Raw genomic sequence first — 264,338 nt, 5'->3', positions numbered from 1 at the left:
CAATCCCACAAATAAAGTGACCCTCTTGGTATGCCTGGCCCCACTCCACCTGATTCATTGGCTGTGGCTTATTGAATATTCATGTTCTCTCTGCATTTCTCAGGCTCCCTTGCAAGTGTTAGGTAGGGCCTCGAGATTGAGTCCTGGCAAATGGGAATACAGGTGTCAGGTGATGGGTGACTCCCAGCCCACTTAAAGACTGGTGTGGCTCTCCTCTTCCTACTTAGAGGAATGGTAGAAACATAATATAGAAACAGCCAGGATTCCTAAGTCACCCCGGGGAGAAGACCTGAACTACTGAGCTTTTCAACATACATTGGGTTTTACCAGAACAACCACAAACCTTTATTGTGCTTAGCCTTTGCGATTCGATTAATTTGCTAATTCAGCATGGCCTAACTATACTGATAAATACATTGGTATAAAGAAATTGGATTAAAAAAAGAAGAAAGAAATTACCCCAGAACATTTTTATGGAATGGAAATAAGTATGGTTAACTTGATAGAGCTTGATATTCCCTACATCGCAGGGTTATTGTATTGTAGATATGACAGTATATAGAATGCCTAGGATGGCATCTGGCTTATGTTAGTTACTCTATAAATGGTGGCTTTTATTGTTAGTTCTTAAGATATCCTATCCCATAAGTATTTAATGGGACATGATAAAACTTGACTACACTCATGGATGATAGGCTCCATATTCTGATTCTTTCTCAGATTTCTTCCCTTTAGGGTATCTCTCCTAACTAGTTTGGGTGTGGGGCTCAAGCATCTTTTATAAGATTACTGCAAATCATAACTTCCAAGAAATAAACTGTATACTGTCTTTAATCCAATAGAGTCAAATCCTGTTATTTCTTCCACATGTTAACTAACAAAACAGCATAACAGGCAAAATAATATCTCTAGGTGCTACTTCTTGTAGTCCAGACAATGAAAGAATATGACGTATAAAATAATGCTACATGAGGGACTTTCTTGGTGGTCCAGTGGCTAAGACTCCATACTCTCAATGCAGGGGGCCCAGGTTTGATCCCTGGTCAGGGGACTAGATCCTGCATGCTGCAACTAAGACACGGCACAGCCGAAATAAAGGATTTTTAAAAAATAAAGTAATGCTGCCGGAGACAGACAGTACACTCTGGGTTGGCGGGGAGGATAGCTCTATGCAGGCTCAAGTCTTCAGTGAAAACTTGAAAGAATTAGGGCTCAGATCTTGTCTTAAAGCATAGGTAGGATGTAGATAAGTGAAGGAAAGGAAAAACATTCCAAGTGGGCAATAGAATGATCAAGGTACTGATCAAACTCATGAAGGTTAAATATCAGGTTAAATCATATAAAATTATTGGGTTTTTTGGAAGGTAAAAAACAGTCAAATATGGGCAATTTCATATTGTTCAACCTAATAAAAGTGACATTTGTGGAGTGGTATACTGGAAGTTTCAACTGTATTGGTAATGTTTCTGTCTTTTGTACTGAGTGGTAGTAGATATATAATAAGTTCTTTACATGATTTCTTCTTTCTTAAATATTTCACAATTATTAAAATAATTAAAAGAAAAGCAAAAAAAAAAGAAAGTCTCATCAAATAATTTAAATAATTCCTTTAGGTAACACTTATTCTCTGGATGAAAATAACATTTCTCAGCAATCTCACATTTTTCTCAGCCTTCTCACACCTTCACCCTCTTTCCCAGCATTTCTCCAAATGTACCAGCAGGGCTTATCAACCATATGACAAAGGAGAGAACCCGGAGAGCCCTCAAGCGTAGTGTCCATTGACTCCTCTGGCCTTGGGGGCCACGTCCCCCCTCCGCCTGGCCACACCTTGCCCTGTTGGTGTTTGCAGCTGAAATTCGTGGTTGGAGACCATACGGCTATGATCTGTGAGGTGGCCTTCCTCGGGGTGCTCAGGCCCTGTGGCCCTCCCTCAACCTTTTCTTAGCTCTCTGACTGTGGGTCTATGAGGCCCATGGCACCCTGGCCCAGGGTAGCGGAAGGGGGTGGTTCCCTCTGCAGTGTCCACTCCAGGGTCACCTTGCCCCGAAAGTTCACCCCTCCAGCCACCAGCCAGATAGTCAGTCACTGTGGCTTTCCCAGGAAAGCTAGATCTCCAGGCCTCCTGCCTGACCACACTTCTCCACGGTGTGACAGAGGGGAACAGGGCATCCTGGGCCTCCTGACGAGGGCCCAAGAAGGACCAGTCTCGGCCATTCCCTCCGATTCTATGATGCGCCCCTGCCATCTCTACACAGAAGCCTGGAGGGGAGAAATTGGGACACACATCTGACAGTTCCCCCCTTGTGCTTATTTCTTGTTCCCATCTTTCCACCATTCCCCCAGGATCAAAAGCATAGGCCTGCCTGCCTTCCTTGGCTTCATGTCCTTCTGCCACTGAGCAGCAGGCATTGGGCCTGGCAGTCATACCCTCTGGGAGAACTTCCTGAATTAAGTTCCCCAAGCCGGGCTCTTCAAGGAGGCACAGGAATTCTCTTTTTAAAAGGGAATTTAGGAAATCCTCTTTCAAGCCACTAACCTGGCTTATAAAGTTCTTGTCTTGCTATAAAATCCCATGTTGACTGTCAGAAGCCAAATATCTCAGTTATTTCCCCCTCATGCCTTCTGTAACAAATCCTTATTTCCCCTAGGCAGATGAATGTCAAGGGCCAACTGAGGATCAAGTCATTTTCTCAGAAAGGGAAAAAGGAAAGCATGTTATTCTTCAAAAGATTACTTTTCTAATTGCACAAAAATTCTCCCCATCCCCTGTTGCTCTCCCTCAAAGAGCTCCAACAACTCTCATGACCCTTAAATTTCAAACACCAAGATTTACTGGCAGGATTGGCCTCAAAATGTTGAACAACTTGCTGAATAGCAACCCTGACCCATGACGAACATGTACAGGAAATAAAACCAGTTAAGTAAGTTCACAGTGTTTGCTTTTCTTCTCTCCCAAAACACATCTGTGTACAGCTTTGTAAACAATTTACCCAGGGGCTCCCCTTCCTCCATCCACATTTGCAATGACCTCTTCTTGCCTGGTAAATAAAATCTGTGGTGCACTTCAGATGCCAGTTAACAAGGCCTGACTTACATAATCTATCTCATTGGTATCACAATTGCCTTTTAGGCAAGAGGTCTTTGGAGGAAAACAATCAGATTCCGTATTCAGTCAGTGAAAAAAAAATGAAAGGAGAGACCAGGTAAGGAGTCCTGCCAATCACAAAGCAGCACATTACTTACCCTCATCTAAGCTCAGTTTCTTCAATTATGAGATAGGGTTATTAGGAGAATTCACTGACCCAATGCACGTAATTTGCTTAGCACAGCAAAGTGTTGAGAAATATGTGTTAATGATAATCATCATTATTATTTTATTGTTATTATTGGGCCAGTGGCCCACTATTGATGATGGAAGTGTTTCCCTGCCTTCAGCACCTTTACCCACACATACATGTGAGCCTTTTGATCCAAACGTTGAACTAATGAAAATGGCAGGAATGAAGTGAGTGTGTGTAATGGGGGCAAAAACAGAAATTTCAGTCGGAGACCATAGTCCTGATTAGCACAAAAGCAAGCTTCCCCCACTGAGAAGGGACAAAGTCAAATTCAAGCACTTCAGGCTCTCATATGACTTATATAGAGCAATAAAAATATTTTAATAAACAATGAGGGAAAAGAGAAAAATGTTTAAAGCAAACATATATTAAAAAACAGACCCACAGGAGTACGTGACCACACGATATTCTAGTAACCCAGGCTTTCAGCTCTGCACTTCCGACAGTGCTTCCCGACGTGGAACGTGTCCATGGCCCCGGGGTCACACGGTAATAGAAGAGCCACAGAGAAAAGAGGAGCTTGGCAGAATTCCCTTCATATTTTAAGCTACAGCTTTCTTTACTGAAATAATAGCTTTCAAGACACAAATTGTTCACAAACCATTAATAGTATATATTGAGATGGGAGGATAAGCAAGAAGAATAACTAAGTCTGGTCTATTCTTTAAATGGGGACTTCCCTGGTGGCTCAGACAGTGAAGAATATGCCTGCAATGCAAGAGACCCAGGTTCCATCCCTTGAAGATTCCCTGGAGAGGGGAATGGCAACCCACTCCAGTATTCTTGCCTGGAGAATTCCATGGACAGAGGAGCCTGGCAGGCTACAGACCATGGGGTCTCAAAGAGTTGGATAGGACTAAGCGACTAACACACACATTCTTTAAATGAAACACTGCCTAAGTATAGAGGAATGAAGTAGAGGACTTTTCAAACCTTTCTAGGTCTCTTAAAATAATTCCATTGTCTATTGCAGTGGTTTTTCAGACATTTTTTTGACCACAACACACGGCAAGAAATATATTCTTCTTCTTGATCCCGTACATGCAAACATGACACTGGTTTCATGAAAGAATACTGACTCTTAGTATGTAATGTTTTTCTATTCTTTTACTCCGGCTCCTTCCTTCCTTTCCCTTTGTTTCTCCCTCCCTTCCTTTCTAAAACTCCTTGCCAAACTGATTTTTGCCACTTATAATCTGAAAAAATACAGGCCTAGTGGGTTTTTCTAATCACTATATATTTCTGCAGGTGAGTTTACCCATCCAGAATATGGATAGAATTCAGCCAACTTCCCAGGACAGCCGTTTCTAGGTTTGACTTTTTTGTCTCTAGGATTTAAGAAGTCATTCCCAGGGGATCTTGTTTTCTCTATAGCTGAAGGTAAGGATTTAGGAGCCTGGGGGAAGAAGGGGTTCAGATGAGAATCAACAGAAAGAACTGCAAGGTCTGAAGACAAGAACCATTTATCTGGTGCAATATATTTTATGTTAATTTAAGAAAAACTCTTATCTTAAATATTTAGCATCATCAAGCACCTTTTACAGTTAACCCAGCAAACAAAGCTCTGGCTCGGAGGCCCAATCATTTATTTTCACGGCAGAGACCTCTTTTCTAAAAGCCAGGTCCCATCCCCCGCCCCCAGAGCCCCGACCCCTCCCAGGCCTCGGGTAACTTTTCCCTCCAGTTTGGTGGAAGGTTACATTAGAAGAAAATAGTCCCTACCGTCTAGAAAGTTTTCAGGGGAAAAGAGGGCGTTTGACGTGTGGGTGGGTGTGCGGAAAGCGCCAGCACGAGCAGCGGGAGCGGCGAACGCCGGGGGCTGGGCTGCAGAAGAGTGCGGAGGCGCCAGCGGCGGGGGCGGGACGGGGCGGGGGTAGCGGGGCGGGGGTAGCGGGGCGGGGGTAGCGGGGCGGGGGTAGCGGGGCGGGGGTAGCGGGGCGGGGGTAGCGGGGCGGGGGTAGCGGGGCGGGGCGCAGGGGAGAAGATAGCCCTGAAGTCTCCCAAAGGGCAGTGGCTGCCGGCTCTCCTCGGTTGAGCAGCTGCTGCCCGTGAGGGGGCGCTGGCGGCCGGGGAGTTAAGGATGGGGCCTTGGTCTCCCGAACCCAGTGAGTGGCTTGGGTTGTCAAGCCACTCGTCTTTTTTTTTTGATAATTTTTTTTTTTGTCATGATGCTGTTTTGGCCTCCGACTCCGTGAAGGGAGCCATATTAAGAGTGCAGAAGAGGTGACCCGGAGGAAAAATTAAAAGGCGACTTTTAAACATAGAGTTTTTCTTTCTTTTCTCTCTCTCAAATTAATTTAGATGTAAATTACATTTGGAAAGATCAGGCTCGAAGGCTCTCATTTACCCTCACCAGATACTTAGAATAAGATTTCGGTGCGATAGTAATTTTGCCAATGGAGGCCGACTCCCTAAAACATCACCCTGGTAAGTAATGAACATTTCCATGGGTTATGACTTTGAGGTTTTGTTTTACTTCATTCTAATACATGGCCCTTCTAAAAGTGGTACGATCATAACTCAGCCTAGGTTTAATTAAGATTATTTTTGAAAAATCTCGATGGGTAGGTAATTTACCTAGTTTCTCATTCAGATTTAGGAAATTTTGCTTTATTGCTGCATGCATTTCTAATTATCTTTTCCCATGCTGTTCTTAGTATGGATGGAACACAGTCTCTCTCTTTCCTGCTTGGTATGTCAGCAAACATTTGAGGAGTGTTTAGTTCAGAATACTGTTGGGTATTATGGATTAAATAATCTGATATACCTGTCAATTTCATCAGAAACAGCATTTATGTATATACACATAGTCTATATCGGGCTTCCCAAGTGGCATAGTGGTAAAGAATCCGTCTGCCAGTCCAGGAGATGCAAGAGATTCAAGTTTGATACTTGGGTCAGGAAGATCCCTGGAGAAGGAAATGGCAACCCACTCCAGTATTCTTGCCTGGAAAATTACATGCACAAAGGAGCCTGGAAGACTACAGTCCTTGAGGTCAAAAAGAGTCAGATGCAACTGAGTACACACACACTCACACATCTATACCACGTTATACACCAGAACACACACACACATGCCTATACCATGCTATGCACCAGAAATCTTTGTGAAATGTAAACTCAAATTAGAGACCTTGTTTTATTTTGCAGTGAAATGGAGTTAATCTCATTGCAGTGTTGTGTATTTTAAGATACCTAGATTATAATAGGGACTCATTAACTGATAACTATTTATTATTTATCTAGATATGCTCCAAAGTGCTTTGCTCATGGCAAACAGTAAATACTGGTTGAATGAATGAACATGGCGTGTTCCTTACTATACACGTAGGGAAAACGCCAGGATGGGGATCCAGTAGCGCAATGACGTCATCAATGACGCTTAGCGTGGAGGTGTCTGCCCTAAACCTTTCACCAGATGCAGGCTCTCTCTTGACCTTGGAATGTGGATTACTTAAAATTTTAGGGGGAAAAAAATGTGTACCTAGTAGGCCCTCGCCTCTTGTTAGTATGGAGCTTGAGCAGTTTTCTTAAATGTGGAAAAGCTAAGCTCACTTGACACAAATCAGGGGGAAAAAAGGTTTCTACAAGTTATTCAAGTTATTCATGTCAAAAGCGATTAGTGGGCCCCAGCTTCCATTACATCATTCATTGGGAGAGGCTGGGAGCTCTGCAAGTCATATGATTCCATGGAGGAATTAAGGCTGAATTTTCTTTTGTGTTTCTGCCCTTAGCTATATTCAGTAGTAAGCATGTTTGGAAAAGGTTAAAACAGAACATGGAGCTCTAGTTTATTTTAATGCTGTCAGACTGCTAAGCAGTGGAAACTTGCTGAAGATATTTACCAAGCTGTTTCCTTAAAGACTTTAGTGAATTAATTAAAAGGGTTCTGAGAGATACAACATGCCAGACCCCTACTGGCTCATAAAATTGTTCTTTCTGATTGATGTGACTTGACAGCTAAGCACAGCGCATGTAAAGCTGCAGGGGAATAAAACAAGAGTAGTGCTGATGTGTTCAAAAGACATGTAAGTGTTCCACTTGAATTGGCTGTGACCGCAGAGTCAGCTGGACACTGTGCTCGTTTCCTTTGGCTCAAGTACCCGAGCTCTGTAGAAGCACAGATTTGGCAAGGTGCTCAACTACTGAGTGAAAATGAAGTCACAGCTTCAGAAGAGATTCACAGATGGCGATGTGTAGGTATTCTGTTTCGCGTTTGCGTCATTGCCTTTAGAATGCCTGCTTTAAGATGGTCCTCAGTTATGGAACCATGCCTGTGCCACACGGTCTCCAGAGGGACTGAGCCACAAGTGAACTGTGTTCTTTAGTAGACAAATATCTAAGACAAGCAGATAGCTCGCAGAAGTATTCTAAAATTTTTAACCAAATTCTGGGCAATGTTGGGTCTAACTGATTTAGAAAACATACTCTTTTTCAGCCAACAGTGAAGCCGACATTGTTAACGATATGAACCAACACTGAAAGCCTTCATCAGTAATACATACCTGCAGTCAGAATTTGAATGTGACCTGGCCAAATGTATTTACTCATTCAATGCTTATTTAAATAAGTGGTAGGCCTTGGAGATACCTCAGTTCTTATATTCTTTCATATTGCTGTTCAGTAGGAACATAAGGTGAGCCATATATGTAATTTAAAATTTTCTGGTAGCCCCATAAAGACATTCAAAAGAAACCAAAAACATTAATTTTAATAATGTATTTTATGTCCACCAAATATATATATATATACATTTTAATATGCAGCAATATAGAAATTATTAATATTTGCATTTTTTATTTTGAATTGTTATAATTCAGTGTGTATTTTACACTTAGAGCTCATCTCACATTGCACTGCTCAGATTCCACATATGACTAGTGATGTTGGGCAGCCCAAGTCTAGAAGGAAACACAGATGAGTAAAAAGGTAATTTCAGTAAGACGTAATAAAGGCAACGATGAGAGAAGTGTAAGGTACAATGAGAACACATAGAAGGGCTTAGTTCATTTATTCTTCCACCTGAAATTTCCATACTTCTCTCTGCTCCTCTATATTCTTCCTGCCTCCATGCTAATCCAAGCTGGCATCATCTCTCTCCTTGATTTCCACAACAGCCTCCAAAATTGTCTGCCTGCATTCACCCATGGCCCTCCCTGCAGCTACAGTGGTCTTTTAAAAATGACCATGTGGGACTTTCCTGGTGGTCCAGTGGCTAAGAATCTGACCGCCAATGCAGGAGACATGTGTTCGATCCCTGGTCCGGGAAGATACCACGTGCTGCAGAGCGACTAAGCCCATGCACTGCAACTGTTGAAGCCTGCTCGCCTACAGCCTGTGCTCTGCAATGAAGAGTAGCTCCTGCTCACAGCTAGAGAAAGCCTATGCACAGCAGGAAAGACCCAGCGTGGGCAAAAATAAATAAGTACCTTTTAAAAATGTCCATCTGATAATATCATTCCCCTGCTTCAAACCTTAACTGTATGATGAAGGCACATTGAACAAGTGTGGAATGATGCATATAAAACGCCTGGCACAAGGCTTCTGCTCACTCTTTGGTTCTCCCCACATCTCTCTTTCCCTGTCTTGTTTCTGTCATTTTCCTCTCTGGCTCTGGAAAAACCATCTGCCTCTCACTTCCTTCTTCCTCTTATTACTTCTTAGTCTCTTATCATCTGAATTTTCTTTTTTCTTTCTTGCTTTCCTCTTTCCTTTTCTCTCTCTCATGCTTTAGTTTATTACAATATAGAATTTAAACAGGCTTAAATTTTAGTGCTGTAGTGAGTTCCCTGGTGACCTAGTGGTTAGGATTCTGGTCGTGATTCTGGACTTTCACTACCGTGGCTTGGGATCAGTCCCTGGTCAGAGAACTGAGATCCCATCACGCAAGCGTCACAGCACAACTGACAAAAACAAACAAAAAAATGTGTGCTGTAGTTATGTACTTCAAGTTCTTCATTTTCTTTGTTTATTTGCTACTCGGCATGCGAGATCTTGGGCTTCCCGGGTGGCACTAGTGGTAAAGAACCCGCCTGCCAGTGCAGGAGACATAAGAGACACAGGTTCAATCCCTGGGTCAGGAAGGTCCCTTGGAGGAGGGCATGGCAACCCACTCCTATATTCCTCCCTGGAGAATCCCATGGACAGAGGAGCCTGGCAGGGTACAGTCCATAGGGTCACAAAAAGCTGGACATGACTGAAGTGACTTAGCACAAACATACTCATGTGAGGTCTTAGTTCCCTGACCAGGCAATGAACCTACGCCCCTGCTCTGGAAGTAGAGTTTTAACCACTAGACCATCAAGGAAGTCCCAAGTTCTTCATTTTAAAACTTAGAAGAGATTGACCTTGTATCAGGATTAAATTAATACGCTTTTTATTTCAGCATGGCCTTCAGTTAACTCTTCTTATAGAGAACTTCTGTAGAAGCAAACGTATTCTCTCCTGGGAGGAAAGCAATCCCCTTTCATGTTTTGTAGAGGAGAAAATGATGCAGCTATATACACAGTATCCTCCTCTAGTGATTTGAAACAAGTCAGAAGGAGAACCCAGGTACCTGCCCATAGCTGTGCCTTTCTTAGGTAGATTGCTGCTGCCTTCTGGCAGTAGGGCAGTGAGGCAAGTTAATTATTCAGTGTCAGAGGAGGTAAATAAATAAATGAATTACCTAATTAAATAAACCTTCGGGGTGCTAAAAGCTGGCAGTTTCCTCAACCACACACTTTTTTTTGAGAACTAGTCCTCTTGTATGAAGGAACAGCCAACCCAGGCATATGGGCTCTTCCCTTTTACCTCTGAGAAAGTGGATTTATGACCGTCTGTGTACTCATCTCTCTGTTTATGTCTCTGACATAGACCACTCTGCCAGTTGCCAGCACTCTTTCTACCTCCACTGAGAACATGGAGAGATTCTGCCACTACAGAAGGAGGAAAGAAAGTTATAATTCAAGAAGGACTTCCTGGGCTTCCCTGGTGGTCCAGTGGTTAAGAAGTTGCCTAGCAATGCAGGGGACAAGGGCTCGATCGCTGGTCCGGGAGGACCCCACACGACGCAACTACTAAAGCCCACCCGCCCTAGAGCCTGTGCTCCACAATGAGAAGCCACAGCAACGAGAAGTTCACACACCACAGCTGGAGAGTAGCCCTCACTCGCCACAACTAGTGAAACCCACATGGAGCAACAAAAACTCAGAGCAGGCATAAATAAACAGATATTAAAAAGTAAAAAAAAGAAAGGACTTCCTGCTGTCAAGGCATGACAGACACCACCACAAAACAAGTGAGGGAGAATCTTAGCTGAGAAAAGATGTTTCTGTTATAGAAAATACCCCACCTCACCCCCTCCCCCATCCCAAGCCTCGCTTGAGGGAGGCTCTACTCTCGGAAGGGCTTGGGCGGTCGGAGTCAGAATCAGCAAGCTTTTGTTGAATAGACAGATACTGCATACAAGGCAGCTCCATGTACTTCTTTCTACTACACCCTTTTAATATTTGAACTTAAGAGAAACCCTCCAACTTTTTCCTAAGTGGAATTTTATTTTGAAATGAGATCCTGCAGCGTGAGGACCAACTACAGAAACACTTTAGTGTTAAGGGACCTCCACAGCCTGAAACATTTTTCCTAACTTGGACCACTGTTCCATGCGCATCCAGAGGCTATACTACATCCTACATTAACAGCTTGTTCTTAACCTCCCACTCCAAAGATTTACTGAGAATTTCTTTCTGAGCAGAGCTACTCTCGTAAAAGAAATAGTAGAAGCATGTTGTGTTAGGATAATTGCTATAATAGAAAGATCCAAGTAAAGAACATAGCTCACATACAGTAGTTTATTTCTTGCTTCTAGGGTTGTATAACTTTTGAACTGTGGTGTTGGAGACAACTCTTGAGAGTCCCTTGGACTCCAAGGAGATCAAATCAGTCAATCCTTAAGGAAATCAGTCCTGAATATTCATTGGAAGGTCTGATGCTGAAGCTGAAACTCCAATACTTTGGCCACCTGATGCGAAGAACTGGCTCATTGGAAAAGACCCTGATGCTAGGAGATATTGAAGGCAGGAGAAGGAGACAACAGAGGATGAGATGGTTGGATGGCATCACCGACTTGATGGACATGACTTTGAGCAAGCTCTGGGAGTTGGTGATGGACAGGGAAGCCTGGCATGCTGCAGTCCATGGGGTCTCGGTCAGACACGACTGAGCGACTGAACTGAGGGTTGCAGAGCAGCACTCCTCCATGTAGCCATTTAGGAACCCAGGTTAATGAAAGCCTGCAAAAGGCATGGAGGAAACAGGAGGTTTTTGTGAATCTAGAAGTAGGGCTGTTGTCATTTTTTGTGCTAAGTCATGTCTGACTTGGTGACCCCATGGACTGTAGCCCACCAGGCTCTTCTTGTCCACAGGATTTCCGAGGCAAGAATACTGGAGTGGGTTGCCAAAGAAAATTTTCATATATAGAGAGGACTGGGCCCCCAGGATGAGGGTGAGCATGTGGAGCGTATCCATCCTACTTTCATCAGTCTGGAGACCGCTGACGGCCATTGGCATTAGTTACCATCCAGAAGGATTTGACTGCTAAGGCCTGAAGGAAAAATGTTGTGTTTATTGACTGTGTTCATCTCTCACACTCAAACTTTTCTTTCCATTCTCCCAACTATGTCTTAATTCATCATTTCCTTTTTTAAAAAAAAAAAAATGCATGTATTTGGGGGCACTTGGTCTCAGCCACCGCTCACAGGATCTCTGATCTTTGTTGTAGCAATTGGGATCTTCAGCTGCAGCACGCTCAATCTTTTAGTTGTGGCATGCAAACTCTTAATTGCGACATGTGGAATCTAGTTCTTGACCAGGAATTGAACCCAGGCTCCCTGCATTAAGAGCTTGGAGTCTTAACCACTGGACCACCAGAGAAGTCCCCAGTTCATCATTTCTTAAACTATGTAAATAGCCTCCTAACAGAGGCCCCTACCTCTGTCCTCTCGCACCCTCAACCCCATCTAACATGTGACTCACCGTGTTATGCTTCAATGGTTCCTCGTCACTCACAGGCTTGAGTCAACTTTCGTGATAAAAAAACTGAATTCACATTCCAGTCCCTTCCTACCTCTTAGACCTCATCTCCTGGCATCGCACCCTGGGCATTCTGTGTCCAGCTTTGTCTTCCCCGCATACTCTATGTACTGACATGCCTCCTTGCCTGGGATGTGCCATCCTTCCTGGGCCCACTCCCACCTGTCCATCAGTTTTCTCTTTAATGTCACTCCATTGGTGAAACCTTTCTTGATTCTCCTCGGCTTGGTGATGCACCCCTTCTTCAAGAGAATCATAATTGATTGGTAAAGAATAGTTATCTCTCTAAACAATGTATTTTTCTCCTTTAGACTCTAAGCTAAATGAGGCCCTAGAACATGTGTTTTCATTGTGTATCTCAAGTGCTTCATATGGTTTCTGATGAAGAGCTGGTATTCAGTGAAGATTCGTCAAGTGAATGAATGAATGGTTTTTAACCCTTGGATCATTTAAGGATGAAGATGCTCTTTCTTGTCTGTCACCCACCTAAGAATAAAGGGTTTGGAACTTCCCTGATGATTCAGTGAGTAAGACTTCGTGCTCTCAATGCAGGGGACTCTGGTTCAGTCCCTGGTCAGGGACATCCCATATGCCACAGGTGAAAATCACACATGCCACAACAAAGACCTGGCACAGCCAAAAGAAGAAGAAGAAAAAAAAAAAGAATAAAGGGTTTGAAGAAGACAGGACAGGAAGTTGACACAAAAGCAGAAGAAATGAAAGTTGGATCTCAGAAGACTGTTGAATGAGAGGTCTCTGACATGTCAGTGTGTAGGGTTGGATGGGGCATCTTAATGCTGTGAGAGAGGAGACTGGTCGTCAGTACCCAATCTTTCATGGCTCCTTACTGACAGAGAGCCCTTATATTATTCGAAGTGTCAATGCTGCTGCTAAGTCACTTCAGTCATGTCTGACTCTGTGTGACCCCATAGACGTCAGCCCACCAGGCTCCCCCACCCCTGGGATTCTCCAGGCAAGAACACTGGAGTGGGTTGCCATTTCCTAGCTTATTGGAGGGGGTTTCTTAGAACAACCTTTAAAGATGGTTGACTTCACTGGGAGGTCTCCCCTTTGCCTCAGCCTCATTGCTGCTGCTTAGAATGGATGTGGTATCTGCAGCTGCAAATCTTGTTACCAGGAAACAACCCTGAGGATGGAAGCCATGGGCTAAGGAGAGCGGAATAGAGATGTAGAAGGAGCCTGAGTCCCTAATAGGATGGAGTCACCCTACCAGGCCTGCTGTGCCTATTTTGAACTTCCCCATAAGAGAGAACTAAAGTTTCAATTTGTTTAAATCACTCTTACTCACATTTCCTGTTTTATGTGAAAGTGAAGTGAAAGTGTTACTCGCTCAGTTGTGTCTGACTCTTTGTGACCCTATGGATTGTAGCCTGCCAGGCTCCTCTGTCCACAGATTTTCCAGGCAAGAATACTGGAGTGGGTTGCCATTCCCTTCTCCAGGGGATCTTCCCCACCCAGGGATCAAACCTGAGTCTCCTGCATTGCAGGCAGATTCTTTAACATCTGAGCCACCAGGGAAGCCCAAACTAATCCCAGCTGATACAGAGGAGATATTTACAGAGTCCTCATACATCAGATGGAGAAGGCAATGGCAACCCACTCCAGTACTCTTGCCTGGAAAATCCCATGGATGGAGGAGCCTGGTGGGCTGCAGTCCATGGGGTCGCGACTGAGCGACTTTGGTTTCACTTTTCACTTTCACACATTGGAGAAGGAAAAGGCAACCCACTCCAGTGTTCTTGCCTGGAGAATCCCAGGGATGGTGGAGCCTGGTGGGCTGCCGTCTACGGGGTTGCACAGAGTCGGACACGACTGAAGTGACGCAGCAGCAGCAGCAGCATACATCAGATATTTCATGCATGTTACCTCTTCATAGCTTCATGATAGTGCTATAAAGGTTGGTCAGCCTGCTCCTTGTCTAGCTGTATGTTATTGGGAAAGTTACTTCACCTCTCTGCGCCTCTGTTTCCTCATCTGTAAGATGAAGACAACACAATAATAGCACCTCCTCATAGAGTTATGAAGATCGGACAGTTCCTGTATGTAAAACGCTTAGAATTGTGCTTGGCGTGTAGTCAGTGCCTACTCTTGCATGCATGCTCAATCACATCCGACTCTGTGACCCTATGGACTGTAGCCCACCAGGCTTCTCTGTCCATGGGATTTTCCAGGTAAGAATACTGAATTGGGTTGCCATTTCCTTCTCCAGGGGAACTTCCTGACCCAGGGATAAAACCTGCGTCTCCTGTGTTGGCAGGCGTCTTTATCACTGAGCCACCAGGGAAGGTGGTGCCTACTCTTAGCAATTGCCATATTAGCAATAACATAATCACATTCAGATGCCTGACTATAGCTCAGAAAACTTCAGTAACTTGTCTAAGGTGACACAGTAAGTGGTAGAGCCAAGTTGCAAACACAGGCCTACATGAATCTTAAAACTATGCATTTCTCCATGCACTTTGGAAGGACCCAATGTGGGTAGGCTGCAGGGTGGAGGGCAGGAGATGGTCATGATCATGGCATCCAGTCCCATCACTTCTGGCAAATAGATGGGGAAAAGTGGAAGCAGTGACAGAGTTTATTTTCTTGGGCTCCAAAATCACTGCAAACAGTGACTGCAACCATGAAATTAAAAGATGCTTGCTCCTTGGAACGAAAACTATGACAAACATAGACAGTGTATTAAAAAGCAAAGATATCATTTTGCCGACAAAAGTCCATATAGTCATGGCTTTTCCAGTAGTCATGTATGGCTGTAAAAGTTGGACTATAAAGAAAGGCTGAGCACTGAACTGATGACTTCGAATTGTGGTGCTGGAGAAGACTCTTGAGAATCCCTTGGATAGCAAGGAGATCAAACCAGTCAATCCTAAAGGAAATCAACCCTGAATATTCACTGGAAGGACTATGCTGAAGCTGAAGCTCCAATACTTTGGCCACATGATGCAAAGAGCCCACTCATTGGAAAAGACTCTGATGCTGGGAAAGATTGAAGGCAAAAGGAGAAGAGGGCAGCAAAAGATGAGATGGTTAGTACCACCACCTCAATGGACATGAATCTGAGCAAACTCCAGGAGATAGTGAAGGACAGGGAAGCTTGTGTACTGTAGTTGCAGAATCAAGACACAATTTAGCAACTGAACAATAATACCACCTGGGCTTCCTAGGTGGTGCTAGTGGTAAAGAATCCTCTTGCAATGCAGTTGGCCAGGTTGGATCCCTAGGTCAGGAAGATCCCCTGGAGGAAGAAATTCAACCCACTCCAGTATTCTTGCCTGAAAAATTCCAGAAACAGTGGAGCCTGGCGGGCTACAGTCCAGGTGGCCACGAGGAACACACACGCATAATACCACCTACTTTATGAGATCATCGTGAAGATTAAATGAGGTAATATATGTAAAAGAATAGTGTCTGACATATAGAATAAATGCATAGTGTGAAAGTCACTCAGTTGTGTCCGACTCTTTATGACCCCATGGACTACACAGTCCATGGAATTGTCCAGGTCAGAATACTGAAGTGGGAAGCTGTTTCCTTCTCCAGGAGATCTTCCCAACCCAGGGATCAAACCCAGGTCTCTCACATTGTGGGAGGATTCTTTACCAGTTGAGCCACCAGGGAAGTCCATAAACACATGTGTTGTTTAAATAAATATATACAATTCGAGAGTTATAGATAACATATAAATGAAACACTCCTTTTGTAGTTTAGTGCCATAAAAATTCAAAAACAGGAAAAATCATAGGAGAAAAGAAATTTCACTTATTTTAGTAGAACCAAATAATGGACAGAGATGTGGGCTGGATCCAGGCAAAAGTATGGAGGCAGAAACTGGCATGGTCAGTGCTACAGAAGAGGTGGGGGTGAGAAGGGATGGTCAGACAGTAGAACTGGGGAATAGGGAGAGATAAGGTTGAGGTCTGATTACATAAGACTCTGAAAGCTAGATTTGCTTTAATGGGCAATGACGAATGGTTGGAACATTTCATGATGAATGTGGCCTATTTGGAAGATTCATCTGGCAGATGAAGATTGGAGAAGAGAAAATTAGAAGGAAGGACAATTAGGAGGCAGTTACAAAAATTCTGGCTTGAGGCAGTGAGAACCTAATTTAATATTACATTAGACATGGAGGAGATGAGGGGAAATTTTGAGATATATGGTTTTATTTATTCTTTTAATTTTTATTTCATATTGAAGCATAGTTGATTAACAATGTTGTGTTAGTTTCAGGTATATATCAAAGTGATTCAGTTATACATGTATCTATTCCTTTTCAATTTTTTTCCCATTTAGGTTATTATAGAATATTCAGTGGAGTTCCTGTGCTATATGGTCAGTCTTTGTTGGTTGAGATATATGGTTTTTAATTTATTTTCAAAAAAATAAAGGTAAGATATACTTAAAGTTGAGCTTCCCTGGTAGCTCAGCTGGTAAAGAATCTGCCTGAGACCCCGGTTCAATGCAGGAGACCCCGGTTCAATTCCTGGGTAGGCAAGTTCCCTTGGAGAAGGGATAGGCTACCCACTCCAGTATTCTTGGGCTTCCCTGGTGGCTCAGATGGTAAAGAATCTGCTGCAATGCAGGAGACCTGGGTTTGATCCCTGGGTTGGGAAGGTTTCCTGGAGGAGGGCATGGCACTCCAGTATTCTTGCCTGGAGAATCCCCATGGGGAGAGGAGCCTGGTGGGTTACAGTCCATGGGATCACAAAGATTCACACATGACTGAGCGACTATGCACAGCACAGAACAGCATACTTAGAGTTAAAAAAATCGGATAGTACATAAAGGCATAAAATGAAAAACAAAATCTCCCGTCTCTTCCTCACCTCAAGTCTAGTTTCACAAAGGCAACCACTCTTTAACAGTTTCTTGTGTATCTCAGATGAGTTTTAAGCACATAGCTATCAATAAACAGTTGACTCTCTTTTATTTCAAGGAGGTTGCTTTCTATAATGTTGCCTCCAACGTTGAATTAGCAAATACCATTGCTCCTGGGGGGAAATACAGGGTAGGTTCTTGCAAGCCTATGATCAGAACATTTTCAACTAATAAATTCATAACTTTGTTTTGTGTTTCTGTCAAAAGACACCTTCTTTAATAACTGTTGTTTCATTAACTTGTGACTAACAGCCTTCTAAATCCTGCCTGAAGGAAGCTTATTTAACACCTGTTTTCTCTGTAGGGCACAGCTCAGCCTTCTTGCACCTGGAAGCACGTAAGCACTACCGTTGGGGGCCACTGAAAACAGTGAAATCACCCGCAAAAACAAACCTGAAAAACAGCACTAAGTAGACCGTGAATGGGACACTTGGCAGGATGAGAGCTGAAACAAGAGGCGGAGTGTTGCTGCTGGGCCTCAGCTGGGAACGTAACTGTCCCATGACTCAGATTGGTTGTTGCTCTGGATTTGTCTGGGATTGACCATGAAAACCTTATGAGTACTGATTGGGGAATTACAGATAAATTTTAGTAAGTAGGCAAATTGACAAATACAGAACTTGCAAATCATGAGGATGAACCAAATGTAGAGAGAGGACCAGTTTCTCAACTGTGTGACTTGTCCAGTCACAGATTGCATTCAGAAGGGCCTTGAGCTTGGTTTAATGCTCTGCTGTTGTTACTGTCCTGAAATTCCTAACTTAAAAAAAAAATTATAGTTGATTTATAATATTGTGTTAGTTTCAAATGTACAGCAAACTGATTGGGTTATATATATACTATACATAATTTTATATAAAATAAAATTAATAAAATGTTTATTTTATATAAAAATACAGATTATTTTCCATTATAGGTTATTATTAGATATAAAATATAGTTCCCTGTGCTATACAGTAAACCCTTGTTGCTTGTTTTTATCTATTTTATATATAGTAATGTGTATCTGTTAATCCCATACTCCTAATTTATCCCTTCCCCCCACCTTGAAATTCTTAACTTTTAAACAAGAGGCCTCATGTCATTTTCACTTTGCTGGTCTTGTAGCTGGTCTTGTCGCTGGTCGTGTCTTTATGTTTGTGTATGCATATTTAATTGCATAAATGAGATCATATTATAAATACCCTTCCTTTTTTCCTTCTTATAGTTTCCTTTTTTAAAAATTCAATCTTTGGTGGTATTTTTATATAGACATATATAAATCTACTTTCATCCTTTTAACGTCTGTGGTATAGATGTATCATGATTTATTTTTCAAGTCTCCAATTACTCTGGACAATACTTTGTTTATGAATTTTTACTTTTAGGAATTATGCCAAAAGAACTACCCTTGTTACACACACACACACACGCTTTGGCATATCATCCAATTATATTCATACACTACACTAGCAGTAGAATTGCTGCTACATTGAAGTATATTTGTATTTCAAATAATGATCATTATTGCCTTGTTGCTCTCTAAAAAGTTTGTACCAGTTCTCACTCATACCAAGAAAATTTGAGAATTTATGTTCTTAAATATAGCTTGCCAACTTCACAAATTTCCAAACTTAAAAAAAGTTGTCAATCTGGGCTTTCCTGGTGGCTCAGTGGTAAAGAATGGAAGATCCCCTGGAGAAGGAAATGGCAACCCACTCCAGTATTCTTGCCTGGGAAATCCCATGGACAGAGAAGCCTGTTGGGTTACAGTCCATGGAGTCGCAAAAGAGTTGGATACAACTTATTGACCAAACAACAACAATATCATTCTAAAAAAAAAATAGTGGAAAAAATATTTGCCAATCTGATCAGCTGAAGAGGTATTTTGAGCTTCCCTGGTGGCTCAGTGGTAAAGAATCTGCCTGCAATGCAGGAGACCTGGGTTCAATCCCTGGGTTGAGAAGATCTCCTGGAGAAGGAAATGGCAACCCACTCCAGTATTCTTGCCTGGAGAATTCCATGAACAGAGGAGCCTGGCTGGCTACAGTCCGTGGGGTTGCAAAGAGACATGACCAAGCAGCTAACATACTAAAGAGGTGTTTTGTAGTTATTTTAATTTGCATGTATTTAATCATGTGTGAAGCTGAACATTTTTTCTCATGTTTATTTATTAACCATTTTTTCTCTGTTTTTGCATCTCCTGTTGCTACCCTTTGTTCATTTTCCTATTCGGTTGTCTTTGTACTTTATATAAATTAAAGAAATTAACCCTTTGCTTGTTATATGAATTATAAATAATCCTGACTTATGAGTCTTTTGCTTTTATTTGCAGCATTGTTTTTTCCAAAACAGAAATGAAGATTTTTGTGTTATACACTGAAACTTCTAGATGAGAGATATTTTAAATTTCAAACAGCGAATTCCGTGGTGGTCCACTGATTAGGACTCTGTGCTTTCACTGCTGGGGTCTGGAGGGAGCTAAGATCCTGCAAGCTGAGTGGTGTAACCAAAAACAAACCTTTCTTAATCAATATTACTTGATGATAGCTCAGATGTAAAGGGCCTGGGAGAGGAAGACATCAAAGACAACAGCAGTGTTCCTAGGTTTGGGGAATAATAATAGTGTCTTTACCAGGTTTCTCCGACAAGGATTCTCTCAGTGATAGGTCCTTCACCATGAGCTTAGGGAGCTGAACTTTCAAAATCAAGAGTTCATTAGAGTTTACTGCTTTTATTTTTTAATAAATGATTTAGGATTAATTTTAGATTTACAGAAAAGTTGCAAAGATAGTAAGAGATGGTTCTCAGATACCTTATGCCCAATTTTTCCTATTATTAACGTATTACATTAACATGGCGTATTTATAGCAATTAATGAGCCAATATTGACATATTGCTATTGACAAAGTCCGTACTCTCTTCAGATTTCCTTGGTTTTTAGTTTCATATCTTTTTTCTATTCCAGGATAATGTCTTTTTTAGCTTCTTATTGGCTGTGACAATTGAGTTTCCTGATTTTTGTCACTGTCATTCCACATCAATTCACTAATGGGAGCAAAATCCTATCTGAGCTAGCCGTCCCAGGTTAGAGGATCAGCAGATAACCGACTCTAGATTCCTATCTTGCCTCTCTTCCTGCTTTAAATCCCCCTTTTCTGAGGCTGTGAGCCACCCTCCACTTCCTCTCCATTCACTCCCGTACCCTGCACATTCCTTCTTTGTCCTCTGACTTCAACCTAGTATTGGTTGTCTTCATTTGAAATCAAAGACTGTTTTCTAGATTCCTTTGCTAAGATTAGGATTAACCCCCACATCTTCCCATGAATTTGCTTTATTTATTTATATAATGGTTTGTTTATCCCCTGAATCAGGGTAGCTGGCTAGTTTTCTTAGCAGCTAGTCTCTAGTACAGTTCTAAGCCTGGAGTTGCTCCTGATACTGGAGAGAAGGAGGACTATAATTAGCAGAGGCAGGGAAGTTGGGAAGGAGAACTGTTTACTAAGGAATTTAGTGCACCTGGTTTGTATGTGTCCTAAGCAAAGGTGAGATGCACAAGTGCAGAAATCCTGGAGCAAGTTAGAAGTACAGATTTCGTACGCTGATGAGAGGTCAGTGTTTAAAACAGAGCTTGGAGAGATGTCTACTTTTGGAGGTGTCAGTAGGAAGCATGAGAGTGAGAGAGAAGAGTAGGGGGAGAGGAAAAAACCTTGTCCACAGTCAGGGGACGGGGAAGACACTCCCACGTAGGAGGCAGGGGAGGAGCTGGAGTAGTAGATCATGGACAGAGCATTGGTGTAGGAACCCAAGGAGAAAGGAATATGGAACACCAGGAAGCCATTCAGTGTAGGGAGGACTAAGAAAAGCCTTCAGTTTCTGAACTCACCTGCAGAGGAGGGACGAGAGGACTTGGAACCCTCGCATAAAATAAAGTGCTTGACTCAGACATAGTAAACAGAAAGGAAAGAAATAAGACAGCTTCAATCTTCAAAAGAATGGGGCTAAATTCCTCCTATACATCTTCAGGTCATAAGGAAGGTATCACAGGGAAGAATTATTGAAGATGATAGAGAAGAAAGGGAGGCTAGTGGAAATAAGATTCTAGCTTTTAGTTGTCCTACTTCACTTAGGATGTCAACTCATGAAGGCAGGGGTTTCTGTCTGTTTTGACTTCTTTAATATTCCAGGAGCCTAAAACAGTGTCTGGTACCTGGTGGGTTTTCAATAAATATTGCTGAATGGTGGAAAGGAACAGAAATTATTAAGTCTAGACACTAAGAGGAGAGGCTGGTTTTAGAATGAACGATAAATAAATATATCTTCGTCTAAGACCATGAGGAAAACTGAGGAGCCAGAGGGGAAGAAGGAACTTATACCCGAGGCCCTAAACTGAATAATAAGGTACCTGATGATGATGGACTGCAGGAAAGCAGATCTGGCAGGGAACTGAGGGCAACAATCCCTTTCTGCTCCCATGCAGGGAAGCCAAGAACTGGCTTGGGACACCAGCTGGGCACTCTTCCCAGCCCTTGCATTCCAGCCGAATACCCTACACAATGAAGAAAGGGGACTGACAGTGCAGTGACATGATTTAGGTTAATGAACTACTGATCGTCTGCCAAGTGGGTGGGAAGTTGTTTTTGTCTGCTTGCTTCTATGGAAAAAAATTGTTATGAATGATTCATCTTGTCTCATTACTCAAGAGCACAAATTGATAACAAGAGTTTAAAACCTAGGGAGAACATAGCTACCTCCACCCTATCCCACAGCCCAGTTTTTGGTGGATGGGTACGTTCACCCTCTCACTTTCTTGATTATGAGGGTTTCACAGACGTGTGTGTGTGTATGTATATATACATGTATATGTATATATATAGTCAAATTGTATATTTATATGTGTGCAGTTCACTGTGTGTCAATTATACCTCAATCAAGCTGTTTAGAAAAAGGAAAACAGAATCTTACATGTAAAATTATTTCAATCACAGAGTTTGGATTATATATAATATATATACACACATATATACACAGGGCTTCCCTGGTGGCTCAGATGGTAAAGAATCTGCCTGCAGTGTAGGAGACCCAGGTTTGATCCCTGGGTCAGGAAGATCCCCTGGAGAAGAGAATGGCAACCCACTCCCGTATTCTTGCCTGGAGAATCCCACGGACCAAGGAGCCTGGCAGGCTACAATTCATAGAGTCGCAAAGAGTCAGACACGACTGAGCAACTAACACACACACACACACACACACACACATATATACATACATATATATATATTTACTTGCATATATAAATTCATCTAATTTATCTTTACAATCCAAGAGAAAGTCATTTTGAAATAAATTATTTGAGGGGAAAATAAAGGTCAATCTAGGGAGACAAGATACAAAGAGAACCACTAAGATTTCCAGCCACATCCCGGGATAAACTAAGGAATTCCTTCTCTCAGGGGGAAAACTGAAGAGGAGAAAGAAAGTTTTTGGTTAGCTGGTGGTGAGAGTGTTGTGTTCTTTTTGTAAACTTTTTGTAATTCTTCTTGAGGTCATGCTGTCCTTGTAATCTTCAACCTATAGAAGACCCTCTCTTCCACAGCATGGAGAGAAAGATGGCTTTTTCCTAGGAAGGCCTGTTGCTCTGCCATTCTGCTGCTGCCAAGGGTCACATTTCTTCATCCTCCTGATACACTACAGAACTCGAGAGACACCGGTACAACTCACCACATAGATGGATCTGGGGCCTGAGCGGTGAACCAAATCCTGGCTGAGGCCGGTTTACTTTAAACTTTTCTGAAGAGGTTTTGTAAATCATTTCCAAAGGAATTAAATTTAATCGAGTAAGGACTGAAATTACTCCCACTGTGGTCTCTGCCATCACCTGGCAGTCTTAGGGGTTTTATGCCAGACAATATGCATGAAACAGTGCTGGGTGCTGTTCTTAACCCTAAAGAGGCAGGGTTGGTTCTTGATCTCAACTTGAAATTCAGAAAGCCTAAAGAATAAAAATCCCTGGGGTGGGGATAACAAATCAATATTTACTTTGTGAGTTGGAACTGGTCTGCTTAATAAAGCTCGTTCATAAGTGAGAAGGGTAAATATCAACTCACTTCTTGAACTAACAGGCCCCCCAATTCACCAAAAATCTCCAAAGGACTAAAGGGATAACAGCCAAGTGTGCTAGTAATTGCTTTCTAGTCCTTCAGGCTGTGCCTCCAAAGCCAGTTCCTGCTTTTGGTCAGATCACTCCCCAAACTTGTCAGCATCATGATGCCCTTTAAAAATTGTCTTCATAGCACTTAACAGTGTTTCATCAATTAATTTATCTGTTTATTTTCTGTCTCTTCTACACTGGAAGAGAATCTCCATGGAAGCAGGGATCTTACCTCCTGTTTTCGACACTGTATTGCTACAATAATGTAGTATAATGGCTTCCCCAAAATGGGCTTCCCTTGTGGCTCAGTGGTAAAAAACCTGCCTGCCAACGCAGGAGATGCAGGTTTGATCCCTGGTTGGGAATGTTAGGTTGTTAGAATAGGAAAAAGGAGTCCAAAATGGGGGTGGCTAAAAGACAAAAAGAGGAAAAAGTCCTTGAAAAGGGAGCAAAGGAAAAATTTATGGACCCAGAATGGGAATCTCAGGTGAAATAAACACTCCCCCTTCCTGATCATTGATAGGTGTTATGCTAGTCTTAATTTGCAAAGGGCAGGCTCAGGGGGAGGAGACAAAAGGTATAAAACGAGGGAGCCAAGACAGGCTGGAGCCTTTCCTTCCAGGGTTGGCCTGCCCTCATGCCTCCGGGGTGTATTATCCTTTGTTTACCAAATAAAACTCTGAGCTGTAACCCTGGTCCTTCGTTTCAAATCTTTGTTGTGGCAAGACTGAACAGAGGAAATTATGCAGTCTCCCTACAGGAAGATCCCCTAGAAAAGGAAATGGCAACCCACTCCAGTATTCTTGCCTGGAAAATCCCATGGACAGAGGAACCTGGTGGGCTACAGTCCATGGGGTCGAAAAGAGTCAACCATGACTGAGTGCGACACGCACACACACACACACACACACACACACACACACACACACGAAAGTCCCAGGGGGAGTGGTGGGCAGGGTTCTTTCCTTGCCTGTCTTGTTCAATACTGTATATCTGCAGTCCAAGGGTCACAAAAGAGTTTGATGCAAACTTAGTGACTAAACAACAAACAAAAGATGGCCACGTCCTAATTCTAGGAACTCCTGAGTATGCTACCTCATGTCATTAAAGGGACTTTGCAGATTTAAGGATGGAGATATAAAAGTAGGGAGAATATCCTGCATTTTCCAAGTGGGCCCAATGTAATCACGAGGGTCTTTATAAGAGGGAAAGAGGATCAGTGTCAGAGGACATATGGCAACAGAAGTAGCTGTCAGAAAGTGGGAGAGGGACTTGCAGGTCCTGTGCTGCTGGCTTTGAAGATGGAGGAAGGGGCCACGAGCTAAAGAATGTAGACAGCTCCTAGATGCTGGAAAAGACAGGGAAATAGATTCCCTACTAGCCTTTAGAAGGAATACAGCCCTGTGACAACATGATTTTAGGATTTCTAATCTCTAGAACTGTAAGATGATAAATTTGTATTGTTTTAAGCTGTTAAATCAGAGAAGACAATGGCAACCCACTCCAGTACTCTTGCCTGGAAAATCCCATGGACGGAGGAGCCTGGTGGGCTGCAGTCCATGGGGTCACTAAGAGTTGGGCTCGACTGAGCGACTTCACTTTCACTTCTCACTTTCCAGCATTGGAGAAGGAAATGGCAACCCACTCCAGTGTTCTTGCCTGGATAATCTTAGGGACAGAGGAGCCTGGTGGGCTGCCATCTATGGGGTCACACAGAGTCGGACACGACTGAAGCGACTTAGCAGCAGCAGCAAGCTGTTAAATTTGTGCTAATCTGTTACAGCACCCATGGAAAACTAACACAAATGATACCTGATGCATAACAGACTTTTAATAAACATTTATCGGTTGACCAACTTCCTTATATATGAGGCCCCAGCGAGCAATAGAAACAACACTTTGCAAACTTCATGGTGGTGTATAATAGCCAAGTGTGTTCATAATCCTAAATTCATTTTATTTTCACAATTATTATTCTTATATTACAAACAGGGAAATTAAAACTCAGTTGTCCAAGTTCCCATAGGTTTTAAGAGGCAGAAAGTATATTCAGAACCAATATTCTTCTTTTTTTTTTTTCAATATTCTTCTTATTTTCTCCTTATTTTTGTCTGATCTATAAACAATATTAACAATAAAGGACAGGTTTTAAAAAATTCATTTGCAATCCTATTACTCTAATAGATCAGTTTTATTTTTCTATGTTTTCTTCCAGGTTTTATCTATGTAAATGTAAAACATCTTTGTAATTATAGTATGTGATATATACATATGTAGTTTTAATTTTTCTTGTTAATATATTTTACTGCCTGGGTGTATTGGTTTGGGTCTTTTGGGAAACAGATGCTAAGACAAAGTTAATAATAGAAGAAGTTTATTGGGAGTAACACCTGAGAAAGATACAGAGCGAGGAAGCAGGATTGGGCAAGGAGAATTCCAAATCATGGTGCAGCTCTGACAATCTCAGCAGGCCCAGCAGGGAGATCTGGGACAAAGATGGCCAGTGAGAGGAGTCTATGGAGCAGAAGCTCCATGAAGCTGAAGCTCTAATACTTTGGCCAACTGATGTGAAGAGCTGACTCATTGGAAAAGACCCTGATGCTGGGAAAAATTGAAGGCAGGAGAAGAAGAGGATAACAGAGGATGAGATGGTTGGATGGCATTACTGATACGAGTTTGAGCAAGCTCCAAGAGATGGTGAAGGACAGGGAAGCCTGGAGTGCTGGAGTCCATGGGGGTGCAAAGATGCGGACACAACTGAGCGACTGAACAACATGGAGCAGAAATGGCCAGTCCTGGTACCCACACTGGGCTCAGTCATTCCTGGGGGCTGCCTGGGAAGAATCTGGTCTCAACTTGAATATAATCATGAATCCTACAGGTGCTGCAACTGGAAGCTGTGAGGTCATTGCATTCTGGCAGGTGAACACAAGGGCTTTCCTGAAAGGAATCCAAGTGGGGCAGCTCCAGGGCTACTACAGTCCACCTCTTACATCATGAGGATTCACTTCTCCCTACATATTGAGTAAGTGTTCCCTGGACCTCTCCTCCTCCGGAGAAACTTAGACAAGGGACGTTAGTGCAGTAACGTGCAGTCCCATTGCTGCAGCTGGTCTCACGGCTGCAACTTGTGCTCACTGTTTCCTTCCTCCACTCCAAATCCCCTTTGCTCTCAGCCGTCACCTCTACTGTTCTCAGTGGCTTACCCAGTGGCGCAGCCCAACCCCTAGCCCCTGAGGAGTGTGACGTACCTTCTCAGGTCAAAATTACTACATTTGTCCATTCAAGGTCAAAATTAGGCAAAATGTGCCCGGGTGGGTCACTGCACATATTCCTCCCTGCCCAAACTGGGTAGCAGCAGTTTACCTCTTCCCTAATCAGGGCCAATGACCCCCAACAACATGATCACTTCTCTTCTTGCCTGCTGCTCCCTGTGTATAAGGAATCCAAAGTGACCAGGCTGCAGCCATAGCATGAAACTCAATGTTACCCTTCTAGGAAGAATATAACCCTCTGGGGATTAGAACTTCAAACCCTGCAGAGCCCAGAGTTGTAGAAACAGTCAGTGCAAAGTCCCCGGTGAGTCACTGAGAGTGATGGTGAGTGGGTGCTATTGTCTGAATGTTTTCATCCCTCCAAAATTCATACGTTGAAATCCTCATGCCGGGTGTGATGGTGTTAGGAGAAGGAGTCTTTGGGAAGTGATTAGGTCAGGAGGGTAGAGCCCTCATGAATGGTATTAAGTGTCCTTATTAAAGAAGTCCAAGAGAGACGCCTCTCTGCTTCTGCCATGTGAGGACACAGTGAAAAGACAGCCATCTAAGAATCAGGAAGCCCTTACCAAATACTGAGATCCTGGGTTTCCCAGACTTCTGAATCATGAGAAATAAATGTTTGTTGTTTATTAGCTACCTGATATGTGGCATTTTGTTATAACAGGGTGAGCTAAGATTTGGGGGCTACTCTTTTCCTGCTCTGGGCCCCATTCAGAGCTGGCAGTTTTTTGTCACCTAGTATGTGGGCCAGAGCACTATTACTAGTGTGGAAAGTATTGTCTTCACAAGCTGAAGAGGCCTCCCAGGTCTGTGATCCCTTCTTTGCGATAAGGCATGGAAGATGAAGTAGTATGTCTTTTCCTTTGGAAGGGATGTCCTGGCATGTCTCTTCAACACTGGAATCTTAAGAACTTGACTGATGTCATAGGCCCCTGCATTTCTGTAGGGATTATCTTCCGAGCTCTGGCGTGCATGTGTCTTCCTGAGGCTTTTAGTGTGCCAGCTCTTCTTGCTCATTCTGACCGATCAGCATGATGTCATCAATGCAGTAGACCAAAGGGTGCTCCGCAGGATGTCCACACAGTCCACATTGCTTCTGACTAGACAGAGTGGATCCACAGGACCCTGGACTTTGACTGGGACTGTACTTACCACCTGACTCACACAGGGTCCCACCCCAGCAGTGGGGTAAGGATGATGCTTTGGGTCTCCAGGTGTCGATGTCAACTGAGATTCTGTGTCCCACAGTCCTCAATACACCTGGGGGTTCTTTCCTATCTTTACAGTCACCTGAGTAAATAGTCATAAGTCCCTTTCTGGAAAGACTGGGGAATCACTACAATATATACTTACTGTGGTGTTGCCAGTCTTGGAGACATGGACATCTCTTTAATCAGTGAATTCTGGGTCTGGAAACTGACTGAGGCTGGGGAACTAGATAAGAGATCATGATTTCTTTTTTTTTAACTGGGACCTCCATCTTGAGTTTCTGCTCATCTATGTTTGCTTTCTTTTCATTACATATATTCGTAATACCCTTGTTTTGACTGCCCCTAGGGATGTCATGGAGAAGGCAATGGCACCCCACTCCAGTACTCTTGCCTGGAAAATCTCATGGACGGAGGAGCCTGGTGGGCTGCAGTCCATGGGGTCGCTAAGAGTCGGACACGACTGAGCGACTTCACTCTCACTTTTCACTTTCCTGCATTGGAGAAGGAAATGGCAACCCACTCCAGTGTTCTTGCCTGGAGAATCCCAGGGACGAGGGAGCCTCGTGGGATGACGAGTATGGGGTCACACAGAGTCGGACACGACTAAAGTGACTTAGCAGTAGCAGCAGGGATGCCATGTTCTATTACCCATCTACACAACTCCTTGTGTCAAGCTACTGGGCTGTCACTATGACTTTGCTAATCATTCATTATAACCCCCAACCCACTGGCAGTTAAATGTTGCCACTTGGCCTCTATTGCTTTGGGACCCCATTATCCCTTTTGCTGTTGGAGAGCCAGGCTGTGACAGCATCTTCTCTTGCTAGCTCTGGTTTGCAGAAGAAAACCAACATTGAGCTTCTTAGTAATGCGTCACTCCTCTCACCAGCACATTCCTGATGGCACTGGTAAATGGACTGCTCTAGCCCACTCCAGTATTCTTGCCTGGATAATCCCATGGACAGAGGAACCTGGTGGGTTACAGTCCACAGGGTCACAAAGAGTCTGACATGACTGAAGTGAATTAGCATCTACGTAGACCTTCCATGGAACATCCTTTGGTAGGGTTTCTGGCCTCTTATCATTGACTCTGGCATGATCATTTCACTGAGCCATTTAATCCTTTCTTCCCCCAATTGCTGTGGCAATCCAGGCAACTGAACTTGACTCAGCAAAGTTTATCACATCCTCCATGTTCCTAGGAGCCACTGAGGCAGGTCCTTAAGAGGAAGTTAAATTCTACCCCAGAAGAGGGTGGAGGGTGTCCCAGTCAATAAACTCTTCCTTACCCAGTCTTGTATTTGAGCCCCTTGATTAAGCACCATCAAAAATCCAATTCTATAGATATTCCCCAACTCTTACAGTTCATATTGGTCAGTTGTCACAGCTACTTTGGGGGTATGTCCTTTTCTTCTCTCATCAGGACCAGTATGTTTTCACTGGACTATGCTGTAACTTAACCCTAATAAGATCCTGGCAGTCAGGAGAGGAGGTGGAGACAAAGTCTGAGGGGGTAGGGGTGGGGGTGGCGGGAGGCCTCTGCAGTATCTTTCCACATGGAGGGAATGCTAGGTCCTAACAGGAAAGGGTGGGCCCCCTCTTAAGACACTGAGGAGTTCAGAAGATTGTAGGGAGTCAAAAATCTTTGAAGGAACCCCCTAGATACCTCCATTCAGTGTGTCAGGGTCCTGGGTTTTCCTAACTAGGATCCTGACCTTGAGTACAGATCTGCCTCCCAGAATTCTCAAGTCCTGAGTTTGGTCTTCAGCATTTTTTCTTTTTTCTTTCCTCCCCCAATGCAATAGATAAGGGCCTCTTTGTAACCCATCAAAGAGGCTCTCTGGCCTTCACAGTCAATTTTCAATGTTTGGTAACTGCTCTCAGCTTTTCATTATCTCTTGGCAGGGCTCAACACTACTTAATAACAGTCAGCCCATTCCATTGTCCTTGGATTCACTGCTATCCCTCCGCCTACCACATATATCTGAATTGTTGCACCATAGGAATATTTTCCTGCTTCACCATCAGTGAAAGTTTTAGCAACTGGATCGCCCTCTTGTCTCAGAGACTATCTATCTGTACCCCCACAAACTATCCAGGAGGGGTTGTTTTTTTAAGGTTCAGTGAGGCAAAATGGCAAAATGGTTGTCTGAGGAGGCCTTACAAATAACTGAGAAAAGAAGAGAAGCCAAAGGCAAAGGAGAAAAGGAAACATAAACCCATCTGAATGCAGAGTTCCAAAGAACAGCAAGGAGAGATAAGAAAGCCTTCCTCAGTGATCAGGGCAAAGAAATAGAGGAAAACAATAGAATGGGAAAGACTAGAGATCTCTTCAAGAAAATGAGAGATACCAAGGCAATATTTCATGCAAAGATGGGCACAATAAAGGAAAGAAATGGTATGGACCTAACAGAAGCAGAAGATATTAAGACGAGGTGGCAAGAATACACAGAAGAACTGTATTAAAAAGATCTTCACAACCCATATAATCACAATGGTATGATCACTCACCTAGAGCCAGACATCCCAGAATGTGAAGTCAAGTGGGCCTTAGGAAGCATCACTATGAACAAAGCTAGTGGAGGTGATGGAATTCCAGTGGAGCTATTTCAAATCCTGGAAGATGATGCTGTGAAAGTGCTGCACTCAGTATGCCAGGAAATTTGGAAAACTCAGCAGTGGCCACAGGACTGGAAAAGGTCAGTTTTCATTCCAATCCCAAAGAATGCTCAAACTAGCACACAATTGCACTCATGTCACACGCTAGTACAGAGAAGGCAATGGCAACCCACTCCAGTGTTCTTGCCTGGAGAATCCCAGGGACGGTGGAGCCTGGTGGGCTGCCATCTATGTGGTCGCACAGAGTCGGACACAACTGAAGCCACTTAGCATCAGCAGCAGCAGCACATGCTAGTAAAGTGATGCTCAAAATTCTCCAAGCCAGGCTTCAGCAATATGTGAACTGCGAACTTCCAGATATTCAAGCTGGATTTAGAAAAGGCAGAGGAACCAGAGATCAAATTGCCAACATTCACTGGATCATCGAAAAAGCAAGAGAGTTCCAGAAAAACATCTATTTCTGCTTTATTGACTATGCCAAAGCCTTTGACTGTGTGGATCACAACAAACTGTGGAAAATTATTCAAGATATGGGAATACCAGACCACCTGGTCTGCCTCTTGAGAAATCTGTATGCAGGTCAGGAAGCAACAGTTAGAACTGGACTTGGAACAACAGACTGGTTCAAAATAGGGAAAGGAGTACGTCAAGGCTGTCTATTCTTACCCTGCTTATTTATCTTATATGCAGAGTACATCATGAGAAACGCTGGACTGGATGAAGCACAAACTGGAATCAAGATTGCCGGGAGAAATACCAATAATCTCAGATATGCAGATGATACCACCTGTATGGCAGCAAGCGAAGAAGAACTAAAGAGCCTCTTGATGAAAGTGAAAGAGGAGAGTGAAAAAGATCGCTTAAAACTCAACATTCAGAAAACTAAGATCATGGCCATCCAGTCTCATCACTTCATAGCAAATAGATGGGGAAACAGTGGAAACAGTGACAGACTTTATTTTCTTGGGCTACAAAATCACTGCAGATGGTGACCGCAGCCATGAAATTAAAAGATACTTACCCCTTGGAAGAAAAGCTATAACCAACATAGACAGCGTACTAAAAAGCAGAGACATTACTTTGCCAACAAAGATCCAAGAGTCTTGTTCAACACCACGGTTCAAAAGCATCAATTGTTTGGCACACAGCTTTCTTTATAGTCCAACTCTCACATCCATACATGACTATTGGAAAAACCATGCCTTTGACTAAATGGATCTTTGTTGGCAAAGTAATATCTCTGCTTTTTAATCTGCTATCTATACGTGTTTGCTGCTGCTGCTAAGTGGCTTCAGTTGTGTCCGACTCTGTGCGACCACATAGATGGCAGCCCACCAGGCTCCACCGTCCCTGGGATTCTCCAGGCAAGAACACTGGAGTGGGTTGCCATTGCCTTCTCTGTACTAGCGTGTGACATGAGTGCAATTGTGTGCTAGTTTGAGCATTCTTTGGGATTGGAATGAAAACTGACCTTTTCCAGTCCTGTGGCCACTGCTGAGTTTTCCAAATTTCCTGGCATACTGAGTGCAGCACTTTCACAGCATCATCTTCCAGGATTTGAAATAGCTCCACTGGAATTCCATCACCTCCACTAGCTTTGTTCATAGTGATGCTTCCTAAGGCCCACTTGACTTCACATTCTGGGATGTCTGGCTCTAGGTGAGTGATCATACCATTGTGATTATATGGGTTGTGAAGATCTTTTTAATACAGTTCTTCTGTGTATTCTTGCCACCTCGTCTTAATATCTTCTGCTTCTGTTAGGTCCATACCATTTCTTTCCTTTATTGTGCCCATCTTTGCATGAAATATTGCCTTGGTATCTCTCATTTTCTTGAAGAGATCTCTAGTCTTTCCCATTCTATTGTTTTCCTCTATTTCTTTGCCCTGATCACTGAGGAAGGCTTTCTTACCTCTCCCTGCTGTTCTTTGGAACTCTGCATTCAGATGGGTTTATCTTTCCTTTTCTCCTTTGCTTTTTGCTTCTCCTCTTTTCAGAGCTATTCATCCCCAAGGAAAAGAAATGCAAAAAAGCAAAATGGCCATCTGAGGAAGCCTTACGAATAGCTGTGAAAAGAGGTGACTTTGCACAAAGGCACAATACCTGTGAAAGATATAGGGGAATGAAACACGAATGGGTAAGTAAAGTTTTCGGGTGGTGATACAGATGTGATAACTGAAAGAAAAGGAAGTAAGAAGGAAAATTGGGGAAAGAGAATCTCAAACCATGATGCAGACAGATCCTCCAAAGTTGCAGTTGACCCAATGGAAGGTTCTAGGGCTTAGAGAAAGGCTTAGAGAACACTGAACAGAAATGAGCAGTGAGCAGAGAACAGTGAGCAGAAACGGCCAAGTCCTAATGCACACATGGTGCCTAATCATAGGCTGAGAGCTGCTCACGGGGAGTGGGGCCCCAGCTCTACCACTTCGAGTGCAGTCGCTCGGTTGTGTCAGACTCTTTGCGACCTCATGGGCTGTAGCCCACCACTCTCCTCTGTCCATGTAATTTTCCAGGCAAGAATACTGGAGTGGGTTGCCATTTCCTTCTCTAGGAGTTCTTTCCAACCCAGGGGCTGAACCCAGGTCTCCTGCATTGCAGGTGGATTCTTTACTGTCTAAGTCACCTGGGAAGGTGATAGATCCTAAGATTATGTCACTGAAGGCTGACAGCTAACAGCACTCTGGCAGTTGAATGGCATGTTTTTCTTAAAGGGAGATCTGAGTTACATTTTTCTGTGGCTGCTGTATCAGGCGTTTGGTTTTCGAGTCCAGTGCTCTGTCTGTATCATCTCGCCTCTATTTGAGACATATACTTTGAAAATCATTCAGATAAAGAGCCTAAGTAAATCAACGTGAGACTCTGCTGAAATTCTCACAGTCCACAGTGGACTGTGAGAGAAAGTGGGGCTTCGGGAAAGTGTGTATAGGTTTAAGCTGTCTAGATTCTGCCTGCTTCACTGACGAGGAAAGGAAAGCAGGGTGGGAGGTGGAATCAGCTGTTGTTTGGGTGTGTGGAAGAAAGCTGGTTCTCTCCTCAGAATGGTGATTTACCAGCTCAGAAAAAAAAAAAAAAAGTATGCAGAAGGAATCTGTTCCATTTAATTTCCATTGGAATTGCAAGTATGTAGCCTTCTTGCTCTATTTTTCTTTTAAATGATACTCATATTTTGAACATATGCCAGAGACTGAACATACTGGAATTTCGTTGCTCAGAGCATTGGAAGCCGGGACTGATGAAAGGGTTTGAGGTTAAGGGGTCAACTCTCGAGCTGGGAGAGAAGTCTTTCCCTTATCAGGAAGTGACTCTGATTAGACCCAAAATGTTGCTTGGAATTCTTTGTCCCAAACAGTTACCTTGTTGTATATCAGATATTGTTACACATATTCATGTTTCCAGCTGATAATAAAAGGAGGAGCTGCAAGACCAACATGACTTTTTCCTCCCAAGGAGAGCAAAAGAAACAATATAATTAAGGAATCTGGAATTATCTTAATTTCTCAGAAGAAACTGAGCTCCAGATTTAGGAAATTTGGCTAGGATTATAGCTTTTTCAGACTCAAAATTAGAATACAGGTCTCTTGACTCCTGACTCATGCTCTGCCTCAGTGATGTCCACTAATAAAATCTCTGTGGACAGAGTGGAAGATGTGGGTTAGAAGAAGTGAAATATCTTTGGGGGACTCTTGGCAATCCTGAACCCCAAGACTGGAAGAGTGTATCAAGTGAGTATATAAAGTGGCCATTTCTTATCTTCCCTAACAACACCCATAATAGAAATTTTACTCAACCAGGAAAAGCCCTAAGCATGAGTGCAATGACATGTTGGTACTGCTGTTGAAGAGCAAAATATTTGTAATGAACTCTGTAAAGAAATGATGAATAATGTGCTAAAAGGACATTCCTCCCTTGGTCACTACTCTAGCGCAGGGCTTACCACCTCAATCAAGACTTGCCATTGCATTCATCATTCCAACCTAGGTTCACCTTCTGAAGTACACCTTCACTTTCTTGTTCAAAAATCTACAGTAGCTCTCTGTGATCTATCAATAAAGCCCACATTCCTTACCTTGATTTTCATAAAGAAAGTGAAAGTTGTTCAGCTGTGTCCGACTCTTTGTGACCCCATGGACTAACTCTCCAGGCCAGAATATTGGAGTGGGTAGCCTTTCCCTTCTCCTGGGGATCTTCCCAACCCAGGCACCAAACCCAGATCTCCCGCATTGCAGGTGGATTCTTTACCAGCTGAGCCACCAGGGAAACCCAGGAATACTGGAGTGGGTAGCCTTTCCCTTCTCCAGCAGATCTTCCTGACCCAGGAATCAAACTGGGGTCTCCTGCATTGCAGGCAGATTCTTTACCAACTGACCTATGAGGGAAGCAAGGCCTTGAATAATTTACCCTACAGTTTACCTTTCTGGTCTGTTTCTCAATACTCGCCTGTCTCTCTGCTCAGCCTGGAGGATCTCCTTCCAGTGTCCACAATAACCTCTGTGCCTTCCTGCTCCAAGGGCTCTCCCTACCCTTTCACCTACCTGTTTTTTTTTAAGGTCCACATTAGATACCTTCCCATTCTAGTTGAAAGGAAGACTTTTCAGTAGTATTTCACTTGTGCCATTCATTTGGCACTTTTCATACTCTTCCTTAGGCTTATGGGCAATTCCAACAGCTTCAAAACTTATTGACAAAGTCTCCAGCCCTCAGAATCACTCTCCTTGGGACTTCCCTGGTGGTCCAGTGGCTAGGACTCCGTGCCCCCAGTGTAGAGGAGCAGGTTCAGTCCCTGATGGGGGAACTATATCCCACGTGCCACAACTGGCAGTTCATGTTCCTCAGCTAACAGATCCTGCGTGCCTCAACTAAGACCCAGCACAGCAAATAAATAAACAAATAAATACGAAAATAATAATAACAATAAATAATTTAATTTCTCCATCAATCTGGTGGGCTAAAGTTATCTGACTCAACTTCTGCAACTTCTTACCCCTTCATGTCTGGCCTTCCAATTTAAGTTCCAGAACACAAAATTTACCTTTTCTTCTATGTCCAGGCTTTCACTGCTATTTCTTGAATCTTGCTCACTCTTCTGGCTTATTCTTAAAATACAACCAAGTCTCTCTTTCCTGAAAACAAAACCAACATAAAACTTCCCCTTTCTTTACCCTGTTTTTCTTTAAGCCAAGGTACATTTCCCTCTTTTCTTGATATACTTGTTATTGCAGTTTGCCCTAAGGGTCTGCCACTCTGCTGAAACCAACAACTAGAAGATCAACCATAATTTCTAAATCCCAAATTTCAGTCTCTTCTACTTAAACAACGTTCTTCTATGGACTTTTTCATCTACCTCTCTGCCTACTCCATCACTGGTTTTTATTTTTGCTTTTATCCACCTACTCCATACTTCTAAAGGTTTGTTCTTTGGTCCTGTTTAGAAACTTTCACATCTATGAGGATGATTCTTAGATCCGGTCTCTAGCGCTAACTTTAACTTCATTTCTAGTTGTTTGCTAGACTGCGTTTGTGTGTGAAGGAGTCTTTGGGCCTAGAAAAGAAAGCAACAGTCTCAAAAGCCCTTGCTGAACCTTTAGGTCCCGCCCTGATGCTCCAGGCCGGTTGTATCTACCTGGGACTTATCAAGCCCTGCCCAGAAACCTTCCACCTCCTACATCTGTCAGGGACTTACCACCCCCTGCCCAACTACAAATGCCATCTCAATTAAAGAATACCCAAAACATCCCGCCTAACGTTTCCCTTGTTGCTTCCACAAACCTCCCTTTAAATATGAAGCCTCCCTGATCCCTCTTTTGCACTCAGTCTGGTCTTTGGCCAACTGTCGCCCCTCCTTGCCTAAATAAAGGTAACCTGCCTCCGTTGAGGTCGTCTCTCCTTCTTCTGCCTTGGCCTGAACTATACCTTATGGTGTGTGTGTCCCACCTCCCAAGATGGAATTTCGAAAGCTAATTTATTTTATTCTTCCTCTTTTAGGTTATCCCCAAATCCCTTCTGTCTCCTGTCCTTTTAAGCTCAGCCAGTGGCATCACTCCTTTTCAGTTATTTTAGTTCAGTTCAGTTCAGTCGCTCAGTCGTGTCCGACTCTTTGCGACCCCATGAATCGCAGCACGCTAGGCCTCCCTGTCCATCACCAACTCCTGGAGTTTACTCAAACTCATGTCCGTCGAGTCAGTGATGCCATCCAGCCATCTCATCCTCTGGTGTCCCCTTCTCCTCCTGCCCCCAATCCCTCCCAGCATCAGAGTCTTTTCCAATGAGTCAGCTCTTCACATGAGGTGGCCAAAGTACTGGAGTTTCAGTTATTTACTTATCTTTAATTACTCCTCCTGTGTAGCCTTCCTGCTGCTCCATTTAGGAACTGGGCATAGAATAATAGGTGATCCCCGGGACAACGATTTCAGTAGAGTTGTTAGTGGTAGTGGTGACAGTCTTGGATAACTCAAGAACTGAGGAAAGAATTGTAGGATAAGAATTTGGCTCCAAATTCACTTTTCTATCATGAAGCCTTCTCCAGTTTACCTATATCATTCTCTTCTATTCCATGTCACAAAAGTAAAATTACCCTCTTGAATATACCAATGTAATTCATTTCTTCTTCCTGGATTCTATGTTTTGCTCTAATTTTCTGCCTTTGCTGTATTTATAAACTGGTAAATTCTGCCAAAGTGTAACATTTCTTAAGGAGAGAGAACATCAGATCAGATCAGATCAGTCGCTCAGTCGTGTCCGACTCTTTGCGACCCCGTGAATCGCAGCACGCCAGGCCTCCCTGTCCATCACCAACTCCAAAGGCCTCAGTGTCACCTTTGCCCCCTGTGTCTGGGAAGTGTCTCTCTGAGATTGTGTGCTTCCTTGAGGAACAGGTGACTATCGCTGTGACTCAGAGGCCTCCCAGTTTTTCCTTGTAATCTGTATTCAAAGGGTTGGGGTGGGTGTTTCCTTTGTCACTCTAACTTTACAAGTACACTAAGTAGCCTAACGATTGAGGCGTTACCTTAGGAGAGTTTAGGCATTTCCATTTCCCAATATTTAGGTCAGTTAAACAATCTTATATTAAAAAAAAAAAAAATCTCTTAAAAAACCACCCCAGGGGTTTGAAGGTACTTGGTCCTGAAGAGGCACTTCCTTTTCTGATCCCCAACCCCCTTGCTTTTCTTTTCTTTTCTGTCCCACCCTGGGGCATGGGCCAGTTTGACGACTTTAATCCCTACCTAAAGCTTCCCTTGGAATGCAGATTTGCTTCCCAGCCTAGGAACCGGGAGATGGACTTTACTGTCCAGGACCTACACCTAGCCTTCGAACCTTGGGGGAAGGGGAGGGAAATGAGCTCCCTCGAAAGCACTAGACTGTCAGCAGCATATAGGATTCCTCTTCAATGCCAAATAGGTACATAATCAATATTTGTTGAATAAATGCGAATATCGGAACCTAGCAACGCAAACTAAGTCTATCTCTTTTTCATATATCTCAACCATTGAAATCTCGGAAGTTAGCTTTCTCGCTGTTTAACTGCAGCTAGTTGATTAGCCGGCGTGTCTGCAGTTTGCGGAGCACCCCGACTTTACTCTTCAGGGTTCTGGGATCAATTTCCCCACTTCTTGAAAAGCTAAAGTCTAAAATGGATTTACAATCTGGGGTTGAGATCCTCTTCTGTTTAGAATGAAAGTCATTCGTATTCCATGTAAATTCACCCCGCCCCTTCCCATTCATTCACTCGACAAATATTTACTAAGCGCCTAACAGATGCCTGTCCCTGTTGTAGGCATTTGGGATAAACCAGAGAACAAAACAAGAGATTTTTGCTCTGGTGGAGCTTACAGTAGGGCGAGAGACAAACGACGAATACGAATTTTAGATTAAATCATATAATCTGGAAGGTGATACATACTATGAAGAAAAAGGTGCCAGGCTGAATGGAGGCCTGTTGTGGAGGCCAGGAGATTAGGGAGGAGAATCCAAGATTGGGATCCGGCTCAGGTTGGGAAAAAGGGAGACGGAGCTGAAGTGAAGGGGCTGCTGACGTCTGGGGACCGGGAAGGTATCTTCCGCAGGATGCCACGGAAGAGTATTCTGGTTTATGCGGAGATAGGGGAAGGGCAGAAAGGAGTCTGGACAGAGGTTCCGGCCGAGAACCCGGCAGCGGGGCACTGCTCAGCAGCTGAGGCGAGAAGATGCTCTGGCGGGCGGCTTCCAGTCCAGCGCCCGGGCAGGGGCCGGTCAAGGGCGGCCAGCCACTACGCCCCCAAAATGGCCTCCCAATGCCCCTCGCCGCCCCACCCCCGCCCCCGCGCCTCACCGCCAGCCGGCCCACGTGACCGTCGGCCCCTCCCGCCCACCCTGGCTGGCGACCCCGGGTCCCGGTCCCTGCGGCGGCGGCCCCGCCCCTCGCGGGAAACGGACCAACCGGAGGAAGGGTAGGGCGGGTCGGGTGGTGACGGCCAATGAAGGTGGAGCTCCGGAGGGGAGTAACAGGTTGGTGGGAGGGGGAGAAAGAAGGAGGGAGCGCGGAGGGACAGAGGGGGAGGGCCCGGGAGCCGATCGTGCAGCTCTCCCCGAGCCCGAGCCCGAGCCCGGGAGCGCCGAGCCCGGCTAGGGTGAGTGAACCGGGCGGGAGGCGAGGGCACCCAAGAGGCTGGCGAGCTCTCAGGTGTACCCTTGAGGGGCGGGAGTCAAGGCGATCAGAGATACCCAGGGCACAGGTGCTGTGTTGGCGAGAGGAGGAGGGGAGGTCAACGTAGGGTGGGAGTACTACTGATAAAGAGCTGGCTTCTGCTCTAAGGTGCCAGACGCAGGTGCTTGGGAAGGTGCCAGGTGAGGGGCACCTGAGGCTGAGGCTATTCCCCGGGCATGAAAGCGTTTCAGGGCCAAGATATCTCTGGAGGTCAGACGCCAGTCCCTCGGGCAGAATTTCTCCTGGAGACCGGAATGGTAGGGGGAAGGAGTCAGTCTCGGTAGGGCAAAGGGGACTTGCTGTCTATGGTTCAGAGACGGAAAGGAGAGGGCGTGGAAAGGTGCTGTTTCTCTGAGGTTCTTTCCCCGACTGCCAGTCTGAGCCGTCCCTGATACCTCTCTTCTGGCTTTGAGATGGCTCTGAGGTGTGGAGTCTTTAACCTTTCACCTATGGGAGGAGACAGGTGCAATTAATAGACACTGAGAGGTAAAAGGAGAGGATACCCCCATCTCTTTGCTAGGTGTGAAACTAAGGCTTTCAACATTTGTCCTCCTTTGCTTTTTTGCCAGAGAGGATTTTTCCTTCTTCCTCTTGAGAGAGTGCTGTATGAGAGAGGGATTTGAGTAAGCACTGATCCCTAGGCTTACAAAATATGTAGAAATACTTTTTTCTAATGAGGCCTCTTTCTGGGAGCTAATGTCAAACCCTCCCTCCAAGCACACATACTTCTGGGGTTCTAGATGAAGCTGTTGGGTGAGGTTTGGGAGCCTAACAAATTTTCTCAATGCCTCTTGGAAATTCTCCATTATTCGCTGAGACCCCACCAGGCATCCCTAACAGCTGGACTGTGGTGGCTGTCAGACTGGCAGAAGACACTGGTGCAGGAAATAAGCAGGGCTCCTCAGGAGACCCCAGGACTAGGAGATTCAGCACCTCTAAGTCTTCAGGCTGGATGAGAGGTGCACATGAGGGCCTAGACTAAACTTCTGAGGCAGATTTCCTTGCCTTAGGCAGGTGAGGGAACCAGAGCCAGCCATAACTTGGCCCCTTTGATGCCCTGCCTGAGGAGTTGTTATAATTGGGAAATAATTAGCAACCGCTATGTAGTCGACAGGCTGCTTACACATGCCTCCATACCTCTTTTTTCATCCTGGGTATTTGGGAATGGGGGGCTGGCCCTAGGGGACTGCTAATCCAGAGATTTGCCTGACCCTAAGAGGATTCTGGCTTCCTAGAACCCTTCCTGCTTTCCCCAGGCTGACCTGCTTGCCACCACCCCTGTGGGAAGTGAGGAGAAGAGTAGGGCCGCTGGTTTTCTTCATGCTAGGCAAGGGGAGAACTAAGAGCCAGGGAGGTGGCCCAGGTTATGTGGGATCTGAAATGCAACCTTGGAAACTCTCAAGAGGGAGGGGTAGAGGGAGACAGTCTTCCTGTCGCACACTGGGCTGTCTCTCACTCACCAGGCTCATTGTGTATCTGTTCGTATCTCTGTTCCTCCTGCCTGTTCCTTTCCCACCTTCTGCCTTGGCATCTAAGCTGGACAGAGTCCCTGCCCCTGGTTTTGCCCCTCTGCCTCCTCTGTGGTGTGGAATTTCTCTGATCTGCTTCACAAACTGCCAGTGGAGTCTCCCTGGCCCTCCCCTTCCTCTTGCCTCTCAAACCTGTCCAGCCAGTTTGCAGGGGCCCAGTTCCTCATTGTGTTCCCCCCCCACCCGCCCCCACTGGCCCAGCAGCTCTAGCCTGGCGCTCAGGTTTGGCTGTTTCAGTGGACTGAACCAGGAGTACACTTGGGGGGTTCTTTTTGGATCCTCAGTCAACCTTATCTCATTACCTGTATGAGAAAATAGGAGCCAAAAGATCAAGGTCACTGAGTGGTCCTTTTCTATTTTGTTTTCCTTGTTACCTCCAAGGGGAGTCTAATCAGTGTACCTCTACCCATTTTCTGCCTCTGCCAATTATATAGCATCTAGTATATTGCAAGGCCCTCTATATACCAGTTCTTCCTGGGCACACCCGAAACCACCCCACCCCCACTTCTGCCAGGAGTCCAGAGACCCTGTCACTCCTAGTTGGAAGCCAGACGCTTATGGCTGGGCCAGAGATGATGGAATTGGGGCAGGGCAGGCTAATGAGTAACTCAGGGAGAAGTGGCTGCCTGATACAGGTGCTGTGTCCGCCCCCTCCTCGCAGGCAGGAATGACAGGCAGACAGATGAAGCTGAATTAACTTGTGGTCTAGTCTTCTTCCCAAGTCCAGTTGGTGAAGAGCGCCCTGGGCACATGCCAGTGGTGGGAAAAGCAGGGTCAGGCATCTGGTGAGAGCAGAGGCTCTGGGCTCTCTGTTGCCTGGCACTCGATCACTGTTTACCTGCCTCTGGTGCTTACGCAAGACCTTGGAGCTGCCCTACTCCCTGGACCCCGCCCCGCTGTCCTCTGTAACTGAAGGCGGATAGGTTTCGGGTTTTCCATGTTGAATCATTTAGAGCCCTGCTTTCTGACCCACTCCAAAGATCCCTTCAGCCCTCCTGGCCCTGGATTCACATGTTCTGGGGCTGAAGAAGATTGAGGTATGGGAGTCCCTGGGACCTAGGGGTAGGCTTGGTTCCGCCTCTGAGCAACTTGATGCTCCTGGGTGGGCAAGGGGCTATGTATTCTCTGGGACTAGGCTGAGAACTCCTTGACCTGAATCTGGAAGATCAGTTGATATACTATCATGGTAGAGCCACATCATGACTTTTGATAGCTGGCAGTCTAGGCACATTTGGTTCCAAAATTATGACTGAAGAGGGCAGGGAGTCCAGGCCAGGAAGAGGTTCTGTTACTAGGGCAAACAAGAAATGGCTGTGTGGGATCCTTGGGAAATCTCCCCACGGCTGTGTGAGTTCTCCTTGGTTCAGGATACAACTTTTAATAGATTCATGTTGATGTCTACTATCTGCTAGGCCCTGGGGACACAGGAGTCAGCTGAGAGCAATGTTTGTTTCCCCTCCAGGAGCTTATAATCAAGTGGAGGAAACAGGAAACAAATTGTCCCTCGATAACTATATAATTGTGGTACATGTATACAATGGAATATTACTCAGCCATGAAAGGGAATGAATTTGAATCGGTTCTAGTGAGGTGGATAAACCTAGAGCCAGTTATATGGAGTGAAGTAAGTCAGGGAAAAATAGATATTGTACATTAATGCACACATGTGGAATCTGGAAAAATGGAACTGATGGACCTATTTGCAGGGCAGGAACAGACGTGGATGTAGAGAACAGACTTAGGGACATGGCTGGGGAAGAGGAGAGTGGGATGAATTGAGAGCGTAGCATGGAAACACATGTTACCATATGTAAAACAGATCGCTCATGGGAAGTTGCTGTATAACTCAGGGAGCTCAACCTGGTCCTCTATGGCAACCTAGGGGAGTGGGATGGGGTAGGGGGTGGGAGGTAGGGTCAACAGGGAGGGGACATGTATATACTTAACGGCTGATTCATGTTGTTGTATGGCAGAAAGCAACACAACATTGTAAAGCAATCATTCTCCAATTAAAAATAAATTAAAAAAATAAACTGAGGCAAACTCATGAGGCCATCTGTGGAGTATATAATGTGCATCTGATCTAGTCTGTGGGAGGGAAGGATCAGGAAAGGCTTCTCTGAGGAAGTGACATCCTTCTGTAAACCAAATGAAGCCAAGAAGGCCCCCTTGAAAGGAGCAGCATATGTGCAGGATAACATTTGTTGACAACTTTGTGACAGGCTTTTGCTGCTAGGTGTGTTCATGTTTACTATCTTGTCATTTGCCCTCTTTTTATTGAAGTAGAATCTAAGTAAATAAAGGGCAAAAATCTTGTGTATAACTTAATAAATTTTTATAGTTGTATATACCCATATAATTGTTGTTGTCTAATTCTCTTGGGCAATTACCTACCTTGTGAGGTAGTATCATTATGCCCATCTTACAGATGAGGAAACAGGCTTAGAAAAGTTGTGGTTTGTCCAAGGTAATATACATTAAGTGAAGAGCAGAAACAAGGATTCCAGGTCAGATCCGGAGTCTAGTCTGGAGCCTTTTCTATCGGATGAGTGGCTTGGAGAACTTATACCTTTGCCTTGTAGCTTCTTTTCTGGTCCCATTTCTTTTCTTTTTAAAAAAGAATTATTTATTTATTTTTGGCCGTGCTGTGTCTTCATTGCTTCTTGAGCTTTTTTCTATTAGTGGTGCATGGGCTTCTCATTGGCTTTCTCATTCCCTTGTTGTGGAGGATGGGCTCCAGGGTGCCTGGGCTTTAGTAATTGTGGCTCCCAGGCTCTAGAGCACAGGCTAAGTCGTTGTAGCACATGGGCTTAGTTGCTCCACAGCATGTGGGATCTTCCCAGATCTCTGAATCTGTGTCTCCTGCCTTGGCAGGTGGATTGTTTATCATTGAGTCACCAGGGAATCCCTCTGGTCCTATTTCTTACTTGAATTCCAGCATAGGGTCCTACCAACTAAGTATCTTGCTGTCTTGGGTATCTGAGTCAGAGGTTGGTTGGTCCAGAGAGGTTGGTCCTCCCCATTGTCTGCACAGTGGAAGGATGGGGTCCTCGGGTTCACAGGTGGGCTTTGAGGACCTTTTGAGATGCTGTGCTAAAAGTCTGGGTGAGCTGTCACCTGGGGGAAGGGTGCATTGCTTTCTTGTTTTCTCAAATACCAAAAAGGTGAAGAACCATTGCTGATAAGGGGTTCCTCCCCGCAGTATCTTCCTCTGGAGGGGAGGGACTGGGAATGTTAGGAATGCTCTTACTCCAAGCCCTGTCTCACCTAGAGCTCTGCCCCTCCTTTCCTTGCTCCCGCTGGTTCATGGGCTGCTTAGCCCTTCTACAGTCCCTGCCTGAAAGGGGCCTTGCCAAGTTTCCTTGGCCCAGAGCTCTTCTGGAGGGTTGAGTTAGGTATGTTTGTGTCTCTGGCACTTCAGAGGCTCCTCCTCCAGTTTGGTGCTAGGCCCTGGTGGAGGTTAGCAGAAGGGGTGGGGGAAGCTGGTTTTTTATTTGCTTAGAGGAGAAACTCTCCTCCCCAAGTTCCTGGAGCCAGCACATACCTGGACTACATTCCATCTGCTGACTCTGGGCTTAGGCAGTATGGACCCAGGGAGGCGACCTGCAGGTGGTCTTGGCTCTGGCCCTCAGATGGACAAGTCTGCCTGCCCTGGGGCCTCTTGGACTCATCCCACATGGCCTGCGGGATCTCAGTTCCCCAACCAGGGACTGAACCCTGGCCCCGGCAGTGAAAGCATGAACTTCTAACTACTGGACCACCGGGGAACTCCCTGGACTGGTACTCTTAAATGTTATTTAAATCTTTTCTTGAGTGGGCTTCCCTGGTGGCTCAGATAGTAAAGAATCCTCCTGCAGGGTGGGAGACCTGGGTTCCATCCCTGGGTCAGGAAGATCCCCTGGAGAAGGAAATGACAACCCACTCCAGTATTCTTGCCTGGAGAATCCCATGGACAGAGGAGCCTGGCTGGCTACAGTCCATGGGGTTGCAAAGAGTTGGACTTGACTGGGTGACTAACACTTACTTTTTTCTTGAGTAGGCAGTACTCAAAAGGGACCAGATTCAAAAGGGACCAAAAGGTACTTCCCTGGTGGTCCAGTGGCTAAGACTACCTTCCTAATGTAGGGGACTGGGTTCGATTCCTGATCAGGGAACTAGATCTCATGTGCCACAGCTAAGATCCTGCATGCCACAACTAGACCCGGCACAGCCCAGTAAATGAGTAAATGATATAAACAAACAAAAAACCCCAAAGGGACAAAAAGATGTCTAGGAGAGAGCCAGTCATTCTCCCAGCCCTGTCCCCTATCCTCAGTTCCCCCACCCCTGATGCCATCACTGCTGTTGGTTTCTTTGAGTATCCTCCCAGAAATGGGATGACATACCCTGGGGTCTGCTGTATTTAAAATGAGCTCTGGGAGCGGAGGCCCCAGTTCTCCACTGGGCTGGAGGCATCTGCATGTGGGGCTTGTGCCTTCCTTGGGGTTGGGGGAAGCATACGGTAGTGCTATATGTGTATGTGTGAAGATGAAGAAAAGTCTTTAAACTTTTGGCAAAGCCAAGCTCCTCAGGACTGTATTAGAGGAAAGAAGTCCTTCTGGGTCAGTGGGTCTCAAAGTGTGGAATCTGGATACAGCATCAGCATTTCCTGGGAACTTGTTAGAAATGTAAATCCACGCTTGGGGACTACCTCCTGAGTCTGATACTCTGCAGAGGGTCGGGGTGGGGAGCGGGTGGAGTCTGTGTTTTAACAAGTCCTTCAGATGCTGCTGCTCAGATGAAGGATGAGGACCACTATTTTATATAGAGGGAACTGGCAGGCAGTCAGCCCCGTAGAAGCTGGGCAAGTGGAGGTTTCTGGGTTTCTATTTCTAATCTCTCAGCTTAAGCTCTTTCCTTCATCTTCCAGGACCCCTCCTATCCATGGAGCAGGCGTCCACCATGGCCGAGCCCCGGGGCCCTGTTGACCATGGAGTCCAGATTCGCTTCATCACAGAGCCAGTGGGTGAGGCAGAGATAGGCACCTTACGTCGTGGTGGGCGACGGCCAGCTAAGGATGCAAGAGCCAGTACTTACGGGGTTGCTGTGCGCGTGCAGGGCATTGCTGGGCAGCCCTTTGTAGTGCTTAACAGTGGAGAGAAAGGCGGTGACTCCTTTGGGGTCCAGATCAAGGGGGCCAACAACCGAGGGGCACCAGGAGCTCTGAGCTCTGACTCGGAACTTGCTGAGAGCCCCTACTCTCAGGCCAGGGAGTTGCCTGCCCCCTCGCAGGGCAGCACCTCAGATGAGGAGCCCGGGGCCCACTGGAACGGAAGGCTACTCCGCTCCCAGTCCCAGGCCTCCCTGGCAGGCCCTTCCCTGATGGATCCAGACAATAGGAGCACCAGCCTGCTGGAGCTGGCCCCGCAGAGGACTTCCCCTGGCAACACCATTGACACTGCCCCCCTGTCTTCGGTGGACTCACTCATCAACAAGTTTGACAGTCACCATGGGGGCCAGAGCCGGGGCCGGACTGGCCGCCGCACGCGGATGCTGCCCCCTGAACAGCGCAAGCGGAGCCAGAGCCTGGACAACCGGCTGCCACGGGCCACCCTCCAGGAACGGGAGCGCCAGTCCCCTGATCACTGGATCCGTGGCACAAAGCATGACCAGCGCACGGGCAGCTCAAAACCATCAGCCCAGAGCTCTCTAGGCAGCTTTAGCCGTGCCCGTCAGACCCAGGACTGGGTCCTTCAGAGTTTTGAGGAGCCACGGGGGAGAGTACAGGACCCTGCAGTGCTACAGGTCAGACCCCATCCTTCTGTGGCTTCCAACCCCTGGCCCCTTCTCATAGCCCCAACCCACCAGCCCTGGGCCCCCTAGTGGACTCAGATGGTCTATAGCAGAGTCTACATGTTGTCTTCCACTTTATCCATCTGCTTAACAGATGATATTCACATGTACAAGATACTTCCATGGGCAGAATTCTAAAGGAAGTGGAAGTAACTGTGAAATCACCATTCACAAGCCTGGAGAGCTAACTCGTTCTTGCCAGACCACTGTGTGTGCCTCAGTCACTGGCATTTGCTAGGGCTGCCACAGATGTGAAGCAGGCTTGGAGGATATGAGTGGCTCTCTGCTGCTCTGGCCAAAACTCCCATCTTTGTCTCCCACTCAGGAATGTGAGTGAGTAGGGGAGTGACGTTACTCTGAGACAAAGTTAAATCTATTCTAAAAGTAAATCATTTACACATTCTAGTACATTAACTGCCATTAGTGACAAATAGCCTGTGACACAGCTCACAACTGGTTGAGAGCTGCCTGTCGAGCAAAATCTGGTTTGCAGCAATAGTGAGAGGTGGATCCTTCCTGGCCTGTTGCTCTGGCCTCAGAAGTATTGCCTCTGTACCCCCTTTTCAGGCTCGTTCTTCATGCTTGAAGGGCCTCATCTCCCAACTGCCACTTCTCTTCTACCTGTACCCCATACACGCTTCTGGCTTAATCTTCTCAACCTCCCGATTTCTTTGGGTTTACTTCTTGTGTAGTTCAAATCAACTCCAGACCTTCTCCGAGACCAGCAGGAGGCCGCCCCACCAGGCAGTATGGATCACGTGAAGGCCACCATCTATGGCATCCTGAGAGAGGGGTGAGTGGGGACCCCTCCCAACAGCAGAGTCACTTTCTTGTTCTAGCTTTGTTCCCCATCTTCCCTGCTCATAACCCTCCCTTCCCTCATCTCTTCCATCCCTTGCCTCCCCTTACCTTTGCATCTGTCCTTTCATCCTCCAGAAGCTCAGAAAGTGAAACCTCTGTGAGGAGGAAGGTCAGTTTGGTGCTGGAGCAGTTGCAGCCTCTGGTGGTGAGTGGCCTTCTCATGGTGGAGTGAGGGGGCAGGCTTAGGGCCTCATGTGCCTCAGAATCTGGATGTGGACTCACTTCTTTCCCCACTGTGTCTCTGGCAGATGGCTTCTCCTGGTTCTGCTAAGGTAGGGCAGGCTGAACTCACCCAAAAAGTGGAGGAGCTACAGAAAAAGCTGGATGAAGAGGTGAAGGTGAGGAGAGGGTCAGAGGTGCAGGAGGGGTGAAGGACCACATGGGAGAAGAAACTTGGCCTGGATGGGCCCTTCCAAGCAGTGGGAAGAGCGCTTGTGTGTCCTGAGAGATGAGACAAGAGTGTGTGCTAGTCCCAGGAAGGACTTTGGGGGTTCTCCAGAGCCTGGAGAGGAAGAACACATTCATCAGGGGTCCAACTACTTTTCATTCTGTTCCTCTGGACAGTCCTGTCCTAGCTCTGCCCCTTGTGCTGTGCTTAGTCACTCAGCTGTATCCGACTCTTTGCAACCCCATGGACTGTAGCCCGCCAGGCTCCTCTGTCCATGGGATTCTCCAGACAAGAATACTGGAGTGGGTTGCCATGCCCTCCTCCAGGGGATCTTCCCAACCCAAGGATTGAACTCAGGTCTCCCACAATGCAGGCAGATTCTTTACCATCTGAGCCACCAGGGAAGCCCAGCTCTACCACTTACTGACTGTATAAATCTTGAGCAAATTATTTACCTCAGTTCTTTTCATCATTATCATAATGATGGCAGTAATAGTAGCTGCCATTTATTGAGCTGAATTATTGTAGTAGGTACTATCCTGAGTAATATGTAATGATTATAGTGACCCTATAAAGTAGGTATCCTGGACCCTTGTATGATAAGAAAGTTGAAGATCAGAAAGATGAAGTGAATTGCCCAAGGTGGTAAGTTGTAGAGGAATTTTAAAATTCAGGTCAGTCTTATGCTCAAGGCTTTGTACTCCTTTTTTTTTTAAACACTGCTTCTACCTTGGCACAGTGGTAAAGAGTCTGCCTGCCAGCACAGGCGGTGCAGGAGGTGGGGGTTTGATCCCTGGGTTGGGAAGATCCCTTGGAGTAGGAAATGGCAACCCACTCCAGTATTCGTGTCTGGAAAATTCCGTAGACAGAGGAGCCTGGTAGTCTACAGTCCATGGGTCACAAAGAGTCAGACACAACTGAGCACATACACACAGTTATTACTGTGTAATAAATTACCTCAAAACAAACATCGCCCAGTATCAGAGTGTCCAAGGTCTGGGAGCCACTTAACTGGGTAGTTGTGGCTCAGGGCCTGTAATGAGCTTCCAGTCAAGATATTGGCTGGGGGTCTCGTCATTAGGATACTTGACCGGAGTTGCAGGATTTACTTCTAGCATGGCTTACTCAATGGTGGTTAGCTGGAGGCCTCAGTTCCTTGCTACGTGGACCTCTTCATAGGGCTGCTTGAGTGTCTTCACAGTGTGGTAACTACCTTCCCTCAGAGTGAGTGATTCAAGAGAGAAGCTTAGAAGGAAGCTGCAGTGCCTTTTTATGACCTAGTCTTAGAAGTGACACATCACTTCCTCCTTTTTCTGTTTGTTAGAAGAGATGGCCTGTACTCCAGGGGAGTCTATACTAAGTCCAGCCTCTGCACAAGGGGAGAGGTTTCACCTTTTGGAAGGAATGGCAAAGAATCTGTGGACATATTTTAAACCATTACAAGTATAAGGACCATTACAAGGTTTCATCTGAGGCTTAAATGCAGATAATATACATAAGATTCCTAGTTCAGCGCCTGTCACATAGTGAATATCAATAGGTGTTAGACATTTCCATTATTCCTGGTCCTTCTGAGAGGCTTGACCTACCCTTCACCTGTTTCATTCTCCTTTCCTTTTCCAGAAACGGCAGAAGCTAGAGCCGTCCCAGGTGGGGCTGGAACGGCAGCTGGAGGAGAAGGCAGAAGAGTGCAGCCGATTGCAGGAGCTGCTGGAGAGGAGGAAGGGGGAGGCCCAGCAGAGTACCAAGGAGTGAGTGCAGCTGCTGGTGCACGCAGGGCCATGTGGGGACCTCAGCCATATTCAGAGACTCCCCCAGCGCTGGGGGAGACAGGGAAATCTCCAGAAGCTGAAAGGGGCAGACAGAGATGGTTAAAGATGGGACCTTTCTCTTTACCTTTTCTATCAGATATGCTCATAGTGCATGAGTTAGGCTGCCTGGGTTTGCCTCTGTGCATCAAGTTCTTAATCTGTAAAATGGGCTTAATAATAATACCTGCCTTACCAGATTGTTGTGAGGATTCAATCATTCATGTAGCAGAAGTTTTGTGATCAGTATTATATAGTAGGTACTGATCTAGATTCCTGTGGTTCATCAGTGAACCATAAAGCAAAGTTTCTAGTGAGGAAAAACAGACAGTAAACAATAAGCATATTATGTAAGTAAATGTGTAACATGTGAGAAGGTGGTAAGTAGAGTAGGTTAAAGAACCTTAGGAGGGCTGGGTTGTAGGGGAGCAGGTTATAGTATTAAATCAAACAGGGGAGACATTGTTTAGATTTGAACAAATGCTTGAAGGAAGTTTAAAGGAATTACTATAAGTAAAGTGTTTAGAAAATAGACTGACACTTAATGCTCAGTAATGTTGTCTGTGATTGATTATTAGGCTCCAGAACATGAAGCTTCTCCTGGACCAGGGTGAAAGGGTACGGCATGGGCTGGAGACCCAGGTGATGGAGCTGCAGGACAAGCTGAAACAGGCCCACGGTCCTGAAGCTGCTAAGGAGGTGCTAATGAAGGTAGGGAGGAGGGTGTGTGTATTAATTGCTTCAGTCATGTCCAACTCTGTGGCCCCATGGACTGCAGCCCCCGCCAGGCTCCTCTGTCCATGGAATTCTCCAGTCAAGAATACTAGAGTGGGTTGCCATTCCCTTCTCCAGGGGAATCTTCCCAACCCAGGGATCAAACCCAGGTCTCCTGCTTTGCAGATTCTTTATCATCTGACACCAGGGAAAGCCCAGGGAGTAGGATGGGGTACTCTCATCTCTGCTCCCTTTCAGCAAGAGCATCCTCAAGTCTGCTCATCTGTTGTTTCCCCAAAGTATGGGGAGGAGGTAGCTGACTGTCTCTTTAGGGTGCTTTCAGGCAGGCTCAGTGGTGGGGTGATCCCAGAGACAGAATGGTGGATTTCCTTTAGCCTAACTAGGCATTGTAAAGGGCAGAAAGCACCTGTTCACGTGCCTAACAGATCAGACGTGCTCAATACATATTTTTTGACTGACTGGATTAATGAATGAATGAATTAACAGACAGGTGGATTCTAATATGGTCACCTCTGTACTTCCACCTTCACTTTCCCCAGGACCTGATAGAGACCCGGGAGCTTTTGGAGGAGGTCTTGGAGGGGAAACAGCGGGTGGAGGAGCAGCTGAGGCTGCGGGAGCGGGAGCTGACGGCCCTGAAGGGCGCCCTGAAGGAGGAGGTGGCCTCCCGGGACCAAGAGGTGGAGCACGTGAGGCAGCAGTACCAGCGGGACACCGAACAGCTTCGCCGGAGCATGCAGGACGTGACCCAGGCATGTGACAAGAGCAGGGCTGGGAAAAGAGGGCATCCCAGGGAAGGGGGCTGCCTTGAGGTCTTGGTATCTGGGGATTTTTTTTCCTGGTCATCACTGGAACTCCTGCTAAAAGACACGTGTGAGATGTAATGAAAACCTCCGTCAGGAAACCTGTAAGGGTGGAGAGAAGGAGTGCGGGCCAGAAGTCCCAGGAGGGTGTGTGATTGAAGTCCCATGGGGAAATAATGAAGGAGACTCCCTCTAGATGACAGGCAGACTGTGTCTTAGGAAGAGAGCCTTGTACTAGTGCTGCGCCAGGCTCCCTGGGTGTCAGGGTGTGCAGCTGGCACAGTGCCTCTGGATCTGAGCTTTACCATCTGCACTCTCACACTTTGCTCTGGAGTTAGCTCTCGCCTATGAACCTCCTGGCCCCTGACTCTCCTCTTCACTAGGACCACGCAGCATTAGAAGCTGAGAAGCAGAAGATGTCAGCCCTGGTGCGGGGGCTGCAGAAGGAGCTGGAGGAGACCTCAGAGGAGACAGGGCATTGGCAGAACATGTTTCAGAAGAACAAGGAGGAGCTTAGAGCCACCAAGCAGCAGTAAGGATAGTCCCCCCCAGGAAGCTTGTCCAGGATTCTTCTATCCCTGCTCTTCTCCGTCAGCGCTGTGCTCTTTTCTCAAACTGCCCTTCTCTGTATCCACCTTCCTCCCTCCTGAGGGCGGGGGCCCAGTGTATTAACCTCCAGGGAGGTGGTTTTCATTGTTCTTCTAGCCTCTCCCCAGCAGGTGGCCTCACTCTGTTTCCCTTCCCTTTTATCTCACCTTGCTGGGCTCAGACTCCTGCAGCTGCGTATGGAGAAGGACGAGCTGGAAGAGGAACTTGGGGAGAAGATAGAGGCCTTGCAGAGGGAACTAGGGCAGGCCCGAACTGGTGCTGGAGATACTCGCCAGGTGGAGGAGCTCAAGAAGGTACTTGGAAGCTGGGGGGCAGAAGGGCAGGTTAGGGTGATGGGCACATGCCTCACCCATCCACGAAGGCCTTCATGCTGTCTCCTACTGCTTTGTTTTCAGACTTCCTCCTGCCTGCTCAGCCTTATCTCTTCGCAGCACACACTCCGGCAGGACTGGTCTCCTCATTCACTGTAGACATTTCTAATGGAAAGAACTCGCCATGGCCAGCTTGGGTTATAGCCAGAGGCTGCTGGCTGCCTCCCAAGAGACCTCATGGGTAGCAACATTGAGGTGAATTTGTGAAACTCCAGGCTCATTTTTGCAAGCTTGGAAACCTCATTTGGTCATCATAGCAAGGGTTACTTCATCTTTTAGAGGGGACTCATTAACTACACTTATGAAACCAACATTTACAATTAGAACACTGGTTTATTAACTTACAATGAGCAGTGTTGTCACATGGATTGGAACACTTGCAGTACACAGCCAGCTGACCTACATGGGAAGCCAAATTGTAATTTGAAGGCTACTGCAGAATCTAGACCCAGGGAACTAAATGTTTTTATCATGCGTGGATATTTTATAAACAATCTCATAAAATTGAAATTAACACAAATAATTTCTTCATATTCCTGGTATTAGTTTATGAAGGACAAGAAAGCAGTGCTTTATTTCAAATGATTTGAAAGTTAGAAAATATTTTCATTAATTATAATTATGGAGAATTGGCATTTACAGCCTCTTGAGAATCCTTCTGGGTCTACATTTCTTTGATTGTCTATGCTTGGTATGTAGTAGGTAATCAGTTAACAAGTATTAATTAATCAATGCTTATTGATCATGCATTTACTATAAGGCTACCTAACTGTAATCAGTAAGCATTGTATTTTTAAATGAGTAAAGAAATATACCTCTGAATGATGATTTCCCAGAAAAATAAAAGCTTGAGCTTATAAAAAAATTTTTGGTGGAGAAAAAGATAATAAGTGTTAACCAAATATACTTTGGTGGTTGTCAAATCAGAAGTACTCCTAGTTTTTACTGTATTGTTATTAAGTTAACAAATAAAGATAGTCTGAAGTTTGTTCATTATATTAGCTGACATAGGCAACTTGGACATTCCTCTGGACAATCTCAATTGATTTATTATGCTAGGTAAAGCTAAAAAGTAATAACTACTGTTTCATTTATCTCATGTATTAAGTACATTTTATTAAATATTTAATCAGCCTATAACATATACATGGAGAAGGCAATGGCACCCCACTCCAGTACTCTTGCCTGGAAAATCCCATGGATGGAGGAGCCTGGTAGGCTGCAGTCCATGGGGTCGCTAGGAGTCGGACACGACTGAGCAACTTCACTTTCACTTTTCACTTTAATGCATTGGAGATGGAAATGGCAACCCACTCCAGTGTTCTTGCCTGGAGAATCCCAGGGACGGGGGAGCCTGGTGGGCTGCCGTCTATGGGGTCGCACAGAGTCGGACACGACTGAAGTGACTTAGCATAGCATAGCATAACATATACATTAGGAAAACAGACTAACCCAGTCCACTGTAAACCACACACTGTGGTAGTTTTCTTTTTCTTTGTAGTTAGTGTCTTATATAGAAGACTCACTATATATATATAAACAACCTTTCAGCCTAATTATGATACTTTCTGAATTTCAGAAGTAGCTACTAGATAATTAGAACCAGAAATCATATTTTAATATTTAAAAAAAAATCAGATCAGCAAATCACATGAATATTTATTGTGTCACATACTTTGGTTTTTAGCATTGAAAAAAAATAGCTATTTTTATTTTATTCATACACTCATCTGTTCTTATTCCACATAGTTTTTTTAAAGTAGAGATTTAGTTCATGTACCATAAAAGTCACCCTTTTAAAGAATACAGTTTAGTGGGGTTTTGTACACTCACAGAGTTTTACAACCATCACCACTATCTAATTATAGGATATTCTAATTACCCCAAAAAAGAACCCTGTATCCATTAGCAGTCACTCTTCTCATTCCCAGGAGCCACTAATCTACTTTCTCTCTCTATGGATTTGCCTATTCTGGACATTTCATATAATCGGACTCCTATTATATCGAGCCTTTTGTGTGTCTGGCTTCTTTCATCTAGTATGTTTCTCACGGTTTATCTGTGTTGTACCAAGTAACAGTATTTCGTTACTTTTTATGGCTGAATAATATTCCACTGTATGGATATACCACATTTGTTTCTCTTCATCAGTTTTTAAACATTTTAAAATTTATTTATGGCTGTGCTGGATCTTCATTGCTTTCCTTGGTCTTTCTCTAGTTGTGGCAAGTGGAGCCTACTCTTTGTTGTGGTGTGTAGGCTTCTCATTGCGGTGGCTTCTCTTATTGTGGAACATTGGCTCTAGGCAAGTGGGCTTCAATGTTGCAGCACACAAGCTTAGCACTTGTGATGCATGGGCTTAATTACTCTGTGGCATGTGGAATCTTCCTGGACCAGGAATTGAACCTGTGTCCCCTGCACTGGCAGGTGGATTCTCAGCCACTGTGCCACCAGGGAAGTCTTATCTGTTCATCAGCTGATGGACACTTGGGTCATTTCTATATTTAGCTATAATGAATATTGCCACTATGAACTTTTACTTACAGGTTTTTTTGTGATCATATGCTTATATAGTTCTCTTGGGTATATACCTAGGAGTGGAATTGCTGGGTCATATGGTCACTTTATGGTTAACTCTTTGAAAGTGGAAGTCATTCATTCGTGTCTGACTCTTTGTGACTTCATGGACTATACAGTCCATGGAATTCTCCAGGCCAGAATACTGGAGTGGGGAGCCATTCCCTTCTCCAGGGAATCTGCCCAATCCAGGGATCGAACACAGGTCTCCCCCGTTGTAGACAGATTCTTTACCTGCTGAGCCACAAGAGAAGCCCAAGAACTCTTTGAGACATTGCCAAATTATTTTCCAAAGTGGCCATACCATTTCACACTCTCACCAGCAATGTATGAGAGTTTCCGTTTCTCCACTCTCTGGTATCCCAAGCTGGTTCTCTCTGCCCTGTCACCATTTCTCTTCCTTCTAGGAGCTGCGTCGGACACAGGAGGAACTTAAGGAGCTGCAGGAAGAGCAGCAGAGCCAGGAGGTGGCAGGGCGGCACCGGGAGCGGGAGTTGGAGAAGCAGCTGAGGGTCGAGGCTGAACGGAGCCGGGGGCTGGAAGAGCAGAACCTCCAGCTACAAAAGACCCTCCAGCAACTGAGACAAGACTGTGAAGAGGCTTCCAAGGCAAGGGGAGTGGGCATAGGGCTTAGGAGGTGGAGGCTGAGGGGTCTGGAGGGCTGAGGAGCCAGAGGGCATGGAAAATTACCTATCATGGGTATGTATAGACCAAATACCACGGTCCTAGGTGTGTGCTTAAACGTAGCCAGGATGTGGCTGGGGAGGCCGGGCTGTACCTTGTGACACCCACTGCTTCTCTGTAGGGTGGGGTTCTCAGGGAAGCCTCTGGCTGGCGGTACCACCCCTCTTTCAGTCGCTCTCTGTGGGGTGGTTTTCCTGGGAGTCGTCGGCGATCTTGAGCCCCGGGGTCTGAGCCACCTCTCTGAACCGGCCTCAGGCTCAGATGGCAGCAGAGACAGAAGCGGCAGTGCTGGGGCAGCGTCGAACAGCAGTGGAGACGACGCTTCGGGAGACCCAGGAAGAAAACGACGAATTCCGACGGCGCATCCTGGGTCTGGAGCAGCAGCTGAAGGAGGCACGAGGCTTGGCGGAGGGTGGGGAAGTGGCGGAGGCTCGGCTTCGGGACAAGGTGCAGCGGCTAGAGGTTAGTGCTTTCGCTAACATCTTTGGCTTCCTCCCTGTCCTCTGTCCTCTCATCCCTGGCTACATACTGGTAGCTTAGACGGTAAAGAAACTGCCTGCAATGCAGGAGACCTGAGTTCAGTCCCTGGGTCAGGAAGATGCCCTGGAGAAGGAAATGGCACCCACTCCAGTATTCTTGCCTGGAAAATTCCATGGATAGAGGTATAGTCCATGGGTCGCGACAAGTCAGACACGACTGAGAGACTAATACTTTTACTCTCAAGGCTCAGATGGTAAAGAATCTGCCTGTAATGCAGGAGACCTGGGTTTGATCCTGGGGTCGGGAAGATCCTCTGGAGAAGGGAATGGCAGCTCACTCCAGTATTCTTGCCTGGAGAATCCCATGGACAGAGGAGCCTGGTGGGCTATAGCCCACGGGGTCACAAAGAGTCAGACATAACTGAGCGACTAACATGAACATGGGAATACTCAGCCATCACTTTTATTTTGCCTGTAATGTGTTTCTATTTGCCTCCCTAGCCCTCTGTTAACCTTGGGTTTGTTTCTGGAGTGTGCTTTGGTGTGAATGTCTTAGCCTTTGCCCTAGTGTTTTTGTCCATCTCCCACTCTACATGGTCTCTGATCTTGGAGCCTGTTTTCATTGTCCACCTTTTTCAGAAATATCTCTTCCTCCTCCCTCCCAGCTGCTCACCTCCAAATGGCTTGAGCCTGAGCTTTGCATCCTCTTGGTCCAACATCACTCACCTTCTCCTCTCCCAGGCAGAGAAACAGCGGCTACAGGAGGCCTTAAATGCAGCTCAGGAAGAGGAGGGGAGCCTGGCAGCAGCCAAGCGGGCACTGGAGGCACGGCTAGAGGAGGCCCAGCGGGGGTTGACCCGCCTGGGGCAGGAGCAGCAGGCGCTGAACCGGGCGCTGGAGGAGGAGGGGAAGCAGCGGGAGGTGCTCAGGCGCAGCAAGGCCGAGCTGGAGGAGCAGAAGCGCTTACTGGACAGGACTGTGGACCGGCTGAACAAGGAGGTAGGCACGGGCTGGCCCAGGCTCAGGAAGAGGCTCAGCTCATACAGAAGCTTGCCTGGAGCAGTGGACAGGGGAGGGAATGGGGTCACAGCGTGTTTGCTTTCCTCAAGTTCATTGTCGGGGAAGCCAAGGCCAAAGAGGCAGAGTGGCATCCTTCCTGTGTCCCCTGAGTGTTTTTGCTCACTCCTGCCATCCCATTCCTTTACGGTCTAATCCTTGGAGACCGTCTGTCTCCTGGAGTTCCTTTTAGAAGTCTATGAGACCTAAACATAGGAATCTTCATTGACAGAACTTTATATTTAGGGGAAGGGGAAAAAAAGGCCTATGGTCCCTCCTTAGACATCTGTAAGACCTTAAAACAGGAATTTTCATTGGTAGAATTTCATATTCAGGGGAGGGAAGGAGAAAGGAAGAAAAGGAAATAAATTGCTTTTTTTTCGAGTAAGGTCATCCACCTAGACTCTTATTTATAAAACTGGAGCAAACACCTATTTCATCAGTTCTAAAATGTACATTGTATCATCTCTGGAATTGATTTGTCTTATAATTGATGGTATGTTATAGTTCAGTTGGCAACTTTTTCTTTCAGTGGTATACCTTATAATAATCATTGGTATCATGGGTTTGGTAAAATATGGTCATTTCAGGCTTCCTTTGTATCAGGCACTGCTGTGAGTACATATATAATTAATTAACATAATTCTCACAACAACCGTGTGATGTACTATTATTATCCCATTTTACAGATAAGGAACTGAGACAGAGAGGATAAGTAACTTGCCTGTGGTTGCACAGCTAAGTGGTAGAGCAGGATTTGAATCCAGGAGGTCTGTATATTACTCCCAGCCATACTAGGGACCTAGGTCCAGGAGAGAGCAAGAGAGGGCTGTTGGGGCAGGAAGGAGGCTCTGGGAGAACCTTGGGAGTCTGGGCCTAGAGAAGGGACAGAGGCAACTGTTAAAGAGTTGCAGGGTTGAAAAAGCTCTTCTCTCTGTGTCTCAGCTGGAACAGATTGGGGACGACTCAAAGCAAGCCCTGCAGCAGCTCCAGGCCCAGCTGGAGGATTACAAGGAAAAGGCTCGGCGGGAGGTGGCAGATGCCCAGCGCCAGGCCAAGGAGTGGGCCAGTGAAGCTGAGAAGACCTCTGGGGGGCTAAGCCGGCTTCAGGATGAGGTAGAAGCCTAAATGGCAGGATACTGGGAGCCCTCCCAGTATTCTTATATTGAAGGTCATTCATTGCCTCTTAATTAAGTGTGTCTGACTCTTTGAGACCCCATGGACTACACAGTCCATGGAATTCTCCAGGCTAGAATACTGGAGTGGGTAGCTGTTCCCTTCTCCAGGGGATCTTCCTGACTCAGGGATCGAACCAGGGTCTCCTGCATTGCAGGCATACTCTCTAACTTCTGAGCCACCAAGGAAGTGAAGTGAAAGTTGCTCAGTCGTGTCCGACTCTTTGCGACCCCACAGACTACACAGTCCATGGAATTCTCCAGGCTAGAATACTGGAGTGGGTAGCCGTTCCCTTCTCCAGGGGATCTTCCCAATCCAGGGATTGAACCCAGGTCTCCCACATTGTAGGCGGATTCTTTACCAGCTGAGCCATGAGGGAAGCCTGCCTCTTAATTAAAGCTGTTGCCAGAGGATCCTAGGATCTGCGTTTAGGTTTAATCATTTAGGCGGGGGAGGATGGAGGGAGTTGTCTACCCTAGATGCAGACAGAGGATGCATTCCCCAGTGGCTCAGTAGTAGAGAATCCGCCTACAATGCAGGAGACATAGGAGATGCAGGTTAGATCCCTAGATTGGGAAGATCCCCTGGAAGAGGAAATGGCCACTCACTCCAGTGTTCTTGCCTGGAGAATCGCATGGACTGAGGAGCCTGGCGGGCTGTAGTCCATAGGGTCATAAAGAATCAGACATGACTGAATCAGCTGAGCACGCATGCACTTAGGTGGGGCTGTACACTGTAGCGGTGCACTTACGTCACTCCTGTACAGACAACACATCCTCTACTGATGCGTTTTCAAACCCTGCTGCACATTAGGGGCACCTGGGGAGATTTTTAAAAATCTCAATACCCAGGATGCATCCTGTCCACTTAAATCATACACCCTGAGGCTTGGTTTCAGTATCAGTTGTCTAAAAACTCAGGTGATTTAAAGTGTTGAAGAATTTTCCCCTGCAGGGTGGACTGCTCCCACCCCGCCTCCACCTCACTTTATCTGAGCTGTTGCATTTTTTTCTTCTGACCAGACTCAGAGGCTGCGGCAGGCCCTGCAGGCATCCCAGGCTGATCGGGACACAGCCCGGCTGGACAAAGAGCTGCTGGTCCAGCGACTGCAGGGGCTGGAACAAGAGGCAGAGAACAAAAAACGCTCTCAGGATGACAAGAGCCGGCAACTCAAGAGCCTTGAGGTGAGGGGTTGACGTGTAGAGGCAGGGTGGGGGAAGGTGGGGGGAGGTCTGGATCCTGGCACAGGTGGGACTTATGTGGGAAAAGCCAGGGCACTCCCAGCCTCTTTCTGTATTAGGGGTAGAAAACTGGCAGCCCACAGCTGATGGGTTTTGTTTGACTACAGTGCTTTAAGCAACTTTGAATTAATTGCCACTGTTTAGAAATTTAAAGATGTCAAATAAAATTTTGGATTTCTGGCCTCTTGTTTACCTTTGAAAAATATAACAACGAGGGGCTTTGAGTCCCGAGTTTTCTGCATGGTAATCGTTGCCTGGAGCTGAGCAGCAGCTTCTCCCCTTTAGAGTCAACAGTGGTCTTCAGTTTGCTGTGTTTGGCAATAACGACAACAGTAATAATAGCAGCAAATGCTTAATATATTGTGCTATGTGCCAAGTATTTAAGAATCATGTAAACCTGAGCAACACAGGAGACCCGGGTTTGATCCCTGGGCCTGGAAGATCCAATGGAGAAGTGAATGGCAACCCACTCCAGCATTCTTGCCTGGAGAATCCCAGGGACAGAGGAACCTGGTGGGCTACGGTCCATGGGGTCACAAAGAGTCAGATATGACTGATCAGCTAACATTCATTCATTCACTCAGTCCTGAGAATAGCCCTTTGGAATGGGTAGTTTTGTTTTGTCCATTTTACAGATGTGGAAAACAGATGCGGAGAGGCTAAGCCACTTGTCCTTGGCCCCTGTGCTAGGAAGTGGTGAAGTGAAATGAAGTGAAAGTCGCTCACTCATGTCCGAGTCTTTGCAACCCCATGGACTATACAGTTTATGGAATTCTCCAGGCCAGAATACTGGAGTGGGCAGCCTTTCCCTTCTCCAAGGGATCTTCCCAACCGAGGGATTGAACTGGGGTTTCCTGCATTGCAGGCGGATTCTTTACCTGCTGAACTACCAGGGAAGGAAGTGGTAGATCTGATTTTTAAACCCAGGCAGTCTGGCTCTGGTGCCCACACTCTTAGTCTCTATGTGGTACTGCCTGGCTTGAGTTTAGAAGCTTTGGTTTCTATTTTCCCATTAGGGAAATAGGGCTGCCCCAGTGAGAAACAGATTCTGGGGTTTGTCCTCCTGCCAAGGGGTCAGGATCAAAGTGGGCCCGCTCCTTCCTCTTGATGCCTCACTTGGGCAGCAGAGGGCGCTAGCTCCATGGTGGCTCTGGGCAGGGGGAGGGACCAACGGATTGTGGGATGGGGAGAGACAAGAATCTCTGGAGGCTGGGGTCTGAGAGCGTCCAGGTGAGAGTGGCATTGTGGTGTCCAGCATTTGGGACACAATTAACCCAAATTGTTGTCCCTCTGCCACAGGAAAAAGTCTCACGGCTGGAGGCAGAGTTAGATGAGGAGAAGAGCACAGTGGAGCTGCTGACCGACCGGATGAATCGTGGCCGAGATCAGGTAGCCCCTTCCTGACCCCTCATCTATGTTTATGCCTGACGACAGAGCCTCTCAGCCCTTTCAAAAACAACCCTACCTTCCCATCTTTCATGTCTGGAGAGATCTGGCTGCAGAATTGGTGCGTGACTAGTTCTACTGCAGAGTCTCATCTGCTTTCGGGAGGGGTTGGCAGGTTTCCTCAAGTGGAAAGAAGCCAGGAATTGAATGGAGGAAGGAATCCTGGTGGCCTGGGTTACTGACCTGAGTCTGGGCCATCTCCATTCAGAAGGGATTCTGGTTCCTGGTGAGACTGAGGAGGCCTTGTTTCAATCTTTATGGCTCCTCTCATTTGAGTAGGCTGTGATTTCTTAGTTGCCTGGGAATTTGGGGGATTCAGAGAGCACCCTCCATTTACTCTGCCCAGCTTGGTTTCAGCTTGCTGGTTCATCATCAGTCCTCCCCAAGTCCAGTTCCTCTGGCCTATCCCTGCTAGGTGGACCAGCTGAGGACAGAGCTCATGCAGGAGAGGTCAGCCCGGCAAGACCTGGAGTGTGACAAAATCTCCTTGGAGAGACAGGTGAGGGGGTGGGGTGGGCAGTCTCAGGGAGAGACCTTGGGAGGTGGATAGAATGACCATGAAAGCTATTGGAAGTAGAGTGCAAATCAAGGAGGCTTCCTGTCCCCTCTCAGAACAAGGACTTGAAGAGCCGGTTGGCCAGCTCAGAAGGCTTCCAGAAGCCCAGCGCCAGCCTCTCGCAGCTTGAGTCCCAGAATCGGGAGTTGCAGGAGCGGCTGCAGGCAGAAGAGAGGTGACATGAGCCATCCTTTCTCTCTCCCTTTGGACTTTTCTCCTCTGCCCCCACCCCCCCGCCACCCCGATCTTCTGCCTCAGTCATGGCAATCTGGCTTGATCTTTCGGGAGCCCTCTTCTCTTGATAGGGAGAAGAGAGAATTATGGAAATTCTGAAATGTGAATGGCCTCTGTCTACCCAGTTCTTTGGATCTGCCCTGGATCCTCCCCAGCCTAATGGTGGGGCTTGTGGCTGAGCCCTTAGAGTCCTTGGAGGCAGTATGGGGCCAAGTAGCAACTTCTTTAGAAATGGCAACAGCCTAGACATCCCCCTACCCCGCCCTTTCAGGGAGAAGACAGTTCTGCAGTCTACCAACCGAAAACTGGAGCGGAGAGTTAAAGAGCTGTCCATCCAGATTGATGATGAAAGGCAGCATGTGAATGACCAGAAAGACCAGGTAGGGATGGCAGCTAGGGCCAGTCAACCATAGGGCAAGTATATACTATGCATTTTCTTGAAGGCCAGGGGAGGGCCTACCTCTTATGTGTTCTATCTTAGACTTTTTTTCTATAAGGACAGAGAAATTAGAGCAAAAGGACTAGATTAGTGCATAGTAAGCATAGGTACTGAGTACTTACGATACACTGGGTACCTTTTCTAAGTGATGTATTAACTCATTTAATCCCCAAGACAAACCTATGAGGTTAGGGAACTTGCCTATGGTCACAACATTTTTCTAGGGGGCAACTACATATACCTTGTCAAGATTGCTACAGGGGAGGGTCTCAGGCCTTGGTAGCAGCAGATGCATTTCTAATGGGGGGACTTGATATCCTGCCTAGCTAAGCCTGAGGGTGAAGGCTTTGAAGCGGCAGGTGGATGAAGCCGAAGAGGAAATTGAGCGACTGGACAGCCTGAGGAAGAAAGCCCAGCGTGAGCTGGAGGAACAGCATGAGGTCAATGAACAGCTCCAGGCCCGGATCAAAGCCCTGGAGAAGGACTCCTGGTATGGGCTGCTCTTCTGCCCCCTGCTCCGTTGGGAATGAGCTCTCCTGAGCTGGGTGGGGAAAAGGGGACTTCGTGGGCATTCATTCCTGGATGAAAGCCAGGATGGATGTCTTTTAGTACCTCAGTATCCATCCTGTACCCCATCTCCCCTACTTCTTAGGGGAATCTTATGGGTAGTTTTAGGCTTTAGGAGAACTGAGTTTCCTTAGCATGAGAAGGGAGGCTGTTTTAATCTTTCTGTCATCTCCCCTGACTGGTATTCCTCTCTTTGACTCAGGCGCAAAGCTTCCCGCTCAGCTGCTGAGTCAACCCTCCAGCACGAAGGACTGAGCTCAGATGAGGAATTTGACAGTGTCTACGATCCTTCCTCCATCGCCTCACTGCTTACAGAGAGCAACCTGCAGACTAGCTCTTGTTAGCTTGTGGTTCACAAGGGCCCATAAACCACACCTGAGGCCTGGTCAGTTCTGCTCTGCTCTGCCCAGCTTCAGATTCCTCATCTCTGGCAGGGATCCAGTTATTAAAGACCTAAGATGGGGAGGGGTTTGAGTGATGGTGATAAAAAAAAATGCATCTGCGCTAAACCGGTAGAGGGACATTCCCCTTCCTCTGGGGGGAGTGGGCTCTTTAGGCCAACTGAGCCCCCTCCTTAAGTGCCGATAACCCCCTCCTCTGCTCCCTCATAAGAGCAGGCTGGTCAGGGGGATTGAGTGGGCTAGGAAGGGATAGAAATTGCCATGTATATAAAGCTTGCTTTCTTTAGCTCTTAACCCTAGGCTCAGGGAAATACCCTATGTGATTCTGCCCCCTTGACTCCTGTAATTCATTTCCTTCCTATTCTGGAGTGGGGTTAGGGGAGCATTATGGGTAATGGACATGCTGGCGTGACTCTGCCCACTTCTCACATGCTCTTCTTTGCACAGTCATGGGGCCCATGTGGTAGTCCCCACCTGTCTCCATTACATATTTTTTGTCTTCCCTAGGCTAGGATCCAAGGGACCCTTTCTCCTTCTCTTCCCATCTTTACCATTTCTATGTTCCTTCTTCTCGGTGCCTTAGCCAGGGTGAGGAGATATGGATGCTCTTCTTGCCTTTTATTACCTGCACATTCATACCTCTCCAAAGATCACCTTTTCCCCACCTGGGGCCCTCTGCCTTCCCTGCTGCCCCAGTGACTGGTCAAGAGATCTGCCGGCTTCTCTGCCTATGAGCCCCTGTGAGAGGGGCTTAGGTAGGGCTGTAATAAAGTGGTGGAGCCTGCTTCTGCTCAGGGTTTCCATCCTTCCTCCTCTCTCTCTGGACTATGATGTGTTTATAAGATGGTTGGACCTGGGAACCCTGACAACTGTCTACACAAGTTTGAAAAGCAAACAATTTTGGTCTCTATGGCCATACTTGTGGTTTCTCTTATCAGAGGTGCCCAAGCCCTGTAGGGAACTGAGGGACCCTCATTATCTCAGGAGCCTGGACCTGATACAGAGGGGCTAGAAGCTGACTCTTGGTAGAAATGGGAAGAGGCAATGGAGGATTTGTTCCTCTTTTGGGATTTGGGGAGAGCCAAGTTCTGGTGGGGAGGAGGTGAGGAAGATGATTCACCTCTCTTATTTCCTAAGCAGGCTCTGTAAGGAGCCTAGAGGAGGGAGAAGCCTGTTCTCATCAATGACTTGTAATTTCATGATTTAGAAAAATTCCTCTATTCTGAAAATCATATATTCTCTCCCAATCCAATCGAGCATTGAATTTTTATTTTAAATTAAATAAAAATTATATATCTATACTGAAATCCTTGACTTCTCATTCATTTTCCTGATTTATTTGGAGATCTAAATTATATGAAGAAGGCATATTACTGTGCAACTTAGAGGCTGAAACTGGAGTTTTCTTACCTCACTTTTAGAGGTCTTTTACAACAGATCAGATGGGGTCTAGAGAGACTAGAAGTTTATAGCAGCTCCATTCTTTCCTGGGAATAGCAAGACCAGTAAATGCCTTCTTTGAGAATTAAAGAAGACAGGTGAGAACTGAGTTTTATTCCTATGGGGCATAAGGATACCCTAAATATTTGCCTTCCAGGTGCAAAGATACCATCCATTCCTACATTGCATGTGACCCAGTTCCTACCTGGGAAGTTTGTCATCCCTGCTCTTGTGTTCCCTTGAAGAGGGGGTGAGGTGTTCACCAAAGTCTATTGCCAGATTCAGAAGTTCTGCCCACTCAAGAATGGGTCAGACCTCCTCCTGTCTGATGTCCATGAAGATCATAGCCCCATTGAGAAGCCACCTGCCAAGAGAGGTTGGGCTGGAAGAAGCTCCAAGGTCCTGCTTGACCAACCTCTCTTATGGGCCCTTAAGATGCTAACCTGGGCTTAGGGAGCAAATGCCACTGGAAAAATTGAGATTTATCCCTTCCCAAGAATACAAATTCCTTTTAAGGCAATGTGTCCCGCCTCTCCCTTCTATATAAGGGCAGCTTCGATATAATAGCTTCTGCCAAACAAGCCCCACCCATAGCCAAGCTGGCATTGACTTTGGCCTGGGCTTCCTGCCAGGGAAGGGCACTTGCCAGACTGGCTTAGGCCAGTCTGAGTGAGCTGGTCCTGGAAGTCTGTAAGGTTTGCTCAGCTCCACAAACCCTACAGGCTGGCCTATATGTAGGAACAGGAGAATGGAAGACTTTCCCAACTTCTCATCCGCTAGGGGCTGGCAGGGTGATTCTATCTTACAAACACTGGTCTTGGAATTGAAAGGTGAAGCCAAGACTAATGTTTGAGGTACAGCCCATACACGCATATGTGCTTAGTCGCTCAGTCATGTCCTACTCTTTGCGACACTCTGGACTGTAACCCGTCAGGCTCCTCTGTCCATGGGATTTTTCAGGCAAGAATACTGCAGTGGGTTGCCATTTCTTCATATAGGCATAAAATGCTATGCAAAACTTCAGTTAAGCAAATAAATTGCTCCCAAGCCATAATCCCCACCTCTACGTAAATCAGAGCGAGCTCAGATGGGCGTGTCCTGATACATCTAGACCACGCCTATTGCACAGTTTCGCCCACTCGTTGGCCAATGGCGTCTTAGGGGCGTGTCCTGTCTTGCTCCCGCCCTGACGCAACAATACAAGGTGGGGCGGTTCGGCGCGCGCCCGTTTAGTAGGAGCCGGACTGCAGGGCTGAGGGTTGGGCTTTGTGCTGCGACCCCCGCAGGAGAAGATGAACGGGACGCGTAACTGGTGTACCTTGGTGGACGTTCACCCGGAGGGGCAGACCGCGGTAAGTAAAAGCGTTCGCGCTGCCTACCTAGCTTGGTATTCTCGTTTTCGAATTCTTCATTTCCAGTGCCCCGCGAGGAGTTCGCTGACATCACCTGATGCCGCGCTCGGTGTGGTCAGCTCCTCGCGGCGCTTCTCTTTCTTCTACCACTTTGCGGCGGGTAGTGGGGTCAGCAGGATAAAGACTCTTCTGAGGCTCGAGGACACGGGGCTTCCCTGCCCTTTGGGAGGACACTGCGGCTCCTGCCCGGGCCTCGGCGCTGGTCGCCGGTGCGCGCTGCTCAGGGGTCCTATGGGCTGTTAGGTTGTGTCGTAGGAGAATGAGCTCCAGGGACGGGATCCCTGTGGTCTTTTGGACTTCGGTTCCTATCGAGGGGGATTAGGCCTTTCTGTGGGTTCTGGTGACTTCAGGGGCTCTTCAAAGAACTTCGTAGTGCTTTGGGCGAGCAGTAGCAAGACAAAGGATACAAAGTGAAATTCTAGGGCTCGGACTGGAGGGTGGGGTGGTAGAACTCCAAGTACGCGGAGATTGGCCAAGGACTCTTACCTTTTGCTAGGAGGCTGTCTGCTTGGGGTCACCTCTCTGCTATGATTTCTGCTCTTTCCCCCATGCAGGTTTTCCTGCTCCCCTCCTCCCATCGGTCAGCCGATAGCTTCCTGGGACTTTTGGTTGGTTTTGCTTCCGTCTTCAAGCACGGAGCAAGCAGATGGAAGGGATGCCAGAACCTGGGCTGAGAAGGGGAGGGAAGTGACCTGCACGAGTTTCTAGACGGAGTGAGAGTCGGGGAGCGAGGACCCCTTCCCATCTGCTCCAGTGCTAAGCGATCTGCCCAGCTCCCCTCACTCCCTTGGTCTCCTCCCCACCACAGCAGACCGTATGATTTTTCCTCGTACCCTCAGAGGAGGGTAGCTTGTGGCTCTGCTGGGAAACCTAACCCAGAATGAATGTGTGCTATTTCATCAGTTTTCAAGCTATTCTGGAGGAGAATGAAACGGGAGCTAAGGTGATAGGGAGTTTGTATCCCTCCCTTTCCCCCACTGCACTCTGATTCCGTTCTGTCTTCCTGTCTCAGCATGCTCTTGAGATAGAGCTAATCCATCTGCACCTGGATTATGGCTTTTCAAAGTATATTTCAAGTTGAGGGTATAGATGATCACTTAATTCGGCTCACAGTCCCCTCTCCATTTCTGTCCAGGCTGTGAGTGTCTATCACATTACAATTCAAGTATTGCTACTGCCCAACCCCAATACCCCCATCCCTGTCTTCTGTTATTTGCCACTCCCCCAGCTCTGGGACACAGAAGAGATGAGAAGAAAAATCCATCCTCTATTGTGTTAGACCCAAGTCCTTTTCCACATGCTTGCTCACTGTTTTGGAATGGCTGAGGCAAGGAACAGGATATGAGGGAAATAAAGGAGAGGGATGACTAGAGTTTTTGCTTGTTGTAGAAAAGAGATTCAGAGAAGTCTTAAATCTAAGGCATTGGCAGTGTTGAGAATGAATTGACACTCTATCCCTTGATGTTTTGCTGCTTGTCTGGTGGGGCAGAAAGAGTGGATTGGAAAATAGCAAGAAATTCAGACAGTCTCCAGCCGTAGATTAGTTTGAAGCTAATCAGAGGCCTCTAGAACAAGAGAGAGACAGAAATTCTCTTTTATTCCTTCTTACCAGGCTGAACTTGAAAGTTATTTGACTTCAAAGGTGGGAATGAAATCACTATTGCCCATATCTGGTGTTGGAGACATTCCTGAGCTCTTACGGAAGAGGAGATGGTAAACAATCAATCAGTCAGGAGACAGGCTTTGTCCTGGATTCCTTTCCTCTGAGCCATCTTGAAGACAGAATTTATGGCTCTGGACAGTCCCCAGGAACCTCTCATATATTCACATTGTTGAATGAGTGCTCAGTGCATGTGCAAAGTGAGTGAGTGAATAAATGAAAGAAGAAGTTGTTTCTTTTGCTGTCAGCAGTGCAGACAATTTAATTTTCTGGTGTGTCCTGCTGAGTGTCAGGACCCTGGGACTGTGTTGGTGTTTCTCCAACAACCAGGCCATGTGCCTCAGTACACCACACATGGTCACTGGAAATACGGCTGCTGCATTCTCTGGGTTGTTTTTATTGTTGGAGGCAGTTGCAGTAGGTACAAGGAGCCAGTGCTTTCCAACTGCTGATCGTAATCACATAGTCACTAAAAATCAACTTAATGGGTCAGAACCAGCCTTAAAAAAGAAATAGATGTGCTCAGAGCAGGAGGCCTGAAGAAATGGCCCCTGTATTTGTAACACACCCTAACAGGGATCTGGGTTCATTGTAACAAGAGGCGCAAAACTTGTGGCCTTCCTGTGAATAAATACCTTACACATGTCCGCCTGCACCTCCACTGGGCAGGGACAGTGGGACAGGGCTCAGTATTGGAAGAAAAGTTGCAGTATTTAGTGGAAGAGCTTGCTACCTACAGCCTGTCTAGCCCGTGCATGGGTGAGCCATGAATGGTCTTATAGTCATAAAAGCTTTGAACCTCTCTTTTCAGGAAAAAAGAAAGAAATTCCAACTGTATGCTCTTCTGGAAATGGTAAAACCATAGAGACAATAAAAAGATCAATGGATGCCAGGAATTTGGGAGGAGAGTGCAGATGAATACACAGAATACAGAAGTTTTTTAGGGCAGTGAAAATACTTTGATAGTATAATGATGGATATATGTCATTATACATTTGTCCAAACCCATGGAAGGTGTAACATACTCACTTGACATAGAGTGAATCTTAAGATGATCTGTGGATCCTGGGTGGTTATGATGTATCAATATACGTTCATCTTTGGTTAAAAAGTACCATTCTGGTGAATGATGCTGATAATGGCTATGCATGTGTGTGGGGAGGGGGAAATTTCTATATCTTCCTGTCAATTTTGTTACAAACCTTAAACTGCTCTAAAAAACAACAAACTTCTTATTTCTTAAAATAAGAAATAAGAGTTAACAGGCTCAGAGTGTTAGGGTAGACATTTTTGGTGAAACTTTTGTTTCAGTTATATCTTTGTTTACATATTACATATGTGTATGTGTATTTATTTGATTGTGATGTAAAATGTGTTTTTTAAGGCCAAAAAGCTTTGCAAGCCACTGTACTAAATTGTACTGGCAAATAAAAGCACAGATGAACTTCATATTCATTTTTAAAAAGACATTTCCAATAAGTTCTCTTATTATAAACAACAGAGAGTGGCTTCAACTAACTTAAGCAAAAGAGGAATTTATTAGAAGGAAATAGGCAGCTCACAGAATTTAAGCTTAAAAAGTCCAAACCAAGGGAGTCCTGGGGGCTGGGTAAATGAAAGGAGAGAATGGAGGGTTTCTAGTTCTGGGTGCACTGTTTCCAGCTGTGTTAGGTCTTTTTGCCATTCTGTTCAAGATTCCAGGGAGAAAGTGTCATTGGCCCCTTCCCCACTTGGCCAGGGCTTGGGGTTCCTTGATTAACAGGCCCACCAAATTACCCAGTAAAGGAGGGAGATTCTCTGAAACAAAACTCAAGTGCTGTTATCAGTGGAGGAGGATGAAAATTGGTAACAAGAGCAGCAATAGACTTAATTTAAATGATCTCTGATTGTCTTTCTTTTCCTTTTTAAATCATTTTTAATCAAAGGAATGTATGTGTATGATTTTAAAAAGATCTAGTAATATCAAAGGCCTTTAAAAAAAAATAGTGAGCAATTCCCTACCTAAGGCTGGCTGAGCAGTAAAAAATCTGCCTGCTGAGGCAGGAGATGCAGATTGTATCCCTGGGTAGAGAAGATCCCCTGGAGAAGGAAATGGCAACCCACTGCAGTATTCTTGCCTGGGAAATCCCATGGACAGAGGAGCCTGGCAGGCTATAGTCCATGGGGTCACAAAGAGTCAGACACGACTTATACTTAGCGACTAAAACAACAGCCACCCAAAACCACCCAAAGTGGAAGTTAGCACTCTTAACTCTTAGTTCTGTCTAGTGTTTATAGCCATGTTTCTAAATAGTTTGCTTATGATTTATCAGTTTTAGACATTGTTGACTTCCTGTTGTAGGAATTATAGGAAGGTTTATAATGGCACCTCTTACATGCTTCCTTTCCCTTCTCCCTTCTTCCCAACGAAATTGTATCACAGTTTTTGACTAAATTGTGGTTCTATTCATAACATTGCAGTTAAAAGCCTGGTTCTGGGAGTCTGATCCATTGGACTAAGTCAGAGCTTCAGTGTTTGCTTTGCCCAAGATCACTTTGATAGACTATTTTATCTCTTTAGTCTCAGTTTCCTCATTTGTAAAATGGGGATAATAATTACATCGTTTTCATAAGGTTGTGAAGAATGCATATGAAATATGAAGTACAATGCCTGGCGCATGGTAAGTGCTGAGATGTTAGTCATTATTTTCTCTTTGTTACTTACAGTGAGACTGTTTTAACTCCCCCTGGTCAAGGGATGGAGAAAGAACACTCTGGTCTGGTTAAGTTTTGCTCCTTCTCATTATGTTGATGTCTGGTCTTACCTGTTCCTTTCCCCTTTCCTCTGCCAGTGGAGGATCTTGAGGGTCAAAAAGGACATCTAGATAGACCCAGAGTGAAGACCTGAATAAGCTTGTCTAGTGTCGACTTAGCTGGGACTGTCTTAGAGTGATAGTCAGGGTTCACGTTTTAGCATCCTGTTCTGGGCTCTTTTCCTCCTTCTCCTTTTTCCGAAATCATGGCCAAGGCAGCTGGTGTCCCCTGATGCTCTGGACTCTGATAAGGTCCCTTTAAGCATCCTATCAGTGTTACCCTTCCTTAGAATATTTTCTCCCCACCTCCACCCCCGGACTTCCCTGGTGGCTCAGATGGTAAAGAATCTGCCTGCAATGTGGGAGACCCAAGTTCAGTCCCTGGGTTGGGAAGATCCCTTGGAGAAGGGAATGGCTACCCACTCCACAATTCTTGCCTAGAGAATTCCATGGACAGAGGCTATAGTCTGTGGGGTTGCAGACAGTTGGCCAGGATTGAGCAACTAACACTCCCCTCCACCAGCACCCAGTCCTCTCTACATTTTTTATATTGGTCAGTCTAGCTAGAGAGGTTTTCTCAATATCTAAGTGGATTTGAAATTTTACATCAGCTGCAGTCTGAACCTTTGTCTTTACCCTGAAATTGGTGTCATTCCTTTAGGACTTCAGAATCTGCATTAGTTTAATGCCAAGTCTTTCCTAACTTAGACTTTTTTTTTTTTCCATAAAGTTATGATTTACTGAAGGCTCACTATAGGCCTCATTTTCATTTTCTTTTTATAATAGCTTTATTGAGGTATAATTCACATGCCATACATATCACTCATTCCATATACAATTCAATGGGTTTTAGTGTAATGACAGAGTTGTATAGTCATCAACACAGCTGATTTCAGAACATATTTCATCACCCCATAAAGAAATCCTGACCCATTAGCAATCACTCCCCATTTTCCTCCAGTAGTCCCTGACCCCAACTAGCAGTCTACTTTCTTTCTCTATGATTTGCCTATTCTAGATACTTTATCTAAATGTAATCATATAATATGTGATCCTTTGTGACTGGCTTCCTCTAGTTAGCATGTTTTTGACCCATGTTGCAACGTGAATCAGCATTTCATTCCTTTTTATGACTGAATAATAAATATTACATTGTACGAAAATATTTTGACATGTTCATCATGGATAAATGTCAATGGGCTTTTGGGTTGTTTCTTTAAAAAAAAATGTTTTGAAATTGGAGTATAGTTGATTTACAGTGCTGTGTTTGTTTCAGGTGTATGGCAAAGCAAATCGCTTATACATATATAAGCGATTTTTTAGAATCACTCTTTTTTAGAATCTTTTCCTATATAGGCCATAACAGAGTATCGAGTGGAGTTCCCTGTATGACACAGTAGCTTCTTATTGGGTTGGTTGTTTCTTCTTTTCTTTTTTTTATGAATAATGCTCTTATGAACATTTGTTGACAAGTTTTTATGTGGACTTATGTTTTAATATCTCTTGGCAAGAAATACCTAGGTTTGGAATTGCAAAGGGTCAGGATATTTGCATTTTAAAAGAGGATTCTTCTGGAGCCATTGACGCTTACTCCAAAGGAATGAATGAATTCTAAGCCGGTGGCAGCCCTGGCTCTGTGACACCTGGGTGGGGAAAGAAACTCCGGGGCAGAGGAACCACTCAAGTTCTGTGACTGCCTGTTCCTTTCACTCATGAGCTCTGCCACAAGCTCAGCCCGTAAATTCCTCCCCACATCATTCTGTGTCCCCCATTCGTTGCCAAGTTCTCACCTTTAGGAGCACTACGGCTGATGATGTCTCCAAGCCTGCCTGGAATTTGGGGAATGCTGGGCTCTGTGGGAGGATTTGAGAGGGGAGGCTTACGGAGCCACCAGGCATTGGGCGCCAGCGTTTGCCCATACTTCTCGCAGGTGGGAGTGGTGGGGTGGAGTGTGCACCCAGATGGTTTCGGTTCCATACATGTGTACTCAGAGCAGGTGGGACAAGCTTCCTCGCCTGCTGATAATTATGGTATGTGCCTCTTTGGGTCACGATTCAGTCTTGTGAAATACCTTTGTCTCCTAGGGGTGGGGAGGTTTAGTGGAGGGAACAGGTATGTGCCGGGGAGACGCTTGGCCCAGATTGAAGCCTGGCCAACAGGGGCAGGAAGAGGAAAAGAAAATAGAGAGGAAGGAAAAGGAAATGGTTTTCTAGGGCTTGGGGGCAAAGAAAGCAAAAATCACAAAGCAAGGTAATCAGAGACTGGAGAAGGGGAAGGGGTGCCCGGGAACTGGGGATTCCAGGCTGGCTGGGCACGAGGTGGGTTTCCTAAATGAAGATTGGCCAAGCAAAAGGGTGTCTTCCTCAGAGTTGAGAGTTCCGGAGCCCACCTCCCTCTCACTGCTGGCCCCTGTTTTGCTGTGCCAGCGGTCCAGAGAATGAGAACAGCTGCCCCAATTTAGGGTGCCACCCTAAATCCCTTTTTCTCATTTCACCTCCTAATCACCTTGGTTAGCTCTCTGCGTAGAGCTTGTCCAGCCCATGCCTTTGGGCAGGGAACCAGACAAAAAGCAAACACCTGTTTTGTTGGTTACTCTGTGGGGAGGAGCAGGAATGCAACAAAGGGCCAGCTCTGACCGAGAGAGCCCTGCAAGAGGTGAGACCTGTGAGCCCAGTGGGTTAGGAGTCTCAGCCAAGAGAGAGTGGTCCCCCAATCACTGCACCTAGCCTCTTTGACTTTTCTGGGGCTTTCCTCGACCTGACCTCTTGGGAACCGTTGTTTCAAGAGGCTGGCTATTTCCATTTCTCAGAAGGGAAAAATTGAGGTGGCTGCTTCAGAGACCACGGACATTCCAAGTGGAAACAGGGAACAGGATCAAGGGACAAGATGGTGGAGGAGTGTATTTTAGGGGACGGGTAAATTAAGGATGCTGGTTTTCAGCTGAGGGGCAATCTTACTCAGAGGCCCTTGACTCTCATCTGCCATTCAGTCCTCATGGCCCTCATAGCAGCCTGGGGAGTGGGAGCTGGGGAGACATATTTTTCCATGGATCTTTCCACTATTCACGTGAGCCTGAGGTGTGGGAACCTCTGGGGCCTCCCTGTTTATCTCCCTATCACTGTTCCTTAGCGTCTTGATCTCTAAGCCCTTAGCTATGTGTTTACCCCATCCCCGCTCTGAGGAGTGAGTCACAGCTGGAGATTTGTTTGAACAGAGTGGAGAGGCTGCCTATAATTTAGAGGTGGCTGGGCTTCTCCCCAGGAATGTTTATGAGGTTAGAGGCTGCTTACCTTGTGATTAGCTCTGTTCCTTTTTCCCTAGAGAAGATGGCTCCCCTTCCTATCTTGCAGTTCAGAGAGTCCCCAGAGGGGACCCCCCTGCTAGATATTTTGGGGTATTCCTAAAGCTCCCTGAAGCCCGCTCACAGCCCTGGGGTCCCTCCAGCCCCAGAAACCAGTGGCACCAAATAGAGAGGGGCCTGGGTTTTCCTCCTTGGCTATGGTTTGGGGTTATGGGGTGAAGTCTGTGGCCTTACAGACTGGATCGTCTGGTTCTGGAGGATGAAGTGCCAGAAAGAACCCTAGATTTATTCATAGGCTCCTTTTATTTTTTTATGTATTGAAGGTGCACGGGCTTAGTTGCTCCATGGCGTGTGGGATCTTCCTGGACCAGGGGTAGAACCCGAGTCTCCTGCATTGGCAGGCGGATTCTTTACCATTGAGCCACCAGGGAAGCCCTCACAGGCTCCTTTTAGACAGTTGGTTTCACATACTCCCCTCCCTTGAAGTTTTCCTAGAGCTCCTTGGGAAAGTCAATGCTGCCTGACTTTTGGGAAGTGATTTATGGTTTGCAAAGTGCTTTCACACTGTTCCTAAATATCTACTGCCTACTTGCCTAAAGTACAGGCAAGGTAGGTATTATTACCCCCTATTTTGCAGATGGGAAATTGCCCAGAGAGATAAAATGATTTGCTCAAGGATTAGTAGGTGCCATTTGTACTCAAACCCCACCTCTGTCTCGAAGTTTAGTACTTTTTCTTTCCGTCTCTTTCTTTTATATATTTTATATAGGAATGTCACACAAATGCATTTTTGTTGCAGACATTTCAAACACTGTAGAAATATTGATATATGACCTGAAAGTCCCTTTACTCCTCTGACTTCTTCTGTGTGTTCAGTCGTGTCCAACTCTTTGCGACCCCACGGACTGTGGCCTGCCAGGTTCCTCTGTCCATGGGAGTTTTCAAGCAAGAATATTGGAGACGGTTGCCATTTCCTCCTCCAGGGGATCTTCCCAACCCAGAGATCAAACCCGAATCTCCTGTGTTGCCGGCAGATTCTTTACTGCTGAGTAGACTTTTTCTAGCTTAGTGTGTATGAGTTCAGTGCTTTTCTGTTGTGGTTACTTTCAAGAAATGCCAGTGTGGCATGGTGGTTAGGAGTATAGACTCTGGAATCACAGGGCCTGGGTTTGAATCCTGACTCCTCTCCTTATTAATTATGTGACCTTGGGCAAGATACTTATATGACTCAGTTTTCTCATCTGTAAAACGGGGATTTATACCTAGCATATAGTTGTCTTGTGAGGATTAAATGAGTTAATACATATAAAGCACTTAGAACAGGACCCGTAGGGCTCAGCACGTAGTATTCGCTTTATTTAGGAGCTGACAATTACTAATTCTCTGAACATATATATGCACTTAAATAAATAAGAGGTCATATTTTATGAATTAAATTGTGACTTGCGTTTTTCACTTAATATACCTTTTTAATATTTATGTGGCTGCATCTGGTCTTAGTCATAGCGTGGGATCTTCGCTGCATCATGTGGGATCTTTGGTGCACAGCCCCTCTATTGCAGCGCGTGCAGTCTCTGTGTGTGGCATGCAGCCTTTCTAGTTGTGGCACTTGGGCTCCAGAGCACACGGGCTTCAATAGTTGCAGTGTACAGACTTGGTTGCTTCACGGCATGGGATCTTAGTTCCCCGACCAGGGATCTAACCTGCATCCTCTGCATTGCAAGGTGGATTCTTAGCTACTGGACCACCAGGGAAATCCCTCACTTAATATATCTTGGAGGTCTTTTCCTGTCAACTTGCAGAGGTTTACTTATCAGCAGTGTAGTATCTCATAGCATGGATATTACTATACTTAATTCACTCCCTCGAGACTACTTATGCTGTTTCCAGGCCTTTAAGTATTGTTAACAGGATTGCAGTTAACATTTTTACACATATATCTTTGGGTAAATGTGCATGGATTTTCATAGGGCATATTCCTAAAAGTGGAATTAGTCAAAGGGTTTAAAAAAGTATGCACTCTTAATATTGGCCAAATTGACTTCTAAAAATACTTGTGTAATCTCTGATGATACGCATTTGAAATTAGTCTTTTTTCCTGCATCCTCACCAATCCTAGGTATTATCAGTATCTTTAAAATTTGCCATTCACTTGATCTAAAAATGATATTTCTGCAGGATTTACATGAAGTAACTCACTCACTTTACTGAAAAGCAAGGAAGGATACCTTTGTATATGGGAAGTTGTTTTTTTTTTCCTGTCACACCATGTGGCATGCGGGATTTTAATTCCCTGATGCCCAGGGATCGAACCCATGCCCGTGCCCCTGCAGTGGAAGCACAGAGTCTTCATCACTAGTTCACCAGAAAAGTCCCTATACGGGAAGTTTTAAAACATAGCAAATAAAATGGTCACCTGTGTACTGAACAGCCACCTTAAGAAACAGAACATTAGCAATACTTTGAAGCTCCCTGGGGTCCCTTATGGATCATAACCCTTCTGCTTCCGCCACAGAACTTTGGAATTTTGTGTTTTTATTTTTTTTGTTTTTTATTATACTTTTACTACATACTCAAGTAATGTATTGCTTAGTCTGATGTGTTTTGAACTTTGTGTACATGGCGTCATCTGTATTCTACTGCTTACTTTTTTGCATAATATTAATTTTGAGATTCTTTCATGTCGATGCATGTAGCTGTAGTTCATTTATTTTCACAGCTGAATATACTGGTTCATTGTATTACTGTGACAGAGTTTATTCACCCGTTTCCTTGTCAGTGCACCATTCGGGTTGTTTCCAGTGTTTTCCCACTGCAAGCAGTGCTGCCGTGAGCATACTTCTACGTGTCTTATCTGACACTTTTCAAATCAAAATTTAATGAAATTCCCCCCAAATGATAACTCATTATTATTTTAATTTTTGCATTTCCTTTATTACTGGTAATGTTGGGCATCTTTTATATGTTTTTTAGCCATTTGTATTTCTGTTTTAAATTCATTCATTCATTCATTCATTCCTTTATTGGCTGTGCCGGGTCTTCATTGCTGCCTGTGGGCTTTCTCTAGTTGCGGCAAGCAGGGGCTACTCTTCAGTTGTGTGCATGGCTTCTCCTTGCAGTGGCTTCTCCTGTGGCAGAGCACAGGCTCTTGGGTGCCTGGGCTCAGTAGTTGCCGTACACAGGCTTCAGGAGTTGTGGTTCGTGGGCTCTAGAGCACGGGCTCAGTAGTTGTGGTGCACGGGCTAAGTTGCTCTGCAACATGTGGAATCTTCCCGGACTAGGGATTGAACCCATGTCTTCTGCATTGGCAGGCTGATTCTTGACCATTAGACCACAAGAGTAGTCCCTGTAGTTTTTCTTAGTGTTGCCTTTCTTGGTCTTTGCTCATTTTTTTTCTTGTTTCCCCCCTTTTCATGTCTGCTTTTTTCCAGTGTTCTATACCGCTTCTCTAAACTGAGGAGTCTAATGTTCTCAAAAGAAAAGGAATTGGGAAGATCCCAGATGACATTACCTGGAATTCACGCAACACATATTCTTTGACATGCCTACTCTAAGCAAGGCACCGTGCTAAATAAGCCATCAAGTCTTCAGGAGCTTATGATTTTATCGGGGAGAAGAGCGAATAAGTAGTTATGAAGGAATGGGGCCTGTGTTACAGTTAGGGTATGTAGGATGCAGTGGGTGCAGGAGCAGGCTCTGACAGAGGGGTGCTGGCGTAGGACTGTTCGAGCAGAGCCTTAAGGTTGAGTGCAATTCTCCAAGGAGGCAAGGGAGGGGAAGGGAATCTCAGAGGAGAGAACAACGGGCACACCTTTGGGGAGGTGGAAACGTGTATTGCATTGGAAGGCTCATCAACAGAAATTTGGATTTGGGTGCTTTGCTACAGTTGGATCAGGAAAGTTTGGAATAGCTCGTGTCGGGTACAGGTGAGGTCCTGGTGGGAGTCAAGACATTACGTGATCCGGACAGGGATAATAGGTCTGATCATAAGGGAATTTTAATGCTATGATAAACAGTTTTTAATTTTTTTTTTTTGCTTTAAAAAAAGGCATACATTTATGTATGTATGCAGTAACATACATTCATAAATGTACAATCAAGTAATTTTCACACACTGGACACTAACCATCACCCAGATCAAGAAACAAATCATTACCAGTATCAGGGAGTCCCCTTTTGTCCCCTTCTAGTTATTATCTACCCTCTATCCTCACGGGTAACCACAATCCTGACTTCTGAAAGCATTCTTTATTTTGCTTGTTTTTATACTTTTTGTAGAAATGGAATCATATGGTATGCTTTATTGTCTGACTTCTTTTGCTTAACCTATCTAAAAACATATCCATAACATATCCATGTTGCATGTCCATTAGTTCATTCTTTTCCATTGTTGTACAGTGTTCTGTTATGTGGATGGCTATATCACAATTAATCCATTCTACTCCAAAACATTGCTAATTTTGGCTATTGTGAAAAATGCTACTATGAACATACTGGTGTGTGTTTTTTATGGGGAAAATATATATGCATTTCTATTGAGTAGATAACCAGGGGTAGAATTGCTGTGTTATAAGATGCTTATACGGAGAAGGCAATGGCACCTCACTCCAGTACTCTTGCCTGGAAAATCCCATGGATGGAGGAGCCTGGTAGGCTGCAGTCCACAGGGTCCCGAAGAGTCAGACACGACTGAGTGACTTCACTTTCACTTTTCACTTTCATGCATTGGAGAAGGAAATGGCAACCCACTCCAGTGTTCTTGCCTGGAGAATCCCAGGCAAGATTCTGGGGGAGCCTGGTGGGCTGCCGTCTATGGGGTCGCACAGAGTCGAACATGACTGAAGCAACTTAGCAGCAGCAGCAGCAGGATGCTTATAGGATTGAAGGCAGGAGAAGGGGACGACAGAGGATAAGATGGTTGGATGGCATCACCGACTCGATGGACGTGAGTTTGAGTGAGCTCCGGGAGTTGGTGATGGACAGGGAGGCCTGGCATGCTGCAGTCCACGGGGTTGCAGAGAGTCGGACACGACTGAGCTACTGGACTGAGGGTGTCACTCATGTGTTCATCTGTGGTAGATACTTCCAAAGTGACTGTGATTGATTGTGATAATGAGTAAACCCTCCATCAGTGTATGAGAGTTCTGATTGTTCTATAGCCCCTAACACTTGGTTGTTTTTTTTTAACCCTTCATTCTGATGGGTATTTTGTGGTATTGCCTTATGGGGTTAGTTCCTAGTTCTTTGATGACATGGCTAATGAAATAGAACCCTTCTCATATGTTTTATTGGCTATGTGAATATCCTCTTATGTGATGATTCTATTGAAGTGTTTTGTTCATTTTTCTGTTGGGCACCACTCTCTCTCCCTCTCATGTTCCCTCCCTCCCCTTCTTTCTTCCTTTAAATATGCTCTTTATTTTGAAATAATTTTAGGTTTACAGAAAAGTTGCAAAGATAATACTCATATACTCTTCACTCAATTTTCTCCAATGCTAGCATCTTATATAACCATGGCACATTTGTTATAACTAAGAAATTTTTAATGGATATAATACTGGTTAACTAAATTATAGACTTTAATTGGATTTCACCATATTTTTCACTAATATCCTTTTTCTGATCCAGGATTCAGTCCAGGATATCATGTTGTTTTTTGTCTTACAGAAATTCTTAATGTATTCTGAATATCCTTTGTCAGATATTCATAGAATGGATATCTTCTACTCTGTGGGTTGTCATGCACTCTCTTAATGGTGTCTTCTGATGAATGAAAGTTCAAAATTTTAATATAGTCCAATTTATCAATTTTTTACGAGAAGGATTTTTTTATGATGTGTTTAAGAAAAATTTTGCCTTTGTCAAGGCCGTAAAAATGTTCTGAAAGATAGAAAGTGAAGTTGCTCAGTTGTGTCCAACTCTTTGTGACCCCATAGACTATAGCCTGCCGTCCATGGGATTTTCCAGGTAAGAATACTGGAGTGGGTTGCCATTTCCTTCTCCAGGAGATCTTCCTGACCCAAGGATCCAACCCAGGTCTCCCTCATTGCAGGCAGACTCATCATCTGAGCCACTAGGGAGTCCAAAAAAAATATTCTATAAAAACCCTTATTTTTCTGGGAATTCCCTGATGGTTCAGTGGCTAAGACTCTGCTCTCCTGATACAGGGGGCCTGGGTTTGATCCCTGGTCAGGAAACTAGATCCCATGTTTCACAACTAAGACCCAATGCAGCCAAAAAAAAAAATTAAAAACCTTTATTTTTCTGCTTTTCACATTTACATCTGCAATCCACTCAGAATTAATGCTTATATATAGTATGAAGTAGGAATTAATATGTATTTTCTCCCATAACAAGGCATGTTTATTTTAACCTGTATGCTTATGGAAAATATTTTAAAGAGGAGCATTGTCAAATTTTGAGGAACTGGCATTTTTGTATGTCTGTGTGTATTAGTCACTGTGTTCTCACTGAAATGTTGTACTGTCCATCTTACCAGCTAGTAAAGTAAGGCTGAGGGAGAGTAAAATTAATACACACAACAAATGAAAGTCAGAGCTAATGTTTGGGCCAAGGTCTAACTGTTCTAAATGCTGTTCTTTTTCTGCAAAGTAGGTAGAAAATCAGTCTGGGCTTGAGGGATAATGGACCAGGCAACAGACCTGGTGGTGATTTGGGTACTCCTTGTTATGTATCATCTCATTCTATGGAAATAAAATATGCTTTCTAAAAAAAAAAATAAGTATATGAAAAATAAAATGAAAGAAGTTGATCATATCCTACACTGAAGTTGTGGGTCAGTTAGGCTGAATAAATTAGTCTGATCTATTCACGGAGTATTAGTACTGCTGCTGCTGCTGCTAAGTCGCTTCAATAGTGTCCGACTCTGCATGACCCCATAGACGGCAGCCCACCAGGCCCCACTGTCCCTGGGATTCTCCAGGCAAGAACACTGGAGTGGGTTGCCGTTTCCTCCTCCAATGCATGAAAGTGAAAGTGAAGTCGCTCAGTCGTGTCCGACTCTTTGCAACCCCATGGACTGCAGCTACTAGGCTCCTCCATCCATGGGATTTTCCAGGCAAGAGTACTGGAGTGGATGCTTAATGTGATGAAAATTAATGATGAAATATTAAAGGGGGGAAGCAAGTATATAACTGTATATAGTAGTATGCCTTTCAAAAATGTGCATAGAAAAAATTGTAAGGAATACATTTTAGTAGTGGCTATTTTAGAGTAGTAGGATAATAATTACTTATTTCCTTTATTATTTCTTTAATTTTTATCTCTGTAGGTATTTTTTTAACACAGTTGTAGATTCACATGCAGTTAAAAGAAATAATAGAGATCTTTTGCATTTACTTAGCATTTCACTTTGACTTTTCACTTTCATGCATTGGAGAAGGAAATGGCAGCCCACTCCAGTGTTCCTGCCTGGAGAATCCCAGGGACGGGGGAGCCTGGTGGGCTGCCGTCTATGGGGTCGCACAGAGTCAGACACGACTAAAGAGACTTAGCAGCAGCAGCAGCAGCAGCATTCCTCAGTGGTAACATCTTACAAAACCATAATGCGCTGTCACAACCAGGATAGTGACATCAATACAGTCAAGATATAGACTGTTTCCATCACTACAAAGATTCTTCAGCTTCCCATTTTAGAGTCACACCCACTTCCTTTCCACCTCCTTCTTCTCCCTAACTCTGGAACCCCTTTGCCTGTGCTCTGTTTCTGTAATTTTGTCCTTTCAAGACTATTAGATACATGGAATCATATAGTATGTAACCTTTTGTGATTGGCTTCTTTCATTAAGCTTAATTCTTGGGAAATTGATGTTGCATGCGTCAGTAATTAGTTCCTTTTTATTGCTGAATAGTAAGCATTCCATGTTTAATCATTCACTTACTGAAGGGCATCCAGGTTGTTTCTGGTTTTGGGGTATTACAAGTAAAGCTGCTATAAGCATTAGCGTGCAAGTTTTTAAAAAATGTTTATGTATTTTTAAGTGGAGGATAATTGCTTTACAATACTGTGTTGGTTTCTGCCATACATAACATGAATCAGCCATTGGTATACATATGTCCCCTGCCTCTTGAACCTTCCTCCCACCTTCCACCTCAAGTGTGCAATTTTTTGTGTGAATGTAAGTCTACATTTCTTTGTGATAAATGCCCAGGAGTATAATTCCTGGGTCATATGGTGATTGTATGTTTAGTTTTTAAAGAAATTCCAAACTATTTTTCAGAGTGGCTGTGTCACTTTATATTCCCACCAGCAACGTGTGAGTGATCCAGTTTCTCTGCATCCTTGCCAGCATTTGGTGCTGTGGTCTTTGTTTTAGCCATTCTAATAAGTGTGTAATGATATCTCACTGTGGTTTTAATTTGCCTTTCTTTAATGACTAATGATGTTGAACATCTTTTTACATGCTTATTTGCCACCCGTATATTTTCTTCAGTGAAATATCTTTTCATGTCTTTTACCCATGTTCTAACAAAACGTTAGGGAATAAAATCTTTGTATTTATGAGAGATATTAGTTTGTAGTTTTTTGGGTTTTGTTTTCTTTTCAAAATTGTCTTTGGTCTTGGTGCCACAATAAGAATAGCTTTCATAAATGAATTTGAAAGTGTCCTTCCTCTTATTTTCTGGATGAGATTATGTAGAAATAGTATTGGTGCTAATTTTTAAAATACTTCATAGAATTCTCCAGTGGAGTCATCTGGGCCTGGATATTTCTTCTTAGGGAATTTTTTTTTTTTTTTTTTGGCTCTGCCACATGGCTTGTGGGATGTCAGTTCCCCAGCCAGGGACTGAACCCAGGCCATGGCAGTGAAAGCCTGGAATCCTAATGACTAGGTCACCATGGAACTCCTCTGAGAATTTTAAAATTATGATTTAAATTTCCTTAATAGTTATAAGGCTATTCATATTACCTATGTCATATTAGATGAAGAACTTCAGTAGTTCATATTTTTTTGAATAATTGATTCGTTTTTCTAAATTGTCAAATTTATGCTCATAGAGTTGTTCATAGTATTACCTTATACTTTTAATACCTCCAAGTTCTGTAGAAATATTGTGTTTCATTCCTGATATTGGTATTTATGTCTCTCTGTTTTCTTCTTTGTCAGTCTTATTTGAAGTTATGAATTTCATTGATCCTTTCAAAGAATAGCTCTTTGTTTCATTGGTTTTTTTCTATTGTTGTTCTGTGTTAAATATTATTTATCCATGCTCTTATTTTTATTAAGACCTTTTCCCTGCTTGCTTTGAGTTTTGTTTTTTTTTTCCCTAAATTCTTGTAGTGGGAGCTTAAATTATTGATTTGAGACTTTCTTTTCATCTAATACATACATTTAGTGCTATGAATTTCCCTCTCTTTAAAGGGAGTTTCTCTTGCTTTCCCTCTCTAAAGAACTACTTTAGCTATATCCCACAAATGTTGATGTTTTGGTTTTTCATTTTCATTCAGTTCAGCGATTTTTAAAAATTTCCTTTGACAGTGTCTTTTTGACCCAAAGATTATTTAGAAGTATGTTGTTCAGTTGCCTAGTGTTTGGAAAATTTCCCATTATCCTTCTGCTATTTATTTCTGGTTTGAATCCATTGTGGTCATATAACGTCCTCTGTATGATTTCAGTTCTTTCAAATTTGTTGAGCTTTTTCATAGTCCAGATTATGGTCTGTCTTAGTATGTGTTCCATAGATCCATGAAAACAATGTGTATTCTGCTGCTGTTGGGTGGAGTATTCTGTAAATGTTGATTAGATCTTGCTGGTTGATGGTGTTGTTGAGTTCTTATATATTCTCGCTAATTTCCCCCACCCCAATTGCTCTGTCAGTTGTTGAGGGATAGGTATTGAAGTCTCTAACTATAATTGTGGATTTGTTCTATTAGGTTTTGTTTCACATATTTTGCAGCTTGGTGTTTGGTGAATATACATTTGGGATTGCTCTGTCTTCTGTGTGGATTACATTACGTAACGTCGTTTTCTATTTATGGTAATTCTCTTTGCTCTGAAGTCTACTTCTATCTACTTCATCTGATATTAACATAGCACTCCTGCTTTCCTTTGATTAATATTTGCATGATATATCTTTTCCCATTCTTTTACTTCAACCAGTCTATATTTTTATATTTAAAGTATTGAATATGTTTCTTATAGACAGCATGTAATGAGTCATTTTAAAAAATCTATTCTGCCAACCTGCTTTTTATTTTTTGGTTGTGGTTGTACAGCTTACTGGATCTTAGTTTCCCAGTCAGGGGTCTAGCCTGGGGGAAAGTATGGAGTCCTAACCATCGGACCAGCAGGGAATTCCTGCCAATCTGTATTTAAGTGATGTATTTAGACTGTGTACATTTAGTGTAATTATTGGTATGGTAAGCCTGCTATTTTATTTTTGTTTGTTGTTTGTTTTCTTTGTCTTTCAGCCATTATTTCTTTCAGCAAGTTGAGTACTTCTTCAACTTTCTTTCTTGTCTCCAACTGAGATTCTGATGACACAAATAGAGATGACCTCTCAAGGCCCAAATCCAGGCTAGTCTGTGCTCTTCCAGTTAAAATGCCATGGCTGAACCCAGGATGTGGCAGTGAAAGCATCAAATCCTAACCATTGGACCATCAGGGAACTCCCGAGACTATGCTTTAATCAAAGTGCATGCCTGTGTACTGCGGAAAAGAGTTAGCAGCCACTTTGGCTATTTTGGGCTTCACTGGTGGTTGAGTTGGTAAAGAATCCGCCTGCAATGCAGGATACCTGGGTTCGATCCCTGGGTTGGGAAAATCCCCTGGAGAAGGGAATGGCTACCCACTCCAGTATTCTGGCCTGGAGAATTCCATGGACTGTATACTCCTTGGGGTCACAAAGTTGGACACAAGTGAGTGACTTTCACTTTCACTTGGCTATTTTGAAATCATTTCTTCTTTTTTTTGTAATGTTCTCTTGACCTAGATGTCGTGGAACACTCACTATGCATTCAGATAAGGCTTACCTTTGTTAGGGGCTGTGGCAGACAGCTGCCCACAAGGAGTTAACAGTTAGAAGATCACATGGCTCACAAATAAGTGAGAGGCACTTGCCACCAGAGGCCTTGTGAAGCAGAGGGAGCAAAGGGAAGAGAGTATGTGTTTCCCGCAGGATGTAGGGAAGTGTCATGGAAGATGTGGCAGTTGAATGCAAACTCTTGAGGGACTCACAGGTGCCCCTGGTGAAAATAAGAAGAAAGAACAGTTAGGCAAAGGAAATTAAGAGAGTGAAGTTACTAAAGTAGGAAAGCATGGGGCATTTTGGACCAGGGGCAGTGAAGACCAGTGACAGCAGAGGCGAATTGACTCAGATTGTAGAGAGCCTTAAAAGCCACACTAAGGGTCTGGGTTTTATTTGATAGGAATTAAGGACTTCCGTGGTGGCTTAGATGGTAAAGCGTCTGTCTACAATGAGGGAGATCCGGGTTTGATCCCTGGGTCAGGAAGATACTCTGGAGAAGGAAATGGCAACCCACTCCAATACTATTGCCTGGAAAATCCCATGGACGGAGGAGCCTGATAGACTACAGTCCATGGGGTTGCAAAGAATCGGACATGACTGAGCGACTTCACTCACTCACTCAAGTGTTTCTGTAAAAGCTAGCTACGTTGCCAGGTTTGGTAAGCCTTAAGGGCCATATGGGAGTGTCTTCAAACTTTCTTGTATTGGGGCTTGTTCCAAGAACTGGGAAGAGGCTAATATTTGAATACTTTCCTCTTATGTGGCTTCCCCAATGGCTCTGCTGGTAAAGAATCTACCTGCAGTACAGCAGACACAAGAGACTTGGGCTCCATCCCTGGGTTAGCAAGGTACCTGGAGAAGGAACTAGCAACCCACTCCAGTATTCTTGTCTGGAGAATCCCATGGACAGAGGAGCCTAGCAGGCTACAGTCCATGGGGTCTCAAGGAGTCAGACATGACTGAGTGACTAAGCATACACTCTTAAGTGGCAGAGAACAACCTCCATATATTTTCAGTTAATCTTAAACAAAAAAGCTAGTAGTTGGATGGTAGTGTTTCCATTTTATAGGGTGAACACAGGGTATCTGATTACAGAGGCTGATTACTTCTCCACCCATTTGTTCTTTCTTGTGGAGGAAGATCTGTTGCCTCCCAGAGAAGCTTCTCCCAGCTTTCTGGGCAGAGTCTATTCTTTCTTCCTCCTGTCACTCCATCAGATATTTGGAAGGTTAGGAGGATTCCTCAAAACTGTTAAGAGTTCAGTTAAGTTGATTTGCTCAGTCATGTCTGACTCTTTGTGACCCCATGAACCACAGCACACCATGCTTCCCTGTCCATCACCAACTCCCAGAATTTACCCAAACTCATGTCCATTGAGTTGGTGATGCCATCTAACCATCTCATCCTCGGTCGTCCCCTTCTCCTCCTGCCCTCAATCTTTCCCAACATCAGGGTCTTTTCAAATGAGTCAGCTCTTTGCATCAGGTGGCCAAAATATTGGAGTTTCAGCTTCAACATCAGTCCTTCCAATGAACACCCAGGACTGATTTCCTTTAGGATGAACTGGGTGGATCTCCTTGCAGTCCAAGGGACTCTCAAGAGTCTTCTCCAACACCACAGTTCAAAAGCATCAATTCTTCGGTGCTCAGCTTTCTTTATAGTCCAACTCTCACATCCATACATGACTAGAGGAAAAACCATAGCCTTGACTAGATGGACCTTTGTTGACAAAGTAGTCTCTGCTTTTTAATATGTTGTCTAGGTTGATCATAACTTTCCTTCCAAGGAGTAAGCGTCTTTTAATTTCATGGCTGCAATCACCATCTGCAGTGGTTTTGGAGCCCCCAAAATATAAAGTCAGCCACGGTTTCTACTGTTTCCCCATCTATTTCCCATGAAGTGATGAGACTAGATGCCATGATCTTAGTTTTCTGAATGTTGAGCTTTAAGCCAACTTTTTCACTCTCTTCTTTCACTTTCATCAAGAGGTTCTTTAGTTCTTCTTCACTTTCTGCCATAACGGTGGTGTCATCTGCATATCTGAGGTTATTGATATTTCTCCTGGCAATCTTGATTCCAGCTTGTGCTTCTTCCAGCCCAGCATTTCTCATGATGTACTCTGCATATAAGTTAAATAAGCAGAGTGACAATATACAGCCTTGACATACTCCTTTTCCTATTTGGAACCAGTCTGTTGTTCCATGTCCAGTTCTAACTGTTGCTTCCTGACCTGCATATAGGTTTCTCAAGAGGCAAGTCAGGTGGTCTGGTATTCCCATCTCTTTCAGAATTTTCCACAGTTTATTGTGATCCACACAGTCAAAGGCTTTGGCATAGTCAATAAAGCAGAAATAGATGTTTTTCTGGAACTCACTTGCGTTTTCCATGATCCAGTGGATGTTGGCAGTTTGATCTCTGGTTCCTCTGCCTTTTCTCAAACCAGCTTGAATATCAGGAAGTTCACGGTTCACATATTGCTGAAGCCTGACTTGGAGAATTTTGAGCATTACTTTACTAGCGTGTAAAATTAGTGCAATTGTGTGGTAGTTTGAGCATTCTTTGGCATTGCCTTTCTTTGGGATTGGAATGAAAACTGACCTTTTCCAGTCCTGTGGTCACTGCTGAGTTTTCCAAATTTGCTGGCATATTGAGTGCAGCACTTTCACAGCATCATCTTTTAGGATTTGAAATAGCTCAACTGGAATTCCATCACCTCCACTAGCTTTGTAGTGATGCTTCCTAAGGCCCACTTGACTTCACATTCCAGGATGTCTGGCTCTAGGTGAGTGATCACACCATCGTGATTATCTGGATCATGAAGATCTTTTTTGTACAGTTCTTCTGTGTATTCTTGCCACCTCTTCTTAATATCTTCAGCTTCTGTTAGGTCCATACCATTTCTGTCCTTTATTGAGCCCATCTTTACATGAAATGTTCCCCTGTTATCTCTAATTTTCTTGAAGAGATCTCTAGTCTTTCCTAGTCTATTGTTTTCCTCTATTTCTTTGCATTGATCACTGAAGAAGGCTTTCTTATCTCTCCTTGCTATTCTTTGGAACTCTGTATTCAAATGGGTATGCTGCTGCTGCTGCTAAGTCACTTCAGTTATGTCCGACTCTGTGTGACCCCATAGACGGCAGCCCATCAGGCTCCCCCGTCCCTGAGATCCTCCAGGCAAGAACACTGGAGTGGGTCGCCATTGCCTTCTCCAATGCGTGAAAGTGAAGAGTGAAAGTGAAGTCGCTCAGTCATGTCTGACTCTTCAGGACCCCATGGACTGCAGCCCACCAGGCTCCTCTGTCCATGGGATTTTCCAGGCAAGAGTACTGGAGTGTGGTGCCATTGCCTTCTCCATCAAATGGGTATTTCTTTCCTTTTCTCCTTTGCTTTTCGCTTTTCTTCTTTTCACAGCTATTTGTAAGGCCTCCTCAGACAACCATTTTGCTGTTTCTCATTTCTTTTTCTTGGGGATGGTCTTGATCCCTGTCTCCTGTACAATGTCATGAATCTCTGTCCGTAGTTCATCAGGCACTCTGTCTATGAGATCTAGTCCCTTAAATCTTTTTCTCACTTCCACTGTATAATCATAAGGGATTTGATTTAGGTCATACCTGAATGATCTAGTGGTTTTCCCCACTTTCTTCAGTTTAAGTCTGAATTTGGCAATAAGGAGTTCATGATCTGAGCCACAGTCAGCTCCTGATCTTATTTTTGCTGAGTGTATAGAGCCTCTCCACCTTTGGTTGCAAAGAATATAATCACTCTGATTTCGGTGTTGACCATCTGGTGATGTCCATGTGTAGCGTCTTCTCTTGTGTTGTTGGAAGAGGGTGTTTGCTATGACCAGTGCATTCTCTTGGCAAAACTCTTATTAGCCTTTGCCCTGCTTCATTCTGTACTCCAAGGCCAAATTTGCCTGTTACCCCAGGTATTTCTTGACTTCCTACTTTTGCATTCCAGTCCCCTATAATGAAAAGGACATCTTTTTTGGGTGTTAGTTCTAAAAGGTCTTGTAAGTCTTCATAGAACCATTCAACTTCAGCTTCTTCAGCATTACTGATCGGGGCATAGACTTGGATTACCGTGTTATTGAATGGTTTGCCTTGGAAATGAACAGAGATCATTCTGTCATTTTTGAGATTGCATCCAAGTACTGCATTTTGGACTCTTTTTTGACTATGATGGCTACTCCATTTCTTCTAAGGGATTCCTGCCCACAGTAGTAGATATAATGGTCATCTGAGTTAAATTCACCCTTTCCAGTCCAACTTAGTTTGCTGATTCCTAGAATTTCGATGTTCACTCTTGCCATCTCCTGTTTGACCACTTCCATATTGCCTTGATTCATGGACCTGACATTCCAGGTTCCTATGCAATATTGCTCTTTACAGCATCGGACCTTGCTTCTATCACCAGTCACATCCACAACTGGGTATTGTTTTTGCTTTGGCTCCATCCCTTCCTTCTTTCTGGAGTTATTTATCCACTGATCTCCAGTAGCATATTGGGCTCCTACTGACCTGGGGAGTTCCTCTTTCAGTATCCTATCATTTTGCCTTTTCATACTGTTCATGGGGTTCTCAAGGCAAGAATACTGAAGTGGTTTGCCATTCCCTTCTCCAGTGGACCGCATTCTGTCAGACCTCTCCACCATGACCCATCCATCTTGGGTGGCCCCACACAGCATGGCTTAGTTTCCTTGAGTTTGACAAACTGTGGTCCGTGTGATCAGATTGGCTAGTTGTCTGTGATTGTGGTTTCAGTCTGTCTGCCCTCTGATGCGCTCTCTCAGCGCCTACCGTCTTACTGGGGTTTCTCTTACCTTGGACGTGGGGTGTCTCTTCACAGCTGCTCCAGCAAAGCGCTGCTGCTGCTCCATTCTTTCTTCCTCCTGTCGCTCCATCAGATATTTGAAAGGTTAGGAGGATTCCTCAAAACTGTTAAGAGTAAGATGATATTTATACTTCTGGACCTCATGGCAGGGTATGACCAGATGACCTGAAAGTCACTTTTGTCTTGGCTAGTTCAGCACCCATCTTCCCATCATTAGCTGCGAGAGGCATGTACTCCTCTTTATGCTGTTATAATATCAAATATGGAAGGAGCCTTAGAGATACTTAGTTCAACCCTTATTTTTCTAGTGAGATACACGGATCCGGAGTTGCTAAGCCTCTTGTCTACTTGTACGTGTTACACGGGTTACTGGCAGGGTTTGGTGCATTCTGCCTTGCTGATCCTCTCTCAATGTTGTTATCTCCCCAGATCTCCAGCCCCCCACTTTTCCCTCTTCTTGCATGTTTTCCCCCTCAGGTTTTCTATTTTCCTCACAATGAAAAGGAGGTTTTTAAACCTTCTTTAAGTTACGAAAGAACACCTGCTTCTTCCTTTGAAATTAGGCTGATCTACTGTATCGCCTGCTTTCTTCTGGATAATTTCTGTGTGGCTCATAGAAATAGGGGTTTGGATTCAGGTACCTTCCTATGATTTGGTTCAGGAAAGATATCCTAGTCTTGTAAAGGGAATCAGTAACTTCCTGGGTGGATGTCAGGTGCAGAAGTTCTGAACTGGGGATGACCAATCCAGGGATGCCTTCTGAACAGTGGGGAAAGGAGAACGCACACAATGTGCTGTGTGAAGAACACTGTCAGAGTCCCTGGAGACATCCTCATCACCCAAGAGTGAACTGACCTTGGGCAAGCTGATGTACCTCTCCGACCTCAGCTTTTCTTGTCTATGAAATGGCAATAATAAAACCCACTCTACAGGACTGGCAAAAGTGCATGTGTACTGGTAGTAGACTGTAAAGTGAGAGATTATTGTTGCTGTGATTGTCATTATTAGGGCAGCGTGGACGTGCTCAGGCTGACTCTCCAGAGTGAACTGACAGGAGATGAACTTGAACGCATAGCCCAGAAGGTATCGAGATTGCTGGTGGAGCGAGGCCTCCTCGTCTCCGCCAGTTCTCCTTCCTTGCTGCTGACCCCTCAGCCCAGTGCTGGCTGGAACCGTCTCCTCTGCTGCCTGGGAGCATCTCCTTTCAGACAAAGCCAGCCGACCTCAGCATCGTGCCTTGCTTTGGGGATGTAGAGGCCCCCATTACAATTAAAACTAACCTGCAATTTCAACTAATTCTCCCATCCTGTGTTCTTGCTGCTGCTGCATTCATCCTGTGGCTTCGGGTTGAGGTTCTGAAATAAATCTTTGCAGGGAAACATTGGACTAACCCTTCAAGTCTTTTGAGCAGCAGTTCTGCATTGGTTGAGGGGCAGAAGTTCAGTGCTGGTCGTATGGTTTCTGATCCACTTTTCTTTCCCTCTCTCTGGCAGGCGGGCAGGAAGACCTATGCCATGGTGTCCAGCCGCTCAACTAGTCATTCTCTGGCCTCAGAACTGGTGGAGTCCAATGATGGACACGAAGAGATCATTAAGGTAGGCTTAGTTCACTTTCATGGTTTCTCCCTCCTCTCTTTCTCCCTGCAGACACAGGAGAGGAAACGGCTGCCTTCACCAAAGGGCCTTGTGGTTTGACTGGGAAGAACCAGATCTGTGATACTAGTTCTTAGCTGTCTGTCTCCTGGAAAGATCTTAATTAACACCAGGAGATCACAATCAGGCTATGGTGGCTCTAGTGCCACCTGGCACTCGGCAGGGGAATGGATGAGATGGCCTTTCCAGGTGCTTATCTACTGTCTGTATTCATGTCAGCTGCTGAAAACTGTGGAGACAGGTAAAAAGTGTGTTTACGGAACTTATTTTTTTTTTTAATTGAAATAATTTTTGTTTAATTAAGGCAATTAAAACAATTTAAAAAAATTAAAAGTTTCTTTTCTAAAAACAACTTTTTGAGATGTAATTCACATACCATACAATTAACTCAGTTAAAGTGTACAATTCAGTAGTTTTTGATATATTCATACAGTTGTGCAGCCATCACCACTATTAATTTCAGAACTTTTTCAGTCACTCCTTCTAGCCCCTGGTGATCACCACAGTTCTATCAGTACCTTCTGTCTCTATGGATTTGTCCTTTCTAGACATTTTATATGGAGAAGGAAATGGCAACCCACTCCAGTGTTCTTGCCTGGAGAATCCCATGGACGGAGAAGCCTGGTGGGCTGCAGTCAATGGGGTCGCACAGAGTCGGACACAGCTGAAGTGACTTAGCAGCAGCAGACATTTCATATGGGCTTCCCTGGTGGCTCAGAGGTTAAAGCATCTGCCTGCAATATGGGAGACCTGGGTTCAATCCCTGGGTCGGAAAGATCCGCTGGAGAAGGAAATGGCAACCCACTCCAGTATTCTTGCCTGGAGAATTGCATGGATGGAGGAGCCTGGTGGGCTACAGTCCATGGGGTTGCAAAGAGTTGGACACAACTGAGTGACTTCACTTCACTTCAGACATTTTATATAAATGGACTCACAACACAGCATGTGGCCTTTTGTGTCTGGCTTCTTTCATTTAGCAGAGTATTTTCAGGGATCAGCCATATTGTAACATACATCAGTACTCACTGCTTTTAATGGCTGAATCATATTCCCTTGAATGAATATATTATATTTTGTTACCCATTCATCAATTGATGGGCATTTGGGTTGTTTCTACTCTCTTGCTTTTATGAATGATGCTGCTTTGAATATTCATGTACAAGTTTTTAGGTGAACATGTGTTTTCAATTCTCTTGGTATATACCTAGCAGTAGTGAAATTGCTAGGTCATATGGTAATTCTATATTTATATTTAATCTTTTGAGAAACTACCAGACATTTTTCCAAAGCATTTGCTCTATTTTGTATTCCCACCAGTTATATATGTGGGTTTCAATTTCTGTATATCCTCATTAACACTTGTTATTATCCATTTTTTTTTGATTATTGCCATCCTAGTGGATGTGAAGTGGTGTCCTATGGTGGTTTTAATTTGCATTTCCCTAATGACATCTTTTCATATGCTTATTGCCTGTTTGTATATCTTCGTTGGAAAAATATTTGTTCAAATCCTTTGCTCTTTAAAAATCCAATTGTGCTTTAATTGTTACAGTGTAAGTGTTCTTTTATATATTCCAGATAGTAAGTGCTTATCAGATAAATGTTCTGGAAAAAATTTTTAATTTTTTCCCATTCTGTGGTTTTTTTTTTTTTTTTCTTTCTTGATGATGTCCTTTGAAACAAAAATTTTTAATTTGTTGAAATCCAATTTATATATATTTTTTCTTTTGTTACTGTGCTTTTTTTAAAAATTATTTTATTGAAGTATATATAGTTGATTGACAGTGTTTTGTTAATTTCTAGCATACAGCATGATCTTTTAAATTTTTCCTCCCTTTTCGTAAAGGACAGAGCAGAGAAGTATCTGATCCCTTTATGTATGTATGTATCCATGTATATATGCATTTGTGTACTTATGTGTTTATTTGATTATTCTTGTGCCACCTAATCACTTTTTGGCTTTTCTTGGAGCTTTCATGCGTAACCCTCTTTAGCTGGAAGCTAATAACGTCCAGCAAGTCATTTCCAGCAACATTAAAAAAAAAAATCCAGTAAGAATGCAAGAGTCTGATGCTACTTGCAGCAAGTAACTATTTCTCTGTTAATTATGCTGTTCTAATCTTTTTTTTAAAATTTTTTTTAATTTAATTTTATTTTTAAAACTTTACATAATTGTATTAGTTTTGCCAAATATCAAAATGAATCCACCACAGGTATACATGTGTTCCCCATCCTGAACCCTCCTCCCTCCTCCCTCCCCATACCATCCCTCTGGGTTGTCCCAGTGCACTAGCCCCAAGCATCCAGTATCGTGCATTGAACCTGGACTGGCATCTCGTTTCATACATGATATTTTACATGTTTCAATGCCATTCTCCCAAATCTTACCACCCTCTCCCTCTCCCACAGAGTCCATAAGACTGTTCTATACATCAGTGTCTCTTTTGCTGTCTCGTACACAGGGTTATTGTTACCATCTTTCTAAATTCCATATATATGCATTAGTATACTGTATTGGTGTTTTTCCTTCTGGCTTACTTCACTCTGTATAATAGGCTCCAGTTTCATCCACCTCATTAGAACTGATTCAAATGTATTCTTTTTAATGGCTGAGTAATACTCCATTGTGTATATGTACTATAGCTTTCTTATCTATTCATCCGCCGATGGACATCTAGGTTGCTTCCATGTCCTGGCTATTATAAACAGTGCTGCGATGAACATTGTTACTGTGCTTTTGGTATTGTATCTAAGGAGACTTTGCCTAACCAAAGGTCACAAAGACTTATCCCCATACTTTCTTCAGAGAGTTATAGTTTTAGCTCTTATGCATAGGTCTATGATCCATTTGGGTTAGTTTTTGTGTATGATGTGACTTCATTTTTTTTTTTTTTTTTTGCACACTGATCAGGACTTTATTTAAAAATTAGCAAACAATACTGTAGAAACATTGATATGTAAATTTCTAAAACGCTGCATCTTAAATTTAGTTGGCAAAGACCACATTTAGCTATAAGCATGTTTAGTCTTCCATGTAGAAACAAGATACTAAACTGTAAAAAAAAAAAAAGCTTCCTATTGTTTGAAAATACCAGTTTAAGTAGAGGACTGTAAAAATGCATAGATTTTTAATGAAAGAATTGACTGTACAAGAGTACTCCCCTTTCACAGTATTCCTTTTTACTTCATATGTGAGTTATTGGTTATGCTGTAGGATTTAACTGTCACAGCACTAAAAGGCAACTATTTAGGGAAGAGGCAGAAAAAGGAAAAAGGAATGTATGTAAGGCAATAGTTCCTTTAGGTACAATAAGCATAATAGTGTTTTAGGAAGACAAGATAAAAATTACTCAAGGCTAGCTTGGTTCTCACTGAATAAAAACAATGGGCTAAATACTGAGCTCCTCTGTGAATCTAATAATCAATGCCTTGGTCACCATACTGGTAATCTCTGGGGTAGTCATCTTGGTACTCGCCATGATATTCATCGGGGTATTCTGCCTGATAATCACTATCACTGATTTCTGACCCATTGGTTCCTGTTCCTTGGCTTCCGTTGTGAATGACAGGTTCTGTGGGAGCAGCACAGTATTTGGGATCATACACTTGCCGCCCAAGCCCATACACACTCATTCCTTTCTGGGAAGCGACTTTGTTGGTACCCATCTGTAGGGAAATCGTCGAGTTGTCCACGGGTTGTAATGTTAGCTTCTGATCGTAGATGTCTCTTCGGGTACCCGGTGCTAACATTCCCGCCTGGCTGGCTCCTTTGTTGGTGCCCATTTGCAGGCTAATTGTGGTCTGATCAAAAGGTTTGTCAGTTTGCATTTTGGGATCATAAAGGTGCCTCCTCGTCCCATAGGCTGTCATACCTGCTTGGCTGGCGCATTTGTTGGTTCCCATCTGCAAACCAATTACACTCTGGCCAGCTTTTAATTTTCCTTCATCAAAACGTCTTGTTTGTTTTTCTGCATACTTAACTCCAATGTCAATGGTTGTATGGAATCCTTTTGTTTTAGCCAGACCTGCTAGGGCCACCAACGTAGTCTGAACCTGGGTCATGTTTCCATTCTCAAAAAGATCATTTGCTTCAAATATGTCATGTGGCTTCATGCCATAAGCCTGAATAGCTTTAATAAAGTTGCCGATATTCTCCAACTGAGGCCAGTTTAATGAGGACTCATTGACCTTCTTCACTGGGCCTGGCTGTAGCTTGTTTATGAGTTCGCAGAGGATAATGCCATCTTTCAAGCCCAGCTGGAAGTTGGCGCCAATGCTCATGCCTGTCACCTCTTCTATCCAATTGCGGAGATCTTCTTCTGCCTGATGATCATACTTGGAAGCAATCTTGTTCTTGACCTCGGCCGAAAGCCCATAGGAAGGGCCCTTGTTGAAGTGGGTCATGATGATTCGCGCGGCGGGAAGAGGTTGAGTTCGGGTCCGGGGGTTTCTTGCACTCGGTTTCCCCGCTCCTGACCCCGAAGAGTGGCCGCACTACAAGATGCTCGGAGCTCGCTCTCCTGGGCGGCGCAGGAGTCGCCGGGAAGCGGCGGCGGGACGCGGGCGGTGCCTCGGCTACTCGGTCGAACGAGGTCCCCCAGACGCTCCCGCTCGGCTCTGGAGTCCCGCACGAACTCAACTTCATTTTTTTGCACATGATGTCTGTTTTTACCAGCCTCGGTTGTTGAAAAGACTGTTACTTGGCACACTTGTCAAAAATCAGTTGACAAAAATCAAAGTATGTAATTATTACTTCTGGACATTTTGTATACCATTGATCTATGTGTTTATCCTATATCAGCCCCATGCTGTCTTGACTTCTGTAGCTTTGTAGTAATTTCCATATGAATTTTAGGATTAGTTTGTCAGTTTCTGCAAAGAAACCAGCTTGGATCTTCATAAGAATTGTGTTGAATTTGTAGTTCAGTTTGGGGAGTATTGCCATCTTAGCAATATTAAGTTTTCTAATCCATGAAAATAGGATGTTTGTTCACTTTTTAAGGTCTTCTCTTATTTCCTGTTCTGTAATTTCTTGCCTCTGTTATGTTCTATAATTTTAAGAATGCAGGTTTTGAACTTTGTTAAATTTATTTCTAGATTTTTTTCTTTTGGATTGTTCATTGCTATTAATAGTGTATAGAAATATAACTTTTTTTCATATATTGTACTTGTATCCTACAACCTTGCTGAATTCATTTATTTGTTCTAACAGTTTCTTATTGAATTCCTTAGGTTATTCTGTATGCAAGATCTTGTTATTTATGAATAGTTTTACCCTATCCAACCTGTATACTTTTCAATTAATTTTTTTTATTCAAAGTCATTACATGGCCTTTACGTGGCCATTACATTACCACCCCCTAATTCTATTAATATAATCATTGTTAACATTTTATTGTGTATCCTCTCAGACATTTTCCTATACGTTTGTATTTTTAAAAAATTGTATTATATATTTATACTACAATTTGCTTGCCTCCCTTTAATGGGAGTTTATAATATCTTCTGTATCCATAAATGACTTCATAGTATTCTATTATACACATACCCTATAATTTCTTTAATCCCCTATTGTTGAACATTTTGTCTATTTCTACTTTTTGCAGCCATAAATGATATTTTGTCAAGTATATATATTACTAACTTGTGTATGTTTTATAGTATAAATAATAAAGAAATATTTTCTCAGTTGTAAAAAAGTCAAGCATGGTGTACAGAGAAAAATGTGTAAATCCCCTTTACAATTCCCTTTTCATCAGTTTACATGTATATATGTAAGTATCTATACTAGTTTTTAGCTCAATTTATTTCATTAGGATAAATTTCCAGAAATAGCTTTGGTAGGTCAAAGAGTAAATATAGTTTTAAGTCTTCTGATCAGAACCACCAAATTACCACCCAGAAAGGCGGTGACAATTTACCCTCCCACCAGCAGTGTAAGGGTCGGACACGTCTGAGCCACTGAACTGAACAGCAGTGTATGAGGCTACCTGTGTGGAGTTAATTTAACTGGAGGTTTCTTTTCTTTTTCTAAAATTTTTATTGAAGTATAGCTGATTTACAATGATGTGTTAGTTTCAGCAAAGTGATTCAGTTACAGATATCTTTTTCAGGTTCTTTTCCCTTATAGATTATTACAAAATATTGAGCATAGCTCCCTGTGCTGTATCGTAGGTCCTTGTTGTTTATCTATTTTATATACACTAGTGTGTATATGTTAATCCCAACCTCCTAGTTTATCCTTCCCCCCTTCTCCTTTGCTAACCATCAGTTTGTTTTCTGTCTGCAGGTCAATTTCTATATTGTATATAAATTCATTTGTATCATTTTATTTTTCTAATTTTCACCTGTAAGTGATCTCATGTGATATTTTTCTGGCTTACTGCACTTAATATGATAATCTCTGGGTTCATCCATGTTGTTGCAAATGGCATTACTTCATTCTTTTTTATGACTGAGTCATATTTTAGTGTGTGTGTGTATGTACCTACCACCTCCTTTTCCCCCCAGTTTTTGTGTATTTATTTAGTTTTGGCTGTGCTGGGTCTTTGTTGCTTGGGCTTTTCTGTAGTCGTGGCAGGCAGGGGCTACTCTCTAGCTGCGGTGCGTGGGATTCTCACTGTGGTGTCTTCTCTTGTCGTGGAGCACAGGCTCTAGTATGTGAGGGCTTCAGTAGTTGTGGCACGTGGGCTCTAGGGCACAGGCTCAGTAGTTGTGGCACATGAGCTTAGTTGCTCCATGGCATGTGGGATCGTCCCAGATCAGGAATTAAACCTGTGTCTCCTGAATTAGCAGGCAGATTCTTTACCACTGAGCCACCAGGGAAGCCCCTGTACCACATCTTCTGTATCTGTTCATCTGTCAATGGACATTTAGGTTACTTCCACTGGAGATTTCTTAATTAGTGTTGTTTTCCTTATTTCAGGTGTACTTGAAGGGGAGGTCTGGAGATAAGATGATCCATGAGAAGAATATTAACCAGCTGAAGAGTGAGGTCCAGTATATCCAGGAGGTGGGCACCCCTTCCCTTTGTGGAAATGACCAAAGTCGTTTCTCTAAACCTCACATTTTTTGGCTCCCTTCTTTCATAGGTTCTGATTTTCTCCCTTCTGCTTCCTTCATATCTCCAAAGTGCCACCATGCCCCCTCATGTGTTAATATCATTTCTGACCCTTCCATTAATCAATAAATACTTATTAAGCACCATACACCTAGCGCTGTCCCCCAGTCATCCTATCTAAAGTGCCAGCCTTGCTTCCTCACTTTTCTTAAGCCTTAACCTGTCTCGTATTTCTTCTTGGCACTTGTGGCCGTAACATATCACATTGGGTTGTGTGTCTCCCCAACTGGAAAGTTAAATACACCAAGACAGGATTTTTTTATTATTTTGTTGCTTCTGTAGGAGAGACTGGACTCCAGCCCCACTTGAGTAGAGTCTCTGCTTTCCCAGCCAGCCCTGAGAACAGTACTTGACTCATCAGAGTATGGGCTGGGAAAGGGCGCAGAGGTGGGTGAGTTGTTGTGCTCTCTTTCCCGAAGCTAAAGCCTCTTGCCCTCTCCTCCCAGGCCAGGAACTGCTTGCAGAAGCTCCGGGAGGATATAAGTAGCAAACTTGACAGAGATCCAGGAGATTCTGTCCATAAACAGGAGATACAGGTAATAAGAAATGGTCCACAGTCGGGTCCAAACTGAGGAGGTGGAGTTGTGCCATTTACCAGTCACCCATTGGTTACCAAATCTAATGCCAGTACTGGGAAAGTTGAGAATACAGGTGATGCTGGCTTCTCTGAGCATTCATACCTTGTTAGGGCTCTCCAGAAGATAGACACTTGTATTCACACATGTCAGCCTATATATAAGCATACCTGTCCCTAAAATATGTACAAAAGAAATTGAATTTATATCAATAAAATTATCATTCAATTAATGGCAAGCCATCTTGTCCCTTCCCCCTATAAATCCAAACTTCTTGTAAGTTGATCTTGCTTAATTTGGCGATGCTTGTGGTATAAATTGGAAGTCTTGGTCCTGGCCTGTTACTGTGTGTGTCTAGAGCTATCTCTACCCTAGCACAGGAAGCTTCTCCAGGTGAGAGTTCATTCTCGCACCCTCGTCTCTGTGCCCACACCCCAGTCCAGGGTCTGGGATGCACAAAGTGAAAACAGCTCAGTCATGTCTGACTCTTTGCAACCCCATGGCCTGTACAGTCCATGGAATTCTCCAGCCCAGAATACTGGAGCGGGTAGCTGTTCCCTTCTCGAGGGGATCTTCCCAACCCAGGGATCGAACCCACGTCTCCCACATTGCAGGCGGATTCTTTGCCAGCTGAGCCACCAGGGATGCACAAGGTCATCAGTAAATGTTTGTTGGACCACACTGATTGGAGAATCCTTCTTGGCATGGATGATCCTGGGATCCTGCTTTTTAGTCCTTCAAAAATTTGAGGATAGAAATATCCCCAGGAGAGCAGAACTGTCTCTTCCATGAGTTCACCCTCATCCTCTCTTAGATTCCGGGCAGTGTCTCCTTCGTCTGCTTTCAGTTTGGGTGGGGTGGTTCTTCTCCAGTAGCCCCTGCCTTCGTTCTCCTAAGGGGAACAAGTGACCTAGAGCCAGCACAGTTACCCTTCACCTTGGGCACGTGCCAGGCTCGTGTGGTGGACACCCCCTAATTCACTTTGCTTTGGCTCCAGGTAAGACTTTCACTGCCTGAGCTCACATCTGGCTGGTGGGAGGTGCTTTGTTTTGTGATTGAAGAGCCTAATGTGCGCAGAGCCCAGAAGTCCAGGGCCCTTGTTTATATAAACCAGCAGTCATATGATGACTAATTAGGCTTTGGGTTGGAAAGAATGGCAGCAAGCTCCGCTTCCCCGTTTGATTTATGTTTTGTCAAACCTTGTCTGGATCCCCGAGGGGCAAGGGAAACTCTGTTTATGGCAGGCAGCTGCTTGTGTTTCCTGGGCTTCGGGGAATGGGCCGGCACATTTTCCAGTCTGCTGAAAGGTTTTAGCCTGGGGTTTCCTTCCTCCTCCTGATGAGGCTCAGGTATTTTCTCTCAAGGCTGTGTGTGTTTCTCCACTCCCTCTTTTCTCCATTTTCCTACAGAGCACTAGACGTCTTTTCTTTTCTTTCCTCCCTTCTTTTTCTTTCCCTCTTCCTCTCCCCCCACTCCTCCTTTTCCCTTTTAATCTTTCTAAGATTTGAACTCTTAGAAAAATAATATTTCAAGATATCACGTAATATGGTTTATATGGAATCTTTAAAAAGTGATACAAATAAACTTATATACAAAATAGAAATAGACCCACAGACATATAGAACAAACTTATGGTTACAAAAGGGGAAAGGAGAGGAGGAATACATTAGAAGTTTGGGATTACACACATACACACTACTCTATATCCCTGGAGCGGAGGACATGGCAACCCACTCCAGTATTCTTGCCTGGAGAATCCTATAGACAGAGGAGCCTGCTGGGCTGCAGTCCATGGGGTCGCAAAGACTTGGCCATAACTGAGTGACTAAACAACAACAGCTATTTTCACTACCAATTTGATTTTTCTTTGAACAGGTGGTGCTAGAAAAGCCCAATGGCCTTAGTGAAGGTCCCCTGACCACGTATAGCAGCCCACCCGAGGTAGGTAACAGGGAAAGTAGTGGCAACTACTGGTTAGCCAAGAGGCAGGAAATACACCTTCCTTATCTTTTTGTTTATTGCTTGCTCTCTCTGTCTCACTAAATATGAAAGTGATGTTTACTGGCTGTAAATACGCAAACAAAGGAGAAACATATGAAGCAGAAATTCTGCTTCCCCAGTTCCACTCCTTGTAAATACCCATGGTTAACAGAAGTGGGTAGGTCCTTTTATTTATTTATTTTTTTGGCTGTACTGCATGGCTTATGGGATCTTCGTTCTCTGACCAGGGATCAAACCTGCGCCCTCCTCAGTGAAAGTGCAGAGTCCTAATTGGACCGTCAGGGAATTCCCATGGGTGGGTCCCTTTAGAGCAGTGCTCACCGTTTGTTATTATGATGGCCTTGGGAGCTTTAAAGGATGCAGTACCTGTGTGCCGTCCCTAGAGACTGTAATTTTTTTTTTTTTTTTTTTTTTTTAGCTTTTCTTCCAAGTAGTTTTTATTTTTATTTTTATTTTTAATTTTTTTTAATTTTATTTTATTTTTAAACTTTACATAATTGTATTAGTTTTGACAAATATCAAAATGAATCCACCACAGGTATACATGTGTTCCCCATCCTGAACCCTCCTCCCTCCTCCCTCCCCATACCATCCCTCTGGGTCGTCCCAGTGCACCAGCCCCAAGCATCCAGTATCGTGGATCGAACCTGGACTGGCAACTCGTTTCTTACATGATATTTTACATGTTTCAATGCCATTCTCCCAAATCTTCCCACCCTCTCCCTCTCCCACAGAGTCCATAAGACTGTTCTATACATCAGTGTCTCTTTTGCTGTCTCGTACACAGGATTATTGTTACCATCTTTCTAAATTCCATATATATGCGTTAGAATACTGTATTTATGTTTTTCCTTCTGGCTTACTTCACTCTGTATAATAGGCTTCAGTTTCATCCACCTCATTAGAACTGATTCAAATGTATTCTTTTTAATGGCTGAGTAATACTCCATTGTGTATATGTACCACAGCTTGCTTATCCATTCATCTGCTGATGGACATCTAGGTTGCTTCCATGTCTTGGCTATTATAAACAGTGCTGCGATGAACATTGGGGTACACGTGTCTCTTTCCCTTCTGGTTTCCTCAGTGTGTATGCCCAGCAGTGGGATTGCTGGATCATAAGGCAGTTCTATTTCCAGTTTTTTAAGGAATCTCCACACTGTTCTCCATAGTGGCTGTACTAGTTTGCATTCCCACCAACAGTGTAAGAGGGTTCCCTTTTCTCCACACCCTCTCCAGCATTTATTATTTGTAGACTTTTGGATCGCAGCCATTCTGACTGGTGTGAAATGGTACCTCATAGTGGTTTTGATTTGCATTTCTCTGATAATGAGTGATGTTGAGCATCTTTTCATGTGTTTGTTAGCCAGAGACTGTAATTTGACGGATCTGAGATGTGGCCTATGCATCAGGACTTAAAAAAATTTTTTTTGACCATGCATGCCACGTAGCATGCAGGATCTTAGTTCCTGACCAGGGATCAAAACTTCACCCCCTCAGTGGAAGCAGGGAATCTTAACCATTGGACCCCCAGGGAAGTTCTACATTAGGACTTTTAAAAGCTCTTCACTTGATTCTAATATTTAGCCTGTTCTATTAGTTCTAATATTTCTAGTTTAAAGTTCTAGAGTGTTTTTCTGTATATAGGCATCCATATTTAAGAGCTATATGTGTTTGTGTGTGTGTGTGTGTATGTGTATACACTAATATATAGACATGCATCATATATATATATATATAAATATATGTATATAATATGCACATGCTTTTTACAAATACGGGATTGTGATAAATAATACATTATTTCTTCTTGTTTTTTAATTTTTTTTAAACTGAAGAGTGTAGCCTACTTTCCATGTTAGTACATGTAAATCTAGGGCTTCCCTAATGACTCAGAGGTAAAGAATCTGCCTGCAATGCAGGAGACACAGGTTTGATCCTTGGGTTGGGAAGATCCCCTGGAGAAGGAAAAGGCACCCCACTCCAGTACTCTTGCCTGGGAAATCCCATGGACAGTGGAGCCTGGCAGGCTACAGTCCGCGGGGTTGCAAAGAGCTGGACACGACTGAGCAAGTAAACAACAACGATACACAAATCTGTCTCATTCTTTTCAATAACAACATAGTATTTTTAATCTCCCCCCAGCTTTATTAAAGTATAATTGACAAACACATGGCTATACTTTTTTAGAAAATGACTTTTGTTGTTATATTTTTTGTGATTATGTAATAATACAAGACATGCATACTGTAGAAAATTAGGGAAATTCAGAAACATAGAAAAAGTTGAAAGAAGAAAAAGATACCAACTGTAATCTACCCAGAGAAAAATCAGTTTGGTGAACTTGCCTTTGTTTTCCCTTCAGTGCAAATATATATTTACGATATTGAGATTAGACCATCTGTAGCAGTTCTTTGTTCTTGTTTCTTGGGCGGTTATTTTTTGTGTTGGGTGTATTTGGCTCTCAAGTGCAGAGCTGACTCAGACCTTCCCTTCAGTTCAGAGCTCGTTATCATCACTGGGCCCACAGAGGCCTCTCACTGCTTCAGCTTTTTTTTTTTTTTGGTCTACCTGACCGAAAGGTGCTCACTCTAACATATTTAATATATAATTTAAATATGCCTATTAAGTATGTTTTTAATTTTCAGAATAGACTTGCGCTCTATTTGTTTTTTCCTTTTTCATCCAACACCATATGTTTTAGGGTTCTGTTTACATTGCTGTGTTAAAATCAGTTTTCTTGTCTTTAGCTCCTACATGTAAAATTGTATAACTCCCTTTTATTCTCTTCATACTGTATCATGAAATTTTTCCATGTCATCAAAGAGTCTTACAAGAATGACATTTGGATGAATCTTTTTTTAATGAATTTTTTTAGCTGCCCCAAGTCTTGATTTTATTTGCTGCATGCAAACTCTTACTTGTGACATGTGAGATCTAGTTCCCTGACCAGGGATTAAACCTGGGCCCCTGCATTGGGAGCACAGAGTCTTAGCCACTGGACCACCAGGGAAGTCACTCATGGCTGGATTGGGAATGTTGTGATTCTAGCCACTCACTTTAGATGTGCAGTTTGGATTTTTTCCTTCCCCTGAGTCACCATATTTGGCAAATATGCTGTTAGCAACAAGTTATAGTAACACCTGGCACTATCTGTTCAGCCTTTCTTCTTCCAAGCTCCAAGATATTATCTGACTTAGTTTTGAGGCAGCCTTGAAGGCAGGGTGTGGTAAGGAGTCTTCTCCATTTCCCAGTTAGAGAAGCAAGGCCCACAGGACTCAGTGATAACACACCGCCTGGGACACTGTCCTCTCTTCCCCGCTGAGCTCTGTGCTCTGGTTTGAAGGTGCTGCTGCCTCCCACTGTGCAAGGCAGGGAGAGACTCTTCTGCCAGACTCGAGGGAGCTGGTAACTGAAGTGTGGCAGAAATGGAGGCGAGCTCCTACACGCCAACTCAGCCCTAACCACCCCCAGTTTGGGTGTGTCTGGGGGAGACAGTAACCTCAATGAGACACCTTTTCCTACACCGCATCTGATTCCCGGATTCACTGGGTCTTTTGCCCTAAGCTGCCCATCTGTCAGTAACCCTTAATCTGCTGATCTCTGTGCTCAGCACAGAGAACCACAAAAGATATGGCTCTTGGGCTGTGCCCCTCTTGACCAGCACGGCACAGCCCTTGCCCTTGGGGACTGAAGTCTAAAGAGGATCATGGTCCCTGCTCTCAGAGGGCTCTAGTCTGGTGGAAAAGTAGGACACACACGTGAAGATGGCATAAACATACCTGGTCATCAGTCCATTGACAAGTATATAAAAGCTACTGTAGTGTGTCCTAAAATAATGAGGTGACTGGAAGCTGCTGCTGCTAAGTCGCTTCAGTCGTGTCTGGCTCTGTGCGACCCCAAAGACGGCAGCCCACCAGGCTTCCCCGTCCCTGGGATTCTCCAGGCAAGAACACTGGAGGGGGTTGCCATTTCCTTCTCCAGTGCAGGAAAGTGAAAAGTGAAAGTGAAGTTGCTCAGTCGTGTCCGACTCCTAGCGACCCCATGGACTGCAGCCTACCAGGCTCCTCCATCCATGGGATTTTCCAGGCAAGAGTACTGGAGTGGGGTGCCATTGCCTTCTCAGGATTGGAAGCTAGTTGAGTTCTTTAGGGTACGAGTGTGTTTTCATATGAATAACTTAGAATGCTTGGGTGCCTAAGACTGACTAACTTTACTCCCTTATGCGATGTAAATTCCTTCATGAGGGTGGTCTGGGCCAGTCGGTCTAACAAGTGTTTATTATGGGGCGACCTTGTCTTACCAAGTCACATAGTGGCTTCACCTTCTCGTCCCTCTCCTGGCTATAGGTGGACACCCATATAAATGAAGATGTTGAGAGCTTGAGGAAGACGGTTCAGGACTTGCTTGTCAAGCTGCAGGAAGCTGAGCGGCAGCACCAGTCAGACTGTTCGGCTTTTAAGGTGAGATTTGGGATTTGAGGAGAAAGTGCCCTGAGGGCAGGGCCACTGGCTGCAGGTGCAGATGAATTTCCTCCTGGCTGGCGTGCCATCAATCAACTGGAAAGGCTGGGTTTGGTGGCCCGGGGCACTTCCTGTCAGCTTTGCCCTTTCTTGGATATTTATAGTTTTTGCTGTCCGAAGCTAGCCCATAGTTTGAAGGTCAGCTTTTGAGTCTCTGCTCTACTGGAGTGGCACTGATTTAGGAGAGCAGGTAATTCAGAAGTCCTTTCTGTCAATCCGTGGTAAGAACTGCTGGGCTGGATGTGCCATGCAGGCAAGGATTGTTGCTGTAAAGTTCACCACTGCGTCCCCAGTGTCTGGGACAATTCTAGGCATCGGGTGGGTGCCTCTTAAGTGTGAATGGGATGCATGGATGGATTGGTGTGGTCTTAAGAAGAAATGTGCCTGTGGAATCAGGAAACTTTAGATCAAGTCTTGGCTTTACTACACAGAGCTCTGTGATTTTTTTTTTTTAATTGAAGTATAATTTATTAACAGTGTTTTAAGTGAAAGCGAAGTCACTCAGTCGTGTCTGACTCTTTGTGACCCCGTGGATAGTAGCCTATGAGGTTCCTCCATCCATGGGATTTTCTAGGCAAGAATACTGGAGTACGTTGTCATTTCCTTCTCCAGCAGATCTTCCCCACCCAGGGATTGAAGTTGGGTCTCCAGCATTGCAAGCAGACGATTTTACTGTCTGAGTCACCAGGGAAGCTCCCCAGTAGTGTTTTAAGTGTACAGCAAAGTGATTCAGTTACACACACACACACACATATATATTCTTTTTCAGCTTCTTTTCTATTATAGGTTATTATAAGATATTGAATGTTCCTGTGCTATATAGTAGGCCCTTGTTTATCTGTTTTATATATAGTTAGTGTGTATCTGTTAATCTCAAATTCATCCTTCTCCCCACCCAGAGCTCTGTAAGCTTGAGTATCTCAATTATTGTTATAAAAGGTTATTATAGAAGATTTTAAAAATACAGAAGTCTATATTTATAAAACCCCTTCCTCAACTATTGAAAGTGTGTGAGGTGTTCCATGCTTTCCAGAAAATTCCTGGGGTAAAAGATGAGGTACGCAAGACGAACGCAGAGAACTTTTCCTAGCGCTCTGGGTGAGAGGAACCATTCCGTATCAGTCATAAATAAGTAATGATAGGATTCTGCCCTGCCCAGGCTTGCCTGGGGCTGACGGAAGGAGAACTCCCAGCCTGAACTCTTTTCTTCCATGGACTAAAGAGAGAGAAGTTTTGAGAGATGTTTTGAGGGTGTGGACCTAAGGTAGTGAGAGTGATTAACTGCCTCAAGAGTAGTTAAAGTCTTATCTGGGTAATTTAACCTCCCTAACCATCAGTTTCAACTTTCGTAAAAAGGGGTCATGAGTCGTGATTATTTAGGAATATAGTATATGATGGAGGTGTCCTTTTAAACCAACAGAGATAGATGAGAATATTCAATAAATGAAAATGGAATTAATTAACTAGTATTAAAAATAAACAACATAGATCTTTAATACGTCACTGTTTACAAAAATAGAATTCAATTGGATTAAAGAGTAAATGCAGAAAAATAAGATTCTGAAGATATTAAAACATATATATAAGGACATATTTTTTTTTTAAAGGGTCATGAAATATACCTCGCAAGTTTGGTGCATTGATTGAGTGAGGTAATATTTGTAAATATATTTATTACTTGAAAGAGTTTTAGAAATAATAAATATTCCACATTTTTCTTAGTCATCAGTTTAACAGGTGGGTTTTCCTATCCTAAATAAATTAGACTTAGGGTCCCCAGTGGCTCAGTGATAAAGAATCCATTTGCCAATCCAAGAGAAGGGGGCTCAGCCCCTGGGTTGGAAAGATCCCCTGGAAATGGAAATGGCAACCCACTCCAGTATTCCTGTCTAGGAAATCCCACGGACAGAGGAGCTGAGGGCTATAGTCCATGGGGTCGCAAAGAGTGAGCACGATTTAGTGACTAAATAACGACGACAACAACAGGGTAATACTAAGATTAATTTGGTCTCAGAACAAAGTAGCTGTGTGGTAAAGGAGTTTATTGAATCTATTTCAGATTCTACAGTTTGGATAATTCAGTCGATAATGAATCAGTTCAGTGACCCTTTCTTACTTTCCTAGAATAGAACAGGAGGAAGGGGAGGCTGAGGCTGTAGCACTGACCAGGCTGTAAATGTTGGAAAGAAATTTCTACATTGAGAAACACTGTGAAGTACCAGTTGGTTTTGGCAGCAAACGGGAGAGCTCTGCTAACCCTGGGTTTCAAAACTTGAGCAAAAGTATCCTCAGTAGAAGCCCAAGGCTGGAAGGCCTCTGACTGCTGTTAACCACACACTCATGGCTTCTTACAAGGGGCTGCCCTTTAACCCCATGACATGTGGCACAGATCTACAGTAGGAGATGCTCCTTGGGTTACTCCCACTACTGGGGTAGGTCCCCACACCCTCTCATGATTAAGGGGTTCCCTTAGGGCAGGGCTGGCTGGAACTGTGGGGCCGATGTAGCAGAGTGTGGCTTTTTTGCTTTGTGATTTTACAGCTGTGTGTGAGGATCATCTGTGGCCCATTGGTGCTGTGCTCCGAGCACACAGCAACTGGGGTGCAATGTTTGTGTACAGAAATGAGAGGCCTTCTTTTTACACTTCTGCCCAAGGGGCTGGCCTGTTTCAGGCTATTATGGGACATTGGAAGGCTTTTCTCAGTTTCTCCCGGTGGATTAGACTCTCTGGTCTGTTTTTCTGAAGCTGGCGGGCAAGAAGGGCAAGATTGTCTATTGCCATGAAGATAACCTGTCAAGAAGCGTGGGTTTCCCGTTCTACTGGCTCCTGGCTGTCATGAAGGATTTACTCTGGATGGGGCTGTGTACAATGTGGACAAGTCCCATCACACATCATCCTTTGCTTTGCTTTCTTCTCCTTGATTCTGACTTCGGGAGGAGCCAGACAAACTGGTTGCTGGTGTTTCGTTTTACCAGGCTTTCCAGAGGTTACCCGATTCTTTTTTAGTCTCTCATTGGAGAGTCAGAGTGGGGTACCTGGAAAGCATTGAAATTGATGATGAAGCAACTGAGTTTACTGTCATTTACTGGCTGTGTAATCTTGAATAGGTCATTTTTCCTTTAGTTGTGAAGGGAGAGGGTTGGACTAGATGATCATCCAGTCCATTCATGATGTTGCAGAGCACTGGCTGTGTGCTCAGTGCTGTGCTAAGCTCTGGAAAGGCAGTGATGCCCAGCGTCTCTGCTGTCATGAAGCTGATGGTCTCCTGGGGGGTGCGCACAAGCGACCAGGCAAAATCTGCTCAGTGCAGAAGAGGGAAAGTTTGTGTGTCCTCTGTAGACACACAAAGGACACACACCTCATCTGAGCTCCAGCTCCCTGGAAGAAGGGGTGTCTAAGCTGAGAGCTGAAAGATGATCAGGAGTTGGCAAAATTGCACACAGGAGGAAAGGAGGCAAGTTCTTATTTTACTTTTTCACTCTAAATTCCACTTCTGTCCTTTCCATATTGGAAAATTCTTCCTGGTGCTAGTAACGCTTCTGGGTGCTGTTTTGGCCTTTCCAGATTGTTGGAAGTGAGGATGAGGAAGAGTGGGAGACAGAAGGAGGGACACAGAGATTCCTCCATTGGATTCTTTGTATTAGGAAGAAAGTCATAATACTGGTTTAAGCTTGGGTGACCCTGGAGGGCTGGTGGGGATGCTGAAGACGTCAGCTATCTGGAAAGCGGAGCTTGTGGGTTCCAGGTGTCACTCTGATTATGTGACAGTTATCCTTGGGAGTGGAGTTAATCTGCTGGTCTCCTTAGTGGTCCTGGAACAGTGATGGGGAGACGACGGTGTGCCCATCAGGGTTGCCTCCTCCTTCCATCCCTGCACCCACATTTCTGGTTTTTTTCCTTTTTATCCATGTTTGTCCTTCCACACAGTTCACACAGTCCCCATCCTGTGTCCCAGGTCACACTCAGCCAGTACCAGAGAGAAGCCAAGCAGAGTCAGGTGGCCCTTCAGAGAGCGGAGGACAGAGCGGAGCAGAAGGAGGCAGAAGTCGGGGAGCTGCAGAGGCGCTTGCAGGGAATGGAGACGGTAACTGCTGGGGTCTTGCTCTTTAGCACCCATACTCCTGGGCTGGAAGGTGCAGGTGGACTGACTGAGATGGTTGCAGAGACCTTCCTTTTCTGAGTGGTTGCAGAAAAGCGCATTTCACAGCTTTGTTTGGAGTACTGTTTAGCCCTTAAGGAATGGGAAGGTTGTTTTTTTTTTAATCTTTTATTTATGTATTTGGCTGTACTGGGTCTTAATTGCAACGTGTGGGATCTTTAGTTGTGGCATGCAGGATCTAGTTCCCCAACCAGGTATCGAACCTGGATCTCCTACATTGGGAGCACAGAGTCTTAGCCACTGGGCCACCAGGGAAGTCCCAGAGAAGGTCTTTCTTTATCTAACTTAGCCCTTGGTAACTTGACTTGAACTGATTTCCCTTTTAGGTGGGTTCTGGTAGAGCTGCCCTTTGGCCTTTGAAGACAGTTCTTCAGGAGCCACTCAGCCTAGTTTCCTGGGGATTGGTAGCCAGAGCTGGCAGGTGGACCCAGCTGATGCAGGGCCAGATTCTCCCTTTGGGCAGCTGGGCGAGGCTGAGAAGTTTCTATGTGCTGAGGGTGGGAAGGGTTATCCCTGTCAGGGGAGAGAACCCCATCAAACCAGCTTGACCTGCTGCTCCCTGGCAGCTGTCCCAGGCCCCGCAGGGGCTGAGTCGCAGCCCTTGGTGCCCATCTTACCCCGAACACAGACACCGTCACCGTTTCCTCATTGTAGATTTTCTTTCCTTTGGCCCACCAGGAGTATCAGGCCATACTGGCGAAGGTCAGGGAAGGGGAGACAGCCCTGGAGGAACTTCGGAGTAAGAACGTTGACTGCCAAGCAGAACAAGAAAAGTAAGGGCCCTGGCTCACCGTGAGGTTGCGGTGTGGGGAGGAGAGGGTGCCAACCTGGGGAGGAAGCTGGTGCTGATGTCAGGTCTTCCAGCTCTGACTCACTGTGTGCCTGCTCGGGGTGGGGCCCTGCCCAGGGAGATACTGTGGGGAGGCTGCCATGTCTGAGGCGCTCATTTTCCAATACCCTGAAGAAAAGGCTTCTGTGGTTGTATGGACAGGGGCAGGCGGGAGCTGGTGAAGTGTCTACCGTTGCGGCATGTCATTCTGAGATTCTGAGGTTGTTACACTGGATGTGTTACTAGATTGCACCACAGCCTACTCCTCCCTAAACAAAGTGTTAGTTGCTCAGTCGTGTCTGACTCTTTGTGACCCCATGGACTGTAGCCCACCAGGCTCCTTTGTCCATGAGATTCTCCAGGCAAGAATACTGGAGTGGGTTGCCATGCCCTTCTCCAGGGGAATCTTCCTGATGCAGGGTTCGAACCCACATCTCTTACATCTCCTGCATTGGCAGATGGGTTCTTTACCACTTGCGCCACCTGGGAAGATCACAAATGGTAAATCAAATTTAACATTAGCATATTGGGGGACTTCCCTGGTGGTCTAGTGGCTAAGACTCCACGCTCCCAATGCAGGGGGCCCAGGTTCAATCCCTGATTGGAGAACTAGATTGCACATTCTGCAACTAAGATTTCACATGCCACAACTAAAGATCCCGCATGCTGCAATGAAGATTGAAGATCCCAAGTGCTGCAACTGAGACTTGATGCAGTCAAATAAATAATTAAAAACCTGGACCTTTCTAAGCTCAACAGATATTACCTGAAGGGCCTTCCAAGTCATTCCAAGATGAACAGACACAATCCTTGCCTTCTTGGACCCCCTCGGTCTGCTAGGGTCATCTTCTCTCCTTTGGGATAACCTTGGTCTAGGCCTGCCTGACATGGTAAATACAGACATCTTATTGTAACCTTCTTTCAGACTTCATAGCAGAATTGCTTTAAATTACTCAGCACTCCCTCACCACTCCTGTGGTGGAGATGCTCACAGGCAGGAGCCTGAGTGGAAGGAGCAGGAGAGACAAAGAAGACCAGATAACCGAGATTTGGGGATGGCAAGTGACAGTTGCACATCAGAAACACTGATTTTCTAAATAAAAGGAGACCAAGGAATAGAGCGCTGCAGAGCTGAGGGTGGGAACTTTGAATGTTTGAACTTAGGAAGAGTGAGTTGGGCTCAGATTGCATTGTCCCCCACTCCTAGAGCTGTCCATCTTCTAGCAATGGGCTCTTGTCTGCTTCCTCAGGCAGACCCAGAGAATAATGGGTATTAGCAATTCTTAAATGCCCTGAACGCCTGGGCACTCTCCCCAGCCGCCTGACCTTTGGAGATCTTGACCCAGTTTGCTTAGAAGATGCAAAGGAATCAGCAGTGTCTGGGAGTCAAGAGACTTAGACTTGGAACTTCCCTCGTGGTCCAGTGGTTATGACTTCTCACTCCCAGTGCTCTGCACTGGGCATGGGTTTGATCCCTGGTCAGGGGACTAAAATCCCACATACAGCCCGGCACAGCTGAAAAACAAAACCAAACCAGACTTCTGTGAAGACACGTTAAGGGTCCTCAAATCTTATCTCCCTGTTGGTATAAAATCCCTGCTAACAGCTTGATGGTCTTGGGTATCGTAATCCCAGCTTGTACATGAATCTTTCCAGGAATAAGGAGCTCATTAGACATGAGGCAGTCCACTTTCTGACAACTTTAATACTGAGAATGTCTTTCCTATGTTATTAAATAACATAAGAACTGCTACCTTGGTACATCTACCTATTGGCTCTAGTTTTACTGGTGAAACTATCCAGAATGATTTATCCTTTCTAACCTTTCTGAGCCTCAGTTCCCTTGTTTGGACTGGGTGATCTCTAGAGATGCCTCTGATGATGTATGTTCCCACTGCCTCCTCTTTGCAGCAGAGCTGGGGTGGAAGCAAGCACACCTGATTGGAACCCCCTGAGCTCAAGGTCCTTACTGTGATCAGGTGGAGAAAGCATCTTTTCCTCTTACCTCAGCCTTTCGGTCTTAATTCCCAGGGCTGCTAACCTGGAAAAGGAAGTGGCTGGGTTGCGGGAGAAGATCCACCACTTGGATGACATGCTCAAGAGCCAGCAGCGCAAAGTCCGGCAAATGATAGAGCAGGTACGTGGGTGACCCCTGCTCCGGGGGCCACTCTGGGAGTCTCTGCGTTGTGTCTGGCCCTGTTTTCCTGTCAAGCCTACACCTTTATTTACTTATTCTCCCGGGTGTCTTGTCTTATATTCTTGAGTGTCCCATAAAACACTTAAGTCTGCCTATTAAATTAGGGTGATTGGGATTTGCTTTTCTTCCATCTTTCCCCTACTTTTTTTGTCACTTGCCTTGTGGTTTTCCATGGGAAAAGAAGGAAAAGGTTAGTCTTCCTTGCACGTTAAAAAGTGCTGGTAAATGAGTAATTAAGTCCCAATAAACTCATTTATCTGTGTGTAGATTTTCAACCTTTGCACCTCATGATGTATTTTCTGCTTTTCCTTGCCTGAGCTTTCGGTGGTCAGAATGTGCTGTTTTGTGGAATTGTTCCGAGAATTTCAGAGCCCCTAGTTGGGGGGGCATAGCTGTGGCCTCCCAGCTCCATGTGCGCTAGGATTTCTTCCGTCTTGTTCACTGCTGTTTCCCATCGTCTAAAATAGGGACTGTCATATAGTCTGGCATTCAGTATCCCTTTCTTGAACCAATACATCATTTGTGTTTCCCAAAGGCAAATGAAATGGTTTTTGAGCCATTCATTATTTTGGATTATGAGGGTGGTGTTCCCCCTCACCCCCCTCACGCAAATCAGGATAATCAAGCGTTTAATGTTTACTGAAAAGCTAAGGAAGTCACGTGAGAGGTGCAGTACTCTGCCCTTTGTCTCCGCTCGCTCCCCCAGCAGCCGGGCAAAGTTGGATGAGTGTGTCATGAGTCATTTCAGAGTGAGCCCTAGTGTCTCCCGCATCTTTGCAGCTCCAGAATTCAAAAGCTGTGATCCAGTCCAAGGATACCACCATCCAGGAGCTCAAGGAGAAGATTGCCTACCTGGAAGCCGAGGTGTGTGTTCCGGGCAGCCCTGGGAAGGGAACAGACTCTTGAAGAAGAAACTGGACACGGGGAGGGGGAGATTCTGGAGGGGACTTGGTCGTGTCTTGCTGCTGCTCAGAAGTGAGTATTTGCGGTGTTTGGTTGATCTCCAGCTTTTCTGCTGGCTGAACGTTTTCTGAGACTCTTCAGGGACTGCGGGCAATGGTAAGACCTGTCCCCACTCTGAAGGGATAGTCCTTGTGGTCCCACCCCTGTGCCACAGCAGCATGAAGGCCAGCCCTTCATTCTGATTCTGTGGGCTTAGCAGAGGAGCTGACAGTGGAGCTGAGCCTTGAAGGAGAACACATCCTATAGATGGAGTCTTCTCCATGGCTAAGGTGATGGGCTCGACTGGCTAAGGAATTCTTCTTGGTCTGATGTCCACCGTACTTCAGAGGGCTTCCTGTCCATTGGCTGACTCCCTGAGATTGCTTTGCAGCCATTGTGTGAGGATGACTCAGATAGAGGGGGAGATCAAAAGAAATAGGAGACAGAGTTGTTTATCTCCAGGGAGTCTGCAGTCTAGATTTAGAGATAAAATCCATTAAAAATATACCTAAGGATACTTTATAGAAAAGCATATTAGCAAATGCAAGTAAATATCTCAACAGATTCTAGGAGATTATATGTAGGAAATGTATAGAGGGGGAGTACAGGAGATGATCAGTGTTTAATAGTTATCGAGAGAACACATCCTCAGGGGAGGAGGCTGGAGCAAGTACTGGGAGGAGAGGGCAACCTGGAGTGGTGACGATGAGGGCTTCCTGGTGGTGGCAGGCCCAATGGGGGTGGGGTGACAGCAGCACCCAGAGGTGGAGACCAGGATGAGCTGGTTAAATGTGGCCCACGGCAAACCGGAAGGACCAATTCTAATCTCGTAAACTTGTGTTACAGAATTTAGAGATGCACGACCGGATGGAACACCTGATAGAAAAACAAATCAGTCATGGCAACTTCAGCACCCAGAACCGGGCCAAGACCGAGAACCTGGGCAGGTGAGTGAGCGCACATGGAGCGGGGCCCCAGTAGGAAGTGAAGGAAGGAGGGGCAGAGCCACACGAAAGACACCTTTAGTACCAAGGCCAGGACGAGGCTCTTCAAAGTCTAGTTTCGTTCTCTCTGTCTCTCATCTGACCCATTCTCCACCTGAACCACTTTCTAACCAGGTTAGAGTAGAGCCTGATACCACAACCCCAGGGAGGCCCATGAACAACACTAGAGGCATATGAACCCCTAAAATTGGATGCAAAAATTATGACTGTGTAGCAAGGGCATATGGAGCTTCCCAGGTGGTACAGTGATAAAGAACCCGCCTGCTAATGCAGGAGGTGCAAGGAGACGCAGGTTCGATCCCTGGGTTAAGAAGATCCCCTGGAGTAGGAAATAGAAACCCACTCTAGTATTCTTGCCTGGAAAATTCCATGGACAAAGGAGCTTGGTGGGGGACAGTCTGTGGGGTCACAGAGTCGGATGTGATTGAGCACCCACATACATAGCAAGGGCATATATCTAGGGAGAGGGCTTTTTGTTTCTGAGAGATTCATAGAAAGGTCTAAAACTTTGAAAAAAAAAATCAGGAATCACAGTCATCCCGCTCCTTAGGTGTTCAGCTGCACCCTCTGTGTTCCCCACCCCTGTCATGAGATAAAAGCACCAGTCCCCTGGCCACTTAGCACTGACAGTGATGGTTTCAGCACATTAGAACCAAGAGATCAGTGGGCCCTGCAGGGTGGGACCTGGAGGCAAGCCGGAGGGGTGGCTCTGGGAAGGCTGGGCCATGACAGGGCACTCAGCATTTCTGACTTTCTTTTCAGCATCAGGATATCCAAGCCCCCCAGCCCAAAGCCCATGCCTCTCATCCGAGTGGTTGAAACATGAGCCCGAGGAGATGGACGTTGCTGCCGCCTCTGGCCTGCGGAGGAGCCCACCACCCCTGGAGGCCGCCAGCCCTGACTTTGACTTCCCAACTGCTCCCTGGCTGTGCTCAGGCTCGGGCTTCATGGTTCTGTACGCTGGGCAGACAGAGGACTAGCGCCCCTCTGGACACTGTGGCCTCTGAAGGCTGGTACCCTGCCTGCAGGAGCCAGGGCAGTAGCCTTGTTCCCGTAATTACTATTTCTCTCTGTAGCAGAGCCTCCCTTCTGATGTAGATTGGAGTTCAGCTGCCCCAGAAGCAGGCCCTCCGCGGGTCAGGTCGGGAGAGGTGATGAGATCTGCCCTAGGAGCTGGAGTCCTGGGGGAACAGAGTTCCTTCCATAAACATAGCTCAGTTCTTAACAACAAACTGTTTGTTTTTCTACTTGCTCCACCCTCAGCCCATGCTGAGCAGGGCCTCCTGCAGACAGACTATGGGGCTACCTGTCATCGCCTGGTCAGAGCCAGTGAACCTCAACTTTGACCGGGTGGTCTTGTCTTTGGGGGAGGGGAAATGTCCTTCAAGGCGTAGCTGTGAGCAGAAAGGTTCTGTGAGGCCACAGACAGTTATGGGCAACTTCTCTCTGCTGTGAAGTCTCCCAGAACCTCTTAGGGTTTCCCCCTAAGTGGAGGTGCAAGATACACCTCATTCTTCTTGACTCAGAGCCTAAAAACTGTTTTCACTGGGTTACATCAATCTCAGCGAAGAAACTCTTCTGGTATTTATTTTGCTAAGTTATTGGTGTTTTTCCTTCCATCTCACAACTGATTTAATCCCAGAGTTCTGCAGTCTTCTCTTGCGGTGTTTGGATTTACTTGACAGAGGGAAAGGAGCATTTTCAATGGACTCATCGATTTCAGAATGACGTTATAAGTCTTTTCCTCTCTTTCCTCTACCTGCTGCCTTTCCCTTCCTCCTCCAAACCTCAGGAAGGCAAGTATATTTACCCTGAGGCCATCAGGGTTTGCTTGTCTGTTGTTTGGGGGAAGACAGCAGTCAGGAGGGATTGAATCCCTCTCTTAACCCTGCTGTGCCCTGGTGCTCCACCATCAGTTTGTTATCCCGGCTCTGAATGAACCTGCCACTCGTCTGTGTTTTCTTTAGGGCTCTTCCTGCAGCTTTAAGAAGGAGTTAAGCAGCAGAATGTGGTACTCTAGGACACAGAAAAAATGAAAAATAAACAAAGTCTCTTTAGGTTCTACTTGGCTCAAAACCAGAAGCCTTAAGTCTGTGGTTTCTGTGCGTTGGGGCTGAGCTCCCATGCTAGCTTTGTTCATTGTGGTGTTCTGGTGTTCTTCACACCATTCCCGTTTGTACAATGAGGGGGTTGCACCAGATAATTTCCATGGGTCCTTCCAGTTCTGATACTCTTTCCCATGGCATATTCTTTGTATGGTGAGTTTAATAAATTATGTTAATGTGTCTCTTTGAGCTCCTGGTGTGGTTTCTTTTCACTTTTCGGGGAGGATGAAAGAACATAATTCTAATGCTTCTTGCAGGTGGGCCCCCTGTTGCCCATATCTGGAAGGTGTGGCGACATCCCCAGTACTATGATTTGGGGACTTAGAGGCATTCAGAGGAGTTAGAGTGCCTCTGTTAAGCAGCTCAGCTCCATGGTCTGAGTCCTTGCTGTAGGAGGTAGCCCCTAACTTTTGCTCTGACCCGTCTGGGGTGGTGGCCTTGTGGGATCCCTAAGCTTGGCCAGTTGGAAAAGAGCTGCTTGCAGATAGAGGTCTCATGATTATTCAGAGATTTACTGATCTCAAAACTTAGAGATTTATTTGCAGACAGAGGTCCTGTGATTACTTAGAGTTTTACCAATCTCAAAACAGAGATTTACCAATCAGCACTGGAGAGAGGTGACTAACGCCACATCCTTCGCAGAAATGAAAAGCTGACTGCAGCTGTTTGAGGCTTTAGGTTTTGGCATCCCTAGGTATTGCATTCAGTTAATCCAATGATCATCTTTTTCTTTCTGCCAAAAAAATGTAGTTGACTGCAGGGTCCAATGGGGACATAGCGAAATTTACAGGAATCTTCCCTGTGCCAAAGGAACTAGAAACCCCCTTCGTCTCTGGCCCCAATTCCTCTCTCGGTCCCTTTCTCCTTCAGTCAGAAAAGTGTAATCTTTTCCCCTTGTGACTTTTCTTCCCTTTTTGCTTCTCAGCTAATTCACATTCAGCCTTCAGAATGCACTGGAAACCTCCTTCCATTCCAGACCTGGGTTTGTCTTTGAGCAGTCTGAGTTCTCTTCCTTCTTTGGCCGTCTTGCCTGGCATGGGTGTATCTAGACTGTGCTTGTTTTCAGAATATTAAGAGGGTGGAAGCAGGGTGGGGTCGCCTAAGGTGCCAGGATGACTTGCAGAGCTGGAAGAAGATGGAGTGAGGAAGAAGATGGAGTGAGTGAGCCCGCCATACAGGAAAGAGAAGCTCTGGACTGAACCTCAAGGACTTGGTGAGACAAGCAGAGATTAGACTTGCAGATAATGAAATGGCCTGGAAATGTTCTGGGGAATAGAACTAGATAGAGCTCTAACGGGAGTTCCCTGGTGGTTTGATGCTTAGGACTCTGTGTTTTCACTGCCATGGGCCTGGGTTCAATCCCTGGTTGGGGAATTAAGATCCCGCAAGCTACACACCATGTCTGGAAAAAAGAAAAGAGAGCTCCAAGAGATTCCTGGGACCAAAAAGTACCTCTGGTGTACATTTCCCCAAGTTCAGTTGTACCACTGCCAAAAGGAACAGGGGCTAAGGAGGTTCTATGGGAAGAGAAATAGGCAAGGGAAAGATAGTTTATATGCTGGCAGCCTTTTCAATTAGAGATGGAGAATGGGGACTGGAGAACGGGTAGAGGCCCAGGCCTGAGAAAGGGCGTGGTGAGAAGCTGCTCCTGACTTCAGCAGCCTGTTTATTGCCTGTGTTATGTCATGTGTAAGCCACTCCTCTGTGCTCGCTGAATGTGTTGTAGACAGAAGATTGAGTCTGACTCTCTGGGATCTTTGCCATGATGGCCTGTTTCTTTGAGCTGGGTGCTGAGAGCTGCCCGGACACGCAGCCGTCATCAGCAGCACCCTGTAAACTGGGAGCATCATCCCAACATGGGAAAAGCTTGGAAGAGTGCTCCCTGCCTCCTGAATAACTGCCCCTGTTCTCCCACCTCCTTATTTGTCCCCTCCCTGGGTAGAAAAAAGCCTGATCGGGACCTGGTATTTCAACCAAATGGTGTATTGGGCCTTTTTTTTTTTAAAAACTAAGTACCTGAAACCAAAAATTGATTGACTTATCATCTCTGTTTTAAAAAACTTTGCATTATGAAATGTTCCACTATGTCACCTGGAAAGATGGTTTGACATGAGGTGGCTTAAAGCAACTTAACTTGACTGAGGAGGGTGATACTGTGTCTCTAATCAGCGCTTTGATGTGTGTTGCTGGTTTTTGTGGAGCCTCTGCTAATCCCCTGGGCTCCCTCGTTCCTCAGAGCCAAGCGTTGCGGAGCGCAGGCCTGAGTTTGTTCAGGCTCTGACCCAACAGCAGATGTTCGCCTAGGGCCCTTGGCCTCTTTTCCATGCTTCGATTTAGGACTCTAGCTTTGCAAAGAGAAATCATTTCATATCTTCCCTGTCCCAGTTCTAAGCACCATGGCCTTGAAACTCAAAAGTTGGAGACCTAAATATTCTCTTGCTCCTCTTTCTCCAAGGAAAATCCTTATCCAGGCTAAAGCTAAAGAAGATCTTTTTTTTTTTCCAAAAGGTGAGAAATTTCTAGCTCTGTGTGCTCTTACAGGTTGGCAGTGAGACCTACACTTTGAACTCTCAAATGTGTGGGCCTTTTCTCCTGGAATCTCTCTTCCTCTGGAGCCCTCTGGGACATGGGCTTGAGGATAGATGATGGCAGGATAATTAATTTCCTGACCGGGTGTTGGTCTCCAAGTCTTAGACCTCAGGACCTCACAAGCTGAGGGGAAGGAAGTCATTTGTCCTCATGACTTTATCTATCAATTCAGTGCTGATTACGCATCTCACATTTCCTCCCTCTCACTAGTATTCCAGGCCAGACTCGTGCATGTCTGCAGGAGTTGGGGCACCCTTATGTCTGTTTTATATCTATTTCTATGTGTTCGAACTGGCCTGCTATGTAAAATATATAATTATGGAGGAAAATCAGAAAAATACTAATATTTAGGAAAAATATTAGTTTTTATAATAATTTATTAGTTATAATTGTAAAATAATATAACAATAATATAATCAGTTTTTATAATAATTGTTTGGCTGTGTTGAGTCTTAGTGGTGGCACACATGATCTTTATTACACTTTCTTTCATTGTGGTACATGGACTTGCTAGTTGCGTGCCTGGGCTTACTTGCTTCTCAGCATGTGGGATCTTAGTTTCCTGACCAGGAATGAACCTGCATCCCCTGCATTGCAAGGTGGATTCTGAACCACTGAACCACCAGGAAAAACTCAGTTTTCCACCTGTGTGTCTTCTTTACAACATACACAGACCACTTCACTTGTGGTCACCAAGTGTGTGGGGTTTTCTGCCCCCCACAACAGGCAATTCTTAGCAACCACCAGCTGGGTTTAGCTCAATTCTGATACCATCTACCTGGAGATAAGGTTAAGGGCTAAATTGCAAGAGGCTGCCCCTCCCTAAATCAGATGCCAAAGGTAAGTAGCAGGTCCCTAGCTGGATTTTTCCCTGACTTGACTGGGAACCAGAGATTCCCACAACCCTTTCCTTAGGTTCAATTAATTTGCTAGAGAGACTCACAGAACTCAGGGAAACACCTACTTACCTTTACCAGGTTGTAAAAAGATATAATAAAGGATGCAGATTAATAGCCAGGTGAAGAGATTCATAGGGTGAAGTCTGGGAGGGTCCTGAGTGCAGGAGCTTTTGTTTTTGTGAAGTTGAGGTACATCACCTCCCTAGTATAAGGATGTGTTCACATACCTGGAAGTTCTCCGAATCCCATACTGTTGGGATTTTATGGACTCTTCCTCACCTAGGCATGATTAATTATGAATTCCATTTCTAGTTCCTCTCCCCTCTCTGGATAAGTGGGGGATGGAGCTGAGAATTCCAAGTTTCTAATCATGGCTCAGGCTCTCTAGTGACCAGCCCCCAATCAGAAATCCATCCAAAGTCTCCTCATTAGAGCAAAAGATGATCCCAGTACTTTTATCACTCAGGAATTTACGAAGGTGTTAGAAACTCTGTGCCAGGAACACTGGGTCACAGACGAATACGTATGTTTTCTATTGGACAACTAGTCTATAGAACTGTCTCCTAGGATATATTGTACTTTTTTTTTTGACCACTCCATGTGGTGTATGAGATCTTAGTTCCCTGACCAGGGATCGAACCCATGCCCCAGCATTGGGAGCGTCACGTCCTAACCACTGGACCATCAGGGGAGTCCCTGGATATGTTGTAATTTCAGGGTCAAGAGAAATGAAACTGACTTCCTTTGAAACAGACTTCCCTTTTCAACTCTCGTACTTCCTCTTAATAGAGAGAATCACTGTCTTCAGTGATTCAAACTAGAAATTTAAAGCCACTCTCGACTCTTATTTCCATTTCTTTATCCCTTATATCTAGTTTGTCAACACGTCCTAATGTTTCCTCTATTGAGAAACATCCCAGACTTTCCCTTTCTCATGTTTACAGTCTCATTGCACCCATCTCTCTCTCTCTCTCTCTTTTTTGGTCATGCTGCATGCCATGCAGGATCTTATTGATACTGTATTTCCCTGACCAGGGGTCAAACCTGTGCCCCCTGCGTTGGAAACTCAGAGCCTTAACCACTGGACTGCCAGGGAAGTCCCTGTAGCCCATCTCTGTAAGCCTGGATTACCACAGAAACCAGTCCTTACTGGCCCCTCACCTCTAGCCCAACCTACCCCAAATCTACTCTCCTCACCACTGTCATCTGAATTTTTCCCAGGTACTATTTTCATCCTACTAGATGGGTTTATTTAGTCAGGACAAAAGATGGCTGATGGAAATATGATAGCAGTCTCCAAAGAGATGAAAATCTGTCCCATAGAAGGAGGTGCAGTTTTACTCCATCTAGCTCCAGAGGGCAGAACTCAGACATGTGGGTGGTACCTGCAGGCAGATGGCTAAGAAACAAAAGGATGAGTTGACAATTTGAGTGTCAATGGGACTGTCTTGACAAGTTAGCAAGTTTCCCTACATGCACAAGTATTTTTCCCAATTAGAAAGCAATCTAAAATAACAAATATTCGATACAATATACCAAGAAATGAACTTTATTTGAAGTGTCAGTGATCTATGTGAGAAAAATGACCATATTTTGTTGAGAAATATGGGAAACTTAATGAAGAAAAATTTCCCCAGATGGCAAAGTTAAAATTGTAAAAATGTCATTTCTTCCTTAATTTACTTTTAGGCTTTGTGTAATTATAATGAAAATTCAAATAGAGTCCTTTTAGAATTGGATATAATTATTTTAAAAATTCATCTGGAGTGAAGTAAGCCAGAAGGAAAAACACCAATACAGTATACTAACGCATATATATGGAATTTAGAAAGATGGTAACAATAACCCTGTGTACGAGACAGCAAAAGAGACAGTATTGTATAGAACAGTCTTATGGACTCTGTGGGAGAGGGAGAGGGTGGGAAGATTTGAGAGAATGGCATTGAAACATGTAAAATATCATGTATGAAACGAGATGCCAGTCCAGGTTCGATGCACGATACTGGATGCTTGGGGCTAGTGCACTGGGACGACCCAGAGGGATGGTATGGGGAGGGAGGAGGGAGGAGGGTTCAGGATGGGGAACACATGTATACCTGTGGTGGATTCATTTTGATATTTGGCAAAACTAATACAATTATGTAAAGTTTAAAAATTAAATAAAATTAAAAAAAAATTCATCTGGAAAAATAAACAGGGGAGATGGCAAAGGAAATTTTGAAGACAGTTTAATTAGGGGATTATTAGCCTTGGGGATACTGAAACATTACATAGCTTACACATCAATTTAACATGCTTGCAAGGCAGAAGTAGACCCAATTTTATAGAAGCATTAAAAAAGGATAAAAGAAGCATTGCAACTCAGTCGGGAAAAGGTATTTGAACAATTGGTTAAGAATTTGAAAAACAAAAAAAGAATTCTAACCTTAAAGAGTACACCTGAATAAGTTCTAGGTAAATTAAAGAAATTAAATATTACACCCTAACTGTAGGAAAACTAGAAGAAAATACAACTGAATATCTACTCTGAGAGATCTATTTAGCATTTTAGTATTAAAGGTCAAGAAGGTATATGTCAATTGCGTCTCAGTTAAAAAAACAGAAATAAAGGCCATGAAGAAAAATAATTTAGTTCATAAAAACATAAGAGTTCTAAATTAAAAAACTAAAGAAGGCCAAAATGTGAGGCATTATTAGTGGCAAATATGAAGAGGTAATGTTTTTGTTGATAAGCTCAAACTGATAAAAGTACCAAGATCCTTAGAGATCAACAGTGAGGATTAGAATGGATAATTCATGCAAGAGTTCATATTCTTTTCTCTGCACATATTTATGAGGCTCCTACTCCGTGCCTTGGACTGAGGATTGAGGTAGGGTTACGACAGTGAGCCAGACAAGCACCGTCCTGCCCTTGGAGTCCTTGCATTAGGTGGGTTGCAAATCAGAGAAAATGCAGCTCAGTTGGGTTAAGCAATAAAGGATCAGTTTGATTAGCTCAGGTGACTAGGAAGTCCAGAGACTCTTTAGGCTCAAGTGAGCCTTCACAGAACAGTTTGAGGTTTCACCAAGGACCCATCTCCTTCCATTTCTTCTCTCTGCACAAGAGATTTGTGCTTCTTACATTAATAATAGCATACAATGGGAAACAATGTGTCCAATAAAAAAGAAATGGACAAGTACCTGCGGATGCAGCCACTCTGGAATATTATGCATTTACAAGTGGCCTTTATGTCACATTAGGGAACTGTGCTTAGAACGTTAAGTGAAAAAAAGTAGGACACAAAATTTTATGGACACTTATTTCAGCTTTGCAAAAAAAAAAAAATAAAGTTTCTCCAAAAGGCTAGAAATAAACATACCTTAAACACACCTAACTACTAATCATATTAGTGTTCAGGCAGGATTTATTCTTCCGTTTGTTTTTTGTTATCTTCATTCTTCATTTTCCAAATTTTCTATAGGGTTCAGCCTTCCCTTTCCAGTAAGGCTGTGTTCCCACACTGCCTTCCATTCATGCCAGGATCATTACTCCCTTGTACATTTGCTGGTGTTATTTCCTTCATGAGAAATGCCTTCCTTTTTTGACCTCTTAATCCATTAAATATTTATGGTAATTGATACAAGGGTATTGTGCAGTTTATGGAGTATAATGTCCATGAGAGCACTATGTGAAGTGTTTTACGGATGTTAATTGTTATTGTTAGGAGAAAAAAAGAGAAGAGGAAGAAAAGGAAGAGAAAAAACTATTATTTAGACAATATTGTTCTGGGTGCTAGGGGAGGGCAGGATGGAAAAACATAGAACATTCTGCAGTCCTCCATAAGCTTAGGATCTTATCAGATGGGAAAGGGGGGGGGGGCGGAAATACCATGTTGTGGAACAGAAATGGATAGAAATAGATAATTGAACATGTGAAATGCAGATATGAGATAGGCAGTCAATGCTATAAGAGAAAAACAGAGAAGAAGGGTTGGAGGAGGCAGAGCTAGAACCAGACCCTGGGGGTTTGGGGACAGGAAGGTTAAAGGAGAAAGGACACAAGGAAAGCTTGAGTTGGAAATAAATGAGCCATGTGGGAGGGTGGTGAGCCTGGCTGAAGATCCTGCTGGAAAGTGGTAGGAGGTTAGGGGGGAGGTAAGCCACGTTGCTGGAATTTTTATTTTATTTAATTAATTTACTTATTTTGATTGCACTATGTGGCATGCAGAATCTTAGTTCCTCTATCTGGGATCAAACTCATGCCCCTTGCATTGGGAGCGTGGAGTCTTAACCACTGGACCACCAGGGAAGCCCTGTCCTTTGGAGTTTTAAACAACTAACATGTACATCCCAGGGTGGGCAGGGTTCTTCCTTGCCTATCATGTTCAATACTGAATACCTTAGTACATAGAGAGTGGTGCCTAGAACCCAGTAGATGCTCAATAATAAATATTAATTGAATGGAAGTTGGGATGAATGAATCACAGGAGTGACATCATAAAATACAAAGGCTAATCCAAAAAAGGTGGATGACACAGACTGAAAAGGTAGAGGCTGGCAGCAAAGAGAGAAGTTAAGAGATTATTAGGGTACTTCCAGGCATGAAATAATGAGGGGCTAAACTAGAATCATGGCTACTGGACTTGAAAATAAAGGACTGGTGTGAGAATCATCTGGAAAGAACCAATAGGCCTTGGTGACTGACCAACCAGATCTACAGAGATGGAGAGAAAAGAATTAAAGACGATATCAGAAAACCTTAAGCATGGTTCAAGACTTAGCCTAAGTTCCTCGTCTAGGAAGCCTTCCCAGAATTCTCAGGCCTGTGCTGTGTGTTCTGTTTCTGCAATCAATTAACACAAATAACCAATATCATCCTCTATTAGGATGTAATCATTATAATATTATAATCAAATTTTGCATATGTTTGTTTCACCAACTAGATTGCAAGCTTTGAAAGGTCAAGGAGATATTTAATCCCCACAGTGCCTGGCCCTGGTACTGCCACAAAGTATATGCTCTGTAAATCCTCACCAATTAGAAGAAATCTGTATTCTCTTCTGTACTGAAGAGGGCACTTACCTCTGTTTTCTGTTTCGAATTGTTTTCATCTTCTCTCTTAATTGGTCCCAGGTAGTGTGGTAAAGGGGGCTTCCCAGGTGGCACTCTCCCAGCCAAGCAGGAGACATAAGAGACATGGGTTTGATCTCTGAGTTGGGAAGATCCCCTAGAGGAAGGCATGACAACCCACTGCAGTATTCTTGCCTGCAAAATCCCATGGACAGAAGAGCCTGGCAGGCTATAGTCCATGGGGTCACAAAGAGTCAGACATGACTGAGCTCGCACCACCAGTTTTAATTTCCTCATCCATAAAATCAAGACAACCATGTCTACCTAATGAGAACGTTTACTGAAAACTTATGTGCTGGGCACTGCTGTTTAATTCTCATTTTACAAACGAGGAAATTGAGACACAGAGAAAAGATGTACAGGTAGCAAGTATGGGACCAGTAGTCGGTCATCAGCAATCTGGTCCCAGAGTCCCTGTGCTTAATGCTGCACTTTATAACCTCACAGGCGTGGCGACTGTCAATACAAAACCATATCTAAATATCATATGCAATGTTTCTGGCAGTGTCAGCAGACACTGAATAAGCTTATTATTATTATTGCTATTTTAAATATTTATATATCTATTTGGTTGTTCCGGGTCTTAGCTGTGGGATGGGGGTGGTCTTCCTAGTGTCATGTGGGATCTAGTTTCCTGACCAGGGATCAAATCTGGGCCCTCTGCATTTGACACAGAGTCTTAGCCACTGGACAACCAGGGATGTCCCAGAATATGCTAATTATTGTTAACAAATACTTTCAAGCATGTAATATGTCTGTGGTTTGGGTTAGGCTTTGGGGATGTGAAAAGGAAAAGATACAGACTCAGGCCTCAAGTTTCTCCCAGGTTTAACAATGCCACCAGATATTCCTATGCCAAGAGGCAAACAGACAATCATAAACTATCAATACTAAAGGAAACTTTAGAAAACATCCAATCCAAGAATAAACAAATGGGACCTAATTAAACTTAAAAACTTTTGCACAATGAAGGAAATTGTAGGCAAGGTGAAAAGACAGCTCTCAGAATGGGAGAAAATAATAGCAAACAAAACAACTGACAAAGAATTAATCTCCAAAATATACAAGCAGCCCATGCTGCTCAATACCAGAAAAATGAACAACCCAATCAAAAAGTGGGCAGAAGACCTGAAGAGACATTTCTCCAAAGAAGACATACAGATGGCTAATAAACACATGGAAAGATGCTCAACATCACTCATTATTAGAGAAATGCAAATCAAAACGACCAGGAGGTATCATCTTACACCAGTCAGAATGGCCATCATCAAAAAGTCGACAAACGATGCTGGAGAGGGTATGTAGAAAAGGGAACCCTCTTGTACCGTTGGTGGGAATGCAGACTGGTGCAGCCACTATGGAGAACAGTATGGAGAGTCCTTAAAACACTAGGAATAAAACCACCATATGAACCAGCAATCCCACTACTGGGCATATACCCCGAGGAAACGAGACTGAAAAAGACATATGTACCCCAGTGTTTCAGTTCAGTTCAGTCGCTCAGTCGTGTCTGACTCTTTGCGACCCCATGAATCTCAGCACACCAGGCCTTCTTGTCCATCACCAACTCCCGGAGTTCACCCAAACTCATGTGCATCGGGTTGGTGATGCCATCCAGCCATCTCATCCTCTGTCATCCCCTTCTCCTCCTGCCCCCAATCCCTCCCAGCATCAGGGTCTTTCCCAGTGAGTCAACTCTTTGCATGAGGTGGCCAGAGTATTGGAGTTTCAGCTTCAGCATCAGTCCTTCCAATGAACACCCAGGACTGATCTCCTTTAGGATGGACTGGTTGGATCTCCTTGCAGTTCAAGGGACTCTCAAGAGTCTTCTCCAACACCACAGTTCAAAAGCATCAATTCTTCAGCGCTCAGCCTTCTTCACTGTCCAACTCTCACATCCATACATGACCGCTAGAAAAACCATAGCCTTGACTAGACAGACCTTTGTTGGCAAAGTAACATCTCTGCTTTTGAATATGCTATCTAGGTTGGTCATAACTTTCCTTCCAAGGAGTAAGCATCTTTTAATTTCATAGCTGCAATCACCATCTGCAGTGATCTTGGAGCCCCAGAAAATAAAGTCTGACACTGTTTCCCCATCTATAACCCCAGTGTTTACTGCAGCACTATTTACAATAGCTAGGATATAGAAACAGCCTAGATATCAATCAGCAGATGAATGGATAAAGAAGTTGTGGTACCTATACAGAATGGAATATTCCTCAGCTGTAAAAAGGAATACATTTGAGTCAGTTCCAATGAGGTAGATGAACCTAGAGCCTATTATACACAGTGAAGTAAGTCATAAAGAGAAAGACAAATACCATATATTACACATATATATGGAATCTAGAAAGATAGTACCAACAATCTTACGTACAGGGAGACACAGGAGACACAGACAAAGGAAACACAGATGTAAAGAACAGATTTTTGGGCTCAGTGGGAGGAGGAGAGGGTGGGATGATTTGAAAGAATATTATTGAAACATATACATTACCATATGTAAAATACATAACCAGTGAGAGTTTGATGTATGAAGCAGGGTATCCAAAGCTGGTGACAACCTGGAGGGATGGGGTGGGGAGGGAGGTGGGAGGAGGCTTCGGGACAGAGGGGACACATGTATTCATACTGATATATGGCAAAAAGCATCACAATGGTGTAATTATCCTCCAATGAAAAAAATAAATTAATTTAAAAAAAGGGAAAACACCCAATCCAACTCCCTCATTTTTCAGAGGAGAAAACTGAGGCCCAAAAGTGGGAGTGAGGTATGAGTAATTAAAAAGCGAAGCTTGGACGAAAGTCCTGGTCTCCTACACTGGAGTGCTGCGTCCTTGGCATAAGGTAGTGTTCAAAAAAGGCCTGTGTGAAATGACAAAGCAGCTTTCCTTGGCAAGCCGAAAATGGGAGGAGTGGTCGCTGACGGATGGAGACAAGCCCACCAGACCCTCCGGACTCAGTTGACTCATCACTGCATCTGCAACGCTAGCAGCTGCTGTCTTTCTAAATTTCAGCTGGCAACTTCTTTTAGCTTTCTTGTCTTCTAATGAGGGTGAGTGTTCCATTCCAGATGACTTCTCTAACCAGGGTGTGTCCTTAACTAAATGACCAAATCTCTCTTATCCTTGGGCTCCTCCTCTTAAGAAAAAACAACCTCCACCATCAAAAAATTGGGTTGGTCCCAGGCCTCTTCCAGTTCTAAAATTACGTGGATCTTTGTAGGGGTGGGGGTGGAGAGGGCCCTACAATATTCAGCCAGTGAACTTGAAAACTAGGGGAGGTTTTTTTTGTTTGCCAAGAGGAGGTGGCAACTACACCCCAGGCTGCAGCCACAAGAGGGCAGCAGGTCCTTGAGCACCTAGGCAGGTGCCTACCCTGGGCCTCAGGAAGAAAAGCAACCACTCTCCACAGACCTTGCCTGGCTCCTGGAGCTTTCCTGTTGTAAATCCCAAACTCACTTATTTAGTGAAGGGCAGCCAGCCAGACTGTGGTGAGACAAGGGAGCAGTTTTGCAAATTAAGTCTAGCACGAGAAAGATGAAAGATGAAAGACTGGGCCTAAAAAGAATTTGGATTCTAGGAAAGTAAATATTTTATGAAAAATTGAAAACGTATCTCTGTCCTGGTTTAAGTTGCCTACAGTTCACATCATCAGAAGCAGTGCTTGGAAAAGAGCTGGGAGTTTGGGGAAAAGAATTGATGCTTTTCAACTGTGGTACTGGAGAAGATTCTTGAGAGTCCCTTGGACTGCAAAGAGATCAAACCAGCAATCCTAAAGGAAATCAACCCTGAATATTCATTGGAAGGACTGATGCTGAAGCTGAAGCTCCAATATGTTGTCACCTGATGAGATTCATTGGAAAAAAACCCTGATGCTGGGAAAGATTGAGGGCAGGAGAAGGGGACGGCAGAGGATGAGATGGTTGGGTGGTTACATAGCATTATCAAGTCAATGGAGACGAATTTGAGCAAACTCTGGGAGATAGTGAAGGACAGGGTAGCTTTGCGTGCTGCAGTCCATGGGGTTGCAAAGAATTAGACATGACTAAGGGACTGAATGGTTCTATGAAGACCTATAAGACCTTTTAGAACTAACACCCAAAAAAGATGTCCTTTTCATTATAGGGGACTGGAATGCAAAAGTAGGAAGTCAAGAAACACCTGGAGTAACAGGCAAATTTGGCCTTGGAATATGGAATGAAGCAGGGGCAAAGACTAATAGAGTTTTGCCAAGAAAATGCACTGGTCATAACAAACACTCTCTTCCAACAACACAAGAGAAGACTCTATACATAGACATCACCAGATGGTCAACACCGAAATCAGACTGATTATATTCTTTGCAGCCAAAGATGGAGGAGCTCTATACAGTCAGCAAAAACAAGACCAGGAGCTGACTGTGGCTCAGACCATGAATTCCTTATTGCCAAATTCAGACTTAAATTGAAGAAAGTAGGGAAAACCACTAGACCATTCAGGTATGACCTAAATCAAATCCCTTATGATTATACAGTAGAAGTGAGAAATAGATTTAAGGGCCTAGATCTGATAGAGTTCATCAGAGTGCCTGATGAACTATGGAATGAGGTTCATGACATTGTACAGGAGACAGGGATCAAGACCATCCCCATGGAAAAGAAATGCAAAAAAGCAAAATGGCTGTCTGGGGAGGCCTTATAAATAGCTGTGAAAAGAAGAGAAGCAAAAAGCAAAGGAGAAAAGGAAAGATATAAACATCTGAATGCAGAGTACCAAAGAATAGCAAGAAGAGATAAGAAAGCCTTCCTCAGCGATCAATGCAAAGAAACAGAGGAAAACAACAGAATGGGAAAGACTAGGGATCTCTTTAAGAAAATCAGAGATACCAAAGGAATATTTCATGCAAAGATGGGCTCGATAAAGGACAGAAATGGTATGGACCTAACAGAAGCAGAAGATATTAAGAAGAGATGGCAAGAATACACAGAAGAACTGTACAAAAAAGATCTTCACGACCCAGATAATCACGATGGTGTGATCACTGACCTAGAGCCAGACATCCTGGAATGTGAAGTCAAGTGGGCCTTAGAAAGCATCACTACGAACAAAGCTAGTGGAGGTGATGGAATTCCAGTTGAGCTATTTCAAATCCTGAACGATGATGCTGTGAAAGTGCTGCACTCAGTATGCCAGGAAATTTGGAAAACTCAGCAGTGGCCACAGGACTAGAAAAGGCCAATTTTCATTCCAATCCCAAAGAAAGGCAATGCCAAAGAATGCTCAAACTACCACACAATTGCACTCATCTCACACACTAGTAAAGTAATTCTCAAAATTCTCCAAGCCAGGCTTCAGCAATACGTGAACTGTGAACTTCCTGATATTCAAGCTGGTTTGAGAAAAGGCAGAGGAACCAGAGATCAAATTGCCAACATCCGCTGGATCATGGAAAAAGCAAGAGAGTTCCAGAAAAGCATCTATTTTTGCTTTATTGACTATGCCAAAGCCTTTGACTGTGTGGATCACAGTAAACTGTGGAAAATTCTGAAAGAGATGGGAATACCAGACCACCTGACCTGCCTCTTGAGAAATCTGTATGCAGGTCAGGAAGCAACAGTTAGAACTGGACATGGAACAACAGACTGGGTTCCAAATAGGAAAAGGAGTCCGTCAAGGCTGTATATTGTCACCCTGTTTATTTAACTTATATGCAGAGTACATCATGAGAAATGCTGGACTGGAAGAAACACAAGCTGGAATCAAGATTGCTGGGAGAAATATCAATCACCTCAGATATGCAGATGACACCACCCTTATGGCAGAAAGTGAAGAGGAACTCAAAAGCCTCTTGATGAAAGTGAAAGTGGAGAGTGAAAAAGTTGGCCTAAAGCTCAACATCCAGAAAACGAAGATCATGGCATCCAGTCCCATCACTTCATGGGAAATAGATGGGGAAACAGTGGAAACAGTGTCAGACTTTACTTTTTTGGGCTCCAAAATCACTGCAGATGGTGACTTCAGCCATGAAATTAAAAGACGCTTACTCCTTGGAAGGAAAGTTATGTCCAACCTAGACAGCATATGCAAAAGCAGAGACATTACTTTGCCAACAAAGGTCCATCTAGTCAAGGCTATGGTTTTTCCTGTGGTCATGTATGGATGTGAGAGTTGGACTGTGAAGAAGGCTGAGCGCTGAAGAATTGATGCTTTTGAACTGTGGTGTTGGAGAAGACTCTTGAGAGTCCCTTGGACTGCAAGGAGATCCAACCAGTCCATTCTGAAGGAGATCAGCCCTGGGATTTCTTTGGAGGGAATGATGCTGAAGCTGAAACTCCGATACTTTGGCCACTTCATGCAAAGAGTTGACTCATTGGAACAGACTCTGATGCTGGGAGGGATTGGTGGCAGGAGGAGAAGGGGACAATAGAGGATGAGATGGCTGGATGGCATCACTGACTCGATGGACGTGAGTCTGGGTGAACTCCGGAAGGTGGTGGTGGACAGGGAGGCCTGGCATGCTGCGATTCATGGGGTCTCGAAGAGTCGGACATGACTGAGCAACTGAACTGAACTGAAGGGACTGAACAAAATTTTTAGCAGGCAGAAAGATGATTGTTAAAACTCATCTGTAAGGCTTGTGTGTTAGACCGTCATTTCTTAGAGCTCCTTTAGAAGTCTCTGTTCATTCTGTTCATGTTTAATAAGCTCTTACTCAAGAAAGAATTAGCTCTGGAAGTTTCCAGAAAGCTCAGCTAAACCAACACTTAATCAATCAATTTTTCTGGAAAGGGTGAAAATAACCAAAATTATCATGTGTTTATTGAGTGAAGAGCACCAGCCTGGGCACCTGAGGGGTCTGAGAGGATGGAGAGGGAGTTCAGTGAGGGTGGTAAGGAGTGTGGGGCACTGGCCCATCTTGTTCTCTTTAGAGTTCCATTCAGGAATAATCACATTTCAGATCAACTCAGCAGCCAAAAATTCCACATGGCCTGCTCAAGGGTCTTTTTCAATATATAAAAGAATTTGATTCCTTGAGAAGACAGTTTCTAGTAGAATATAACCTTGCAAAATACCTAGAATACCCACAGAAAAGGATATATAAGGATATGAGGTTTCTATAGAAAGGTAACGTTGCTTATTCACCAGAAATAGAGCTAGAGCTCTGTTTTTTGCCTCCCTCCCCCAGGGCCAAGGAGGGGTCATGGTTGGGATTAAATTGCCCACTGCCTTACTCGTCCAGCCTCATTTCTGAGCATCTGCCACCTTGCCAATTGTTTCCGAAACACACCAAGTCCTTCCTCACCTCTCTGCCTTTGCATATGCCCTCTGCCTGGAAATCCTTTCCCTGCTTTAGCTTTCCAGCAAATTTGTGAAAGTGAAAGTTGCTCAGTGGGGTCTGACTATTTGCCACAGTCTATACAGTCCGTGGAATTCTCCAGGCCAGAATATTGGAGTGGGTAGGCTTTCCCTTTTCTAGGGAATCTTCCCAACCCAGGGATTGAATCTAGGTCTCCTGCATCGTGGGCAGTTTCTTTACCAGCTGAGCCACCACAAGGGAAGCCCAAGAATACTGGAGTGGGTAGCCTATCCCTTCTCCAGCGGGTCTTTCTGAACCAGGAATCTACCCGGGGTCTCCTGCATTGCAGGTGGGTTCTTTATCAACTGAGCTATCAGGGAAGCTCAGCAAACTTCTACTCATCCTTCAAAACCCCAGTCAATCACACTGTTTGGTGAAAACTTCCCTGACTCCCCAGAGAATCCCCAGACAGTTAATCATCCTTCATCAATGCTCCCAGAGCAGCTGGTTCAAAACTTATCACACTGTGCAGTCATTGTTTGTTTTCATGTCTGCTATTCCCCCGCAGACTTGAGATTTCCTAAAGGGCAGGGGCTGAGAAATTCTGTGTCCTCAGTCCTGGCCCATTGCTTACTGTGCAACCTCAGTCAATGCTGGCTGAACAGAAATGGATTCTCTTTCCTGTAACCAGCAGGGTGTTTTGCAAGGTGACCAACCAGGATCACTGAACAAAAGAAAATCATTCCTGGAGGGAGCCCTGGGGCGCTTGCCTAGTACCAGGAGCTAAATGCATAAAACTGATTGCTAATATTCAATTGCATTGGAAGGCACACATTACTCAAAATTTGATGGAAGCCATTTGCCCAGAATCCATTTTAATTACAGTAGAAATTTATATGTAAGGAGTCACCTTCTGATAGTGTGATTAAGCTCTGAGACACGAATTTAATGGAGTGAGGAGTGCTCCATGTTGAAGGTCTTTATAATCTAAACGTTTTGGAAAAGACCATCCAAAGTGAGTAAGATAAATATGAATAGATGACAGGACGTTCCTGGCAGTGCAGTGGTTAGGACTCTGCACTTCCATTGCAGGTAGCAGGGGTTTGATCCCTGGTGATAAGATCCAGCATGACATGGCCAAAAAACAAACAAACAAAAGAAACAAATATGAATAGATGATCTCCGTTTTCAAGTTTATGTAATAGAACTGCCCAGCTCTGGGCATTGGACATGGGGCGGAGGCTTTAGTAGCTGCACTTGGAATTACCTGGTCCTCCATAAATGGGTGTTGGCGTTGGATACATGGCTGCCACTTCTCTACACAGCTCCTCACAGCTCTGCCTCATTTGCAAACATCTGAGGGATCAGTAAACATTAGTACATATGTGCTGTCAGTGAATAGATTTTGTGAGAGCTGCCAACGCCCGCTGGTGCTCTTTGCTTGTGCTTCTCTCTGGCTCCAAGTCTCCCTCTCTGCCTCCTTGTCCCAAAGCGTCTTGGCATGGACATGGGGAGAGCCAGTTATATTGAAAAAGGACTAGAAGACAAAGGAAGGAAGGGGAAGGTAACCTTCAAGGGGCAAGTAAGTGGGCATCGTGGCTGATTGCATTCTGGGCATTTTTTGGAGATGGGATTTCTTGATCTGCGCCTTGGTCACAATAACTGCACTCAATGTGCCAGCAAATTTGGAAAACTCAGCAGTGGCCACAGGACTGGAAAAGGTCAGTTTTCATTCCAATCCCAAAGAAAGGCAATGCCAAAGCATGCTCAAACTACCGCACAATTGCACTCATCTCACACGCTAGTAAAGTAATGCTCAAAATTCTCCAAGCCAGGCTTTAGCAATATGTGAACCGTGAACTTCCAGATGTTCAAGCTAGTTTTAGAAAAGGCAGAGGAACCAGAGATCAAATTGCCAACATCCGCTGGATCATGGAAAAAGCAAGAGAGTTAAAAAAAAACATCTATTTCTGCTTTATTGACTATGCCAAAGCTTTTGACTGTGTGGATCACAATAAACTGGAAAATTCTGAAAGAGATGGGAATACCAGACCACCTGATCTGCCTCTTGAGAAACTTGTATGCAGTTCAGGAAGCAACAGTTAGAACTGGACATGGAACACAGACTGGTTCCAAATAGGAAAAGGAGTACGTCAAGGCTGTATATTGTCACCCTGCTTATTTAACTTATATGCAGAGTACATCATGAGAAACGCTGGACTGGAGGAAACACAAGCTGAAATCAAGATTGCTGGGAGAAATATCAATAACCTCAGATATGCAGATGACACCACCCTTATGGCAGAAAGTGAAGAGGAACTCAAAAGCCTCTTGATGAAAGTGAAAGTGGAGAGTGAAAAAGTTGGCTTAAAGCTCAACATCCAGAAAACGAAGATCATGGCATCCGGTCCCATCACTTCATGGGAAATAGATGGGGAAACAGTGGAAACAGTGTCAGACTTTATTTTGGGGGGCTCCAAAATCACTGCAGATGGTGACTGCAGCCATGAGATTAAAAGATGCTTGCTCCTTGAAAGGAAAGTTATGACCAACCTATATAGCATATTCAAAAGCAGAGACATTACTTTGCCAACAAAGGTTCGTCTAGTCAAGGCTATGGTTTTTCCAGTGGTCATGTATGGATGGGAGAGTTGGACTCTGAAGAAAGCTGAGCACTGAAGAATTGATGCTTTTGAACTGTGGTGTTGGAGAAGACTCTTGAGAGTCCCTTGGACTGCAAGGAGATCCAACCAGTCCATTCTGAAGGAGATCAGCCCTGGGATTTCTTTGGGAGGAATGATGCTAAAGCTGAAACTCCAATACTTTGGCCACCTCATGAGAAGAGTTGACTCATTGGAAAAGACTCTGATGCTGGGAGGGATTGGGGGCAGGAGGAGAAGAGGACGGATGACAGAGGATGAGAGGGCTGGATGGCATCTCTGACTCGATGGACATGAGTTTGAGTGAACTCCGGGAGTTGGTGATGGACAAGGAGGCCTGGCATGATGCGATTCATGGGGTTGCAAAGAGTCGGACACGACTGAGCGACTGAACTGAACTGAACTGAACTGAAGAGGAGAGAATGGCACATGATTTGGACAGGAGTGATGGCTGAGGCTGGGAAATGGTTCCCACCCACAATTCAAACTAGGCAAAAGTTCAACATTAAGGTTTCAACATTAAGGTACCAAGAATTTATATTGCACATTTTTCAAGCTTAGCGCAATATCTTTGCTCTATTGATGCTTTCGAATTGTGGTGCTGAACACTCTTGAGAGTCACTGGACGGCAAGGAGATCAAACCAGTCAAGTTTAAAGGAAATCAACCCTGAACTTTCATTGGAAGGACTGATGCGAAAGCTCCAATACTTTGGCCACTTGATGCGAAAAGCCAACTCACTGGAAAAACTTCTGATGCTGGGAAAGATTGAAGGCAAAAGGAGAAGGGGGCGGCAGAGAGTGAGATGCTTAGATAGTATCACTGACTCAATGGACATGAATTTGAGCAAACTCTGGGAGATGGTGGAAGACTGAGGAGCCTGCAGTCCATGGGTTGCAAAGAGTCAGATACAACTTAGCAACTGAACAACAACATATCTTAAATAGCCTCATCGTTTTATAACATTTTTTTTTGTGATAGAATATACACAGCATAGAACTTACCATTTTAACCCTTGTTAAGTACACCTTTCCATGGCATTAAGTATTTTCATGTTGTTATGCAACCGCCATCTGCCTCCAGAATTTTTTCAACCTCCTTGACTGAAACTCTGTATCCATTTAACACTAACTCTGCATTTCCTCCCCCATTAAGCTCCAGGAAACTACCTTTCTTTCTGTCTGCATGAATTGGATAATCAAAGGCAATGGCACCCCACTCCATTACTCTTGGGTGGAAAATTCCATGGACAGAGGAGTCTGGTAGGCTGCAGTCCATGGGGTCGCTAAAAGTCGGACATGACTGAGCGACTTCACTTTGACGTTTCACTTTCCTGCATTGGAGAAGGAAATGGCAACCCATTCCAGTGTTCTTGCCTGGAGAATCCCAGGGACGGGGGAGCCTGGTGGGCTGCCGTCTATGGGGTCGCACAGAGTCGGACACGACTGAAGCGACTTAGCAGCAGCAGCAGCAGAACCTGTTTTTTAATTAAACTCTTTTCCTAAGAGTGTCCTTGTGAAAAATCTTATTTCTAAAAGTATCTCTACATATAGATGAAGTAGATACTATCATGTCTAGTTTATAGCTGGACAAACTAAGTTAACAGAAGTTCAGTGCATAAGAAACAAGTGGCTACTTATCCAAATCTATTCTGCCAGGTCCCCCTTCCCTTTCCCCCTTCTTTATTTTGGCAAGTCCCAAATTTTGTTCTGCTATTCACAGGCAAGGTATGTACCCAGGGAAGAGGGTACTTTTAGCCCTAGGAGGAAGTCTAGATGCATTTGAGTCAATCACAGTAATTTCAGTCCCTTTGCCAAAGATTGATATGGGGATTAGCAAGTGATACACTTCAAGCCTATGAGACATGAGAGAATGCTGATGTAAGGATTCTGAAAAGGATTTCTTTGCTTTGACAAATACACAGTTCCTATTTTCTGCTTCTTTATATGGTGGCCATGTGTGAAGCGGTGCCTGGAGCTCAGCAGCCATCTTGCCACCATGAGGAGGGTTAACCACATCACCCAGATAATACACTGAAGATGGCAGAGGGGAAGATGGAAAGAATCTGGATCCTTTATGATGTGAATGAGCTTCTGAATTAACCAACTTTGGAACTCCCCACCTTTAGTCTTGCTGTTTATGTGAGATCGTACATTTCCTTTTTATTTAAACCACTTTTGCATTTTATGTACTTGCAGCCAAAAGCATACTGAGTTTGCTAAAGATTAAAGCTAAATAAGAACCAATGCAGATGACCCAAGTCTCATAAGCTTTTCCACTGGATAATGCTATTGAGGCAGCATTGGTCTTTTTGTTATGAGAGAGCCCATCCTGTTGTATTATTTCTGAACTGTTGGCTCTGGGAAAAGATTTCTAGGAAAAAGTACTCCTGAAAAATTGAGTTTGATTTTGAGAAAAGAAAGAGGTGGGGAGATATGGGAGAAGATGGAGAGAGACACAAATAACCGAGTAAAATTTGTGTAGGAAGTTGCAACTGGAAGGAAGGAGAAAAATTTTATCTGGGAATGATCCTTTGAAATACAATGGTCAGGTGTGGTGAGAGGGATGAGAAAAAGTCAGTCAGTCAGTATAGCTGTAAGAGCCAGGGAGCTTTTCTCTCCAACGAGAAACCCAGGAAATCTCATTTCCTGGGTTTGTGACAAAGCGGAAGATGGTGTATGACAAAGGGGAAGACAAGGGCGTGATGTGAACATGACTAGGTAAAGGGCTTTGAAATACTGCAACCACAGAAAGCTGAGAGAGAACTAACAGAATTACACACTGAGCTGACATCAATGCTCATTTACGGTGAACTTGTGGCCGATTGGACTATTCTTTAGAGTCTACCCAGCAAACTTTCTTTTAGGCATGTGAGCTGGGCATGTGATCCAGGTTTGGATAATCATAGTTCTTCATTCTCCAGGCAACTTCAATCAGTCCAAGTGGGAGGCACATGACTCAGGGAACGGCCAGAGTCCTTCCCTAGAAAATGATATACAGATGCTGAGAAAAACAAGGTGGGTTTTTTTTTTTTTTTTTGTTTTGTTTTTACTACTAGATAAAGAAACAGAGTTGAGCAGAAACAAAAGGCAGAAGAAAAAGAGGGAAGCGACCTTGAGTTCTCTGTGTCAGACCTTAAGGCCTAGGCTCCTATAGCATTTGTTTTACATCTGTGAACTACCCCAGAGTGGCAGATCATTTTCTTCAGAAATGGCCACCAGGATATAGCCCATCCCACGTACTCTAATTACAATGCAACATTGACACTCCTTCTGTGGAGTGGTGGTGTCTGTATCCCTGCCTTTTGTACCTGGACAGACATTTGTGACCACTTGATCTGAAAATGTATGGTGGAAGTGGTGCTATGTGACTTCTGACACTGAATCATAAAAATGCCATACACTATTGCTTTATTCTCTGGGGACTTCTGACCTTGGAACCCAGGCATCATGCTTGAAGAAGACAGGGGCTACATGAAGAGACCACAGGGTCATGCCAACAGCCCTAGATGAGGTCCCAGCAGACAGCCTCAACCAGAAATGAGACATATCCAGATGAACCCAGGCATCGAGTCACCTTGAGCCTCAGTCTTCCCAACTGAATTTCCAGGCATCGAGGGGCAGGAATGTCACCCCTACGTATCCTATCTGAATTCCTGACCCATACAGTCCATAGAATAATAAAATGATGGTGCTATATCACTAAACTTTGGGATGGTTTGTTACACAGCTACATTTAACAGAAATACTCAGTGTCTTTCTTAACTACGTGAACCAACAAATTCTTTTTGCTTAAGCTAGTTTGAAATGAGTTTCTTTCCTTTGCAACTAAAGGAATCTTGACTCATAAACGCTCTGTGCTCAGTTGCTCAGAAGTGTCTGACTCTTTTGAGACCCTATGGACTGCAACCCACCAGTCTCCTCTGCTCATGGAATTTTCCAGGCAAGAATACTGGATTTCCTACTCCAGGGGATCTTATTCTTTACCACTGGTGCCACCTGGGAAGCCCCCATAAACCCTCTGTGCTAAGTCACTTCAGTTGTGTCTGACTCTTTTGCAACCCTATGGACTGTAGTCTGCCAGGCTCCTCTGTCCATGGGATTTCCAGGCAAGAATACTCTGGAGTGGGTTGCCATTTCCTTCTCCAGGGGATCTTCCCGAGCCAGGGATTAAACCTGGGTCTTTTATGTCTCTGGCATTGGCAGGCGGGTTCTTTGCCGCTAGGGCCACCTGGGAAGCCTCTGTGCTGTGCTAAGTCGCTTAGCCATGCCCAACGCTGAGACCCCATGGGCTGTAGCCCGCCAGGCTCTTCTGTCCCTGGGGATTCTAGAGGCAAGAATACTGGAGTGGGTTACCATGACCTCCTCCAGGTGATCTTCCCAACCCAGGGATCAAACCGAGGTCTCCCACATTGCAGGCAGATTCTTTACCAGCCGAGCTACCAAGGAAGCTCAGGAAGCCTCCAGTCTCGGAATTATCCATTCTTGCAAATCAGTTACTCAGTTTACATTAAAAAAAAAAAAAAAAAAAAAGGTGGTTTTTCACATGGTCTTCACAGAAAAAAAGTACAGAAAATAGTGAAAAAGAAAGAAGAGTCAGAATTAGGGCAGAGGCCTAAAAAAGGGGAAAGAGGTCCTCTTTCTGTTTTCTTCAATCCATGATTTCATGGGACATAAATCATGTCATCTTTCTACTTAGGATTGGGTGCTAGCCATTGATTTACTGAGTGACTTTTGACAGTCATTGTTACCTTGCTGGGTCTATTTCCTTTTTCAAAGGGTGATAGTGGAGGGAGCTAGTTCTTTATCAGCAAAATGAGGAAACAGGGCTAGATGTGGTATTTGTTAGCATTCTTAATAATAGCCCGGTGCTAAGCATTATGTTAGGTGTTTCCCATGTATTCCCATCTGCTCCCCACCATGCCGCTAGGCAGCAGATATTATTAGCCACTTTACAGTCCTTTCCTTAACTAACACGCTATCCACCCTGTTGAACTTCTTCTCTAGTGCCTCTCACTATGATACACTCTGAGGGCGTGACAAGTCACATGGGACAAGTTCCTCATTTTTAAGAAGCTTATGTTCAGATTGGAAAGGTAAAGCTAAACTAGGTAATAAATTGTTACAATCTAAACTGACCATAGATGCAACAGGAGTTACATTTATTACCTATCATCATGTAACAGGTTACCACAAATTCAGTGGTTTAAGACAACACACATAATCTCACAAGTTTTGTGATCCAGGAGTCTGGGTTCAGCTTAGCTGAGTTCTCTTTAGGGTCTCACAAGCCTGCAACAAGTCATTGGCTGGGTTATGTTCCCCGAGTTGAAGCCAGGATCTTCCTCCAAGCTCATGAGGTGGTTGTAACAGTTTCTTGCAGATTTAGGACTGAGGGTCCTCTTTTCTTGCTGTCCACCGGGGGCAACTCTCAGATCCTAGAGGCTCCTGCAGTTCCCTCCCACGAGCCTTTTCCACAGGCCGTTCACAACATGGCAGAGTTCTTCTTCAGGGCCAGCAAGAGACTCTCACTCCAGTCAGCAACAAAGGAGTGTTATATAATGTGTCTGTAACCATGGGAGTGACACATCATTATCTGCACCATGTTCTACTGCCTAGAAGCAAGTCACAGGTCCCACCCACACTCAAGGCGAGGGAATTACACAAGTATGTGACTCACTGAGGGGGTGATGGGGTCATGGAAAGGTGTATTTGCTGCAGGAATTTAAAAGAGAGAGAGGGGTCAGAGTAAACTGGAATCCTCAGGGGAGGTTTTACGGAGGGACTTAGGCTACAGGTTGAAGGATGAGTAGAACTTAGACCAGCAAAGAGGGGAAGAGAAGAGGCAGGCCATCAGGGACCAAAGAATTATATGAGTGATGGTGTGGAGGTGGGGTTCTCCTCACAGTACACAGAAAGCTAACGGAAACCTGCTGACTTTGTACATCACAAAGGATAGGAAGAACTCTTTTTTTTTTTTTTAGCCAAAAAGGAAGCTGGATAATGGAGAGTCCTGGCCTTGGTGTCAGAAATTTGGGTTCCAGATTCAGTTTTGCTATTAACTAGCTGCAAGGAGATCCAACCAGTCCATTCTAAAGGAGATCGGTCCTGGGTATTCTTTGGAAGGAATGATACTAAAGCTGAAACTCCCGTATTTTGGCCATCTGATATGAAGAGTTGACTCATTGGAAAAGACTCTGATGCTGGGAGGGATTGGGGGCAGGAGGAAAAGGGACGACAGAGGATGAGATGCCTCGATGGCACCGACTCAATGGGCGTGAGTTTGAGTGAACTCCGGCAGTTGGTGATGGACAGGGAGGCCTGGCGTGCTGCAGTTCATGGGGTTGCAAAGAGTCGGACACGACTGAACAACTGAACTGAACTGAACTGAACTGAGCAGTGTGATTGGGGTCTGCTGGTTATCCAAGTCTAGTTTCTCAAAAACGCTTTTATTTACCTGGTCATTGTGAGGACTAACGACACTCTTGGCTAGGTGCTCTGCAAATTATCCTATTTCCAAAGGTAGCTTCATCAACTTTCACGTCCCTGCTCTCTCTGGGTCCCCCAACTCTCTGACTCCTCTTTCTCAGTCTTTCCCCCAATCTCCTTCCTCTTAAAGTCTCCTAAATTTGAAGAGGGAGAGGATTCTCTGGGCTCTGACCTTGTCCCTTCTCTCACTCACTACCACTCTGCCTTGGGACCCTCAGGAGCCCCACCCAGGACTGATGGCTCCCAAATCTATGCTCCAGCCCAGACCCTTTCCCCCAATGCCAGACTCATGAATCCAACCAGTAACTGATCAATTCTTCTTGGGTCTCCTGCAGGCCCCTCAAATCCAACATACCCCAAACTGAATTCATTATCTTTCCGCCCAAACTTTTTCCTCTTCCGTTTCATGCCTGCTCTTAAAGAATCCCACTGGCAAGTCATCATTCTTTCTTCCCCCACCCACCTAAGAGCCAAATGGTCACCAAGTCCTTTTTCTTTAGCTTTTCTCCCCTCCATCACCACTGCCCTAGCTCGAGTCTCATCAATTGTCACCTGAATCACTGCAGTCGCTTCTTAACTGATCTATCTCATTCTATCTCCACACTGCACAGAATGAACCTTCTGAAGCACAGATCTGATGATACTGCTGCTCAGCTCAAAAGCATTCAGAGGCCCCCAAGTACTTTGGAATGACATCCAAACTCCTGGGCACCCTCTTCAGTATCTGCAACCCTCCCGGATCTGATTCTTGCCCACTTCTCCTGTCTCCTCTGTGCCCACTTCCTCCCTGTCACTTCTGCTCTAGCTTGCAGTTCTCACATTGTTCCATGTTCTTACAAATCTCTGTGTGTCCTGCCATATTTAAAATGGATAACTTTCCAGCAGTGACAACCTCATGAGAACATGCCTCTTGCAAAGAGTCTTCTTCATCCCTCTCCAGAAGAGGAGAAGAAGAAACACAAGAAGAAGCACCTGGTGCAGAGCCCCAATTCCTATTTCATGGATGTAAAATGCCTTGGATGCTATAAAATCACCACCGTCTTTAGCCATGCACAAACAGTAGTAGTTTTGTGTGTTGGCTACTCTACTGTCCTCTGCCAGCCTGCAGGAGAAAAAGGAAGGCTTACAGAAGGATGCTCCTTCAGACGGAAGCAGCACTAAAAGTACCCTGTATCAAGACGAACGGGAAACCATCCCAATAAACACGTTTTGGATACATCCCGTCTCTTGTCTTGTTTTACTGCTAGGAAGCTCTTACCTCACATATTCAGGGGCAACCAGTAGAGTGGACTCTAGAGTCACTCTAGAGTCTGGGGCAAGTAAGTGGCCAAGTACTTAAAAAGTCCATTTGGGACATTGCTATCCCTAGGTTCATGGAGTAAATCTGCAGAGCTTGATTAAAAACTGGAATAGTATGTAAATGGGGTATTTCCTTTCACTTTTATGTTTTCCTAGAATTAAGAACTGACAGTTGATACTTAAAACGCAATCCAGCACGCCACTTTAATATAAAACAGCTTAGAATGCTTTATTTACAGTTCTCAGAAGCCTTGCTTGAAGGTGTGTGAGTGTAGAGGTTCCTGCTAGGCACCTGATCTGGGGCTAGAAATCTCCTATAGTTAAAGACTTGTCCAGGCAGAAGTTAGTGTCTTATTCTCCACAGCCAGTGTTGCAGCTGATTCTGAGCTTGTGGGGGTTGTGGACTCATGAAAGGAGGGGGAGAACGTGTGGATGTGTAAGAACCTAGAAGTAAAGGAGGAAAGGAAAGAGAAGGTGAATAGAGGTGAATGAGGGTGATACCTGAACTTTTTGAGACACAGATGATGTTCATTACCTGACTGTGTACCTAGAGTTGGTACGTAAACAACCGAAACTGTCTGCATCTTGTTCAGGAAGGCACTGTATGCTGGAAAAAGAATAAGGGAGATGGCAAGAAGGAGATCTATTTTCACTGGAGTAAGGCTTTAAGGGTCAAGTCTGTTCTTAAGTATTGCTATAAAAAAGTAATGCTTCAAATTAAATAACACTATATATTTAACAGGAAATTTTTATTCAGTGATTTTTAGAGGTATTCCAACTTTTGTCTGAAAGATGGGAAATGCACATGTAGGTAATGGTATGTGCTGTGTTGCCTGAATCATCTCTCACTATGCATTTGAGCAAAACTAGCTATAATCTAAAGTTTAGCAGTGATTTCCACTTCTGAGTGGTATCTGTTTGCCACATGCAGTTTATTGCTTCTCAGTAAGTTGGTCAGGATCTTTGGTCCACCAGGTGACTAAGGGTAGGGAGGCTACATCATTTCAATTGCATGTCCCAAATTAGATGTGATAAATGGTTAATTTTCCTCCTCATTTAGTTTGTGAAATAAAATGAAGGCAGTTTCCAAGTTTAAAGTCCACAGAGCTGAATATAAGGACTCCTTACTTAGAAAGAGGAAAGCTGTTGATGCCAACACCACAGAGAGGGTAAAGAGGAGAATCTGGTAAGAACCTGCGAACTTCTGGAGAATACCTGAACCATCACATTGATCTACGCATTGGCAGAATAAAAGAAGATCGTTTTTTGATATATCCAGGACAGATGTTGCATTTAAAAATTGTGTGATCCTGAGATGTCTAGCTGAAACACTCAAAACTTAGCCCTTTGGGAAATTCTTTTTGTTTTTTACCAGAGAAAAAGTGGTGAACTGTACTTGGTGCCTCTACATTTTTGGCTTTTTACCACTCTAATGTAACAAACTACAATTCTTGAGCCTTTCTTTTCAACTTGCAAAGTAATGTTTAAATTCTCTGCCGCTGTAAAATGCCTGTTATCTCTCCTATGTACTTTAACTCCCAGGTGACATCCTTCAACTTTTAATCCCTCTAATCTGGAACAATGACCTCTTAAATCCAGGAGCCACTTGTCCTTTTTTATTCGGCTGTCATTTCTAGGGAACATAATTTTGTCCTCAATAAAACTTCAGACTTATGCCTTTGGAAGTAAAAAAAATAATAATAAAAAATAAAATATAAAATGGATAGCTGTCAAGGACAGCACATGGAACTCTGCTCGGTGTTGTGTGGTGGCCTGGATGGGAGGAAAGTTTGGGGAAGAATGGATACATGTGTATGTATGGCTGAGTCCCTTTGATGTTCACCTAAAACTGTCACAATATCATTAATCAGTTACACACCATACAAAATAAAAAGCTGAAAAAAACTCTCTCTGCCTTGGCAGAATGCCCTTCCACCTCTACCCTTCCGTGCCTGGCTAACTCCTCTACGATCAGTCAGCCGTTCCGTGTGAAAGCCCTCTCCGGTGTGCACTCTGAGCAGCTGGCGCAGCCTCTGTCACAGCTCTCATTGCTCAGGAGCGCCAAGGCTTGTACTGTAATCACTTTTTCTCTTGCTGTCTCTCTTGCTAGATTCTTGAGAGTGGTAATGGTGTCTTATTTTATTTTCCGATTTTGATGCTCTGATCACCTTTTCTTCCAATCTGATCCTTCGAAGTATTTTCTGTATTTATTTTGTGAACAGGCAACACATTCATCTATCTAAAAGAACTTACAAAATGGCATATAGTGACATGTCTCCCACTCCTGTCCTCCCTGCTCCCCGCAGTTGTCCGGTCCCCTTTCCCAGAGGTGATCAATGTTATTGGTTTCTTGTGAATGTGTGTGTGTGGGCTTAGTCTTGTCTGACTCTTTGCGACCCATGGACTGTAGCCTGTCAGGCTCCTCTGTCCATGGAATTTTCCAGGCAAGAATACTGGAGTGGTTTGCCATTTCCTACTCCAGGGGATATTCCCAATCCAGGGATTGAACCTGAGTTTCCTGCATCTCCTGAATTGGCAGGCGGATTCTTTACTACTGTGCCACCTGGGAAGACCTTCTTGTGAATACTTCTAGAGATATAAACATATCTATCATCTCACACGCTAGTAAACTAATGCTCAAAATTCTCCAAGCCAGGCTTCAGCAATACGTCAACCGTGAACTTCCTGATGTTCAAGCTGGTTTGAGAAAAGGCAGAGGAACCAGAGATCACATTGCCAACATCCGCTGGATCATGGAAAAAGCAAGAGAGTTCCAGAAAAACATCTATTTTTGCTTTATTGACTATGCCAAAGCCTTTGACTGTGTGGATCACAATAAACTGTGGAAAATTCTGAAAGAGATGGGAATACCAGACCACCTGACCTGCCTCTTGAGAAATCTGTATGCAGGTCAGAAAGCAACAGTTAGAACTGGACATGGAACAATAAACTGGTTCCAAATAGGAAAAGGAGTACGTCAAGGCTGTATATTGTCACTCTGCTTATTTAACTTATATGCAGAGTACATCATGAGAAATGCTGGACTGGAAGAAACACAAGCTGGAATCAAGATTGCCGGGAGAAATATCAATAACCTCAGATATGCAGATGATACCACCTTTATGGCAGAAAGTGAAGAGGAACTCAAAAGCCTCTTGATGAAAGTGAAAGTGGAGAGTGAAAAGGTTGGCCTAAAGCTCAACATTCAGAAAATGAAGATCATGGCATCCAGTCCCATCACTTCATGGGAAATAGATGGGGAAACAGTGGAAACAGTGTCAGACTTTATTTTGGGGGGCTCCAAAATCACTGCAGATGGTGACTGCAGCCATGAAATTAAAAGACGCTTACTCCTTGGAAGGAAAGTTATGACCAACCTAGATAAGGTATTGAAAAGCAGAGACATTACTTTGCCAACAAAGGTCCGTCTAGTCAAGGCTATGGTTCTTCCTGTGGTCATGTATGGATGTGAGAGTTGGACTGTGAAGAAGGCTGAGCGCCGAAGAATTGATGCTTTTGAACTGTGGTGTTGGAGAAGACTCTTGAGAGTCCCTTGGACTGCAAGGAGATCCAACCAGTCCATTCTGAAGGAGATCAGCCCTGGGATTTCTTTGGAAGGAATGATGCTAAAGCTGAAACTCCAATACTTTGGCCACCTCATTTGAAGAGTTGACTCATTGGAAAAGACTCTGATGCTGGGAGGGATTGGGGGCAGGAGGAGAAGGGGACAACAGAGGATGAGATGGCTGGATGGCATCACTGACTCGATGGATGTGAGTCTGGGTGAACTCTGGGAGTTGGTGATGGACAGGGAGGCCTGGAGTGCTGTGATTCATGGGGTCGCAAAGGGTTGGACAACACTGAGCGACCGAACTGAACTGAACTGATGGTTCCCTTTTATGCAGAAGTGGTATCATACTCTACAGACTGCACCTTTTCATTTAATTGTGCCTAGTGTCCATGAGGTCATTCCTCTTTGGTAAAGAACTTCCTTATTCTTTACTTACAGTTTTTCAGTTTTTCATTGTGGCTGTATCTTAACCAATGAACATTATTTCCTAGCTTTTGTGAAGACAAACAATACTGCAGTGAATAACTTCACAAAAATGTCATTTCACACATGTGCAAGTGTGACAGTAGAATGAACTTCTGTAAGTGGAACCGACAGATCAAGGAGCATGCACATTTGTAGGTTTGATCATGTCATATTGCCTTCATGGAGTTTGTAGATACCATGTTTGGATCCCTAGCCACTATTACAGAGTGTAAAGCAGATAGGCATTCAGTATATCTTTGACAAATACACAAATGAAGAAAAAAAAAAAAGCCCAGCTCTTTTAGTGCAAGTTCTCTTTTCCTTTCTCTGATGCCTTGCTTTGTTGGATAAATTTCTTCCCATCCAGTGCTCTGTTCAAACCAAATGATTCATGTTCAATCTAAATGCCATTATTATTTTGGAGCAAAATTCTCATTCCAACTTCTATTCATTTCCATATTTATTTAACTATTCAAGACCCCTCTTCATTAGCTTGGTTATAAAATATGGCACATTAATTTTATGTTATAATACAATAACTTTGAGTCCTCATCCCACATTTTAATAAGATATCTTAGTTATTCTACTGGGGTTGTTTTTTTTGCTGCATCTCTTGGCTTGTGGGATCTTAGTTCCCTGACCAGGGACTGAACCAGTACCCTCAGCAGTGAAAGCAGAGTCATCAGGGAATTCCCTATTCTACTGCTTTTCTCCCGGGTGTGCTTATATAGTCCATAAATTCTTTGGAGGGGTTGCTTGTTGCTTTTACAAGTCATCAAACCTCTGTAAATTAACTTTTATTCTCTTCTAACTATGTATCCCTGTTGTTTTTCCTAGATTCATAGCTTATTAGCTGTGTGAGCTCTCTATGCCTGTTTACTTAATCTATGAAATACAGAACATTAAAGAGTTGTAAGGACTAAATGAAATTATAGATATAAAGTATTTAGTGTTGAGTGCTTAGTGTCTGGCACATAGTAATGTGGAGAGAGACAATCCTTCATGGGTTTTTTATGCTTTTTACCCACCTTCCTGGGGCATCGCAGGTGGCACATTAGTAAAGAATCTGCAAGAGACGTGGGTTTGATCCCTGGGTTGGGAAGATCCCCTGGAGTAGGAAATGGCAACCTGTTCCAGTATTCTTGCCTGAAAATTTCCATGGTCAGAGGAGCTTGGCAGACTACAGTCCATAAGGTTGCAATAAGTCAGAAACAACTGAGCATGCACATACCCAAATCCACCTTCCTGCATATGACAAGAATGCAAGGCCCTGACCATTTTTTACCAGGGTCATTTCTCAGGGTTATGTTTACAGTGAGCAGACGTGAGGAATGAAATAAGCTCTCCCTCCAGGATAAAGAATACATTTGTTTACTACTCCCTACAGAATAGTGTAGGTTCCCCAAGATCAGTGTTCCTCAACTGTGGAGTTTAAATCCACCAAGTGCACAGCATTCATCTGAGCCTTCATGTTATCCTCATGGCACTTGGTGGGGCAAGAGGAATTAATACAAAGGGGCTGAAGTTGTTGCTCCTGTCATGAATAAAATTCCTTTGTCTCTGACCCAGGAATCTTGGATCTTTTTTCAGCGTTCATGAAACTAACAGACTTATTAGCTTGCCAGACTTGAGCAGTAAGTGCTTAAGCAAGCTATTTTTCATATTTTTGTTCTTGTTCTTCTTACTTGGCTTGCCAGGCATTCTGCACAATATTTATAAGCTTGTGTTTGTGTTTCTAAGCCAAAAAACATCAATTACTGCTATTTGCAAAGAACACTACTGTGCTGTTGGGGGAAACAAAATGAATTTGAAATAAAGGTAACTTCAAAATCATTGCTCAATACTACGTTATCATTTATATATGAAATCTAAGACATAAAACACAGTAATGAATATAATAAAAAAGGAACAGATTCTTAAAAGAAAGAAAGAAAGAAACAAATAAACTCTCAGATACAGAAAACAAACTAGTGTTACCAGTGTGGAGAGGGAAGGTAGGAGGAGCGTGATAGGGGTTGGGAATTAAGAGGTACAAACTACTGGGTATAAAATAGGTAAGTTACAAGGATATATTGAGCAGCACCGGGAACATAGCCAATATTTTATAATAACTATAAATGGAGTATAATCTTTAAAACTTGTGAATCACTATGTTGTATCCCTGAAACTTACATAATATTGTAAATCACTATATTTCAGTAAGAAAAAAAAAATGAACATTTTAAAACTAAAAAAAAAACCCAGAAAACAAAATCACTACTCAATTGAAATTATTACTTGGCCACTCTAATATCCAGGTCTAAATTACCGAGACTATAGTTTCCTCTCGGAGAAGGTGATGGCACCCCACTCCAGTACTCTTGCCTGGAAAATCCCATGGACGGAGGAGCCTGGTAGGCTGTAGTCCATGGGGTCGCTAAGAGTCGGAGACGACTGAGTGACTTCACTTTCACTTTTCACTTCCATGCATTGGAGAATGAAATGGCAACCCACTCCAGTGTTCTTGCCTGGAGAAACCCAGGGATGGGGGAGCCTGGTGGGCTGCCGTCAATGGGGTCGCACAGAGTCGGACACGACTGAAGCGACTTAGCAGCATAGTTTCCTCTACATAAGCTTTTTCCATAGATGGGGCACTCTGGGTTGAGAAGATCCTCTGGAAAAGGATATGACAACCTGCTGCAGTATTCTTGCCTGGAAAGTTCCAAGGACAGAGGGGTCTGGAGTGCTATAGTCCATGGGGCCCCACAGAGTCACAGTTCTTATGTAGTTGCAATATAAGAAAAGAACGTTGCACAAAAATAACTGGGCTTTAGTTCCTGTTACTTAATAGCTGGATGTCTTTAGTTCAGTTTCCTCATTCATGACCCAGTTGTCTCACAAGATAGTTGGGAGTCCTGAAATACAATAATGTATGTAGGGACTTCCCTGGCAGTGCAGTGGTTAAGACTCCTGCACTTCCACTGCAAGAGGCACGGGTTCCATCCCTGGTAGGGGAACTAAGATTCTGTATGCTGGCAGGCAGGACTTAGGGAAAAAAAGAAAGTAATAATAATGATGTATGTAGACACAAAATATTGAGCAAACGAGTTATAATTTAACACTGTGTTGAATCACAAATGTCAAATCTGTCCTAATAGAATTATTTTTAGAAGTTATGAAATGAAAAGAAAATTAAATTTGCCCCGCACCAAAAGATTAATCTGTCACCTACATTCTAGGCCGGATTAGGGACTCCTGGTCCAACAGCATAAAACGAGCATAAAAGACGAACTACAACCCCCAGCAGGCTTTGCGCCCCGAATTGCGTCGAATAACCTCAGCTCCGGCCCGGGCCCAGCCCTCTCCCCTCCCCCACCAACCAGAAACTACATCTCCCAGGAGGCTTCAAGGCGTCTAACCGTCCTCTTTTTCCCCCGCCCCCTGTCTCCCCTTAACCCGCGCCGGTAGCTCCGTGGCCGACTAGGGTCCCGCGGTCGGCGGAGCGGGCGCGCGCACCGGGGGTCGCGCGGCGGCTCAGAAGGGCGAGCACGCGCGGAGGGAGTGGAGGTGTAGGGCGGTGGGAGTACGGCTTGCTAGCTCGCAAGATGGCGGACGAGGACGGGGAAGGGATTCACCCCGCAGCCCCTCACAGGAACGGAGGTGGCGGCGGCGGCGGGGGGTCTGGGCTCCACTGCGCCGGGAACGGCGGCGGGGGAGGCGGCGGCCCGCGGGTCGTGCGCATCGTCAAGTCCGAGTCCGGCTACGGCTTCAACGTGCGGGGCCAAGTGAGCGAGGGCGGGCAACTGCGGAGCATCAACGGAGAGCTGTACGCGCCGCTGCAGCATGTGAGCGCCGTGCTGCCCGGGGGGGCAGCCGACCGGGCCGGGGTGCGCAAGGGAGACCGCATTCTGGAGGTGTGAGTATTGGGGCTGCCCGCTGTTTCACCCCGCCCCCTCCCCTCCGTCTGTCCCTGCATTTCTCCTCTAACCCTGTCACCCTCAGGCCGCACCTCCCTGCAACCCCCGAACCTGCCCTCTGGTCCCCTGCCCCTCCACGGAGGTTGGCCCTTTTACCTCCCCACACCCTGGGTTTCTGGGACCCCCACCTCCCTCCCTGTAATCTCCCAGCGTCCCTCCTGCTGTTACCCCTGCCCCCATTGCTTTGGCTTCTGTTCTGCCCCGCTTGCCTTCCCCCTCGGCATGCTGCCGCCTTCTCCGCTTTCCTCTAGTTGAACCTCTTTCTGCTTCTGACTGACAGCGTCTCTTTTTCTGACCCAGCCACTGTGTGTCCCACCGCCGCCCCCCCCCCCCCCCACCAGTTCTCATCTTGAACATCATAGTTTCTTGCTCTCTACCACTCCTTTCAGCCCCCGTGGACCGTCCCTTCTGTCCTCTAGACCAAAGAGGCAGGACCTTTGGTCTGCTCCTACTTTTCTCCGAAAACATATCCCTCCACGCTATACTTCCTTTTCTTCCCTTAGTTACCCTCTCCTTATGGTTAAGCACTCGCTGTATTTTTGTATCCTACCGTGTGTCCCCTCTTTTTTTGTGTTCATACTCCAAGAATACCTTCTTCTCTGACCCTTGGGTTTTTTTGCTGGTGGTGGTGGCGGCGGCGTCGTCTTTGACACGATGGTTTCTCTTCACGGTAGTCCCTACATCACATCAGGATTTTGAGTCTAGTGTTCCATCACACCTCTCTGAGAGCACACCTGTTTTGGCCCTCGTCTTTACTCCTGCACGGTACTCATACTTCTTTTGAGTCAGAGCTTTATGGTAGAACTCTCCCTAGCTGGTACTTCCCCCAAACTACGGCCCTTTTTGGGTCTTTGACCTCCGCACTTTTACAGGGCATGCCGTTTTCATTCTCTGCTGTATTCCCTTGTTATCTCATGCTTTATATTTATCTTAGTCTTTCTCTCCTCTGGGTTGCTTTCCCTTTTTTCTCTTTTTAGGCTCCTTCTGCTGTTGCAGCCCTTCCTCTTTCCTCGCTGCAACCCCTCCCCCTTCGTATTCCTTCATCCTTACTTCCTCACTGCATCCTTTAAAACTCTGGCGGGATGCTGCCCTGTTTTGCATTTTCTTTGCAGACCTCCTCCACTCCTTTAATCCAGCTGTTACATTTGTGTTTTTATACTTTGTATTAAAATTTTTATAGTTCTTGCTGATACACTGGTAGATGGTGTATACGCTGTCTCTCCATTCTCCTCAGCAGTCTTCAATCTTGCTGACTCTGCCTTGTATATTCCTTTTTTCCCATACTTCTGTTCTTCCTTTCAGAGTTTAGATTTGTCCTCATGAATCTTCCTCTTTTCTTTTCTTTTTGGACCTTGCTTTGCTCTTTGCAGGATCTCCGTCCCCCCCCCACCCCCACCCCCCCAACGGAATTGAAAGCTCAGAGTCCTAACCACTGGACCGCGAGGGAATTCCCTCTTTCTCATTTTTATAAATGTTATTTTAACTATAATTTCCCTAACCTTCAGCCTCTTCTCTAGTAGAACAGTAGGTTTGATCAAAGCTTCAGGGGAATAATGTTTTGAGGGACCTGTAGAGGGTCTGTCCTTTTTTATTCAGCTCAGGCCTCTTACCCTTAGCCTTGACATTCTTACTCTGTGGTATCCCTTCATTGTTTCCTCTTACCTTACACTTCAAGAAAGAGTAGCTCACCAAAGTAAGTGTTTGAAGCTATTATACCTTTCCTTTGTCCTTTTTGTAATTGGATGAGTTATTTTTCTGTTAATGTCCTACAGTCTTTCTGGTTTCTCTCTGGCAAAATATTCTTAATCTTTTGAGGTTTTATTCTCAACCTTTTGTTTTATACCTGGGCACCTAATTCTTTGTTTTTTTCCTAGATAACTCAAAATCTGTGACTGACATTTCCTTCTGGTAGAAGCTCTTGGAATTGTCATTTCCCTTTCCTTTTCAAAGTTAATTTTGGATCCAGCTGTTTATTTTTGAATTTAAAACTGAAGTGTTTATTTAAAATTATAAATTTATCATAGAGTTCTAAATCATGTACTCTTTACTGGAGGTAAAGGAACTAAACTGAAACAAAGAACTCTGTAGAAGACAACAGCTAACATGACCATTTTATATATACTAACTAGTGTAGTTGGTGGCTTGCCTTTTCTGTGGTTTTTGCCAGAGTTCAGATATAAACTAGGTATTGTAAAGGAGACCTCAGGTGATTCCCTATAGAAGACTTGCCGCAGGCACAGGTTCCAGTCTAGGCCCATTTCTCCTTCTAGAGAAAAGACATTACATTTTAGCCCATCATTAGTGGTGAGTGGAGAACTTTATTTTCATGGGCAGAGCAAAAAGAGCACTCTTTGCTTAGAGAACCTTTCTTGGAAGGTTGTGATGATCAGATATCTTCCGACATTGGTTTCTCACCTTCCAACTGTATTTTGATTTCCAAATTCTTTGAGGCACCTCTGCTAATAGTGAAAACAGTGATAGTTGCACCACAAAGCCAAGGTAGTTGGTAAGTTGTTTGGGTCCTCAACTACACAGCTTCTTTCTCTTTCCTTCCTTCTACTAAAGTCTATATTTTCTCCTTAGTTTTCAAGTGAGAGGAGGAAATCAGAGACATGGTTCTTGAGGGATATCTGTATCTGGAACTTGTTTTGATCTTGGTTAGATTGATGCTGATTTTCCTAAAGCGTTCTTTAGGCAACACTTTTCTCTGTCTCTCACCCAGGTTCCCTAATTAAGCTCTCTATTGTCCCAGGAAAGTTTTGGATGTTGATGAAGTGCCAGGTAGGGTCAGGGTAGGTCTAGGTAGGTTATTATTGTATAGGTGTAGTTTGTATTGAGTCAAAGGTGGATGTTTGGGCCTTGATAATTGCCCTTTCAGACTTTTCTGCTTCCTTTCAATACATAAATTATTACAATTTCCATATGTTGCAGTAATTTTGACAACTGACAGAAGTTTGAAAGAATAGAATAACTTTGAGATTTAAAAGAATACAGGCTTGGACAAAAAAGAGCATTATTTCTGTGCATTTCTTTAAAGGCTCCTTACTATGGCCTTGTCCTCACTGAATCCTGGAGAAGTCATTAAACTGAATTCAGTATGGTTTGGTTTGTCCTTCTCCCTTCAAAACTGACTAGATTCTTAACTGGTTTGGGAAAGAGTCATGTTGCAAGGCTAGATACTAGAGTAGGAACAAGCCTCTGTGACTTTTACTGCAGATGGAAAGTTTTCTCAAATGACACTGTTAGTCTCCACCTTGTAATTTTTCACAGTGTAATATATGTTGAGTGTCTTCCCTGTGATGTGTATATACCTGGAGGCTAGTGAGAAAGGATACTTTCAGCCAGTAGAACCAAAATAAATATGTCTTTGCACTAATTATATAGCATATGAAATATTTGACTTCAGGTTGATTTTTCTTAAGGTAGTTTCATGGGCTCTTGATTGATTTCTTAAGAGATGCCTTTAGGAGGGTCTAAGTGTGCACTGGATATGGATATAGGTCTGTTTTTGAGAGATTAGGTTTGTCTGTTGGCTAGTTTGTTTTGTCTCTGGTATTTGTATAGTATGGTCTTCAATAAACATGAACCCTAAGGTTGGCTTGTAAGCATTCAGTATTGTGATATGTTTATGCTAGGCAGAGGGTGTATGCCTTACTTCTTGATAGCAGCAAGATAATATAACTTTCCTGTGTTAAACCATAAGAAAAATTGAAGATGTTTGTGTGTATATATATATTTATTTGTAATTTATTTTTAAAACTTATAAATATGTCATAGGCATTCTCTCTTTTTGCTTCATTTTATTTGAAAATTGACTAAAAAGAGGTTGGGGCCACAAGTATTTTTATGAGTTAAAAAGTACCTTCTTAAGATCTGCTTTCTCAGTTGTAGCTGAAGTCTATTTACCTTAGATTTTCAAGGTAGATTTTGAAAATGGTGTTTGAAATCGTGGTTATTGATCAAAGGAAGTTTTTATGGCAGTGATTCTCAAGCTTTAGTGAGTATAAGAATCACTGGGTGTGCTTGTCAAAAGTATGGATTCTCAGGCTCACCCTTTAAAGATTATGAGTCAGTAGGTCTTGCATGGTGGCCTGAAGTCTTTATTTTTTACTCCCTTGCGAGGTGTGGTTAATGCAGTCTACATACCGAACCTGTACCTGGAGTGAATCTACAGGCCTTGAATTCTCAGTTCATTTTATTGTCATGGTTATGTAGAGAGTCATTAGTCAAGAACAAACAAAGTGAAATCCCAGCCCTTAGGACAATCAGTTCAGTAGATAATGGACTAACTATTATATCTAGTCATCTGTACTTTATTTATTGAATGTTGCTTGTTCAGTTGCTTAGCCATGTCCAACTCTTTGTGACCCTATGGACTGCAGCACGCCAGGCTTCCCTGTCCTTCACTATCTCTGGGAGTTTGCTTGAACTCATGTCCATTCAGTTGATAATGCCATTGAATCTTGCTGAGCTGTTGTAATAAAGATGAGGGTTAAGAGGTAGAACAAGTTAATAGTAATAATAATCATATCACTTTGCAGTTTGTATAGTGGCTTTCCTGGTGGCTCAGATGGTAAAGAATCCACCTGCAGTGGGAGAGCCTGGGTTGGGAAGATCCCCTGGAGGAGGGCATGGCAGCCCACTCCAGTATTCTTGCCTGGAGAATCCTATGGACAGAGGAGCCTGGTGGGCCATGGTCCCTAGGGTGGCAAAGAGTTAGACACAACTGAGCAGCTAAGCACACAGCACAGTTTGCACAGTGTTTTTATGTTTGATTTGATCTTCATAATAGCATTGTGAGACAGGGAGGTCAACTATTCTTGACTGAAGTCACTGAAAATTCTTAAAATCCAGTCACATTCCTGTGAAGCTGGGTAACAACTGAACTTTAGTTCTATAGTTTTGAAGTGGAACTATTTTATAACTTTATTTACCCTGTTTCTCTTACTGTTAAATTGGGTGGAAGACAGGGACAAAATAGTCATTCTTTGCTGTTATTTTTTGCTGTCTTTATCAGTGAAGAGAACATGACGATTCTAACTGTAACCCCGAGAAATACTTTTAATTCCATAGGTAGTAGGGCAGCAAAATAATACAGTTAAATTTGAAAATAGCATTGTTTTCCCCTCAGAAATGACTTCCGCAACATTGCTATGACCAGGAAAAAGATCTTTTGTTGGGAACAAGAAGATTTGTCTGGGTCATGTAAGTTACTGTGGAGGACAGTTCTCTTTGCAGCCACTACTCTGCAGTTTGTTTCAGGAGACAGTTTGTTACCATGCTCTCAAGGATAATTGTTTTTTTAGATAAGTCCCATTGGGAATAATTCTTATGATCCGTAGATAAGCAAAGAGGCTCAGTTGACAAGCAAACATTTACGATTTATGATCACGGCAGGGCGCTTAGGGAGCATGATCTGTGGTGAGTTCATTTGTTAGATGATGGCACAAAGGATATTGTAGTGGTTTAGGTTAGAGCCAGTTAGGGTCATTCTGTTCTTCGACTGTCAGCTGTATAGATAGTTTCTGTGCTTCCCTTGGGCAGTCTAGTAAGAGCCTATGTATGGGTCCACATTTAGGGGAAAAACTATTCCAGGCCTACATTTGGAAAAAACACTATCTAGGCAGTTTAAAAATATTAATTGGAACTCATAGTAAGAGATAACATTTTGTATTTCAGTCCAATTAAAAACAACAACCCAACAACCCACCTGAAACAAGTTTCCCGAAACTGAATTTACTAGTATCTTGCACTCTGGTATTTTTTAGTCTGTTCAGTATTTTATTTTTTTGTTTGAATGCTGATGGTGACCCACTGCATTAATTTCCTGACTCATTAGGTTGTAATCCACTGTTTGAAAAACAATGATTTAGAGTGTCACTTTGCTGATATTGGCCCACTAACATCACCTCATATTCAGCCTGATACCACAATTAAGCACAAGCTATGTGTAAAACACTGTTAGGCTCATAAGAGTCCCAGAGTCCCAGCATCCCTGCCCTTGAGAAACCTGCACTGCAGGTGGGTTAGAGCTAACTGCTTGAAGTTAGATCAAACAGAGTTTTCACTGCAGTGCTATAAAGTTTGGATTTTATACTGTTTTTGAGGTCAGAATATGGTTGTATGTACATTAATACCCAGGACTCCCTGTGCATTTAGTTTTTAATTATTTATCTGAAGAAGTTGAATAACATTTACAAGACCGGAGAGGAGAATCACTGTTAGAAGAATTTCAGAGCATCTACTCTCTCGGGCTGTCTTGTACTGTTATATAAAGAAGGGAACTAAAGACAACTAAGTTTTAATGCCCAGAGGTGAGAGTAGCAGATGAGGCGCTAGTTGGCTTTAATTTGTATATGTAGTTTATCTCACAGTCCAGTTCAGCTTCCAAGTGTTCTTTTCTCTTTCTCTATGTTTTACGTGACTGTACTTGCTACTGTGTTTACAGTTGATCCTGTGTCCTACAGGCCCACTTGTGCTCTGACGTACAGATGTTCTGTTTTAGCTGCACTCCTCTGATTTGAAGATGCCTCCTTTAAATCTTCTATTTTGGCGTATACAGCATGTTTGGGATTTGAGGGGGACTTAAGGAACTGAATACGTACAGTACTAAGACTTATACGTGCAGTCTACCTTTAGAATGAAAAAATTCTTACGATTCTTCAAATAAGTTTTAAGAATTGGTGGAGACTGTACAGTGAATTTCTGCTGTCAGTAATGTGAGGGGTACTTAATTAAATTAGGTGATATAACGTTAGTCAAATGCTAAGGAGTATGTGTGTAGCTTCTTTTGTTTATTACTTATTTTCTTTGCTAACTAATAAAGCTCTCATATAGTTGAGGAAATACACCTGTCTGCAGGGTATTGAAGTTGCAGAGTAAGGTACTGTATTTGAGGACTCTTGTGTGTACTTCCTTCAGTGAACTTCCGTTATTATGAAAACATCTTTTAAAAATGATTTGTTTTTGCTTAAGCTCTCTGAAACTGCAGATTCTTGTCTCAGGCTGTAGAGCAAGACTAGAATGACAGGTTTATGTATTCGTGGACTTCAAGCACAAGTAACTAGTTTACTTCTGTTTGGAAAAGTACAGAGCAGTCGGCAGAGAGTCAGCTGCTTGTGTGGATTTTCTCCCAGCTGCGTTCAAGAGCTTGATTACTCTTAGGGGGAGCTATTCAGTGAATTAACCAGGAAGTTTTCTCTCTCCCCTCTACTCCTCCACCTCCCCCGCAGCGCTTTTAGATCTGTGTGTCTGTCTAGTTCTGGTTATATTTATTTAGTATGTTCTGAAAATTGGGACGTTGATTAGTTTAATGGTTGGAGATCTTGGAAAATTGTGATGAGCTCTGTGAAAGTTCTGAAAACTTCTTTGACTTCTTTGCTGATCAGTTTAATCATGATAAAATTTGTAATTTATAAAGTATATAGTTTTTCTATTGAATGTACCATGAAGGTTACTTAATTCTTTTTACCTGTTATGATTATTTTGATTCTGGTAGGGTTAAAAACTTTTTTGGATCTGTTTTCTCAAGATATGTAGCTTACATCTCTTTTCTTAGAAATGACAATGAATTTTGTTTTACCTGGTGTTTTGAATCTAAGGAAATGTGACACTGAAGTTTCTCTTTATGAATTGTGTGCTGATAGATTATTTTAGATTTCCCTGGCCTACAAAATTATCTTTCATGTTAACTAATTTGGAAAAAGTCTTACTATAACTTTTTTCTCAATATGTTGAAATAGACTATAGCTTACAAAACTATACTGTAGTCTGTGTTCCTCAGCTTTCAAAAGAAATGGCACAAATTTAATTTGGATTAAAGGGTGCATTTAATTGCTAGTGGGTCATATCACTTAAAAAGTATCTCTCTTTTTATTAATTTCTAAGGGCTTCTTTCAAAGATGAAGGTATTTTGAGCTGCTTTTTCAATAGTAGTGATAGACTTACACTTCTACTCACACTCAAATACAGTACCTCTGAAGACTAGTTGAATATTTAGGAAATGGGTGTTGGGATTCAGGGTGCCATCTGTCACCCCAGAATGGACTTATCCGATCACGTGAGGAATCATGCTTTTAATTGCTTTATGTGGTAATCCAGAAATAGTAATGAAACAGAACTTTAGAATATTAAGATGCCTTCTTTGGTAATTTACCTGAGTTGCAAACTCAAAGGTTGTTGATAAAGCAAGTATATCTTATTCTTTAACTTTCACTGTATACCAAACTAAAAACATTTGAGAGTTGCATTTAAATTGGCTGTAAAGGCTATGGTTCAAATGATAGCAGATCTCAAGAGCCTGAGTTAGGTGTTGAGAAATGATTTAGGACTGATTATGTTTGTTTTGCTGGTGAATAACTGATTGAGGTGTCCTCAGAAATAGGGTACATAGGAAGAGAATGAATTAAGTTAGGGAAACTATTATGGCTATTAGCAACTTTCTTCCCTGTAGCATTCATTATCCCAAACTGCGAAGAAGTAACCCATTTTCACACCCAGCTGGTGGCTTAGACGGTAAAGAATCTGCCTTCTATGTGGGAGACCTGGGTTCCATCCCTGGGTTGGAAAGATCCCCTAAAGAAGGGAATGACTATCCACGCCAGTATTCTTGCCTGGAAAACCCCATGGACAGAGGACCCTCTGAGAGCAATAGTCCATGGGGTCGCATAGAGTTGGATATGAGAGAGCAACTAACAGTTTCACTTTCATAGAGTTGTTGTATGCTGATCAAGTTTTTAAAGATAAAAATTGAAAAGTAAGTAAGCAAAATAATCTTATCCAGACAAAATAAATGTATATCTTTACAGCTTTAGCATCAGAAATTTCTTTAAGACTTTACTGGTAATATTTAGCCTCTTTTATGTGAGGAAACCCATTGTGTTTAATTTTTTCTTGCTAAGTGTGGTGCATTTATTTTTTATGAGATGAAACAGTATAATTGTAATAGATTTTATTCCCAGAATTAACATAAAATAAAGGCTACTTTCTAAATGTCAGCATGTCTGTTTCTTATTCCTTCTTACCTCATTTTGCTATCCTTGGAATTAAGGTTTATTTTTTTAAATTAATAAAAACTTTTATTTTCAGTATATTTCAGTAAAGGAAAACATAGCCTCACTTTGAAATTGCTTACATAATTGAATGTCATATTTTATTCTTAAGCATTATTTTTATTGCTTCCCATAATAGGAAACAAAACTGTCACTAATACTAAAACTTGAAAAATGTAGAGCTTGCATAATATTTTTAGTACTTCCCTCTAAATAGTGAACAGGATCTTCCTGGTGGCTCAGTTGGTAAAGAATCTCCTGCAATGCAGGAGACTCAAGTTAGGTCCCTGGGTTGGGAAGATCTCCTGGAGAAGGGCATGGCAACCCACTCCAGTTTCCTTGCCTGGAGAATTCGATGGACAGAGAAGCCTGGTAGGCAACAGTCCACAGGGTCACAAAGGGTTGGACACAACCGAGTGACTAACACTTTCACACTTTTACTAAACAGTGAAACCAGTATAAAAATTAAAAATAAGGAATGAAATTATGAAAGTGCCTGAAGGAAAACTAGTATGAGTTTATATGCTAGCCTTGATAATCACCTTTCATTCATTCAGGGGAAATTTTTTTTAATTTTTATTTGCTTACTTATTTTGGCTGTGCTGAGTCTTGTTGCGGGGCACAGGCTTCTCACTGTGGTGGCTCCTCTGCTGCGGAGCATGGGCTCTAGAGTGTGTGGGCTTCAGTAGCCGCAGCGCGTGCTCTCAGTAGTTGCGGTTCCCTGACTCCAGAGCACAGAGGGTCAGTAGTTGTGGCACTTGGGCTTAGTTGCTCTGCGACATGTGGATCTTCCTGGACTAGGGATTGTACCTTTGTCACCTCCATTGACAAGCAGATTTTTTGCCACGGAGCCACCAGGGAAGACCTCCAGGGAAAAATTTTAATGAGTACTTACTACATGACATATACAATATTGGACACTGGGGATAGGAAGCTGAATGACAAGTAGTCTTTGCCCTAAGGAATTTTAGGTCTGATGGGGAATCTGGCAGCCTCAGGTCAATTCTTAAGCCCAGTTGACCTCAAGTCTCATTCCTCCTTGCTAACCTCTCCCATCCTGCCTCCCCACAATGGAATGAACAAGTTTAGAGCAATTCCTCCAAGTCCCGGTAAGTACTTTTCTACCCTTAGTTATCTAAACTAGTAATGCAGGTGCCCAGAGACCATATGCCTATTAACAGGAGCCTTCCAGGCACAAAATATACTAAAACTGGGAAGACTATGTAGTCGATGGTACAAACCAAGACATTTGAGAATGAAAGGGACCCATTAATTATGCTAGGAAGGAACATGTAAACTAGTTGTGTCCTGGCCACCTGGAACACAAATCTATAGCCTTGGTAATTTTAAATATAGGAGGCTGTTTAAAAATTCTAAGACTAGAGTTTTGTGTTCTGTTAGGAGGGAAATGAACAAGTTTATTTTTATTCTTGGTGTCAAGTTGTTCCATTGGCCTTGTAGGTAATTATCAGATAACAAATGAACTTCTCTTCTAAATAGCTTGATTATAATTTTATATTGATTTTTAAAATGTCTGAAAACCTTAAGCCTTATTATACCTTTTTTTATTGAATGACAAATAAGATTTATTTATTTAGAAATAAGTCTGTCTGTGTTGATTATGTTTGTACCCTGATTGCCTTGGAACTAGAAAGTTTGAGGACTATTACTCCTTCCCAAGTAATCAACCCTTGTTAACTGTGGCTGGAGGTATTATGGTTGAAAGTCATATGAGGTTTATTTGTGCTTTTACTGCTTCAGACAGCATTCTTTGTGAATAGAACACCCAGCCAAGGTTAAAAAGTCCCAGTGATGATGAGCAGCTTATTTGACAAGTTATTTATTCTTTTTTCCCTCTTTGGGAAGACCAGATGCACGACAGGGAATACTCTATTGTTATTATTAACAGTAATGCGGTACTCTTTTGCCCAGCACTAAAATTTTGGATGCACTTTAAAATATTGGTGTAAACATTGCATTTTGCTTTTGATACTTAAAAAAGGCACCAAGAGTTTGTGAATTAGGGGTCTCCATAGAATGCATAACCTCCACCATTGTAAACATCCCCCACCAGAGATGGTTAGAATTGATGAGCCTACATTGATACATCATTGTCACTCAGAGTCCATGATTTATTTTAGGGTTCACTCTTGGTGTTGCGTATTCTATGGGTTTGGACAAATTTGTAAGGACGTGTCTGCCATTATTGCATACAGAGTACTTTTACTACCCTAAAAATCCCCTGTGCTCTGCTTATTCATTCCTTTCTCCCCCTAAGTACTGGCAACTAATTTCTTACTGTCTCCATAATTTTGCCTTTCCCAGGTTATCATATAGATGGAATCATATACTATGTATCCTTTTCAGACTGTCTTTTACTCAGTAATATACATTTAAGTGTCCTTCATGTCTTTTCATGGCTTGATAACTCATTTCTTTCTAGTGCTGAATAATATTCCTTTGTCTCGTTCTACCACAGTTTGGGCTTCCGAGATAGTATAGTTTCCATATATATATCCCCACTCCTCCCAAACAGTTTCTCCTTATGAACATCTTATGTTAGTATGATTATTTGTTAATTGTTTTAACATTTATTAAAATAAGTCAATGTTGATACATTATTACTAACTGAAGCTCATAGTTTATTCTGATTTCCTTAGTTTTTACCTGTTGTCTTTCTGTTTCCGAATCCCATCCAGGACACCACATTGCATTTAGTTGTCATGTCTCCTTAGGCTCATCTTAGCTGTGACGGTTTCTTAGTTTTTCCTTGATTTTGATGACCTTGACATTTTTGAGGAGTACTGGTCAAGTATAGTACACCTGACTATTAGAATTTATCTGAGTTTTTTTCATGATTAGATTGGAATTTTGGGAAGACGGTCACAGAAGTAAAGTGCCGTTTTCATCAGTTCATATCAAGGGTGTATTTTATCATCATGCTTTGTGACTGTTTATATTGACCTTGATCATCTGGCTAAAATAGTATTTGCCAGGTTTCCCTACTATATCCTCCTCTCCCCCCTTTTCATACTGTAGACTTTGGATAGGAGTCACTATATATGCAGCCCATACTTGGGCTCTTCCCCTTTAGTATGTAATAACTATATAATGTATTTGGAATTCTACACAGAAGTAGAATGTCTCTTCTTTGTGTATTTATTCTATCATTTATTTGTATCAGTATGGGATAATGAATTATTTATTTTATACTTCTTGTTATGTAAGGGGCTTCCCTGGTGGCTCAGACAGTAAGAATCTACCTGCAGTCCTGGAGACCTGGGTTTGATTCCTGGGTTGGGTAGGGAATGACTACCTGCTTCAGTATTCTTGCCTAAACAAGGCCATGCAGTTGCAAAGAGTTGGACACCACTGAGTGACTAACGTTTTGGCTTTTCGCTTAGGTTATAAAATCCGATACCACCACTGTATTTTGTTGCTCCAGAATTGGCCACTGCTAGCTTTTTCATTTGGCTTGTGTGCTCTTCTGCCAGCCTCTCATCAGTGTGTGTTTTTTTGTTTTGTTTTTGAGCACTTTCTTCCTTTCTGGTACTACAGAATGCTCTAGGCTCATCTTGGGTATTTCCTGCTCCAGTCCTAGAATCAGTCATTTCTCCAAGAGGCACTGGTTCTTTTTATTGAAGCATATGACTAGAAACCAAGGTCTGGGCATTAGGTATGGTTCTTGGTACAACGGTGTACCTTCTTTTAGACCCTCTCAGCTGACAGAGCAAAGAAATATATGTGTTTATAAACCCCTGTGTATATTCATGAGTTGAGTTCAGTTACTAAGTCATGTCCAACTCTTTGCAACCCCATGGACTGCAGCACGCCAGGCTTCCCTGTCCATTACCAACTCCCAGAGCTTGCTCAAACTCATGTCCATCAAGTCAGTGATGCCATCCAACCATCTCATCCTCTGTCGCCCCCTTCTCCTCTTGCCTTCAGTCTTTCTCAGCATCAGGGTCTTTGCCAATGAGTCAGTTCTTCGCATCAGGTGGCCAGAGTATTGGAGTTTCAGCTTTAGCATCAGTCCTTGCAATGAGGATTCAGGACTGATTTCCTTTAGGATTGACTGATTTGATCTCCTTGCAGTCCAAGGGAATCTCAAGAGTCTTCTCCAACACCACAGTTGAAAAACATCAATTCTTTGGTGCTCAGCTTTCTTTGTAGTCCACCTCTCACATCCATACATGACTATTGGAAAAACCATAGCTTTGACTAAATGGACCTTTGTCAGCAAAGTAATGTCTCTTTTTAATATGCTATCTAGGTTTGTTGTAGTTTTCCTTCCAAGGAACAAAGCATCTTTGAATTTCATGGCTGCAGTCACCATCTGCAGTGATATTGGAGCCCCCAAAATAGTGTGTCACTGTTTCTGTGGTTTCTCCATCTATTTGCCATGAAGTGATGTGACTGGATGCCATGATCTTAGTTTTTTGAATGTTGAGTTTTAAGCCAACTTTTTCACTCACCCCTACATATCTATCTATGAGCTTCTCTAGTGGCTCAGAGGGTAAAGCGTCTGCCTGCAGTGCAGGTAGACCTGGGTTTGATCCCTGGGTCAGGAAGACCTTCTGGAGAAGGAAATGGCAACCCACTCCAGTACCTTTGCCCAGAAAATCCTATGGATGGAGAAGCCTGGTAGGCTACATACAGTCCACAGGGTCGCAAAGAGTCGAACACGACTGAGCAATTTCACTTTTATGTCTACATATCTATAAATATTTCTATATGTAACCATCTGTATCTGTAGAAACTTAAACATGAGTTCTTTCTGATGTCTCTGGCTTTTCTTCATTACTATATGGATGTTTTGTCCCCTTCCCCTTGCTGATCTGTTCATTTTCACTCTGACATTGAGGAACTTGACTCCCTGCATCCACCCTTTATTTACTTAATTGTTCAGTTCCAGTATACATATGTAGCAGTACCAGAATTGTTAACCAGTACCCTGTGAGAAACAACTTTATTGACTAGAATACAGTACTTTCATGCAATCCCTTTGGCCTTGAATTCATTTCCAGATACTTAGATCTGTATCTCCCTGCCCACTCCTCCTCCCTGCCCCAACCCTGTTCAGTGAGACTTTTTGAAATAGATTTGAAATACAGTTAGACTCTCTTGTCACAACTGGAATTCTCTGGACTTACTGACTTAAGAAAAAGTTGCAAATCTTAAGGTTTCAGTTCAGTCGCTCAGTCGTGTCCGACTCTTTGCAACCCCATGGACTGCAGTGTGCCAGGCCTCCCTGTCCATCTCCAATTCCTGGAGTTTACTCAAACTCATGTCCATTGAATTGGTGATGCCATCCAACCATCTCATCCTCTGTCATTCTCATCTCCTCTTGCCTTCAGTCTTTGCCAGCATCAGGGTCTTTTCCAATGAGTCAGTTCTTTGCTTCGGTGGCCAAAGGATTGGAGTTTCAGCTTCAGCATCAGTCCTACCAATGAATATTCAGAACTGATTTCCTTTAGGATGGACTGGTTGAATCTCCTTGCTCCCAAGGGACTCTCAAGACTCTTCTCCAACACCACAGTTGAAAAGCATCAATCCTTCAGCGCTCAGCTTTCTTTATAGTCCAACTCTCACATACATACATGACTATTGGAAAAACCATAGCTTTGACTAGATGGACCTTTGTTGGCAAAGTAATGTCTCTACTTTTTAATATAGTATCTAGGTTGGTCATAGTTTTTCCTCCAAGGAGCAAGTGTCTTTTAGTTTCATGGCTGCAGTCACCATCTGTAGTGATTTTGGAGCCTGACAAAATAGTCTGTCACTGTTTCCACAGTTTCCCCATCTATTTGCCATGAAGTGATGTGACTGGATGCCATGATCTTAGTTTTCTGAATGTTGAGTTTTAAGCCAACTTTTCACTCTCCTCTTTCACTTTCATCAAGAGGCTCTTTAGTTCTTCTTTGCCTTCTGCCATAAGGGTGGTGTCATCTGCATATCTGAGTTATTGATATTTCTCCCGGCAATCTTGATTTCAGCTTATGCTTCATCTCATGATGTATTCTGCATATAAGTTAAATAAGCAGGGTGACAATATACAGCCTTGATGTACTCCTTTTGCAATTTGGAACTAGTCTGTTGTTCCAGTTCTAACTGTTGCTTCTTGACACGCATACATATTTCTCAAGAGGCAGGTCATATGGCCTGGAATTCTCATCTCTTGAAGAATTTTCCACAGTTTGTTGTGATCCACACAGTCAAAGGCTTTGGCATAGTCAATAAAGCAGAAATATATATCTGTTTTTCTGGAACTCTCTGGTTTTTCAACGATCCAGTGGGTGTTGGCAATTTATTCTCTGGTTCCTTTGCCTCTTCGAAATCCAGCTTGAACATCTGGAAGTTCACGGTTCACGTACTGTTGAAGCCTGGCTTGGAGAATTTTGAGCATTACTTTGCTAGCATGTGAGATGAGTGCAATTGTGTGGTAGTTTGAGCATTCTTTGGCATTGCCTTTCTTTGGGATTGGAATAAAAACTGACCTTTTCCAGTCCTGTGGCCACCGCTGAGTTTTCCAAATTTGCTGACATATTCAGTGCAGCACTTTCACAGCATCATCTTTTAGGATTTGAAATAGCTCAACTGGAATTCCATCACCTCCACTAGCTTTGTTCGTAGTGATGTTTCCTAAGACCATTTGACTTCACATTCCAGGATGTCTGGCTCTAGGTGAGTGATCACACCATCGTGGTTATCTGCATCATGAAGATCTTTTTTGTATAGTTCTTCTGTGTATTCTTGCCACCTCTTCTTGGTATCTTCTGCTTCTGTTAGGTCCATACCATTTCTGTCCTTTATTGTGCCCATCTTTGCATGAAAAGTTCCCTTGGTACCTCTGATTTTCTTGAAGAGATCTCTAGTCTTTCCCATTCTGTTGTTTTCCTCTATTTCTTTGCACTGATCACTGAGGAAGGCTTTCTTGTCTCTGCCTGGTATTGTTTGGAACTCTGCATTCAAATGGGTGTATCTTTCCTTTTCTCCTTTGGCTTTTGCTTCTCTTCTTTTTACAGCTATTTGTAAGGCCTCTTCAGACAACCATTTTGCCTTTTTGCATTTCATTTTCTTGGGGATGGTCTTGATCCCTGTCTCCTGTAAAGTGTCACGAACCTCCATTCATAGTTCTTCAGGCACTTTGTCTGTCAGATCTAATCCCTTGAATCTTTTTGTCACTTCCACTGTATAATCGTAAGGGATTTGATTTAGATCATACCTGATTAGTCTGGTGGTTTTCCCCACTTCCTTCAATTTAAATCTGAATTTGGCAATAAGCAGTTCATGAACTGAGCCGCAGTCAGCTCCTGGTCTTGTTTTTGCTGACTGTATAGAGTTTCTCCATCTTTGGCTGCAAAGAATATAATCGGTCTGATTTCTGTGTTGACCATTTGGTGATGTCTATGTGTAGAGTCTTCTGTTGTGTTGTTGGAAGAAGGTGTTTGCTATGACCAGTGTGTTCTCCTGGCAAAACTCTATTAGCTTTTGCCCTGTTTCATTCTGTACTCCAAGGCCAGATTTGCCTGTTACTCCAGGTATTTCTTGACTTCCTACTTTTGCATTCCAGTCCCCTATAATGAAAAGGACATCTTTTTTGGGTGTTAGTTCATAGAACTGTTCAGCTTCAGCTTCTTCAGCATTACTGGTTGGGGCACAGACTTGGATTACTGTGATGTTGAATGGTTTGCCTTGGAAACGAACAGAGATTATTCAGTCGTTTTTGAGATTGCATCCAAGTACTGCATTTTGGACTCTTGTTGACCATGATGGCTACTCCGTTTCTTCTAAGGATTCTTGCCTAGTAGTAGATATGGTAGTAGTAGTAGTAGATATAATGGTCATTTGAGTTAAATTCACCCATTCCAGTCCATTTTAGTTCACTGATTCCTAAAATGTTGATGTTCACTCTTGCCGTCTCCTGTTTGACTACTACTAATTTACCTTGATTCATGGACCTAACATTCCAGGTTCCTATGCAGTATTGTTCTTTACAGCATTAGACTACTTCCATCACCAGTCACATCCACAACTGGGTGGTGTTTTTGCTTTGGCTCTGTCTCTTCATTCTTTCTGGAGTTATTTCTCCACTGATCTCCAGTAGCATGTTGGGCACCTACCGACCTGGGGAGTTCATCTTTCAATGTCCTATCTTTTTGCCTTTTCATACTCTTCATGGGGTTCACAAGGCAAGAATACTGAAGTGGTTTGCCATTCCCTTCTCCAGCGGGCCACGTTTTGTCAGAACTCTTCACCATGACCTGTCTGTCTTGGGTGGCCTTACATGGCACGGCTCATAGTTTATTGAGTTAGACAAGGCTGTGGTCCATGTGATCAGATTGGTTAGTTTTCTGTGACTGTGGCTATCAGTCTGTCTGCCCTCTGATAGAGAAGGATAAGAGGCTTATGGAAGCTTCCTGATGGAGAGACTGAGGGGGAAACTGGGTCTTGTTCTGATGGGCGGGGCCATGGTCAGTAAATCTTTAATCCGATTTTCTGTTGAAGGTTTAAGGTTTACACTTTGTGTTTTAAAGTTCTGTAGGTTTTGACAAGTGCATCCTGTCATGTATGCAGTGTTACAGTCTCATACAGAGCAGTTTCACTGCACTAAGAATCCCCCCTGCTTCACTTATTCATCCCTCCACTCCGTCCAAAGCCCTGGCAGCCTACTGATATTTGCCTTTTCTGGAATGTCATGTAATTAATTGGAATCATACAATGCTGTTTCAGATTGGCTTCTTTTCCTTGGCAATGTGCATTTAAAATTCCCTCATGTCTTTTCATGGCTTGAGAGCTTATTTCTTTTTATAGCTGAATAATATTCCATTGTCTAGATGTACCATTTTTGTCTATCCATTCACTTATAAAAGACATCTTGATTGCTTTCAGGTTTTGGCAATTATGAATAAAACTGCCGTAAACATTTATGTGCTGGTTTTTGTGTGACTATAAGTTGTAAACTCTATTGAGTTAATACCTAAGAGTGTGATTGTTGGATATTATTGGTGAGACTATGTTTAGCTTTTAAAGAAACTGTCAAACTGTCTTCCAGAGTGGCTATACCATTGAATGAGTTGCTGTTGCTTCACATTTTAACCATCATTTGATATTATCATTTTTAAAAAACCCATTCAAATAGGTGTTTAATGTTATTTGCAGTTCTCTCATGATGAATGATGTTGAGTAACTGTTATATGCTTATTTGCCATCTGTATATGTTTTTTCAGAGGTGTCTGTTCAGACATTTTGTCTGTTTTTAGCTTGGTTTTTTTACTGTTGAGTTTTAAGGTTCTTTTATATTTTGAATACAAGTCTTTTATCAGATATGTTTTCCAAATATTTTCTCCTAGTCTGTGGCTTGTTTTTCATTCTCTTAATAGTATCTTGCAGAGTAGACATTTTTAATTTTAATAAAATTCATCTTAGTTTTTTTTCATGGATCACGTTTATGTTGTTTAAAATGTCATTGTCATACCCATCACTTAGATTTTCTCCCATGTTGTCTCTTAGAAGTTGCATTTTTGTTATCCATTTCTTAGCATTGACTCAAACATATGTCTAGATTATCTTGTTCATATTTAAAATTTTCAATGATTGCTTTATAGTCAAATTGTTTTACCATAATTGTCTTGACCATTCATTTTCCCCTATTGTTGACTTTTTATAAGAACAGAAATTGGAAACAACCTAAATAATGAGGAGCATACTTGCACTTTGCTTTTTCCGTGTTCAGAATTGTTCCGTTTCTTCCCACAAATAGTTGAGAATGGTCTACATGTTACTATAAAGTTCTTGTCTTCATGGAACTCATATTTTGGCAATTTCCTTAGGATAAATCCTCAGGCCACTTGGGGTTGAAAGAACATGAACGTTTTTATGACTTTAGATGCGTATTACCAGTGAAATTGCTTTCCAAGAGGATTTTACCTATTTATATAGTCATCGTCTCATTTTCCGTGTGTTAACGTTAATCGTAATTGAGATAATAGTTTTGCACCTTTAAAATTGTTAACCAGATTTACTGTTTTTTAAAAAAAAGTGCAAACATTTTAGAAACCTTTGATCATTTACTTTCTCTAGTTGTATTTCTCTTTTCCTATCAGTAGATTAGGTGTTCTAAAATGTTACTTCTGCAACAGAATTCCAAAAAGTTCTTGATATTTAGTAATCTGGAATTATACAGTGGTGTGGACATGTTCAAGCTTGAGTTCCTTTGGCTATTTTCATTGCTTGTGCATGCCTGAGTCCCTTATCTCCAGAGTGTAAGGGCAGAGTACAGTATCATTCCTGAGACAATTAGTCAATAAAAATATTCTCTGACTTGATTGTTTGCCTAAGTAAGGTAGCAAAGAGGCACAGTTGGATGAAAAGAAGTCAACCTAAACCAGCCAATTTAACTGCAGAATTTAAAAGGACATGTCTTTACATTTCAGTAGAGTGGTTTCTTTTTATAGTCTAGTGTCTAGGATAACTACCCAACTGGGCAGTCACAACCAGTGAAAAGTCAAAGGAAAGGTCTTTCTTTTAAAGTGTCAGGGGACTGTTTTTCTCCAACTTGTAAGGTGTGCACCCAGTTTCCAAGAAGATATATTACAGAGAAGATAGTTTGTTTGAAAAACTTTGTATAATTGAAAAGATGGAAAAACTTTGTTAAGTTTAAAAAATTACCCGTAGTTCCATAATTACCCTAACTCAGTTATTTTCATATTTTACATATCGTGCTTATTTTTGGCACAAAAATATCTTATGTGCTCATAATCACAATGGATATTTTTATATTTTAAATGGAAAAACCTCCAAAATACAGTCTTTTGTTTTTGCATATTGCATACTGTACAGACTTTTCCCAGTTTGCATATAGTCTTCCTGAATATTTTTCAAAAGTTGTAAGTCCATTTGCTTGATGTACTTCAGTGTCATTAAAAGTTTTTCTAACGTTAGCTATTTGGTTAAACAAATTCTTTTTCAAATACTCTATGGGAAGAAAATGCTTTATAGTTTTGAATGCTTAAAAATTTAACAAGGGGATTCTAGGACTCCTAAAAAGATCGATTATATTTAGAATGTAATAGTATTAATTAAGTGTTGAGTGAGTTTGAAGTTTGTTTCTCACATTATGGTTTTAATAAACTTGAGAGAGATGCTGTTGCTCTCTGGCTTAACTTTATAATCATCCATTGCTGAGGTTCTTAGCTACACTGCGCTCAAAATAACATGCGTGTTCTGTTGTTTATAGGAGGTTAAGACAATGCCAGATCAGTAGTAGGGATAAAACTAGTTCTGGTGTAATTTTGTCTTTATTATTTCTGTGGACTAGGCTTGTAAGACATGAAAGTATTGAAGGCTTAGTTTATTTTCCACAAAGATATGGGAGGTGAAGGAAAAAGTATGTGTTTTATCCATTAAACAATTTTGTATTGCAGATATGTGTATGGATTCATCTACTAGGATCTTCATAACATTATTCAATAACAGCAAAAAAAAAAAATTTGAAGTAACCTAAAAGTTGAATAGAGGCTCTTTCACTCTGATGACTACTATTTCACATTTATAAATGAGGATATTGTATAATTTTAAAGTCAGCTTTATTGAGGTTTAACTTATATACACACTTAGTTTACATGCACACATTTTGACAATTTTAGATTTGCGAAAAGTATAGATTTACCACACCAGTCAAGATACAGAACATATCTGTTACTTGAGAAAGCTTGCTTGTGTGTGTTGTTCCCTACCATCTGATTATTATCACTTTAGGATAGTTTTGTCTATTTTGGAGCTTCAAATAAATGGAATCAAATCAAAAAGATTCTTTTCTGTCTTCTTTGCTCAGTGTGTTTTTGGGTTTCATCCATATTGTGGACATCAGTAGTTTGGTCCTTTTCATTGCTAAATAATACCCCATTTCATGAATATGCCACAGGTTTTCTGTTTACCTCTTGACATTTGGTTGTTTTCAGTTTTGGACCATGATCAATAAAGCTTCAGTGAACATTTGACTCTAACTGTCTGTATGGACATGTTTTCATTTCTTTTGGGTAGATACCTATGAGTGGAAATACTAGGTCATATAGTAAATGTATGTTTAACATGATGAGAAACTGCCAGAGACTCCCCTGGTGGTCCAGTGGCTAAGACTCCAAGCTCCCAGGGCTGGGGGCCTGGGTTCAGTCCCTGGTGGGGGAACCGGATTCCACATGGCACAACTAAGTTTGCATGCTGCAAATAAAGATCCCAGGTACTACACCTAAGACCTGGAGCCGCAAAATAAATACAAATAAGTATTAAAGAAACTGCCAGATTGTTTTGGTTTTATGCTCCCATCAGCAATGTAGGAGAATTCTGATTTTCCATATCCTTGGCAAAACTTCTTTTTTAATTTAACTGTTCTGTGAACATGTAGCCATTATGCTTTAACCTCTAGAATTGGAGTGTGTCCTACTGCTTGCAGTTATAGGAATTTATTGTCTGTTTTTTACAGGCTTCAGACTAACTACACTGTAACTGCTTTCCTGCATGTCACAGGGGGTCAAGGTGATATTGTGCTTGCCACACGGAAGGGCTCTTTCCTGTGCCACATGTAGTGATTGACTTTGTCATATCTCCATCCATACCTACTTTCATGATATATAGGTTCCTTCATAAACTGTATACAAATCCTGACTATTTAGAGCATTTTTTTTCTTGCTTTTTGGGAGTATTTATATTAGTTTTGCAGTTTCCCCAGCTGGCTAAATTTGAGAAGTGAAAGTATTAGTTGCTCATTCATGTCTGACTCTTTGTGACCCCATTGACTGTAGTCCACCAGGCTCCTCTGTCCATGGAATTCTGTAGGCAAGAATACTGCAGTGGGTTGCTATTCCCTTCTCTGGTGGATCTTGCAGACCCAGGGATTGAACCCAGGTCTCCTGCATTGCAAGCAGATTCTTTACTATCTGAACCACCAGGGAAGGCTTGAAGTCACTCTTATTAGCTAGTTAAAGGCCTCTTGATAGGGCCAAATTTTGGTCTTATGTAAAAATTGAGGGACATTTTATTAAAATTATCAAAGTGTATCTTTAAAATGTTGAAGGCACAAATTAATTGGATATCATCTAATTGCCTAAAGGAAAAAAAAATTGGCCTTAGTTGTGGATTTTTTGGAGGCTTGGAAAGAAGCCTTTTTCCCCTCCACAATGTATTACGAAAAATTTCAAAAATACAGAAAACGTGAAGAATTGCACACAAATACCTGTTTTACCTACCATCTGGATTCTGTAATTAACATTTCGCTGTGTTTGTTTAATCATGTATCTGTTGAAAAATTTTGATGATGTGTTTAAGCCTTTCTTTGTGGAAGAAGCATTGATGGGTAGAACCTACTGGATGGTTAGTTACTTTTGTGTGGTGTAGGATTTAATGGTTCTCTGATGTGGTAGTTCGTTTTTGAAGTTGATTATCTTGTGATTCCTATTATTATCACTGGCTGAGAGTTCAGTCATTTATTTTCAAATGAATGGCAACTAGATTATGTTACATAGACAAAAGCAAGGGAAATTGTTCGTAGAAAAGGTTTGCATCATCAGGAGCCCCAAATACTACCAACCTGCTTGTCCAGCTGATATAATTAATACCACATGAGTAACTACCATTTGTTGAGTGACTACTATATTCTAGAGCTTTATCTCATTTGAGGTCTTAAAGCAACTCTGTTAGCTGAGGGTGTTATTAGACGCATTTGGGTTAAGAAATTGAAGTTAAATAAGATTGAGATTGAATTATTTACCTAATGTCTCATCTGTTAAATGGAACAATTGGTATTTAAACTGAAGTCTCTCTTAACTCCAAAACCCACACTTTGAACCAGAAGTCTGTAGTGCTGCAAGTTCCCTTTATTGCAGAATTTATATTTTACATTCATTTATGTCTTCAGAATTGATCAGACTGGGCCACACCTAATATGAGCCTGATATAGTAGCATTCCTGTAGAAAGGGGGTATCATAAATATTTTTATGAGTATGAAGGCCTCTTAATTCTTGAGGATGGAGGACTCTTTTTGAAATCTGACATCCTGGGGTTTTTACTGACTCATTCTCTGAAGAAGTTTCCAGCTTGTATTAAATTGTCAAATGTATAGTATTCCTTCTGTAATTGAACCAGATAAGTATTACCAAGTGTGTTTAGAATATGACACTGGTAATTCTTTCCTGTTTTTTTTTTTTTTTTTTTTAAAGAGGGATTTGGGATGATAGCCAATTTGAAGTGTGGTCTTTCTGTTAAAGAAGTGAAACCCAAGCAAATTTCTTTGCTTGATGGCTGCTCTTAAGAGTAAGCCTCACCTGTTTCTCTGCTGATTTTCAGGGTTTATTTCTGTGAGGGACCCATAGGAGCAATGTATTCTAACTTGAAAACTGAATGAGTGGAGGTGTGTATTGAAAGCAGTAGTTCTTAACCTTTCTGAGATTACATACTCCTTTTTGAAGTGGATGAAATCTGTTAGCCCTCTTCCCTGAAAAAAAAAAAAAATGCATATATGTAGCCAAATACAATTTTGCATACAATTTCTGTAGGGGTTCACTGATTTTCCTCCGCCGCCACCACGAGCCTATCAACAGAGTTCCCCAGATTAGGAATCCTTTAAAGGGGAAGAATTAGGGAGCTGAAAAATAAGAGTGGAGCATTGCTTCTTAACTTTTTTCACAAGCGCTCATCTCATAAAGTTGATTGTATTCACATAAAAATCACATTTTTAGTATATAAGGTGTTTTCTTCAGTCTCTGAAGTGTTAGTTTTTCACTTTTTTTTTTTTTTTTAAACTTAAGGATATTTGTAAGTTAAGCTGATTCCTAGGGCTAGATCAAATTTTCTATGTTGATTTTTTAACTTTTACTTTTTCAATTTTATTTCTTCTACCATCAAAACATTTTCCCAGAACTGCTAATTAGATCAAAGATTTAGATGAAATCCTTTACCAGTCCCCAAATTTAGTTGTCCATTTCTTCTTTAACCAAAATCTGTTCATAACACATAGCTACATAGTACTTCTTTCCTTAATACACCTTCTAATGTGAGTGTTCAGGCATTGATCTTAGCAAATTACATGTTACATTACATGTAATGTTATGTTACATTAATCTTCACAGTGATCTGTTAGGGACTTACTGTCTCCATTTTATAGATGTGGAAAGCAATGGTAAGAAAGATTAAATGACTTGATTAAGATCAATTCTGGCAGGGCCAGGGTTTAAGCCCATGTAGGTCTCGCTCCAAAGCCCATTTTCTATTTTATCATCCTGCTTTGTGGTCAAAGAACTGACTGCTTCTTCTGGTCACTGGTCTGACCTGATCTGAACTTTAAAAGCTGAAATTTCCATCGGGGGCTGATTTTCTTCTATAGCTAGCCAGTTGTAAAATTGCCATATTTATGTGTGTGTGTGTGTGTATGTGTGTAAGTTAGATTTTAGGTTGTGAAACGTCAAGAGTGCTGAATTTACTGGCTAGATTGTTAGACCTGAAATAAGGAAGGAGGCTTGGCTGGATGATCTCCTGCCTGTTCTGTTTATATAAATGGATATTTCAGATACCATATGCTGACAGACAATTCTAGTGATTGAAAAGTTGGTGGAAGGCTTGTTACTAAACTTAGCATCATTTTCAAGAAGGAAAAACCCTAATGGTTTGGAACAGGACTGAAAAAGTTTAAAGGGTAAATAAGCTTTTGTCAAATTGACTAAAGGCCAGGTGTGTATTTCCTCACCCTCTTGGGATAGCCATGGAGGGAACCTCCAGGTCAGCTAGCTGCCTAGTGGTTTTTGCTGAGATAGCAGGCTGGGTCAGCATTCTGGGAACGTAGCTCAGTTTGCTGAGTGTTTTGTGAGACTCAGCATCTTTCTTGACAAAATTATTGTTCTTCCAAACCTTGTACTTTTCCTAGTTTTAGCCTTTATATACACAGTGGAACAGGAAGGAGAATGCGTAGGCTGATTTACTATGTAACCTTAACTGTACATTTTTTAGTTTGAACTGATTACACAGGGCTGAGACAGCACAGAACAGAAAAAAAGTAGATGGACTCCTGAAAGAGACTAATTGAAGTGATTGGGAGAGAACAAAGGATGTTGGGTTAGATAATAAAATTTTAGAGATGTTATCTCCTTGCTTTTCTTAAAACTGAGTGATAGAAGAAACTAGTGTGTATGAAGATATGATCATTTAATTCCCAAGGTAATGAAACTTGATATAAGGAAAAATGAAGTTGTCTGACTTGAATATATGGGGAGAAATCAGATACAAATGCCAGATAACTATCTTAAGTCAGTCACACTTTTTGAGTCTTTACAAATTAAGGAAGCGCATTTTGTAAAATTTTTCTTTTAATGAAATTCCCAGTTCCAAGAGGTTTATAAAGGACACAGAACAGTTCAAATGACAGGCTTGTTTAAAGTCACTTTATTGTATACATGCTTAGTTAGGATGAGGAAATTGGACGCTTTGGCTTTAAAAGCTTTGTTTTCCTCTTCAGCTTCCCCTTCCTTCCCGTGTGTTTTCCTAAGGCTGGAGTTCTAGTATAGGGGAAGAGTAGGTCTTCTCAGCTGTTACCATTTTTCCCCCCTGCCTTAAGTTCACACACACTTTTTCACATTATGATTTGTAAAAACATAAACAGCTTTTCTGGAACCAAACTGATCCTTCTTCTTTTCTAGTTCATACTTCATGACACTGGAGTGGGGGCAGGAGGGTGGAGCTCTAAGGTGTTTGGACCCTTCTGGTTTATGGGATTGTCTTTTTCCCTTTTTCCCCTTAGGAACGGCGTGAATGTTGAGGGGGCGACACACAAGCAGGTGGTGGACCTGATCCGAGCAGGCGAGAAGGAATTGATCTTGACAGTGTTATCGGTACCTCCTCATGAGGCAGATAATCTAGATCCCAGTGACGACTCGTTGGGACAATCATTTTATGATTACACAGAAAAGCAAGCAGTGCCCATATCGGTCCCCACATACAAACATGTGGAGCAGAATGGTGAGAAATTTGTGGTGAGTGTCAGCCCAACTCGATCCTCAAACACTTAGCTTTTGTTTCTCCCAATCTTATAATGTATGATATATATTAGCGCACTGGGATACATGACTGCAACCTAGGTCAGTCTGCCTACAAGGAATGTGGGTTTACACATAAATAAAGGACACTGACCCTGGTTTATTGCAGGGGTGAACTGCAGTAATGAAGAAGAGTCCTATTTCTGCTTAAGTATTTCTAGACAGTTTGAAGTTTCCATTCGGGCCTATTGTAATCATGTGTACGTTTTTTTTGTTTGTTCTTTTATTGGTTGTCATATCTCCTAGTGTCTCACTGTTGACTCTGTAGAGCTATAGAGCAAGATTAATTTTAAAGTGTGGTATCTTCTAAAGCATTTGGGTAATATAGTTTGTCCATGTTAGAACCTACGAGTGCCCTATACCCCTTTCATGTCTTGTTCTTTTTCATTTTCTTTGGAGATATCTGTGTGAATGGTTAATTCAGGTTTTCTCCAAGGTCCTCATTATATTCTGAATGCAATTCACATGGGCTACTTTATACATTTCCAATTTCTTGCTGTTGTAGATATGCAGGAAAGCCCATCTTGAATTTGGATGATATGTGCCAGCCCCTTTCTTAAATGCCTTTGTTTGTTCTTCAAAACCTAATTGCAGTGATCGCCCAATCTACTTAATTTTTCCCTTGGTTGCGGTATTCTTTATTTACCTTTGATGAGTCTGGGAGTAATGGTACAATGAGAAATTCACTAATCTTTGTGAAAAATACATTATGTTCTGTTAGTATTGGCAAACAGACTACGTGTATTTAAAGCTCTTTAAAGTTGCAGTCTCTGAAACAGATTTGTCCCCTGTATAGGAATGAGCTACTAGAATTTTATGTCAGCTGGTGTATGTATTCTCAGAGCCATACACACAAAATTTAGAGTTTTGTTTTACAGAGGTGATATACCTTTTGTCTTTAACCGTTTTTTAAATTGAAGTATAGTTAATTTACAATGTTGTGTTAATTTCAGGTGTGATTCAATTATACATATACATATATATCAGGTTGGCCAAAAGTTCATTCTGGTTTTTCTGCGACATTTTATGGAAAAACTCAAATGAACTTTTTGACCAACCCTCTGTCTATTATTTGTCAGATTCTTTTCCATTATAGGTTATTAAAAGATAACTGAATCTGGTTCCCTGTCCTGTATAGTAGGCCCTTGTTTATTTTATATGCAGCAGTGTATATATGTTAATCCCAAACTCCTGATTTATCTCTGCCTCACCCCCACCCGCTGCTATCCCACTATCCCCTTTGGTAACCATTAAGTTTTCTGTGCCTGTGAGCCTGTTTCTGTTTTGTAAATAAATACATTTGTATCATTTTTTTTCAAATTTCCACATTTAAGTGGTATCATATATTTGTTTTTTCTGTCTGACTTACTTTGTTTAGTATGATAATCTGTAGGTCCATCCATGTGTACTGCGTGCTAAATTGGTTCAGTCGTGTCTGACTCTGTGATTCTATGGACTATAGCCTGCTAGGCGCCTCTGCCCATGGGATTTCCCAGGCAAGGACACTGGAGTGGGTTGCCATGCCCTCCTCCAGGGGATCTTCCTGACTCAGGGATTGAACCTCCTTCTCTTATGTCTCCTGCATTGACAGGCGGGGTTTTTACCACTAGTGCTGCCTGGGAAGCCCTAATAGCATTATTTCATTCTTTTTATGGCTGAATAATATTCCATTCTATAAATGTTCTATGTCTTTTTTATCCATTTGTCAGTGGATATTTAGGTTGCTTCTGTGTCTTGGCTGTTGTGAATAGTGCTGCTGTGAACATTGATATGCGTGTATCTTTTCAAATTAGAGTTTTCTTCAGATATATGCCCAGGTGTGGGATTTCTGAGTCCTATAATAACTCTATTTTTAATTTTTTAAGAAACCTCCATACTGTTTTCCATAGTGGCTGCACCAATTTACATTCCCACTAATGAATGGTATAGGAAGGTTTCTTTTTCTCCACACCCTCTCCAGCATTTATTATTTCATTGTTAGTATATAGAAATGCAACAGATTTCTCTGTGTTAATTTTGTATCCAGCAACTTCACCTAATTCATTGATGAGCCCTAGTAGTTTTCTGATAGCATCTTTAGGATTTTCTGTGTATAGCATCATGTCATCTGCAAACTGTGACAGTTCTATTAAGTTGATGAAACAGCAATTGCAGTTATTCATTGTTGAACTATTACTGCTTGATATTGGAATACATTCTTAAAGAAATGTGGTCATGTTGTCCATCATGTTAATGTGCATTTCTTGCTGTATGTTTTTTTCTGATGACTTATTATTAGCTGTGTATTTTATATTTATTTCAGACTATGGAAATGATGTTAGACAAAAAGCAAATTCAAGCGATTTTCTTATTTGAGTTCAAAATGGGTCATAAAGCAGCAGAGATGACTTGTAAAATCAATGACACATTTGGCCCAGAAACTGCTAATAAACTTTCAGTGCAGTGTTGCTTCAACAAGTTTTCACAGGGCGCGAGAGCCTTGAAGAGGAGGAGCGTATTGGCTGGCCATTGGAAGTCGACAGTGACCAACTGAAAGTGACATCAGAGCTGATCCTCTTACAACTACACGAGAAGTTGCTGAAGAACTCAACATTGGCCATTCTATAGTTAGCCAGCATTTGAAGCAAATTGAAAAGGTGAAGAAGTTCAATAAATGGGTACCTCATGAGCTGACTGAAAATCAAAACAATCATTTTGAAGTATCATCTTCTCTTATTCTATGCAACAACAGTGAACCATTTCTCAATCGAATTGTGACTTGAGATGAAAAATGGATTTTATATGACTGTAGGTGACAACCAGCTCTGTAGTTGGATTGCGAAGATGCTCCAAAGTACTTCCCAAAGCCAGACTTGCACCAAAAAAAAGGTCATGGTCACTGTTTGGTGGTCTGCTGCCCATCTGATCCACTCCAACTTTCTGAATCCCAGTGAAACCATTATATCTGTAAAGTCTGCTCAACAGATCAATGAGATGCACTGAAAACTGCAATGCCAACAGCTGGTGTTGGTCAAAAGAAAGGGCCCAGTTGTCCTCCATGACAATGCCTGACTGCCCATTGCACAGCCAACACTTCAGAAATTGAATGAATTGGGCTAGGAAGTTTTGCCTCATCCACCGTGTTCACCTGACCTCTCAACAACCGAATGCTGCTACTTCAAGCATCTCAACAACTTTTATGCAGAAAATGCTTCCACAACCAGCAGGAGGCAGAAAACGGCTTTCAAGAGTTTGTTGAACCGGGAGGCATGGATTTTTACATTACAGGAATAAACAAACGTTTCTCGTTGGCAAAAATGTGTTGATTGTAATGGTTTCTATTTTGATTAGTAAAGATGTGTTTGAGCCTAGTTATAATGCTTTAAAATTCACAGTTTGAAGCCTTAATTATGTTTGCACCAACCTAATACTTCCTAATATGCTAGCAAAGTAATGCTCAAAATTCTCCAAGCCAGGCTTCAACAATACGTGAACCGTGAACTTCCAGGTGTTCAAGCTGGATTTAGAAAAGGCAGAGGAACCAGAGATCAAATTGCCAGCATCCAGTGGATCATCGAAAAAACAAGAGAGTTCCAGAAAAACATCTACTTCTGCTTTATTGACTACACCAAAGCCTTTCACTGTGTGGATCACAACAAACTGTGGAAAATTCTTCAAGAGATGGGAATACCAGACCTCCTTACCTGCCTCCTGAGAAATCTGTTTACAGGTCAAGAAGCAACAGTTAGAACTGGACATAGAACAATAGACTGGTTCCAAATCAGGAAAGGAATATGGCAAACCTGTATATTGTCACTCTGCTTATTTAACTTATATGCAGAGTACCTCATGTGAAATGCTGGGCTGGATGAAGCACAAGCTGGAGTCACGATTCCCGGGAGAAATATCAATAACCTCAGATATGCAGATGACATTACCCTTATGGCAGAAAGCAAAGGACTAAAGAGCCTCTTGATAAAAATGAAAGAGGAGAGTGAAAAAGTTGGTTTAAAACTCACCATTCAGAAAACTAAGATCATGGCATCCGGTCCCATCACTTCATGGCAAATAGATGGGGAAACAATGGAAACAATGACAGACTTTATTTTGTTGGGCTCCGAAATCACTGCAGATGGTGACTGCAGCCATGAAATTAAAAGATGCTTGCTCCTTGGAAGAAAAGCTATGACCAACCTAGACAGCATATTAAAAAGCAGAGATATTACTTAACCAACAAAGGTCTGTCTAGTCAAAGCTATGGTTTTTCCAGCAGTCATGTATGGATGTGAGAGTTGGACTATAAAGAAAGCTGAGTGCTGAAGAATTGATGCTTTTGAACTGTGGTGTTGGAGTAGACTCTTGAGATTCTCTTGGGCTGCAAGGAGATCAAACCAGTCAGTCGAAAAGGAAATTAGTCCTGTATATTCATTGGAAGGACTGATGTTGAAACTCCAATCCTTTGGCCACCTGATGTGAAGGACTGACTCATTGGAAAAGACCCTGATGCTAGGAAAGATTGAAGGCGGGAGGAGAAGGGGGCGACAGAGGATGAGATGGTTGGATGGCATCACTGACTCAATGGAAATGAGTTTGAGTAAGCTCCCGGAGTTGGTGATGGACAGGGAAGTCTGGTGTGCTGCAGTCTGTGGGGTCGCAAAGAGTTGGAAATGACTGAGCGAGCGAACTGAATACTTCTTCTCCAGTTTGAATTCCTTTTCTTTTTGTCTCTGATTGCTTTTGGCTAGGGCTTCTAAAACTGTTGAATAAAAGTGACAGGAATGGGTATCCTTGTCTTATTCCTGATCTTATAGGAAATACTTTCTTTCAGCCTTTCACTGTTGAGTATGATGTTAGCTGTGGATTTGTGATATATGGTTTTATTATGTAGAAGTATGTTCTGTCTGTGCCCACTTTCTGAAGAGTTTTTATCATAAACGGGTGTTGAATTTTATCAGAAGCTTTTTCTGTGGTTTTTATTCTTCAGTTTGTTAATGTGGTATATCACATTGATTGATTTGTGAATATTGAAAAATCCTTGCATCCCTGGAATGAATCCCACTTGGTCATGGCTTATGATCCTTTTAATGTATCGTTGGAGTCGGTTTGCTAGTATTTTGTTGAGGATTTTTATATCTGCCTGTAATTTTGTGTGTGTGTGTGTAACATCTTTTTTGGTTTTAGTATCAGGGTGATAGTGGCCTCATAGAGTGAGTTCAGATGTGTTCCTTCCCCTGCAATTTTTCAGAATGGTTTCAGAAGGATAGCTGTTAACTCCTCTCTAAATGTTTGGTAGAATTCACCTTCTAAGCCATCTGGTCTTGGACTTTTGTTTGTTGGGAGTTTTTAAATTCCTAATTTAATTTCGGTACTGGTAATTGGTCTGTTCATATTTTCTATTTCTTCCCTGTTCAGTCTTGGGAGATTGTACTAGTCTAAGAATTTGTCCATTTCTTCTAGGTTGTCCATTTTATGGGCACATAGTTGCTCGTAGTAGTCTCTTACGATCCTTCATAGAGGTACTTTTAATCATAAGACATGTAAGAAGTAGAAATCAAGGTCAGGTTCTAAAAATGGATCACATTGGATGTTGGCACCTTTGGGGAATTGCCTAAGACTTTGAGAACCTCTGTAGACTTAGAAAAGGAATGAAACTACTAATTGTCCTTTTTTAAAAATAAACTTCATTAAGCATAATATTCTTGGATTAACATTCATCACTGTTAAATGTCCAGTTTCGTGAGTTTTAATTAATGTACATAGTTTTATAATCACCACAGTCAATATAGAACATTTTCGTTGTCCCAGGAAGTTGCCTCACACCCCTTTGCGGTCATCTTCACTCCTTCCACTGCTTTCATCAACCACTGATCACCTTTCTGTCACTGTATTTTGTCTTTTCTTGAATGTAAACTAAATGAATAAGCAGGGTGACAATATACAGCCTTGATGTACTCCTTTTCCTATTTGGAACCAGTCCAGTTCTTTTTTTTTTTTTCCATGTCCAGTTCTAATTGTTGCTTCCTGACCTGTATACAGGTTTCTCAAGAGGCAGGTCAGGTGGTCTGGTATTCCCATCTCTTTCAGAATTTTCCACAGTTTATTGTGATCCACACAGTCAAAGGCTTTGGCATAGTCAGTAAAGCAGAAATAGATGTTTTTCTGGAACTCTCTTGCTTTTTCCCTGTATACAGGTTTCTCAAAAGGCAGGTCAGGTGGTCTGGTATTCCCATCTCTTTCAGAATTTTCCACAGTTTATTGTGATCCACACAGTCAAAGGCTTTGGCATAGTCAATAAAGCAGAAATAGATGTTTTTCTGGAACTCTCTTGCTTTTTCCATGATCCAGCGGATGTTGGCAATTTGATCTCTGGTTCCTCTGCCGTTTCTAAAACCAGCTTGAACATCAGGAAGTTCATGGTTCACATATTGCTGAAGCCTGGCTTGGAGAATTTTGAGCATTACTTTGCTAGCGTGTGAGATGAGTGCAATTGTGCAGTAGTTTGAGCATTCTTTGGCATTGCCTTTCTTTGGGATTGGAATGAAAACTGACCTTTTCCAGTCCTGTGGCCACTGCTGAGTTTTCCAAATTTGCTGGCATATTGAGTGCAGCACTTTCGCAGCATCATCTTTCACGATTTGAAATAGCTCAACTGGAATTCCATCACCTCCACTAGCTTTGTTCATAGTGATGCTTCCTAAGGCCCACTTGACTTCACATTCCAGGATGTCCGGCTCTAGGTGAGTGTGAGTGATCACACCTTCCTGATTATCTGGGTTGTGAAGATCTTTTTTGTACTGTTCATCTGTGTATTCTTGCCACCTGTTCTTAATATCTTCTGCTTCTGTTAGGTCCATACCATTTCTGTCCTTTATCGAGCCCATCTTTGCATGAAATGTTCCCTGGGTATCTCTAATTTTCTTGAAGAGATCGCTAGTCTTTCCCATTCTATTGTGTCCTCTTATTTCTTTGCATTGATCGCTGAGCAAGGCTTTCTTATCTCTTCTTGTTATTCGTTGGAACTCTGCATTCAGATGCTTTATCTTTCCTTTTCTCCTTTGCTTTTCGCTTCTCTTCTTTTCACAGCTATTTAAGGCCTCCTCAGACAGCCATTTTGCTGTTTTGCATTTCTTTTTCCTGGGGATGATCTTGCTCCCTGTCTCCTGTACGATGTCACGAACCTCTGTCCATAGTTCATCAGGCACTCTGTCTATCAGATCTAGTCCCTTAAATCTATTTTTCACTTCCACTGTATAGTCGTAAGGGATTTGATTTAGGTCATACCTGAATGGTCTAGTGGTTTTCCCCACTTTCTTCAATTTAAGTCTAAATTTGGCAATAAGGAGTTCATGGTCTGAGCCACAGTCAGCTCCTGGTCTTGTTTTTGCTGACTGTATAGAGCTTCTCCATCTTTGGCTGCAAAGGATATAATCAATCTGATTTCAGTGTTGACCATCTGGTGATGTCCAGGTGTAGCGTCTTCTCCTGTGTTGTTGGAAGAGAGTGTTTGCTATGACCAGTACATTCTCTTGGCAGAACTGTATTAGCCTTTGCCCTGCTTCATTCTGTACTCCAAGCCCAGATTTGCCTGTTACTCCAGGTATTTCTTGACTTCTTACTTTTGCATTCCAGTCCCCTATAATGAAAAGGACATCTTTTTTGGGTGTTAGTTCTAGCGGGTCTTGTAGGTCTTCATAGAACCGTTCAACTTCAGCTTCTTCAGCATTACTCTTTGGGGCATAGACTTGGATTACTGTGATACGCAGAGTACATCATGAGAAACACTGGGCTGGAGGAAGCACAAACTGGAATCAAGATTGCCGGGAGAAATATCAACAACCTCATATACGCAGATGACACCACTCTTATGGCAGAAAGTGAAGAATTAAAGAGCCTTTTGATGGAAGTGAAAGAAGAGAGTGAAAAAGTTGCCTTAAAGCTCAACATTCAGAAAACTAAGATCATGGCATCTAGTCTCATCACTTCATGGGAAATAGATGGGGAAACAGTAGAAACCGTGGCTGACTTTATATTTTGGGGGCTCCAAAATCACTGCAGATGGTGATTGCAGCCATGAAATTAAAAGACGCTTACTCCTTGGAAGGAAAGTTATGATCAACCTAGACAACATATTAAAAAGCAGAGACTACTTTGTCAACAAAGGTCCATCTAGTCAAGGCTATGGTTTTTCCTCTAGTCATGTATGGATGTGAGAGTTGGACTATAAAGAAAGCTGAGCACCGAAGAATTGATGCTTTTGAACTGTGGTGTTGGAGAAGACTCTTGAGAGTCCCTTGAACTGCAAGGAGATCTAACAAGTCCATCGTAAAGGAGATCAGTCCTGGGTGTTCATTGGAGGGACTGGTGTTGAAGCTGAAACTCCAGTCCTTTGGCCACCTGATGCAGAGAGCTGACTCATTTGAAAAGACCCTGATGCTGGGAAAGGTTGAGGGCAGGAGGAGAAGGGGACGACAGAGGATGAGATGGTTGGATGGCATCACTGACACAATGGACACGGGTTTGGGTGAACTCCAGGAGTTGGTGATGGACAGGGAGGCCTGGCGTGCTGCGGTTCCTGGGGTCGCAAAGAGTCGGACACGACTGAGCAACTGAACTAAACTGAACTGAAAATAAGTGAAACCATACCGTCTATAATCTTTCATGTCTAGGTTTGTTCGCTTAGTGTAGTTCTTCTAAGATTGATGCGTGTGGTTGCATAGACCAATAGATTATTGCCTTTACTGATAGTATTCCATTGGATGGATTTATTACAATTTATTTATCCATCCACTTGTTGTTGCCCATTTGTGTTGTTTCCAGTTTGGGCTGTTATTACTGAAGCTGCCGTGAAATAACATTAACGTACAAGTTTTTATGTAGAGTTATGTTTTCATTTCCCTTGAGTATATACATAGCTAGAAATGGCAATTGCAGGATCAAATGCTAAGTGTAAGTAACCTTATAAACTGTTTTTCAAAGAGGCTGTACTATTTTTGTATTCTCATCTGTAGTGGAGTGTTCCAGTTGCTCCATAACCTCTTGAACACTTGGTATTTTCAGGTTTTAAATTCTGGTCATTCTGAATATAATGGTAGCTCTCTCTGATTTTAATTTGCATTTGCCTAGTGACTCATGGTGAGTGCATTTTCATGTGCTTACTGGCTTTTTTTATATCTTCATTGTTGAGGTAGCTGTTCTACTCTTGCCCATTTAAAAAATTGGGCTGTTTGTCTTGTTATTTTGTGTAAGAGTTCTTTATGTATTCTGTATATGTCTTCTATCAGATAGATGCCTTGTAAAATATTTTTCCCAGTCTGTGGCTTGCCTTTTTATTTTATTTTTAGCTGCCTTTGGAAAAAAAAAAAAGCTATAAAGTTTGATGAAGTCTGGTTTGTCAATTTCTTTCTGTTATGGATGTTACTTTTTTGTATTCTAAGAAATCTGCCTGCCCCAAGGATGCAAATATTTTATATTTTCTTAAGAAAGTTTTATAGTTTTACCTTTCTGTTTTTGCAATAACTTTATTTTGAGGTTTGAGTCACATATCATAAAGTCACCCATTTAAAGTATACAGTTCAGTCGTTCTTGGTATGCTCAGCATTGTGCAACTATCACCACAATTTTAGAACATTTTCATCCTCTCAAAAAGAAACTTTGTATCCTTTAGCCTTCATTCTTCAAACCTCCTATCCCCTCTGGTCGTAGGCATCTACCTTGCATTTCTGTAGATTTGCCCATTCTGGATGTTTCATATAAATGGAGCCATATGTGTTTTCAAAGTTTATCCATGTTGTAGCATGTATCAACCAAATGGCATTCCATTTTATGAATATACCACATTTAACTTATCTGTTCTTCAGTTGATGGACATTTGGGTTTTTTCTACTTTTTGCTTCTTATGTATAATGCTGGATTGAGCATGTGTATACAAGTTTTTGTGTGGATACCTGTTTTCATTTCTCTTGGAAAGAAATACTCAGGAGTATGTAGAATCGCTGGGTTATATAATAACTTTTATGATGAACTTTTTGAGGAAATGCCAAATTGTTTTCCAAAGTGGCTGGATCCTGGTTTTCTTATTTGTTGTGTTTTTTTTTTGGCTGCTCTGTGCTTGAATGCAGGATCTTAGTTCCCTGACCAGGGATCAAACCCACACCCCTTGTATTAGAAGTGTGGAGTTTTAACCACTGGACTGCCAGAGAAATCCCAGTTTTATTCTTATGTTTAGGTCTGTGGTCCATTTTGAGTTGACTGTTTTATATGTGTAATCTAGGGGTCAAGGTTATTCTCCCCCAACCCCCGTCATGTGGACATCTTGTTTCAGCAGTTGTGTTGAAAAGACCATTCTTTCCCCATTGAAACGTCTTGACATTATTGTTGAAAATCAGTTGAACATATATGTGTGTTCTTATTTTTGTATTCATTGAGTATATGTCTGAACATTTTAATATTTATGTCGTTTTGAGTTTGTCCTCTGTTTAGTGTGTTTGTTTTCCTTGAGAATGGCTCATATCTTCTGAGTTCTTTGTATAGTGAGTAATTTTGGACTGTGTCCTGGTTATTATGAATGTTACAATTGTGTAGGCTCTGGATTCTGTGATATTCTTCTGAGGAATGTTGATGTGTTTATTTTACCTGGCAGTTAACTGAGTAAGCTGTGTCAGCTTCTGTGAGTTGTACAAGTCTCAGTACAGTTCTTTAAGCTTTTGCTGTGCTGCTTTTGAGTCTGTCTGATGTGTATATCATTTAGGGAGGAATCAGCCTGAGGTGTATGTGATGTTTGTTCACAGAGTTAAGGCATCTCTTTCTCTGATTCTCTCTCCTTCGGGATTCCCCACTCATTTTGGTGGCATCTGTGATTGCCCAGAACCTGTCTCTCTTTCCTCCAGCCAGAAAGAGGTCTGTTGGAGTTTTAGTTGCTTAAGTTATGCTACTCTTTGACTGAGGTCTACTATGAAAGCAAAACTCCCAAAAGTAGGAAACTCCCCAGCTTTTTGTCAGTTGCTTTATGTTTTGACTCCTATCTACAATTTTAGGGTACTATTCAGAATCCTCAAGTAATTGGTTTTTGTATTTTTTTCCAGAGTTTGTGGTTGTTCACTGTGAGGGTTGGTCTATAGTGAGTTTACCTGAAGCATAATCTTCAGTTCTACCCATTTTTTATGTGTAATGAAGCTATTATGTTGTTTTGATGAATTGATCCCTTAAACATTCTCTCTTGTAATGTTCTTTGTTCTGAAGTCCTGCTCTAATGTTAACATATAGCCACTAATAGTCATTTCAGCCTTCTTTTGATTATTGTTTTCATTGGATATCTCTTCCGTCCTTTTTAACCTATCTGTATAATTATATTTGAAATGAGTTTATTGTAGATAGCATATAATTGTGTCTTGCTTTTTTATGCAGTCTGGAAATCTTGGTCTTTTATTTACAGTGCGTAGTCTGCTACCTTAGTATAATTATTGATATAGTTAAAATTAAGTCTGCCATCTTATTCTTTGTTATCTGTATCTCATCTGCTCTTTATTCCTCCTTTCTTGCTCTTTTCAATTAATAGAATATTTTTAATGATACCATGTTATCTCTATATAATTTGTTTCATTTTGTTAGTGGTTGTTCTAGGTTTACAGTATGCATCTTTATAAATAGTATCTTTAATACATTATTGCTTCTCAGTGTAAGAATTTACTAATGATATATTTCATTTCTACCTTTTATCCTTTGTGCTGTTGTTATACATTTTTCTTCTATATGTATGATAAATTTTATGAGATTTTGTTGTTGTCTTTGCTTTAAGTAATTAAAGAGATTGAAAATGAGAAGAGTTTCTTTATATTTAAGCACGTATTTCCATTTCTTGTGTTTTTCGTTCCTTTGTATAATTGTAGTTTCAGTTTCCATCTGGTATCATATTCCTTCTGCCTGAAGAAATTCCATTAATATTCTTGTAGTGTAGATCTGCTGGCAGTGATTTCTCTTAGCTTTTGTTGATCTGAAGAAGTCTTTATTTCACCCTTATATTTGAAAGGCATAAAATTCAGGGATGATGATTTTTTTTCTTTCAGTACATTAAAAATGTCATGCCAAGGAATCAGCTCTTAGTTTCATCAGTCTTTTCTATTATTCTGTTGTTATTTAGTCTCTTTCATTTATTTCTGGTCTGATCTTTATGGTCTCTTTCCTTCTACTAACTTTAGGTTTTGCTTGTGTTTTTTTCTAGTTACTTTACGTGTAAGTTTAGCTTGTTTATTTGAGATTTTTCTTGTTTCCTGAAGTAGACTTATATTGTTATAAACATCTCTTAGAACTGCTTTTGTTGTTTGCATAGGTTTTGGATCATTGTGTTTTCATTTGTCTCCATGTATTTTTAAATTTCCTCTTCGATTTCTTCACCCATTGTTTTTGTTGAGTAGCATATTGTTTAGCTTCCATGTGTTTGTGGTTTTTGCAGTTTTTTTCTGTAATTCATTTCTAGTCTCATAGCATTGTGGTCAGAAAAGATGTTTGATATGGTTTCAATCTTAAATTTCATGAGACTTGTTTTGTAGTCTAGTATGTGATCTGTTCTGGAGACTGTTCTATGTGCACTTGAAAAGAATGAATAATTTGCTTCTTTTGGGTGGGATGTTATACATGCTAGCAAAGTACTGCTCAGAATCCTTCAAGCTAGGCTTCAACAGTATGTGAACCTAGAACTTCCAGACTTACAAGCTGGATTTGGAAAAGGCAGAGGAACCAGAGATCTAATTGCTGACATCTGTTGAATCATAGACAAAGCTAGAGAATTCCAGAAAAGCGATTACTTCTGCTTCATTAACTATGCTGAAGCCTTTGACTGTGTAGATCACAACAAACTGGAAAATTCTTAAAGAGATGGGAATACCAGACCACCTGACCTGCCTTCTGAGAAACCTGTATGCAGGTCAAGAGGCAACAGTTACAACTGGACATGGAACAACGGACTGGTTCAAAATTGGGAATGGAATATGACAGGGCTGTATATTGTCACCCTGCTTATTCAACTTATATGCAGAGTATATCATGTGAAATGCCATGCTGGATGAAACACAAGTTGAAATCAAGATTGTGGGAAGAAATATCAAGTATGCAGATGACACCACCCTTATGGCTGAAAGCAAAGAAGATCTAAAGAGCCTGTTGATGAAAGTGAAAGAGGAGAGTGAAAAGTTGTCTTAAAACTCAGCATTCAAAAAATGAAAGTCATGGCATCCGGTCCCATCACTTCATGGCAAATAGATGGGGAAGCAGTGGAAACAGTGACAGACTTTATTTTCTTGAGCTCCAGAATCTCTGTGGATGGTGACTGCAGTCATGAAATTAAAGGACACTTGTTCCTTGGAAGAAAGGGAATGATAAACCTAGACAGCATATTAAAAAGCAGAGACATTACTTTGCCTACAAAGGTCCATCTAGTCAAAGCTATGGTTTTTCCAGTAGTCATGGATGGATGTGAGAACTGGACAGTAAAATAAGCTGAGTGCTGAAGAACTGATGCTTTCAAACTGTGGTGCTGGAAAGGACTCTTGAGAGTCCCCTGGACTGCAAGAAGATCAAACCAGTCAATCCTAAAGGAAATCAGTCCTGAATATTCATTGGAAGGACTGATGCTAAAGCTAAAGCTCCAATCCTTTGGCCACCTGATGGGAAGAGCTGACTCACTGGAAAAGACCCTGATCCTGGGAAAGACTGAAGGCAGGAGGAGAAGCGGGTAACAGAGGATGAGATGGTTGGATGGCATCACCAACTTAATGAATATGAGTTTGAGCAAACTCCAGGAGATGGTGAAGGACAGGGAAGGCTGGCGTGCTACAGTCCATGGGGTTGCAAAGAGTCGGACACAACTGAGTGACTGAATAGCAACAACAGCAACTATATATATATATATAGTTGTCCATCTGGTTAAGTCCATTTGGTCTGATGTGTCATTTAAGGCTAGTGTTAATTATTGATTTTCTTCTTTTTTTTTTCGCCATAGCACTTGGCATGTGGGTCTTAGTTCCCCGCCGGCCCCCCCCCCCCCGCCCCCAGAGATTGAACCCACAACTCCTGCATTGGCAGTGCAGAGTCTTAACCACTGGAATGCTGGGACTATCCCTCATTATTGATTTTCTCTTTGGATTATCTCTCCATTGATGTAGGTGTGGTGTTAAAGTCCTGTACTGTCATTGTGTTACTGTCAGTTTGTCCCCCTTTATATTTATTAATATTTGCTTTATGTATTTAGGTGCTCCTATGTTGGGTGCATGGGCTTCCCTGGTGGCTCAGATGGTAAAGAATCTGCCTGCAATGCAGAAGACCTGGGTTTGATCCCTGGGTTGTGAAGATCCCCTGGAGAAGGGAATAGCAACCCACTCCAGTATTCTTGCTTGGAGAATTCCATGGACAGAGGAGCCTGGCGGGCTATAGTCCATGAGGTGTCAAAGAGTCGGACATGACTGAGCGACTAACACAGCAGCAACAGCGTGTTGGGTACATACATATTTACAATTGTTACATCTTACTGGATTGATTCATTGATTGTTATGTAATTTTCTGCTTTATCTCTTATTACAGACCTTGTTTTAAAGTGTATTTGGTTTGATATAAGTATTGTTACCCTGGCTTTCTTTACATTTCATTCATATGGCATACCTTTTTCCATTCCCTCCTTTTCTGCCTGTGTGTCTTTAGATCTGAAGTGAGTTTCTCTTAGGCAGCATATATATGGTTCTTGTTTGTATATCCATTCAGCAGCTCTGTGTCTTTGATTGGAATACCTAGTCGACTTATATTTAAAGTAATTGGATAGATTTGTACTTATTGTTGTTTTATTAATTGTTTGGGGGTTGTTTTTATGGCCCTTTTTTGTTCTTTTCTTTGTCTTTTGCTTTTTACCACGTCTTTAGCGTTCTGTTTGGATTCCTTTCTCTTCTTTGTGTGTATATCTTGTGTAGACGTTTGGTTTGTGATTACCATGAAGTTTATATATAGCAGTCTGTCACTCGATTAAGTTTCTGATCCCTTAATTTTGAATGCATTTTAACAATCCTGTGTTTTTACTCCTCACCATGTTTATTGTTTTTAACATCATATTTTACATCCTTTTTTGATGTGTATATCTCTTAACTGCTTATTGTGATATCGGTGATTTTGATACTTTTGTCTTTTAACCTCCCTTCTAGCTTTATAACTGACTGATCAACTAACTGCCTTTACTGTATGTTTGTCTTTTCCTTTCCTAATTTCTTATTTCTAGTTGTGGCCTTTTTTGCATAGAGAAGTCCCTTTAGCATTTCTTGTAAAGTTGGTTTCATAGGGCTAAACTCTTTTAGCTTTTGCTTGTCTGTAAACCTTTTTTGATTTTCTCCTTCAAATCTGAATAATATCCTTTCCAGGTAGAGTATTCTTGGTTGTGGCTTTTTTCCTTTCATCATTACAGTATACTGTGTCACTCCCTACTGGTCTGCGGTTTCTGCTGAAAAGTTGACTGATAGTCTTATGGGAGTTAGTTCCCTTGTGCATAACTAGTTGCTTTTCCTTTGTTGCTTTTAATATTCTTTCTTAATCTTTAATTTTTGCTGTTTTAATGACAGTGTGTCTTGGTGTGGTCCTCTTTGGGTTAGTTTGTTTGGGACTCACTGTGCTTCCCAGATCTGGATGTCTGCTTTCTTTTCTAAGTTAGGAAAGTTTTTAGTTACTACATCTTCAAATAAGCTCTCAGCACCTTTTATTTCTTTTCTCCTTCTGGGACCCCTGTTAAATGAATGTTATATGCTTGATGTTGTCCTAAAGGTCTCATTTTTAAAAATTATTTTTCCTTTTTTCTGTTCAGTTTGAGTTATTTTCTTTACTCTGTCTTCTAGTTTTCTGATTCATTCCTCTGTATCATCTAATCTGTTATTGAATCCTTCTAGTGTATTTTTTATTTTAGTTACTGTATTTTTCATCTGTTTGGGTCTACTTTATATTTTCTAACTCTCTGTTAGAAAAATTCTGACTTCTCACTGTGTTCATCTAGTCTTCTCCAAAGTTCTTTGAACATTTTTATGGTCATTACCTTGAAATCTTTGTTGCATAAATTGCTTATCTCTATTTCACTTAGTTCTTCTTCTGGGGTTTTGTCTTATTCCTTTGTTTGGAACATATTCCTCTGTAGCCTCATTTTGCCAGTTCTGTGTTTTTATTTCTATGTATTTGGTAGGTTGGTATGTTTCCTTATCATGGAGAAGTGGCCTTAAGTAGGAAATACCTGTGGGCCAGCAGCATACTTGCTTCTGGTCTCCAGACCTTTATGCTTTAGGGGTGCCATCTATATGGGCTGCATGAGCCCTTCTGTTGTGGCAGGCTGACTGCTTGAGGCACATTGGTAGGCATGGCTGACTCCTGATTGGGTTGGTTGCCAAGCCTTGCCTAGTGCAGAAGCTATCAGCCACTGGTGGGTGGGGCCGTGTCCTGGGAGGGTTCTGGGTCAGATGTCAGACTGCTGGTGAGTGGGGCCAGTTCCTGACTCAGCTGGCTGAGGGGTCTGGGGTTTTCCACAGTTGATATTGGCCCATTGGTGGGTGAGCCTTGATCCCTGGGCAGCTGGCCAATAAATATATATGGAGAGACGATAATCAGCATCATTAATAATCTTGGAACTGTAAATTAGGACCAGAGCAAGAAATCTTTTCATACCCATTCCATTTGCAAAAATTAAGAGGATCTTTTTATATTATTACTGAAAAGGAGTGTAAGGAGCATAAATTTATGTAACTGCTTTAGCTTATAAGTTGGCATTGTCTCCTTAGGTTGAATGTTCACATACCTTATAATTCTGAAGTTCCTCACATAGAGTATATCCAGGAGAATCTCTTATATTACTGTATATACTACAGGCAGCACATGCACCAATGTTCACAGTAGCATTGTTCATAATGGCTAAAACCAAGAAATATTAAAACCCAGAAACAACCTAAATGTATGTCAACAGAACAGATTTTTTAAAAAATGTAAAACAACAAAGTGTTATGTACAGTAGAATAAACCACAAAGATATATAGCATTGTGGATGAGACTATGTGAAAAAATAAGTGCCAAAAAGTCTTATTCTGCATGATAGACTTTTAATAAAACTGAAATATCCTTCAAAAATTAAAATAAGGACTTTCTTGATGGTCCAGTGGTTAAGAATCTGCCTGCCAATGCAGAGGACACAGGTTTGATCCCTAGTCTGGGAAGATTCCATGTACCTTGAGGCAGCTAAACCCATGCACCACAACTGCTGAGCCCACGTGTCACAACTGCTGAAGCCCATGTGCTCTAGAGCCTGTGCTGTGCAACAGGAGAAGCTGCTGCAGTGAGAAACCCACACACCACATCTAGAGAGTAGCCCCACCTTCCCACAGCTAGAGAAAAGCTGCACACAGCAACAAAGACCCAGGGCAGCCAAAAAATGAACATAAAAAATAAAAATGTAAAGAGTACATGTAAACGTAGGAATAAACTATGAAAAGAAAAACAGGAATAATGAAACACGGTTGAGCCTAATAATTTTGAGAGAGAAACAGGGAGATGGGGTGAAGGAGGCAGAGACTATGTGGTTAGGGATGTTTTTGTCAAGGCCTTAGTTTTTAGTTTATTTTTTACAGTGTTCAGTTCAGTTCAGTTCAGTCACTCAGTCGTGTCCGACTTTTTGCTACCCCATGAATCACAGCATGCCAGGCCTCCCTGTCCATCACCAACTCCCGGAATTCACTCAAACTCATGTCCATCGAGTCGGTGATGCCATCCAGTCATCTCATCCTCTGTCGTCCCCATCTCCTCCTGCCCCCAATCCCTCCCAGTATCAGGGTCTTTTCCAGTGAGTCAATTCTTGGCATGAGGTGGCCAAAGTATTGGAGTTTCAGCTTCAGCATCAGTCCTTCCAATGAACACCCAGGACTGATCTCCTTTAGGATGGACTGGTTGGATCTCCTTGCAGTCCAAGGGACTTTCAAGAGTCTTCTCCAACACCACAGTTCAAAAGCGTCAGTTCTTCAGCACTCAGCTTTCTTCACAGTCCAACTCTCACATTAAACATAACTAAATTGGGATTTCCCTGGTGGTCCAATGATTAAGACACTCTGTGCTTCCACTGCAGGAGGTGTGAGTTCAATCCCTGGTTGGTGAAGATCCCACATGCAGTGTGGAATGGCAAAAAAAAAAAAATCAATTAAATAAATTTTAAAAGATAAAAATATCTGAATTAAATATCCAAACAGAGTTCATCAAAATGAGACTGTGTTATGAACCAAGGATTGTTGTTAACCCAATTCTATACACCTGAGGTCCAAATAAAGAAAATAGATGCCATTTACGATCTACATTAGGGAAAACACACACACGTAGCCTAAGTTCTTTAGTAGCATCTTGTTGTCTTTTGATTTTTTTCTTTCCAAGAAGAAACCTAAATACTTCAGCATTGGGAAAGAATCCCTTAGTTAAGGATCTCATGCATTTCACTCAGAAATCAGATAAGAATGCTGAATCTCCTTTTGCTGTTATAAGCAGCTTGTGAATAGCCAATAAGGTGTCCTTTGGAAGACAAATTTTCAGCTAAAAGCAAGATTAAATGGCAAGGTGGCATTGGAAACAATTTGTTGGTCCTAATGTACATTGAGGATTTATGCAGATCAGTAGCATGAACCAGATGAATGTCTGTTTGACATTTGGAGGCAGAACTTGGGTGGTGGTGTCATTCTTTTTTTCTTCTTCTTGGAGGATAATTGCTTTACAATATTGTGTCTGATCACTTTTGCATTGTTTAAGGAGATTCTCTTCTGTGTGTTCAGTAGCACAATTCATGTGGGTTACTAGAGACTTGAGAAAGAACATTTTAATATTCAGATCCTACACAGAATGAGATGTTACCATTTAAAAGCCTTAAGAAATCTGTAAGTGGGGATTAAGGAACCAACAAAATAAAGATCTCTGTTACCTGGAATTTTGTTTTTTGATATTGAATATAGAGCCCAGATATTACTAGAATTGCTTTCCCTACAGTGGTTTGTGCTTTTGTGAGAATTTATCAGTTACCACTTTCTGGCATTCATTCCACAGAATTGAGTCATGAGGATAAAGCAAAATGGTATGGCATGGATTTTCAACATTTACATATAGAGAAATTTAAAAATTATTTCAAAGCTGATTTTTGAAACTTTTATTTGCAGAATCCAGAAATTTAGACATTATTTCAAAGCTGAATTTTGAAACTTTTATTTGCAGAATCCAGATCACCGATCAGATAAGTTTTACACTTTGCCCACTCATAATTCATTCCTTTTCCCTCATTGGGGTCGAACTCAGCAAAGAGTATCTCAAGAGGGCAATAACTTGTTACCCTTGGAAGCTGACTTTGCAATCTGAACATTCCAACTTTTGAAGTTTTGTAGGATATGGTCAGTTGGAGAAGACAGTGACCAGTGATCGTTAAATTCAACATGTTCTCGCAAGCTGGACAAACTGTCTAATTCCATGTATGAGCCAGCCAGTCTGGGGTTTACATTAAGATGGAAAGATCCTAGAAGTACTGCCTGCCTGCCTATATCTTTAGTCCCTATTTTATGATAATCTCCTTCTTGTCTGGCAAATATATTTTTTGACAGACCATTCTCATTTGTAATGAGACCATGGTCATTTCTCATGGACTTTCACGAGTTGATTCAGTGGGGAATCAGTCCTTTTCTTTGCAAATGAGTGTGTCCAAATCAGCGAAATGAATACTAATGGATCATAGGTTAATTTTAAGGACAAATGAAGAACAAAGCATCACTGTTGTAATATATTTTTGTATGTTTTTCGTTTGCTAAGCACCGCTAATATAAAAATGGTTTAGCTCTTGTGGAAGCCATTCCTACCTGCATGGATGTATTACTGAACTGTCAGGCATCCTATTTATAGTTCTGTTCCCTTTGACTTCACATTTAAGTGGGAAGAGGTGGGTGGTGAGAGGCTATTTGATGTTACTGTTCTCACCTTATGAGAAACTGAAATTTTAGGGTTGAAATCGTCACAAAGGCCTCTTAAGTTTTAGGATTCTTTCTACCCTAAGAAATGTTTTGTTAGACTTGAGATCACTCAAGTGATCATCACTGGGGAAATGTAGTCATAGTCTTTAGAAGGCAGTGATGGGAATACTTGGTATTATGTGTGATTCATTACAATCAGTTACAAATTTGCATGATAATTATAAGAAGAAAACTTGTTGATCAGGATTGTATTCATTCCCTGGACACTGATAGTAGTTAGAGGCTTTGCTTATGGGAGGATCATAGGAGGAGAGTTGTGAGAGAGGAGTTTTGAATGACTAAATTATTATTACATTTAATTTATACTTCTTAAATCATAGAAGCATGGAAAAGATTCTTCTTGAGACTGAAGGAAATGGTTTGGTGTATACATTCTCAGTGTCTAAGTCTTTGTTTATGTATTAAATTGAAGTATAGTTGATTTAGAGTAATTGTGTTAACTACATCTGTACAACAAAGTGATTCAGTTATATATATATATTCTTTTGTAAGAATATATATATATTCTTTTTTGTATACATTCATACATATATATATATACACTTTCTTTTTTATGTTCTTTTCCATTATGGTTTATCATAGGATATTGAATATAGTTCTCTATGCTGTACAGTAGGACCTTGTTGTTCATCCATTCTGTATATAAAAGCTTACGTCTGGTAACCCCAGCCTGCTACTCCCATCTCTCCCCCAACCCCTTCCCTCTTAGCAACCACCAGTCTGTTCTATGTTCAGTGACTAAGTCTTGATTACACGAGTAGATGACCTGTTTTGTGCACGTTTAAATTTTTGACTGATTTTTGCTAATCCAGTAAGTGTGATTTGGGGCTAATTTTCCCATCTCTGTGTAATTTGATATGTTCTGAGACTACAAAGTTACTTACTTGATGTTTTTGTATCATGTATCCTACCACTTTCCTTTATGAGGACACATATCTAAGAATTGCACATATATACATTCATTTCTCCATCAAATATTTACTGAGTGCCTACCGTGCCCCAGGCCCTATTCGAGAAGCTTGGCATGCATCTGTGAACAATAGATAAAAATCTGTCTACTTTTTTATGAGGATTATTAACTGTTTATTATTATGAGGAGGTCCTTAGAGTACATTTATTCTTCAGCTTTTTGTTAACTCTGTTTTAATGTTGGAAAGGAGAAGACCAAAACTAGGGACATCTGATTTTAAAAAGGAGCTTTGGCAAAAATGATCTTTTTGGTAGCAAAAATACCAGTATTGCTTACATCATTGTTTAGACCTTTTCTTTGGAAATGTGGTTCACACACAAATGTCAGTCACTTTGCTTTATGATCAGTTCTAACTTTTTTACATCTCTCTCCAAATTTGCTTGCTTGTTCATTCACATTGGCTTTGAATGATTTTTAATTTTCTGAAAATAAAAACTGATAATTGGCTCCAAAGATATTTAAAACAGTGTGCTGGAGTTTAATTGTAATAGCAAAAATAAGATCATGGGCCCCTTGAAGGCAGTATCTGTCTTTTTTACATACAATTTCTGGCATGTTTATTAAAAGTAAATCTTGTTTTATGGTGACCTTGAATGTAAATTCTCTGTTAAGTATATAGAGAAATATACCTGCTGCTGCTGCTGCTGCTGCTGCTAAGTCACTTCAGTTGTGTCCGACTTTGCAACCCCATAGATGGCAGCCCACCAGGCTCCCTCGTCCCTGGGATTCTCCAGGCAAGAACATTGGAGTGGGTTGCCATTTCCTTCTCCAATGCATGAAAGTGAAGTCGCTCAGTTGTGTCCGACTCTTCATGACCCCATGGACTGCAGCCTACCAGGCTCCTTCATCCATGGGATTTTCCAGGCGAGAGTACTGGAGTGGGGTGCCATTGCCTTCTCTGATCTAACCAGTGTTAATCTGAGCCTGACTCTAGGTGATTCTGTGATTTAATATGTAGTAAGTAGGCTTTTTTTTTGTCCTTCCCCCTCACCAGGTCTACAATGTTTACATGGCAGGGAGGCAGCTGTGTTCTAAGCGGTACCGGGAATTTGCCATCTTACACCAGAACCTGAAGAGAGAGTTTGCCAACTTTACATTTCCCCGACTTCCAGGGAAGTGGCCATTCTCTTTATCAGAACAGCAATTAGATGCCCGACGTCGGGGGTTGGAAGAATATCTAGAAAAAGGTAAGCCAGCCTATTAAACTCTATTATCTTGAGTAAACATCTGGTCAAGATAGTATGTTGTGGCTCCTAAGCTGCATAGCTAAGTTTCCGGAAACTCAATAGTGAAAGTCACATTTCTGACTATAGATGTTGATTGATCTGAGCGTTAAAGCCCAACACTGAACTGTTCAGTACAACAGTTAATAGCCTATATTATTGATTCACTGAACACTTAACAACAATAGAAAAATGCATAATTATTTTGTTATGCATTAAGGACCTTTATTTATAGGGTTATATTATTTGCCAGCAAACACATACACACTCAACATGCCAAATTTATTTGGAAGCTAGGTATTTAAGACATTTTAATGAAAGTGATTCTTAGTTTACTGACATAGCCTACTTGAAAATTCCTTATTCCTTTTGGACAGGTTTGCTGAGTTGTGAGTGAGCTAAAGTCCCCTTGTTCTTAGCAGGTTATAGGTAGAAATATTAAAACTAACTTGTTATTAATATCTCAGGGCTTGCAAACAAGACATTAGGAATCTTTGTATGTGGAAGCTGAGACATTCATTTATCTAGAAAGGCAGGGAGAAATGACAAAGATCTCCTAAATATGATGGTTCAGTTTGTGGCACAGAGAAGAGACCTTGCTTTGATATAGAGTTATATAATTTGCTGGGCATGCAATAGTTTTTTGTTGAAAATACTCATTTAATAGAATAATGGTCTTATGTGGTATTTAGTAATTCTGTGTCCTTATAGAAGAACTAATTGACCTAGTTGAATTTTTTAAAACTTTGGTAGAGAGCTTTCCCTGAAGAAAAACCGTTTCCTCCATAGAAGGTAGTTAAACTTCATCTATTTTTAACTTCTCTAATGTGGAATGGCCTCTAAACACAGCCCTTGGGAAATGAAAAAGAGTACAGGTTTTTTTTAATAAAATGAAGTAAAATCAGCAGTGTAATTTATTATCCCCATGAGAATGTTAAGAAATTGACTCTCTTAGATGATTACCTACCTACCTGCCTGTTTTCCTTTCCTTCCTTTTCCCTTTCTCTCTCTTTTTTTCACTTGTAGTTGTTTTGAAGTTAAACTTTGTGAGATGAGAAGAGGTACTCAGATTAATACTTGATTACCCCTTTTTTCCCAAAGTGGCTTTAAATGTTAATGATTCTCTTACTGACCTTCTCCTATGCCAAATAGATATTTTTCTTTGTATTTTAATTGTGTGTTTGATACATTCCTAATTGTCCGTACTCTTGCTCTATTCTCTGGCTTATTAACACAAGCCAGCAAAGTTGGATTTACTGAACTTTTATTTCTCTTTTATGAATGACTTCATTTGTCTAATTTAATGTTTTTAGCAAGCTGTTTCTTTGTACATTCTATTATTCCTCCGTTCTACTTCATATATAAATGTTTGTTGTGCCTTAAAATACCGTGTGTCATGGATGGCATACTACTTCAGCATTGCCTGCTACTGATGATTTATATTTAAATCTTGATATGTTCTTGACTATATATTCTTGATTTTAGGGCCTCATGCCAGATTCTATCTTTGTTTTCTATAGTGTGCTCAATACGAGTCATTGGCGAAAGTGACATCATGCAGGAATTTCTATCAGAATCAGATGAGGTAGGTGAATACCCACTACAGTGACTATTTCCCTCTTGGCTCCTTGTGGGGAAAATTGAAGTTATTGATTCTGGATTGAATTGCCATAAATTCTCCAAATGACTAGTTCTTCAACTTCCTTTTTTTACGTGTTCTGCTTATCCTTCATGTCCTAGTGCTATGTCCACCTTCTCTTTGACTCCTTCCTGATGCTCAAGTCATTAATTTTCTATTCCACCAAGAACTTCTGCAGTCAGTACCACTTAATTATCACCTTGTTGCTATCTCATTCTCTAATTTTTTATACATATAGTCAGGTTATCACTTTATAATTTTACTTTACTAGAGTATGAGCTACATGTATGTAAGAGCTAAATCTTAATTATTTTCTTTTCAGCTTTTTGACATATAATTGTCAGATAGGAATTGTATCTATTTAGGTGTATGATTTAATGTTTTGATATCTGTATAAATTGTGAAATGATCACCATGGTCAAGTTAACATATTTATCACCTCATTACTGTTTCCTCCCTTCTTTCTTGTTCTTTTCTTCCTTCCATCCTTCCATCTTCCCTTCCTTCCTTTCTTCACTTCTGATCTGCCCTTTAGCAAATTTCAGATATACGAAATAGTATTGTTAACTATGATCACCATGCTGTACATGAGATCTTCAGAACAAGAGCTAAATCTTGATCATCTTTATATTCCCAGTGCCGTAGCACAATGTTAAACATATTGTAGGTGCTTAATAAATACTAATTGAATAGACAAATGACTGTGTAATGCTATTGTACTAGTATGTTATTCATTGATTATTTTATATGTATATATTTTATTTTCCCAACTGGATTAAAAGTTCTTACAGACAAGGGCTTATAACAAAGTAATGCTTAGGATGATTTTAGGCAATTTTACTTTTTTAAAAGTGGTATTTAGGAACTATTTGTTCCTAAATAGTTGTTTCTCTATAGTAAAAATTACAAGGTCACAGTTTATTAGAGGAATGTGTAAATTTATCAAAAGCAGTAAGAGAAAAGGACTTCTTTTGAATTAAGGAGGATAAGAATTGTTTACTCTTTGCTTGAAGAAAATTGTACATGTTCCAGACTAATGCAGATTCCTGAGTTTCATCAATTTTTCCTTTCAAAGGTGTGGTGGTTATTTCAGAGTCTGGAAAGGAACTTGGAATTCCACTTGAGCCAGTCTGATATTGTTGTTCAGTTGCTAAGTTGTGTCCAACTCTTTGAGACCCCATGGATGGTAGCCCACCAGGCTCCACTGTCCATGGGATTTCCCAGGCAAGAATACTGGAGTGGGTTGCCATTTCCTCCTCCAGGGAATCTTCCCAACCCAGCGTCAGACCTGTGTCTCCTGCATTGGCAGGTGGATTCTTTACCATTGACCGGTTACCAGGGAAGCCCATGCCTGACCATTTAAAACCAGAGAAAATTTGTTGAAACTACTGCTTTCAGTTGTTTTCTTTTCTCATTTGTGAGTTCTGAATGTTTGAAAGTAAGCCAAAAATCTCATCTGTGTTTGACCTAAACTGCTTCACACAAGTTTTCTGTTTTGGATATGAACACATTGAGTTTAACGTATTTCTTTCCTTCCTGTTCCTCTTAAAGGTTAACTTTTGCTGCAGCCGAAAGTCAGCTTTATGACTGACTTATAAAATGTAAATGTATTGATTTATAAGATGTCTTTTTTCCCCTTTTCATTGAAACTCGTTTTCTTTCTGTCACAAGTTTAGGTTGTTGTTTAGCTAGCATGTTGCAAGGAGAGTGAAGATATACTGGGTCATAATTTTTTTTTAATTAATTCTTTTTCTGTCTTTTCCCCAGAATTACAATGGTGTGTCCGATGTAGAGCTGAGAGTAGCATTACCAGATGGAACGACAGTTACAGTCAGGGTTAAAAAGAATAGTACTACAGACCAAGTATATCAGGTAAATTAAACTTGAATAAGTAGACTTACATTGGTTGGTTTAAAATGGAGAAAGATAGATTAAATGAGTTAATACATATAAAGTGCGTGGAGTATCTGGCATGTAATAAATTTATTAAATATTAGCTGCTACTGTTGATGTTAACTATTATTAATTTGAATGTACTTTGTCTTTCTTAAAAGAAAGGCAATAAATGTCTTAGGTTGTATTGGTTGTGATTAGTACCCCCTCTTTTTAATTGTAAAAACTTTATAATGTACATGAAAATAGACTAGTACCATGAAGTTCCATGTTCTCATCACTCATATCTAATAATCCTCAAGATTTTGCCACATTTGTGTTGCATATACAGTTTTCCTTTTCCTTTGTTTAAATATTTTAAGACAAATTCCATGTTATTGGACCTGTATGCATTTCTGTATGCATCTCTAAAAAATACGGACATTCTTCTTATATAATCACAAAACCATTATCAAACCTAAAAAATTAACTACTTGCATGGTATTAACTAATAACAAATCCATAGTCAAGTTTCCCAGTTGTCTAAAAATGATTCTTTACAGTTGGTTTGTTAAAATGTGGATCTAAACAAGGTCCTCATGTGATACTTGGTTTTTATGTTTGTTTTAATATAGGGCCAGCTCCCTTTCCTCCCCTTCCCCAACTTTTCCCCCCAGATTATTTGCTTTATTGCAGAAATTGGGTCTGTGTCCTGTGGAATGTTCCACATTCTGAATGTACCCATTTGTTTCTTTTGTCTGTTTATGTCATTTAATATGTCTTTCTGTTTCCTTATATTTTCTATAAATGAATTTTTCTCTAGAGGCTCGATTAGGTTCTGCTTTTCTGTTAAGAGTACGTCATAATCTGTGCTATATACTTCATATTACTTCTCAAAAAGAGGAACACAATATTTGGTTATCCACTTTTAGTGATTAATTAGTAGCTTTAGGTGGTAATAACTTGATATCTCCATTGTTTACTCCACTGATTTTTTTTATTCATTGAGTTTTTCACTGATGATTGCTGTTGTAACCAGTGATTTTATTAAGGGTTGCAAAATGCTGATTTTCCAATTCTCTCATGTCTTCACGTTTATTAACTAGAATTCTTCTATAAGAATGTTCCCTTATCAACTAAGGCTATTTGGTATCCTGAAATACAGTTTGTAGGGAAGAGGGGATAAATATGTAATTCTTCCCTTTTATTGCCAATTTGTGGTATAAAGAAATGGTGCCCTTATTGATTCCAGTGATATCCAGTGAGATTTTTTTTTTTTAGTATCATGTGGGTTTTTAGATACTCAGCATGATTTAATCAAAAGCAGTATTCTTTTTGGTGCTCACATTGTTCTGTCTTTGGTCATTGGAAGCTCCTTCATGTCTGCTTCTGTGGGTTTTTTTGGTGCAACTCATTTGTTTATGATAGCATCCTTGCTTACAACAAGATGCTCTGGGCTCATCTTTGTATATTTCCTATACTAGATATAGAATCAGCCATTTCCCCAAGGAGTCCTGTTTCCTTTCAGTGAGGAATGGTATTTAAAGATCATGATCCAGGTGCTGGGTATAATTGTTTCTTTTAGGCCTTTTCTTTGGTCGTTAATCTTGATTTGATAAAGGTTTTCAGAGAGACTAGCAGGTTAGTCTGGATATTAGTGCTTATTTCTACTTTGTAGCAAATAAATTATCCCCCAGACATTTACTTTATACCATGGCAAAGGGTGTGTACATGATCTGAGGTATTTCAGAAGTTATAAAATGGTAGATTGATTACAAGGAAAACATTAATTTTATATAGCTTAATGATGTTTTGTTTTCAGTATTTCTCTACAAAGGTGTAATTTTTTTTTTCAGTTCTCTCCTTACCTGATTACTGAGACTTCTAGCTATAAGCCATTTTCCAGACCCTGAAAAGATATCAGTTCCTGTCTGGTGCAGTATAGAATTGTAGCTTAGATCACTCAGAGTCTCCAGTTTCTACCTCACTTCAGGGATGACCCTAGGTCTGCTTCGTGAGCAGATCTGGGAAGAAGGATATACTTATGTTTGGTTTACTGAGACACTAATACTCAACAGCTTTTTCTTGTTTAATTAACACCTTATTTATACATTTTGGGATTGACCTTGAAAAGGAACTTTGATACTACTAGTTATGTTTTTTGCTTTGTGTTTTGTTGTTGTTTGTATGTAATTTCGGTTTTCTTTTATTTGCATATAGATCTTTCAGTTTCTTTTTATTTGTCACGTTAGGACCTTAGTTTCTAAAGAGGACTGATACTTGTTCAAAGTGACATGTTGTTCCAACAATTTGCTTTTTTCATGTGGACAAGAATGACAATAATTCTTAGGAAATGGAGGTCCCAAGCATGAGACATGGATTATCTGAAAAGTAAACAAGAATAATTTGTGAAGTATGAAAAAAAATTGATAACCAGTGTTTTAAGCTCAAGAACCAAGGATATAGATCTTGTATGGTAACGGCCTGTATTAAAATGTAGGCTGAATGTGTAAGACTAGATATTTATAAGAATATATTTTCCTCTTAAAATCTGTCCTTGTGAAGCACATGCCTTGCTGCTGCCGCTGCTAAGCCACTTCAGTTAAGTGCTGTTAAAAAAGAGCCTTATGAGATGAAGTTATATTTCAGAGAGCAAAGCTGATATTTAAGGAGAGACTATTAATAGCTTCAAAATTTGTATTTAGAGGTCATAGCTATTTGGGTCAAATACTATAGGTATTTTTACCCTTTTGTTTGATGCATGTATGTATACATACATACAAAGAAGAGTAGCTATGGACCATGGATTTAGTTTATATGAAACCAAGGTAATGAGGCCCTTCTCTTCTCCCTGATTCTCATGCATACATCTATCTTTTCCCAGCCCCGTGAAACTGTGCTTAGTTTCCCTGAAACTAATCTATTTCGTTTACACTTTAGGCAATTGCAGCAAAGGTTGGCATGGACAGTACGACAGTGAATTACTTTGCCTTATTTGAAGTGATCAATCATTCCTTTGGTAAGTGCCAGTGACTAATATTAAGTTTGGGAATATTTTATTCTAATACTAATGTACCAAATATCCCAGAAGCTGTCAGATTGAAACTGTTGGCCTAGAGAAGAAGATATTGAAGACACAGGGCAGTCCCACTAATTGGACCTGTTTCTAACAAGCAGACAGGACAAATCCCATTAAGCCCAAGTCTAGGTATCTGATAGCCTTTTTCCTCTTCTGTCAGTGTTGATTCCTTGCACCCAGCACTGAAGCAGATATTTTCATGAGATTTTTAAAAATCAGAGATTTAAAATTAATATATTCTAGTGAAACCACCTTAAAAAGAGGAGATTTTATTTAACTACAACTTGTTTTAGTGTTCTTTATGCTTTTTGTAGATTTTTAAGAATAGCTTTTTCTTTTCAGGAGTTAGAAAGAGATACACTGATTAAAAGGCTTTGCTTTAATGCATGTATTTAAGTTTCTGTGTAAACAGGTCCTCTAGGAGGTTTTATTGCATGGTGACAGAGATTTTCTCTTACATATTATTTTATAAAAGATAGGGACAGTTTCATTGAGACCACAAAGGGGAGGAAGTCGGAAGGCTGTCTTCAAATGACAGATTTCCAATGGTTTATGGGTTTTTCCACATCATACATATATAGGGGTAAGGCCAGAAACAACAGATAATATCAATAGATCAGAATTTCCCCATTCTGGAAAGGGAGAGAGTTTGGGAGATTTGAATCGCCCTGTCATCCCAGGTCAAGGTAGAACAACTTTGATTCCCCCTAACGCAGCTATTTTGCAATTATTTATTGTCTTCCCAACTCTCTGTAGTCTAATAGGCAGACATAAATGTTGCAAAGAATTGTTAAGGAACAAGGACACTTGGATTCTAATCTTATCCTTCTTTTCTAAGCTTTTCAGTTCAGTTCAGTCACTCAGTCATGTCCGACTCTTTGCAACCCCATGAACTGCAGCACGCCAGGTCTTCCTGTCCATCACCAACTCCCGGAGTTTACTCAAACTCATGCCCATTGAGTCCGTGATACCATCCAACCATCTCATCCTCTGTCATCTCCTTCACCTCCTGCCTTTAATCTTTCACAGCATCAGGGTCTTTTCCAATGAGTCAGTTCTTTGCATTAGGTGGCCAAAGTATTGGAGTTTCAGCTTCAGCATCAGTCCTTCCAATGAATATTCAGGACTGATTTCCTTTAGGATGGACTGGTTGAATCTCCTTGCAGTCCAAGGGACTCTCAAGAGTCTTCTCCAACACCACAGTTGAAAAGCATCAGTTCTTTGGTGCTCAACTTTCTTTATGGTCCAACTCTCACATCCATCCATGACTACTGGAAAAACCATAGCTTTGACTAGATGGACCTTTGTTGGCAAAGTAACATTCCTGCTTTTTAATAAGCTGTCTAGGTTGGTCATAGCTTTTCTTCCAGGGATACGCGTCTTTTTATTTCATGGCTGCAGTCACCATCTGCAGTGATTTTGGAGCCCAACAAAATAAAGTTTGTCACTGTTTCCATTGTTTCCCCATCTATTTGCCATGAAGTGATGGGACCAGATGCCATGATCTTAGTTTTCTGAATGTTGAGTTTTAAACCAACTTTTTCACTCTCCACTTTCATCAAGAGGCTCTTTAGATCTTCTTTGCTTTCTGCCATAAGGGTGGTGTCATCTGCATATCTGAGGTTATTGATATTTTTCCTGGCGAAATCTTGATTCCAGCTTGTGTTTCATCCAGTCCAGCATTTCTCATGATGTACTCTGCATTTAAGTTAAATAAGCAGGGTGACAATAGACAGCCTTGACATACTTCTTTCCCGATTTGGAACCAGTCTATTGTTCCATGTCCAGTTCTAACTGTTGCTTTTTGACCTGCATATAGATTTCTCAGGAGGCAGGTTAGGTGGTCTGGAATTCCCATCTCTTTCAGAATTTTCCACATTTTGTTGTGATCCACATAGTCAAAGGCTTTGGCATAGTCAATAAAGCAAAAGTAGATGTTTTCCTGGAACTCTCTCACTTTTTTGATGATCCAGTGGCTGCTGGCAATTTGATCTCTGGTTCCTCTGCCTTTTCTAAATCCAGCTTGAACATCTGGAAGTTCACGGTTCATGTAGTGTTGAAGGTGATGGCACCCCACTCCAGTACTCTTGCCTGGAAAATCCCATGGACGGAGGAGCCTGGTAGGCTGCAGTCCATGGGGTCGCTAAGAGTCAAACACGACTGAGCGACTTCACTTTCACTTTTCACATTCATGCATTGGAGGAGGAAATGGCAACCCACTCCAGTATTCTTGCCTGGAGAATCCCATGGACGGAGGAGCCTGGTGGGCTACAGTCCACAGGTCACAAAGTGTGGGACACGACCGAGCAACTTCACTTCCTTCAAAGATAGTAAACATCAAGAGAAAGAACTCAGCCTTTTTCAAGAGAAACAGTATAGAAATTAAAAGTGGTAGTGTTTTATCTTGCTTGACATTGTTAGGAAGAGGAAATAATGCTACCCAGAAGACACTTTTCACTTTGATGAATGTCTTATATTTGTGGAGGGATAGGGAGAGCCTTTCAGCTCTTAAGAATAAAAGCACCATAAGTAAATAAAATACACTATAGCTGGATAAAAGGGGAGACTTGCTTTAAAGAGGTTCAGTGGTCATTGCCATAACTTGCCCAATAATGGATCAGATATTTTAACTGACGTTGGAGTAGGTGCTGTCCGCAGAGTCAGCATGTTAACTGAAGGGCGTGTCATTCAGGTGATAGATTTCAGTTAGCTTGAGGTTCAACTGGCCGGTCATATTAGAAGGCATAGATTTGGCTAGACAAATAGATATTTTGTGGTCCCAAGGCAGAGCTCCTTGATGGTCTAAGCTGATGTCCTGGTTAATGATCAACTCCATTCTTGTCTGCTTTACACAGTTCATACTAAGGAAATGCCTTTTATGTCTTCTCACTCTGGCTTGCTTTGTTTTGTCTTCTCTCTAGTGCGTAAGCTGGCACCTAATGAATTTCCCCATAAACTCTACGTCCAGAATTACACATCAGCTGTGCCAGGTACCTGCTTGACCATTCGAAAGTGGCTTTTTACGACAGAAGAAGAAATTCTCTTAAATGACAATGACCTTGCTGTTACGTACTTCTTTCATCAGGTAGGTAAATTGATCTCCCTGGAGAAGCCTTTTTTCTCTTTCTGTTTGTATATAATGGTCATTTGCCAATCCTGTGTGAATCCTTGAGTAAGTTGTTTTGCCTCCTGGATTTTAGTTAAATTTATAAAATGTTCTTTTTTGTGAAATTCGTAAAATTCCACAAAAGATAAGTTTAAGAAATGGATATCCTTGAATTCAAAATGTATTTATTATTATTTTTTAAAGCAATAGCAAATGAAGATTACGGGGCTGTGTACTTTTTCAAAAAGATCTTTATCAGACAGTATGGAGATTCCTTTAAAAACTAGAAATAAAACTACCATATGACCCAACAATCCCACTACCCCGAGAAAAACCATAATTGAAAAAGGCATGTGTACCCCAATGTTCATTGCAGTGCTGTTTGCAATAGCTAGGACATGGAAGCAGCCTATCCCGCGACAGATGAATGGATAAAGAAGCTGTGCTACATATATACAACGGAATATTACTAAGCCATGGAAGGGAATGTATTTGAGCCAGTGCTAATGAGGTAGATGACTCTAGAGCCTATTATACAGAGTGAAGTAAGTCAGAAAGAAAAGTATCATATATTAATGTGTATATATGCAGCAGCATATGGAATCTAGAAAGATGGTACTGAGGAACCTAATTGCAGGGCAGCAGTGGAGATGCAGACATAGAGAACAGACTTATGGGCATGGGAGGCAGAAGGGTGGGATGACTGAAGAGAGTGGCATGGAAACATATACACTACCATATGTAAAATAGATAGCCAGTGGGAATTTGCTGTATGACTCAAGAACTCAGACTGGGGCTCTATGACAACCTAGAGGGGTGGATTTGGGTGGGAGATGGGAGGGAGGTTCAAGCGGGAGGAGACATACGGATTACCTATGGTTGATTCATGCTGATGTATGGCAGAGACCAACACAATAAAGCAATTATCCTTCAATTAAAAATAATAAATTAAAAATTTTTTTCATCAAAACTATACATCCATAGAGCTTAAAGCATCAAATAGTTCTACACAGGTTATTATGAAAAATATTAGTTATTCCCACTTCTTTCCTCTCATAGGCAACCACTTTCACCTCTTTTTACCTTTGTTTTTCTGTTGTTACTTATTCCATCTTTTTAAAAAAATTTATTGAAGTATAGTTGATTTACAATGTTGTGTTAGTTTCTGGTGTACAGCAGAGTGATTCAGCTATGCATATATATATTCTTTTTCATAGTCTTTTCTCTTATGGTTTATTGCAAGATATTGAATACAGTTCCCTGTGCTAAATGGTAGGTCCTTGTTAACTACCTATTTTGTGTATAGTAGTATGTATCTGTTAATCTTAAGCTAACTTATCCCCTGCACTTTCCCCTTTGGTGAGCATGTGGGAGCTTAGTTCCCCGACCAGGGATCAAACACATGCCCCCTATATTGGGAGCATGGAGTCTTAACCACTGGACTACCAGGAAAGTCCCCTGTTTCTGTTTTTTAAAGAAGTCCATTTGTATCATATTTTAGATTCCACATATAAATGATATCATATGATACTTGTTTTTCTCCAGCCATGTTACTACAAGTGGCATTATTTCATTATATTTTATGGCTGAATAATACTCTATCACACTCACACACACACACACACACACACACATGTTCTTAATCCATTCATCTATCCATGGACATCTAGGTTGCTTCCATGACTTGGCTGTTATAAATAGTAATGCAGTGAATATTGGGGTTCTTGTATCTTTTTGAATTAGTTTTCTCCATATATATGCCCAGGAGTGGAATTTTTGGATTGTATGGTAACTTGGCTCTACTTTCTGTTTTATAAGGACCTCCATACTGGTTTCCACAGTTCAGTTCAGTTCATTTGCTCAGCCGTGTCCGACTCTTTGTGACCCCATGAATTGCAGCATGCCAAGCCTCCCTGTCCATCAGCAACTCCCGGAGTTCACTCAATCTCATGCCCATTGAGTTGGTAGTGTCATCCAACCGTTTCATCCTCTGTTGTCCCCTTCTCCTCCTGCCGTCAATCTCTCCCAGCATCAGAGTCTTTTCCAATGAGTCTGTTCTTTGCATGAGGTGGCCAAAGTATTGAGTATTATAGTTTCAGCTTCAGCATCAGTCCTTCCAATGAACACCCAGGACTGATCTCCTTTACTATGGACTGAGTGGATTTCCTTGCAGTCCAAGGGACTCTCAAGAGTCTTCTCCAACACCACAGTTCAAAAGCATCAATTCTTCAGTGCTCAGCTTTCATTATAGTCCAACTCTCACATCCATCCATGACCAATGGAAAAACCATAGCCTTGACTAGACGGACCTTTGTTGGCAAAGTAATGTCTCTGCTTTTTAATAAGCTGTCTAGGTTGGTCATAACTTTCCTTCCAAGGAGTAAGCGTCTTTTAATTTCATGGCTGCAGTCACCATCTGCAGTGATTTTGGAGCCCCCAAAAATTGGTGTAGCTACTTTCCTCAGTAGCTGCACCAATTTACATTCCTACCAACAGTGTAGGAGGGTTTGTTTTTCTCCACACCGTCTCCAGCATTTCTTATTTGTACACTTTTAAATGATGGTTATTCTGACCATTGTGAAGTGGGAGATCCAACCAGTCCATTCTGAAGGAGATCAGCCCTGGGATTTCTTTGGAAGGAATGATGCTAAAGCTGAAATTCCAGTACTTTGGCCACCTCATGGGAAGAGTTGACTCATTGGAAAAGACTCTGATGCTGGGAGGGATTGGGGACAGGAGGAGAAGGGGACGACAGAGGATGAGATGGCTGGATGGCATCACTGACTCAATGGATGTGAGTCTGAGTGAACTCCGGGAGTTGGTGATGGACAGGGAGGCCTGGCGGGCTGCGATTCATGGGGTCGCAAAGAGTCGGACAGGACTGAGTGACTGAACTGAACTGAATGATGAGCGATATTGAGCATATTTTTTAAAAAATTCATTTTATTGAAGTGTTGATTTATAATTGTGTTAATTTCTACTGTACAACAAAGTGATTCAGTTATGCATGTGTATACACATGTTCTTTTCCGTATACTTTTCCATTATGGTTTATCACAGGATATTGAATATAGATCCCATTGCTATATAATATGACTTTGTTCTCTGTTCATCCTATATATGATAGTTTGCATCTGCTAATCTCAAACTCAGAATCCTTCCTCCCCTGTGGTGACTGCAGATCTGTTCTCTGTGTCTGTGAGTGTGTTTTCTGTTTTACAGATATGTTTATTTGTGTCATATTTTAGATTCTACATACAAGTGATGTCATATGGCATTTGTCTTTTTCTGACCGACTTTGCTTAGTATCATAATCTCTAGGTCTGTTTATGTTGCTGAAAATGTCGCTATTTCATTCTTTTTTATGGCTCAGTAATATACCACTGTGTGTGTGTGTGTGTGTGTGTGTGCGTGCGTGCACGCGCGTGTATGTGTAACCCAAGTCTTCTGCCTTGCAGGCAGATTCTTTACCATCTGAGCCATCAGATCACATATGCCCCTTTAAATTAATTCCCAAGTATTCTATTTTTTTATTACAGTTATGAATGGAATATTTTTTCTTTGTGTTGTTGAAGTAGAAAAGTTATTTTCTAGAAGTCAGACTATCTGGTTCAAGTACAAGCTCTCCATTGGGTAAATACTTAACATAGCTTTGTTAACATCTGTTTTCTGATCTGTTAAAGGGTAATAGTAGTAGTTCACTTTTTTTTTTTTTTAATCAGTATCAAACTTTAAACAAAGCAGAGGTTGTGAAATTACTTTTTGAATTATAAAACTGTAAAGCAAAAGTAGGGCTGGCTTCCCTGGTGGCTCAGTGGTAAAGAATCCACCTGCCAATATAGACAGAGGTTTGATCCCTGGGTCGGGAAAATCCCCTGGAGAAGGAAATGGTAACCCCCACTCCAGTATTCTTGGCTGGGAAATCCCATGGACAGAGAAGCCTGGTGGGCTGTGTAGTCCATGGGGTTGCAAAGAGTTGGACACAACTTAGCAACTAAACAACAACAACAGACCAAAACATTTAGGTGGATAGATAGAAGAGCTTTTATTTTCGTATCAGTGTCTCATACCCCAAACTTTTTCAACTCTGTTTCTTCAGTTTTTTAAACAGCTTTATTGAAGTATAGTTGACACAATAGACTGTATATATTTAAAATTTATAATTTGGTAAGTTTTTGTTTTTGTTTTTTTTTTATACTCAACCGTTTAAAAATGTGCAGTTCAGTAGTGTTAAATTCACTTCATTATGTGATAGATCTCCAGAACTTTTTCCTCTTGCAAAACTAAAATTCTACCCATTAAACAACTCATTTTCCTCTCCCCTACTTATGGCAACTCTCATTCTACTTTCTGTGAACTTGACTACTTTAGATATCTCATGTAAGTGCAATAATATATTATTTGTCTTTTGTGACTTGCTTATTTTATTTAGCATAATGTCCTTAAGGCTTATTCATGTTATTAAAGCTGAATAATTATATGCCATTGTATGTGTATATCACATTTTGTTTATTCATCTGTGGATGGACATTTGGGTTGCTTTTACCTCTTGGCTATTATGAATAATGCTGTTATGAACAGGGTTATGTAAATGTCTCTTCAAAATTCTGCTTTTAATATCCCCAGAATCATGATCAATGGCTGGATCATATGGAAATTCTGTTTTTAATTTTTTGAGGAACTGCCATACTGTTTTCCATAGCAGCTGTACCGTTTTACATTCCCAGCAGTACACAGCAGCTCAAATGATTTTATGATTGACTAGGTAAACAATTGTGCCTTTTGGAAAATAATACTGAAATTTTTCCCTCACTTAATTTTAGTTGATATTTTTGTATCATATTTTGATGGTGGGACCGTCTCATGCATCTCATCAATTCTAAGATGCCATCAGTTGTAAGATGCACTAGTATTTTATGTACTGCTAAGAGAAAAAAGCTATCAATTAAACAACATATATCATTGATTATAAGACACATCCCAATTATAGGAATAATAAAATGTGAGAAAACTATGCATCTTAGAATTGATGAAATACTAGATAATAATGCTGGTAATGTGCCTTTTCCTTAAAAAATTGATAAAGTCAAAATCTATAGTAGGATATATTTATTTTCTGGCTAAACCTACCAGATTAAACATACATTTAAACTACTTTTTGAAAGCTTACTAGAATAATCGTAATGGATTTTAAGAGGCGTAAACCTGTGAAGAGAATAGGCAGGACACAATAGATGAGAATGGTCAACACTTTTTAGAAAACGAATGTTTGAATGAGTCAGCAGGACTTTGGTATTTGGTTATTGTGGAAGAATTGGTAAGAGGCATGTGGAAAGTTACAAACGTAAGGCAGTTAACTTAAAAGGAGAACGAAATGTATAAGAAAAGAAGCCCTGGTAACAGCACATGATTTAGTTGTGAATAATGTTTACATGCTTATAATAATGTATTGAGTACAGTATTCAATACTGATTACTGATTTAGTTTTTACTGAGATGTTGGAGGAAGAAGAGAGAGTGCAGGAGTGGTATATGAAAGCTAAAACATTACGATTTTTGGCTGCACATTATGGTATGCGGGATCCTAGTTCCCCAACCAGGGATTGAACCCATGCCCTCTGCAGTGGAAGCATGGATGCTCAACCACTGGACCACCAGGGTAGTCCCTAAAGCTTTTTTTAAAAAACTCTTTTTATTTATTTTTAAAAATAATTTATTTATTTATGGCTATGCTGGGTCTTCGTTGCTGTGCAAGCACTTTCTCTAGTTAGGTGAGCAGGAGGCTACTCTCTGGTTACAGTGCGTGACTTCTTTTTTTGGGGAGCATGGCCTCTAGGGCGCGCAGGCTTCAGTAGCTGTGGCATGTGGATTCAGTAGTTGCAGCTCCCGGGCTAGAGCACAGGCTCAGTAGTTGTGGCACACGGGCTTAGTTGCTCCAAGGCATGTGAGATCTTCTGGGATCAAGGGTTGAACCCATGTCTTCTACATTGGCAAGAGGATTCTTTACCACTGGGCCACTAGGGAAGCCCAAAACTTATTTTAACGCAGCAACTCAACATTGTCTAAAATTGACAAGTTAGGGAATTAGCATAAGCATGACATTTAGAATTATGAAAGGAATATCACAAAAAACTGCTTACAGTCCTTAACAATATCTGGAATGAGGCTGTGCGATCAAACTTGTTTTGGTTAGGTGCCTCTCAGTAATACATATTTTTAAAAACTATTATCTCTTTTATTTCATAAGTTTTTTTCAATTAAGGGAAAAAGGAATCCAGTGTCCTGATATTTATGTTTTCCACTCAGCTAGTCAGGCAATATAATCTTGATTAGAAATGAGTGAGGAGAGAACATTTTTACTGCCCCACATGAAAATAGTTCACTTAGAGTTGCGGGAGTAGATGTTCACTCTGGCCCACCTCTGCCCAGGGGAAGTGGTCATCAGTAAGTACTTAAGTGCTATTACTAGTCGGACAGTTCTAGGTATTAGAGATACTGAATTGATAAACCAATATTTGTTTGTTTTCCCTCTTTACTTCTCTCCCAACTTTTTCAGTCTAACTGATTTAAATTTGATCTAGCTGGAGCACCAAGTCTTTTGGTGATAGTGTTCAGGTTCTGCAGGACATTGGTGGCAGTTCTCATTGAGCATCGCCTCTGGGAATGTAATCTCTCTGCCTAAGTGAACCCTCACTTGTATGGCTAGGACTGGGGAGACACTGGGATACTCTTTCCAGTGGCAGTGCCAGGGAGGATATATCCTTGTGTGGTTCAGAACAGGCAAATGATGCCAATGTCAGTGATAGTAATGATTTATATATATTTTACAAAGCTGTTAACATCTTTTATCTTGTTTTGTTCTCTACCTTCAATATGGATTTTATTCTTGTTTTGCAGACTGAGAGGGTTTAAGTGACGTACTCAAATGTATATGGGTACGTGACAGCTAGAATTTGAACTTGTCTCTTGACTTCAACCCTGAATTCATTCTAATTGGCAAATGTTTTCCTGTAAAAGACTATGGGGAATGATTTCTACCTGAAGGAAATCGGCAGTTTTCTGATGAAGATTCAGGTGGTTCCCTGCCTGGTGTCTGCATAGGGTTGTCTTTGGAGTAACTCACTGAGGGTACATCCTGAATGCCCTGGACAAATGGTTCTGTTTGTTCTTTTTCTTTTTTTTCCTCCCAAAGATCAGTTTTCCCTTCCATTGGATTTTTAAAATTTTTCTTGGAGTGGAGGAGAGGTGGAGTAAGATTGGGAAGGGGATGTATGTTTCATACAGCTGAACCAGGAATAGTTTAGTATATTATATCTGGATACCTTCATTTTTATATCAGATTCTCGCTGGAAGCTTTTCTGTTTATGGTCTCATATTTATCACTTCTCTCTTCCAGTTGCTACCCCGCTGGCCTAAGGTCTTGTTTCACTTCATGCTTAAAGTACCACAGTATCATTGATCTTCCTTGTTTCATTCTCTTCTTAGCTTAAGTCATTTGGCAGTCATGTAGAGATCAATCTTTCTGAAACAACAACTTTTTATTATTTGTTTTAGCTCTCTACTGTCCTTAAGTCTAAATTCCTATGCCTGCTCTTTGGGATCATTCATGTTCTATTAATCTATGCATCCAGAATTATTTTTCATTGTCCACTAACATGTATCCTTTATTCTGATCAGGCAGGTTTGTCTCCTGAATATATTTAAATTCAAACCCATTTCTGTTTCCTGACTTTAGCCTGAAGTTTCTCCTATTCAGCCTATCCTGTGGGGTCCAACCAAGACTTCCTTGATAACTACAGTTAGCAATACGCTTTCCTGTTCTGGCTGCATGCATCACTTACAATTTATGTCACATATTTTTGCTACTTCATCGTTATCTTTAATACAGTATTGTGTACTATCTTTCAGTGTTCTGTAATTATTTCACATGTATAAATTAACCTGAATTTAAATCTCTTAACAGGACAGACCTAGAATAAGAGTTGCAGAGTTCACAGGCAATGATGATGATGGTCCAGATGGATAGGAATTATTGTGAAAATGAATCTGTATCCCTTTATTTTTATCAAGAATGTATTTGATGATAATTTTTACAGTTCTTTCTTCCTTGCCTTTGTTTTGGTGACAGGCTGTTGATGATGTGAAAAAAGGTTACATCAAAGCAGAGGAAAAATCCTACCAATTACAGAAGCTCTATGAACAAAGGAAAATGGTCATGGTAGGTTTATGTTCCATAATCTCTTTATAAAATGCCCCTTATCCCTATTTAAATTTAATTTAATTTTATATTGGAGAACAGGTGATTTAAAATGTTATGTTAGTTTCAGGTATAGAGCAAAGTGATTCAGTTGTACATATATCCATTCTTTTTCAGATTATTTTCCCATATAGGTTTTTACAGAATATTGAGTATAGTTCTCCATGCTATACAGTAGGTCTTTGTTGATTATCTATTTTATATATAGTAGTTTCTATATATTAATCCCAAACTCCTAATTTGTCCTCCCCGCCCCCACCTTTCCCCTTTGAAAATTATGTTTGTTTTCCAAGTCTGTGAGTCTCTGTTTTCTGTATATATTCATTTGTATTATTTTTTAGATTCCACATGTAAGTAGTTGTGATAAGTCCATTTGTAGCCTTTTTTTAGATTCCACATATAAATGATATCATATGGTATTTGTCTTTCTCCTTCTGACTTACTTCACTCAGTATGATAATCTCTTTTTGAATTATAGTTTTGTCTGGATATATGCCTGGGAATGGGATTGCTGGATCATATGGGAATTCTATTTTTAGTGTTATGAGGCATCTCCATACTATTTTCCATAGTGGCTGCATTGGCTTACATTCCCACCAACAGTTGTTGGAGGGTTACTTTTTCCCCACACCCTTTCCAGCATTTGTTATTTGTAGACTTTTTGATGATAGCCATTCTGACTGGTATGAGGTGATGCCTCATTATAGTTTTGATTTGCATATCTAATAATTAAAAATGTTGAGCATCTTTTCATGTGTTTTTTGAAAATTCCCCTTCTTATCTTTTAAATGTTGTTCTAGTCATTTTTGAAAGATGTTGCAACCTGGTCAGTGACTTAACTGATTTAAAAAGGAGTAGTATTGGGACTATCCAGTAGTCCAGTAGTTAAGACTCCACACTCCCAAGGCAGCGGCATGGATTCAGTCCCAGGTCAGGGAGCTGAGATTCTGAGTGCCACATGGTGCAGCCAAAGAAACAAAAAAGGAGAGGGGATATAGAGCTTGATATAAAGTCTATTGTGTTCCTCTATTTAGCACACTAAGAGCTTATTGTTTTATATATGGGTATATAACTTTATTATTAGTGATTACTAAACAATATTCTTTTTTATAATAAAAAGGCCTAAAAGATGTGCAAAACATTTAATATGATAAAAATAAAATTCTATGAGAATATTTAGGTGTTTTAACATTAGAAATTATTTTAGTTCTGGTTTAGCAGTGGTGAAGTCATTTGTTTTCACAACTCCCATCTCTGCAGTTGCTCAGACATTTATGCTCAGTAGTGCTCTTGGTTAGTGTGATATCCTAGAGCTATGCTATTTGATTCCATAGCTACTAGCCTCGTGTGGCTACTTAAATTTAATTTTAAATTTATTTAACTTAAATAAAATTTAAAATTCAATTCCTCAGATGCATTAGCACATTTCAGGTATTGAGTGAGTTGCTAGTAGCTACTGTATTGGACAGCTCAGACATGGAACATTTTCATCACCACAGAAAGTTCTGTTGGAGAGGGCTACTACTATATTCTTAGAATATTTCAAAAATAGTTTTGAATTTATATCTGCCATAAATGGAGAGATGAAACTTGTCAAAAATAAAATGTATAAAGAACATTTATAAAGACTCTACTCATCATTTTAAAACTTCTTTCCTGGCCAGTTCATATAGTTGAGAATTTTCCAATTATAGTTTTTCCTAATAGTTTTCATATAGTTTTTACACGATAGAATAGGAAATCACAGTTCACTCCAGTATTCTTGCCTGGAAAATTCCATGGTTAGAGGAACCTGGTGGGCTACAGTCCATGGAGTTGCAAAGAGTCAGATACAACTGAGCAGTTGAGCACAGTTTTTACAGAAGGCAATAATTGCATTGGTAATAATTCTAATAGGCCACTTGAGTTTCTTTTGTACTTTCTGAGCAGTTTTTAGGAGGGAATGTTTGGAATAAGAATACAAACAAGTTAGTCACTGAAGTTATTTAGCTCCTAGTCTTGTATCTAGGTGGGATATTTATTTTATCACTCATATGACAAAGAGGGAACCATCTACCAGTGTTCTGCATACCAACAGGCTGAAATAGACATTCCCCAAGTCTTTTAAATGGAATTAAGTCTTCGCAGAATTTTGGTTAAGGAAATTTTGCTGTGTGGGAGACAAGATTTTAAAACTGAGCTTCCACCTCCTCTTTAATGGTATTGTCTTCTATATATTAATGCATAATTCTGACCAAAACGTCTGCATCTTTTGGTGAAAAGGGCTGTTAACCCCTACAATAGTTCTTTGGCTTTATCAAAACCAATAGAATCAAAGTAATTTCATAAAAGCTTCTGAATGTGGAATACATACTGTTTCTTTGTACAGATAGCACTCTAAGTGCACTGTCTTCCATTTATACATTTACAAAAAATATTTGTTGAGCACCAAGTGTGTGCCAGGCACAATGCAAGGTGCTAGAGAAATAAATAGGTTTGAGTTGTTCTGTGGCAAAATAGAGCAAGTCTGAGTTTAACAAACATAGTAATCTATTTTGAAGTTATTTCTTAGACTCGTCTGTATCTTGTCATACAAGGTGAAGAACTCAAGTGCAATTCGTGCGTCGATGTTCCCTTGGGTCGTCTTGAGTATCCATGTAAAGCATGCTTAAGCGTTCATGGGGTCTGCTCTCCTGAAAGCCTGGTGCCAGTGTACAGTTTTGTACTGGCCATGTAATATCGCAACCTGACTTTAAAGACTTCCTGCTGCTGCTGCTGCTGCCAAGTCGCTTCAGTCGTGTCTGACTCTGTGCGACCCCATAGACGGCAGCCCACCAGGCTCCCCCGTCCGTGGGATTCTCCAGGCAAGAACACCGGAGTGGGTTGCCATTTCCTTCTCCAGTGCATGAAAGTGAAAAGTGAAAGTGAGGTCGCTCAGTCGTGTCAGACTCTTTGCGACCCCATGGACTGCAGCCCACCAGGCTCCTCCGTCCATGGGATTTTCCAGGCAAGAGTACTGGAGTAGGTTACCATTGCCTTCTCCTCCCCCTCCCCCCAAAAAGCTTAGATTTTATTCAAGTGTTAGTGTTCAGAGACATTAGCCTAGACAGTGGTCATGGTCAATACACTGAAACTTCCACCTCTGATGGATCCCTCAGAGCCCGTGGGTCTTGATACCATTATGTATAATAGCTTAGCATGTTGATAGGCCTAAGATTAGGCCTGATCACTACGATATTTTGCCAGATAACTGTGAGACTTTCAGCCATTCACAAACTTCTCACTCTCAGTTTCTTTTTTGTAAATTGGGGATGTTAGGATTGCTTGTTATCAAGTAGAGTCTTGACGAAACCTCACAAAGTTCTTAACAGATAAATAAGCTTTGCATAAGTTCCTTTGCTCCCCACACACAGAGGATAGCTCATACCTTTGCCGTAGTTTGTAATACCCAGTATGATCAAAATGTTTTTGTTTTTTACTTATTTACAAAGTTAGATTGAATCTCAAATTTGGATGGTTGAGAATATAATGTATACAAGACTTGTTTTTTCTTTTTTCTCTGTCTTTTTTTACTCTCTTTCAAATAGTGAATGTGTGTAACTTATGTCTTACGATTATTGAACTGACAAATAGAGGTTTCTGGGTTTGTGTTTGTCAGCGTAATTTTAATGATTTCACATAAGGTGGTATATGTGGAGGTCAGTGTTTCTCAAAGTGTAGTCCCCCAGCTCAGTTACACAGGAGTCACTTGTGAAGCCTGCTTCAAGTGCATATTTCTGGACTCTGCCTCACGTATACTAAGCCAGAATCTCTAGGGGCAAGATCTAGAAATCTTTGTAAAGATTTTTACAGAAGCACCCTAATGAGTCTGAAACTTAAGGTGCTTGAGAATTGCTGCCCTTGAAATTTGGGAGAGTTGGTTCCCATGGTTCCTCTCAGGCCTTGATTTCAATATTAGATCTGGTTTGACCCTCCGCAGGAAGTTTGGGATAACAGAGAGTTCTCCAGAATGGATTTCCATCCCCCCACTGAAAGTGTTTGCTCTGTTAAGTACTTTGTCTCTGCCTGAATAACTGTCCTATTTTGGTATTTACCTATCTTGCTGAACAGTGAATGTTTATAAAATGTCTCAGGCCATACCTGTCCTCTTCTCTTGCCTAATGTGGGGCAGTCATCTTAAGTGGTATGCAAATCAGAGAAGCTAATTTAGGATACATATTTATTAAAAATATAATATGAAAGGAGAATGGACAGGGTAATTTTTGTTTGAAATACAAACAGATACATAGTTATACCCTTAAGTAAATATGTTTGAAAATAAAGGTTAACTTCCCTTTTGGAAATTTTGATACATGTAAAATTTTAAGTATTTCTTCTCTGCACTTTCTGCAAATCCTAGAATATAGAGATTGCCCTCTTAAAGCTGAGAAATACTACCTGACCTGATAATTTTGGGAAAATCTTGTTTCCCCAGTGACACTTTACCTTAATGGAGCCTTTAAAATTATTTTTTGTAGCTGTCATATATTGAATACCTAATTATGTACTAAGTACTTTCAGAGGTTACAATTAGCTGTATGGTATAGATGCTATTTAATGTTATTATTTCTGTTTTTCTGGAAGAGGAGACTAAGGCTCCTAGGTTTAGTAATTTGCTTGAGTTCAAATAACTTGCCCAAGATTACGCATTTAGGAAGTGATGGGGCCAGGATTCAAGCCCAGGGCATCTGGGCCCAGGAGCTGGATCACTCCTTGGTGCAGTTTCCTATCTTGTCATAACCCCAGAAGAGGTCTTTCCTGTATCATCCACTGCCTGTCATATTTACCAGAATGAAGTAGCCAGAGATTTCTTTTGATCATAGTGCCAGTAGAAGGGCTAGGCAGTTTATCACTGACTCAGGAAGGATGATGATAAAGGGTGATCAGTGGGGTAATGGAAGGAAGGAGACAGAAGAAAAATGATGCAAACAAGTATTTTGGCCCTTCTGAATTGACACTGACCCTGTGTTCTTGCTTCCCTTTTTTAAGTTTTCACCTTTAAAGTGGTGGTTATTTTACCTGAGCAGAAGTAACTACAAAGTAGGGAGGGGAACCTGTGGTGTGACTCCTTCCCGCCCCGCCTCTTAGACCTCCCCACACAGTCCCTGGTGGCAGTAGGAAGCAGCGCTGGGCACCGCCCCTCGGCACCAGAGCCACAGGTGTAGGCAGCGTAGGGTCTTTCTGTGCCTGTGTCTCTCTTGGTGAGGCAGAAGGCAGCTCTCCAGTGTATTCCAACTTCCTCACGCATCTAGTTGAAATCAGCTAGGGGATCCACCTTTGTCTTCTCTCTAACTCTCTATCTGCACACATTTCCACTGTGCCTGTTGTTCCTGTGTGACATGCAGATGGTGGTGTCACACAGATGCAAGACCATTTGCTTGTTTCCCAGGCAGGCTATGAGGAAACCAGGTCAGAGTCCATGCGTCGTCTTTTGTTCTTATCATCTTTTCTCTGTTTCTCTCCTACTTTCTTTCCCGCTCCTTCTCTTTTACTCTGTCCCCTCAATTCAAAGTAGTGTTAAGGAAGAGAGAGGCTAGCCTTAACTGTGGAGGAAAAGAGTCAAAAGAGTTCAGAGACCTCTCTGGGGAGCCTTGTACCTGCGAGGGTCACATAGGTCACTTGATTCGGGTCCAGATGCTTTTTAAGGAGACATATATGCTGGAGACCCAGGGGACAGCGGGGCTGAAGGGGACTAGTTGGTAATAGAGAAAAAGGATCAGAGGCCTAGAAACTAAAGCTGATTTGTAATCCTGGTTGTACCACTTATTACGTGTAACATTAAGCAAGTCTCATATTATTCTGGGTTTCTATAAAGTGACTAAGTTTTAAGTTTCTCTCAGCTTAAACCTTTTATGAATATGAGATTGGGTGGTTTACTCCTCATCACTGAGATCACTCTAACTTTTGATTGGAGAGGGCATGAGAAACATTAGTTCTCAGATAATTTGATTTTGTCCCTTGCTGCTGCTAAGTCACTTCAATCGTGTCGGATTCTGTGCGACTCCATAGACAGCAGCCCACCAGGCTCCCCCGTCCCTGGGATTCTCCAGGCAAGAACACTGGAGTGGGGTGCCATTGCCTTCGTCCCTTAGGTACAGTGAAAATAGAGGGCGGGACTAAATGGCATTATGAGTTCCCTCCTTGGAGTCTTGGTTGCAGTCTCTTTTGTGGCTTCATTTATTTACCTTTGTTAAGTAGAGAAAGAGACAAGTGTTGAAGTATGAAAGTGAAAGTTAGGAGGAGGCTGAAGGATCATCCAGGAGTCCTGTCCCAGCTTAACGATGCATGTGAGGCCAGAGGCACGGTCTATAGGTTGCGAGGATTTTCTTGGTTCTTTTGTACCTTCTCAGCAGCTCTTGAGGATGGTATAGTTCTAGAGTAGCACTGTTTCTCTTTCCTTTTTTTTCCCCTAGTACCTCAACATGCTAAGGACTTGTGAGGGCTACAATGAAATTATCTTCCCCCACTGTGCCTGCGACTCCAGGAGGAAGGGGCATGTCATCACAGCCATCAGCATCACGCACTTTAAATTGCATGCCTGCACTGAAGAAGGACAGCTGGAGGTGAGAGCCCACTGAGCACGCCCCAGGAGGCCGGGGCAGGACCGGGAACGCAGGGAATGCTTGGTGCTCACTCGCTACGTTTTGGTCCTACTTGGGGTGGGGGAGAGTGGAATCAAAATTGTTTTGACTGGGATACCTGGGCTCTGGGTGCACACTGCTCCTTGCCTTCACTGGCTGTTTACATTGACTTTTATTCTTCTGTCAGTCTTTTCCATGAAATGCTATAGACATCTCTACATTTCTTTTCTGCTGCCTGGTTCAGAACCCATCTTACCTAAGCTCCCCAGCATTCTCAAACTTATGCTCTTGATTGTTCAGAACCAGGTAATAGCATTTGAATGGGATGAGATGCAGCGATGGGATACAGATGAAGAAGGAATGGCCTTCTGTTTTGAATATGCGCGAGGAGAGAAGAAGCCTCGATGGGTTAAAATCTTCACACCATATGTGAGTGATGGTTGGGGAAACATGCTTGGGGAAAGTAGATTGGGTTTAAAGTTCTCCGAAAGCTAAACGCATAAATGGAGCTGTAGGGATAACAGTCAAGATCTGAACCTGTTTGAATCCCCAGGTTCTTCTGTCTTTCCTTTAGATTAGCAGTTTCACTTTCCTCTTGACTCACAATTACCACTAGAAGGAGCCAGAGAATAGGAGATGAGCCAGGCCTGGGTTTTATGGAGTCTCTTAAGGTTGTTCTCAGGCTGAGCAAGTTTGGAAGGTGACTCTGGGTAGGAGTTTAAAGGAATGGTTTTGTGATGCCTGGTCTGGAGAAGGCAGTGAATGTTGCTTTGTCATTTTTCAGTTTAATTACATGCATGAATGCTTCGAGAGGGTGTTCTGCGAGCTCAAGTGGAGAAAAGAGGTAATTCTAAACAATCTTGAATTGACCTTTTCATCTTTATTTGTTTGTTTATAATGTACACTCCTTTATCCAAATACCTGGGACCCTCACTTCCATCTTTCTAGGAATATTAGAGACTGGTTATCCCACATGAGCCAGGGCACTCTTTGAGGAGTCTTAGTTAGAGATCAGTCATTCCACATGAGCCAGGATCTTCTAGGAGTATTAGTTAGAGACCAGTCATCCCACACGAGCCAGGACACTCCTCCAGGAGGATTAGTTAGAGACCGGTCATCCCATATGAGCCAGGATGCTCTTCTAGGAGTATTAGTTAAGAGACCCATTATCCCATATAAGCCAGGACACTTTCTAGGAGTATTAGTTACAGACTTGTCATCCCACGTGAGCCAGGACACTCTTCTAGGAGTATTAGTTAGAGACCAGTCATCCCACATGAGCCAGGATTCTCTTCTAGGAGTATTAGAGACCGGTCATCCCACATGAGCCAGGACACTTTCTAGGAATATTAGGTACAGACTTGTCATCCCACGTGAGCCGGGACACTCTTCTAGGAGTATTAGAGACCAGTCATCCCACATGAACCAGGATACTTTTCCAGAGAGGTCATTAGCTTTGGATGCTAAACCAGACTATGCAAAAAAAAAATCCCTGTTTCCCGTGTCAAGAGGGTGGCTGTTGGCCACAGGCTGTTCATCTCCGTGGCTTCATGGACCCTCCTCTACCTATTTTTTTATCAGTCGCCCTCCGTATTGTTCCTGGTCCAGAAGCGCAGTTGTACTTAGCTTTAGTCCTGACTAGATGAGATGTTAAAGAGCGTGTAGGATAACCAGGAGTGTGTGTGTGTGTGTGTGTGGTTTCTCCTGCTGCTTTCCTGCTGTCTGTACATGCTAGTGATGGAACAGAATTTAAAAGATTCTGAATAATTAGCTGCTTACTCTCCAAGAAGATGTTTTTGAGGTTCAGAAAGCAAAGTAAGGAATATGAACATTTATATTCTTGGTTTTTTAGGAAGCACACAGGGCTCTGGGGATCAGATCTGGATTCTCTCCTGACCATTTTTCTTTCTGTGATTCTGTTCAAATTGGCCTCCCTGGATCTCAGTTTTCTCATCTTTGCTTATCTGTGAGATTGAAAGACTGAGCTGGATAAGTTATTTCCTGGGTCCCTTCCAGCTCTAAAAGGCTGTGATTCTTGATGGAAAGTTGTATCCAGTGATGAGGCCCATCATGTCGAGTCATCCTGTCGTACATTTTCTGTGTGAGGGGTTGTCTCTGGATGGGAGGAGATGAAGACACCCGAGGCTTCCCAGTAACTCTTGTCTTTTTTTCCTTTCAGAACATTTTCCAGATGGCGAGGTCACAACAGAGAGATGTGGCCACCTAGCCTTTCATTACCCTGTTCCTTCTCTTCACCTTCATCCTCTTATCCCTTTCGTCTCCCATGTCAGACAGAGTAACCATTAACACAAAAGAAGAGAAAAAGGAAAAAAGTCATTATATTCAAAAGCCCTAAACTAAATGTCATTAATAATCCTTCTGAGTTTCATATCTCTGTAATTGAGCTGGTAGAGAAGAATAGATGGGTCAGCACCAGGAGTCAGCTGAGTTAAGACAGGAAAAGAAATAAGCCCAACCAATTCGCCAAAGGGATCTTTGTCCTTTCCTCTGGGCCTCATACCAACAGACTCTCCTTGTACTATATTTTTAGAACTGGAACTATGAACTCCATCCATTTGCACTGTTCAGACATATATATGTATGTATGTAAAAATTATATATACGCAAATTAGCTGCACGTATATACATATATATATTTCTTTTTAAATTTCATATTGATGGCAGTACCTTTTTTAGCTTGTGTTTTTACACACCTTTCACTAGAACTCATGATTTCTCTCTTGCTCTCTTTATTTTGAAACAAACTTTAAAAAGGAAAAAAAAAATTTTACAGGGAAAAATACCTCTCCTCATGAAGGACTCGAAAAGTTTACAACCTGCTCGGGTTTTCCCCCCTTTTTTGTATTGAATGAAGATTTTGGACCATGGGTTGCCATAGAGTCTGAGGAGCAAGGAGCATAGTTTCTTTATCTTCAAAAGGCTGCTGGGGAGGAGACAGAAGTGTGTTTTTCAAGGGCAGTGGGGCTGCAGATCTGCAGGAAGAGTCTGAAGACTTGGTGTGGTCTCTCTTGATTCCAAGACAACGTTCCTGGTCCATTTCTCTGTCTTCCACTCATGGCCTTTAGCCACATTCCACATCTTCCTGCTTCCTAAGGGCCCCCTGTGTGCTTTTCCAGCAGGCCTAGAATGAACGGGAAGGGGAGCTCAGGAGGTTGATGCCCAGACGCCTGAAACACTTCATGGTCATGATTGCCCATTTCTCTGCTGTTTGTAAAGCAGGGGTCGTACTCAGGACCAGAGTCAAAGCTGACATCTTTAGGCACAAAGATTGGACTTAGGTAGGGGAGGAAAGAAGAAAGGCGCTGTGTACGTAAGCTTCTTCCTACTCCGTTCCTACCAGTAACACCGTAACTGTTAGGTTCTCTGTGACTTCCTTAAACAACCATGTTGGGGAAGGATCTGACCATATCCCCAAGGCCTTGGGGAAACTTGGAATGGGTCAGTGATCTGAGCCAAGCAAAACCATAACCCGTCTAAGCCAGCTGAGGACCCAGAAAGGAACAGTAGGAATATGGTTGATTTGGGTTGGATCTCAACTTTTAATTAAAAGGAGATTGAAGGAAAATATTTTTGTCCCTTAAAAGAGCGCCTCATCCGACCTTGCAGTTAGACCTTTTGAGACCTAAGAACTGCATTCCTGGGTCTGGGGCCAGGGCTGACTGGGGGTTGAGAATGTCGCTCTCTCAAAGGCTGCCCTCCGGGCGTGAGAGCAGCAGGAGCAACATTCTCAACCCCCAGGCTCCAAAGAGATGGTGTTGAGAGCTCGTAGTCAGGCTCTGCTGTTTCTGAAACACATCTTTGAGCCTCTTTTACTTTTTTCCTTCTCTGCCTTCTGCACAAAAGCCCTCACAGAGTGGCATCTTTTGCTTTGTCTAACTGGGAGGCAACCATAGTTGGCTGTAGTCACTGAGCAGTGTTGGGGTGGTTTGAAGTTTCTGTTTCTGTAACTTGTTTCTGCAGATGGTTGTGAGGCACTTTACTTTCTCTCTCACTCTGTTACCCTGGCAGGCACTTGCCCCGGGGGGTGTGGTATCATGTAGGACATCCAGTCTTCCCTCGCCTTCTCCAAACCAGGCAGGATCGCAGAGTGCAAACTGTAAGGAGGCTGTGCTTAAAGTCGCAGAGAGAGAGCCCTGCCTTGGAGGCTTTGGCACAGAATTAACTTCTTCTGGCATAAGTGAATTTAATAATGAGCCAGAGGACCACGGGAAGAAGGTATGTTGATTGCCCACTCCAAGGAGCTGAAGAGGTTTTTGGCCCCAGCTCCGTTCACACTTTAAAAATAGCAGTTTGCTCCTATTCTGTCAGAGTGGGAGAGGAATGAACAAATCCTGGAGTCCATGGGAAGCCCAAAGGCTGCCCTGCAGATGTGAGAGCAGCGGGGGTGCTCTTAGCGTGTGTAGACGCTGTTCCCTCCCTCCGCCCTGACCTGGCACTCACTTTGCACTTGGAGATTGGGTGGGGCCCACTGGATGGTTAGCCTGTTGGGAGAATATGTTGAGGGCCAGCCCCTACTTGAGGCTGTTCCATTAACAAAGCCCCAGCTTGGGGAGAAGGGGAAGGAGGGAAGGCCCAGAGGAAGGCTTTCTCGTCTCTTCCATTCACAGCAGGTGTCTTGCGATGGAGGCAGAGGTCTCTGGGGCTGTGCAGCTCCTAGGGTCAAGCTCTTCTTTGCATGAAGCAGTGTTCGTGTGATACCCTTTCCCTATTACTCTGCACTTCCTTTCTCAAATCCCTACTATCTTTCTTAGTCCTGGGTTCTGCTCAGGGAGGCTTCTCCTCAGTCTTTTTTTTTGCAATTTGTCTCCAGGAAATGGAGAAGTCCCCCTGCGCCCTGCTTTGCCCGCAGCAAAGCCAGCAGGATTGCCCTGGTCTCCTCTCCTTTCACCCCCACAGAGAGTTCCCATCCTCTTTGATAAAAGCTCAAAGTTGTTAGGGGTCAGGAGAAAAATGCAGGCCCTGAGAAACCTATCTCTGTAGAAAGTTTCCCTTGGCCCGTGCTTTGGGTTTTCTGCTCTTTATAGTTTAATTTTACTCTCCATTTTTCTCCCCTCCCCTTGCTCTAGGTCTAAGCTCAGCACAGGTGTGTGCTCAGGGCAGCTCCTAGGCCTGGACAGCTCTCAGGGAGGAATTAGGTAAATGTTCAGCATCCCCATACCTGGCCCATCTGGTTTCATCCTTTGCCCAGGCCAGTAGCTTTGGGTCACTCTCTCTTGTACCTCTAAATCCAGTGCTTGGAGCAGCCGTATAGGGCTCTGATGGGAGGTGATACCTCTGTCTCTCATTTCAGAATTTGCCAACTCGGGGACCTGGCTCTGGAAGGCAGTTTTCTTAAAGGGGATGTCATCCTGGGTGACCGGAAGTCTCCAAACCTAGAGGGACAGCGGTGCCCTCCCTTCTGTCCTTGGTGTTCTCTGGATTGATTCAGCAGTAGAAACCATTTGGTCTGTTGGGCCCCAGCACACCTGCTAGGTTCCTTCCAGGTTCACTGTGTCACATTAGCTTCCCTTTGGGAGGGTGATGTGGTTGAATACTCAGAGAGGAGAGGGGGTTGGTGTGCGTCGTTAGTCCCCCACCTTCCGGTTTCACCTCCTGCCTTCCTCTTCCTCTAAACCTGAGCACGTCATGCCAAGGCTCACTCATACGCAGTGGCGTCAGCTCACTCCTCAGCAGTAATCTAGGATGTGTGGGAAGCTTAGGGTTCTGGGGAGGAACAGAATTGAAGAGGGGAGTGATGTGGGTGGAGGCACTGGCCAACTGCTAAACTTGGACACCAGTTTTATATCACGCCCCCTTTGTAAGCCAGTGAGCTGGGCTTCAGTTTTCCCCAAACCATGCACACTTTTAATTTATTTGAGAGAAACTCTAATTGTATTTTCACTGCAGTATCTTGTATTTTTTATTTGTGATTTAGGAAATGTGAAGAGAAAATACACAGACACATAATGGCTAACAGTGTTTCTTTCATTCCTTGTTCTAGAGCTAACCACTCTAAAATTGTTTGGTAATGTCACTTAGTGTAATTAATTGTAACATATTCTTTTAAATAAATTGATTTATTGATGAAACTATTCTTTGGTTTCCTTGACTACAAATCCTTTGGGTTGTGTGGGAAGAGGTGAAGAAGGATGTTTGAGATTTGAGTTTGAATGATCCATCTGAAGATGGGGAGAAACATGTAACTGGCTCTCCTGCACAACTAGTGAGGAGGATGTTTGAGAGCAGGAGTTGGGGAGAGGTGGAAGAAGGAGAAGGAGAAAGGAGAAGCTGGGAGGCCCCTGGTCCACAGTTCAGTTTCCAGAAAGTTCCTTCTCCAGCTCTCAGGATTGGTTGTGCCAGTTCACTGAAGCTCCACATTGACTCACAGGACATCTCTCCCTCAGCCTGATGTAGATAGAGTCTGGCAGAGCCCTTGGGACAGGTTTTAGCACTGTCCCCCTGGCCCAGCAACATGTACTTTCTTTTTCACTTTTCAAGTAACAGGAAACTTCCCTCTGGAATCTGAACCGAAAGGTACATGTCACCTCTAACGAGTCCCAGCTCTGTACTGTGTACTCGGGTGATTGGAGTCCTTCCTCTGCACACATGGTCTTGCATGTTTTAGCTCTTGCAGAAGAGTCTCAGCTGCTGTGGACTGAGCACCTGTACTTTAGAATCCTTATTCTACTCTGTGTGTTAGTTTCTGGGCTGAATCTGTTGTGAAAAGTTCAGCGTTTTTGTTTGGTTGGATGTTTTAAATTATTTTTATAGACCCTCCTATTTTATTTCTGTAATCGTGAGCCACATGCTTTTGCTCCTTGATTAGAGACCATGAGAGCAAGGAGTAGTTTGACATTTTGCTTGGCAGTTCGGGGAGAGACATTGCATGGGTCTCTCACTCAGCCGCCAGTACTAAATAATTGAAATTTGGTAGATATTAAAGTCCTTGATATGGGAAAGATTGAGGGCAGAAGGAGAAGAGGGCGTCAGAGGATAAGATGGCTGGCTGGCATCACCAATGCAATGGACATGAACTTAGGCAAACTTCTCAAAGTGGTGAGGGACAGGGAGGCCTGGCGTGCTGCAGTCCATGGGGTCACAAAGAGTCGGACACAACTGGGTAACTGAACAACAACAGATACTACTGTGTTAATTGGGAAAAACAATTTTTTATTTAATAAGGAAAGAATCCACAGAGGGGTAGAAAGTGGAACTCCAGAGTTAGAATAACAGAAGGTAAAGTCAAATATTGATTATCTACTTTGTGCAGAGTGTTGTGTTAGATACTGCAATAGATACAAAAGCAAAGTAAGAAACTCTCCTGACTTTCAGGCTCTTGGAGGAATGGCCGTGATCCCCAGCTGTGGAAGGTTAAGTGGCAAAAGGACTAGAAAAGATGAGAGAAAGATCTTTGGATGAAGCAGTTAAATCTTGATGAAGAAAATGGTGTTTAAAGTGAACTGTTTAGAAAGAGCAGGATTTCAACAAGAAGGCATTCAGCGAACCTCATTGATCTGTTATGTGCCAACACTGGTAATTGGGAATGAAAATACATGGGTTGGAGGTATCAAAATACTTGTCTAGACAACAACAAACAGTTCTGTTTGATTAGAATCTAAGGTGTGTATAGGAATAAAATGGAAGATAAGCCTCTGAAGAGCCTTGAATGCCAGGTAAAGTCTCTACATTTTTTTAAAGAGAATTTCCCCAGTGATCCCCCAGTTAGAACTCCACGCTCTCATTGCTGAGAACCCAGGTTCAGACCCTATTGGAGAACTAAGACCCCAGAAACCGCACAGCATGGCCAAAAAATAAAAAAGAGGAGTTTCATCTTTCATCAGCTGCACTTGAGAAACTTTGATGTTGCAGAATACATACACGGGTCGGTCAGTAGGAGACTGTCTTGATTAGTAAGTGGATGCAGTACTAACTTGAAATGAGGGAAATGAATATGAAAAAATTACGGAAGTAAAATCATTTACGATTTAGCATTAAACATTGAGTTTACTGGAGAGTAGTAAAAGATTCTCAAGGTTTCATGGCTCAGTGGCAAATGGATATATTTAAGATGTGAAACTTTGGGGAAGAAAATAGCTTTGGACCTGTTGCAGTTTAAGCCTGTGTGAGAAATGTGGATACAGGTGTCCAGCAGCTATTTCTTATTTGCTGAGCACCTCCTAATGTTCTGGGCACTGATTCGGATGGTGGGGACATGGCAGATGAGCAAGGCAGAGTAGATACCTGTGAATGAATTTGTAGAAGATGGATGTCTTCTCCGGAGAACAGGAGGGGGGATGTGGAGATGGGTGGGGAGGAAACTAGATCTCCAATGGGTGAGGAGAACCTGGACAGCGTGGGTGGCGGTGAGATGGAGAAACAGACGTAAGTGAGCGCGAGCCAGTAGGGCTTTGCAGTTGGGTTGGATCCGAGACCTGAGAGCAACGGTGTGACTGCAGTTTGGGCTGGGCCAGTTCACAGTGAGCCTCTACTGGAGCCTCTCCTGGAGGAGGATGGAGGGAGGAGAGGCAACACCGAAACAGAGTTCAGGAGAAACAGCAGGTTAGAAACACGTATCTGGCCATCATCTTCTTTGAGTAAAGAGAAGATGCAACCCCATTTATGAGGAGCAAAAGGAAGCTGACTACTCGGGAAGATAGACTGAAAGAGGAGCCAGAGAGGGGAGAATCTAAGAGCTGGGAGCTTGAGCCAGGGCTGCTCAAGTTCTCAAATTTGGAAAAGGGAATGAGGTTTGGCCAAAAGTGGGAATTGCTTCAGTCACAAACTCAAGCAACCAAGGCTGTGAAAGCCTTTGAAATTTTAGCAGGAGAATGAAAAGACAATGGAGAGCCTGAAAATCAGAGAGGGCCTCAAGCTACTGAAGAGTCCAACCCTAAAGAAGCGAGACAGCTTGTATTACATTCATGTATTTTAAAGATCTGAAAACACAGACGGGATGGGAATGCACTGAAGGAATGGTGGGACTTACCACATTCTCATCACCACAGCCCCCTCCCGACTGAGGATATTTTCCTAAATGTCTTTTTATCTCTCAAACTAGAAGGCTTCCCCCAATCCCTGCTATTAACCTGTCCACTCCACTCTTCTGCCTTAAGTTATTTTCCTTCTCTCTTCTCTTCATGCTGCCATAAACATTTGAACAGTAACTTGATTATTTTAGAAGAAACCAATGCGGTTTCCTCTTGTTTGGCTTGAAGGTAAGTGATCCTGTTGTCATCGTTTCCTATTTGTTCTGCATTTTATTTTGAGGCCTCTTCTGCTCAGAAGAAAGGTTAGTGAACTTCATCAGCTAACAGAACTACCTCTCCTTTATACCTTTCTTGCTAAGTTTGAAGCAGTATGATGTCTGAAAAATCTGTGTTCCTACAAGTTGCTGCTGCTGCTGCTGCTAAGTCGCTTCAGTCGTATCTAACTCTGCAACCCCACAGATGGCAGCCCACCAGGCTCTACCATCCCTGGGATTCTCCAGGCAAGAACACTGGAATGGGTTGCCATTTCCTTCTCCAGTGCATAAAAGTGAAAAGTGAAAGTGAAGTCGCTCAGTTGTGTCTGACTCCTAGTGACCCCATGGACTGCAGCCCACCAGGCTCCCCCGTCCCTGGGATTCTCCAGGCAAGAACACTGGAGTGGGTTGCCATTGCCTTCTCCAGTGCATAAAAGTGAAAAGTGAAAATGAAGTCGTTCAGTCGTGTCCGACTCCTAGCAACCCCATGGACTGCAGCCTACCAGGCTTCTCTGTCCATGGGATTTGCCAGGCAAGTTAGGAGCCCCCTTTTCTGTCTCAGGTGGCCTCCTTTGTTTTGCCATCAAAGGGCCTGGAGAATCTTTGCCCAGATGTTCTGATTCCTCAGAAGAACCCTGTCTTCTTCATCCCCATCCAACCTGACTCGCCTAATACTTCTCTGGAGAAAAACTGGCTGCAGCCTTGAGGGAGGCGGGACAGCAGCAAGCAGTGACAAGCAATGAATGCTGCCTTCCCTGTTTGTGTGAAGAGAAAGATGCCAGGAAGGGGAAGCCTTCCTGGTCCCCTCAATCCCCACATCTCAGGAGATCCCAGCTGTCAGTAAATCACTGGAGGTGCCTTTTGGTTTAAACCCAACCTTCCATCTTTCTGTCCTGACCCAGAAATTGTTGCAAAGCTACAGTGAGCAGCTCGGGAAAATTCACAATATTAATTCCAGCTCTGGTGACCTTCTTCCTCATGCACACCTCATCCCATCTCTGACCACGTGCACACACACCCATGTCTCTGTTGGAGATTTCATATGCTGCGGACTTGGCTCAGAATCCTGAGTAAGTCCCATCCCTGATGTCTTACCAAGCCAAGAGATGTGTTTTGTTTTTTTGTTTTTTGAAACAATGTCCACAGATAGTCCCTCCAGTGCCACACGTTACTTCTCTTTCTGTCTCTTCTTAATTTGGGGCAGTTTAAGAAAAGGCAGAAGTATGGGGCGTAGATGGGGGTGAGTTGTGGGGATTCACTCATCCTTGTCCTCTCACGGAAGAGCTCTGGTCTGAGGCCAGATCTAGGCTGGAAAGTAAGCAAGTTATGAGGGTGAGGTTGCAGGTAGCCGCCTAGAAGCAAATGGCCCATATGTTGTGAAGTTAAAGACAACACCTGTGTGAACCCCAGCAGGAAAGCAGTTTACAGAGTGGAATCTAGAAACCCGAGAGACTAGGGCTAATGCATCCGCTTTCTGCTTGATAGGAGTTACTGCTCCAGCCTTCTAGATACTTCTTGGGATCTTTGCCTCAGGTCACCGACAGGTAGGTGAAGCTGTGAGACAAGTGTGCCATGGGCTTTGGGGCCTGGGTTCCCTTCCTGCACCATCCCTTCGTCACTCTGTGATGCTGGGTAAGTGAGCTCACCTCCACATCCTCCATTTCCCTGTCTGTAAAATTATATCCTGCCTCATGTCATCAACTCAATGGACCTGAATTTGAGCTGAGCAAACTCCAGGAGATAGTGAAGGACAGGAAAGCCTCGCATGCTGCAGTCCATGGGGCAGCAAAGAGTTGGACACGACTGAGCAACTGAACAGCAAGAACAGAGGGTTGTTGAAATGAGGAAATGCACATTAAGGGCCTAGAAGAGAATCAGGCAGGTACAGAGAATTGCATTACAAATGGCAGTGGCACACTCCGCTCCCAGTATCCCACAGCTCCCCCATGTGAACAAGGGACAAGTGGAGGTCTGAAGTGTGAGGCCGCATGTCCTCAGCCTTCAGATGGACAGGGCTGGCTATGGGAAAGAGGCCTGCTGACCTGCTTTCTCCCTTCTGTGCCTGCTCTGTAGAGCATTCCAGAACTAAGCCCAAAAGAAGGGCAGAGGAACAAGATCATGAAGGCATGATCAAGGCCTAGGCTGTGCTCAAAGGACTTCCTATGAGGAAGTCTGGGCCTTCCTCATAGAGTTTTCTCTCCCCAACCTCACCCTCCGTACCTCCTCCTCCCCCCACCCACTGTGGGCACCAGATCCTCTACCTCCATCCTTCCAAGACACTTATTTGAAGCTTTTAAACTTTTTTCTTTATTTAGACAGAAAAGACCAACTCTTTAAAAGTAAAATGCAATAAATAAATAAGTTAAGCATAGAGAAGTGTCTGAAACTGACTCCCCACTCTCCCCTTACCACCCCCACCCCCACCCCATTTCTTTTCCCTAAAACCTCTTTCTAAAGAAAATGATCAGGTAATAAACCCTTTTAGCCCGCCCCGCACCCCTCTTCCCAAATACCCAGTTACCCCCCAAAGCAAAGGGAGAAATCAAGAGAGAGAAAAAATCCAAGGGAAATATTGTCTAAACTCCCAGAAAGAGAGATGGCAGCGTCCGGGCTGGGCCGGGCTGGATAACGCACGGGTGGTAGTGGTATTTACACGGAGGGGACCAGCAGAGACTGTAAACATTTTTAGGGGTTTGGGGGAGGTCTTTTCCTCATGAAAGGAGGAGGGTCTCTGTGGCTGACTGGCGGAGAGGCAGCCCTCAGGGCTCCCCCACACCCTCCTTAGGGGGGCCCTCAGGGGAGGCAGTGTTTTAGGGCTGGGAGCCCAGGGTTAAGGGTTATCCTACCTCAAGCTGAGGGTGGCAGGGAGTGTGAAAACCAGCTTCTGAGAAAACCCCTAATGTGGGGAAGAGGCTGGGGTGAGGTGGGTGGGGAGCGTGTCGGAGGCCCCCACTGCCCTCCTGGGCCACACAGGTAGACGAGGCCCAGTGGTGGAGGAGGGAGGCGCGAAAGCTGGGCACAGGAGGCCCATCACAGGAGCCTCAGCAGAAGGCAGATATCCCCGAGCCTTCGAGCCTGGTCCGTGCTCCCTCACAAAAGGCCAAAAGGGCACCTGGCAGGAAAAGGCCCTTTGGGGGAGGCGGGGTGATGGGAGTGGGCCGGTGTCCTGTGCCCCCAGGGCCACGAAGCAGCGTTTGCCCCAGAGCCCAGACAAGGCCCAGGGCGGATGTGCAGAGAGGGCCGGGGCCAGCCGTGGGAAGAGGGGCGAGGCACCCCTTCCTCTGGTGTCTCCAGACCTGTGAAGGAAGGAAACACAGGTGAGGCCTGGGGGAAGATGGCAGCGGATGCAGGTCACGGGCCCTGGGGTCAGAGGGAGCCGGGGGCGCTGAGGAAGGCAGGTCATCAGGAAAGCCTCGGTCCAAACTGAACCGTCTGGCCGCCCAGCCATTCGACAAGGGGCCAGGGTGGAGGAGAGGAGACGGGAGGGTGAGGCGGATGATACAGGTAACCGAAGGATGTTAGGAAGGAAATACTCAAACAGCCCGTGAGAAGAAAGGCTGGAGGGTGTGGAGACAGGGGCCAGAGGAGAGGCAAAGACACAAGGTGACACACAGGCAGGCAGAGGGGACTCAGAGGAAGGAGGGTGAGGTACAGGGACAGACACCTGGAGAAGAGCAAGGGGGCGTCCGCAAAAGGGCGGCAGAGCAGGCCGGGGCGGAGCCGGGGCTGCAGTCTCGTGGGCGAGACCCGCCCCAGCCCCTAGGGGGTGCTCTCATTCCTTTTGGAAAAGGAACAAAGAAAGCCAGAGAGAATGCACGGAACACAGACCACAGTCACCAACCACTGTTGACCAAGCACGTCCCGCGAGCTGCCCCCGGCCCTGACCCTGGGCTGGGGGGCGCTTCCCTCCGCGGCCCCCTCCCCAAATAACAAACAATCGGCTCCAAAGACAACACGCTCGTTCCATGCAACTTACAGGGGCCCGGAGCAGGGGTCCGGGGATGGGGGCTTCGGCCGACAATGGACACGGGCCCTGGGCTGGGGGACCCCCAGGGTTGGGGGGGAGTTAAGCAGCCAGGATTGGGGGGAAAGGGGGAAAAACAGAAAATGTGGGTATTGTTCTTGGGTTGTGTTTTTTTCAGGGGTTTGGTCCAAAAGAGATTAAACAACACAAAAGTAATCAAAGCTCACAGCTCTGTGGCCATGAGGTTGGGGTGGTGGCGGGCAATGGGGAGGAGGGGGCCTGTTATGTAAAATTCACAGGCAGTCCAGCATTCCAGCCACCTCACCTGAACCAACGGTACTTCCCAGAGGCCTGACACTCAGACTCCCCCCAGTCTGTTCTGTCACTCTCCCCTGTGCCATGGGTCTACTGCTACCACTTGGGGTCCAGGGCACCATGACCTGATGTCCCCACTCCTCAGGACAACAGATATTCTAGGAGCCAGTGATTTTAGGACCCTCCAGTACCCTAAACCAGTCCCCCTAGTCCCCAAACCGTACTCCCCTAATTCTACTCCATCCCAAAGGAAAACCAGAAAGAGAGACACATAGACACATGGACACTGACCAGACAAACGAGACCAGGTACTGGGGAAGTTCTAGGGAGTGGACACAGGTAGATACAGACTTGGCTCTCTCTGGGGTCACGGTGTGTGTGTGTGTGTGTGTGTGTGTGTGTGTGTGTGTGAAAGAGAAAGTGAAAGAGAAAGACCTGGGTGATTGAAAACAGCTGAGGAAGCTGCTCCAGGTCGCTGAGTGCCCAGAGCCAGGGGTGGGCATCCCTGAGGGGGCTAGGAAAAGGGGGGGGGCCCTGGCTGCAGTGAGGGGCTAGAGAGCTGACAGGACGGGAGCAGGACCCACCTGGGTGCCCTCAGTAGGGCCGATTGGCATCCTTAGGCCGCTTTAACTGGACTTTGAGGCGCTTCATGCCAATCTGGAAACCATTCATGGCCTGGATGGCAGCCTGGGCGCTGGCTGGATTGTCGAAACTCACAAAGCCTAAGATGAGAGGGTCATAAGGCCTGGCCCAGCCCCCCTCACTCCCCTGAGCTTAGGCCAAGGCCTACCCTTTGCTTTCCTGTAATCACCCTACTTTTTCCATGTCTCCCAAATGCCCAGAAACTGCCCAGCACACCGGAGGCTTTCAGTAAGTAGTAGTTGAGTGGATGAGTCCAGTCCACCCTCTTGCATATGCCAGGACCTTCCTTTCTGCATTCTTTGAGGGGAAGCCCCTCCTTGGCCTGGATAGCTCAGAGCCTGCCTTTTGAAACTTCCACTGCAGACCCTAAATGACATCTGAAGCCCAGAGGACAAGTACGTCCCCTCTCCCCCAAAGCAGCCTTTCAAAGAACTAAGACCACTAAACCCTGCTTCCTAAGCCTTCCTTTTGAAAACTGAACTACCCCAGCTCCTGAGCCTCTTTCAGTCCACTCGGAGCATGGATTTGACCAACTCTTAAAGGAGGAAAGATGCGGTTTCTGGAGGAAGGGATGGGCCTGGGCAGCAGCTGGTATGGGATATCAGGAGTGGAAAAAATGGTTCTTTCAGACTCCTGGATGATCTGGATTTCAAATACTGGGCCTGTTGCAACCAGATGTGCATGTGTGCATGCTAAGTCACTCAGTCATGTCCCACTCTGTGCGACCCTATGGACAGTAGCCTGGCAGGCTCCTCTGTTCATGGGATTCTTCAGTCAAGAATACTGGAGTGGGTTGTCATGCCCTCCTCCAGGGGATCTTCCCATCCAGGGATTGAACCCATGTCTCTCACAGTCTCCTGCATTGGCAGGCACATTCTTTACTACTAGTGCCATCTGGGAAGCCCCACTGCAACCCAAAGTGCCTTCAAATGCATCAGACCTTGTCCTCATCTGGAGTCTGGGCAAAATGTGCCCTATTTTCTCTTTTGGATCATTGTGTTCTTACCAAAACACTTGCTCTGATTGGTGGCTCTGTCAACAAAGACTTTGGCTGAGATGACATGGCCAAAGGGGACAAACATCTGGAGGATCTCTGAGTCCGTGAACTCCTGGGGCAGGTGGTAGATGAAGATGTTGCAGCCATCAGGGCCTGGGTGGCAGCAGAGACAGAAGGAGGTGCTCAGTGATGGGGAGACAGACTGCAAGGAGACGGGGAAGGCAGCCCCCAACATGTAGGCCAGGGATCCAGCCACTGCGTCTGTCCCCTACCCACTGTCATCCCCATGCACGGGGCCAGAGGTAGCCTTGGAGCCCACGACAAGGGCACCCCACCCCTGAAAGCTCTTAGCTGGGACCCCCCACCCCAGGCCACACCACACCTTCCCGTTGCTGCTGCTGCTGTTGCTGCTGCTGCTGCTGCTGTGGGGGTGGCGGGGGCTGCTGGGCCACCAGAGCAGGAGGCTGTGGGAACGCAGGTGCCACCAGGCTGTAGGCTGCTGGGTAAGCTGCTGGGAGGTTTGTGGAGAACAGAGTTGATGGGGTTCTGAGATGTCCCTGGCCCTGGCCCTCCTAACCAACCCTGTCCCTCTGCCCATAGGCTGGCCAATGGAGCTGACAAGGATGAGAGGTGTCAGAGGAGGGCTGCCTCAGACCATGCCCATAAAGGTGTGTCCTTGAAGGTATGGCCTGAGGTAAATCTGAGGGGGTGACTGGCAGAAAGCAGGAAGCCCAGGCCTCTTTTCCTCTCGCCAACCCTTCCACCCTGGCTGAGCCCGGAGCTCCTCACCTGTATAGTGCTGCATCCCCGCATAGGCCTGCTGCAGCGGGTCCACGGGGGCCGCGGGGCTCTGGGCTGGGGAGAGCAGCGCTGACCATGAGAGGGGGCTCAGAGGCAGCAGGGAGCCCCACCTGTGCTTCTGGGAGCCAAGGCCAGGCAGGCGGGGAGGACAACCTCATGGGAGGGCATGGGGGTGAACTGAGAGGGTGGACATGCACCGAGTCGCGGGCAGAGGGGAGAGCCTGGCATCAGCAAGACTTGAGTCGTGGCTGGCTGTGCCACCCTGGACAAGTTGCCTCGCCTCTGTATGCCTCAGCTTCCCTGGCCGAGACGGGGAAAGAACATCCCTGCCCTGGGTGACAGAGCAGGAGAAAGTGCCTTGTCACCCCGGAGTCTGGAGAGGAAAGGGGGGTCCTGACTGCCCACAGTGAGAGTGGTGGGGGATGGTTACTGGGGAGAGCGGTGGGCAGGCGGCCAGAAAACCCCACCTGGGTAGGGGTGAACCCCGTTGGGATATAGAGCGTCAGGGGCAGGCTGCCCGGTGGGCTGGGTAGGCACTGGGCTGTAGCCGTTGACGCCCAGGGCAGCAGGGATGGCAGAGACGGGTGTGGCAGCGATGGCAGGAGGCGTGCTGGTTCCTGGGGAGGAGAAAGCAGCACAGACAGGGCAGAGAAGCAGATACACACGGAGATGCAGAGAAATGGTCAGCAAGTCTGGAGGTGGAGGGGAGGAGGCAGGCTACTGTCTGACCCCGACCCCTCCCAAACCCCACGCTTCCCTGAGCCCCCCTCCCCACCTCCACCATGTGGAAGCTCCCATGAGCTGCCTCCTGCACCCCAGCCCAGCCCAGCCCAGCCCTGCCTGGACCTTACCTGAGGAGGGGGTGATGGGGGTGGCGATGAGGCCGTTGGCATTGATGGCGGCCATGTGCTGCATCTGCACGGCAGCCATGGTGGCCATGGGGCTGAGGTAGGCACTGTGAGCCGCTACCAGGGCCGCCTGCTGCTGCATCAGCTGGGAACAGAGGAAGAGAGGAGAGTGGGGCCCCTGCACCCTGGTCCGGCTCCCCTCTCCACCCTGGGCCTTGGCACTGGGAGATGGGGGCAGGACCCTGGAGGGAGATGCTCACGGCCTGGGTGTAGGCGCTGTAGGCGCCGAACTGGAGAGCGATGGGGCTGAACATGCCCAGCTGGGTGGCCACCTGCTGCATTCGGCGGAGACCGCGCTCCTTCTCCGTGTCGGCAAACTTCACCACCAGGCTGGATGAGGCACCCTGAGCACCGGCCCCACACGTGGTCAGAGGGATGGAGTCAGTGTCTCTCCTCCCCAGAGCCTTTAGGACCTGGCCTCAGTTCCTCCACTCCTGGCTTGGCCTCGTTGGGAGGGCAGCCATCATAGCGCCGATGTCAAATGGGGAGGCTTTCATCCTGCCCTCCCCCCGTGACAGGTCGTGCAAGAGACCAGGAAAAGTCAAGGAATATGAAGCCATGTTCTGGAAAGCAGAAGATGCTCCCAGAATGCAAAGGGCACTCCTGGCCTCTCCATGCAGATCCTGAGCCGGAAATCATCCCCGGGGTGGATCAGCTATAGCAAATGTTTAATCTCAAGCTCATCTTGCCTTGTAGCTGCTCCCCCGTGTCCCAGTCCTCACGGTGTGCTCAGGGGACACAGCTCGACATTGAACACCAGCCTAAGCTATTAGTAAATAAAAACTAGCCTGGAACATTTGCAAGAATCCTTGTAGAATCCTGGGCTCTGGAACGCATTTCTCTATCTGATGCTGTATCCTCTCACCCAGGTCCCTGCTAAGTGCCTGCTTGCCCAGCCTCTGTTAGATAACCTGATGGAGTTTGGGGAAACCAAACTCCAAACTTCCTTGGGAGCTAGCTAGTTTCTTTTGAGGGATTTGCTCTGCTGGGGAGCCCTCTGTGAAAGCAGTCAGCTAGCTAACCCACTGCCAATGTGAGCGGAGGGGTAGGGCAGCAGGATGAAGGTGCAGAGGGCGTGGGGCCACTAAGCAAGTGTCCTGATGTCCAGCCATTGGGGGCGGGGGATGTGGCGGGGAGGAAGGAGAAGAAGTGAAAAGTGAAGAGGGCTGAGGGCTGGAGGAGCCTGGAGAGGAGGGCAAGGGCTTTTGGACTGAAGATGGGGGATGGGCATGGGGACAAGAGGCAGAGATGGTCTTTCCAAGGGAAAGCTGTCCCTAAGAAGTTTGATTCTTCTACTAGAAAATTCTTTTTTAATAAATCCAAAGATCCTATCCAGAACGGACTGCTCACTCTGAGCCAGGGTCTGGTTTGGGCCCAGTGAGGCTGGAAGAGGCCTGAGGGCTAGGGCAGCGGTGGGACTCACCGGCAGGGTCCGGCTGCTGTGAAGGGTGTTGATGGCCGCCTGAGCCTCCGCGTGGGTCTGGAACTTCACGAAGGCGCAGCCTGAAGAGTTCAAGAGGGAAGAGGAAGGGGTGAGTGCCCACCCTGGAGGGTGCCCCCATAGTCCCCATTGCCCATGGAACCAGTGGGGGAGGGCCCGGCGGGGGAGGGCCGGCGGTGGGGGAGGGCCTGGGTGGGGAGGGCCGGCGGCGGGGGAGGGCCCAGGGGGGAGGGCCGGCGGTGGGGGAGGGCCGGCGGTGGGGGAGGGCCGGCGGCGGCTACCTTTGCTGGTGCCGTCTGGGCCCCGGAGCACAGTGCACTCGTCTATGGTCCCGAAAGGCTCGAACATCTTCCGGACGTCCTCATCTGTCTGCTGCTTCCCTAGCATCCCCACAAAGAGCTTCCGGTCTTCTGGCGGGGAGGGCATAGGAGGAGGGGCAGATGCAGGGCCTTGGGGGCACTTTCCCTGCCCTGCTCCAGCCTGGGACAGGCAGAGACCCCTCCCCTTCTCCCCTTCACCTCCGCTCTTCCCTGGGACTTCCCTCACCCTGGGGACCAATGGCTCTAGAGTGTGAAATGGGGATGGTTGGGGGATAGGCTACAGTTACATAGAGAGGACACCCCGGTTCTGAAGGGCTGATTTACACTCCCCTGTGGGCCTCAGTTTTGCCATCTCAGCAGTGGGCTGGATCACATCCCCTCTGGCCACCCTGACTCATGCCCACCTTTCCAAAGGTACAGAACCTACCTCCTCGGCTCTCGCTGTCGGCTGGCTTGACCTGGATTGGCCTGTTCATCTAAAGGAGAGAAGAGAAAGGAACTGCTGGGGACCACTTCTGACCGCCCCAGGTGCCCTCCCCAGGCCAGGACCTGCAGAGAGGCTAGAGGGAGTAAGCCCCAGGCCCAGCCCTCTAAACTGTTGGTGGGAAGGAAGGGATGGGGTTCAGTCTTGTTTGGGATTAGGACCCGAGGGGATTAGAGGTAGAGGAAGGAGAGGAAGGAGAGGAGGGTGCTCGTGGGGCAGGACTCCAAGCTCAGGTAGGGCCCCAGGTGATTCGGCCAAGGAGAGGTGCTGCTCTCCTTAGGGGGAGAGTTGGGCTGCCCACAGGACCCGGGTCCTGAGATAGAGCCCAACCAAGGGCTATTCAGCAAGGCTGCCTCAGTTCTACAAAGTAGGAGCAGCAGAGGCCACCCCATCAAGCAAGCCCCAAGGAAGACTCTAGACTGAAGGAGACCCCACAGATGCTCCGACTTCCGTCTGACCCCTGGAGGTGTGGCTGCCTCTTTTTCTGCCCCCCTACACCCCTTGACCCCAGGGGGAAGGCACTCGGGCAGCACAAAGGGAGCAGATGCCCAGTCTCCGTGGCAACGGGAGAATGCGCGCCATGGCAACCGCCCACTCAGCCTGATTTATCCGTCCCCGTCGCCCTGGCGACCGTGGTGACGTCATCACTTCTGCTGCTCCACACACCCGGAGAAGGAGTGGGGAGGGGGGTGGGAACAGGGTATGTTGGGGGTGGAGGATTTGGTGGGGGCAGAAAGGTGGGGGAGGGGCCCAGGAGAGCTTCCTGATTCTGGAGGGAGGCGCTGAGTAGGCTCCACTGGAGCCATACTGTCCAATCTCCTGTCTTCCTCTTCCAGATCAAATCCTTGGTGTCTCACTATCAAGACAGCTCTAGGGGGGGAAATGCTGTCCCGTGCTCCTTTGAGATTCTCCGGGTACCCAGAAGTCCTTCTGAACTCTACCCTCTCCCTACCCCTGCAGCATCTCCCTTTGTTCAGCTTCCGGTGGAAATGCAGACAGTTCCCTTCTCTGTGTTCCTGTCTGGTGAGAGGACTTGGGAATGACTCCTGCAGGTTGATTTCCTTCACCAGGGTGGGGAGCATCTTAGGAACTGGAGAGGCAGGAGAGGACTCAGTATTTCAGGTCTGAATATATTTTGCTGTTGAAGACTTTGACTGTTGGGGCCACACCTGGTCACCCCACTCACCTGCTGGTGGAGCTGCCCTTGTTCTAGTGGCCAAAAAAATAAACAGAAGCAACCATCCATCCACATTCCAAGGGTGGGACCAAAGTAACCCTCAGGAAAGGCACTAGATAGACTTTGAGGGCTGGCCCTGCCACTCACTAGCTGGGTGACCTTGGACATTTCTCTCCTCTAGGCCTCAGCTTCCTCATCTGTGAAATGGGCTGGATCTGGCAGTCTAGAGTCAGGTTGCCCTCAGCCCTTGAGACTTCATGTGTCAGCGCATCACCCAGCGAAGTGCAGGAATGGTAGTTGTCCCTGCCCACTTCTCACATGCACCTTGTCCCCATGTGGCGATCATGCCAGTCTGTCCAGTTGGACTCTGCAGGTGAGGTTTTCTCAGCTCCAGATCCAATCTAGGCCCCACCTCAACCAATGCTTTCTCCCTGTCCACCCCTCCCCCTAGTCTCTGGATCTGAGAGCAGCTGGCAGGGGTGGGTAGTAACAGACACACAAATCCTCTGGCCAATCTGCCCCAGCTTTATCCTTCAGCAATCTGGGATTATCCCATCGGAGGCTCAATCTCCTCAAGGGTGTGTTTGTGTGTGTGTGTGTGTGTGTGTATGTGTGTGCATGCAGTGAGGGGTAGTGGTCAGCCACTCAGCCTCTCGTTCTTTCACTCTCCTCCTCTCCTGTTCTCTGGTCTAAGCAACCAGGAAGTCCCCTCGTGGGCATCTCAGCAGCCAACATCTCAACCTCACTACAGGAGCAGTAGGACCTGAGTCACAGCTTTGGGGAATTCTTAGGCTTGGCACTAACCCTTCCCAACAGGCCCCTGGGGATTTGCTGTTCTGGTTGGGGATGGGGAACCTGGGATCCAGAGAGAGAGAATGGTGTTCCTGCCCTGCAAGGCTCCCAGGCACAAAAATAGCATATCAATAAATATCCACAGCTGATATAGATTCGCACAAAAACAAGTGCACAGACCACAGCATAGACCACATTGACGGAAGGCTCTCCCCACTCCCCCACAGACAGCCTTCTCCCTTGGTAGCCCCCAGTGCCCCATTCCCAGCCTCTCCTTCTTGGCCTGGCACTTCCTGTGGGAAGCTCAGCCTTTGTTAGCTCAGCTCGGGCACACCTGCCCCCTCCCCTGAGTCCAGCTGGGCCGTGTTTACCTGGCAACCAGGTGCCGGGTGCCTCTCTTCCCTAGCTACTACCCGCCAGGTGATAAGCCCTCCCCAGGGCCTCCCAAAGAAGAAGGGGCTATTTATACTCCAACCAAGTATCTATAAGACCCCCACCAACATGGTCACTTGTAAGTAAGTTCTTCTCACCAAGAGCAAAGACCTCACTTCCAAGAAGAGTTCCCCATGCCCACAAATCTAATTTTTCTGAAGGCAGAGGCCTGGTGCCCTGCCACTCCCAGCTCCAGACTCAAGCCCGGTGTCCCAGATCACACAGAGGCCCCTTTCGTGGAGCCATAATCCTCCTGCCCAATGGCAAGGTGAAGGGGGGACTCATGTAGAGCAGGAAAGGTAGGCCAGATAGAAGGAGTCCTTCACGCCACCACCTCCAGGAGGCCACAGGGAGAATGCTCACAGAGAGAATTCAGGGTCCTGTGACAGAGCCTCTCCGGGGAACTCTTAGGAAGGAGAGAAGGAAATGGGGTTCCATGGCCATAGGTCCAGCTCCCATTCTTTCTCTCTGCAGCATTACACATCACCCAAATATGGCGGTACCTTCCAGATTCTGGGGTGACAAAGATGGGGGAAAGGAGAGAGAGTAAACACCCCCATTAAAGAAAGAACCTGCAGAAGGAAGCATGGAGATTAGACAGTAGGGAGAACTTCCCAACACAATTGCACCAGAGCTGGAGACTGGACACACACATACACTCACACATACACACTTGCACACTCATCTGAAGGAAAACACTGCTGACAGAAAGGCAGGTGGCTGAGAAAAGACCTGGGGCACACAGGGTCAGGCCGAGCTTGGCTCCCCTAGGCTGCCCTGGTCTGCTCCCCCAAACCCCAACACGGGCCCCCCTACACGGGCCCCCTTGGAGGACAGAATCCCTCATTTCCTACTGAAAGCTCTGTGAGGTGTGTCTGGATTCTGTCATCTGGGGCAGGGGCCAGAGTGAGAACTCAGCGTCAGCTGGGAGCTCGGGGCAGGGCTGGACAATTATTAACCGGGGTGCCCTCCTCACTCACCTCTGAGCCCAGGCCTTACTTCCTCAGGAAGAGGAGGCAGCATCTTTCCATACCCAGGATGGAGCCATGCCTGAGCCACACAGGCGGCCGGAGGGGGACAGGGCCAGGGAGGAAGCCCCCTGCTGGCATAGATGGCCCTGGGGCTCCTGCCCATCCCTGCCATCTCTCTCACCCATGACCCCCAACCCTGCTTTCTACCTCCTCCCTTGGCCCTCCCCACTCCTCTTTTCACAGGAACTCTGAGATGGGTGACAACAGAGAAAGAGAAACAGCAATGGAAATGAAAACTGTTGATCTGTGTGGGGCCTCCACAGAAGAAAGAGAAAAAGGAGGGTCGTGAGGTCATGCGATGGAAACCAGGCTTCCTGGAGATGCTTGTGCCCAAACACAGACACACACACACACAAGCACACACACACACAGACACACACGAGCACACGCAGATACACACGAGCACACACACACAGACACATACACACATGAGCACAGACACAAACACACACAGGAGTGCACACACACACAGACACACAGATACACACAAATGAGCGCACGCACACACACACACACACACGTGCTTCTTAGAACCCGAGCCTGCTCACACATGCCCAGATCCTTCACTTCATGGGCTGTGGCCGGGAAGATGGTGGGTGCAGGCGGGGACCTGGCAGTGCGTCTGCTGCCCTAGGGGCACTGAGGGTCGAGGGCCACAGAGGGTCACTGAGCCACGGAGGGTGTGAAGTTGGGAGTGATGGAGACAGTCCTGTTTTCCTGGATTCCCCGCACCCTCTTTTCATCTGTTTTGTCTATTTCCCTCCCTGGAAGAGCTAGAAAAACAGGCTGCATCTCCATTTCCCACACAAGGGGATGTGACAGGTGTGTCTCCAGCACTCAGACTGTTCAGCAAATATTGGCTGGAGGGAAGGATGGAGTTAGCTCTCAAGAGGTACTTTCCAGGGGAGGCCACAGAAGCCGAGAGATACGGAAAAGAAATGGCTCATCCTTTTCCCCCAGGATGCATAACTGGGGGGCACAGTCTGAGAGCCTTTATTCTTGTCTTCACCCTCCCCCCACCCAGGCCTGGGACAAGCTGCAAGGATGGCTGAGAGGAAGACAAAGAGCTCTGACCTTGCGGGGGGAGGCCACGTTGGAGGCCACCCTGCCTCCCTAGGCACGCTCGGTGGGGTCAGGCCGGATCCTCCATGCTGATGGCTGCCTGCCCTTGCCTGTTGCCCCTTGCCCCCCTCCTCAGGGCTTACTCCCAGCCCAGGCCCACCAGGCCCTGATCCACCCCGATGCCCTGTGACACTGTTCCTGTGGTTTCTCTTGGGAGCTACGAGGTGAGCTTGTTCGACCTCAGAAGTAGCTCAGAGATGCCTATCCAGCAGGCACCAGCTGCTCATCTCAGGGTGCAAGCACGCTTCTCCCATCTCACAGATTTCCTCCCCAGAGCCAGAAAGAGTGCCTGAGCGCCTCCTGCCCCCCTCTGCCCTGCACTTGGTGCCCACAGTCTTCTCCCCACACCACCCAGCCAGCTGAGTCCTTCCTCTACATGTGGCCCCAGGGGCGGGTGGGCGGGTGGGGAAGGGGCTGCCTCTGCTGCTGGCAAAGGTTGTATATACTCCACTCATTGCTGTTTTCCTTCCATATCGGTGGGAAGAAATGCATGCATCTTCAGCAAGGAGGAGGGGAGCTACCAGGAGGAAGTGACCTCCTAGTGACCAGAGGAGGTGGAAGATATGTTCAGTGTCTTGGGAAGGTGGTGCCCCTTCTATGGCCCTTCTCAGCCCTCTGGCCCTGGAGTGGGACTCACCCCTGGAAGCGTCTTCTGTTCGTGCAGGGCGCTCTGGGCCTTCAGGGCTGAATCGCGGGCACAGTATGTCAGGAAGGCACATCCTGAGAAGGGGCAGGGGCAGAGAGGCCGGGTTGGGGTGAGTCCCCATCTCCCCTCCCTAAAAGGCTCTCCTTCCCTGTGAGCCTGAGGACCAGGGAGTGCTCCCTTCTTGCTACCTTCTGCCTGCTGGGGCGGGAAGGTGCCTGAGAGGGGGTGCACGTTCTCCCCAGGAGTCTCTGGGCTGAGGAGCACGGGGCAGAGACCTCGAGACCGGGAGTCTTCCACGGTGGGGTGATGGAAGAGAGAGAAGCCTGGGCTGTCGGAAGCTGGGGCTTTGTGTGGGGGGAGAAGGGGCATGTGATCTCCAGACAAGTACGTGTCTGTGGTTTCCTCTCTTCCTTAGCTGGTCTTCTTTCCCCTTCCTCCTTCGCCTCCACCTCCCTCCATCTTGGTCATCACCCCTCCCCTCTCCCATTTTCGCTATTTCTTCCTTTCTTTCCAACTCCGAGCGTGGAGAGCAGACTAGAGAAGGAAGGGAAGAGCGGGGCACAGGAGTCCCTGGGCTGGTGGACGGGGAAGCAGTGTGGCCCCTTTGAGCCCCACCACCAGGGGCTCTCCAAAGCCTGACTCCGGACCTGACTGACCCTGGGCCTGACCCTGCTTAGCTGCACAGCCCTGAGGCCTCTCTTCACCCCCAGCTCCCTTAACTTCCCAGTCCCTACACTTCCTACATCTTCACCAGCCCCTGTCATTCTACAGTCACTCCAGGCCCCTCTCTAGTTTCTGGAGCTGCCCTGCCCAGTCCATGAACATCCATCCACTCTCTCCAGGTTGAGCACGTGACCCCGGGTCCATACCCCTGTCCCAGTAGTATCTGAGGCTACTAAGACTCTCCTTTTGTGCGCGACACCTCCCTCACACACACACCCCTGCCCACCTTCTGTCCCTCAAACCAGCTCTCTCGTTCCTCCATCCTTCCTTGCGTACACGTCCACATCATCCGCCTCAGCTCAGGGAGCCACACCTCTGCAGCCCCTCGACAACTCTTCCCCCGAAGAGGCTCTCCTGAGTCCTCCACCTGAAGTCCCCTGGTCACCCGAGCTGAGTTCTCTTCTAGCTCTTCCATCCACACTCCCCACCCCAGGAACTCTTTTCCTTCCAGATCAGCCTTTTCCAGCCACTCCATCCCTCCAGCCTGGCCTGTCCCCTCCTCCCAGCCTCCCAGCCTCCCAGCCCACTCCCTGAAGCCTCTCCAGCCTGGCCTGACCCCTCACCCTTGTGCAGCCCGGTGTACTTGTCCTTGATGACAGTCAGCTCGAAGATCCGACCAAACTGTTCGAAGATGGGTTTCAGGTCCTTTTCCTCCAGGTGCCTCGGGATCTGCCCCACAAACAGCTTGATGGCATCCGGTTCCTTCATCGGGGCGGCCCAGGAGAAGGGGCCGAGGGGAGCAGGGAGAGGCCCGAAGGCCAGGGGGAGCTGCCCAGCAAGGAGGCAAGTGGCCGGGGCTGGGGCCCAGCCGGGGCTGGCTTTCCCTGTGGCCCCAACCACAGTGCTAGCAGAGGGGCAGCTCTTCACACAAAGGAGGCCCAGGGAGTGGAAGGCTAGGGGTCAGGGGTCTAGGCAGACACTGTCATGCCACCAGGGGGCATAGCCCAAACAAATGATCTCCCTCCCAGAGAGCTGGCAGAGATCCCAGGATGGGGGGCAGTGTGGCCAAGACCTGGAGGGTCGGGGTGGTAGCAGAAGCACTGGGAACTGGGGGTTGAGATGAGAGCTGGAGGTGGAGGGCAGAGGGGGTCTGAGGAGCGTGACGGGGATGGGAGCTGAGGGCTGAGGGTCCTGGTATGGTGGCCAGCAGCGCTGGGAGGGGGGCACTCCTGATGTGGGGCAGGTGGAGTTCTCCTTGGCTTTCCTGGAGGACACCTCCCCTGTGGCTGGTCCTTCTGCTGGGTCCGAAGATCCCTGATGCCAGATGCTTGGTCTCTGATGGCGGCAGGGCTCCGGGGGTCCCTTTGGCCCTGCCGCCCCCCTTCAGGTCCTCCCCTCAGCCCCCCTCCCACCCCCACCCCGGTCCCCGGGCCTGGGCTGCTGCTGGCTGCTCCCGCCGCTGGGGCTGCCTGCTTTCCCGGTCACCTGGGTCCCGGAGCTCTGCTCTCCGGCCGCGCTCTCCTCAACAAAAACCTCCCCCCTCCACACCCCCCTCCCCACTCCCACCTCCTTTCCCCTGACATCAGTGATGTCAGTCTCAGGGGTGGAATACAAATTCTCTACCCTGGAGAGGGACGCACAATCCAGACAAGAGCCACGCCCTCTTTCTATCTCCTTCCTCCCTGACTCCCTTCCCACCCCCAGAAGAGCAGCTGGTCCTGTTGATAATAACCCTTCCCCCATCTCACTCCCCAATCACGAGTTGGGCAAGGTACTAAGATGGAGAATTTACAGAGGAGCCCTAAGGTGGGGTCCATTGTTCCGGGGGCTGGAGCTGTCCCCGGTGCTGGAAGAGAAGACCCAGGAGAGGGGAGCAAGGGGGAGGAAGAGAGGGGAGCCGGCATCTGGGGAGACTGAGAGTGGGGAGCCAAGGAAAGAAATCAGGGGAAAGAAGAGGGCATAGAGACAGTTGGGCAGGTTAGGGGCGGGTGAGGAGAAGGGTGTAGCTGGGGAAGGAAGCAGGTCACGGAGCCTGGGGGAAAGGGCAGAAGGGACCCAGAGAGAAATATGGAAACGGGATTGTGGAAGAGAGAGCAGGGTGAGAAGAGTACAGAGAGGGAATTGTATGTTTTCCAGAAAAGACAGCAAGGAAAACTCGATCTTGCTGGCATTTGCTGACGCCCCCTCCTTGCCCTCTGGGGGGTTTGTGTGTAATACGCGCGTGGGCAGCGTGGCAGCGGTGGTGGTGACAGCTGGTGGTGACAGCGTCACGGGTGGTGACAGCTTTCTCACTGGGAAGCTCCTTGAAGACCAGGACACCGTTTAATTCAGCATTTTACTGTTCACAGTGTCTAGCACAATGTCTTATTCACACATAGTAGGAGCTTAACAAATATTTCTTGAAGAAATAGTCAAAGCAAAGAACCTCTGATGAGAGTAGATTCCTGATTGCCTCAGTGGGCAGAATCACAACCATCAAGCTCCCCTTCAGTGCAGAGGAAACCCAAACGCTCCTTCCTTCTCCTCCCCCTGCCCCAGTTAGGTTCCCTGAGTGGGACTCTGAGACCGAGTCAGGTCGCACAGAAGCACACTTGGGGGCCAGTACTCCCCTAGACAGCCCTACTGTAGATAATCAGTTTACCCGATGACGTCAAAGGAGCTTGACCCCTCCATGCACTGGGCTTGCTCACAGCTCCCCCTCAATGCAGAGAGTATCTGCTGACCTCAAACCTCCTAGCCGGGGCAGCCCTTGCCCGCCATCTGGTGCTCACCTACCAGGGCTCACAGCTTTTGTGGGACACCCTGCCTCCTGTCACCCTTTCGTCACCCCAGAATGAGGCTGATGTCTCCACATCTGAAACCTGTCCCACCTGAATCCCAGCACCCCTTTTCCTAGGCTCTCTGGGCAGGCCAGCTTCTTATTCTGTAAAGGGAAATAACAGTAACACTGCTTAGAGGGCTCTTATGGTGTTGGTTCATGTCCTAGGCATTGTTCAAGTGCTTTATATTGACTAACTTGTTTAACCCTCAGCACCACCCTATGATGTAGGCTCTATCATTATCTCCCAGTAAAGATGAGGAAATCAAGGCACAGAGAGATTAAATGAATTCCCTAAGGTCGTGCATTAGAAAGAGATATAGCTAACTGAGAGCGGAGGCCGGAGACCGGACAGTCTGGTTCCAAATCCACGGGTTTAACTCCCCTATCACATCTCCTAGTGGGAATGCGGGGAGTGGTTGAGCCTGGATTTTCTTCCTCTTGTGTCTTCATCTGAGCCCTAGGTGAGACATATCCTTTCTTCTACTGCTTAATCCTTCATTAACCCCCTTCCACCCTTCCCTCCTGTGGCCTGAAGTCACATTCTTCCAGGTATGTATGTTTGAGAGAGAGAGAAAGTGTGTGTGTGTGTGTACAGACATGATTATACTTCACTGTATGAATGTCCAGGTCCTCCCTGTAGGGTCCTCTAAAATGGGTGTGGTGGCAGATGGTAGAGGACCACCTGACCAGCATTCTGACCAGAGTGGCCAGAATACGAGATGGCAGTGCCAGGGAGTCAAGAGTGCAAACACATCTGAAAAGTAACTTTCCACTCACCTCCCCACCCCCTCTGCTCCTTCCCTTGCCTCCTAATCTGATCTTGGTATTTATGGAGATGCTAAACAGATCTCGCCCTCTGAGGACAGAGCCTAGGAAGACCCCATGGCCCTGTTGATCTCATTACTCTGTGTCTTGTCAGCAGACCTGCCGCCCTGCTGCTCATTCAGGCTTGGGGCTAATCATATTAATTGAAATATTAAACATTCACAAAAGCGAATTATAATGAACTCCCCTCACTCCTCCTCCCAGTCAGCAACTGAGGAGACAGCTGCAAGGCAGCAAAATGTCTTCAATCCTTCGTTTAGTTTGTGGTCCCCAGATGGAAGGTTTCAGTCTGAGAGGAGAGGCAGGCTTTAGGGGAAAGAGGTGGGAGCTCTCTTTAGGCCCTCGTTGCTAGGTGACTTTGGGCACATCTCTGTTTTCTTTCCAGCCATGGGGGAGGGTATCTCTATGAGGTAAATGCTGGGGTGGGGGGTGTGTGTGGGGGGAAATGACCCAGAGGCCCATACTGGGGAATTGCCTTCCTGGAGGAAATGAGGCTTCCAGCTCCTCATTCCTCCAAGGTACTTTCTCTTCCCACCACTGCAAGCTCATCCTCTTTCTTGTGCTTTTGCGCTCAACATTAAGATGTCCTGCATTAAAAGATTATTGACTTTATAAAGGGAGAGCACACTCCTGGTTTTAGATTCTTAGGAACTGAGAAGTGCTAAATAATTGGGATGCTTTTCAGAAAGGACATAATGTAGTGATGGCATGTGTGGGCAGAGTGACTGGTCACCAAACACTTGCTGGCCTCACTAATTGAAATCAAGAGTGAAGACTTCTGCAGCAGAATCTATAAGAATGTACAGAGAGAACTGATGCTATAACCTTCCTTCCCTCAAGTGGAGAGGTAAGACAGGCCAACGCAATCTACAATAGTGAGAACTGGCCCTTCACTCGTGTGCATGCTCAGTCGTATCTGACTCCTTGTGACGCCGTGGCTTCTCTGTCCATGGAATTCTCCAGGCAAGAATACTGGAGTGGGCTGCCATTTCCTGCTCCAGGAGATCCTCCTGACCCAGGGATCGAACCCAAGTCTTAGGCACCTCCTGCACTGTGAGGTGGATTCTGTACCGCTGTGCCACCTGGGAAGCTGTTTGAAAAAATGAAAGTAGCTTCTCTTATTTCCACATATGTGTATTTGGGGTTTAGGTCATGGGATGTGGTCAGTCAAGAAAGGTTTGATTGATTCTCAAAGCACAAGAAGATCATAGCCTAGAAGAAGGACATTAATCATTTTATGCACGAGGGTAGGGGGCGTGGAGGGAATTCTGTGTATATGCCTATTGTGTGTGTGTGTGTGTGTGTGTGTGCGTGTGCGTGTAGATTTTCCAGTCCAGACCAGCACTGTTTACTATAATGCAAGATATATATATATATATATATATATAAATAATTTAAAAATTTCTAGTAGCCACATTAAAGAAAGTAAAAATGAAAAATCTTTTCATATTTTATTTAACTGATATATTCAAAATATTATTCAATGAGTTTATATGACATATCCAAAATATTCAACATGTAATCAACATAAGGATTAATAACGAGATATTGTACATTTTTAAAATACAAAGTCAGACTTCCCTGGTGGTCCAGTGGTTGACAGTCTGCCTGCCAGTGCAGGGGACACAGGTTCAATTCCTGGTCCAGGAAGATTCCACACGCTGCAGGGCAATTGAGTCCTCAAGCCACAACTATGGAAGCCCTTGCAGTCTAGAGCCCATACTTTGCAACAAGAGAAACCACTGCAATGAGAAGCCTGAACAAGCAAATAGAGAGTAGCCCCCACCCTCAGCAACTAAAGAAAGCCCATGCACAGCAATAAAAATGCAGTGCAGCCAAGAATAAATAAACAAAAGATTAAAAAAATAAAGTCTTCAAAATCCAGGTACTTTGCACTTATAGCTCATCTGATGCAGCAAATTTCAGCCACAGGTGTCTGGTGATGACCACAGTGGACGGTACAAACCTAGAGGTTTTACTACTAACTTCTCTGGGGAGTGGAGGGGTGGGCAGAGACAGGTCTTGGCCGGGAGAAGCATCACCTCTGATTAACCTCTGCTTTGGCCGAAAAGAATCACTTCCGACAGATGGCAGCTTATCTGGCCAGCCTCTCACTATAATTCACGCTCCTAAAAAACAACCCAAATGATTACTAACCCAGATGGGGTTTCTGGGAAGAAGCTTTTAGGCCACTATTTAATCTACCTCTGGAGGTTTTCTCCTGGCTTGAGAACTGCCAACATTTTCACTTCTTTTCCTCAGTCTTTTTTTTTTTTTGTCCACACTGCAGCTTGTGATATCTTACTTCCCTGACCTGGGATTGAACCTGGCCCCAGCAGAAAAAGCACCAAGTCCTGACCACTGGTCCACCAGGGAATTCCCTCCTCAGTCTTTTCTGAGAAGCAGATGGCAGAGAGACCCCTCCCAGGCCATGGCCTGATATTGGGTTTGTTAAGCTCTTTCCTTGCTCCTTGGGTGTATGTGCCACGTGATGCAGTTGTTCATAAATCTGAAAAGACCGCCTCCTTTTGCCCTCTCTTCCCTGCCTCTCAGGCAATCTGCTGGGCATGATCTCTGCGGGTGTAGAAACTCAGCACTTGTGTGTATTGTCAGACAGCCTCCTGCCCTTTCTAGGTGCTATTTTCAGCTCTCTGACTTTTTGTCTCACTTTCTCTTCTTAATTAGCTAGTAGAAGAACACATCTTGAAGACCAACTGCCTTTCCCCTCCTGTGTATCATTGGGAGTGGGAGACATGATTTAGAATTTATAAGGAGCAGTTAATCTACACAAGAAAGTCAGTCCAAGATGGGAAACTTCTGGCAGGAAGTCCCCAGGTCCTGTCCAGCATTTTTAGTCTGAGAATGTTCCTTCCTTTGTAGAACTCGGTTCATTCCTTGCTATAGGGTGCTTTCATGTTTTGTTAAGAACCCAAGACTTCAGTGTCTACAGGATAGATGGAGGGGTTTGGCTTCTGGGCCAGTGGAAAGGGAAGAAGCCTAGATTCTCCTTTACTACTACTAAGGCTTTAAGTGAGAGGGTCAGGAACCAAATTCTGGGAGAGTTTGCCTTAAGGAATCCCTTTTCCAGTTTCGCTCTTTTTTTGTTCACTCACTCATGTCCAACTCTTTGTGACCCCATAGACGGCAGCATACCAGGCTTCCCTGTCCTTCACCGTCTCCCAGAGCTTGCTCAAACTCATGTCCATTGAGTTGGTGATGTCATCCAACCATGTCATCCTCTGTCATGCGCTTGTCTTCCTCTCTTCAATCTTTATCAGCATTAGGGTCTTTCCCAATGAGTCAGTTCTTCCAATTAGGTGGCCAGAGTATCAGAGCTTCAGCTTCAGCTTCAGTCCTCCCAATGAATATTCAGGACCAATTTCTTTTATGATTGACTGGTTTGATCTCCTTGCAGTTCAAGGGACTCTGAAGAGTCTTCTCCAACACCACAGTTCAAAAGCATTGATTCTTTGGTGCTCAGCCTTCTTTATGGTCCAACTCACATCCATACATGACTACTGGAAAAACCATAGCTTTGAGTAGACAGACCTTTGTCAGCAAAGTAACATCTCTGCTTTTTAAGGTTTGTCATAGCTTTTCTTCCAAGGAGCAAGCATCTTAATTTCATGGCTGCAGTCACCATCTGCAGTGATTTTGGAACTCAAGGAAATAAAGCCTGTTACTATTTCCATTGTTTCCCTATCTATTTGCCATGAAGTGTTGGGACCGGATGCCATGATCTTAGTTTTTTGAATGTTGAGTTTTAAGCCAGCTTTTTAACTCTTCTCTTTCACCTTCATCGAGTCTTTAGTTCTTTTTTGCTTTCTGCCATAAGGGTGGTGTCATCTGCATATCTGAGGTTATTGATATTTCTCCTGGATATCTTGATTCCAGCTTGTGCTTCATCCAGTCCAGCATTTCTCATGATGTACTCTGCATATAAGCAGGGTGACAATATACAGCCTTGAAGTACTCCTTTCCCAGTTTGGAACCCATCCGTTGTTCCATGTCCAGTTCTAACTGTTGCTTCCTGACCTGCATACAGATTTCTCAAGAGGCAGGTAAGGTGGTCTGGTATTCCCATCTCTAAGAATTTTCCACAGTTGTCTTTCCAGTTTTGCTCTCAAGTTAAAGAAAAAACTATTTGAGGTTGGGTGGGGTCAAGAAGAAGGACTCATTTTTACACAGAGTCAAGCTGGAAATCCAGTCTCCAAATCTGCGGAAGGGGATCCTTTAGAATCCCTCCGGAGCTCACTCCCTGACTTCAGAATGGCCCCCTTATTGGTTCTCTCAGCCCCGCCCCCTGCTGGAGAGGGCCGGGCTTGAGGGCGGGGCCAGGCTGGGGGCGGGTCCTCACCTGCTGTGCCGCCCGTCGCCTTGACGACCGCGACAAGATGGCGAACCTGACGGGCACGATTAAGGGGCTGTACCCCGAAACACTGAGCCCAGAGCAGCTGGAGAAGCTGCGCGGCTTCAAGGTGGGTGCGGTCCCAACTCCCGCCTCCATCGGAGTGCAGCTCCTCCCCGGGTGAGGGCCGGGCCCCAGAGAGAAGGGACTCGGGAGCCTGTGCCCAGATAAAGGGGCGGAAGGCTGCGGGATGGGGACACCTCCGGCGGACCCCTGGCTTCTGGGTCCTTGAACAGATCCCCGCAGGCGCTTGAAAGTGCAAAAAGAACTAAAATAGGAATGTACCAGAAAAATGGACCGAATTGACTGCCGGATACTTTAACTTAGATACAAACAAGAACTTCCCAACGGTAGAGACCCGACTTTAGTTAAGGCGCCTAAGCCTGAGCCTGAGACAGCACTGGAGATGTTAATAATCTGTAAGAAGAGAGATGGCTTAACTGTTCAAACATCCTGGGAAGAGACCCGGGTTAAGGGAGCCCCTTGTTTCCCCAAGCCCTCTGCACCTCCGCCTGGAACCCTGAAATCTTTCTCTTCATGGAGGGTGACCTTTTGCTCTTGACCCCCAGATTCAAACTCGGATTACTAATGAAAAGTACCTTAGGACCCACAAAGAAGTGGAGTTGCTCATAAGTGGTTTCTTCAGGTAGGTGGTTTTCCAGACTGGCCTTGAGTAAATAGTGTAAATTTTTACCGAATCTCTTTGGGGATAGATGAGTGTGAGTCACGTCCTCTTTGTTTAAACACAGCTTGTTGCTTCCTTTAGGGTCTGAAGATTAGAAAACATCCTAAGATGGAATGTTTTCTAATGCTGGGGCCTGTGACACCCAGGATTTTCTTGTTATTTCTAGAGGCTTCCTTCAGTTATCTCAGAAATATTAATATGCATTCATTTTAGCTGTGAAGATAAATATATACCTTCTGACACTTGGAAGAAGGAATTTGGCGTTGAGAAACTCAGCAGACACCTACTGGGTGTAGAACACTATTCTCCACAGTGGTATTTAACAAGATCATTAGAACTTAAAAAAAAAAAAGAATTATAGCTGTCTGGCCTTTCAGATGTACCAGAGAACATAGTAGAAAGACTCCAAGGGTTGGAAGCCACTCCCCTATAAGTCCTGGGGAAAAGAAAACCATTTTCCACCATATCTTGGAGACCTTTTCCCTTCCCCCACACTGCTTTTCAGTGTGGCATTTGCTTGAATGGAAAATTTTCCTAATGGGATGAAAAGCAAGGAATTGAGGAGGGAAAAAAATCATGGCGCATCAATGGATGGAAACAATAGAGCTATCTCAGAAATACTGTTTGGCTACAGACAAATAGACAAGATTTAAATAATAATGGCTTCCATATCCAGGCACTGCGTTGGTTTCCTCCATTAGCAGTTATCACACTGTAGTGTAATTGCATTGTCCATCTTTTGTCTCTCTCCCTGGACCAAAGCTCTAAGCTAGTAGAGCCATGGTTTTGTCCCCAGGGCCCACACAGTGTATGGCAAATTGGTACATGTGTGCTGATTCTCCCAGCAGCTCTACAAAGATAGTTTATTATCAGTTCCATTTTACGCATGATGTACTTTACCCAGATGCTGAACCAGGATCCAAACCCCTGGTTTTTCCACCGCGTTTCACTGTAAGCACACAGGAGCTGGGAGCCAGAAGTTGTGCTCTCCTTTGTCTTTTAAAGATTTTTATTTTTTCGCTCGTACCGGAGTGCATGCAGGATCTTAAGTTCCCTGGATCGAACTCAAACTTGAGCCCCCTTTTGCAGAAGTGTGGTAACCATTGGACCACCAGGGAAGTCCCTGTCTTTTTAAAAGTAGGCCTAGAGGGGTGTCTTTCTTCATGCTTCATTGTTCTTCATATTTTAGCCATTTCTCCAAATGGCAGTGGAGTCTCAGGGGGCAGATAGGGGAAGGGGAAGGGGCAAATGGAAACCTATCTGAGAAGTTTGGTTTTATTTGGGCTAGGGGTAAGACTTGGCCAAAAGATCGATTAGGGGTCCTCTGGAAGTGTCAGCCCTGGGGATCGGGCCATCACTTTCTGTACCTTTTCTTCTAAAGGGAGATAAAGGAAGACATCTGTCCTGTCCTGGGGAGCTCACAATGCAAGTTAGGAATGATTCCAGCATGGAGATTGGGAATAGATGGTAAAACCTGAAATATCTCACTTGCAACGTTCACAGACAAAAGGATTAAAAGCAGTGGGGGTAGTGAATGAAGAGGGCACTGTTTTAATCACATGGCAGGAATGGCCCTGCTTCTCTGCCCAGGAACAGTTTCCAGGAGTAGCCTGGCGTCTGCAAGGACAGCCCCAGGCAATTTTCCCTCTCCTTCCTTATCATCCCCCTCTTGGGCCAGGTGGGCCACGAGGCCTCTCCTTTTGCTGTCCCTCAAGCTCCTCTCATGAAATCCTCCTGGCCCCCTTTAGGCCTTTCTCTTTCTGGGATGGAGGTGGGAGGAAAGCAGAAGTGTTTGAAGTTTGAGGGTTTGTTTTCAGGGCGTGTGTGTGTGTGTGTGTGTGATTGTTATTTCCTTTGGATGGTACCAGAATGAACCAGAATCAGCCTGTCATCGGCCCTGGATGCTTCTGATGGTCCTTCCTATAAGAAAAGAGGAAGGGAGAAGCAGGGACAGAGTCCCAGGCGGCGTGCCTGTCCTCACCTGGCCTCAGGTCTCTGCTGTAGACTCACTGCAAGCCGTGAGAAGCCCCACAGCGTTTTTGTTGGGAAACTGGCTCCCCACTTGGCTCTTTCAGATCCTGATGATTTATGGCCATCCAGCCACAGCTTTCTGGTCTGTACTTATATATACAGTGTACGGAACTCTTCATACCTTGAATTTGGAAGCTGAAAAATGGAAGGAGTAGGGATCTAACCTATTTTTAGGCACCCAGAGATCTCAGGTTTTAGGCTGGAGGTAGGAACAAAGTGTGACATTGTAGGAAGGCTTTACTAGGTGTTTCTGTAAACAGCCAGGCAGATGAATCTTCCCAAACCGTAGCACCAATCATATCATTCCTTGGCTGGAAAAATCTGCAGTGGATCCACAATATCACCTTAAAAAATTCTATTGAAATATAAAATACCAAAAAAGTGGCATGAACTTTCACAAGCTGAGAATACACATGGTGCTAGTGTCCAGATTAAGAACTAGAATCTGACCAGCACCTCAGACCCTTTGTGGCCCCTTCCAGTCACTTCTTCCAAAAAGTTAGTCAGCATCCTGACTTCTTTGTGTGTGTGTGTGTCCTGACTTCTAATTGCTCAGATTCATATTGCCTTTCTGTGTCCTTTGAAAGTGAAATGAAAGTCGCTCAGTTGTGTCTGACTCTTTTCGACCCCATGGACTATATAGGGATTCTCCAGGCCAGAATACTGGAGTGGGTAGCCTTTCCCTTCTCCAGGGAGTCTTTCCAACCCAGGGATTGAACCCAGGTCTCCCACGTTGCAGGTGGATTCCTTACCAGCTGAGCCACCAGGGAAGCAAAAGAGTGCCTGAGTGGGCAGTCTGTCCCTTCTCCAGGGGATCTTCCTGACCCGGGAATTGAACTGGGGTCTCCTGCATTGCAGGCGGATTCTTTACCAACTGAGATATGAGGGAAGTCCTCTGTGTCCTTTATATAAATGGAATTCCACAGTATGTGCTCTTGTGCCTGGTTCATTTGCTCAGCAATATCTTGCAGCCCCTCCATTCTCCTTGCTGTGCAGTATTCCACGGTAGCACTTTACCACACTTTATTTATCCATTCCCATCACTTCTTTTGGGCTTCCCTGGTGGCTCAGACGGTAAAGAATCTGCCTGCAATATAGGAGACCCAGGTTCAATCCCTGGGTCAGGAAAATCCCCTGGAGAAGGAAATGGCAACCCACTCCAGTATTCTTGCCTGGAGAATCCTCATGGGCAGAGGAGCCTGGCAGGCTGTGGTCCACGGGGTCATAAAGAGTTGGACACGACTGAGTGACTAACAACATCATCTCTTGAACTGAGTAGGAATGTCTCTCCCTGGCCTTTAAGGCCCTCCATATCAGGCCTTCCTTCACTTTCCTCTATTTCCTGCACGTGCCCCCACTCTAGCCAGACTGGACCCCTCTGGTTGTTTCACTGAGCGCTCTTCTAGGCAGTGCAGAAACAAAAGTGGAGATGACGCGGTTCCTACCCTGGAGGAGTTCACTCTCAATAGAATGTGAGCTGTTCCCTTGACTTTCCAGACCTTTGCTCCTGCTGCTTCCTTGTTCTGGAAGGCTCTTGTCCCTCAGCCTTTGTCCCATGTGTACCTCAAGGTACACATCTCAAATGCCAGATGCTGTGTGATGACCTGGGGGGTCTTGTTTGAAGAGGCTGCCCTCTCTCTGATCTCTCAGCACACTATTCTGAACCCTCCTGTAGCACTACCTGGAGGTTACTTGGCATTTTGGAAACTTACCCGTTTCCTTGTGCTTGACTGTCCTTTTTTTGAGGTGGGGCTGTATTTATCTTTTTAAAATCAATCCCTCATATCTTATATAGTGACTTACACCTAATTTGTGCTCAGCAGTTGTCAAGTTGAATTGAAGGAAAAGAAGGGAAGCAAAATTGTCGAAACTTGGAAGGCAGGGGCCTCCTGGGCAGGCAGGGCAGCTGTAGCCACGAGGCTATGTTGCAGAACCCTGGCCTTGGAGCCACACGACCTGGGGCTCCTCTCCTTTATTTACTCACTTCATGAACTTGGGCAAATGGTCAACCTTTTGAAAGCTCGGTTTCTTCCTGTGTAAAACGGGGCACAGTCATTGCTGTTTCACGGGGTTGGAGAGTGAGGTAATATCTGTGGACCTGCTTTATGAGCCATAAAACTCCGTGGGATGTGAGGCAGTCTCAGCTGCCCAGTGGGCCGGCCCTGCGGGTGTCGTCACAGCGTCCACGGGCCTGCCGGGCCAACAGCTGCCTCACGTCTGTCTGCTCAGCTTTGTTTCCTGTGCTCTCTTGCCCCACCCGTGGCAATTTCTGGTTGCTCTTCCTCAGAAGGTTGTGGGTGCCACACCTGTCCCCCACACGTGAGACCCTCAGGGACGAGGCAGCGAGCTCTTCAACCCTGGCCTGGCCTTGGTTTTGTGAAATGATTGTCGAGTGAATGACAAGCTTCACTTGGCTACAGCACTCGCTGTCTCGTGAGCTGATCATTCCCTAGGCTCCTTGCTTCTGGCCCCGGATCCTGACTTGAAGGAGAATCACACCGGAAAGGGTCCTTGGCAGGAGGCCTCTGGCTCTCTGCCCGCTACGACAGGTGTGTCTCAGGTCATCGGCCGACAGACAGCTCAGGACCTGCTTTACCTCCACCCCGTGCCCCTTGTTGTTTTCCAGAGAAATGTTTTTGAAAAGACCAGACAACATTCCAGAATTTGCCGCAGGTGAGTAAGGCAGCATCCCTTTGGGGTGAGTGATCAACGCGCACCAGGAGTGTTCCTGTGAACTGCGACTTGGACAAGGCAGAGCCTGGGCTACCACTTCACCCGATGTCTCCCAAGGGAGCTTTCTTCAAAACGCTCTTTCCTCCATGTTATTTCCTCAGAATGAGGACAGATAAGAAATGAGGCAGAACTTCCTCGTGGTAAAGATGGTTAAGAATGTTGAGATTCCCAAAGGGACAGACAGGCAGCTCTTTTCCCGGGAATCTTAAAGCAGGGTTCTCAGCCCAGGCTGTGCATTAAAGTCACCTGGGGAGCTTTTAAAAAATACCGATGCCCGGGCCCACCCCAGGGTTTTATTTAATTAGTCTGGGGTGGGGCCTGGCATCCACTGTTTTAAAGGCTCCCCAGGTGATTCTAATGGGCTCCGCTGCCCTGAGAGGGCTTGAGGTCAATGGTATTTAAAGGGAAGGGGCTAGGCCGACTGATTTCTTAGGTCCTTTTAGCCCTGGGAGTCCGTTACAGCCTCACAAGGTTCCTGATTGAATCTAAGTACGTCTTTGCTGCCACAGCAGATGCTGCCTCTGATTCACATTATGCCGGGTGTATAAAAATCCTCCTTTGTCGTCATCCTGCGAGAGCCTGGCCCTCCTTGGAGAGGATATTCTCAGAGAGGGCGTGATGTCTCAGACAGGAGCCGGCAGGCCGAGTGGAGACAAGAATAACACTTGGTATTTATTTGGGCCCCAAGATGGGCCTGGAGCAGAAAGCCAGAGACTCGTCAACCCTCTGACGGCTTCCTGTGCGTCAGCAAGCTGATAAGCCAGTGGCAGGGTGGTGTGGTGGGGACCGGGGCCACCCCGTGTCCCCCTTCCCGGGAACACTGGAGCTGGAGGCTCAGAAGTGCTGGGGGTCGGGGCAGTGCAGATGGTGACCCTGGAATTTGCTGTGACATCTCATATTACATCGTAAAACTGGTCTGCAGGAACAGTCCTGCCAAGACAGAGCTGTCCCTAACTTTTTAGCAGAGTGAGCTGTCTCTCCCCTCGTCTACTTCCCCTTAGATTTAGATGATTTCTTCTTTTTGATTCTCATCCCAGACTATTTCACGGATCCAAGACTTCCCAACAAGATTCACATGCAGCTAATTAAGGAGAAGAAAGCGGCTTAATTAGCAAAATCACGATGCTCAGCTGTTGAGAGAGACCAGAAAGAATCCAGCCTTTGGTGGGTGTTAACCTCACTTACAGACAGAGGCTTCTTCACTCCTGTGAAATAAGCACTGGCTCATCGGCCTGGGGTGTGAAAGAAACCAAACAGTCTGCAGAGAAGTTTCTGCAAGTGTTGAGTTTTCCTGACACCACCTTGGGGAATTAGGGGCTGTGAAGAGAGGCCCAGGGTTTGTCTGGCGTATCTGTGGCAGAGACATCCGTCTTCTTAATCTAGTGACGTGGTTGAGAGTGGAAGTTGGAGTAGTTCTGGAGGAAAGAGAGGCAGGGAAGCGGGGGTGGGATCTGTTGCCACAGGCTTCCTGCGAGCTCCTGTAGTGGCCTTTTCCTTGTGTCCTTGGTGGTGGGAGTGGAAGGGCTTTCCCGCTGCTTCTGGAAGGGGTGGAGGCCGCTTCCCTCGCAGCATTTGGATTGGGCATGCCCCCACCCCCATCGTCAAACCAGGCTACCCTGTGAGGGCCAGCACACATTTTCCAGGCAGGCTTCTGAAATGATGTGGAAGGTTGGGAGTTTTAAATGTGAGGTGGGAAGAAGCCACACTCCTGATTTAGCAGCACCATTTCTTTTTTTTGCAGGGTCATCTGAAAGCCAGAGAGCTGTGTTGCCCTCAGTGTGGGTTTCCAGGCTGCCCTGGGCTGCGCCTGCTGTTGCAAAGGCTTTTAAAGATACTCATTAAAAGCAGACCTTCCTGTGCTCTCTGCTTTATTTCAATCAGGAGGAGGAAGACATCCTTCACGGGAGGCTGCTCTACCCCTCCTCTGACCTGGGAGGTAGCAGGGCCTGTCTCTGTGTCCATGGCAGAGGCCTCTCAGTTCAGCCAGTGGGCTGGCTGCCCGCATGTGCTCCCTGCCCCTCCAGACCCTCCCTCCCAGGGCCAAGACTAGACAGAAGAACAGTGGCGAGTATCTGGAGAGGACCACAG

The 264,338-nt window shown here is 43.9% G+C and overlaps 5 protein-coding genes, 2 long non-coding RNA genes, 2 other non-coding genes and 2 pseudogenes across 33 annotated transcripts; 7 read left to right on the top strand and 4 right to left on the bottom strand.

Moving 5' to 3' along the window:
- The first annotated feature begins 5,182 nt into the window (after window positions 1–5,182).
- Window positions 5,183–19,606, top strand: LOC132344837 (uncharacterized). Its single transcript, XR_009493856.1, has 2 exons — window positions 5,183–5,768; window positions 17,617–19,606. It is a non-coding gene; the product is annotated as an uncharacterized lncRNA (long non-coding RNA).
- A 19,465-nt stretch (window positions 19,607–39,071) lies between these two features.
- CGN (cingulin) lies at window positions 39,072–64,327 on the top strand. Of its 3 annotated transcripts, none has more exons than XM_005203910.5 (21): window positions 39,072–39,151; window positions 45,667–46,541; window positions 47,282–47,382; window positions 47,526–47,595; window positions 47,699–47,788; window positions 49,462–49,589; window positions 50,225–50,357; window positions 50,921–51,133; window positions 51,568–51,716; window positions 51,954–52,086; window positions 55,149–55,349; window positions 55,681–55,887; window positions 56,646–56,903; window positions 57,906–58,076; window positions 59,159–59,320; window positions 60,677–60,766; window positions 61,239–61,322; window positions 61,436–61,554; window positions 61,885–61,993; window positions 62,379–62,542; window positions 62,822–64,322. In XM_005203910.5, the coding sequence occupies exons 2-21, from the start codon at window positions 45,681–45,683 to the stop codon at window positions 62,961–62,963; spliced, it is 3,585 nt and encodes a 1,194-aa protein (XP_005203967.1). In that variant the 5' UTR covers window positions 39,072–39,151; window positions 45,667–45,680; the 3' UTR covers window positions 62,964–64,322. The 3 variants fall into 3 exon arrangements, with proteins under 3 accessions (XP_005203967.1, XP_005203968.1, NP_001179715.1); XM_005203911.5 differs by having other exon boundaries at window positions 39,072–41,794; NM_001192786.1 differs by lacking the exon at window positions 39,072–39,151 and having other exon boundaries at window positions 45,681–46,541; window positions 62,822–64,327.
- A 1,364-nt stretch (window positions 64,328–65,691) lies between these two features.
- Window positions 65,692–116,744, top strand: TUFT1 (tuftelin 1). Of its 6 annotated transcripts, NM_174479.2 has the most exon segments (13): window positions 65,701–65,812; window positions 90,456–90,530; window positions 90,941–91,042; window positions 98,025–98,111; window positions 98,666–98,755; window positions 100,670–100,735; window positions 105,145–105,258; window positions 109,275–109,403; window positions 110,157–110,251; window positions 112,339–112,444; window positions 113,285–113,368; window positions 114,293–114,393; window positions 115,213–116,737. In NM_174479.2, coding segments are annotated over 13 exon segments (1,173 nt in total). In that variant the 5' UTR covers window positions 65,701–65,752; the 3' UTR covers window positions 115,277–116,737.
- Window positions 68,046–68,176, top strand: LOC112446124 (small nucleolar RNA SNORA11). The gene has a single exon (XR_003034195.1). It is a non-coding gene; the product is annotated as a small nucleolar RNA SNORA11 (small nucleolar RNA).
- On the bottom strand, window positions 93,980–95,703 carry LOC787530 (calponin 3, acidic pseudogene; annotated as a pseudogene).
- TRNAG-CCC (transfer RNA glycine (anticodon CCC)) lies at window positions 103,737–103,808 on the bottom strand. The gene has a single exon. It is a non-coding gene; the product is annotated as a tRNA-Gly (tRNA).
- A 21,244-nt stretch (window positions 116,745–137,988) lies between the features above and the next one.
- LOC112445949 (uncharacterized) lies at window positions 137,989–150,284 on the bottom strand. 2 transcript variants are annotated; one of them, XR_009493858.1, is made up of 4 exons: window positions 150,127–150,284; window positions 143,415–143,486; window positions 140,322–140,658; window positions 137,989–138,074 (listed from the first exon to the last, which is right to left on the bottom strand). It is a non-coding gene; the product is annotated as an uncharacterized lncRNA (long non-coding RNA). The 2 variants fall into 2 exon arrangements; XR_009493857.1 differs by lacking the exon at window positions 137,989–138,074 and having other exon boundaries at window positions 140,227–140,658; window positions 150,127–150,282.
- On the top strand, window positions 142,484–142,741 carry LOC100297233 (ribosomal protein S27-like pseudogene; annotated as a pseudogene).
- Window positions 150,285–150,337: 53 nt separating the features above from the next.
- On the top strand, window positions 150,338–229,863 carry SNX27 (sorting nexin 27). 2 transcript variants are annotated; one of them, XM_010803021.4, is made up of 12 exons: window positions 150,338–150,810; window positions 176,709–176,940; window positions 198,992–199,184; window positions 200,741–200,805; window positions 202,627–202,731; window positions 205,672–205,750; window positions 208,732–208,895; window positions 217,044–217,133; window positions 223,604–223,753; window positions 224,072–224,200; window positions 224,556–224,615; window positions 229,083–229,863. In XM_010803021.4, the coding sequence occupies exons 1-12, from the start codon at window positions 150,500–150,502 to the stop codon at window positions 229,125–229,127; spliced, it is 1,623 nt and encodes a 540-aa protein (XP_010801323.1). In that variant the 5' UTR covers window positions 150,338–150,499; the 3' UTR covers window positions 229,128–229,863. The 2 variants fall into 2 exon arrangements, with proteins under 2 accessions (XP_010801323.1, NP_001092426.1); NM_001098956.2 differs by lacking the exon at window positions 229,083–229,863 and adding an exon at window positions 225,951–226,557 and having other exon boundaries at window positions 150,377–150,810.
- A 5,432-nt stretch (window positions 229,864–235,295) lies between these two features.
- On the bottom strand, window positions 235,296–250,931 carry CELF3 (CUGBP Elav-like family member 3). Of its 15 annotated transcripts, none has more exons than XM_010803022.2 (14): window positions 250,233–250,892; window positions 249,371–249,476; window positions 248,076–248,158; window positions 242,828–242,876; window positions 242,362–242,487; window positions 242,063–242,142; window positions 240,840–240,983; window positions 240,583–240,724; window positions 240,199–240,348; window positions 239,720–239,785; window positions 239,313–239,441; window positions 238,940–239,083; window positions 237,876–238,013; window positions 235,296–236,308 (listed from the first exon to the last, which is right to left on the bottom strand). In XM_010803022.2, exons 1-13 carry the CDS (start codon window positions 250,488–250,490, stop codon window positions 237,886–237,888), a joined length of 1,605 nt encoding a protein of 534 aa, XP_010801324.1. In that variant the 5' UTR covers window positions 250,491–250,892; the 3' UTR covers window positions 235,296–236,308; window positions 237,876–237,885. The 15 variants fall into 15 exon arrangements, with proteins under 15 accessions (XP_010801324.1, XP_005203944.2, XP_015318149.1 ...); XM_005203887.3 differs by having other exon boundaries at window positions 242,362–242,490; window positions 250,233–250,872; XM_015462663.2 differs by having other exon boundaries at window positions 239,313–239,438; window positions 242,362–242,490; window positions 250,233–250,872.
- Window positions 250,932–255,985: 5,054 nt separating this feature from the next.
- RIIAD1 (regulatory subunit of type II PKA R-subunit domain containing 1) lies at window positions 255,986–264,109 on the top strand. 2 transcript variants are annotated; one of them, XM_059884908.1, is made up of 5 exons: window positions 255,986–256,871; window positions 257,371–257,447; window positions 262,144–262,190; window positions 262,763–262,918; window positions 263,288–263,373. In XM_059884908.1, exons 1-4 carry the CDS (start codon window positions 256,788–256,790, stop codon window positions 262,867–262,869), a joined length of 315 nt encoding a protein of 104 aa, XP_059740891.1. In that variant the 5' UTR covers window positions 255,986–256,787; the 3' UTR covers window positions 262,870–262,918; window positions 263,288–263,373. The 2 variants fall into 2 exon arrangements, with proteins under 2 accessions (XP_059740891.1, NP_001070517.1); NM_001077049.1 differs by lacking the exon at window positions 262,763–262,918 and adding an exon at window positions 263,992–264,109 and having other exon boundaries at window positions 256,773–256,871; window positions 263,288–263,414.
- Window positions 264,110–264,338: the final 229 nt, after the last annotated feature.

The sequence above is a fragment of the Bos taurus genome, chromosome 3 (genome assembly GCF_002263795.3).
Source record: "Bos taurus isolate L1 Dominette 01449 registration number 42190680 breed Hereford chromosome 3, ARS-UCD2.0, whole genome shotgun sequence".
Classification (NCBI taxonomy): domain Eukaryota; kingdom Metazoa; phylum Chordata; class Mammalia; order Artiodactyla; family Bovidae; genus Bos; species Bos taurus.
This window is presented reverse-complemented; position numbering and strand designations above follow the sequence as displayed.

Bases quoted from the DNA above. Each gene is read 5' to 3' on its own strand.
- CGN (NM_001192786.1), top strand. From the start codon at position 45,681: ATGGAGCAGGCGTCCACCATGGCCGAGCCCCGGGGCCCTGTTGACCAT. The intron at 46,542-47,281 runs GTCAGACCCCAT...CTTCTTGTGTAG, and splicing joins AGGACCCTGCAGTGCTACAG to TTCAAATCAACTCCAGACCT. The intron at 49,590-50,224 runs GTGAGTGCAGCT...ATTGATTATTAG, and splicing joins GCCCAGCAGAGTACCAAGGA to GCTCCAGAACATGAAGCTTC.
- TUFT1 (XM_010802999.3), top strand. From the start codon at position 65,753: ATGAACGGGACGCGTAACTGGTGTACCTTGGTGGACGTTCACCCGGAG. The intron at 65,813-90,455 runs GTAAGTAAAAGC...TGTCATTATTAG, and splicing joins ACCCGGAGGGGCAGACCGCG to GGCAGCGTGGACGTGCTCAG. The intron at 113,369-114,292 runs GTGTGTGTTCCG...CTTGTGTTACAG, and splicing joins TTGCCTACCTGGAAGCCGAG to AATTTAGAGATGCACGACCG.
- SNX27 (NM_001098956.2), top strand. From the start codon at position 150,500: ATGGCGGACGAGGACGGGGAAGGGATTCACCCCGCAGCCCCTCACAGG. The intron at 176,941-198,991 runs GTGAGTGTCAGC...CCCCCTCACCAG, and splicing joins AGAATGGTGAGAAATTTGTG to GTCTACAATGTTTACATGGC. The intron at 200,806-202,626 runs GTAGGTGAATAC...TCTTTTCCCCAG, and splicing joins TTCTATCAGAATCAGATGAG to AATTACAATGGTGTGTCCGA.
- CELF3 (XM_005203887.3), bottom strand. From the start codon at position 250,490: ATGGGGGAAGGGTTATTATCAACAGGACCAGCTGCTCTTCTGGGGGTG. The intron at 242,877-248,075 runs GTGAGTCCCACT...TCTCTCCTTTAG, and splicing joins AACAGAAGACGCTTCCAGGG to ATGAACAGGCCAATCCAGGT. The intron at 239,786-240,198 runs GTGGGGTTTTCT...TGCTCTCCCCAG, and splicing joins CGGGGTTCACCCCTACCCAG to CCCAGAGCCCCGCGGCCCCC.
- RIIAD1 (XM_059884908.1), top strand. From the start codon at position 256,788: ATGGCGAACCTGACGGGCACGATTAAGGGGCTGTACCCCGAAACACTG. The intron at 256,872-257,370 runs GTGGGTGCGGTC...CTTGACCCCCAG, and splicing joins AGAAGCTGCGCGGCTTCAAG to ATTCAAACTCGGATTACTAA. The intron at 257,448-262,143 runs GTAGGTGGTTTT...GTTGTTTTCCAG, and splicing joins CTCATAAGTGGTTTCTTCAG to AGAAATGTTTTTGAAAAGAC.